At 43.1% G+C, this 272521-nt stretch overlaps 2 protein-coding genes across 8 annotated transcripts; both read left to right on the forward strand.

Moving 5' to 3' along the window:
• Nucleotides 1-58617: 58617 nt before the first annotated feature.
• On the forward strand, nt 58618-80244 carry PRXL2C (peroxiredoxin like 2C). Its single transcript, XM_030191966.1, has 6 exons — nt 58618-58788; nt 59420-59488; nt 67381-67431; nt 67610-67726; nt 76681-76801; nt 80073-80244. Exons 1-6 carry the CDS (start codon nt 58618-58620, stop codon nt 80198-80200), a joined length of 657 nt encoding a protein of 218 aa, XP_030047826.1. The 3' UTR covers nt 80201-80244.
• Nucleotides 80245-92756: 12512 nt separating this feature from the next.
• Nucleotides 92757-242984, forward strand: CDC14B (cell division cycle 14B). Of its 7 annotated transcripts, XM_030193633.1 has the most exons (15): nt 92757-93081; nt 158993-159083; nt 162234-162309; nt 170540-170632; nt 172989-173065; nt 179517-179583; nt 182212-182274; nt 186658-186745; nt 188776-189006; nt 204079-204217; nt 205413-205575; nt 212818-212915; nt 238916-239020; nt 241377-241442; nt 241747-242984. In XM_030193633.1, exons 1-15 carry the CDS (start codon nt 92949-92951, stop codon nt 241781-241783), a joined length of 1527 nt encoding a protein of 508 aa, XP_030049493.1. In that variant the 5' UTR covers nt 92757-92948; the 3' UTR covers nt 241784-242984. The 7 variants fall into 7 exon arrangements, with proteins under 7 accessions (XP_030049493.1, XP_030049491.1, XP_030049494.1 ...); XM_030193631.1 differs by having other exon boundaries at nt 241377-242984; XM_030193634.1 differs by lacking the exon at nt 241377-241442 and having other exon boundaries at nt 241744-242984.
• Nucleotides 242985-272521: the final 29537 nt, after the last annotated feature.

The raw sequence follows: 272521 nt of genomic DNA on the forward strand, positions 1-272521 counted from the left end.
AAAATCCAAAATATGCCTGACTTCAAAAGATAATGTTTCCATAAATGTGGGCCAGTAACTGAACAAAAGCTAGACCACCAACTGAACACTGCTCTGAAGGAAGTCCTTGAGCTACTACTGAAAGGTGTGAGCAAAATCTAAATAAATAAATTCTGAGACCTAATGCACAAGTATGCAGTCCCTTTAAGCACTCATTCCCTTTCTCTATCATCTTCATGCATTTCTGCCCCTTGTACATTCCCATCACCATTTCACACAAGAGACACAGCCTGTAAGTTCCTCTCTCTCTCTCTCTCTCTCTCTCTCTCTCTGAGTTTCCAGGTCATCAGAGCGAGGCTTACAAGTCTCCAATCAAAAAGTTGGCTTACCTCAGCCAGGTCATGGCTGCTAGACATACGTTGTAGAGGCATACGGTGGGGCTCCAACTCTTCCTTTCCTGAGCCTCCTTAACCCCAGTCTGGCCCTAACTTTTATACTTCCTCTTTCCTGTACCTTCCGCTCCACCTCTCCTGTCTCACTTCCTCCCTGGGTGGGACTAATGGGTTTAAGGTGGCTCAGGCTATCTAAGGGACTATCCTTAAGGGTGAGGGGCAGTATTCTGTACACCAGGGGCGTAGCCAGACTCCCAATTTTGGGTGGGCCTGGGCCCAAGATGGGTGGGCAGAAGAACCCCACGTCATCCCACAAGTGATTTGGTCTCTCCCTCTTTTGCCTGCATGCCATATGGTGTCTCAAACATCCCCCCTCCCCCGCATACCTTTTAAATAGCAGATTTTCACCAGCAACGAGCAGCAACTAATACACACTGCTCATGTTGGCCCCACAGTCTTCCCTCTGATGCAACTTCCTGTTTCTGCCTAGGCAGGTATACATCAACAGGAAGGCTGTGGGGGCTGGTGCGAGCAGTATGTATCAGTCATTGCTCGCTACAGGCGAAGATCTGCTATTTACAAGGTATGCAGGAGGGACAGTTGTTGGGAGTTTTCGGCTAGTGGGGCTTGGGAATCCCTGCCAGCCACATCATAGGTGTGGTGCTACTGGGTGGGCCTGGGCCCACCAAGGCCCACCCTTGACTACGCCACTGCTGTACACCCCCTCACAAGGAGATAGAGCACCTTTTAAACTAGAACCTGGGAAAAGCCAACAGTCCTCAGGAGCACTTAGTTCAGAGTAATGTATAGTAGAATCTCGTTTATCCAACCTTAGCTTATCCAACCATCCAACTTGTCTGACAAGGCATCATCATTAAGATACGCGTGGCTTCTCTTCTTCTATTCTGGCATCGCATAGACAGATGGAAGCAATTTTTGGATCTGGCACCATGTTTTTTTCAACCAGAGACCTTGCTTTCTCTGCCCTGACAGCACCATGATAGTGAAGGAGTCAAGGCTATTGAGGTTGCAGTGGCTTATATGAAGCAACAAGAGGAAGTGACTGCAACTGATGTTATGTTATTGAGACGCTGGTGTGACCTTGCTGCAAGGAAGAGAAGTAAAACCAGAAAACAAACCTTAATAACCACATTTTTTAAAAGAATTTTTGTCATTTATGTTTACCAGTTGCGTTGCTACTGTGCTTGACCTTATGCTGTGTGCAATACTATTTTTAGATTGCTGCTGAATAATGACAACACAGTGAGCTTGAGAAATGGGGCTCCAATCATGCTCTGTACAATTGTTGTTTTATTTTGCTCGGTATTTCTGTTTAAAATGTCTGCTTTAGAACAAGCACCTGTGCTACACTGTCAATAGTTTATTACTGAATAATGTTAATAAACAGTATTTGAAAAGCAAATACTCTATGCCTTTTATTTATGCATTATGAATGGATTAATCATGTTTTCCGTATTATCCAACTTTTCAATTATCCGACAATGGGCCGGTCCTATTTACGTCAGATAATCAAGGCTCTACTGTATGTTCAAGAGATACTGGGAAAATGAGAAAGTTAGAATATCCCGATAAAGAAGTAACGATAGAAGCTGAAGTAGTTGAGGACTATTTAAATAAAGAACAGAGATAAATTCGCCTCGCGCATATGAGATGCTTAAAGACACATGGAGTAAAGATTTGGGATATGAGTTGAAGGGAATACATTTTGCTAAATTGATCAAAGATATCCCCAAGCAAGTGGGTGGAGCGGAGCTGCAGGAGAGTCAATATAGGATTATCCATCGGGGATACATTACACAATCACAGGCAGCAAGGGCTGGTTGGATATCTGATGTCCAATGCCCTAAATGTCACAGAGAAAGGAATACCTTTTTGCATGCATTTTGGAGATGTGACAGAATAAAATTATTTTGGAAAACGATACAGAAATACCTTGAAAAATTATCAGGGCAAGGGCTACTCCCATCCTGGAGAGGAGTACTTTTGAACAAAAGCAATGCATATGGGATCTCAGATAAAAATTTGGAATCACTCTTCTGTAAGGCGTATGCAGTGGGGAAAAAATGTATACTCAGGCACTGGATGCAGGCTGAACCACCCTCCGTTTGGCTCTGGAGGAATAAGCTCCATGAGCTAATGCTATGGGAAGCCAGGGCTGCCCATGGCAACCCAAAGAGACGAAGGAACTTTATCAATATATGGAACCCATATCTGCAAAATATTTCTCATAAAGCAAGAAGTGCTGTATTAAATAATTTTAGCAAACCCTAACTTGTAGAGAACCCAGTAGACGTGAAGGGGCATAATCGAACGGAAACGTTTATCTCCATGGGCGTTTATCTCCGAGAACGGGTCCGTGAAGGGGCAGACCGAAGCGTATTTTCGAAAAACATGGACGTTTATCTTTTTTTGAGCTGGGCGTTTTTGTTTTTCAGTGATAATGGAAACCGAAAGCGCCCAGCTCAAAAACGAATAACTCCAAGACATTTATTCGTGGGAGGGGCCAGGATTCGTAGTGCACTGGTCCCCCTCACATGCCAGGACACCAACCGGGCACCCTAGGGGGCACTTTTACAAAAAAAAAAAAAACAAGGTAAAACAGCTCCCAGGTGCATAGCACCCTTCCCTTGGGTGTTGAGCCCCCCAAATCCCCCTCAAAACCCACTGCCCACAAGTCTACACCATTTCTATAGTCCTAAGGGGTGAAGGGGGGCACCTACATGTGGGTACAGTGGGTTTGGGAGGCGGTTTGGAGGGCTCCCATTTACCAGCACAAGTGTAACAGGTGGGGGGGGATAGGCCTGGGTCCACCTGCCTGAAGTCCACTGCACCCCCTAATAACTGCTCCAGTGACCTGCATACTGCTGCCAGAAAGGTGGGTATGACATTTGAGGGTGAAAATAAAAAGTTGTGAAACGGCATATTTTGTGGTGGGAGGGGGTTTGTGACCACTGGGGGAGTCAGGGGAGGTCATCCCCGATTCCCTCCAGTGGTCATCTGGTCATTTAGGGCACTTTTTGGGGCCTTATTCATGGAAAAACAGGGTCCAGGAAAAGTGCCCTAAATTCTCGCTAAAAACGCATATTTTTTTCCATTATCGGCGAAAGGCGCCCATCTCTGATCGCCCGATAACCACGCCCCAGTTCCACCTTCACCACGCCTTCGACACGCCCCCATCAACTTTGTCCGCATCCGCGACAGAGTGCAGTTGAAAACGTCCAAATTTGGCTTTCGATTATACCGCTTTATTCATTTTTGTGAGATAAACGTCTATCTCCTGATTTGGGTCACAATATAGGCGTTTTTCTATTTCGATTATAAGCAGGATATACTCCTTGTATTAGACAGGTAAAGTCTGGTGATAGAATTTTGAAAAGAATAGATACCATGAGGTAAGAAGCTCACGATACAGGAAATATAAAAGGGGGGGTGGGTAGGAGGGGAGTAAATGTAGTAAAATTGATGATACAGTTAAGATGTACATAAATGCACATGATGTGTCACTTTGATAACAGAATGTTTGCCTTTCATAAATCTGTTCCAAATGTCTTGTCATCAATAAAAATTGTATAAATATAAAATAGAGGGGGTGGGGTAGGGGATAAAATGTTAAAAGTTTGATGACGGATTGTAGCAATTTGACTCTCCTGAGTACATTTTTTTTATATATATATTTGTGTTCTGCATATTCAGACTGTGGAAAGTGTTTTCTTTGACTTGTCATCAATAAAAAATGTTGAAACATAAAGAACAGAGATAAATGATTCCAAATTACCTCTAGCAGGATAGGCATCACCTTAACCAACGTGGAACAGGCTGCAGGCACCTACATTTAAAAAGGAGACGGAGCAGCTTTTAAACTAGATCTTGGATGAAATCCAAAACACTTTGAAGCACGTGGCTCACACCAAGGTATCTTCAAAAGAGACTGGCAAAATGTTGATGTTAGAATAGAGAAATTGTAGAAAAGGCTGAGGGGCTGATGCAGAAAGCTACCATGAGCAGAAGCTTGCAGTTAACAAAGCGTCTGCACGCATGTTACTAGCCACACAATGCAGAAAGGGGCTCAGCGCAGAAGTTAACTCCTGTGGTAGACACTGGTACATAGCATTTTATGATGTATGATTATAAGGCTGTTACCTATTGCGCCACAATGCAAGGAAGTACAGCGAAGATTCTAAGGTGAGCACAACATGAGAAATTTATCACCAGGTCCGAGGTGGAGTGAAATAGCATCCACAAGGATAACATAGGGTTTGGTTTTTTTAATTAAGAATTTTCCATTATCAAATTTTTTAAAAAAACAATTTGAATAGCAAAGGAATCCAAATAAATAATTCTCAACTAGGTAAAAAGTAAAAATTAGTACATATCATTCACTAAAAACTGAAATCCAAAGATAAGAGATCCAAGAAAAGGAAAATAGGAGATTCATACAGGCAAAATTAATCCATACACCCAGAAATAACCTGGTTCCCTCTATGTCTTCATGGAGTCCATATTCATACTTAATGACCTGTTGAGCCCCTCATTGATGCACTCAAAGCAACCTAGGTCCCCCACTTACAGAAGTAGACCTCTTTTTACTTTCTATGAAATTGTGAGACAAAAAAAAAAACATGCCTATTATTCTCACAAGTTACAATACATTTATAAGGAAATCTAACCTGCATACCAAGATTATGTGCCTCATGGCCCGCAGCTAGAAATTTCTTTCTACTATCTTGTGTAGTTTACATAAATCAGGAAAAACACAGTTTCTGACCCAAAAATTAACCAGTATTGTTATGACAGTATAGAGTAAATATTCTATCATTGTCTTGTTCAAAAAGAAATGCTACTGTTAGTCTCGTCGTCCCTAGATCTCTCCAGAATGATTGGCACATGAAGACTATCTTCTGAGATGTTAATTCTGTCATGCCCTCCTTGCCCTGATCTCAAAGGCCAAAGTAGCATCTAGCAACAGGAGGGAGTGGGTCAGGAGGGATCTTCAAAATCTCCACAAAGTACTTCTTCAAGGTGTCCCTAGGTAGTTCAAATGGCACCTTGGGAAATTTCACAAATCTCAAATTGAGATTCCTCAACGTATTCTTCAAGATCTCAATCTTACGGTGTGAAGTATATCTGTCCTGAACCAGGAAGCTAACTAAATCAGCATGTTGTTTCAAAGTTTGTTATACTTTCTCCAACTTCTTACACAAGGATCCAACTTTCTCCTCCTGTTGAGACTTGTCCAATTCCAATTTGTTTGCAACTGCGGCAAGATCCAGTGAATGTTTTGAAACTGAAGCTTCCAACCAGACCTGCACAGACCAAATAGCCTCAAGAGTAACAACAGGAGGTTTAAACAATGAAATTTGAGGATTAGCACCTACCAATGGAATCCAGCACTCACGGATGTTAAACAACCCTAGCTTCTGGTTTCTTCCAACAGTCATTAATTCCATGCTCTTACCAGGATCTCCAGTTAACGATTCTTCTCGGGAGACCTCTGAAACCAAGCAGAGACTCTCACTGCTGGAATCCCCTCTGAGTGATGCTCACTGCTCCACACATCGGCGGTCTTGGGCTCTCCCACTTCTGGAAGTCGACAGTGGGGGCGGGCGCCATGTGTCTGGGCTCAATAAGCACTCCAGCATCAGTTGTTGAGTCTGGACCTCCTGCACCAGCACCTCTTTAACTGCAGATGCCTTACTTGCAGAAAGAGCAGCATAAGATGTTATCAAAGACTGTGCTGCAACTACAGATGTAGGAGACTCTGGAGGATAGCTCCTAATCTTCTCTTGCTGCTTCAGGACCATTGCTTAAGGTAAAAAAAACAAAGTAAGCGTAAAATTTAAAGGCAAAATCTAAGCATAGGTCCTAGGCTGCCTACTCAACGCTCCAGGTGGTAGCCATGCAGTTCTTTATTTTATTTGCGAGCATAATACTATCTGCGACTTTTGAAATCAGAATTAATGTTCAGCACACAATTCAAACAAAAAGACCTTAATATATTTCAAAACATTCAGTATGATGGAATGTTTATGCACATAATTTTATGCATGAGAAATATTTTTATGCCAGTCCTTATACACAGATAAGCTTACAGCATTACAGCACATGCTGTTTATCTATAAAATATTGTCTTAAAAAACACAATTGAAAACTGTTCTTTACTGATGCACACATTGGTTCATGAACAAGTGCATTAAATGGCACACCAATGTTATGTGTGAGTACGTGTACACTGGCTGAGCCAGAATTATGTGCCGCAGCGGCGTACCAAGGTTCTAAAACCAGAGGTGCCTAGACCACAAATTAATAAAAAACGGGAACACCACATGTAATTCCAGCATGTAGCCTCCAAATGCAATGGCTGCTTCATACTATCCATTGCATTCAGAGGCTACAGGCCAGGATTATATGTGGTGTTCCTGTTTTTTTTATTAATTTGTGGTCAGGGCACCTCTGATATTAGGTCCTTGTTTCTTGGCTCAGCATCCAAATTTATTCAGATAACCTGCGAAGCTCTCAGGCTATATGGACCTCTGAGGCAGGCCATCCGGCCAAAACATGGTCCGTGTCGAGTCCTTTTGAATTTAATAGCACACCATTGCATGTGTTTTTTGCTGTGGATCCTTGCTCAGTTTTATGCTGCATACTAATCACAAAGGGGCCCTTGGTAAAAAGTGGCCTTAGCTCGTCCTTACATGGGTCTTTCCCACGCACTAAGGTCATTTTTATTGCAGGGGGAAAATAGCTGATTTCTCAATTTTCCCCATTAATGGCCACATGATCATTTTCTCTTTAGCGCTTGGCCATTAGCACATAATCCCCTACTGCCACCAGGGCCGGTCCTAGGGTCTCTGGCGCCCCCCTGCAGACTATGAGTTGGCGCCTGTGCGCCCCCCCTCCGGCACCTGCGCGCCCCTGCCCCCCAGCATTTCCTTTCTCTCTTCTCCCACCCTGCCCCTGTCCAGTGATTCTCCTTCGCCCCCATCCCCTGCTGCCCTTGGTGCTTTAAATCTTTAATTTACCTCCATTCCAGCAGCCGCCCTCGAGGAAATGACGTCAGAAGGTGGGACTGCAGAACGAACTCACGAAGGGAGGGAAGGCTAGAGACGGGGCAGGGCTTTCAAATGATGCAGCTGCTGGAACTGAGGTAAATTAAAGATTTAAAGCACCAAGGGTGGCGCGGTATGGCAGTGCAGTGCCGCAGCAGCGCCCTTGAAGGCAGGCGCCCCCCTGCGGCGCTTACCCCGCTTACCAGGTTTGACCGGCCCTGACTGCCGCCCATTAGGTAGGTGGGAAGGACTCAAGCACTAACCATGTACTAATTGGTTAGCATGCAGCAATGTAGCTGCACTAACCAATTAGCGCACAACACACCCACTCTCCGCCCCCCCCAGACCCGCCCCAAGCACTAAAAAAAATCAATGTTATTTTTTAGCACTAAGGTAGCACACTCAAAAGTAAAAATTACCACAGGACATCTTAATGCACCCCGCGGTAAGCCCTTTCTTGCAGTAAGCATGCATTAGTGCTCACCACAGCTTAGTACAAGAACCTCAAAGATATCAAGGGAATTAAAAGAGTTCAGAGGGGGACTAATGACCAGGGTGTATATTCTGTTGTAACTGGAGACACTAGATTCACTTCCTTATGAAAGGGTTGATCAAGGAGAAATGTGTATTTTGCCAACACTTCGGCAAAGGGCGGTTTGAGAAATTGCATATTCAGTAGAACAATACAGGAGTCTACTAACTAAAATTCACGACGGACAACTTCAATTTAAAAAGAAATCAGATGCCCTTCTCAGTAAGGTGCTGGAACTGTCTGCCTTCGAATATTAGTGTATAGGCATCAGTGGAGGTATTGAAGATAACCAGCAGACACCTCAGTTGATCTTAGCAACATTAATAAACATATGGCCGTGTGGACAGTAAAAGCCAGAAGGTAACTAATGCATTCAGGAGAAGGCAAACAACAAAGGGTCAGCAGTTTTGCTATTTATTATGTACACTGTTCACATGTTTAAAATTTTTAAATTACCCAGATTTTTTGAGTGAATAAAAATGTGCATTGTGGCCTGTACAATCCCCTTCCTGAGCATTTTTTTCTCTTGGCAGTTTTATGTACCTGTGGTTTATGTGGCATTTTACTCTCCGCTGTAGAATATTTCACTTCATTGTAATCTTCCTTCCTCCTCATTATCTCTTTTTCATATTATAGCCCCAGATGACTTCTTGCACATCTGGAATAAGGGTAGAGGAAGCATGCTGAGCATTCTCTAATGCTGATGTGAGCTTGAAGTATGAAAGTAGTGCATTACCATATTTCAATGACACGTTTCTTTTTTACAGCTCTTGAAGGTATTATCTCATGTTCCGGTTTTGTAGAATATTACAAAAAGACTTTTCTGCTGACTGAATACATACAAAGCACCTTTTGGGCACAGGGAAATGATCAAAGTGCCCCCTATTCTTTTGCATATCTCCTCCATCATGTTTTAAGTGAATTGCATTTCACAAAGAATGTTAAATACATTTACAAGACTGCTACCATCCCTGCTACCCTCAGGGTAGACTTTGGAGGAAGCCTGAACTCTTTAAGTCATCATCTCTGTCTGCTAAGGTTGCTACATTATGCATCCCTTGTGTTTACCCTTACAGTTTCCTTTGCGTACTTGGCACAACTCGTGTAAATCAGCAACTTTGCACTAAGTCCTTCTTCCTCCTGTTTTCAGAATCCGAGTTTCCTAATACAGTAACCCCAGGTCTAAGCCTAAAAGGTCTGGCTCAAAACTCTGGGACTAATTTTCTGGCCAAAGAATTAAGGGGCCCCTTTACTAAAGCCTAGTGCGTGTTAAAGGCATTAGTGTACTACATGCTATGACGTCCATAGGTATAGAATGTGCTTCTTAGCATTTAGAATGCAGGGGCGTAGCCAGACACCCACATTTGGGTGGGCCTGGGCCCAAGATGGGTGGGCAGAAGAACTCCGCCCTGTCCCACAAGTGATTTGGTCTTTCACTCTCTTGCCTGCATGCCATATGGTCTCTCAAACATCCACCCTACCCCGCAAACCTTTTAATTAGCAGATTTTCACCGGCTGCGAGCAGCAACTAATACACACTGCTCATGTTGGCCCCACAGTCTTCCCTCTGATACAACTTCCTGTTTCCACATAGGCGGGAATACATCAGAGGGAAGGCTGGTATGCAGGAAGGACAGGAATCTTCAGCTGGTGGGGCTTGGGAATCCCTGCCAGGCACATCATAGGTGTGCTGCTACTGGGTGGGCCTGAGCCCAAAGTGGGTGGGCCTAGGCCCATCCAGGCCCACCCTTGGCTACGCCACTGCAATGCACTAAGCTTTAGTAAAAGGGTCCTTAAATTTACTGGATATAGACAGAGAACCTTGAATCGTGACACATGAAATCTCAGATTTCAACTTTTGTTTTTCACCTTGCAAAAGCTATTCTTGCATTTTATTTATTCATTTACATTGGGGTCAATATTCAGCATGTGGTATTTTCTAAAATGCCCACTGGCTAAAAATAAGCCTACTGGATACTCAGTGCCAGCGTCCAGATATTGGCCAGTACTGAATATCCAGGAATCAGCACTCACCAGCAGTGCTACCTGGTTAGTAGTCTGAATAGCACTGAACATTAAAAAAAAAAATAGCCATACTGGATCAGCCTAATGGTCCATCTAGCCCAGTATCCTGCTTCTAACAGTGGCCAATCCAGGTCACAAGTACCTGGCAGAAACCCAATTAGTAGCCACATTCCATTGCTACCAATCCCAGGACAAGCAGTGGCTTCCCTCTTGTCCATCTCAATAACACACTATGGACTTTTCCTCTAGGAACTTGTCCAAACCTTTTTTAAACCCAGCTACGCTAACTGCTATTACAATATCCTCCGGCAGCGAGTTCCAGACCTTAACTATTTTTTGAGTGAAAAAATATTTCCTCCTATTTCTTTTTAAAATATTTCCATGTAATTTCATTGAGTGTGCCATGGTCTTTGTACTTTTTGAAAGAGTGAAAAATCGATATGATATGATATGATACGATACGATAGAGGTATATAAAATAATGAGTGGAGTGGAACGGGTAGATGTGAATTGCTTGTTTACTCTCTGCAAAAATGCTAGGACTAGGGGGCATGTAATGAAGCTACAAAGTAGTAAGTTTAAAACAAACTGGAGAAAATATTTCTTCACTCAATGTGTAATTAAACTTGGGAATTCGTTGCCAGAGAATGTGGTAAAAGCAGTTGGCTTAGCAGGGTTTAAAAAAAGGTTTGGGTATCTGCCTAAAAGAAAAATCCATAAGCCATTATTAAGATGAACTTGGGAAAGTCCACTGCTTATCTCTAGGATAAGCAGCATAAAATGTATTATACTGTTTTGGGATCTTGCCAGGTACTTGTACCCTTGATTGGCCATTGTTGGAAACAGGATATTGGGCTTGAAGGACCTTCGGTCTGTCCCAGAATGGCAACGCTTATGTTCTTATGATTCACTTTTACCTTTTCTACACCGCTCAAGATTCTGTAGACCTCAATCATATTCCCCCCTCAGTCATCTCAGATAATCTTCAAGCTCTACCCACAGACTGCCCGACATTGTCCAGATAGTACCAAGGAGGTCAGAGTGAATATTTAGCAGCACCATCTGGTCAGTGATGCTGAATATTCCACTGGCCAGAACTTCTCTAATTTTGCAGCACCTGCTCATTGGATAAGCCAACTTACTTTGTCAGCTAACCTCTTGCCATGGTTCTAGGTGGTTAACAATAAACATACATTAGAGTAGCAAAAACATGAAGACATACACATAAATCATTAATATGACATATATTTCAATAACTCAATGTCAAACATCTCATACCTTATTAGCTTGGGAAACAAATGAGTTTGGGTCAATAGATTCTTCTTCTAGCAGGTCAATAACAGCAGACTCTTGCTTCTGTGATAAGACTAAACTTAAGCCTCAAAGTCATGGAAATGAACATTGGCAAGGACTGTGTTACAGCAAAGGCAAAACAAAATGAAGCTTTTTTTTTTCTTCGTAAGAACTTTATATACATTGGGCCTGAGATATTCAGCCGATGGTGGGCAGCACTTTTGCTGTCTGCTGCTGGTGCTAAACCCAGATATTCAATGCCTGGCCATTTCCGGCAACTGCGTTAACCACCAAAAAGTTAACTGGTTAAGCTGATATTCAGCACTAACTGGTTAACTTTTTAGCAGTTAAAGATAGGCCTGCTATTTATGCAGCCTATTTTAACTGCTAAGTATAGGTGGTTTAGTGCTGAATATCTGAGCCTAACTGGCTGTGTCATGTGATATCCAGCTAGTTCCTAACTGGCAATATTCAGCAGAAATAACTGGTTATCTCCTGCTGAATATTAGCAGTTAGGTGCTGATATACTTTTTAACCAGGCCAGTTATAATTATTTTATTTATCTACTAGGAAAAAAGGCTCGTTTCTGACACAAATGAAACGGGCGCTAGCAAGGTTTTCCTCAGAGTGTGTATGTTTTTACAGAGTGTGTGTGAGAGTGAGTGTGTGATAGAGAGAGAGTGAATGTGTGAGTGTGTGTGACAGAGAGAGTAAGACTGGGTGCGAGTGTGTGTGTGAAAATGAGAGTGTGTGCCAGGGGTCCCCCTTCCTCCCTCCCTCCCAGTTCTAGGGTGGCCCCGCCTCCCTCCCTCCCTCCCAGAGAGATGAGCAAGGGAAAAAAAGAGGGGAAAGGAGGAGAAAGGTCGATGAGAGGGAGAATAAAGGGGGTGTGCAAAGACTCTTAAAGTCAATGAAAACTGATGGTGTTTCTATAACAAGTGATGCTAGAGAGGAGGCTGGCCTGGCGCAGGAAGCACTAGCGGCGCTGCAGAGAGCCGGGTCCCATGTGTCTCCCATGGTAGTTTTATTAGTGCAAGCCCAGCAGAGGTGCAACGGGAGCGAGGGAGCAAGACTGTGCTGTAGGGCCATGGTGGATAGAAGGGGATAGGGAGTGGGTCCTGCACGCAGTGAAGGTGCGATTCAGACTGGGGAGGCAGCTGAGCCTGACGACAACAAAGTAACAGCCAATCAACAGGTGTAGAGGGTGGAGACTAGGGTTTCCAGGTGATGGCAGACCCTGGCTTGCATCAGATTGGACCTGAACTTCAGGTCCCAACTCAGCTGTTTTTGGGACTAAAAGATCAGGCCCAATCAGCTGTAAGCCACATCTGACACAGCTTGGAAAGCCTGTAGATGAGAAGAAGCAGAGGGATGGAAAATACTTTTTTTTTAATTACTTTCCACATTTGTACTTTGTTACCAAGTACAAAAGTACAGCTTAAATGTAACTTGTTACAAGTAAAAAGTATTGCAAAAAAAAATGTAACTCATTACAAGTAAAAGTACTGCCAATTGTACCTATGTACTCTAACAAATGTAACCCAGGTCTCACCTGGCCCTAGCTCCAGACCTGGGTCACAAAATAAACTCTCACACTTATTCAAATTCCATAGTCTCCTCTCACTCTCAGGCCACTTGTTCCCCGCACTTCTTTCCAGTACCCTTACAATTGAGCTGGGGTGAGTAATGGTCCAGAATAGCGATCCGGGTTTTGGGAGACACTCTTCAAGTTTGGGGTTCCACTCCGCTCTCCAGTCCAGGAACCACATGACACTCCAGAAGGCTTAATAACAAACTTCAACCTTGTATTGTAACTTCTGCAGCTAGCAAATTGTTAATTCAGTGATCCTTTTCTACAGTCAATGATATAAAGTCTTCTATAACTCAGTGTCAGACTTCGGTTGTTCCCGAGGGGGGGGGGGGAACACCCTTACCACTGTACTTCTCAGGAACATATACAGGGAGTGTTTCTTCCCAAGACTACTCACATATATACAGTTTCTCCATTTATGCCTATCCTGCAGCCAGATGTAACCCCAGGGCTGTTTTCTCCTCCTCCTTAAGCACTCTGTTACCACCAGGCACAGATCCCTTATGGCTGTCCTACTTCCATGGGTGTACCTCACAGGGCAGCTCTCCCTTCTCCACATCCCGCTTATAAGCCAGACTCCCCAATCCGTCCGTAGCTCTGGCTCCTTCACCAGTTGCTATAGATAAGTCAACTTTCCCTTGATTATAGCCCTTCTCCTTCTTCGAGTCACTTGGCAGGGGCTAGCAGGCAACCGAAGACCTCTTCCCGCTCTAATTCTTCTCTTTTATCTCCTCCTAAAGCTGTTACTCTTCCCCACATGGGTGCTATCTTTATCCATTTTATTCCATACACTCTCCCCACGGGATGGGCTTCCTCCCACCCAGCAACCTCCCAGCCACTCCCCCCAGTGACTCTCTACCAGGGCTCACTCCTTCAGTACCCCAACCTAACAAGGGCTTTACAAAGTACAAATACTTTGGGCACCTTTTACTCGCTAAAAAGGAAGTCCCGCCCAGCTACTGCAGGGGCCCGTGTAGTGTCTTTTGGGTCAGTTGACTGTTTGCAAATAAGCTTTTTGAACGCTCTTACTCTTTGTTTGCATTGGTCATTTGGAATTTGTTTGGCTTTCACCCCTTCGTTTTGTGCCTAACAATCAGGGGCAAAGCCAACCACTTCGGACTCAGGCCCACCCAACAGCGGAGCAACCTTTCTGAGGCTGGTAGGAATCCCTAAGCCCCACCAGTTTACTTTGTGTATACCTTACCTTGATTTGTACCTGTCCTTATCATGGTACAGACCGTATAAGTCTGCCCAGCACTATCCCCGCCTCCCAACCACCAGTCCCGCCTCCCACCACCGGCTCTGGCATAGACCGTATAAGTCTGCCCAGCACCATCTCCACCTCCCGCCACCGGCTCTGCCACCCAATCTTGGCTAAGCTCCTTAGGATCCATTCCTTCTGAACAGGATTCCTTTATGTTTATCCCACGCATGTTTGAATTCCGTTACCGTTTTCGTTTCCACCACCTCCCGCAGGAGGGCATTCCAAGCATCCACTACTCTCTCCGTGAAAAAATACTTCCTGACATTTTTCTTGAGTCTGCCCCCCCTTCAATCTCATTTCATGTCCTCTCGTTTTACTGCCTTTGCATCTCCGGAAAAGGTTCGTTTGCAGATTAATACCTTTCAAATATTTGAACGTCCAGTTTAAGACCACCTCCAGCCTTCTGAAGGTGCCCAGTAGCCCAGAATGCCATACTACCAAGCTCTGCAATTGGCTCAGTGGTAAAAACCAGCTTTAAATTTTTTTTATATCAGCGCTGTTGTCTGACAACATTTTAGTAATATCTTGTAGTTGATTTGTGATCGCGGTAAGACTATCGCTTCTGTCAGCACTTTCTTTTGCCACCTTGCCAGGAGATGAGGGCTCCGGTTTTGATCTTTTTATTTATTTATTTATAATTTTTACAATAATACATTTATATCACTATAAATGCCGGATTTAAGATAAACCATAAAGAAAAATAAATCATCTCAACGTTTCCCATTTTAACATAAAAAATGGTGAGAAAGGAAAATTCAATTTATACATATTGACCACCATAATTTATGGAATAAGATATAGGAAAATATAAACAATAATATAAAGAACAAATCAACTTATCAATCAGAGTGGAGAGCGTTATTCGCCCACTAGAAGGTACAAACAGTATCCTATCCTATGTAGTCGTTCAGGTTTGAACATTCCCCTCTTCCTTGGCTTTTATAAATTCAGCCAATTTCTTTGGATCAAAAACACATAACTAGTGTTGTTAATTGTTATCAGACATCTGCAGGGATATTTCAAAATGTATGTCCTTCCCAAGGCAAGAGTCCTTGGCTTTAAAGCCAAGAACTCTCGCCTTCTTTTCTGTGTGTCCCTGTTTAGGTCTGGGTAAATTTGTATTTCCTCACCAAAGAAATTGGTTTGCATGTTTTTAAAATACAAACGAAAAACATTATTCCTATCAACTTCAAAAGCAAAGGAAACTAACAAAGTCAATCTTTGTGTTACTACCTCCAGAGAATTCTCCAAAAAAGCTGTTACATTTAAATCAGGTAATGGTTCTGGTAAAGCTGATTTTGCACCAAAGATATATTGCGCCTTGACAATAGGTGGAAAAGCTTCTTTAGGAATATTCAAGACTTCACCCAGATATTTCTTAAACATGTCTACCGATGGTATTAAAGGAACTTTAGGAAAATTGAGAAGTCTTAAATTGTTCCTTCTAGCCTGGTTGTCTAGGAGTTCAACTTTTTTAACCAGAATTTCTTTATCTTTTATCATTAGGCATGTTAAATTATGTAAGGATTTAACTTCCTCGTCCAATGTCCCTATTTTCTCTTCATTTTTTTGAGCTTAAGAAGTGACAAGAGCTTGAGATGTTTTAAGAGAACAAAAATCTTCTTTTAATATGTCCGTTACCTGGACTAGGTTCCTGTTCATAGCCTGAATGGCGTCCCATAGGCTCTCGAGAGTGATTGCTGATGGTTTTACAACTCCTCCTATATCCACGGAAACTAGCCCCGATCCACTGGCGGAGGTAGGGTTTTCCACCCCACCTTTCCAGGTAGCAATCGCCACTGGGGTCACCACTGTTGCAGGTCCTCCTCTGACTGCTTGCAGGCTTGACTCACCGGTCAGCTCAGCCAGCTGTAGTCCCACTACAGGTAAATTGCTTCCGGGTCGTGGAGGCACAGCAACCGAAGGCAGGCTTAACGAAGCCCCTTCCACACTGCAGTCCGGCGTACCGCCGTCGGAGCTGACCTTCGTGGGTGTCTGCAGCTTGAGTCGCTGCACTCCAAAACTCTCAAGCGTCAGCTGACGGGGAGTGGAGCTCATGGGAGCAGAGGAGGCTTGCGACCCCGTTTTCCCCTTCCTTTTCCCCATGATGTCGTCGGGTAAGGCTTATTTCCACCGACAGCTTGGCAAGGGTCAGGAGCTTAGCGACTAACATCCTCCCTGGACGCCATCTTGTTCCCGGTTTCGATCTTTTAGTGCCGGAACTCACTGCAAACACAGTTTCGATTTTGGATTGTTTCCTACTGGCCATAGAGAGGTAAAACGCAGCAGTACAAAGAAAACAGCAGCAAGAAAATAAGGCTGTAATTTGTTAAAAATGTTGATGAAGATCAGGAACCTTTGTCTGGCTCTCTGGCACTGCCAGAAAACAATACTTTATTAAAAGTGTTGGGTATGGGTGATCCTGTTAGCTTCACAGGCAAGGGAGAACATAACATAAGCTAGTCCTTAAATATAAGCAAAGTCCTCCCATGCTCTGGCCTGCTCCTGCAGGCCAGAGCATGTACTGTTGTCTCTAGTTAACAACATTCACCAGCTGGCCTCTGGCTGGGTCAACCATACAGTTTTTCAAGGTCCCAAGTTGTACTTGATCTACCTGGCTGTCGTGGTTGCAGTTTACAGATACATGGTGGAGGCATATGCAGTGGGCCTTCGCTGCTGGGCCTCCTTAACCTGGCTGTGCTCCTGGATCATGTCCTCCTGGCTCCACCCCTCCTGTGTCACTTCCTATACCACCTTACCTAACTGGCAGGTCCAGGTGATTCACAGGCTAAAATACATCAAATAGGAAAAAGGAAAGGTACCACAAAAAGAATAGGAGAGAAAACAAAGTTTCAAATAGACACATTTAAGCACTGGGGCAAACAAGATAGAAGAGGGGCGTAGGAACTGAACAGAGATTTGGACATGTGGTTAGTCAGCAAGAAATCGGGCAAAAGGAAACAGGGGAGGGGAGGAAACAGAATAGTAAAAGAAGAATGCAGTGAAACACCAAGGAACTGACCAGAAGACAGAGAGGGTCAAGAGAGCTGAGAAAGAGAAGGAAGCTGGGGAGAAGGGCTAACCAACAGAAAAACACATGAAGTCCATACAAACTAATAGATACGCACCAATACACTCTCTTCTGAATTCTCTTCTCCCGTATCTTCACCACTCTTAAAACCCTACCCACAGATAAAATTGTCAGACCTTTATGTCCCCCTGACACTGTTTTGTCCCCTTCTCAATTCACCACTGTTATATTCCGCTGTTCTACTCCCATATGATATCCTGAATTTATTCTGTCTTCCCATAACTCTTCATAATGTAATCCATAATCGTATTACAACTAATTGTATTTCCATCACTTACAATGTATTGTAAGCCACACTGAGCCCGCAAATAGGTGGGAAAATGTGGGATACAAATGCAAATAAATAAATAAATAAAAAATGTGGCTCTGATACCGTGAGGGAGTGTCCTTAAAGGGAAGTGGCAGCATCCTCTAGACTCCATCACAGCATATTTAGAGTTTCCTTGTTTGCATTTAATACTTTGGTTTCAGGAAAACCCATCGCAAGCACAGTTTCTGTTTGGTAAAGGCTGACTGGTACCTCATAGCTAGAGAAATCTGCTGCTTTAATAGCATCTGTCACCAACATGCTCACATATGGCCCCAGCTCATAAAGCCCTGTTCCTCACAATGCAAGCAGCTTTTAATGAGTCTATCAGAAGTATTACATGGAGCCTTTCTCGAGTCAGTTTCCAAATGCAAACATTTATCCATTTTCCAGACAATCTCTCCTACAGCAGGAGACACTAAACTGTGAGTCCTGGAAGATTGGCAGCTGCCCTGCGAAACAAAGATGCATTTTGGCCATATAATCAAAGAAATCAAAAGCACAAACAGACAGCAGGTTGCAAATTGTGTTAAATGTACAGTACTGGACCAGCTCAACACCACTGAAGCAGCGTATGAATTCATTTTCAAATAGATTTAGAAGCCGTGTTATTTTCTGGAAGGTGCTATGATTTTTGTCATAGTTCCTAAGAGGCTTCAAAATCAGAAACTTCAGCAACTGTGGATATTGAATTGATCTTAGTGAAACAGTGCCATCTAGTGTATTTCTGCTTTCCCAGGCACAAAATTGCTTGCATCTCAGAATTTTGATTTTTTTTCACTACATTCCTGGCTCTTCATAATATTTCATTCTCTAACCACTGGGAAGTCTTCTGAAGTTCATTAAAATGTGTTTTATATTAAGAACCTGCTGTGATATAAATGTTGTATGGAAGAGATTTTTTTTTATTAATGCCACTTAATGAGATTTACCAAACCAACTAGCACTAGGCATGTTTAAAAAATGTATGTCTGGATTGAAAAAGCCCAGCATCTAATGTTCAGCATTCTGCCATAAATCTCTATTACGACATTTCCACAGCAGCCTGCAAACAGTCCTCAATGCACTGCTAACAGATCAGTTGCACTTAAAAATGTCAGCGTTTTAGAGGCTCCATGTCTTAATTATACGTCCCAAAAAAAAAGAAGCAGCAAATAGGATAAACTGAAAAGAGAATCGATGATCTAGTTATTGCATGGACATGCCACAGCAGTAGCCCTTATCATGAGACAAAGCACAAGCAATTTGCATTAAATTGTTTCATTCAGAGTGCAATGAATTCCCTTTTTAAAAGCATCAGGTCCTCTAGCTGTATATATGTGAGCATCTTTTCAAATACCTAGGGTGCTGCCATGTAGCAAAGAACTCATGGCCATGAGGAGGCTTTCTGTAACTGGACCCTGTGTATGAGGTTTATAATGTCATGCTTTACAAATATACAAAAGAACAATCCAAATCACAGTTACCTGATGCTAGGGTCCACCTTGGGGGTCAGCGCTCAAGAAAAAGATCTGGGTGTCATTGTAGATAATACGCTGAAATCTTCTGCTCAGTGTGCGGCAGTGGCCAAAAAAGCAAATAGGATGATAGGAATTATTAGGAAAGAAATGGTGAATAAGACCAAAAATACTATAATGCCTTTGTATCGCTCCACGGTACGTCCGCAACCTGAGTATTGCGTTCATTTGTAGTTGCCGTATCTCAAAACAGAAATAGCGTAATTAGAAAAGGTTCAAAGAAGAGCAACCAAAATGATAAAGGGGATGGAACTCCTCTCGTGTGAGGAAAGGCTAAAGAGGTTAGGGCTCTTCAGCTTGAAAAAGAGACGGATGAGGGGAGATATGATTGAGGTCTACAAAATCCTGAGTGGTGTAGAACGAGTAGAAGTAAATCGATTTTTTACTCATTGCAAAAGTACAAAGATCAGGGGACACTCATGGAAGTTACATGAAAATACTTTTAAAACAAATAGGAGGAAATATTTTTTCACTCAACGAATAATCAAGCTCTGGAACTCTTTGCCGGAGGATGTAATAACAGTGGGCATCTCGGCTCTTACCACCACCTGATTTCTACTGCAAGCTTAATAAAAGACCCCCTTATTGTATTACAGTGTAAGCCACTTTGGACCAACTCCTGGAATTAAGTGGGTAAGTGTTCAAGATTAGATTAGATTTAATCAGATTAAGGGATGAATTCATCACGATGTGGTAAAGATCGTCTTTTACTACACCTTGATGTACTGCCAGATTCAGCAAACTGTGGGATCTCAGTACCACAGATTGCTGAATCCCGGGTTAAGAGAATAACACTTCTTGTAAGGCACCTTGCAAGCAGTGTTATTCCCATGGCCTGGGTGCATCAGGCCACAAAGTCATGGCCCGATACTCCCGAGCTGGCATAGCAGGTCCCCCCGACCCCAGCCCCCCCCCCCCCAGCAGCAGAACCCCCATTCCTCAAGCTCCTACAGGGGCTACCTTGAATTGCAGTGATGGTCGGGAGGGGGGGGTATTCATTAGGAGCAAGGCCTAGTCACTCCTGCCCTCCTGCTCAGAGCGTTGGGCCATGACTTTGTCCTGATGCTCCTGACAGGGTAAAATAACCCCAGCTTTTGGCTGGGGTTATCTTACCCTCATTTTCTGCCCATAACACGATTTGCAATGTATCACCACAATTTGTGTTATGGTATTTACATAGTAATGAGATGTAAAACATGTAACCCACAGGTTCAGTCTGGGAATGTTTGACTTTTTTATTCTTTGTGACTGAATGTTTGTTCTTTCCTGTCAACCAATAGAGTTCCTTTGTATATCTTTTGTGTGTGTGTGTGTGTGTGTGTGTGTGTGTGTGTGCATGATTTTCTCTCTGTAACCCGCTTCAATTTGATATCAAATGAAGTGGTATGTAATTAAATAAATGATAAACTTAAATATTGCCACAGTATTTTAAGAAAGGCTGCATTAGGGCTGTTTAAGTCACATTAGGAAGTTAAATTGCGTTATTTGCCCCTTAATGCAGCTTGCTGAATTCCCTCCTCAGTCTAGAAGCATTATACACTAACATTCCTCAGACTTCAGCTTTAGATATCATTGAAACAACTTTGAACAGCTGTCCACAGCCATATCATATTCATGCTCATTTTTTGTCATTAGCCCGTTACTTTGCAATAACCATGTCATATTTTATGGCATATTTTTTATACAGATACAAGGCACCACTATAGACACTGCCCACTATTTCCAACAGGGCTGGCTTAACCATTATGGCTATGGCTATTGTTTATTCCTTTTCTCTCCAAATTACTTGAGCGTGCTGTTCACCGCCGCTGCCTTGATTTTCTCTCCTCACATGCTATTCTTGACCCATTACAATCTGGTTTTCGCCCTCTCCACTCAACTGAAACTGCGCTTACTAAAGTCTCCAATGACCTATTACTGGCTAAATCCAGAGGTCAATATTCCATCCTCATTCTTCTTGATCTTTCCGCTGCTTTTGACACTGTCGATCACAGCATACTTCTCGATACCCTGTCCTCACTTGGATTCCAGGGCTCTGTCCTTTCCTGGTTCTCTTCCTACCTCTCCCTCCGCACCTTTAGTGTTCACTCTGGTGGATCCTCTTCTACTTCTATCCCTCTGCCTGTCGGTGTACCTCAGGGTTCTGTTCTTGGTCCCCTCCTCTTTTCTATCTACACTTCTTCCCTTGGTTCATTAATCTCATCCCATGGCTTTTCCTACCACCTCTATGCTGATGACTCCCAAATCTACCTTTCTACCCCTGATATCTCACCTTGCATCCAAACCAAAGTTTCAGCGTGCTTGTCTGACATTGCTGCCTGGATGTCTCAACGCCACCTGAAATTAAATATGACCAAAACCGAGCTTCTCATTTTCCCCCCCAAACCCACCTCCCCGCTCCCCCCGTTTTCTATTTCTGTTGATGGCTCTCTCATTCTCCCTGTCTCCTCAGCTCGAAACCTTGGGGTCATCTTTGACTCTTCTCTCTCCTTCTCTGCTCATATCCAGCAGACCGCCAAGACCTGTCGTTTCTTTCTTTACAACATCCGTAAAATCCGCCCCTTTCTTTCCGAGCACTCTACCAAAACCCTCATCCACACCCTTGTCACCTCTCGTTTAGACTACTGCAATCTGCTTCTTGCTGGCCTCCCACTTAGTCACCTCTCCCCTCTCCAGTCGGTTCAAAACTCTGCTGCCCGTCTCATCTTCCGCCAGGGTCGCTTTACTCATACTACCCCTCTCCTCAAGACCCTTCACTGGCTCCCTATCCATTTTCGCATCCTGTTCAAACTTCTTCTACTAACCTATAAATGTATTCACTATGCTGCTCCCCAGTATCTCTCCACACTCGTCCTTCCCTACACCCCTTCCCGTGCACTCTGCTCCATGGATAAATCCTTCTTATCTGTTCCCTTCTCCACTACTGCCAACTCCAGACTTCGCGCCTTCTATCTCGCTGCACCCTACGCCTGGAATAAACTTCCTGAGCCCCTACGTCTTGCCCCATCCTTGGCCACCTTTAAATCTAGACTGAAAACCCACCTCTTTAACATTGCTTTTGACTCGTAACCACTCGCCTCCACCTACCCTCCTCTCTTCCTTCCCGTTCACATTAATTGATTTGATTTGCTTACTTTATTTATTTTTTGTCTATTAGATTGTAAGCTCTTTGAGCAGGGACTGTCTTTCTTCTATGTTTGTACAGCGCTGCGTATGCCTTGTAGCGCTATAGAAATGCTAAATAGTAGTAGTAGTAGTAATATTTCATCTTAAATCTAAGGCAGAGTACAGAGAAATATATATAATACAAACAATATTAAAATCAAATTACATGTACAAATAATATACTCAATAAAATATGCACAGCATAACAAATAAAAACATAGTTAATTACAAATGACAAACTCTACAATGTTCCTCCCTTCAGCAATTGGCAGCTGTGACTGAACAGTTTGTTTTAAGCCTGTGATAATTGTTTTGATATTTTCCTGTAATGTAGTTCTCTAATTTGGCCAGCAGGTGGTGTATGTTTATGCTTAAAGCTGTTACAGAGAACTGATCCTTTCCTTCTTTAGTTAACACAAAGAAAGGAGAAGTGCCTGTAGTCATGTGGCCCGGTATTTTCAAATGTTGTTGTTCTGAGCTCTGATTGGCCTTGAGTTTGAAGTTACCCAGGAGCTAGTGGCTTAGCCAGGATGAAAAGAGAGTAGGATCTCTTTGCTGAGGCTCTGTGAACAGTTATATGTCCTGATTTTCCCAGGTGCTACTTAACTAGCATACAAATGTTTGGTTAGTATTATAATTGATCCATATTTCAGTTACATGTTATTGTTCTGCTGATTGCACGTTTTCTGTTTTACTGTTCCAAGTTCTGTGACAATAAACACTATTAGTTTGTTGACTCTCTGGACTGATTAAGAATCCTAGTGGTTTGTGTGTTGGGTCTGTGAGTGCTTTCTGGGAACTGTGGGTCCACTGGGAGTGTGGCCTCCAGTAACCTAGAAATCACTGGGGATAATTTGAGAGTGGGAGACACCCGTCCAGAGGCAGTTGGGACCCAGTCGATGGGAGAAGGGTGCTAGTGTAGAGCACAAACGGCTGGTGAAGGCAGACCTGAGCTGTGCTGGGGATAGACTCTCTAAATGGCCGCAGGGTAACCTTAGGTGGGTGACTAGGTGTTTTGTGACAGCAACATCTAGTGTGCCATATGACAAACAAAAAAGCAATTCTTCAGCTGCTCCTTAAATACAGCAGTATCATTCAGTGTTCTAATATAGACCAGAATTTGATTGTATTCATAAAGTCCCATGATCGAAAAGATGTGATTCCTTGTATCCTCATAATGTATCTTCCTCAAAGAGGTAATTTCAAGGAGTCGCACACCTTCTGATTGCAAAACTAGACAGCTGCCTAGGGTAGCAGTTTTTGAGTTGTTGGCAAATAGGAATAGGTCAAAGAGTAGATCCTGACAGTCACACATTTAAAGGGCCATAGGCACATTCTTTTATATGCAGGGAGACTGGGCAGTTTTCAAATAGCCCATTTACCTGAATTAATGACGTTTGGAAATTGCCTTACACACACACACACAAACTTTAACATTTAATATAGTATGATGTCAATTATGTATTTTTACAGGATTGTTATGGGAGAGGTGGTGTTGCAATAATCATGATTGTACGGTTTAATTTTTACAGTCTTGGGGAGGACACCAGGGCCTCACATTTAATTGAAGGGGATATAAGGCTAAAGATTTGGCTAGGGAGCCCAACACTCTTGCAATGGACCTGTTTGCCAAATTATACATGTCTAAATTAGAGCAGTAGAGGAGAAGCCTAATAATTAGAGCAGTAGTCTTATAACCAGGGAAGCTAGGGTTCAAATCCCACTGCCACTCGACATCTTCGACAAGTCAACCCTCCATTGCTTCAGGTATAGTGTAAGCCCTCCCAATACAGGAAAATATGTACTACATCTAAATGTAACTCACATTGAGTTACTACTGAGAAAGATATGAGCTAAATCCAAATCCAAAATCCAGTACTAAATCCAGTTAACATAAGAAGAGCCTTACTGGGTCAGACCAATGGTCCATCTAGCCCAGTATCCTGCTTCCAACAGTGGCCAATCCAGGTCACAAGTAACATTCCATGCTACCAATCCCGGGGTAAGCAGTGGCTTCCCTATGTCCATCTCACTAACAGACTAGTCAGAGACCAGAAAGACCCACAGTGGAAATCAAACCCACATCCCCTGCATTGAGGGACCCCCAACCATAACCCCTATACCACACACTTACCTGACCCTAATACCTACACTTCACACTTACCTGAGACCAATGGAGAACACTGCCTCTGAATGATACTTTGTATTAAATACATTTTGCTGTCTCCAGTGTGAAAGAATCCTTTTCTGTCTGTCCTGGATTTCTTCCTAGTCTTCAGCTCTAAGAAATGTGATCTACTGCTACTCAACACTGATGAGACATTAGCAGAAGGCATAGCTCTCTGGTCACAGGTGTAGTTTACCTCCTTATTTCGGGGGGGGGGGGGGGGGGGAGAAGAGCAATTTGGCATATCACTCAAAACACTAAGGGCTCAACCCCCCCCCCCCCCCCCCACCTCCCAACTACATCTATGGTTCTTCAGCATCAAAACCTTTGAGGCTAAGAGGGTAACAGACTTTGAAGTTGAACAGAAGATGCCAGATAGCTTAAAACTTCATTACCTAATGGCTCTAGTTGGCACTTTTACAAAAATCACAAATTCTAAGATAAGGACATCTTCTTGCCCTAGTTGCCTTAGACAATAATTGTAATACTCCTTCATTAATATCTTTTAATTGCATGTGAAGCATCTCTTGAAGTCACTGGCCTGTTTTTATTCCACTGTGAGATAAAAATCAAAACAATATTTTCCTAAAAGCTGACATGGAGCCACTAATACTGTCTGGAGCAGTGGAGATGGTGAAAATAGAATGCTTTAAAATGTCAAAAATCCAAACTAGTGCAACTAGAGAGAGAAGTCCAAAGCAAAAAAATAAAAACAACAAAACAACAAAAAAGTTAAAAAGCAGCGCATAACACAGCAAAAAGATTGCCTGAATGAAAACAAAAATAAAATTGTAGGTCTAACCACATCAACTGGTCAGCTGATAAAGACTGATTGAAAGGAACTGCACAGGGGTGCCTATCCAGAATACTCACACAGGCCCAGAAACCTAATTTTTTCTGGACTCAAGAGAAAAGTTTCTGCATTGACATCATCAGACCTTGTCAATAGTGTGATAAGGAGGTTTAACATGACCTATATAGTATGTTAGGATCCTACTCTGAAGTCACTCTGGAGGACAATTTTCAGAAAGATCCAGACAGGTAATAACCGTCTTGGCCTCTGCCATCTAACTCCGGCCCTGACCAGATCCAAGCCCATCTCCTTAGTAAAATTTACTAGGTAGCTATACAAAACCCTACAAATGTCACTTAGAACTTATAAAGTAATTCTACCATACCATAATAGCACTAATTTCTAGGAGTCACATAACAAGGGCCTATCTAGGAAAAGGCAAGACCTAAACATTGCAGTGGGCATTAGAATATCAACATACCTATGAGAAACTTAAACAAGCCAGATAAGTACAAATCAATCTTTTTTAAGTTAACATCTCTTTATTGTCTTTTGAATATACAAAAAATACAAAATAAAGAACATTGTTAAATAGAGCAAACATTATTATACACCACACTTTGTCCATTGGTACCATCACCCTGTAAGGGAATAGACAAAAGCTTCCACAGGGGGCCAGATATTATCACAATGCTACTGCTTTCTCATATTTATACATTAAACAATCCAGAAATATTCAATGCTAACACAGTATCTGGTGTTTTTCACAGACACAATACATAGATAGTCCCTCACCAAGTGCAGAATAAGTAACTATAACTGCAAATGTAACACATAAATATGTAGACAAAAATTAAACGGAACCCCCCAGGAAGCCAGACTCTGCATACAGTGCAAGATCAAAGAAATAGAAAACAGTGAAGCATGTCCCCCCTTTATTTTGTAAAACATAAAGAAGGCAGATGTAAATTTTTTTTTAAATAACATGGGGAAACAAGATGGCTGCCGAGTGTGGTACTGTAAATCTTCCTCTGTTGGCATTCTTCTGGGAAATTTTTCCTGTTTGCTATTTACTATGTTTCAATATGCCTAATGTCAGAGAAGACAGCAGTTACATACCCGACTGCATACTACAGCTCCCCTTCATCAGAGGGAGATCGTCAGCTTTTTGCAACCCATATCACAGGGCGTACCGGCTGTTCAGGGCAGAGGGAAGAACCCTGAACTCGCAAGCAAATACTTTGCTTAGCCTGCAAGAACAAGTCCCATCCTCAGCACTGACAGTATAGCAACTTGAGGAGCAGCAATGTGAGGAAGTGAAGAACGTGCTGCCAAGCACTGCTTCAGCTGGGGCCCAGTTACTGGATCTCCTGATGGGTGTATCGACAGTGGAAGCATCCCAAAGTGATTTGGGGCAAACTGAAGCATTGCTGAAGGTGGTTGCAGAATCTCAGGAAAGGAAGCTTGATTCAGTTTTACCTCCTCTGATAAAGCCTAAACAGATAACGATAGAATTTATATGGGTAGCACGTGAAGCCATCTACAAGTCATGTGCTTGACTATCTCATAGTGTTTCACAGAATACTATTAGGATTCAACAGCTGAAACAGACTGAATGCTAAGAAATTAGGGGGCTCCTTTACTAACACGTACTTACCACAGGTTAAAACCCACTACCACTGGGTTTGCTCAGGCGTCCTGCAGTAATTTCGGGATTGGCGCATGCTTCACAAGAGTGCTGGGGGGGGGGTGTTTAGGGGCAGAGAGTAGGCATGATCTGTGCTAATCGGTTAGTGCAGCTTACATTGCCACACGCTAACCAATTAGCACAGGAGTAGCATGTCAGCCATTACCACCAAAATAAATTGGCGTTGGTAAATGCTCACGCACTAATGGCCATGCGCTAAAGGGAAAAATTAGCATATGACCATTAATAGGGAAAATGGGGTCATTTTACCACCACGCTAAAAGCAGCCTTAGTGCGCAGGAAAGTCCTGCGCTGGGAATAGTGCTGGACACTTTTTAGCACAGCTTAGTGAAAGGGCCCCTAGATAGCTTATCTCGACAGTGTCCGCAAATGAATCCATCTCAAACTGTTTTAATTCAAGACAAAATGATCTTTCATAGAAAATTGTAGAATTTTAACAATTATACTCATTCTCTTGACACTTTTGAACCTTCCTAATGTAGTGACAGCTACACCAAGAGAATTACTCCAGTGATTCTTGAAGGAGAGTTTTAAATATGCTGATTCAAAGATTCCTCCTTTACAAAAAATATCCTACATTTCTAAGAGTTGTCGGGCTCGTGAAAAGGTTCAGAAATCTTTGGAAGAGGTCTATTCAGACAGTCTGACTATATTGGAGATTCTAGAAAGTCCTACAGCAGAGGTAGTGGGCAAGTTCACCTTACTTGTCTCCTTTGTCCTCGGGTTCAGGCCCACCCCAAAATCGGCAATCTGGCTACGCCCCTGGGATGTATATGTATGCATTTTTCAAAATATGTACTTAAGTGCTGATCCTGGTCCAGCTCCACCATCTCTCTGCCTCGAGGAATGCTCACACATCCCTCACACATAGTGTGTGGTATTCATTGGTCGTGCATGCTTTTGTACTTGTACAGCCCTGGAGAATTTTTTTTTTTATAAGAGCCTACTTACATCTGTAGAAAACTATTCAACATCCATAAGTCCCTTATCAAATCACCCTCAAAAGATTGCAGCTCCTAATTTTATTTCATTTGTAAGATAACAGACTCTGAGAAGTTTAGGTAAAACTGCCTACAACAGAATAATTTAGTTTGGCAGAAGTAAAAAAAAAAAAAAAAAGAAACACATGAAATCCACATTTTCATATCTTCCAAAAGGGCTCTGGTAAGACCCCACAGCAGCCTTGCAGGAAATGATGGAAATGACTGAAGGCTCTGCATAGTGAGTGTAAAGAAACTCTCACTGAGAAATAAGAAACACTAAGCATTAATACAATATGTTTTTGTATGCATAAAAATATGCTCTCCCTGCCTGAAGTAACAACATTTCCATTGATTAATTACAAGTAACAGAACTGAATAGCAGTATAGAAATGTTTCTAACTTCCTGTACAAAATGATATTTATTTGCTATGTTATACAATGTTACGTAAAACATTCATTGGCTGTGTGTGAGGTAAACAGCGATAGTGATTAATTAATCCAGGATTGAAAGGTTATATTGATTTAGATTTATCTTTGGTGCAGGTAGTCATTCCCACATAGTATACAATTATACAATTGTTCTATGTCAAAGATTTATGCCAAAGGATTTCACTGAAGGAATGCAGCAAACTTGTTTTTCAAGGACAAAAAAACAATCAGCTTGAGACAGCCGGAGGGGTTAGTGCTGGAACAAGACTGTGTATTTCAGCTGATAAATGAACAAATGCAAAGACTAAGCTACATTTTAATTGTATTGAAATTATGCCAGGAATGGAGCCCACTCTTCAGTTTCATAGCCGTTTTGTTTTGTTTTTTTTCTGGAGGAAAGAAATTGTGTGCTACTTCCCACATTGTTTGGGATAACAAAAGAGGAACTAGGAATGTTCTTGAAGAGAAGTCTGGCACCAAACCAGAGTGGTATATTTGTAGAGTACCGAAACCCAAGAATAGTGAGATGGATGGAAGTATTATCGTCTGAACTGAAAGGCTCAAAAGACTCCCTTAACAAGAAGTGGTTTGGTAATGCAACAGATCTGCCGCATTCTCTTTACTTATGCTAAATTATGCATGCATGTATCTGTTGTTTTGCTATTTACCAACTGAATCTACCATAATGTTTGTGTGATCCTAGAACAGCAAGCCCTTGCAATTCTTTCTTGACAAAAGAAAAAAGTCATTAAGAAGCACAGGACAGGAAAAGGCAGGCTCAGCCCAATGGTATCTGACACCACAGGCAAACCTTCAGCCCTGCGTTCTCCCTAGGGTGGCTCAAAACCCTACACTCCCTCCCCATCCCCTGTAGACCAGCAACTCCCCTTCCCTTGCCTACCCCATCATACATCAATATCTCCCCTTTCCCTCCCTACCTCCCTTCTGAGGCATCCAGATTCTCATCTCCACTTCCTTACCCATTCTCAGAGTCCAGCATCTCAACCCCACCTTCGCAATTGCCCAGGAGCACATAGTTCAGTATGGATTATCCTTGAAGGATATTATTGAAACAGGATCTTTAGGGAGAGGTTTCAATAATGGTGAAAGAAGGCCAGGATTGTTAAATGGGAGAACACAGTTAAGAATGCAAATTATCCCCGTCAACTTCAAAGCAGCTTGTCGCTGCAAGGAAAAAACACAATTTGAAGTGTCTATATACAAATGCTAGAAGCCTAAAAAAATAAGATGGGAGAGTTGGAGTATATAGCACTCAATGAAGAGGTAGATATAATAGGCATCTCAGAGACCTGGTGGAAGGAGGACAATCAGTGGGACACTATGTTAGGGTACAAATTATATTGCAATAATAGAGTGGATCAAATTGGAGGAGGGTTGCACTATATGTTAAAGAGGGAATTGAGTCACAAAAAATAAACATTCTACATGAAACAAATAGCAGTATGGAATTCTTGTGGATGGAAATTACATGTGCGAAGGGAAGGAGTATACTGGTAGGGTTGTACTACCGTCTACCAGGACAGAACGAACAGACAGATGAAGAAATGTTTACAGAAATTAGGAAAACTGGGAAACTGGGCAACATTATAATAATGAGTGATTTTGATTACCCCAGTATTGACTGGATAAATGTTACTTACCTGCCCTTCCAACTATCACCCCATCTCCCTCTCCCTTTCCTATCCAAGATACTTGAACATGCTGTTCACTGCTGTTGTCTTGACTTTTTCATCTCAAGCTATTTTTTATCTATTTCAATCTGGCTTTTACCCTCTACATTCAACTGAAACAGCCCTTGCTAAAATCTCCAATGACCTGTTCCTGGCTAGATCCAAAGGTCTCTATCCTCATCCTTCTCGATCTATCTGCTGCTTTTGACACTGTTGATCACCACTTACTCCTTGATACGCTGTTGTTTGCACCTGTTCCTGCCGCCAGCGGAGTCCAATCAGGCCAGCAGTACTACGCAGACAAACCCTCTCAACTGTTATCTTTTTAGAAACTGGACAGCTGGATTATGGACCATTTGCACTACAACAAATAAAAACAAAAAGAGAAAAAAACCAAGAGAAGCTTCTGTTGGGGGAAAAACACAAGTTTATTCTTTATCCAGAGATTTAGGATAAATAATAAGAAATAGTCTAGAATATGACAGAAATGAGAACATATATAGAAATGGAAATTACAATGGAAAGTGGGAGCAGGACATTCTTTCAAACTCCCTGGCTTGGGAGCCAAAAGAGATGTACACTGCCCCCCCTCCTATCTGGCAGAGAAATATTATATAGGGTTTCTTTTCCCTTACACGACAAAAGGGGAGCACAAGGGGGAGGGGTTGTCACACCCCCTTAGTTAGCACCTTACAGTCAGTCAGGATCTCTAGTATCAATAAAATACACAGCATCTGTTTACATTTCCTTGAAGATGCAGTGAGTTAAAAACTGCTTCCCCTCAGAGGTGCTATGTCTCTCCGTCAGCTCAGACCCTGCGTCCATGTCATAACATAGCAGGGAAATACAGCGTTTGATCCAATTGCTCTAGGCAGAGAAAGAAGTCTTCTGCAAGTGTTATTTCCCTCACTGTTACAAGATAAAGTCAATCTCATTTGCTTTGAAATAGCCCCACACAAAAGATCTGGGAAAGACTTCCGTCTGTAGTATTCCCTGAGGCCTGATCTTGCTCAATGAGAGAGATATTGTGGGCAATCAGGTTTAATCACCTGACTTGGCAAGAGGGGGGAGGTAGAGAGTGAAGTGACTTGCTATTCCAGCAAGCTTTCCCCTGTTTTTGGAAAGAGAAAAACCTCCATTTCTCCCTGTCCAAATATGAGGAATTTATTCTGTATATTAAATAATTGGAGGCCTTCCACCTCCTACAACACTGTCCTCACTTCGATTTCAGGGTTCTGTTCTTTCTTGTTTTTTTTTCTTATCTCTTCCATCACACTTTTAGTGTATGCTCTGGTGGATCCTCCTCCACTTCTATCCCACTATCAGTTGGTGTACCTCTGGGCTCTTGTCTTAGGACCTCTTCTTTTCTCCATCTATACTTCTTCCCTTGGTACTCTGATCTCCTCCCATGATTTTCAGTATCACCTTTATGCTGATGACTCCCAGATCTACCTCTCCACACCAGAAATTTCAGCAGGAATCCAGGCCCAAGTCTCAGCCTGCATGTCTGACATTGCTGCCTGGATGTCTCACCACCATCTGAAACTAAACATGTCTAAAACTGAGCTTCTTATCTTTTCCCCTAAACCCACCTCTCTTCTTCCCCCATTCTCTATCTCTGTGGCTAACATTCATCCTCTCTGTATCATTAGCTCATAACCTTGGGGTCATCTTTGACTCTTCTTTCTCTTTCTCTGCACATATCCAATAGACTGCCAAAACCTGTTGTTACTTTCTATATAACATCACCAAAATTCATCCCTTCCTTTCTGAGCACACTACCAAAACCCATAAAGGAGCAAAAAGGGGCACTCAGGAATGACAAGGCCATAGCGGAGAGACTGAATGAATTCTTTGCTTCAGTCTTTATGAAAGAAGATGCAAGAGAGATTCCTGTACCAGAAGGGTGAAGATGCGGAGGAACTGAAAGAAATGTCAGTGATCCTGGAAGACGTACTGAGCCAAATCAACAAGTTAAAGAGTGATAAATCACCTGGACAGGATGGCATACACCCCAGGGTACTGAAAAAAATCAAACATGAAAGTGCTGATCTACTGTTAATGATCTGTAACCTCTCGTTTAAAGGAAGCCTTGCCTCACCAATTTGCTTCATTTCTTTGAAGGCACGAATAACCATGTGTATAAAGGGAAGCATAGGGATGTACACAAAGGAAGTATTGGTTTCATCAGTTAGAGTACTAAGTTGTCCTAAATTTTTAAATCAGTGTGTCATTGGGAGAAGCTGGTTCTAGGGACTCCCTGTATTCATGCAGAGATGTCAACAGACATAATGTTATGAGAATCAGGTGCTTAACAATCAGACTTACTATTTATAAATACAATTAAAAATAAACATTAGGTTGAAACTTGGGCCCCTTAACATCTTTTTTTCCTCTGCCTACATCAAAAGAAAAAGATAGCATGTAGGACCTTGCTGCTTTTGTTTTATGGATTGCAGTGTTATATTATAAAAAGGTTATCTGGTAAGAATTTCCAAAATTTTGCAGCTTGAAAAGCAAGCAATTAAAAAGCTTCTTTGAAGTAATATCTTTAGGACTCGGGAGATCAAATAATGCCGATTTCCTGAAGTTATATAAATAACTCGCCAATGTATAATGCACTAGAGTGGTCATATATAATGGAACTTGTCCAAATGTAGTTTTCCACAGCAAACAGCCCAACTTAAAAAATATCATCACCTCAGACAACCAATGAGTCCTAATAAAGTAGGGAGTAATTCTGTCTGTGCGTAAAGCCACACTTTGAACTGTTTGAAATATTCTGGTAAACCCAAGTTTATGTTACAACAGTTGAGTTTGCTAAGAATCAATGCCTGCACCACTAATTAAACAAATCTACTGTTAGATATTTACGAATTGCTCTTAATTTTCTCATCATGTCAAAAGCACTCCTTACTATGGAATTGATTTGATGCCCCATGGATAATTTATTATCCAGTATAACACCCAAAGTGTTTATGGATTTATCAAGCGCAAAACAGTTCCCATCAATCAGCAGGTTTGATCTTAGTTCTTTATTCTGTTGTGCCTCCACTAGTAAGAATTTAGTTTTTTCCTTATTCAGTTTCAGATGGTGAGGTAACATCCAGTTGGTTAATAGTAAAAAACCAATGAGAGACAGTATCAATTGGGGTCTGAAAACAGGGTAACAGGGAAGATTAAAGTAATGTCATCAGCATAGATGAAGCTTGTATAACCCTCTTTCTCCAGAGAATGGCCTAAGGAGGACATAAGAACATTAAATCAAACTGGCGATAACGGTGAGCCCTGGGGCACTCCCGAGGGAGGAGACCAACTCTCAGATATTTCTCCCTGGAACTTTACACAATAAGACCGATAGGTTAAAAATCCAGGATAAGACATTACCTGATACACCATGTTTATCAAGAATTTCTAATAATGTCCTGTGGTCCACCAGATCAAAAGCACTGGATAAATCCAGTTCCATAATAAGAATATCTTGACCCTTACACAGATATTTTCTCATGTGATCTAATAATGTGATTAAGAGGGTCTCAGTGCTGTAATCAGCACGAAAAACTGACTGTGATGTGTGCAACAGGTTAAACTTATCCAAATGAGACACCGTTTTGTCACCAAGGCCTCCATTATCTTTACAAAGTAGGGAATAGACACCACCAGCCTGTAATTAGCTGTATCTCCCTTTGAAACTGCTGGAGTTTTTACAATGGGCGTAAGAATAATCTTAAGAGAAATTTTCTGGAAAACTACCAACAACTCCAATAAGACCGGAGGAACCAACAACTAGATTAATGATAAATTGCAATAATCAATTTTTTAAAATATAGTGAAGAAAGAAAGAAAAAATGTTGCAAACGATGTAATGACATACTAACTGGACTTGTAAATCCCTTGTACTGTTTAAAGAATTATAAACAGAGCACCATGTACTGAGGGAAAGATACAATAGAGTATAACACAATTATGACTGAGTTTGCAATAAACCACAGGCGGCACACACAAATGAAAACATAGAAATGTGACTACACTTCTGAACTGTATAAAAGTAAAAGCAGTGTAATAAAGACTAATTGGAATATGCTTTTCTGGATGAAGTGAGAAAGTTTAAAGTACAATGTGTAAAATAACTATTTTAAAATACAGAATGTTGAAGAAATGGTCGTTGGTGAAAGGCACCTAATTGGCATCAGAAGCACCCTGCCATGACTAGATAGATAGACAGATTAGTATAGTATCTTGTGTGGGTGTGTTCTTTCCTGTCCATTTTATTGTAGTTCTTTTCTTACATTTTGGTTTTTGTTTAGTTTTTCATTCTAAATCTCTGAGACTTGGCTTGCCTAAAATTTTGTGATTAATCAAACTCTCAATAACATAAACATATCTATAAATATAATAACAATTTTTTAAAAATCCTCAAGCCCAATCCTACCCATTCCAGGTGATTGACAAGCAACTAAAAAGTCAAAATCTATATAAGGATTGAAAACATCAGTGAGGGGGAAAAAATTGTGGCTTAAGAAGGAATACAGAGTGAGAAAAGCAGGAAGCTAGGTATATCCCGATATTTTCTGACAGTTTCTGTCCTCACCTGTCCTGATCAAAACCCAAAAATGAAACAACAGATTGAAGATTGATCTTCTGAGTATAAGATAAGAGTAAAGGTTATATATGGTTTCCTTTTTACTTTATATCTTCTGAGTTTTGTAGCCATAGTAGAAGTGAACTATGTTTGTGTTTTTTCTGGTACCATAATGCATATAAATATTTTTTGTAACAACTGTTATTAACAAAAAAAGAAACAAATCATGGCTCAAAAGCACCAAATTTTGAAGGTACCAAATATCCAAGCCAAAAAAGGAAACTGCTTAATCATGCTTTAAGGTTGTGTACCATCACTGCTTCAAAGAGCCATCAAAATGGCACTTTGGGCTCCTCATCTCCTCACTCTCTGATCCTGCCAATGGGCACAAACTGGTCAATATTCAGCCTGCAGCGGTCAATGTTTAACGAATATTCAGTGCCGGGTCCTGTCCAACTACTGGCATTGAATATCTAAAGCTAATTCAGGATAAAGAAGTCTATGGGGCTTATGTGGGCCCTAGCTGAGTATCAGCAGGGACCCACATAAAAGAGCATAGGTTCACTGCCCACTTCTAACCTCTTTGCTTCCCCCAATTGTGATCCCCCTCCCCAAAGCAAGTAGGTAACAACCAGGCCCCCCACACACACATCCCTCGCACCCCTTCCCCCTCCATAGGTCCATTGGCCTACCTTTTAAGGTCATGGTGGTCTAGCAGGGTTCATCAAGCAGAAGTAATGCCAACTTACTCCCGCCCTTCGAGGCTCCTGTTCCAATATGGCCACCAGGACACTTAGGGCCCTGTTTACTAAGCAGTGTTATAGGCGTGTTAAAGTTTTAACGTGCGTTAACCATGTACGTGTGATAATCATGTATGTGCCTACAATATCCTTCTAGGCGTCAAGGCTAGTGTAGGCGTGCTAAAAATACTAACGCACCTTAGTAAACAGGGCCCTTAGCTTGGGACAGACACCTCTGTGATCTATTCTGTTCTGATGTTTTTCTCTTTTACCACTGTATCCAGTTTCCTTGCATCCAACTTTTTATTGGTTGGAATGGGGATGTTAAACTACTATTATGTTTTATCATTATCATGTTACCCAAGATCCTTCTATAATGCTAAATGTATATCTTCTTATATGCTTCCACTATTCGTGATGTATTGTAAGCCACATTGAGCCTGCAAAGAGGTGGGAAAATGTGGGATACAAATGCAATAAATAAATAAATAAAAATAAATAAATCATAACCTCTTCATTCTCCATAATTCTCTTAAAGCTGTGATCCCAGCATATTTTAGTACAGCAATGTTGTAATGTTTTACAAAGTTGCCAACTTATTGCGCCTTTCTGTATACAAAGTTTTGGCCATCAGAACTTTGCAGCCAGCTCCATGGTGAGTACCTGTTTCTGGCTCTATCATACAGAATCTACAGATGTCTGTTGCAGCAGTTTACGCTACCCTTGACGTAAACTTTTATGCGTAATTTGCTGCCCTGGCTGCAAGTATCAACTGTTCATCCTTGGGTTTCAATTCACCTCTCCGTAATCTTTCAGCAATGTGGAGGTTAAGCTGTCCAAGCAGCTTTGCATATCATAATTACTATATCGATACTGCTTATTAACCATGTGCAAATATATACATGATTCTGGATGAGTGACTTTGACCATGAACACAATAGAAAACCAAACAAATGCAACCTTTGCAAAGTTGATTCTGGGCACGGTTTGTTGGCCCACATTAGAATTTTATCTGACAAGCTGCTGACGCTAATTGGCAGAAGCCCCTTCCAGCCCTCCACACAGTCACATAACCTAAATTGAGTTTCAATGGCATTGCATTCTAAAGGTTACAAATTAAAGCTCCTGGCCAGCAAGTAATCACTGTGTATTCAGACTCAGAATCACCCTGAGGAAATGTCACAGACCCCCTCCCCCCATGACATTTGTCTGCATCCTTGCTCCCCCAAGTTTATGGCAGGGATGCATTATTACTATCTGTGACAAGGAGTTTCTGAGGAATTATGCAAAGTCAAAAAAGGGAAGAGAAGCTTCACATCACTGACAGAAGACACAAACCTTACCGATCCTTAAATAAATGGGTATATTACTGGGGACATTAACAAAACAGAAATAGATCTGGAAAATGCAGCTGCTTAAGCCAGCTTAGTGACTCATACTGCCATGCTGATCAAGCTTTATTTATTTAGATTTTGCTCACACCTTTTTCAGTAGTAGCTCAAGGAGAGTTATATTTAGGTATACTGGGTATTTCTCTGTCCCAGGAGGTCTCACAATCTAAGTTTGTACCTGAGGAAATAGAAGGTTAAGTGGCTTGCCTGATATCAGAAGGAGCAGCAGTGGGATTTCAACCCGCCACCTCTGGATGTCAAGCCCAGTGCTCTAACTACTAGGCCACTCCTCCACTCCTGAATCACACCTATGCTGTGGAGGTAGCATTCACAGAGAGGCAGGAGTCTCTGCCTTTGGGCAACAGCAAAATTGAGGCCTAATTCAGGAGCCAGAGCAAATAGCTAGCACATACGGAAGCACGTGTTTAGCACAACATCTGTGTACAAGTTTCTGGGCAACTGATGCAATATAGAAACATAGAAAAATGTAGGCAAATAAAGACCATATGGCCTATCCAGTCTGCCCATCCATTCCATTCACTCTCCCTATCAGTCCCTTAGAGATCTTATGTATTTGTCCCAAGCTCTCTTGAATTCAGATACTCTTTTCATCTCCACCACTTTCACCGGGAGGCTGTTCTAAGAATTCACCACCCTTTCCATGAAGAAGTATTTCTTCAGGTTAATTCTGAATTTATCCCCTTTCACCTTCATTCTATGCCCCCCACATTCCAGAGCATCCTTTCAATTGAAAGAGACTCACCTCCTGTGCATTTTTGCTGAATATGTATTTAAATGTCTCTATCATAGTTTCCCTCTCCTGCCTTTCTTCCAGAGAATACATATTGAGATCTTTAAGTCTGTCCCCATATACTTTATGACGAAGAACACTGACCATTTTAGTAGCCGCCCTCTGGACTGACTCAGTTCTGTGTATATCTTTTTGAAGGTGCGATCTCCAGAAATGTACACAATATTCTAAATGAGGTCTCACCAGAGTCTTATATAGGGTGCATTTATGTCGCATAAGTATTTAACTGTCTCTATCATATCTCCCCTCTCCCGCCTTTCTTCCCTCTCAGCTCCCACAAATGTTATCAGAGAAGAATAACATTTGGGTTCAGGTAGATACGCTTTACTTCTAACTGGGGAACTTAGTTCCCTCTCATCCCACTGAAGCTCACTGTAATCTTGGGCAAGTCACTTAACCCTCCATTGCCTCAGGTACAAACTTAAATGTATGCCCTCTAGAGACAGGGAAATACCTAGAACACCTGAATGTATCTCACCTTGAGCTACTACTGAAAAAAGTATGAGATAAATCCTAATTAATTAATTAATTAATTCAGGTCTCCTGCATCTTACGAGGGGAATCTAGGTGGGTCAATTAGATTTTAATCAGCCATAATTTGATATCATTTATTGTTTATTATATTTGATATACCGTTTCTCTTGTAGTCAAATTAAAATGGTTTACAATAAAATCAAGAACATTTATAAATGAACATAAATTTATGGTATAAGGAACTCCAGTATAGATAGTAAAGCTCAAATACTTAGGCCGGACATTCAATAAACAGGCATAATCAATCACAGACAGGCCAAAACAACAAACGTTGATACAAATATATCAACATCATTATAAAAACATCTGTTATTTTCTTCAAGGCTTCCCTCCCCCCCAATTGCAATAATCATTCAGTAGACTGAAAAGACACCCCAAAGCTAGATCAAAGCTCCCGTCATAATCCGAAGGCCAAATTGAAAAAATGTGTTTTCAGAAGTGTGCGGAAAGTAGTATATGAATTCCCTACTCTGAGATTTTGAGGAAGCGAGTTCCAAAGGGCCGGGGCAAGGAAAAAATGCAGAGGAGCACGTGGATTCCCATTTCACCATCGCTGGTGGAGGCAGAACAAGTCTATTATCCATTAAAGAGCGAAGTGTACAGAAAGGTGTATAAGAGATGACCTGAGTTGCCAGATAAGAGGGAGTAGCGGTATGTAGCGTTTTGAATGTGATGAAGAGCCTGTGATCCAACAGGCTACTGTTTTATTGGGATTGAGGATCAAACAGTGTTCTTTTAGCCAGTCAGCTACCTTCTGTAGGCAATCCTGGAGCAGGATTTGGGTAGGAGATGCAGGAGCAGTATAAATGACCAGCAGGAAGTCGACTGTATATCAGTAAGTACTAATACCATAGGTCTGAATAAGCAGTGCAAGTGGACTAATGAAAAGATTAAAGAGAGAAGGTGAAAGTACCGAACCCTGGGGAACACCACAGGAAAGTGTATGGGATGAAGAGGTAGATGTGGATTGAACAACTGTAAAAGTCCAATGTTCTAGAAAAGAAGTGAACCACTGTAGTACTGTTCCAGAGATACCCCAGGATGCCAGGTGAGAAATAAGAGAGTGATCAATAAGGTCAAAGGCCGCTGAAAGATCTAAAGATACAAGCAGAGCAATCCTACCCTGTTCAAGGATAGAGTGAAGCTCGCTTAAGAATGAGGTGATAATCGTTTCCGTATTATGGTCTTTCCTAAAGCCCGATTGACGTGGGTGTAGTGCATGGGTAGATTCAATATAAGATTGAAGCTGTTCAAAAACAGTTGTTTCCAAAATCTCTGATTAAAAAAAAAGGGAGATTAGATGCAGGGCGATAGCTACTTGGTTAAAGCTGATCTAATGTAGGTTTCTTGAGAATAGGTTTGATAAAATTCCTAAATCTTCACTTTCCCAGTTGTAAAGGTCTAAAATATAGATTAATACATGCATCCTGCTTTTCATACTTGAGTTCGCAAATGTGGAACGCTCTACCACTTGACCTGAAAATAATTCACAACCTAATTAACTTCCGTAAGGCACTGAAGACATATCTCTTTAACATGACATACCATAATGACTCAATTGGAACCGCAATTCACCATCATTTATTTAATAATCGGATTATTTTCTCCCTATATCGTATTGTCTAATTTCATTATGTAATCCACGTTCAATATGTGATACCAATTGTATGTAATCCATGTTAAATATGTGTTACCTGACTGTTCATTATATCATCCATGTTCTATATGTATTACCAATTGTATCTGTATTCTGAAATGGCATAAGTCATGACGGAAAAATTGTAAGCCACATTGAGCCTGCAAATAGGTGGGAAAATGTGGGATACAAATGCAACAAATAAATAAATAAATAAATAAATAAATAAAATAAGTGCCTGTTTGAGAGGTGATGGTACTGTCCCTGTAGTTAAACGGTGAGTAATAATTGAATGAAGGAATGGAGGGAGGCCCAAGGTCGGCTGTTTTAAACTAGCTGATGGGAAAGGATCCAAAGAACAAAAAGTCACATTGAGTTTTTGAAGCAGTAATTACTGAGGATATATCAGTTGTGGATGAAGTAGTAGTGAATGATTGCGATGCTGAGAAGAAAGGAGTTCTAAGTATCTCTATTTTCAAGTTAAAGTATCTAGCTAGACTTTCTGAGGAAAGGGGCGTTCTAGATGCATACCCTATGTTATGACATTGTACCAAGATGAAAGCACCTGGCTCAAACTGCAACAGATGTGACCCCAAGATAACATAATATGCCTCTGTTTCAACCATCTTCTTTACACATCCCATGCCCCACTCAGACCACTTTGGTTAAAAGTTATAACCTAAACTCTTGCCTATGCCTCTCTTTGATACCTCAAAACAGAGGTGTTATTTGTATACTTACACTGAAAACTAATTGCATTTTATTTTCTCTATCTATGGTTTATACCAATCAGACGGTACATCATCTTCAGCTGAAATATAAAGGATATATGAAGAACAGTTAAGGTTTCCTTCAACTAAACTCTGCCCATGCTTATTAAATGTAATAACAAGCAAAAAACAAAAACACGAAAGAAACAGTGTTTCCCAAGTCAGTCCTAGAATACCCCCTTGCCAGTCAGGTTTTCAGGATATCCACAATGAATATGTATGAAAGGAATCTGCATACAATGGAGGCAGTGTATACATATCACTCTTTCATGCATATTCATTGTGGATTTCCTCAAAACCCGACTGGCAAGGGGGTACTCCAGGACCGACTTCGGAAACACTGACTTATATCACTGGTTCCCAAACCTGGTCCTGGAGGCACCCCAGCCAGTCAGATTTTCAGGATATCCACAATGAATATTCATGAGAGAGATTTGCATGCACTGCCTCTATGGCATGCATAGCTCTCACATGAATATTCATTGTGGATATCCTGAAAAACTGACTGGCTGAGGTGCCTCCAGGACCAGGTTTGGGATCCACTGACTTATACCAAGAAATCCAAAGTTGTCACTTACAGCTCATGTCCTCCTATGCATTTTCACCATTCTTTCTGCCAGCTGAGCATTTCTCTGTAGATGTACCTAGTGCTATGTTTCAGGCAGTACATGCCAGTACACCGTATGGAACTTTATCACCACCTTCCCATAATGCCCTATGCTCATCACAGCAACTTCAACTGCATCACCTCAGGACCAGTCAGTCCCTCAGCACTCTCTCTCATCTTCTCCAGCACCCTCTTGCCTTCTCCATTTACAGCCAGTCTCTGCACTTACTCTCCGTTCCTAGCCCTCTTCCCACCTCTTCCAATGCAGACTTCCTGTGTGAGCGGGAAAGGTTGAGACTTTAGCATAGTTGCAAGGATCAGATGCAAGGGAGGTATGGAAAAAGGCAAGAGGCATGAGGAGAAATGGCAAAAGGACAGCAGACCCTGGAAAGCAAGTTAGAAGACATAGAGGGGCATAATCGAACAGAAACGCCTATCTCCATGGGCGTTTATCTCCGAGAACGGGTCCGTGAAGGGGCGGACCGAACCGTATTTTGGGAAAAAATAGACGTCCATGTTTTATTCGACAATTTGTGAGCTGGGCGTTTTTGGTTTTCAGCGATAATGGAAAATGAAAGCGCCCAGCTTAAAAACGAATAAATCCAAGGCATTTGTTCGTGGGAGGGGCCAGGATTCGTAGTGCACTGGTCCCCCTCACATGCCAGGACACCAACCGGGCACCCTAGGGGGCACTTTTACAAAAACAAAAAAAATGGTAAAAGAGCTCCCAGGTGCTTAGCACCCTTCCCTTGTGTGTTGAGCCCCCCAAATCCCCCTCAAAACCCACTGCCCACAAGTCTACACCATTACTATAGCCCTAAGGGGTGAAGGGGGGCACCTACATGTGGGTACAGTGGGTTTGGGGGGGTTGGACGACTAATAAGCATTAAGCAGCACAATTGTAACAGGTAGGGGGGATGGGCCTGGGTCTACCTGCCTGAAGTCCACTGCACCCCCTAACAACTCCTCCAGGGACCTGCATACTGCTGCCAGGGAGCTGGGTATGACATTTGAGGGTGAAAATAAAAAGTTGTGAAACATCATTTTTTGTGGTGGGAGGGGGTTAGTGACCACTGGGGGAGTCAGGGGAGGTCATCCCCGATTCCCTCCAGTGGTCATCTGGTCATTTAGGGCACATTTTGGGGCCTTATTCGTGAAAAAACAGGGTCCAGGAAAAGTGTCCTAAATTCTAGCTAAAAACGCATACTTTTTTCCCATTATCGGTGAAATGCGCCCATCTTTGTTCGGCAGATAACCACGCCCCAGTTCCGCCTTCGCCACACCTCTGACACGCCCCCATCAACTTTGTCCGCATCCGCGACGGAGTGCAGTTGAAAACGTCCAAAAATCGGCTTTCGATTATACCGCTTTATTCGTTTTTGTGAGATAAACGTCCATCTCCCGATTTAGGTCGGAACTTGGGCGTTTTTCTCGTTCGATTATAAGCAGGATAGGAAGGCAGAAAAGAGAAACTGAGACCAATATGACTGACTGGGTATTTTATATTTTATTTTAAATTGTTAATATAAATATGTTAGCTTTGTAAAATGTGTATTTTTGATGTCTTTGAATTTTGTGAGGAAATTTATTTCTTTATGATCCTTTGTCCTATTTGATGAAGGTCTGTCCTGTGTTCTGCATTGTCACCAAGGTACGTGATTCTGTTGGTGTGTAATTTCTGTGTAGGAACCTATGGCAGTCCTGAATGTTCTGTTTTCTCAGTAAGAGATGTATTAGTGTTCTAGATCCTTATGTAATAAGTACAGTGCTGTTTTTTCATAGGTAGAGATAGTGCTGTTTGAGACCTGGAAGTTATGGCATGGCAGGTTTGCTTTAGGCTCTGAATGGTATCTTTACAGGGTTTTGTATTACTTCATGATGCATCTGGCAATTGGCACTGAAAGGAAGCTTGTGTGGTAGTTAATGAGGTGACACCAAAAAATATTCATTTAAAGTTTAATATTAAATTCAGTGTATATTGTCCAATTATGGCTGCAGGGAGCATGGCTACTATAGGGGCAGCGCTATGGATAGTTATCTGATCCCTAAATTTGACCTTGTATATAAGTACTGCATCTTATTTCCTAGAAACAAAGCACTGAATGTACTTATGTGATTAAACAAGTTCTTGTTCAAATACATTTAATGACTGCAGAGACAGATTTTAGTGATGTGTTTTCTTCCACGTACTGCTCAAATTATAAATGCAAATCTCACAGGAAATGAATACATTTTTAACAGTTTCTATCCAAAATCTAGGATTTATTCTCATTTATTGCATGGGTTTGCAAAATTGTTTACAAAAGAATACAATAAGCCGAATTAACAAGTTAAAGAGCAGCAAATCACCTGGATCAGATGGTATACACCCCAGGGTACTGAAAAAAGTAAAAAATGAAATTGCAAATCTTCCATTGGTAATCTGTTACCTGTCATTAAAATCATCCCCAGTACCTGAAGATTGGAAGGTAGCTCAGTGTAACTCCAGTATTTAAAAAGGGTTCTAATGTTTGGTTGGTTGTTTGTTTTTTGTTTTTTTACCTGTACTCTAAATTGATTTACTTAAATTTCCTTTCCTTCTCGGTTCTCCTTGATGTGGGCTATAATAACTTTGTTAATTGTTTGTGTATACAGTATATTTAGTATTTTTCTTTTCATATTGTGATGTAAGCTGAAAATTAAAACAATAAAAGGGCTCCAGGTGATCTGGGAAACTACAGAGCAGTAAGCCTAACATCAGTGTCAGAGAAAATGACAGAAACTATTACAAAGAACAAAATTACTGAGCACATAGACAAATATGGTTTAATGGGTTCAGGCAATGGAAGTCTTGCCTCAGTAATTTGCTTCATTTTTTGAAGGCATGAAAATATATGTGGATAAAGGTGAGCTGGTTGGTGTAGTGCAGTGGCAGCTCTATCACTAGGCCAACTGAGGTGGGGGCTCAGGCGGCATTCATTATGGAGTGGCATCTTTCCCCCCTTCCTTCCTCAACGCCCCTCCACAGCCTATCTTCTTTTTTTTGTTTTTCAAAAGTCGGTGGCGGCAGCGATCCCCGTACACTGCCCTGCCACCGGCGTCTCTTCTGTCCTGCAGCCCACCTCTCTGATGTAACTTCCTATTTCCTCAGAGGCGGGTCGCAGTGTAGAGGAGACGCTGGTGCTGGCAGCAAAGCAACATATGGGGATCGCTGTCACCTCCAACTTTTGAAAACAATAAAAGAAGGTAGGCTTGTGGTGGGGGGGGGGGGGAAGAGATGCTGGACCACATCTGGGGAGCAGGAAGGAGTTGGTAGGGGGGCATGATGCTGGTGGTCCTGGGCACCATTTCATCCCTGCCTCAGGTGGCAGATTGCCTTAGGTCACCCCTGGTGTAGATTTTCAGAAAGTTTTGACAAAGTCCCTCATGAGACACTCTGGAGACAATTAAAAAGCCATGGGATAGGATGCAATGTTCTATTGTGGATTGGGAACTAGTTAAAAGAGAGAAAACAGAAAGTATATGTAAATGGACAATTCTCTCAGTGGAGGAAGGTGAATAGAGGAGTGTCACAAGGATTTGTACTGGTACCAGTGCTTTTTAACATATTTATAAATCATTTAGAAATGGGATCAGTGACTGAGGTGATTGAATTGGTAGATGACACAAAGTTGTTAAATTACATGCAGCCCATGAAATTACGGGAGGATCTTGGGAGGCTGGAAGACTGGACATCCATATGGCAAGTGCAATTTAATATGGACAGGGGCAAAGTGATGCACATTGGGAATAACCCAAATTATAGCTACACTAGTAAAAAAGGCCCGTTTCTGACACAAATAAAACGGGCGCTAGCAAGGTTTTCCTCGGCTCCCCAGCAGCCACCCATGTCCAGCGACCCTCCTCTCCCCCTGCAGCCACCCATGTCCAGCCACCCTCCTCTCTTCCCTGCCCCCCCCTCCAGCCATCCTCCTCTCTCCCCTGCCCCCCCCCAGCCACCCATGTCCAGCGACTCTCCTCTGGACATGGATCAGCTGTGAGGCATGTTTTCCCCCCCCGGTTCTGAAGTTGACATCATAATGGCTACGGTGATGTCAGCCTGATCTACGGAGCCTAGCAGACCAACTCGGAATGAGCCACGGTCCCAGGCAAGTCAGAACATTGGAGGTGAGAATTATTATATAGGATGATGCTAGGTTCCATATTAGGAATCAACACCAAATAAAAGGATTTGGATGTCTTAGGTGTAATCATGAATAATACATTGAAATCTTCTGCTTGGTGTGTGGTGATGGCCAAAAAAGCAAACAGAAAGTTAGGAATTGTTAGGAAAGGAATAGAAAATAAAACAAAGAATATCATAATCCCTCTGTATCGCTCCATGCGGTGACCGCACCTTGAGAAATGTGTGCGATTCTGGTCACCACATCTCAAAAAAGATGTAATGAAACTGGAAGAGGTTCAAAGAAGGACAACTAAATGATTAAGGAAATGGAAGGACTCTCATATGAGAAAAAGCTAAAGAGATTAGGGCTCTTCAGCTTGGAGAAGAGATGGTTAAAGGGAGATATCACAGAGGTATGTAAAATCCTTAATAGAGTGGAACAGGTAAACAACAAACTGATTTCAAAAAGTATAAAGACTAAAGGATACATCAAGAAGTCATGTGGTGGCACATTTAAAAAAAGATTTTTTTTTTCACTCAGCATATATTTAAGTTCTGGAACTCATTGCCAGTGCAAGTGGTAAAAACAATGTGGCTGAATTTAAAAGAGATTTGAATAAATTCCTGGAGGAAAAGTCCATAAACTGTTTTTAAGGTAGACCTGGGGAAAGCTTATCCTTGGGCTTAAGTAGCATGGAACCTTGCCACTTTTTGGAACTCTGCTAGGCACTTGTGACCTGGACTGGCCACTGTTGAAAATAAGGTACTGGGATAGATGGACCCTTGGTCTGACCCAGTAGGGCAACTCTTATGTTCTTATGTTCTAGGAGACAAAAGGGAAATATCAGAAATGAGTGACTATCCAGTGGAAGAGTGCAAGCCTGTAAAAACAAAACAAAGCCTCTCTTAGAACAGGAAAAAAAAAAACACAGTCCATTGAACCAGTGTTTGAAAGATAAAATGACATTTTGTCAGTTTTTTTTAATTAACATCTAATGCTTTAATTTAAAGTTGAAAATAAATACAATACTATGCATAACCTTTATCAGGGCACTATTCATAGTCAGTTATCTGAGTAAAAATGCACAACTGAGAATTGCTTTCCTTAAATGCAATGCAAAGTAGACACAATTCCCATTGTATGCAGAGATATAATCGATTTTCAGAAGTGCATGGGCTTCTTCCTCCCCTCCCCACTGTTGAAAGTTTGCAAACACTACATATATTAGAACACCCACATTGTTTCTGACTATGCAAGCTGCTTGAAAATCTACCTCAGTAAAGGATGCATAAAAAGATGACCGATTATAATTATAGAATTAACCATTTATGCATCCCAGTAAATGTGAGCTATTCTAGGCTCCTGTTGGACCAATCAACCCGAGATAATATCAGGGGAGATTTCTGGTGTTCAGATTAATAAAAGTATTCATACTCCCTGGAGGGTTCTCAATTTATGCTATTAAAATTTTACTTGCCTCCTGAGGTAGCAGGTTAGACAGACAGCAGTAAAGATGGGGGAGACAGGAACTACAGCAGTGGAGATGGCAGACATTAGCAAAACTCATTGTTTTTGAAATAGGCTCTAATTAATTTAATTAATTCAATCATACAATAAAAACAAGTATCCAGGGGGAAAATATTATTGAATTGAAAGTACTATGGTGCAATTATTTCACTCACCCGTTGCAGCTGTGTGACATTTGCTAATTATTAACTGTTAGTTTCCCTTGCAGAGTGCTACACACATTCTCACTATCTCAGAATAAAATACACCCTTATCAGTATAGTAAAATGCCATAGATTTGGCAGAAGCAGTGATTCTTGAAGAGCTGTGCAGTCTCAGCATAGCACTGCCACCTAGTGGTCTTTCAGTGATAGTAGCCTATCCCAGGTTTCAGATTACCCATTAACTCATTTTTGATTCCTGCCCATCCAATAAAGAATGATACTAATTGACTCCATTCTTTTAAAAACATGCTACTACTACTACTAATAGCATTTATATAGCTCTACCAGACGCACACATGCTGATCCAGTCCAACTTCTTGCATGCATGAACATGTAGTTCTGATTTCTCTGAGAAAAACAGAATCTGTAGATCCATGCATACATGAAATGATTATCTTTTTTTTAAAATATCTTTATTGAATCAGAGAAATTAATACAACAGAGTGCAACAAGAGCACTTCAGCAAAACACATAGCAAATTGTAACATGGTACACACAGGCAAAATTTAAATTCGTAACTCACACCCCGGTCTACACAGTTGCCAAGTACAAAATTCTCTCTGTCACTGATTCATAGTTTTGTGCTTCAATCCCCCTGACCCCCTTACCCTCCCCATCCTTCCACGGGAACATTCAAAGAGTAATGTCCTCAACACCAGTCTCTGACACATACAAAGAAACATATCTGCTCCATAAATCACGGTATTGACGGTGCCCCATTGAGGTGGAAAACTTAAGAGAAGTAAGCAGCCAGCTCGCCATTTCTCCCTGTAGGTCTCCTCTATGTAGCTCTCTGTCTCCCTCAGCTCCACCAAGTCTGCTACTCTAGCCTCAAGAGAACAGACATGTTCTCTGAGAGCTAGGAGCTCTTTGCATCGGGCACACATATATGACATCTCACCAACTGGGAGATAATCATACATGTGACACTCAATGCAAAAGACTGGATAGCACCCCTCTTGCTGCTGGACTGCTGACTCCATCTTAGTGTTTTTGAGTTTTTCAATAATTTAAAACTTGCTACAGTATTAAGGATATTAGCCTAATATAAAAGTGTCTTTTAGTTTATATAGTATATTGTATGATTTATTTAGTGTTTCCTTCTTAGATGGCAATGAAATGTATTTAAAACTCTGTATGAGCACTCCTTGCTTGTTACCCTAATTACAATAACTGACTATAAATGAAGAGCTGTCCTAGGGGTGGGCAGGAAGACTAAACTAGATCCTGCAGTGCCTGCTAGATTCTATTTGTCAATGCTGTGGTACAAAGTTTTTAAAAATAAGTGGAAAAGACTATGGAGATTAGTTGATAAAATTGCTTTTTATATTTCTATTTTGCCTAACACTAACCTACAATTCCTCCTTTAAACCCCAATCTTTAAGTTCCCAAAGCACAGAGCAAAATAGCGTTCACTTACCAGAGAAATGTCCTCTTCTCTCAGAACTTCTCAGAAAAGTACTGCTGTACTAAGTCCTTAGTGGTCTCCACCGACAGAATTGCCGAAGGAGGGCTCTGTTGCATCACTGCTATCTTGAAGCTCAAACCCTGTGCGCGGTGCCTTCTTGTCCGCGGAGCCTTCGCGGGCATAATCCCCCTTCACTGCTACCAAAAAGAGTTTGGGCTCCGTCACTGGATGCACTCGAACTTAATCTCCTCGGCAGTGATTTCTGAACCTGCTCAGGAAGGTCTCACAGGCAAATTAAATGATTTTTGGGGTGGCAGTAGCAGAGCTAGGTTAAGAGACGTCCGCTCAGCAAAGGAGCGTCACGTGACACCCCCCCCCCCCCCCCCGCAAAAAGATGATCTTAATATTATGTAGCAGACCTCTCAGACCAGTGAGAATCCCATGGCAATATCTTCCATACCCATGGCAACTTCTTCTATACCTGCGGGAATCCCACAAGTTCCGCTGATTCCCACAATCCCCATTCCCATGCAGCTCTCTTATTTGGAAGCCAAATCTCGTAAGGTCTTCTTGCAGTTTTTCACAATCCTCTTGTGATTTAACAACATTTATCTTTGTGTCATCAGCAAATGTAGTCACCTCACTCATTATTCTTGTTTCTAGATCATTTATAAATATATTAAAAAGTAGCGGTCCTAGCACAGACCCCTGCGGAACTCTACTATCTAACCTTCTCCATTAGCCCTACTCTCTGTTTTCTATCTTTTAACCAGTTCTTAATCCACAATAGGACACTCCCTCCCAGTGGCGACGCGAAGGCAGCTGACACCCGAGGCGGGTTGCCGCTGCGCACCCCCCCCCCCCCGGGTGCAGCGCGACGCACCCTCCCCCCTCCCCCCTCCGTAGCGCAACCCCCCCCCCCGTGAGAACATACATGGAAGGCGGTGAGGGGTGGGCGGGAGAGCCAATCCGCTGAGTGCACGCCGCTGGGGGGTGTCGGCGCCTCGCTGGCTCCTTGCTCTCTCTGCCCCAGAACAGGAAATAACCTGTTCTGGGGCAGAGAGAACAAGGAACCAGCAAGGCACCGACATCCCCCAGCGGCATGCACCCGGGGCGGACCGCACCCCCTTCCTACGCCACTGCTCCCTCCTGATACTCAGCCAGTGCTGGGCAGTGTTTTTTTGTCAATGTGCCCCAATGAAAGGAGAGTTTAATTTTACTTCCAGTTTCTATCTAACCTTCTTCTTAAAACCCCTAGTCTTGCTCAAGGGGGAAGTGACACAGGAGCGGTGGAACCAGGAGGGCATGACCCAGGAAGTATAAAAGGCCAGGCCAGGGCTAGTTTAAGAAGGCACAGAAGAAAGCAGCAATATCCACTGCAGATGCTTTGACCCTGAAGCTGAGAAACTGCAACCTCTACGTTCAGGTAGGCCAGCTCCACTTGGAAACTTGAAGAATTTGTGTTTTGAGCCTGGTGAGCCTGTTATAGACTATGCTGGTAATTCTGGATCCAGGGACCAGAACAGAGACTAGTAAGAAGTATGGCTGAGGAAAAGACATTCATATATGTTGCAGGGGCGTAGCCAGACGGTCAAATTTGGGTGGGCCTGAGCCCAAGGTGGGTGGGCATGGAATTCACATCCCCCCCAATCCCCCTCTGGTTTGCTCCTCTCTCCACCCTTCCCTGCCCACAAACCCCAAATATTAAATACTTGAGCAGGCGGGGATCCCCAAACCCTGCTTCTTGAAGATTTCCTCCTCCTCCTCGAGGCAGCCAGCAGCACTTGCCTCAAACTGATGCTGCTACCGGCTTGTCGTGCATGCTCAGTGCTTATGCATGTGCGAAAACTGAGCATGTGCAGAAGGGCCGGTCTCCAGGCAAGTGCCGTTGGCTGACATTTGGAAGAGCGCTGGTGCCCAAGGAGAGAAAATCTTCAGCTAGCAAGGTTTGGGGATCCCCACGAGCCACAGCAAGAGTGTCACAATTTTGGGTGGGCCTGAGTCCGAAGTGGGTGGGCCTTGGCCCACCCAGGCCCACCTGTGGCTACGCCACTGATATGTTGTGGCCCTACAGGAGCAGGCCACCCAAAGGACACTGTTGTGCTTACAGAATTAGCTTTGGATATTGTTTTTCCCCCCTCCTTTGAAGTAAACAGGAGCCCTTTCCGGACACCTTTAATAACATATTATTTGTTTTCACCATAACTTGTGGAGTGTGTGTGACTTGTCTTACCGGGCTCCGCAACCTACCCTTGCTCACTGTACCACAGTGAGCAATCAGATTGTCAGTGCCCACCATCTCCTGCACTGCTGTGCAGTGCTCATTCTCTGCAACCTTTATATTCCTACATTTTGAGTAGTGTGGATTAAAGTTTTGTTAATTTGTTGTCCAGTATTGCAGGAGTTATTAAACGTGTCATGAGAAAAACACGAGAACAAAAATTCAGCCCCCACACTGTAAGTAAAGAATGGGTATCCCTTGAAGATCTGTAAGTACATGTGGTTCTCCCATTTCTATGGCCGCACATATTCTTGCTTCCCACAAGAAGCATGTCCTGTGGTGCCCCAGAGAAATTCACTCATTTGCATCTGTACCCTTCCCTCTTTTCCCCATTTTGTCCTCTTTCATTCCACATCATTCATACCATTCTCACTCATTTTCCGTCCTCCATTGCCCCCAAGTATCCTGTCTCCTCCCAAAAAAACCTCCTACAGTTAATCGTAGATGTAAGTGTAGGAAACAATGTAAATGCACTGCCTTCTCCTTATCTCCCTCAATCTCACATGCAAACTTAATCTCTGTGTCTGTACACTTTGTTGGTCACAATGGGGCTTCATATTCTTGTAAGGGTCCATTCCTTCAGCACTGCAGTTATGAATGGTTTTAGGTGCTTGGCCATTTCCTCTGCCACCTTTGATTCCATGTTCCTCATTTTATTTCATTCTGCAACCTCCTGGTCTTTTGCAGACATACCCATATTGCCCCTCACCCGACTGAACCTGCTCTTATCTATAGGTACCCCTTCCTTGTTTCTCTTGCTTTACTGTCAGCGGGGTGTTATTTGTGAATGGGCTTCTCCATTAAACGTGCTTAAACAAGAGGCGTTAAGAATTCTTTCAGCCTGAGTCTGTTCACACAGCCAGATCATCGCATGACCCCATCCACTGGAAACTGTAAATACTACAGCATCACTATTCACGAAAAAACAGTGCAATAATGTTAACAGACCGCTTCATCATATGCCTTCTGTGGTATGATGCGCTGCCTTCCAGTCAGCTAATTGAACTATGGCAGCTGGCTGGATCCAGGTAGGGCTGCCAAGAGACAAAGCTGGGCCTGGGGCAAACAATCTTCAGGGCCCCACTGCCGTCCCCCTCCCGCAGCAGCCCCTCTACCAGCTACAGGTTCTTCTTCCTGCCACGTCCTGCCTATGCGGAAACAGGAAGTTACTTCACAGGAGGCAGGACGTGGCAGGAAAAAGGACCTGTGGCCAGCGCAGCAGTCTCTTTTAATCGCTGGCGCTGGGCCCTCCTTGGAGGCCAGGCCCAGGGAATCTTGCCCTTCCTGCCCCCCTCCCCCCTTTCAGCAGCCTTGGATCCAGGCAGAGAGAGATAAGCCAGGATGGCTGGTGTGACACAGGCTAGAGAGAGAGAGAGAGAGAGACAAACAAACAAACAGAAGGTTGTCATTCATCTTCCACCGTGTCTGCTTCTGCACCTTCCATTCTACTGGGACTAGTGGACCGCTTGCCCACCTGGTTTTAGGAGGAGAGACAGTCATGGTGGCTAATGCATTCTGATGCTGGTTAATTTATGGTAGCTGCCAGGGACCAGAAAGGAGAGCGTCTGGAGGGAAAGAGAGAATCCAAGGAGAGGGGCAGATGATAGAGCACCTGACTGCAAAACCTGGATGATGGTGTGGTACATGGCTGCCAAGGTAGGACCTGGCCCTCTGAGAATCAATGGCTGACTGCAATTAGTAGGCAGAGGGAATCAAGCTGGCCTTAAGGGATCGGAGGAGCATAGGGGGAGGACTTTGGAACATGGCAAGGAAGAATGCCTGAAGACCCAAAGGGTAAAGCAGTAGCGTAGCCAAGGGTGGGCCCGGGTGGGCCCAGGCCCACCCACTTTGGGCTCAGGCCTATCCAGTAGCAACACATCTATGATGTGGCTAGCAGGGATTCCCAAGCCCTACCAGCTGAAAACTCCCCAAAACTCCCTCCTGCATACCTTGTAAATAGCAGATCTTTGCCTGCAGCGAGCAGCGACTGATATATGTTGTGGAGCCAACATGAGCAATGTGTATTAGATGCTCACTGCCGGTGAAAATCTGCTATTTAAAAGATATGCAGGGGGGGGGGGATGTTTGAGAGACCATAAGGCATATTTTCAAAGCACTTTGGGAGGCTAAGTTCCATAGGTTTCTATGGAACTTTGGGAGGCTAAGTGCTTTGAAAATGAGCCCGCATATGGTATACAGGCGACAGAGGGAGAGACCAAATCACTTGTGTGACAAGGTGGAGTTCTGCCCACCCATCTTGGGCCCAGGCCCACCCAAAATTGGATATCTGGCTACACCCCTGGGGTAAAGGGTCATGGATTTGATATACTGTCTTTCTGTGGTACAACCAAAGCGGTTTATATTTTATTATATGTAAGGAACTTTCTCTCCCTAGTGGACCATGGAGGGTTAAGTGACATGCCCAGAGTCATAAGGAGACCCAGTGGAAGTGGGAAACAGGATAGGTGGGGAGAGAAAAGGAAACCAAATATGGTATAGAATGGTATGGGATGAAAGAGCACCCACACCGGGCGCACTCTCCCATATCCCACCACCCCTCCCCACACACGCATGATTTAAGACAAATAGAAGTAAGCATTATTAAACTGAATTAACCAAAAAGAAATGTACCATTGAAGAGACTGAAGCCCTCCAAAAATACCTGTTTAGCTGGAAAATAGATACCTAAATCTACAAACAGAATCAGAAGCTGTAATTACATTGCGAAAGTGCAGAGAATTAACTTTGCAGTATGGGGACTATTAAAAGAGAACAGCAGCTTTTTAAAAGGTACACATCTGAAGAATTAATTACAAGATTCTACTTCCATCTCACAGCAGGATTTAACAGCACTGTTAGACTCAGGAGAGATTTTGTTCCCTACCACCCCTGATGCATGTCATATGTTTTCCAGAGAAACACAGCCTGTGTGATTTAATGTTTGGTTTGTCTTTTAAAAGAACCAAGCTGAAACAATTAATTAAATAATTGCTTTGAGAGCGAAGGTTTGTGTTTTCTTTGCTTTTGACATTCTCAATTGCAGCAACCCTAGATCAACCCACTGGAGCCCGGTAGGCATTCTCCCGACCTCTAGATGGTCCAGGCAGACCCTGATTGAGTTCACTCACTGAAATGACAGTTTCTCACATGATATCAGTACATCCAGCCAGCTAAGGGTTCTTGTTTGAGATGGGATTCAAGGGAAAACTGTAACCATTCACCAGGAACCAATACATGGATGTCCTGCCACACAGCATGTAACCCCCAGCATTACCAGGAATTCTGGTTAGATGTTTGGATTTCAGTGACCCTTCCCGGAGGAACTAGAAACACAGTCTGGAGCTGCAGAGGATCTATAGCCTGACAGCCCTAGTCCCCAGCTGGTAAGAGATACAACTAAGAACATGCCGTACTACACATAATAAATCAGAAAACAACAGCTTATCGAATTTACATCATGGTCAATGCATACTTACTTATCTTCCACAAGAAACCCCAAACCTAGGGAGTAGCCAGACACCCAATTTTGGGCAGGCTTGAGCCCCAAGTGGGTGGGCACGGAAGCCCATTCCCCACCTGGCATCTCCACCCACCATGCAATCCAGCATATCTTAACCACTCCCCCAGGTACCTTTTAAATTCCTCAGTGTTGGGCCAACAGCAAGCAGTGACTCATTACCGGCTGCTCGCACTGGCCCTGAGCCTTTCTTCTGATGCAACTTCCTGGTCCCACGAACAGGAAGTTGCATCAGAAGGAAGGCTTAGGGCCAGAACAAGCAGCTGGTATGAGTCGCTGCCCAATGCCAGCCCAGCACTGACGGATTTTAAAGGTACCAGGTGGGTTGAGGGAGAAAGTTAAGACACTGGATCACCAGGAGTTTTCAGCTGGCTGGGCTGCGTGGGGATCTCTGCCTGCCACAATTTCAATTTATTAGTTGTTCTATCCCACATTTTACAACCAAGTCATTTCAATGTGGCTTACATAATGGTAAGAGAAGTGTACAAGTGATGAATAGTATTGTTGCTTACAATATTGTTGAGAGACAATGTAGAGGATGAGCAGAGAGAAAAATAGACATGTGAGTGGTGCCTTTCATATAGATTGCCATTGGTTGGTCGGGTGAAGTTCTGATAGATGTCGACTGATTCATTGGAGGGGGGGGGGGGGGATGGGTAATGTCTTATCCAGAAAAATTGTTTTCTGGATAAGACATTACCTGATGTGGGTTGCTCTTCTTTCATAGTATGGGCTGTTATTCCATCATTATGTGAGGAGGTCAGAGATAGGAGGTGGACATTTAACAATATTTTGATACAAGATTCTGAGACTTGTATGAATTTACTGCTAGGCCCACAGATTTAGTGGCATTCAGCTTATACCCAGAAACAGCCGAGTATGCCTCAATTTCTTCCATTAAATTAGGAACAGGTCGTGTAAGTGATGAGAGAACATCATCTGCAAATAACGCTATCTTGAATTCCTTATCCCCCACATGAACTCCACTAATATTCGAGTTAATCCTGTTAGCTGCTGCAAGGGGTTCCATAATCATCATAGCAAATAAAAGAGGAGAAAGTGGACACCCTTGGCGAGTGCCCCTGGAAAGAGGAAATAGAGTAGAATTCCCACTATTAACTCGAACGCAAGCTGTTGGCGATGTATAAAAAGCTTGAATCCAAGAGTGTTAAAAGGGTCAGAGCACAAAATAATACATTTCTCCAATGTTGCACTGCAGGCAGAGTCTAGCTTCTCGAGGTTCTTATTTCAGGTTTTATCTGCAAATTCAAGATCTGTGGTAACATTTTTTGTTTTTGATGAGTCTGTGTGTATGAGGAGATTCTGCTAACTTTAAGTTCTCTGTAGGGATCTGAGGCATTGTGTTTCTTTTTTCCCCTCATAGTATTTCTGAGGTTTTTGTGCCTGTTCTAGGTCCAGTGTAATATTTTTGCAGTGCAACCTTTTCATAGTTGATAGTGTGTGAGTTCTGGAAGTTAGTGCTGTTTTGATACGACATATGTGGTGTGTGATTTTTGCAGGCTTTTGTATTTCCTAAAGAGGGAAATTGTATAAAACAGGTGCTAATATGTATGCATCAATTACTAATCATTTCTATAGCGCTAGTAAATGACAACAGCACTATACACATTATATGCAGCTACTTTCTCTATCCCTAGAGGGCTTACAATCTAAATTTTTGTACCTAGGACAATGGAGGGTGAAGTGACTTGTCAAGGTCACAAGAAGCTGCAGTGGGAATCAAACCCAGTTCGCCAGGATCAAAGCCCACTGCACTAACCATTAGACTACTCCTCCACATGTAATTGTTCAGATTCTAACATATATGTGCATACACATATGCATGTACATGCCAGGCATACACCTATGCACTATTCTATAAATACATACAAGTCATTCATAGGGCGTATGTTACAGGAGGGTGTGCACATGGATGGATGCTGGGCAGACTATGGGCGGGGGGGTGCACATTTACTAAGTTATGCACTTATCACTGGCATTTAGGTGCTCACACTTAGGCACAAGTATTTATGCCAACTACAGAGGTGGTATATGTACCTGGTTACACTAGGTAGACACCTACTTTCCTATAAAGAATATATGCCTATCGGGTGCCCAGTTACAGAATGCCTCAAAGTGTCTGGCAGTGGATGGAGTTTGTGCTGCTGTTAATGAAGTGACAAAAGAATTTATATGGTAAGTTGTAAGAGGAAATATTCTATTTGTACATCATGGAGGGAATTCTGTAAATGGTGCTAGAAAAAAATCAGCACTAAGTGTGTGCACCCTTTATACAACAGCACTTAGTGTCGATTTTCATGCCCGGCTGTGGGCACCAGACTTATGCCAGCTGAAACCTGGTGTAAATCCTGGTGTACAAGTTGGCCACGGATCCCTCATATTAAATAATACTATGCCCAACTTTTCAGAATGCCCCGCCCCCTTTTGTGTTTGGGCACCAAGCATTATCAAATAGCATGGAAATTCTAACTGGTGCCAATTATCAATAATTGTTAGCATCCAATTACTGCTTGTCCAATTAAGCTGCACACACATTTATAAAATCCGGGAGCGTGTGTGCACGTGCATGCATCTGTGTGTTGCAGTTGTGGGGGAGGAGTCAATGCAGAGAGTATTACTGAACTGGAGATACAGGATATATATTTGTTTCACCCTTCAAGGACTTCAGACAGTCCATTTAGGAAAACTGATTGAGTGTTACTACTATTATTAGCATTACTGGCTGAGTGATACCAGCTAGAGCTTTCTTTATTACATATAGGTCTTTATAGCCAGTTCAGGAGTGGAGAAGCACTGGGGAGTCTGATCACCCACTCATAGGAACCAACTCTGTGGGTGTTTGAGACAGGGGCGTATCTGCGTGGGGCCATAGGGGCCTGGGCCCCCGCAGATTTCGCCCTGGACCCCCCTACCACAGACCCTCTCCACCTCCCCCTCCCGCCCGCCACCAACCCGTCGCCGATCTTTGCTGGCGGGGGACCCCAAGCCCCCGCCAGCCGAAGTCCTCTCTTCCGTGCAGGATGCAAGTTTCAATGCTTCCTGTTCTTCTGAGTCTGACGTCATGCACGTACAACGTGCAGAACGTCAGACTCAGAATTTGGAATTCAGTCTGACGTCCTGCGCGTTGTACGTGCAGGACGTCAGACTCAGAAGAACAGGAAGCGTTGCAACTTGCAGCGGCGCAGCCTGCATGGAAGAGAGGACCTCGGCTGGCGGGGGGTTGGGGTCCCCCGCCAGCAAAGGTAAGTGACAGCAGCGGGGGAGGGTGTCATTGGTGGCGAGGGGGGGGTCCGGAAATGGCGGGGGGGGGGGGATCGGTGGCGCCGGGGGGGGGGGGGGCTAAAATGTGCCCCCTCCCTCTGGCTCTGCCCCCCCCTACCGCCCGAGTCCAGATACGCCCCTGGTTTGAGAACCCCCGTATTGAGAAAATTCCTTGTATGTGTCCAGGGAAGGGTTATTTCCACTGCGCTTAGCACCCCCAATAATTTTGAAAAGTTGGCTCCTATGCACCCAGTGACTATAATTGGTAACTTGCAAAGGCCACCAAGGAAGGATATGCTGGTGGAGCCCCCATTATGCTGCTAGAGGAAAGGAGAGCTGTGGGTGCAGCTGGTGCCCAAGGAGGAAGGAGAAGAGAGAGAAACTGGGAGTGGATGGGGTTTCCAACGGCTTTGTTTTAGACTTTCTAACAATTAGTCTTGCTCATGCTGAAAAATATCCAGGGCAAGGCCAAAACTACAACCCTCAAATGTCATTAACAACCACTCATAAACTCTCCTATAGTTCTCACACAGATCAGAACTTACGTTTCATGAGGGGAACAGAGTTACCTTCTTGATCACACTGCGTTTTATACCATGTTGAGGCTTATCCCAGCCAAGCAGAAAGTTGTTTGTCTGAGCTCTTGGATTATTACCTTTTCTATACGCCTACCTACAGGGATAAATGGTGGCTTTCGGACGTCTAAGCGCCGACTCCGCACAGCTTTCCCTCTGCAGGCGGACCTGTTCTCTCCATCGGGAGGGTGAAGTAACGGCCTTAACAGGACCAGTCTTGGGCAGGGGCGACAGGAGCGGTCGCACAGGGCCTCGCACCTCCAGGGGCCCCGTGGCACTTCCTGTCGCTCCCTGCCATATCGTCGGCTCAGCTGCTTTCCTTCCAGCCCGCCCTGCGTTTAAAAATTTTATTTTAACTCAATTTCAATATCATATTGTAGTACAATTGTTGTTATTAATGTTCTTTCTTTATTACAAAATCAATAAAAATGTTAAGACTAAAAAAAAAAAAGCAGACTCCCCTCTAGCCTTTAAGCCTTCCCCTTCTCTCTCAGCGTGCACTGACACAATTTTCGGTTTCCGCAAAGGCGGCACAGACTAGTGTGCACGCTGAGAAAGAAGGGGAAGGCTTAAAGGCTAGAAAGCGAGCCTGTTTTTTCGCTGCCGGCTTAATCATGGCTAGTCCTATTATGCAACAGATCGGCGGGACCTACGGTCCCAGCCCTGTTGGTCCTGCCATCCCCCTAGTCGAAGCTGCACAGCATTTAGTGCTTGACCGGACTGGGCACCGGTTCCGCTTGGGCCAGCTGTTCCGGGAGCGGAGAATCATCCTCATATTTGTCTGGGTAAGAAGGGGAGACCCAGGGAAGACTTAGCAAAAGTCAGATTGTAAGCTCTTTGAGCAGGGACTATCTTTCTTCTATGTTTGTGCAGCGCTGCGTACGCTTTGTAGCGCTATAGAAATGCTAAATAGTAGTAGTAGATCGGCTACATGCAAATAGTCAATCAGGATAAACCAAAAGGGGCGCCGCCCAACGTGGTAAATAGAAGGGGACAGAGGTCTATTGCTGGCGCCGCTGGAGAGAGCTAACAGAGTTTTGAGCCATTTTCTCCACAGTGGGAAGCGTGGCGAGATTGTAAGTAAATTTGAGTAGGTAGGAATTGGGTGTCTTTTGGTTTATTTCACCTTCTTGTGTTCACATTTGCTCTGACTTGGAAGGTGCTTGGTGTGTGTGGATATTGGAACAAGGTAAAAGACGGATCCTCCGCTTGTAACACTGAAATCTGGTTTAAAACGACGGATTTTTCCGGATCTCACGACACAGGAGAGCATTGTCAGTCAGGCAGTCCGATCTTCAAACTTCCAAACCCAGACACCTCAGTGATCGTCACTGTCTCCCCAGTACTAATCAAGTCTCTCTCTCTTAGCTGCTAAGCACTTGTGTTTCTGACTTGCGAACTATGATTTCTTTTCAGCATTTCCTCTGCTACACCACTAAAGAGTATGTGGAAGACCTGGCAAAGATTCCCAGGAGTTTCCTAGAGGTGAGTGTAATCCTTAAGTTCCTTACCAACCATTAAATTGTTTGTCACCAATTTGGCAGGTGGAATTTGATCATCCTCCCATGCTGTCAATGCAATGTACAAATCCTAAAGTCTTTGGTATGCAGCTTCGTTTTTCCAACATTGTTGTTAATTCTGCAAAGGTGATATTAACAAGTCTAATCATCAAACTAGGGATGACAGGGATGACAGGATGACAGTTTGCAATAGAGACCACAGTAGACCAGCAGGCTCATTTTCGAAAGAGAAGGACGCCCATCTTTTGACACAAATCGGAAGATGGGCGTCCTCCCAGGGTCGTCCAAATCGGTATAATCGAAAGCCGATTTTGGACGGCCCCAACTGCTTTTCCGTCGCAGGGATGGCCAAAGTTCAAGGAGGCATATTGGAGTCGTAGCGAAGGTGGGACTTGGGCGTGCCTAACACATGGACATCCTCGACCCATAATGAAAAATAAAAGGGCGTCCCTGATGAACACTTGGACGACTTTACCTGGTCGTGTTTTTCTTATGACCAAGGCACAAAAAGGTGCCCGAACTGACCAGATGACCACTGGAGAGAATCGGGGATGACCCCCCCTTACTCCCCCCGTGCTCACTAAACCCCCTCCCACCCTCAAAAAATATCTTTCAAAATATTTTTTGCCAGCCTCAGATGTCATACTCAAGTCCATCACAGCAGTATGCAGGTCCCTGGAGCAGTTTTAGTGGGTACAGTGCACTTCAGGCAGGCAGACCCAGGCCCATCCCCTCTATACCTGTTACGTTTGTGGAGGAAACAGCGAGCCCTCCAAAACCCACCATAAACCCACTGTACCCACATCTAGGTGCCCCACTTCACCCATAAGGGCTATGGTAGTGGTGTACAGTTGTGGGTAGTGGGTTTTAGGGGCGGTTTGGGGGCTCAGCAGACAAGGTAAGGGAACTATGTTCCTGGGAGCATTTTATGAAGTCCACTGCAGTGCCCCCTAGGGTGCCCGGTTGGTGTCCTGGCATGTCAGGGGGACCAGTCCACTACAAATGCTGGCTCCCCCCACAACCAAAGGATTTGCATTTGGTCGTTTCTGAGATAGGCGTCCTTGGTTTCCATTATCGCCGAAAATCAGAAACTATGATCTCTAAGGACGACCAAAATTTCAAGATTTGGGCATCCCCGACTGTATTATCAAAACAAAAGATGGACGTCGTTTTGACAATACGGGTTTCCCCGCCCCTTCATCGGCACATTTTGCAAGGACGTCCTCAACAAAATTTGGGCGTCCCTTTCGATTATGCCCCTCCAGGTGTCTTTAAATAAAAAGCAGACAAAAGATTGCAAATTATCACTGTCAACTGCTGAACAAGATGTAAATAGGACGAACAAACATAGACCTGTGTTTACAAAGGCGTGCTAGCTTTGTTTTTAATATAGTAACATAGTAAATAACGGCAGATAAAGACCTGTACGGTCCATCCAGTCTGCCCAACAAGATAAACTCATTTTACATGGTATGTGATACTTTGCATGTATTCCCGAGTTTGATTTGTCCTTGCCTTTCTCAGGGCACAGACCGTAGAAGTCTGCCCAGCACTGTGCTTGTACTAAGTTCTGAAGCTAACGTCGAAGCCCCTTAAAATTTACACTCCAGCCCATCCCTATCTATTCAGTCACGATCAGGGTGTAGACCATAGAAGTCTGTCCAGCTCCCGTTTTGTTTCCCAATTACCAGCGTCGCCACCCAATCTCCGTTAAGATTCCATGGAACCATCATTCCTTCTAAACAGGATTCCTCCCATACATGTTTGGATTCCATTCCCGTTTTCATCTCCACCACATCCCATGGGAGGGCATTCCACATATCCACCACCCTCTCTGTGAAAAAATACTTCTGACATAACTCCTGAGTCTGCCCCCTTTCAACCTCAATTCATGTCCTCTACTTCTACCACCTTCCCGTCTCCAGAAAAGGTTCATTTGTGGATTAATACCTTTCATATATTTAAACGTCTGTATCATGTCACCCCTGTTTCCCCTTTCCTCCAAGGTATACATGTTCAGGTCAGCAAGTCTCTCCTCGTATGGATTGCAACGCAAATCCCATACCATGTTTGTAGCTTTTCTTTGCACCGTTTCAAGTCTTTTTACATCTTTAGCAAGATACAGCCTCCAAAACTGAACACAATACTCCAAGTGGGGCCTCACCAATGACTTGTAGAGGAGCATCAACACCTCCTTTCTTCTGCTGGTTATGCCCCTTTCTATGCAGCCTAGCATCCTTCTGGCCACGGCCGTCGCCTTGTCGCATTGTTTCTTCACCTTTAGATCCTCAGACACCAACACCCCAAGTCGAGCTTACTAATCTCTCCCCTCTTATTCGGTATCTCTCTTTCAGGTTTCTGCACCCAAGTGCATCAGCTACACTTCTTGGCATTAAATTTTAACTCTTAGTCCTAATAGGGGATATGCATACAATAGGAAGTACCTAAAACATTAATAGCAAACAGTACTCCTGTTCAATATAAATTACAAAATCTTTATTAGTGAAGATAAATCAGTGCATTAAAAAACTACTAAATAATATCCCTGCAACTCACTCGCATTACCATCCACACCACACTTATACCCTGATCACATATGCAAATCCCACAGAAAGATGTAGCTAGTTGATGCTCCTATAGAAATGTATTGGAGCATTAGCATTTAATGTGCCTTAACTTTAAAGGCGCATTAAAACGCTAACGTGCCTTAGTAAACCTACCCCATAGTTTGAAATATTTATATGCGAATGCCACAAGCCTAAGAAATCAGATGGGAAAGTTAGAATATATTGCACTAAATTAAAAATTAGATATAATAGGCATCTCTGAGATCTGGTGGAAGGAGGATAATCAGTGGGACACTTATACCAGGTTACAAATTATATGGTAGTGATAGGGTGGATCAAATTGGTGGAAGGGTAGCATTGTATATTAAGGAGAGCCTTGAATCAAATAGACTGAAAATTCTGTAGCACACATACCTTAGAATCCCTATGGATTGAAATTCCATGTGTGAAGGGGAAAAGGATAATGATAGGAGTGAACTATCGCCCACCTGGCCAGGATGAACTGGCAGATGTAGAAATGTTATCAGGAATTAAGGAGGCTAACAAACTGGGAAGCACAATAATAATGGGTAATTTCAATTACCTCGATATTGATTGGGTAAATGTAACATCAGGGCATGCTAAGAAGATAAAATTCCTTGACGAAATCAAGGACTGATTTATGAAGCAGCGCGTACAGGAGCCAACAAGAGAAGGAAAAATTCTAGACCTAGTCCTTAGAGCAGCGCATGATCTGGTGCAGGAGGTAATGGTGCTGGAGACACTTCATATCAGTGATCATAATATGATCAAATTTGATATAAGCTCTGGAGTAAGTACACACAGGAAATCCAATAAGTTGGCATTTAACTTTCAAAAAGGAGACTATGATAAAATGAGAGGTCAAAAATTTACACCAGGCGTGGATGTTGTTCAAAAATATCCTGGAAGCCCAGGCCAGTTATATTCCATTTATTAAAAAAGGAGGAATGAAGGCCAAGCGACAGCCAACATGGTTTAAAAGTGAGGTGAAGAAAACTATTAGAGCTACAAGAAAATCCTTCAGAAAATGAAAGAAAGATCTGACTAAAAGTAATAAGAAACAGCATAAGGAATGGCAAGTCAAATGCAAAGCACTGATAAGGAAGGCAAAGAGAGACTTTGAAAAAAAAGATTGCATTGGAGGCAAAAATACATAGTAAAAACTTCTTTAGGTATATTAAAAGCAAGAAGCCTGAAAAAGAATCGTTGGACTACTAGATGACTGGGGGGTAAAAGGGGCACACAGGGAAGACAAAGCCATAGTGGAGAGATTAAATGAATTATTTGCTTCGGTCTCCACCAAGGAAGATTTGGGAGAGATACCGGTGCCAGAAATGGTATTCAAAGCTGACGAGTCAGAGAAACTTAAATCTCTATAAACCTGGAGAATGTAATGGCGCAATTTGACAAATTAAAGAGTAGCAAATCACCTGGACTGGATGATATTCATCCCAGAGTACTGATAGAATTGAAAAATGAACTTGCAGAACTATTGTTAATAATATGTAATTTATCTTAAAAATCAAGCATGGTACCGGATGATTGGAGGGTGACCAATATAACGCCAATTTTTTTAAATGGTTCCAAAGGTGATCCAGGAAATTAGACCGGTGAGCCTGACGTTGGTACCAGGTAAAAAGGTAAAGACTGTTGTAAAGAACAAAATTACAGAGCATATTCAAAAGCATGGATTAATGAGACAAAGTCAACATGGATTTAGTGACGGGAAATCTTGCCTCACCAATCTATTACATTTCTTTGAAGGGGTGAACAAACATGTGGATAAAGGTGAGCCGGTAGGTATTGTGTAGGGTTAAATGGACTGTATTCTCAATGGAGAAGTGCAGATGTGGGGTTCCCCAGGGGTCTGTGCTGGGATTGCTTCTTTTTAACATATTTATAAATGACCTAGAGATGGGAGTAACTAGTGAGGTAGTTAAACTTGCTGACAACACAAAGTTTCAATACCATATCTATGCTGATGACTCTCAAATCTACCTCTCTACCCCCGAAATCTCAACCAGCATCCAGACCAATGTTTCAGCCTGCCTATCTGGTATCGCTGCCTGGATGTCTCAGCGTCATCTGAAACTTAATATGGCTAAAACCAAGCTTCTCATCTTTCCCCCTAAACCTACCTCTCCTCTCCCCACTTTCTCTATTTCTGTGGATGGCACTCTCATTCTCCCTGTCTCATTTGCTCGTAACCTTGGGGTCATCTTTGACACCTCTCTCTCCTACTCACATTCAGCAGATTGCCAAAACCTGTCATTTCTTTCTCTATAACATCAGCAAAATCCGTCCCTTCATCTCTGAACACTCTACCAGAACCCTTATCCACACTCTTATCACCTCTTGTCTTGATTACTGTAACCTGCTTCTCACCGGCCTCCCTCTTAGCCATCTCTCTCCTCTTCAATCAGTCCAAAACTCTGCTGTGCGGCTCATTTTCCACCAAAGTCGCTATGCTCACATTAGCCCTCTGTTTAAGTCAATTCACTGGCTCCTTATGCATTTCTGCATTCAATTCAAACTTCTCTTATTGACCTATAAGTGCATTCACTCTGCTGCTCCCCAGTACCTCTCCACTCTTGTCTCTCCCTACGCCCCCCCCCCTCGGGTACTCCGTTCTGTTGATAAATCTCTCGTCTGTCCCCTTCTCCTCTACTGCTAATTCCAGACTCCGTTCCTTTTATCTTGCTGCACCTCATGCCTGGAATAGACTTCCCGAGCCTGTACGTCTAGCCCCCTCTTTGACCGTTTTCAAGTCCAAACTTAAAACCCACCTCTTTACCACTGCTTTTGACTCCTAACCACTGCTCACTTGCCCTATCCTTTCATCCTCACCTCTTTATTCCCTTACCCTTAATTGTTCAGTCTGTCTGCCTGTCTTATCTAGATCGTAAGCTCTTTGAGCAGGGACTGTCTTTTTGTGTATGGTGTACAGCGCTGCGTATGCCTTGTAGCGCAATAGAAATGATAAGTAGTAGTAGTATTCAAAGTAGTTAAATCTCAAAAGGATTATGAAAAATTACAAGAGGACCTTATAAGACCGGGAGACTGGGCATCCAAATGGCAGACAACGTTTAATGTGAGCAAGTGCAAAGTGATGCATGTGGAAAAGAGGAATCCGAACTATAGTTACATGAATCAAAGTTCCACATTAGGAGTCAGTGACCAGGAAAGGGATCTAGGAGTCATCATTGATGATATGTTAAAGCCCTTTGCTCAGTGTGCGGCGTCGGCTAAGAAAGTAAATAGAATGTTAAGTATTATTATGAAAGGAATGGAAAACAAAAATGAGAATGTTTTAATGCTTTTGTATTGTTCTATGGTGCGACCACACCTTGAATACTGGATGCAATTCAGGTCACCACATCTCAAAAAAGATATAGTGGAATTAGAAAAGTACTGAGAAAGGTGACGAAAATGATAAAGGAGATGGGACGACTTCCCTATGAGGAAAGGCTAAAGCGGCTAGGGCTCTTCGGCTTGGAGAAAAGCTGGCTGAGGGGACATATGATAGAGGTCTATAAAATAATGAGTGGAGCTATAGAAATGCTAAATAGTAGTAGTAGTAGGTAGACGTGATTTGTTTGTTTTCTCTTTCCAAAACTACTAGGACTAGGGGCCACGCAATCAAACTACAAAGTAGTAAATTTAAAACAAATCGGAGAAAATATTTCTTCATTCAACACGTAATTAAACTCTGGAATTAGTTGCCAGAGAATGTGGTAAAAACAGTTAGCTTAGCGGGGTTTAAAAAATGTTTGGATAACTTCCTAAAAGAAAAGTCCATAAGCCATTATTAAGATGGACTTGTGGAAAATCCACTGCTTATTTCTAAGAAAAGCAGCATAAAATGTATTGTATTGTTTGGAGATCTTGCCAGGTACTTGTAACTTGGATTGACCACTGTTGGAAACGGGATACTAGCTTGATGTACCTTCGGTCTGTCCCAGTATGGCAACACTTATGCAATGGTTAAAGCAGTTGGTGATAATCAGGGATGCCCTGTTCAAATTCCACTGATGGTCCCTGTGATCTTGAGTAAGTCACTTAACCCTCTACTGTCTCAGGTACCAGCTTAAATTGTAAGCCCTCAAGGAACAGGAAAATACCTGCTGGGTCCGAGTGTAACTTGCTTTGAACTCCTGACAGAGGTATGAACTAAATCACTGCACTCCAGTGGCATAGCCAAAGGTGGGCCCAGGCCCACCCACTTTAGGCTCAGGCTTACCCAGTAGCAGCACACCTATAATGTGACTGGCAGGGATTCCCAAGCCCCACCAGCCGAAAACTCCCAACAACTATCCCTCCTGCATACCTTGTAAATAGCAGATCTTCACCTGCAGCAACTGATACATACTGCTCGCACCGGCCCCACAGCCTTCCCTCTGACGTATTCCCACCTAAGTGGAAACAGGAAGTTGCATCAGTGGGGAAGGATGAGGAGCCAACATGAGTAGTGTGTATTAGTTACTGCTTGCTAATCTACTATTTAAAAGGTATGCAGGAGAGGGGGGATGTTGGAGAGACCATATGACATGCAGGTGAGAGAAGAAGAGACCAAATCATCTGTGGGATGGGGTGGTGTTCTTTTGCCCAACCATCTTGGGCCCAGGCCCACCCAAAATTGGGTGTCTGGCTACGCCCCTGCTGCACCCTTCTGACAGGACTGTGTATAAAATGGAGTTTATTACACACTAGCTTTTACCTTTTTGTGTTCAAGGTTTGGGTCTCCTGCCTGTTTAAACCCCACTGAGCTGGCCGGATGCTGATATTCAGTGGTAGTGCAGTTGAATATCTCTGCTAACCGCCCATTCCCTAGCCGGTTAAGTTAGACACAGTCTGGGGCTGGAGCTTGGGCAGAGCCATTCCAGAAACCAACTAAACAAGCACATACATTTGGGAAAGGAAAAAAAGGCTGTCCAAACTTTATTCGCTGAGTTAGTTGGGCACCAGACTGAATATTAACCAATTACCAGTTAACTTCAAGATTAGTGCACTTACCTCAGCGTTGAATACCACCGCTCTGAGCGGCTTAGAAGCTGCGTATAGTTGGGGGCTGAATATTACCCGCTCATTGTTTTGCACTACTCCATTATGTGAACTAGGTCTGTGAAATTGCAGTTTTTCCTCTGTGAAAGAAAGTAGCCATGTGTGTTAGGAAATAATACTGAAGAAACAAAAAACATCAAAGATCTTTTAAAACCACTAAACCACAGTCGATAAATACGCATTTCTCTCTTTCTGTTTCATGTTGAAGGACGTAGATGTTGGGCTTGTTGTTATTGGCCAGTCTCACCAGCACATTGCGGTAAGGGCATTCTTAGTACAGTTTGAGGTAGGTCTTGGAGGGATGCTGTTTTACTAACAGGGCCTAGCATTTCTTCTGCTGAAATATCTTCTATTGTGAGATCAGAAAATATTTAAGTTCAATGCTAGTGGACAACGTCAGCTGAACAAAACTGTGAAGTGTGTCTCTATTATTGCAGCCGTTCTGCTGTTTGACAGGATATCATCATGAAATCTACGTAGATCCAGAGAGGGAGATTTACAAAGTGCTTGGGATGAAAAGAGGCGAAACAAGCACCACATCAGGTAGGAGTGATGCTCTCCTCATCTCAGCTTAGGTGTACCTCATTTGTTGTACACTTAGTTGGAATAATATCAGCCGTGTAATGAATGGTCTATCGGTGCTTCACATTTGGAGTAACCTGGGTCACTTTTCATATTACACTGTGTATGTTGAACAAATAAAATCCTACTTGTGGCATCTTAAAAACTCCTCCACCAAGCTACCCACTCCCCCCTCTCCCCAGGCTTCCCTTTGTTTTCTTGAAAAATGTGTAGCAAGCCCCATGACACTGTGGTTTGCCATTCAAGAGACTCATTTTGCCCACAGGAACCTTCTGATTTGAGGCTGTGTTGAAAAGTGAGATGTACTGACTGAGGTTGAGCTCCAGGGGGCACTGCAGTCTTTGTTTCCAGCGGAGGATGCTGCAGCTGTGCCTATGATAGGGCAAGTACGTATCGGGTTACTGCACTTAAGTTATGAACAGGGTTCAGAACGGGCCAGGGCCTGGACTTGGACACACGCACTGGGCCAGGTACTGCTGGGAAATGCCCAGGAGTTGGGAATGCATTCGGGTAGACAGAGGTACAAACCTGGAACTTGCTGGTAGCAAATGTTAAGAGTAGAATTGGAATTGATAATGAATTAAAACTGGAGGCCTAAGGCAGGGAAGTCCCCCTCCCCCACCAAGATCAAAAGTATATTTTCCTTTGCTTAGTTTGTATTCTTTTCTATTTTGAAGATGTTATGTACACCCTTTTTTTATTTACTAAGGAAAGGTGGCAAAAAAAGTCAAACCATAACCCTAAAGAATAACCAAGATAGGCTGCAAGCCACTAATTAGAAAATGTATTTAAACATTAAAAGGCTCATTTTCAAAGCATGTAAACTTGCAAGGTTCCATAGGTTGCTATGGTTCTCCTTTTCAAAAGAGAAAAATGCCTAGAAAGTGGCTTAAATCTGCATTTGGGCGTTTTTCTCATAAAAACGTCCAAAATTGTATTTTTGAAACCAATTTTTTAGACCTTTTCTATGAAGTCCATCAGAGGCAGTGGCGTAGCCAGAAGTCAATTTTTGGGTGGGCCAACAGGTTGGATGGGTGGGCACTAGACAGTGGTGTGCTGGTAAATGTTTAACAACAGGCTCTCTCCCCGGTCCACCTCTGCGCCCGTCCACCTCCCCCCCCCCCCTCGTCCACCTCCCCTCAAAATTGCAGAGCTGGCTATAGCCGGGGAGAGAACCTGGGGGGGGGGGCAATGCATTACTGTCTCCAGGAAAAAAAAATTAAATGATCCCAGGTTCCAATTTAATTCATGTTTAATGTGGGATAAAATGCCATAAATAAGTAAATAAATATAAACTTTTAATGTTGAGCACCTGATTCTCAAAGTGGACATATTCCAAACACTATAATGAAAATAAAATGATTTTTTTCTACCTTTGTTGTCTGGTGACTGTTTTTCTGATCATGCTGGCCCAGTATCCGATTCTGCTGCTATCTGTCCTCTTAACTCCGTTTCCAGGGCTTCCTTTCCATTTATTTCTTTACTTTCCTCCTTTCTTTTTCATTTCTTGCTCTATATCCATAAGTAAAAGCTGGGTCCTCTGCAGACTTGACTGTCTAGTGGATCCAGCTTCTGCCTATTTTCTTCATCCATGTGCAGTTTTTCTCCTCTCTTCCTTTTCCCTCATCTCATCTCCTTCCTCATTCTTCCATCCCCTCCATCCATGTCCAGCATTTCTTCTCTCTCCCTTCCCTCTCTTCCATCCATGTCCAGCAACCCTCCTCTCCCCTTCCCTCCATCCAGCAACCCTCCTCTCCCCTTCTTCCACCATGTCCAGCAACCCTCCTCTCCCCTTCCCTTCATCCAGCAACCCTCCTCTCCCCTGCCCTCTCCTCTCCCCTTCTTCCACCATGTCCAGCAACCCTCCTCTCCCCTTCCCTCCATCCAGCAACCCTCCTCTCCCCTTCTTCCACCATGTCCAGCAACCCTCCTCTCTCCTTCCCTTCATCCAGCAACCCTCCTCTCACCTGCCCTCTCCTCTCCCCTTCTTCCACCATGTCCAGCAACCCTCCTCTCCCCTTCCCTCCATCCCGCAACCCTCCTCTCCTCTTCTTCCACCATGTCCAGCAACCCTCCTCTCCCCTTCCCTCCATCCAGCAACCCTCCTCTCCCCTTCTTCCACCATGTCCAGCAACCCTCCTCTCCCCTTCCCTCCATCCAGCAACCCTCCTCTCCCCTTCTTCCACCATATCCAGCAACCCTCCTCTCCCCTTCCCTTCATCCAGCAACCCTCCTCTCCCCTGCCCTCTCCTCTCCCCTTCTTCCACCATGTCCAGCAACCCTCCTCTCCCCTTCCCTCCATCCAGCAACCCTCCTCTCCCCTTCTTCCACCATGTGCAGCAACCCTCCTCTCCCCTTCTTCCACCATGTCCAGCAACCCTCCTCTCCCCTTCCCTCCATCCAGCAACCCTCCTCTCCCCTTCTTCCACCATGTGCAGCAACCCTCCTCTCCCCTTCTTCCACCATGTCCAGAAACCCTCCTCTCCCCTTCCCTCCATCCAGCAACCCTCCTCTCCCCTTCTTCCACCATGTGCAGCAACCCTCCTCTCCCCTTCCCTCCATCCAGCAACCCTCCTCTCCCCTTCCCTTCATCCAGCAACCCTCCTCTCCCCTGCCCTCTCCTCTTCTTCCACCATGTGCAGCAACCCTCCTCTCCTGTATGCCCTGTTTCCTTCCGCCCCCCCCCCCCCCGCCGTACCTTTAAATATTATAGTTTTGCTGGAGTCGCGGGCAGCCGGCATTGAAGACATCGGCAGGCTTACGCCAGTTCCAGCAGCCTTCCCTTCCCTCGTTGCAAGTCGGATGATGGCTCCGCCCTCGTAGAAACAGGAAATACGTCAGAAGAGGGCGGAGCCATCATCCGACTTGCAACGAGGGAAGGGAAGGATGCTGGAACCGGCGTAAGCCTGCCGATGTCTTCAATGCCGGCTGCCCGCGACTCCAGCAAAACTGTAATATTTAAAGGTACGGCGGGCGGCGGCGGGGGAGTGGCGGGCTGGGGAGGCAGATGCGGGATTGGAGCTCAGCCTGCTCCCTCCGCTCCGCTGCCTCCACTGCTGGGTGGGCCTGAACCAAAACTGCAGGCCCACCCGTGGCTACGCCCCTGGTCAGAGGTGCGTTCAAATCACAAGGGGGCATGTCGGGGGAGTGTTAAGGGTGGGATCTGGGCGTTCCTGACACTTGGACGTTTTTCTGCCATAATATCGAAAATGCCCCTCTACGTAACTTTGTAAGTCTAAGTGCTTTGAAAATATGCCTCCGTGTAACTTTATAAATCTATGTGCTTTGAATATGAGCACCAAAATGTTGTGCATGGGAAACCAAGGTGCACTTGGAAAGAGGTGTTATTTTGCTAAACACTGTCCTTGAAATTCATTCATTTTACGTATTTATATACCTCTTAGACCTAAGCGGTCTAAGAGGTATATAACAGGTAGTGGAACTGTTTCCGCAACTCGCTACACTAACCATTAGGCTACTCCTCCAAATGGTAGTACTGGGTATGTGAACAGGAGAAGAGTGAGAACAGTATGAGGCTCTTCAAACACTAGACCAAGGAGGTTCAATGTAGATACGACATTTATTAAAAGATGACTCAACACGGTACCATGTTTCTGCACTGAAAGTGCCTCCTTCAGGAGTCTCGGTAAACGTGTATAAAAAATCCTTATGGATAAAGTCTTCAGAAGTAAATCTTTAAAAACCATTGTGGTGTTTAAAAAGACCTTTTGCAAACTAATGGCACCAAGAAGCCATACTTTTCACCATACCTTACAAAGGTGTTGCGTGATCTCTCTATATAAAACGCACCTCCAACGTTCTAATGAAGCCGGAAGGACGCCTGAAACTGGAAGATGTAGTTGTGTAGATCGCTTTTTCCCCATGAGTGTCTGCCCCGCCCTCGCGTCACAATGTGATGATGTCAAGGGCGGAGCACTGACACTCAACGAATTGCATCACTCACCCGTCGCTACGACACGAATCACCTTCTTCCGCTTCTTGCCAGTCCCACGCACCTCCACAAGTCCATTTTTGCGTGGTTTGTTATTTATGAAAAAAGAAGACATAATAGTCACCATTACAGATGCTTTCACGTGGAGACCTGCCACAAAGGGAATACTTCCGGATACACCCCCGTCCTACTATTGGATGTTTTTCCGGCCACGCCTATACCAAACTCCACCACCACAGGGATTTACATTAAGGCAGAGGGGGAATACGCAGTCCGCAGAGTATTTTCAATCGAAAGCTCAGGCAAGGATTTTCTATTTCTGTTCCTGTGTGAAAATTTTTGGTAAAATAGATTCTCACCCTCGGGCAAAAAGAAGAGGGTAAACTACAAGATAAAACCTAGCATGACCAGGTGTAAGCTGAATTTTTGCAAATTTTATTAGCGAAGGTTTAATACTATTCTTCCTAAAATGGGGCTTATCTGTGTGAGCATGCAGATGATGTAACAAAAGAGCCTGTGCAGTGCAAACAGCTTCGTGCCTCGGTTCAGTGCCTTTTCTCGACCATTTATTCCAAACGTGTCCTCGGGGAGCCCCAGTGGGGTAGGAAGGGAGGACTACCATCGCCCCGAGCCAGCCTGAACGTGCGAGGGAGGGAGGGAGCCAGGCAGGCAGCCTGAACGTCAGAGGGTGGAAGGGAGGGGGTGAGCCAGCCAGCCAGCCTGAATGTGGGAGGGAGCCAACCTGAACGTGGGAGTGGGAGGGAGGGGGGGGGCCACAACCCTGAAAGGTGGAGGGAGGGGGACCACGACCCTGAAGCTGGGAGGGAAGGAGGGCGGGAGACGGAGGGGGGGCCCCTGCCGCACACTCTCATTCTTTCTCACACACACACTCTCAATCTCACACAGACAGCCTCACTCTGTCACACACACACTCGCACATTCACTCTGTCTCTCTCTCTCTCACACAGTCACTCTCACACACACTCTCAAACATACACACTCCAAGGAAAACCTTGCTAGCGCCCGTTTCATTTGTTACGGAAACGGGCCTTTTTTACTAGTCTTTTAATAAATTTTATATCTACATTGAACGACCTTGGTCTGTTTTCTTGAAGAGCCTGATTCTGTCCCCACTCTTCTCCTGTTCCTGTGACTTTTCATGGGACATTGCTGCTCTTTCCACTTCTGTGGTTTGGTCGCTAGTACTGGTATGTGGTCATGTTTAAAATTTGCATTCATGGTTGCAACGCAACAGGAGGTATTGGTCTCCTGGCACCAGCCCTTCTTCCCCACACCACTGCATCTCCTTTTTTTTTTCTCCTCCCCATCTCTAATCCTTTCTTTGTTTTCCTTCCCCCAAAACAAGGCAGAAGAACAGCTAAAAAGAAGCTAAAAGGATCAGCCACAAAGGTTAGGATTTAAATCGGGCGTGGACATGGTTTAAAAATACCATTTTGGATGCCCAGATTAGATGTATTCCACATATTAATAAAGGTGGAAAAACTAGGGGACACTCAATGAAATTACATGGAAATACTTGTAAAACAAATAGAAGGAATTTTTTTTTCACTCGACAGATGGTTAGGCTCTGGAACTCGTTGTAGGAGAATGTGGTTACAGTATTTAGTATATCTGGGTTTTAAAAGGTTTGGACAAGGTCCTGGAGGAAAAGTCTATAGTCTGCTATTGAGATAGACATGGGCGATGCTGTTGCTTGCCCTGAAATTGACAGCATGGAATCTTGCTACTATTTGGGATTCTGCCAGGTACTTAGCCCTGGATTGGCCATGGAAGCAGGATACTGGGCTAGATGGACCATTGGTCTGACCCAGTATGCAGATGACATTCAGATTTTTTTTCTTGGTTGATGATGATTTTGTAACTGGTTGTCTAAAGTTACAGCAATGTATGGATGCTATTCAATTTTGGATGAAGAATAATAGATTGGCTTTAAATTTAGCAAAGACTGAAATTATGCTTGTTAGTCATGAGATTTATAGCCAGGTTGATCCAGTATAACGCCAGGACTTTCTTGTACCCTATTAAACATCAGATTGTGAGTCTTGGAATTGTATTGGATGCACACTTGAATTTTAAGGTATAAGTAGCGAAGGTAGTTTATGCCTTGTTTCTATCAGTTACATTTTCTAAGCAAAATTAAACCTATGATTCCTCGATCAGATTTTCGGATAGTGGTTCAGAGTCTAATTATGTCTTGATTAGATTATTGTAATTGTCTTTACTTGGGTTTATCTCATTCTTGTTGTAAAGCATTACAGGTTGTACAACATGCTGCTGTATGGTTGATTGTGGGATTACAATCATGTTACATCTTTCTTTGAAGTCTTTACATTGGCTATCTTTGAACTCCAGGATAACGATTAAAGTACTGATGATTATTTTTAAGACTTTGACTGCATTTAAAAAATATATAGTGGAATTAGAAAAAGTACTGAGAAGGGTGACGAAAATGATAAAGGGGATGGGATGACTTCCCTATAAGGAAAGGCTAAAGCGGCTAGGGCTCTTCAGCTTGGAGAAGAGGCGTCTGACGGGAGATATGAAAGAAGTTTATAAACTACTGAGTTGAGTGGAATGGGTAGATGTGAATCGCTTGGTTACTCTTTCCAAAAATACTAGGGGACACGTAATGAAGCTACAAAGTAGTAAGTTTAAAACAAATCAGAGAAAATATTTCTTCACTCAACGTATAATTATACTCTGGAATTTGTTTTCCGAGAATGTGGTAAAAGCAGTTAGCCTAGGGGACTTGGAGAAAGTCCACTGCTTATTACTAGGATAAGCAACATAAAATCTCTTTTGCTGTTCTGGGATCTTATCAGGTATTTGTAACCTAGACTGGCCACTGTTGGAAACAGGATACTAGGCTTACTGGGCTTGATGGACCATTGGTCTGTCCCAGTATGGCAACACTTATGAATGGAAAGCAAAAAAAAAAAAAAATGAGGATGCTGTAAGTGTTGCCATACTAGGACAGACTGAAGGTCCATCAAGCCCAGTATCCTGTTTCCAAGTACCTGCCAAGATCCCAGAACAGTAAAATAGATTTTATGCTGCTTATCCTAAGGACTAGATTCTGTAAATAGTGCCCGAATTTCGGTGCCAAAAAAAATGCACACTGAGCATTTTTTTTAGAATGCACCATTCTACAAACAATGCTCAGAGTTGAGCGCCATTTACAGAACAGCATGTAGTGCTGGGATCTGCACCTAAGTTTGGGCACGAGGATGTACATCAGCTGAAACCTGGTGCAAAACCTTGCACATAAGCTAGACGCAGATCCCCTGAATTCTATACTACCGTGCATATCTTTAGTGAATGCCCATGCCCCTTTTCTGTTGTATACTAAAAGATATGCACACACATCTTTATAGAATAGCATCCCTAATTGGAGCCAATTAACTGCAATAATTAGCACCCAATTATTGCTAGTTATCGATTCGTTACTCAAATTGTGTGCACAGTTTTCAGATAAAATCCAGGGTAAGATTATAGAATGACAGAGATAGTACAGAGGCCCTAAAGCTTACAGTCTGAGACAGACTGAGAAACACAGAAAAGATATGGGACCTTTTAAGTTAGTCTCCCTGGGGGAGGAATTTGTGAGTATAGAAAGGATACCATGTGTGGACTGAGTAGATTTTATGCTTTAAAAGTGCCTCAGAGGTGGGATTTAGAATTGAATTCTATTTATGACCGCTTACTCCTCTGTCTTGGAGCTATGAATTACTAGCCAACATAGTGATTGTTATGGTCTGCCCTCACTGTGTTTATTCCTCCCTGCCTTATTTTTTCTTTTCTTCTCTTTCCTATTTAAAGTTGTTCCTTTTCCTTCTACATTTGTATTGTTTAAAGTGCATGAAAACCACTCTGTATGAAGGATGGTATATCAAATATAAATAAATACATTGGGGAAGAGAGAGGACATGGCATACATCTTCAGAGAGGCTATTCAGGCCAATAGTTGGCATGGAGTAGAGATTGAGGAGGATGAAAAAGTTAGAATGTAGAAGGGTAGGGGAGAAAGAATGAACCTCACACCAGTGTCATGGCCCTCTGTTCATACATCTACTTATATATATATATATATATATTTAGCAAGGATACTGCATGTAGAATATAATTCCTAGCATGCATCTTTTTGATGTGTGACCCCTTGCAGAACTAGGAAGGGGTTTTGGAGGGAGCCTATTGAATACATATAATGCTGGTGTTTGACATGTAGGGGGCCAAGGCAGGAGACCCTGGTCCACATTAAGCTATGCTTTCTTCAGCTTCAAAGCAGGCTTGGGGAGCCCAGAGCAATTGCCCTGGTTGCTACTCCTTAACGCCAGTCCTAGATACTCAGAGCTAACGGGAGAAGAAGAAAGATGAAGATATGTTCCCAGAGGCACTTCAGCTTCCTATTCAAAAAGCTGATAGAGGTCAAAATGATCCCTGAAAGAGAATAGCATAAAAAGTGTGTCATATATACGCTTAAAGACAGTAACTAACACTGTTGGAAAGGTATGATTTCCATGACTCAGACCTGGAGAAAGTGCGGTCCCTCCCTTCTAGCAGCACTCAGTCCTCCCTTAAGAGTCTGTTTTGTTACTACCCTTAAGAAGTCTGAGGTACACCCCCCCCCCCCAAATGACAGAGAAAAAAATGCAAATGTGTAATACATAACCACTAGAAAAAACGTTTTTTTTCTCTATAGGAAGCTGCACATTTGCTATATTTTGGCACAAAATGCCCTTCATAAAAACATTGCACTGTGAGATTTTTTGGAGATAGAAATCTTGTTGCCAAAACTCTCAGTATATTATATGCATGTGGCATGTGTTCAGTGTAGCAGATAAATATTAATTTGTTTGGGTGCCTGCCTAATTGTTATGATTTTTGATGGTTGCTTATTGACTGATGCTTTAATCAATCTCTCTCTCTCTCTCTGTCTCTGCTGTGATATTTTAGCACCAAGCCCTCAGTGTGCTTTCAGGAAATATTAAAAGCATTTGGAGAGCAATGACAGGCCCTGCCTTTGATTTTCAGGGAGATCCTGCGCAGCAGGGTGGGGCTGTGATTGTGGGTCCAGGTACGTTGGTTGAGTCCGTTGTCAGATAAAACATAGCTCTAAGGGGAATTTTTGGTGAAAACATGTACAGTGGTGTAGAATTCAGAAGGCTTCATAGTCTTTAATTTGGGCAATAATTTCAACTGTTATGCTTCTTTCTCTCCCCACCAGTAAGGTTTATGTTGCTTTTAGCAAGCAAAGGAATAGTTTGTAAAAGAACTTTACCAAACCATGAATTGCAGCAGCATATAAACAAGCTCATGGAGGAAACCCAACAGTTGCTTAAACACTTGGTTCGAACTGAGGTATCTTCAAAAGATAACTGGGACATTGTGCAAGTTAGAATATCCCAACTGTGTTTGTCATAAAGGCTGAAATAGCTCAGGTGCATTTTATCAAAGAGCAAACAGAAATAAAGGATCTCAAATTACCCTTATCAATTGCTATGCAGGTTATAACTACAAATTAAAAACATACTCTAAATGTTCTGTATGTGTATTCCTGAAGTCTAAGCAATAAGACTGGAGAGTAAGCTTTATAAAACAGTGACGGGGAAATTTTATCAAAAAGCTAGTGCTAAGAGAGGAGACCATTGGGTGTAACCTCAAGTCCTCTTCCACTGTGTACTTGAGAAAAGTTAGGAAAAATTCATTGACATTAAAGAAATTCGCTTTCATATATCAGAACTATAATTGCAAGATATTGTTCCAGTCTAGCTCTAGAACAAAAGCCATCAAGAGGGTGGCTCTCTCTGTAAATAGAAAGAGATGCAAAATATAAAAATAACAGTTGTCAGGGATGGTGTTGGGGGTGCAAATAGGACAATTTCTCTTGGCCCCCTGGCCAGAGAGGGTCCCAAGCCTGCCTGAAGAAGGTGGTAGTAGGCTTTGAGATCTGCTCTCAAATTTCTGCTCAGGGCCTAACATGTCCAACACCAGCTCTAGCAAATGTACATTCCAAAAACTGATATTCTAATCACAAAATAGAAATAAAATTATCTTTGTTGTATTTTTCAAATTGTATTGGTCCCAGTCTCTGGTTTCTGCGGCCATCATCCATTTCCCTTTTCTGTATCCTTCCCCCATTTTCAGCATCTCCTTTCCCTGTGCCCTATCTTTCCCCATGTTCAGTGGTTCCATTCTCTTTGTTCCTATCTTCCCGTCTATCATCTCCCCTCTATGTTCATATCCCCACTTGTTCATCATCATCTCTCTCTGTCCCCATTCCTCAATGTCCAGCATCTTTTCCTGTGTCCCTGTCCTTATGTTCCCTCATCCATATCTAGCACTTCCCTTCTATGTTCCTATTACCCCCATGTACACCATCTCCTTTCTGTGTCCATATCTCCCTCCTTGTACCAAGTATTGTCTGTGTCCATATGCCGGTGTCCAGCATGCCCCTGTGTCCATATGTCCCCACCTGTGTTGAATATTGCTTCTCTGTGTAACTATACTCCCACCCATGTCCAGCATCTCCCCTGCAACTATATCCCCCTCCCCATGCCTAGTACTGTTTCTGTGTCTATATCCCCAGTGTCCAGCATTTCCCTTCTGTGTCCTTAAAGCATCACTGTTGGGCACAGGTGAAGGGGATATGTCTGTATCCGTCCCTGTACTTCGTCCATGCCCCTCTGTGTCTCTCTACCTCTCCTGTGACTAGCTTCTTCATCTCTCTTCCATCCCACCATATGGTCCAGTATCTCTCTCTTTCCTCTCTGGCCCCATTCTGTCCAGTGTCTCTCCTTTTCCCTTCCTCCCACACCCCCTTCCACAAAGCTCCAACATTTCACTCTCCCTGCCACTGTGGGTTCAGCATTTGTGCTCCTTTTTCCTTCAAGCTGGTGGTCTGGCATTTCTCTCCCTTCTGTTCTCTCCCCCTCATCCCTTGCTAACTGGAATCTCGCTCTCTCTTCATCCACCCTCCCCCCCCCCCCCCCAGTCCTTCAAACTTACTTTATTGCTTCTAGCAGCAAATCATGAATGCTGCCTCCTGTTGGCCACGGAGCCTTCCTTCTGCCACATCCCACCTCCTCTGATGCAACTTCCTATTTCCATTTGGATAGGACTCAGCAGAGTCCTGCTAAGGCTTAGGGCCAACTGGAGTCAGCAGTGTGCATAAGTCACTGCCACTGGAGGTGATAGAGAGTTTGAAGGACTATGGGGAGGGGGGGAAATGAGATGGGCCAGAAAACGAGATGCTGGAATGCAAGGGCTGAGCAAGCCTTGGGTCAGCTACTATATTTGGCACACCTGTATATATGTTTAGGGCTGTTGGCAGATTTTGTTTTCTCTACTTGGCCACTAGCACGTCAGAAAACCAGCTTTTCAATTGCTAGTTTGAAGGCTCTGCCAGCAGCTAGCCTGGCCATTTAAAAACTAACCAGGCCAGCTGACAACCAGTCAGTTGGCAACCCTAATAAACCACAAGGAATGGCTCTACTTCTTGGGGTTCTGCCAGGTACTGATTGCTTGGATTGGCCACTGTGAGATGGGGTGCTGGGGTTGATGGATCTTTGGATGGATCTTATATTCCCATGCCAGCATGGTTTTGAATGGCTGCTGTAGCAGCCTTGGTTGTTGCTGACTTGTGGATACAAATGGTTTCAGGATTCAGTTTTCCCTGATACCCATTTGTGTGCCTTGCTTTATATATTTCTGTGTTTTATATACTGGTATACACATTTTAATACCTGCAGTCCAAAGTGTGGCTTTGACAATTGGTGTCAGCCAGCATGGTTGCCAGAATAACTGTCTTCTCAGAAGGTAAAGAGAATTGTTTTCCTGCTTATTCAACTGATTGTACCTAATCATTAATCGTTAGCTAATAATTAGTTTTCATTTTGAACTGCTAGTATAGTTTACATAGGATTTATTTTGTGGGGAGGGAGGGAGTACTCAGTAGTTAGAAGAAAAGTTCCAGGCCTGGAATACTGTGTTATAAGCCTTCATTTCCACCTAGCTGGGGATTTTTCTCCATTTTATATGCCCTTCCAACTTGCTTATTAGTGCTTGAAACAACAGTTGTCATCCAGAAGCCCTGCATCAAGTTTCATTCCAGAACTCTGTAATCATGAGCCCTAAGTTGGGTTCATGGGTGCTACCATTGCACGCTGGCTAGGACCCCCAGCTCCTGCTCTCAGGGACTGTAAGTATCAGCCAGCCTAGGGAGCAGCAAACCAACTGCCTTGCATGACTTGAGGCCAGCACTGCCACCGGGTCAGCCCCAGCTGATGAGCTTCTACGTAAAAGCGGTATTTTGCGCTGCAGACTTAATTCTTTTCTTTTACTTTTAGGGGATAAACTCCATTTTCTGCATTGTGATATGAACAGGATGGACCATATGCCAATAAACTCACTTCTGCAACTTGCAGGAGTTGAAACCATGGATTTCACAAATAAGCCTCGGATTATTGAAGTTTAAAATGACAAAGAGAAAATCATCATAGGAGAGAGTGCAAATTAACGCAGACTGCTGGGGAAGAGCCATGAATAACAGCCTTGTTATGCACCTGCTAAACTAGTGCTAACTACAGAATGGAAGAGCAGAGAACAAATTGTGTTCATAAAAAAATGGCAAGGCAGTTCCATTGACCCTGCATGCAAGCAAACTGCAACCTGAATTCACTAATGTAAGATATAATGGCAGGGAGGAGGTCTGGTAATATACAAACCACAAGAGTACAGCAGAAGTTATTCAACCTGCTGCAGACAGATAATCTGTTATGGAGTGGAGAAGTGGTCAAGTGGTTAGAGCGCTGGTCTTGATATCCAGAGATGCCTGGTTCAGATCCTAGTGCTGCTCCTTTTGATCTTGGGCAAGTCACCTAACCTTCCATTGCCAGGTACAAACTTGGATTGTGAGCCTTCCAGAGACAGGGAAATAGCCAGTGTACCTGAATGTAACTCACCTTGAGCTACTACTGAAAAAGGTGTGAGCAAAATTCAAATAAATAAAAATCTGTTTGATTGTAAATCTACTTTTTCTGCAAGTTCAAAGGGGAAAAATAAGAGAAAATGCAGATATGTGGTATTCTTTTTGTGTGGCAGTGTTTGCATACAAAATATAAATTTATAGCCCCATTTTAGACTGGTAATAGAAGTCAGAATTGAGACATGCAGGTCAGTGCATCTCAAGTTGCACTAATATTTTAGAACTTAATCTGCAGAGGTAGAGCTTGTTCTGAAGTACAGGAGAAATGGACGTTTATGCACAATGCTTGCAATATAAACATTCATTTTAGCAAAATAGATGTAGAAAATAGCAAGAGGTTCAAAGTCGACGCATATCCGTGGATGTTGCTGGATCCGAAACATGACAACTGACCCCTTAGCATGCACTAAAATAGTTTAGCGCAGGCTAAACAAAAGCATGTTCTATTTATGTGCCAAAGGTTTTGAAATTCTGCAACTATTATACAGTGCAGTTACATAAATTTGCATTATTATGCATACTACAAAATAAAGTATTTTTCCAATCATACTTACGCATCAATATAAATTTGTTCTTTTGGGAGTCTTATGGGTGAGGAACAGCGACGAGAGGAGATTTCAGATAGAGATGTTCTGGGATCAAGGAAGGATGAAAAAGATGGATGTTCTGGGATTGAAAGAGTGATAGAGTGGAGGAGTAGCCCAATGGTTAATGCAGTGGGCTTTGATCCTGGTGACCAGAGTTCAATTCCCACTGCAGCTCCTTGTGACCTTGGGTCAGTCACTCAACCCTCCATTGCCCAGGTCCAAAAAAAAATCTTAGATTGTGAGCCATCTAGGGACAGAAAAAGTACCTGTATATAATATATATATTGGAGTGGAGGAGTAGCCTAGTGGTTAGGGTGATGGACTTTGGTCCTGGGGAACTGAGGAACTGAGTTTGATTCCCAGCACAGGCAGCTCCTTGTGACTCTGGGCAAGTCACTTAACCCTCCATTGCCTGCCGCATTGAGCCTGCCATGAGTGGGAAAGCTCAGGGTACAAATGTAGAAACATTCCATGCTACCAATCCCAGGGCAAGCAGTGGCTTCCCCATGTCTGTCTCAATAGCAGATTATAGACTTTTCCTCCAGGAACTTGTCCAAACCAAGATATACTAACCACTGATACAACATCCTCAGACAATGAGTTTCAGAGCTTAACTATTTGTTGAGTGAAAAAAATATTTCCTTCTGTTCATTTTAAAAGTGTTTCCATGTAACTTCATTGAGTGTCCTCTAGCCTTTGTACTTTTAAATCGATTAACGCTTACCTATTCTACACCACTCAGTATTTTGTAGATTTCTATCATATCCCCCCCTCAGCTGTCTCTTTTTCAAGCTGAAGAGCCCTAACCTCTTTAGCCTTTCCTCATATGAGAGGAGTTCCATCCCCGTAATTGTTTTAGTCATCTTTCTTTGAACCTTCTCTAACTCTGCTCGGTGCCCAGAATTGCACACAATACTCAGTGAGGTCGCACCATGTAGCAATACAGAGGCATAATACTTTTTATCTTTATTTTCTATCCCTTTCCTAATAATTCCTAGCATTCTGTTTGTTTGTTTTTTTTGTTGCTGCCACACACTGAGCAGAATATTTCAGCAATATTGTCCATGATGACACCTAACTCTTTTTCTTGGGTGCTGACTCCTAGGGTGGAACAATGATTTGGATTATTCTTCCGAATGTGCATCACTTTGCACTTGTCCACATTAAATCTCATCTGCTATTTGGATTTCCAGTCTTCCAACTTCCTGCAATTTTTCACAATCTGCATGTGTTTTAACAACTTTGAATAGTTTTGTGTCGTCTTCAAATTTAATCACCTCACATGTCATTCCCATTTCCAGATCATTAATAAATATGTTAAATAGTACTGGTCCCTGGGCACTACACTATTCACCCTCCACTGAGAGAATTGGCCATTTAACCCTACCCTCTGTTTTCTATCATAATCCACAACAGAACATTGCCTCCTATCCCATGGGTTTTTAATTTTCTTAGCAGTCCCTCATGATGGACTATGTCAAAAAGCTTTCTGAAAATCTCGATATACTACATCAACTGGCTCACCCTTATCCACATGGTTATTCACGCATTCAAAAATTGAATCAAATTGGTGAGGCAGTCCATGTTCTTGGCTGAATCCATGTCTCATTAAACCATGTTTGTCTGTTCGTTCAGTGATTTTTTATTCTTTATAATAGTTTCCACTATTTTGCCTGGTACTGACATCAGGATTAGCGGTCAAGCCGATGCGCGCGAACTAGCCTCTGATACCCCCTAGACTCTGCCACAGTTGAGTTTCCTCGGACCCGGAATGGGAAAGCGGAAAGGAAAGTCTAATTTGCCTACCTCCACAGGCAGGGCAGTTCCACCTCTCCTGCGACAGATGACATTGGAGGAGTCGGGGCTACGAACGCCGGGAGCCCAGCTGTTCACTTCGGGAAGTCCGGGAGAACTTTCTGACTTGAGCGCGGAGGGAGTGTCGCTAAGTCCACCTCCCACAACAGTACCGCCACGACCTGGGGATGAATTGAGGGCAGCAAGTGAGCAGAACGCGGAGGCCGGAAGTCGGACCCCTGCGACTGCGAGTGGAGACCCCGCTGCCTCTTCGACGCCAATAGGAACAACGCCTCAGGCAGGTTTGCTGCCTGAGAGGGAAATCGGCGATTCTACCATTGATCGTGGAATAATGATAAAACCAACGACTGTAACCCTAGACAAACTTTGGGAAGCAATTCAAGGACTGAATTCCAGCCTACAACAGATATCAGGTATTTTACGGGGAGATGTGGCTGAATTAAAGCAGGCTCAGGAAGTGGCTACTACTAAAATAGCAGAGCATACAACGAAAATGGAACTTTTTGATAAAGATTTAAAAGCAGTGAATTCCTCAGCTTTATTGTTGATAAAAAGCAATAACCTCCATCAGCGTAAGATGGAATATTTGGAGAACCAGATTAGGAGAAATAACTTACGTTTCTTGAACTTTCCCAAATCTCCTCTGATTCCAGCACTGGAAATGTTAAAAAAATACCTTAGGGAAATATTGGGTGTCCCTTCTGAGGGTTTTCCACCCATTACTAAAATGCAATATATCTCCGGTGCTGGAACAGGAACTTTACCTAATGCTCCTCAACCTGACCTAAATTTAACAGAATTCCTGGAGAGTTCAATGGAGGTTATAACTGAAAGAACTACGCTGCTGGTCACTTTCGCTCTGGAATTAGACTGCAATAATATATTCAAGCTTTATTTTCGCCACATGAACTCAAATTTCCTTGGATCAAAAGTCCAGATTTTTCCTGATTTTGCTAGAGAAACACAAAGAAGAAAAGAATTTCTGTTGTTGAAGGAGAGAGTTCTCCGATTAGGAGGAACTTTCCTGCTTAGGTTTCCTTGTAAATGTTGTGTTTCCTTAAATTCTACTAATTATATGTTTTTTGACCCAGGGAAAATGTTAGAATTTATTTCCTCTAAAGAATAATTTTGTAGTAGTTCTTGATTGTTAGCGCTTTAATCTCGGCTGCGACATCTAGGCTCTCTCAGCTTTAATTATTAATTATTTGAGAATTTATTTGAATTTAATTTACCTAGATCTTGGATCATTATATTGTGGACTAAATATATTAAGATAATATGCCTATTTTTTTTTGATTAATGTTTGTTTTTCAATATACGAATTTATGAGTATTTTCATAAATGTAATCATTAAATTTATAAATAAACAAAAAAACAAAAAAAAAGGATTAGCGGTCTATAGTTTCCCGGATTGCCCCTGAATCCCTTTGCAGGGTGGCCAATGTAATGCCAAATTTTACAATCTTCAAGGATCACTTTTTAAAATGTGTGTGACTGTATACCAAATTCACTATGGTTTATCACCTTCTTACGTGCAACATCTAATTGATTTACCTCCAGAGATTATCTCTCATTCCACTATCGAAACTGTAAAAGATAAAGATTTTCATAGGCTTCACATTTCAAAGTACCAAATTATGGAATTCTCTGCCTAAGCAATTAAAATTTTTAGATAATTATTTGAGATTTCACAAATTATTAAAGGCCAGTACTTATTAATGGACAATAAACTTTATCTATCTTAACGTAACCAGTACTCTAGCCTCATCTTCATATTAAACACGTAATTATTCTTGATTTGTTATAATGTTACAATTTAACTGACTGTATTATGATTTGATGTTTCTTGCATGTAAGCCACATTGAACCCGATCATGTCTGGGATAATGTGGGATACAAATGTCTTAAATAAAAAAAAATAAAAATTAACCAATAATTGGATACAATTGGTGTTAATGACAATTGGCATCTAATTAATTCAATTACATGCGGAACTCCACACCCTCATCCACACCCTTGTCACCTCTCGTTTAGACTACTGCAATCTGCTTCTTGCTGGCCTCCCACTTAGTCACCACTCCCCTCTCCAGTCGGTTCAAAACTCTGCTGCCCGTCTCGTCTTCCGCCAGGGTCGCTTTACTCATACTACCCCTCTCCTCAAGTCACTTCACTGGCTCCCTATCCGTTTTCGCATCCTGTTCAAACTTCTTCTACTAACCTATAAATGTACTCACTCTGCTGCTCCCCAGTATCTCTCCACACTCGTCCTTCCCTACACCCCTTCCCGTGCACTCCGCTCCATGGATAAATCCTTCTTATCTGTTCCCTTCTCCACTACTGCCAACTCCAGACTTCGCGCCTTCTGTCTCGCTGCACCCTACGCCTGGAATAAACTTCCTGAGCCCCTACGTCTTGCCCCATCCTTGGCCACCTTTAAATCTAGACTGAAAGCCCACCTCTTTAACATTGCTTTTGACTCGTAACCACTTGTAACCACTCGCCTCCACCTACCCTCCTCTCCTCCTTCCTGTACACATTAATTGATTTGATTTGCTTACTTTATTTTTTGTCTATTAGATTGTAAGCTGTTTGAGCAGGGACTGTCTTTCTTCTATGTTTGTGCAGCGCTGCATATGCCTTGTAGCGCTATAGAAATGCTAAATAGTAGTAGTAGTAACTGACACTATTCTGTAACTTGCACTCACAGCTTTGCATGTTAAATGTAAAGTGGTGTGTGCAAGATTATGGAATTAGGGGGCAACTGTACACCCTGAGATTAATCATCTACACACTATAGCAAGTGTGTGACCAGATATGCTGTTGAATGAAGCCCTACATGTTGGAACAGTCCTCACAATTGGCTTGGTACCTTCAGTTCCCACATCACCAGAAATAATTACCCTTTTCTTTTGAGCTGGTTAATAACCACAAAAAGTTAAAACAAGTTAACTACGTTGACAGCTGCATTCTTGTTTGTGTCATGATTTTAAAAGAAATCATAAAAAATTTCAGACTCCGAACAAGGGGCAGCCATAACCAGCGAGGAGTGGAGCTGATAATAAATGTAAGAAAAAAAAGAACCTTAAAACTTCATAAAAAGCACGAGTTACTGAAATGTACACTACATATGTTTTTTTATTTATTTGTTGCATTTTTATCCCACATTTTCCCACCTCTTTGCAGGCTCAATGTGGCTTTTTAACCTTAATGTATTAAATTCATAGAAGTATTACTATAATAGTAATCTACGGAAAGCAGGATTAGCACAGCTGACACTTGTTCCTAATTGTAAAGCCTGTACTGTAATTAGTGCCGCATGCTGTTCTTTTGGCAGGGTAAAAAGTGTATTATTACACGGAAAACAGATTTAAGTTTCCATTAGGATGGAAGGCAACAGTACTACTTAGGTTGCAAAGGAGCTCTTATAGTGTTAAGCACTGCTGGGTTGCCCCTGTGGCTCAGTGGCAGTGCCATGTAAAAGATCTGACTTTGATTTCAGGGAACAGAGCATTCACTTAGCCCAGGACTTCCAAAACTTTTCATCCAATATAACCCCATTTTAACACATAAATATTCACATGACCCCCCAGATACTGGTGAAAACTAAATAGTAGATGGAAAGATCCCCCCTTTTTTGGGAACCATAGAGTAAATGGAGTATTCCTGTTTCCACCTCTGACATAGGAACCAGCTCCACTGCACTTAATTGAAAGTGTCCATAAGGTATGCCAAACTGCTTGAAACTTGGCTGGAGCTTTGTATGGGGATTCCAAGAAAAATATCTGTGATGGAATGTGCATTCTCCAATTTGTAGCCTTGGTTTATGATTTCTAAGACCCACTGGTCCATAGGGATCTTGGTTTACTCCTCACAAAACCTGGAGAGGCATCCTCTCATAAAGAAATCTGAGGAGTGAACAGAGATCCCATCATTGGGAGGCGTTGGAGGATTTGTTGGATGAGGGAGTGGGTTTCCCAAAGGAGTTTTGCCTCTGTTGAAAATGAAGAGTGGCGGAAGAAAGATGAGGTAGGTTTACCTGGTCTGTAATGCTTGACTTCATGAAACCTAATTTGAGATTGAAAAGATCTAAAGGAACTCTTCAGGCAATCTCTGATACTTATCTGCCAAGTCTTTAACAAGTTTCTCAAGAGCTTCACCAAAATACAACAAGAAGCACCAAGAGCCTTCAGAAACGGGACACAGTGCGTTTAGCAAAATCGAATATCGATTTTGTTAATTAAAAGAACTGTGTCCCGTTTCTGAAGGCTCTTGATGCTTCTTGTTGTATTTTGGACTTTGTTTTATACTTTGAACCCTCAATGTACTGTTTCAAGAGCTTCACCAAACCGAAGCTTACCTCTAAATGGAAGCTTGGCCAGCATTTCACTAATGCTACTGCTTCAGGGTCCACTTGGGAAGCGGCTGTGAGAAAAAGAGAAGAGAGACGACACTTGATGTAACTATAAAGCTAACGCCAGCAAAACGTTTCGTGGATGACGACGGTTTTTTGCAAAAATGAATGGGTATTCTAAACAAATGTTCACTTTGTTCTGATGGTCCTTATTATAGATAAGACGACGGAAGTATCTCTAACTATTAAAACAGAAGTAGATACTCTCACTGAATCCTTGAAAGTTAAAGAGACATTGGAAAATTTTCAGAGACCACATGATGATCTGTGCTACAGGATCGAACAGTTCAGATTTGCAAAAACTGAAAATTAAGACATTTCAGAAAGACGAGAAAGATTATGAAGGTCACACTGTTTACCCATGGCAAACGTCAGATAAGAATCAAAAGGGTAAGCCATTTGAGGACAGTGGATCTTCCGGCTCAGCTTCCCCTCCTTTTTTAGGCAGAGGTGGGGCATGAGAGGGAAAGGCCGGAGGACCAGGAGACAACGAGGGAGACGAGGAAAAAAGAAATTTAATTCCAAGATAAGGAAATTAGGAGTGGGAAGAATTTCCACCTCCAGAATAAACTCGTCCCATAATGCGCTCGCGTCAGCAGTGGCAGAATTCGTAATGGTCAATTTGTCTCACCATCATTTATCAAATGAGGAAATGAGATTGCTGGCGAAAAGGCTTTTGTCCCCACCCAGAAATTGGACTCTCTTCAGTTACGGATAGAATTAGAATGGTTTTTACGAATTTTACATCTTAGAATGTTTTTTGATGAAATCCCAGTAGAGAGATCAGACTGCTCAGTAGTCAAAAGAAAATCAAAATGGTGTCCTCCGGGGCCAATACCCCCTGTCCTAGCCTCCTTTAATTTTTTGGTCCTGCAGGAATTTCGACAAGTGAAGAAAGTTGCTTTTAAAAGGAAGTTTCACAACATCACCAAAGAGGAACAATGTGCTCTAACTTCTCTTAAGTCTGATACCAGCATAGTTATACGCAGCGCCGATAAGGGAGGAACTATAGTGGTACAGGACCAGGACCAATATGTCGCAGAGATTCAGAAACAATTGACAACAGAGACACATTACCGACTATTGGTGGGGGGTCCTACTGAAGAGTTACAGAAAACTATTTTTTAGATCACCAGTGAAGGATATGCATTAGGATATCTGACACAAAAAGATTTTCATTTTCTGAATACAGCACATCCACAGATTCTATACCCTACCCAAAATTCATAAAACCCTGCAAAACCCCCCGGGCAGACCAATTATCTCTGGCCGAGGCTCCATTTTAGAACTGTTGTCCATGTTTATAGACTGCTTTTCACAACCCTTAGAGGTTGAGGGGAGATTGTATTTAAAGGATATCACCCATTTTTTAAAGATATCTTTCTGAAGTAAGAGGTGATATTCGATCTTCACTATTAGTTACACTTGATGTGACTTCATTATTCACAAGACTACTGCAGAAAGAATCTGCATTAGATGTCATGAAGAGAGGTTTGGACGGTAGACCTAATCCCAGAACACCGACCCCTTTTATCATGCAATTAGCCAGTTTGGCTATGGAAAAGATTTTTTTTCAATGGGAAGGACAGATATACCAACTGATTTCTGGTGTAGCCATGGGGGTGACGATGGCCCCCTCTGTAGCTAACCTGTACATGAACGATTTTGAAGATAGGTACATTTATGGGAGTCCATTATTTACCCATGTCCAACTATGGGTACAGTTTATTGATAATAACAACAAACAGTACTCCTGTTCTATATAAATTACAAAATCTTTATTAGTGAAAACAAACCAGTGCATTAAAAGAATTACCAAATAGTATCCCTGCAACTCACTCACACTGCCATCCACACCAGACTTATACCCTAATCACATATGTAAATCCCACAAAGAACATTGAACATAAACCCTAAATTGCAGTTTCTTCAGTCTCTGTGTATCATCAGAGCACAATCTCAATAAAGATCAGTCAGTGAGCCCTAAAAAAACACAAGGGCACACAAAACCCAGTTCTTAATAATTGTAGCAGATATTGAACATTGCTGATCTTTGTATCCAACAAGTTCTCTTTTTTTTTTTTTTTTTAATTATTTAAATTTTCCAATATAGCACCACTTAAAGTGAATATGCAATCGGCATTATTTAACATTAGGAAACAAAAATGATAAGTATATATCTTTACAGCCCATTTGTCCACAAGTTAAAGAAATTTAATTCCAAGATAAGGAAATTAAAAAAAGAAAAAGAAATACAAAAATTAATAATCAATAGATGCTTCCTCTGGTTCAGAATATCCAACAAGTTCTCAAGTGAAGAAAGAAAAAAACTCCACTGCAATATAATGCCACTGTTCTTATCCCTGTGATAAAAAAACAACACAGAGAAACACTGGGAATTGCAGAGTCACACAAATCTTCTGTGATCCTCCTGCACACAGTCAAACCTTTAAATTAAAGGCAGCCAAAGAATGCTTCAGGTAAGTGGGAGGCTTCCAGGGACAGGTAAATTAAACCCACATAGCTGGTATACCCCAAAGTTCCCCAATGCGAGACCGCATTTCGTAGCTCTTCCTCAGGGGGAACCACCCCTTATCACCTATAACATATCAGCAAACAGAAAAAACACAATAACATAGGCAACTAACAATCACTTCTCAAATGAATACAATCCATGTAGATATACATTGTAGCAGCTACTCACCAACGGAACTAAACGTCCAGGCAGGGAATCCCAGCCCCACCTCCAAGCTTCCAGCTCATAAATTGCAGCACAGAACCGCAGGCTAAATACCAAACAGTGAAGAGCAAACACCCTAACCTTAAAGAGACAAGAGTCTCAAATCCATTCAATTTCCAGATTAAGCCCTCTAGGAGTCACAGTATCCCACTGAAAAATAGAACGCTGCTCAATAGCCAGCAACCTAGCAGAGATGTCCCCACCTCCCCCCCCCCCCCCCCCCTCAGGGGTAGGCAGCTGTACTAGCACAACACATTTCAAATCCTCTAAAGTGTGTTTACATGAGGCCCAATGAGCTACTAGAGGAGCATCTTTTTTTACAAATTCTAAGATTACTAACATGCTCTGCATGCCTCTGCTTTAAACGCCGTTTACTATGCCCGATGTAATATAAAGAGCAAGGGCATATAATACAGTATACCACCCTCTCACTATTACAAGTGGTATTGCTGTGCAAATAAAATCTTTTTGTGGTATGTGGGATAGTGACCCGCTTAGTGGGAATAGAGTGCTTACAACAAACGCATTTCCCACAAGGGGAATGCTGACCAGCACTCCTATCTGAAAAAGGACGTTTCAACAGTTCACCCAGGTTAGCCTGTCTACTGTATGCAATTTTAGGGCGCTCTCTGAATTCAGGATGAAACGACAGAACGTGCCAGTGCTTATGTATCAGTTGTCCAATTTTTGAAGCCCAGTGAGAAAAGGGAAGTACACATGCTAAAGCCTTCCCTTGCGCAGCCTGCCTAGGCAGGAATAACCATTCTCTCTGGCCATATAAAGCTCTCTTATATGCCTTTCTAATCACTTTTACTGGATAACCCCTTTCTATAAATCTATCCCACATGGCTCTAGCCCGGGTTTTAAATTCCAAAACAGAAGAACAAAGTCGACGCAACCTCAGGAACTGACCCACAGGAACACCCTTTCTCAATGCTACATGATGACTAGAATAATGCAGGAGGGTGTTCCTGTTGGTTGGCTTCCTAAAAATTGTAGTCTGAAAACCCTGAGTATCAGATTTAACAATGTTAATGTCAAGAAACTCGATCATCTTTTTATCTACCACCATGAGCTTAGAGTCCCGACGATTCTGACATATGGCTCCTCCTGAAGATGGAAGTACGAAATGCGGTCTCGCATTGAGGACCTGGATGAGTAAAGACACTCAGTTGGAATGAATTTCTGCATAAGTATCTGTTCGACAGCCTTCCACGGGCAGAACATTGTCCTTACCTTGGAGTATACCTACACTATTTGTGAGAGAGTGATGGGTTCAATACAACTAAAATGATGCCAAATATTAGAAGATGGACGGTGCAGCAGTTTTTTTCAACAATTGTCACCTTGTGAAATCTTGATGTATAAGACTGTATATGGACTATATGTGCGCAAAAAGTCAGCTTTCTGATTTATATATGATATGATTGGCACAAGTAAATGTATTTGCAAATAAGGTATACATGGTTTGAATGATGGTTGGCGTGTGGATGTGAATATCGTAGATACTATGAAGGATTGTGGACACATGTTTAATAAATATCAAATAGATTTAAACTTCAGTTTGGAGAACATTGAGTGAAGGCAATTGTTGAGATAGTACTCTTGCTATAGAATATTACCCTAATTGACTAACAATTGTAAACAAGTTAAGATAATCTTTTTATTGGTTTATTTATTTATTTGGATTTGCTGCCTTTTTGAAAAAAAAAATCACCCAAAGAAATATTTAGGAACTATAAACCAGGCATAAACACTGACAGCAGTAAAACTATTCAGTAACAGTACACATTATGGTATAGTATGCTACTTACAACGTCTACACAATGCACATTAAAATGTTAATGGCCAGAGATAAATGATGGTGGGAACATATACACAGAGTTACAATATCAACGTGAATGGCTTTTGGAAAACCAAAACGCCTTTTGATGAAAAGACAGAAACGGTACTGCAGCCTTTCTAAACGACCACTTTTGAATGATTTGTTGCTTATTTTTACTTAAGTTGTGCCAGCTTTAACTCTGCCCTTACCGTTTTGCTACCAGATCGTCGGGGAGCCTCCCCCTGGTTAATACAGCAGACCAGAGGCAAACCCTTTGCAGGGAGCTAGCCTTGGGAGGGGAGCGGGGGTTGTTTTCAGTTCATTCCTAAGGGGGCAGAAAGCAGAATCAGAACACATATGTCTTCGCTTAGCCGCTGTGCCCTACCGCCCGGCCAAAGTTCCTGCCGTTTGCTTTTATGACCTCAGCTGGCCGGGGCAAGTAAATGACACGCAGCTCCTGACGTATCACCCTGGACCATTGCAAGTCCTAGGATTGCAGGCTTTGTTGGCCATGCCATGCAAGCCAGCTCAGGGGGCGAGTTGCATGGGCATGCCGCCGCCAGCAGGAGGGGCACTAGCGGCGAAAAGAGGCGGCAGCGCCAGCCCAGAAGTAGGGGCCGTGCACAGAACCGGCCCAAGGCTCGCTTAGTGGCGGCCGGGGAGGAGGCGGCGGCTGCTGCTGCTGCTGCTATCCCGGCCCTTTGCCCGTGCAGCGTGCACAACATCAACATACATACACCCAACGGGGGGCGCGCACGTAGAAACAGTCCACACACCCCAGACCCCTCCCCCACTGCTTGCTGGCGCTGGAGGCGAAGGGCACGCTGGAGGGGTGTCCGGGCTATTCCGGTATCTCGATCATGAAGCGCAAGAGCGAGAAACGGAAACGGACACCCAAAAAAAAGAGCACGGGACTGATGGTGAAGAAGCCCAAAGAGGACGAAGAGGAAAGCCGAGTTACTGCACTCCAAAATGGCAGTATCGTTATCACAGGTAGGTAAGGGCGAAAGGAAAGAGGCGCTGGTCCTCCCCAGCACAGAGCTAGGGGCTCCCTGCGTTCCCCTCCCCTCCTCCCCAACTGGGTAGGCGGTGATCGGTGGGTTCAGCCCACTCCTGATCGTCTGGGTCTGTGCAGCCTCTGAGCACACTGGGAGATTAATCTCCAGCATTCGGTTTAAGGGGGTGTGCATGTACATAGGGAGAACACTTTAAGCAACTTTGCAGTCTGCAGTGGCCGCCGCGCTGCTCTTTAAATCACAAATATGGCGACCCACTGAAGGACTTGAGAGAAAGGGGGGAGGGAAGGTCGGTACGTGCCCGCTGTTGCTCTGTGCCCTTCTTGGGCGTGTGGTGGCACTATGACATCACATATCTCTGAGGGAGGTGCACGCCCCCTCTCAAGGGCGAGGAAACATTGTGACGTCACAGACGTGCTGTCAAAGTATTTGTTACAGAGCTGCGATCAAGGAGGTTTAATCAACAGGGGGCCACATACACTGTTATGCAGTTTGTAAGACCGGTGCAGTAGGACTTCTTAGAGTTAGCTACAAGTGAGCTGCAGTCAAGCATCAGGATGTTATTCTTACAGTTTAAGTGCTGACTTTATTCTTGGTGCTGCAGTGTGTATGGCTCACAATGATGGTACCTCTGTTAGGGTAATTCAGGGATTTCTCTCATTTTCTGCCCAATGTGACTCTTAAGAAGTAGAATGCAACTGAAGAAACTGGCAAATATACATTGTATTTTGACTTCAGTTTATAGGAATTTTTTTAAATTTCCAAAACTATGAGATATGTTTAAAAAACATACCATACTGGGTCAGACCAATGGCCCATCCAGCCCAGTATCCAGTTTCCAACAGTGGCCAAGCCAGGTCACAAGTACCTGGCAGAAACCCAAATCGTGGCAACATTCCATGCTACAAATCCCAGGGCAAGCAGTTGTTTTCCCATGTCTGCCTCAACTTTTCCTCCAGGAACTTGTCCAAACTTTTTTTAACTCAGAAATGCTGTTACCACATCCTCCGGCAAAGTGTTCCAGACCTTAACTGTTCGTTGAGTGAAACAATATTTCCTCTTGTTTTAAAATCATATCTCCCCTCATCCTTCTCTTTTCCAAGCTGAAGAGCCCTAACCTATTTAGCGCATGCCTTTTTATTGGTAGTTTAAGGTGAATTACATCCAGGTACAGTAGGTAGTAGGCTTACAATCACAGGGATGTATTTACTAAAGGTTTTCTCCCATTTGGGGGGAAAAAGTGCTCAGTAAACAGCACCTTAAGGGGACAATCGTACACCTGGGTTCTAGATGGTGACCGAAACTGAACCAGCAGCCAAAATTTACCAGTCAGTTTCGGCCAAAACCGAAAACAGCATTTGCCACCGGCAGAAAGTGGGTCCTGCCAAGCCACCACCCCCCTCCCAACAGAGAGCGGGTCCTCCCAGCCAGCCACTGCTGCTGCTGCCACCTCTCTCCCCCATCCACAACCCCTCCAGGCTCCCACCACTTGAAGCCCCCCCCCCCCCCCCGGGCCTACCTTTAAATGCTCTGGTGGTCTAGTGGCTTCATCCGGACAAGAGTGATCCCCAGTCACTCTTGCCCCTCGCCAATTCCTCAGCCAAAATTGCTGCCAAGATTTCCTGGAGCAGCCTGGATTGGCCACTAAACAGGATACTGGTGTAGGTGAACCATTGGTCTGACCCAGTATGGCTATTCTTATGTTCTTATTTAGGGACTGGAACCAGCATAAGCAAGAGCGATCTCTAGTCACTTTTGCTTATGCTTCTTCCAATCCCAAATGACCGCAGGACATTCCACAGCAGCCTTGCGAGATTACCGTGGGAAGTCTCAGCTGCCATTTTGACACTGGAACCAGCATAAGCGACTTGAGATTGCTCCTGTTTATGCTGCTTCCAATACCAAAATGTCCTCCGAGATCTCCAGCAGTAGTCTCAGTTGAAGAACCAGTGGGGGAAAGAGTGACTGGGGAATGCTCTTGCCTGGATGAGGCAACTAGATCACTAGGACATTTAAAAGTTAGGTCCAAGCAGCCTGAGGGTGGTGGGGTGCCACTAGACCACCAGAGCGTTTAAAAGTAGGCCCTGGCGACCTGAGGAGGGATGGAGAGTGATCGGGGTAGAGGGGGAGAGTTTTGGTTTTAGAAACCCAAACCCAGATTTTGGGTCAATTTTGGTGCTGAATCTGAAACTGAAATTGGATCAGCCTCTACTGAGTGCCTCCATTTAGGTTCCCTGAGGATCCCTGATAGGAGCTCAGATCCCCTGTGTAACTTGGTATCGGCATGCCTAACATTTACACTCCAGCAGTTACATCAGCCATAGACCTGGCATAAGTGTGGGTACCTAAATGCAACAGAGATGTGTGTAACTGACAGTATTCTGCAAGTTATACATAACTGGGAACCCGGCCATGCTCCCTCGTGTATGCCCCCCCCCTTAAAAATACGCACTGTGTAAGCGAGTATCGCAGAATAGTGCTTAGGCACCTTGCTAGTACTTTTTGCAGATAATTGTACACACACACATATGTAAGAGCTAATATTCTAGATGTTTATGCATGCAAGGCAGGGCCGGTGTTAGACATGCTGGGTCCAGGCCATAAATTTGCAAGGGGGCCCCTTCTGGCCTCAGGGCTTTGAGGGTAAGTGTTCTAACGCCGGCCCTGGCCCAAGGGGCGTGTAAATTTAGGTGTCTAGATCATAGAATTTCCCTTTAAATATGTACCTAAAGCAGTGGAGAGTGAAGTGACTTGCCCAAGCATCAAGGACTGTCAGCAGGATTTGAACTCTAGCTTCTCAGGCTGCTGCTTTAACTGCTACGTTACTCTTCCATGTCATTTCCAAAAACACAAACAGTGTTCACTTCAAATCAAATGGCACGAAGGAGTAGCCAAGACACCTCACTCTCTGTTGCCTTAGCTATTTATTTATTTATTTATTTATTTATTTGTTGCATTTATATCCCACATTTTCCCACCTATTTGCAGGCTCAATGTGGCTTACATAATACCGTAAGGCGTATGCCAAGACCGGTAGAGAAACAAATACCAGGTGATGTTATAGTCGAAGAGTTACGTTTGTTCCAGGCACAATGGGGTCGAAGGGGGAGGTCATACACTTAAGGGTAAATTCAATATAGGTTGCTAAAAATTAAGTGCCAAGAAACTTGGCGATAGCTGGTATGTTATAACTTCAGAGTTGTGTGCCACAAGCACGACCACTTGTACCATGTGTATGGCTGACATAAACGGTGGCTTCTAAATGTGGCAGTTGGGCAATAAATGCAAATATTCAGTGTGATCAAGAATAGTCGGGACGCCCCAGACACGCTCATGCTCCTCCCCTGCGCCTTTGCATTTGCACGTGACAAGTTAGGCACACTGTTTTCTAGAGTAGAGGCATGGGTCTGTTATGTGTTCGACAAATGACTGCTTGTTAATGCCAATTATTGATACTTATTGTTAATTTTGTGCTAGTTAATTATGTTACTAGCCCTGTTCTATGACTGTGCGCCCAATTGCGTGCCTAACTTTGGGTGCCATTTATAGACTTTGAGGATTAAGGCCCTGTTTACTGAGCAGTTTTCCCATTAACCCAAAAGGGGAACAAACCTTTAGTAAGTAGGTGGTCCCTTAGGGGATCTTTTACAAATCCACGGCAGCGCTTTTAGCGCCTGCTTATGATTAGCCTGCGCTAAATGCTAGAGATGCCCATAGGAATATATGGACATCTCTAGTGTTTAGCACATGCTTATTTTGAGTGCACGCTGCTGACCCCTTCGACCTCCCCCCTCTCGCCACCAACCCTCCCCTTTCCTGTCGCCGTCGGGTACCTTTGCTGGCGGGGTCCCCAAACCCCACCAGCCGAAGTCCTGTTCTCCGGCGCGGCCGCGTTGCTGATCTGCAAGACTTCTGACTGTTTCTGTGAGTCTGACGTCCTGCACGTACTTTTAGGATGCCAGACTCACAGAAACAGTCAGAATCCTTGCAGATCAGCAGTGCGGCCGTACCGGAGAAGAGGACTTTTACTGGCGGGGGTTGGGGACCCCCGCCAGCAAAGGTACCTGACAGGGGGGTCAAAGGTGGCGGTGGCGGTCAAAAATGATGGGGAGGGGGTCAGCGGCACTGGGGGGGGGCTAAAATGTGCCCCCTCACCTCGGGCTCTGGACCCTCCTCCCGCCGAACTCTGGCTACACCCCTGGTTGTAAGCCCACTAAGGAAAGAGAAATACCTACTATATGTGAACATAATTCACATTGAGCTACTGCTGAAAAGATGTGAGCCACGTTCAAATAAATATTTGTGAGTTCTCTGTTTTCTTAGAAACTGACATGGATTTTAATACTGAGAGACACTTTGAGGTGTATTTTCAAAGCACTTGGATTTACAAAGTTACTAAGGTTGCTATGGAACTTTGTAATCTAAGTGCATTGAAAGTGAGCCTCTTTGTATGTGTGTTGGGGGGGGGGGGGGCATTTATTGCTGCAGATACAGCTGCACAGTGCACTCTCCCAACAGGAAGCTGTAGCAAACAAAGTCCATCTTTTATCATGCCACGCTAGTGGCTGCTGTTGTGGTAATTCTGACAAAGCCCATTCCCTTTGTATGGGCTCTGTTGGCATTGCCTTGTGGCTTGATAAAAGGGGGCCAAAACGTGGCCGGAAAATAGCAAGCAATTGCTTTTATAATTATTATTTGCTCTCAGCCTGCATTTATATTTCAATACAATTTTAAAAGAATTGTATTGGCTAGTATCCAACAATGAGCAGGATGCACAAATTAGCCAAATGGTTAGTCCTTGAGCACTGGAGTGGTGCCATCTCTCATCTTAATCTGAAAACCTTTCACTTCCACATTTCATATCCTTAAGCAAAGATGCCCTATTCCTTCCAAAAATATCAAAATATTTATAAACTTGTGTGTTTGGAGGAAGGATAGGCATTCCTTCAATCAACTCTTGACAAACTTCTGAATGTTAGTGTGTCAAAAGACTACATGTGCGTCAGGGAAGGTGTTTGGAGCTGTGTAATGATTGCCACAGAGCTAACTGGTATTTTGAGACGGCATGATTTCTCATTTACAAATAGAAATTTACATTGAGTATTGTGAATGGGGATATGGACAGGATAGGCTAATGGATATATTCTCCTGTAGGTTTTGAGTTTTTACTCTCTGGAGGCTTATATGAAAGTTGTAACAGGGAGATTATATGGTGTCTAATTTCCTCAGGTACATATATGTATATATAGCTATGGCTACTAACTACTGGCAAGGATATATGCCAAAAATTCAGTGACAACCAATGGCAGGGCACAATGTGCTTTGACCTGCCTGAAAGTTTGGCTGCTCTGAAGTGATCTGTTTCCTTATGAGAGATGAGAGATGAAAGGGAAAAGGACTTGTGTTGGGGTCACCGTGCATGTCTGATCCTGTTTCATGTTAATCTCATTATTAAGTTTAATTTGCCATTTAAGTTTATCTCATTTATTGTATTTATGCATGTGTTTGGCCATTTTACTGTTGTTATGTTTGTTAATATGTTAAGCTGTACCTGCTCTACATCTCCTTGGGTAAATCTCTTCATAAAATCCCAATAAATAAATGTTAATTTCTAAAAAGAAGTAGGCCAGTTCAGTGCAGTTTGAAAGGGGAGACAGGCCACCCTGTGTTGTCATCAATAATTTAGAAAGTTGCCTTGCCGTTGGTTAGTGCCTTGGTCTTCAGATAACGTTGTTTTTGGCCTGTTTATTTAAAATTTCTACATTGGCAAAAGTTCAGTTGAAGGACCCCCCCCCCCCCCCCCCCCAGAACAGGGAGCTCTACTTCAGAAAATATGGGGGAGGCTACAAGAGGGGGACCTCTCCTACCTGAGTCTTCCTGCACTGCAGGGGTTGCTTAGATGAAATTTATGCCGCTGGATTTTGGTAAAGGTTCTTTATTTCTTGATATGCTTCCCATCAAAAATATCATCCAAGCAGTTTACGATTCATTCTACATGATAGGATAGAGAAGTTAAGAAATAAGTTAAAATTTTAAAAGTGAAAAAAGTAGATAGATTCAGCATCAGTTATATAACCAGATTCACATAAAGGAAGAGGTCTTAACCATGGTCAAACTTTTGTACCAAGACCTTCATGAAGAGCCCTGTTTACTAAGCTGCGTTAGAGGTGCTCTAGCGTTTTTAACGCGCGCTGAGCATTAGCGCAAGCTAACCGTGTAGATGCACCTACACGGTTAGCGTGCACTAAAAACACTAGTGTATCTTAGTAGACAGGGCCCGAAATGTTCACACATCTGCTTGGGAGCTCTACTTTTTATCTTCTCCTTGACTGTTTGGTTTGCAAGATTAATATTGATCATGATTGTATGTAGCTGTGTTGTGTAATACTCTCTGTAACTGAGGCAGTTACTGCTGTGCCATAAGAAGGTATCTTCAAAGCTAAGCACTTGTATTGCAGGACAGGATCCCCTCCCCTGCCTGCCGTGCCAGTGGTTTGTTCCAAACCTTTCTTCAGAATGCATTCTTGAACACTTTTGTTTCAGCAGATCAATTTTTGAAAATAATAAGCTAGTGTAAATAGACTGATAATAAGAGGAGAAAAGGGTGTTACACTAGCTTACTATTTTCAAAAATTGATCTGCTGAAACAAAAGTGTTCAAGAATGTATTCTGGAGGAAAATACTTGAATTTGTTATAAGTTATAGCCAAGATTTGGTACAAAATGTTGTTTGGAAAACCAGTGTATGTTCTGGCTTGCAATCCAGCAGGAAAAGATTTTTTTTTTTTTTAAAATAGGGAGAATACGGTGGCTCGCAGCCTGCTTATTATAGAGACAGCCCACACTAATTTAATTTGTTTTTGCAAGTTGATCATTTGGAAAGATGGAAAGTTCTAATTCTAGAATCCCAAGAGGGCTGTGACCTTCTTTTTGTAGGGTGGGAAGCACATATATCTACTTAGCTTCTTGTCAGGGGACTTCAAGAATGAGGATGTGAGACTGCAGGAACTGGCTAAGGATGTGAGACATCAGGGGCACAAAAAATGTATGGAGAAGAGAAAGAAGAAAAGGGAAAATGGTTAGGGTGTGATCCAGGGAAAGGCAGGTTATACCCAAGGCTTCCATTCTTTGGTGTTTATATAAATATTAAACGTAGGTTTGTTCCCCCCCCCCCCCCCCCCAGCTAATTAGGGGTTCTTTAAGGGAATAAAAATGGGTATTTATCAGTATTTTCACATCACTGATATCATTGCTGGGTACTTTTTCCAGTGGAATCAAATATATAAATGAATGTTACACAGTGGCATAGTCAGAGGTGGGGTTGAGCCCCCACTTTAGTCTCAGCCCCCCCCCCCCCCCAAATTGCAGAACACATTGCAATGGCTAGCAGGGATGCACAAGCCCCGCCAGCAGAAGAGGTCATCTTCCCCACCCCCCACCATGCCATCTGAGCAGCTGGGAAATCAATGGCACTCCTCCAGCTGTCAACGCTTGGGCATCCCCACCAGCCAAGGTATTAATTTTAATGTGAGGTGTAAGGGCAGAAAGGAAATGTGTGGGCCCCCTAGAAATGGACTTCTGGCTACACTACTGGTGTTACTTAGGATTTACCAGCACAGAAAAGGCACAACTAAGTGGAGGATATAAGGCAAGCCAGGAAGGGTGAGACAGCACTAGGGGAAGAGGTATTTTTCAGTGTTTATCCAGTAAACACCTGCTTTAGTTTTATTTTATTGGTTAAAATCTAAAATTAGAAGCCTTAGATATTCTAAAACATACAGCCAAGAGTGAGAGAATCTGCTCAGCAGGCAGCAGAAGGCTAGAAACTGCTTTGGGGTTAGTGAGAGAGCATTTCTTGGAACAGAATTAGGACAGCACTCTGACAAACAAGGCCAGGGCCGCTGAGAGACAAAGCCAGCCCCCCTCCACTTGGAACGCAGCCGCCAGGCCCCCCTCTCAGGATGCAGCCACCGGACCCAACCCAGAACATATGCGCCGCTGCTGCCCCTCACTCACTCTTGGGCTGCCACCAGATCCCGGCGCTGGACCCCCCACCCTTTGAGGCCAGAAAGGAGAAGACACACTGATACACTGATGTGGGGGGCCCTCGCCCCCTACATCAATGTGTCTGCTCCTCCCTGACCTCCATGGGGGGCCTGGCACCGCAATCTGTCTCTCACCTGCTCCAGTGTGCCGGAAACGGTTCCTGATAGGAGCAGGAGAGAGGCAGACCCTGGGACCTGGTGCTGGGCCTCCCTTGGAGACCAGGTCTGAGGAATTTTGCCCCCTCCCCCTCGGCGACCCTGAACAAACCTGAACAAGGCCACTGCTTGTGAGATGACTGCTGGTGTTTCCACAGGTTCTCCAAGTATATACAAAACATCATTATTATGATCAATTTAAGAAAAAGCATCCTACAGTAGGAAATGCCTAGTTGGTTCGTCTTCATCAGCAATACCATGCTGTGGCCATAGCTCGCACTGAAAGTGTCGCAGCCAAGCTAAGGCTTCAGTTCAGTCTGCACTGTCAGCATTGACTGCCTCACAAATTAGTTAAGGAACTAATTGTTTCCTGTAATTTGACAGCCTGCTAAACATGTTGGCACTGTCTGCTGTGTTAAGATTTCAAATCTAATACATCCATTCATTTAAATTTATTTTTCCTTAAGGTAATACAGTGGTGGACAGGAACATTTGTGCGAGCAATCTATATGAGCCAAGCTGTTTGTTTTTTTTTATTTTTACAGAAGGGCTAAAATATGTTGGACAGATGACAGTTATTCTTTAATTAAAAGAAAAAGAAAAAAAACCCAGTCCCTCCTCCCTAATAATTGGGGAAGTAATCACTGAGTAACTTGTAAAGAGTGTCTTACAGCACAGTACCTTCAGCAGCAATGATGATGAGAACTTGCAGTCGACCTGTTTAAAGCGACTGGAAGAAATCTCTAGCTAAGGAATTAACAGGGTTCTGTGAGTCTGCAGAGTGGCATGGCACAGCGGCTTATTTTCGTGACTTGTCGGAGGCTAGAAACCTAAGCAAGTGCGCTGCTTTCCTGAGCCATCTCCTTGTGCTGGTTTAATGGAGAAGAAGGGAAGAATAGAGGGTTGTTATTAGAGCAGGAGAACCCAGCTGAATCTAAAGTAAATGACTGCACATTAATTTAACCCCCCAATGGTGTGTGGTTGCAGTTTGTTTATTATGAAAAAAAGAAGAAGCAATTTCAAAACTTCATAGAAAGATATTCCTGGGAACGATCTCCAAAAGTCACCTAGTTTATCCCCAGTACCTCCTAGCAAGATACTGGTCCTAAACCATCCAAGAGGTTAATCTAACCTGCTATCACTAAGGGGAACATTTGCTAAAGTGGCCTTAGTGTGTCCTTATGTGTTTTTTTCCCGTGCACTAAGGCCAAGGCCATTTTTACTGCAGCTGTAAAAATGGCCTTTTTGTATGTTTTGTTTTAACGGCCATGAGCTAATGTTGCCATTAGCGTGCGGCATTTTAAAAGAAATGGAACGCCCACTTTCTGCCCCCAGATTTGCCCCTCCCCCCCAAAAAATATATATATTTTTTATCACGCAGTTAGCATGCACAGATTTGGAAGTTACTGCAGGAGACCTGAGCGCGTTCCGTGGTAGTCGCCTATGTATGGGTAGGGACTGTTTGGTGTGCTTGTTTGAAGGTTGCATGGTGGGATAAAACAAGAAAATTGTTTCAGTGGTCGGGTGTGGAGGACTTTTGTTCACTGTGCTTAGGATGATTCATGGGCCTCTTTTTTTCTTACTGTTTTAATTGGCATTTGAATCACAGATATGTTCCACTTTGTTCAGATACATTATTTTCTGCTGTTGTTCACATTGGCCATTGTTCTAAAATAAAGTTTAAAAAAAAGAAGAAAACAAAGTACTCCTAAATCTCCAGTGGCACAGATTCCCCTGTTTGTAATTTAAAGGTGCTTTTACTAAGTTGCATTAAGCTCTAATGTGCACCTAATACAGCTTAAAATGGCATGCCGTGAAGCACGCTCAAGCATCCTGCAGGAATTCTGAAATGTGTGCACACTAACCACACACTAAAAATATTTTTTATTTTTTATTGGAGGGGGCATGTCAGGGGGGCAGAGAGTGGGCATTCCTGTACTAATCAGTGCAATTACATTACTGCTTACTGACTGGTTAGCACGGGATTAGCCCATGAGCCGTTTCTGTGTACAAAATAGGTGTTAAGTGCTCATGCAGTAATGTTTTTAATGGCCATTTGCTAATGGCAATTAGCACTTGACCATTAATACAAAAAAATGGAAAGTCAGCCATTTTTCTGCTGTGGTAAAAATGTTCGGGGTGAATTCAATAAATATATATTGTGCCATTAAAAAAAAAACCCTTGTGCTTAGCACTATTCTATAAACTTTGCCTAAAGTTAGGCATGGTTTATAGAATATGCATTGCACCCGTTCCCATGACTAAAATTTAGACATGACCGTTTACGCCTACTAAAACCTGGTGTAAATGCCCATGCCTAGATTGGGCATATTTTATAACAGTGCGTGTAATTTTTAGCAACACCTATGACTCGCCTATGTCTCTCCCATGGCCACACCCCCTTTTGAGATCCACATGTTAGGATTTATGTGCACCACTTTACAGAATACGCTTAGAAAGTTGCACATGCAAATTCTAATTAGTGCTGATAGTTGCTTGTTAGTGGCCAGTTATCGACCCCCAATTGGCTTGTTAACCAATTAAGTCGTGTGTGCAATTTGGCCGCACTGCCAAATTTGCATGTGCAACTTTAGGCGCCATATATAGAATCTCGGGGTCAGTGCGCAGGAAAAACCTGCACAAGGGCTCGTTAAGGCCAGTTTTTGCTGCAGCTTAGTAAAAGGACAATGAGGGCCCTGTTTACAAAAGGTGGGCTAATGTTTTTATCGTGTGCTAACCGTGTAGACGCCCATAGGAATATTATGGGCATCTACATGGTTAGCGCATGCTAATTTTTTAGCATGCACTGACAATGCTAGCGTGCTTTTGTTTATAGGGCCCTTAATGTGCTTATTGTTCTTTCCCCAGTTCTATAGGATAAAACAATCGTCCTCCTCCCCATAATAACCAGATGTGCATTTTGAATACCACTATCAAGTTGCCCCTTGGTCATCTTTTCTTAACATTAAATAAATCCATCTGTTTTCCTAGCTGAGTACAGCATGTGAGAGGGTTAATAGCTCTAATGATGTCAAGATGTACCACGTCCTTGGTTTCCCTCCTTTGCCATCTTGAGTTACTGTATTTGTTTTGGTGGAAAAAAAGATTGTCTGATGTTTGCAAAATATGTGAAGTATGAAATCGGCATAAGTCATTTTTGTGGCAGGAGCTAGGCTCGTGCGGAGAGAAAAGACAGTATGAACTAAAACTGGGCTTGTGTGCTATGCTTCCCACAGAGCTTTCCCTTACGGATATTTAGGTTGTCACTCCAATCACACTTACCTCTTATGTAGATCTGAGGAAATTCTGAAATATACAAAGCATATACAAAAAAAATCTACTTCATATCTTCAGAAAATTCAAAAAGGATCCAATGAGCTACCAAATCTGCTCTGGCATTTCAAACAGATTGTTTTAGGTATTTATAAGAGTTTTTGTAAGCCAGTGAGATAGACTAACATATGAATGAGAGCAGCAGCCTCAAGTGAGGCTACAGCCATTGTCATTTGTGAGAAGAGGAATGTGGGAAACTCAGTTTTGATGGCTTGCAGTTCCACATTCATCTGTCACAGCTGGGCCCCTCTGGCTGGGTAACTCATCAATATAAGTAGTTTACTGGATTTGTTTTTTTCTCAGAGAAGGTTGTTTCCAGCCTGCAAAGATGTTGCTAAATACACTAAAAGAATCTGTGTCCTGTGCCCTGTAATGTTAATAATTAAGCTCAGCATTCATGATAATCAGCTCCCCAAAGAAGAATAAAATATGATTTCCATGCCAGATGAATGCAGTACTTCTACTATACAGAAACACAAAACAGACAAGCCCTGCTCCTTAGTGCTTACAGTCTAATCAAGACAGACAGGACACATAATAAAAAAAAACAACAAATAGGCTTTGACTGAAATTAGTTCAACTAGAGAATGACAAGGGGACAATGTTTGTCCCCATCCCCACTCCATCCCTGCAAGTTCTGGCCCCGCCGCTGCATGATTTGTGGTTTTATATATTATATAAGGCTTTTTGTAGGCCTGTAACCAATATAACCAAAGAAAAGCATTAAACATGTATAACATTTTAATCATGAAACTGTTATGATTTAAAACCGTGGACAAATAATAATCATCAACAATCTCAGGATTCAGTGTAGTTCTCCTTTCTTCCACAGACCGCACAATAGAAAATGTGCTTTCAGAAGATGTTCTCGTAGCAGGAATTCACAAGATCCCTGTGCATGGTTTGCTAGTTGTGGCCAGCACTTTTACTTGTTTTTCCAAAAATGACAAAACATCATCGTCAGCATTACTTGAACATAAATAAGTGTCCAATTCCAAACATGCCAAGTCAAATGCATTCGACGTGACACACGCATTTGTGCCATTCTCGCATGCATTCTGGATTCCGGCTAATGTTCCCCTTAGGCTGCGTGGCTGCATACCATTTCTTAAGTTGTTACACAGCAGTTCTCCACTGCTGTGTAGCATGGACGCTGTGACTTTCCCCACCTCCCTCCCATCGCTGCTTCTGCTGCTGTTACTTAAATGAGCAGCAGTGGCAGCAATAGAAGCTACACTCACTGCGGACTGGACTGTCCATAAGTGCGGCAGCCAGACCCGCCCCCTTGGATGTCATTTCCTGTTCTGCGGCAGTGTCGGCAGCTGTGTCAGTGGAGGGCCTGGCCTCACAGTGTGTAGCTTCTTTTGCCACTGCAGCTGTTCATCTAAAGAAGCAACAACGGGAGGGGGGTACAGAGAGAAGACAGACACTGGATTGGGAGGAACGGAGAGGAGACAGAGGCTGGTTGGAAGGGAGAGGAGGAAAGCAGATGCTGGATGGAAGGAGGAAGAAAAAGAGGACACGCCATGGATAGAAGAGGGAGAGAGAAGGAGAGCAGATGATGGGTGGAAGAAGGAGATAGAAGTAGAGCAAATGCTGGATGGAAAGGAGGGAAAAGATAGAAGTAGAGCAAATGCTGGATGGAAAGGAGGGAAAAGAGGGCAGATGCTAGAAGGAAATGAGGATAGAGAGAGGGCAGACATTAGATAGAAGAAAATTCTTTTTCAAAGAGAAGGTGGTGGATGCTGGGAATGACCTCCTGAGGGAGGTGGTGGAAAAATAAACCGGGACGGAATTCAAAAAGGCATGGGATGAACACAGAGGAGCTCTAATTAAAAAATAAATGATATATAAAAAATAAAAGGGTTGCATATGTGCTTGTATGTCAAGTTGTGCTTAGATGACAACTCTGGCTGCAGTATGAGACTTTTTGGCTTACCTGACTCTACAGAAGAGGATGACCCAATGTAATTTATTCAAAAGCTTATAGTGTTAACTTTTGGTGCCCCCCTAGAAAATGCACTTTAAGCGCTATTCTATAAACAGCACTCCAGTTAAGTGCCATTTATAGAAAAGGACTTAGCACCAGGATCCATGCCCAATGCTATAACAATGTGCAAATCCTAGAATCGCCCATTCCCCCTTTTCAGATTTGCATGGAAAAATTTACATGCACATCTTTATAGAATAGCGCCTATAAAAATGTGCATGTAAGTTCCAATTATTGCCAGTTAGCGCCAATAATTGATTGGCACCCAATTATTGGCGCTAATTGGCTTGTTAAGCAAGTAAATTGCATGCACAATTTGGATGCGTGCCCAAATTTGCACACACAATTTTGAGTGCTATATATAGAATTAGCTGGTGGGTCTCCAGTTTGATCAGCCCATCAAAAGAGCCCACCAGGTAATGGCGTAATAGCCTGCCAAGATCTTTATTAGCTGACCCGACACAGTTATGTTTTGGCACAGTGCCTGCATTAGGGGTTATTGGCTGTCTGAGAGCAAATTGCAGCACTCGCACACCATAAAAAGCCTTATTGATGAGCTTTCTGAATCCAATACAGCTCCCACGAGAAAACAAGATATTTAGCTGCCTTGAAAATATTAAGGTGCCGACAGACGCTCTCAGGAACAAAATGACATAGGCATTGTCTGAAACATGGCCATGTCAGGTCAGCTAATAAGGATCTTGCCATTTCAACTAGTCATGACTCCGTTCTTTGCCATGTTGTCCTTGTGGATTTCTGTGGAAGTCTTTTCTTCTCTGTTTTGCTGCAGTAGCCTGCTAAACATGGTTCTCCCACTGCCTTTTATATTTAACTAGTAAAAAAGGCCCGTTTCTGTAAGAAATGAAACGGGCGCTAGCAAGGTTTTCCTTTGAGTGTGTTTGTTTGAGAGAGTGTTTGTGAGACTGACTGTGTGAGAGAGTGAATGTGCGACTGTGTGTGTGTTACAGAGAGAGAGAGAGACTGGGTGCGAGTGTGTCTGTGAGAGAGTGTGTGTGTGAGAATGAGAGTGTGTGCCATGGGCCCCCCCGCTCTCCCTCCGAGTTCCAGGGTTGTCCCCCTCCCTCCCTCCGAGTTCCACGGTCGTGCCCCTCCCTCCCTCCGAGTTCCACGGTCGTGCCCCTCCGTCCCTCCGAGTTCCAGGGTGGCCCCATCCTCCCTCCGAGTTCCAGGGTGGCCGCCTCCCTCCCTCCGAGTTCCAGGGTCGTCCCTCCCTCCCGAGTTTCAGGTTCCCCCTCCCTCTCTCTCTCCTAGTTTCGGGGTCTCCCTCCCTCCCAGTTTCTGGGTCCACCCTCCCTCCCAGAGACCTCCCTCCCAGTTTCAGGGTCCCCCCTCCCTCCTTCCCAGTTCTAGGGTCGTCGTCCCTCCCTTCCTCCTTTCCTCCCAGTTCCAGCCGCATTCCTTCAAAATTTGTAAAATCATCTGTTTCGGTGGCCGAAAGCAGCGTTAAAAGGCGTGCAGCCTCGGCCCTTCTCTCTCTGTTAGCTCTGGTCCCGCCCTAATTGCGGAAACAGGAAATGAGGGCAGGACCATAGCTAACAGAGAGAGAAGGGCCGAGCCTGAACGCCTGGGGGCGGCGACCTGGGGGGGGCGTGGTGTTTCAGTGAGGGTGGCGGGGCGGGACCTCGTGCTGCTGTTGTTAGACCTTGGGGGGTGTGGCATTGCGGCGAGGGCGGCAGGGGTGGGGCCTCGTGCTGCTGTTGTTCAACCTGGGGGGCGTGGCGTTGCGATGAGGGCGACAGGGGCGGGGCCTTGTGTTGGTGATGTACCCGGAACTACGTGATGCGTCGGTTTAGTAGCTGCCTGGAGCCAGAGAGCAGGAATGCCTCAGCCACGGAGTCAGCTTCAGAACATTGGAGGTACATTTTATTATATAGGAAATGCTTTGATACCTACAAGCACTTCATATTTTTACTTGTTCCAAGTCTTAGGGGTCCTTTTACAAAGGCGCGCTGAAAATGGCTTGTGGTAGTGTAGGCATGGGTTTGGACGCACGCAGATCCATTTTTTAGCACGCCTGTAAAAAAGGCCTTTTTTTGCCGAAAATGGAAATGCTGCAAAATCAAAATTGCCATGCGCCTATTTGGGGTCTGAGACCTTACTGCCAGCCATTGACCTAGCAATAAAGAATCCAGGCGGTAATGACCTACGCATGTGAATTGCCACTTGGCGCGCGTCCATTACACGTTATCAAAAATAAAAAATATTTTTCAGACGCGTGTATTGGAGACACGCACCAATAATGAAATTTACAGCAAGAGCTACGCGGTAGTCAGGCAGTAATTCCATTTTGGCACACAGGCGCGCGTAGACGCTTACGTGGCTTAGTAAAAGGGCCCCTAAATGCGCTATTGGGGACAGGGTCAGCTGCTCCAATTCTACTGCAGCCAAATGCAGACAACTCTGCATTCACAACCAGAAGCAAAGTCACCTGGTGCGTGGTGTGAGATGTTTTACCCAGCCTGGATGAACGGATCTCTGCATAATTCTGCCTGGAATTTTGACAGTACTGAGGAACTGCATTACTCCAGGAAAAATAGCACCAGCTGAAAGCTGGCATTTTTCCTGCCTGGGAGCATCTTAAATGGGGCTGGAGCTCAATTGTGGTTCCCTCGTTCCCCCTGCGGGCCCTGCCCCCAAATAGACACCACACTAGCATAGCTCCGCCCCCCCTGGGCCTACCTCTCCCAATCCCTGTTTGTCTAGGGGTTTACGGTTCAGGAGCAATTCCCAGTCGCTCCTGCCTCTGCTAATACTAGGTTCAAAATGATGATGATGATGATTCCTAGAGGTATTCTCATGGTACTACCTATAGGGGTCAAGCTGTCATATAAGGTCCTGAAGGAAAAGTCCATTGATCGTTATTAAATTTTGGGGTTTTGCCAGGTTCTTGGCCGCTGTCGGAGACGGAGTGCTGGGCTTGATGGACCTTTGGTCTTTTCCCAGCGTGGCTGTACTTATGTACTAAGGTCCTTTTGCCCCGAAAAGGCAGCTTGACCCCCTAGTGGTAGTACTGTGAGATTATCACTAGGGTGCCAGTGCCATTTTGAACCCATCCACCCTCGGCTGGAGCAACTGGGGATCACTCCTGCCCCGGGAACCCTTAGATCACCAGAGATTGGGAGAGGTGGGGGAAGGGGGGATTTCTACAGGTTGTGTTCGGGGAGAGCTCTTTGGCAAAGGGAGTGTTCGGAGTTCAGCTCAGCTCCAGCCCCTTTAAAAATTATCCTGGAAAGAATGTATAGCACACAGCTTGTGTGATTGGCTTCAAGTTTTGTTGTTAAGATAGTAGATAGGAGTAGTAGAAGAATGTTTACTGCACTTAACTCCCTTCTCACTGTCACTGGAAGGCAGTGCCTGATTACAGTATTGCAGTGGAGGTGCTCCGATGTGCAGCTTTACTCTCCCTGTTTTGGTGTATGTCGGTTGTTAGCTACTCTTTACCCTGGTTAAAAAATAATCTGTGAGGAAATGTTTTAAACTCCTGTAATTACATATTTGTGGTTTGGTTTAAACATCTGTAGCAATTGGGCTGAGGCTGGATCCCCTTGTGTGTTATCCTTGTGTGTGGAATGTGGCAGTTTGTGGTCAAGAGCAGTACGGTCCCGAGAACGTTCAGTTGTGAGTCTCAGGGATGGGCCTTGTGCTTGGTCTCCATTTGCTGATTTATTCTCAGAGCTCATTTATGTATTTATTTATTTTAATCTCTTCTTACAATCCAAACGTTCTCCACGGTTTACAATTTACACACACAATAGACAGTCCACAGACTTTAAAACATAATTGAAATAAAAATAAAACGGAGTAACTACTACTAAAATTTTCTTCTATTCTCAAACTCCATAAGCCTGTATAAAAAAAGTTGATTTTTAGCTCTTTCTTAAACTGTACTATGTCTTGCAGTTTTCTTAGCCTTAATGTAAATCATTCCATAAAATAGGGCCTGCCACATAGAATATAGACGTTCTGTATGCTTGCAATCTTATTACACGGTGTGATGGTAAATTTAGATAAATTTGCTGTGCAGATCTCAATGATCTTGAAAGTTGATAAACACTCAATTTTGCAGCTAATGCCTCCGATACCTGACCAGTCGAAATCTTAAACACCAATAAAAGTATTTTAAATTTAATATGAAATTCAATTGGTAACGAATGTAAGAATTTCAATATAGGTGTAACGTGCTCATATTTACCTACATGTTTCAAAACTCTAGTCTGTAAAGCTTTAAGCTGCAATTTAGGTAAAACCAAGTAATAAACTATTACAGTAATCAAAACGTGGCAATGACATAACTTTGAATCACTGTTCTAAAGTTTGTTGGATTTAGCAATTTCTTTAAATGTCTTAACAACCGTAATTTGAAAAACACTTCTTTCACAACTTTATATGCTGTTTCATATTCAAACTTGAGGCCACTATCAGGCTTATTTTCAGAAGAGAAGGGCGCCCATCTTCCGACACAAATCGGGATATGGGCTTCCTCTCAGGGTCACCCAAATCGGCATAACCGAAAGCTGATTTTGGGCGCCCTCAACTGCTTTCCGTCACGGGGACAACCAAAGTTCACGGGGGCGTGTCAGAGGCGTAGCGAAGGTGGGTCTCGGGCGTGCTTAACAGATGGGCGTCCTCGGCCAATAATGGAAAAAAGAAGGGCGTCCCTGACGAGCACTTGCCTGATATTTGGTCCATTTTTTTCACAACCAAGCCTCAAAAAGGTGCCTGAACTGACCAGATGACCACTGGAGGGAATCGGGGATGATCTCCCCTTACTCCCCCAGTGGTCACCAACCCCCCTCCCACCCTAAAAAAACAAAACTTAAAGTTCTTTTTTGCCAGCCTCAAATGTCATACCCAGCTCCCAGACAGCAGTATGCAGGTCCGTGGAGCAGTCTTAATTGGTGCAGTGCACTTCAGCCAGGTGGACCCAGGCCCATCCCCCCCTACCTGTTACACTTGTGGTGGTAAATGGGAGCCCTTCAAAACCCACCCGAAACCCATTGCACCCACATGTAGGTGTCCCCCTTCACCCCTTAGGTCTATGGTAGTGTTGTATAGTTGTGGGGTGTGGGTTTTGGGAGGGGGTTTGGGGGGCTCAGCACCCAAGGTAAGGGAGCTATGCACCTGGGAGCAATTTGTGAAGTCCACTGCAGTGCCCCCTAGGGTGCCCGGTTGGTGTCCTGGCATGTGAGGGGTACCAGTGCACTACGAATGCTGGCTCCTCCCACGACCAAATGACTTGGATTTGGTTGTTTCTGAGATGAGCGTCCTCGGTTTCCATTATCGCCGAAAACCGGGGACGACCATCTCTAAGGTCGACCTAAATGTTGGGATTTGGGCGTCCGTATTATCGAAACGAAATGGATGTCCAAACTTAAAGCCCACCTCTTCACCACTGCTTTTGACTCCTAACCACTACTCACTTGCCCTGTCCTTTAACCTCACCTATTATTCCCTTACCCTTAATTGTTCTGTCTGTCTACCTGTCTTATCTAGATTGTAAGCTCTTTGAGCAGGGATTGTCTTTTAGTGTATGGTGTACAGCGCTGTGTATGCCTTGTAGCGCTATAGAAATGATAAATAGTAGTAGTAGTAGTTTCGATAATCTGGTTTTCCTGCCCCTTCTCCGGGACATCCTTAGAGATGGGCGACCTTAGAGATGGTCGTCCCCGTTCGATTATGCCCCTCCACAACACCTAAGTCCCTCAAATGTTTTTCAGTCACTATTGATAAACCTTCAAACTGAAAACAATCTGGAATATCCACAGAGTTGGAGGATGAATAACACTAAGGGGCCCTTTTACAAAGGTGCGTTAGGCTCTACACGCGTGCAGCTTGTGCCAAAATGAAACTACCGCTAGGCTACCGTGCCCCCTTGGTGGTCATTTCAGATTTTCTGCACGCCCATAATGCAGTTGGTGTGCGCTGACCGGTCAATGCATGTGTAGCGTGTGAGCCCTTACCGCTAGATCAATGGGTGGTAAGGGCTCAGGCCAGTTATATGCGTGCGCTGGTTTCAGTTTTGCCGCATGCCCTTTTCCCATCCCTTTAAAAAAAAAAAAGCCCTTTTTTGCAGACGCGGTAAAAACTGGCTCGGCATGCACCCAAAACATGCGCCTACACTACCGAAGGCCACATTTTACTACAACTTAGTAAAAGGCAGGGCTTTTTTTGAGGGGGTACTTGGGGGTACTGAGTACTTAATGAAAGAGCTCAGGCTCTGCACAACAATTCTGCTTTGTCATAGATTCTGTGACTGGTTGCAGGTGATCTGGCTATTATGGGGTGGGTCCCTCAGTGATCACCCCACTCCTGAAGGGTAGCCCGCTATTTGAGTACCGGCATCTTTTTTGCTAGAAAAAATACACTGGTAAAGGTACCCCTAATATCATTGTCTTAAATTCAGTTTCAAACAATTTGCTGTCATCCAACACATTACAGTTTTTAAAATCATTGTTAATTTTTCAAAAGCTTCCTGAAAAGAAATTTCTACTCTCTAAAAAAGAGGCAAAACACTGCAATACCTTATCGCAAATCCCAATTGAATACAATATGTTTAATAAGATGGAATGATTGTGTCAAGTGCTCAGAAATATCCAGTGTCGCCAACAAAAAATGTTTACCCTCACTAAAACCTGGCCAAGCAACATCAAATATTGACAACAGCAATGTTTCTGTGTCATGATTTGACCTAAAGCCAAACCGATTTACTTCCAAGATGTTATGAATTGTTAAAAAATCAACTAAACTCATATAGACTATTCTTTCAATTATTTTTGCCAAAAAAGGCAAATTAGAGATTGGTCTAAAATTATCCACATTTTCCTTACTCCCCCTTTTATCTTTCAAAAGGGATCCAACTACTGCCTTTTTTAAACTGAACTGACATACATCCTGCGTCTAAACATTTGTTCACTATCATTACAAAAACAGGAGCTACCAAATCTTTCATAGCTTTCAACGCTACAGGCTGACAAATATCCAATTTACAATAGCTATTTTTCGCTTGATTAAAAATGTTCATAATCCCATCCACTATCCAAGTTAGCACATGGTTTTATCATTATGCTTAAATTGATATGTATACTGCTTAGATTTACTTTTTGATGGGTGGTATATCAAGTATCTAATAAACTTGAAACTTCAGAGATAGATTTAATTTGCTGCTCAGGAAAACCCCCCCCAAACATACAGTGGGGGAAATAAGTATTTGATCCCTTGCTGATTTTGTAAGTTTGCCCACTGACAAAGACATGAGCAGCCCATAATTGAAGGGTAGGTTATTGGTAACAGTGAGAGATAGCACATCACAAATTAAATCCGGAAAATCACATTGTGGAAAGTATATGAATTTATTTGCATTCTGCAGAGGGAAATAAGTATTTGATCCCCCACCAACCAGTAAGAGATCTGGCCCCTACAGACCAGGTAGATGCTCCAAATCAACTCGTTACCTGCATGACAGACAGCTGTCGGCAATGGTCACCTGTATGAAAGACACCTGTCCACAGACTCAGTGAATCAGTCAGACTCTAACCTCTACAAAATGGCCAAGAGCAAGGAGCTGTCTAAGGATGTCAGGGACAAGATCATACACCTGCACAAGGCTGGAATGGGCTACAAAACCATCAGTAAGACGCTGGGCGAGAAGGAGACAACTGTTGGTGCCATAGTAAGAAAATGGAAGAAGTACAAAATGACTGTCAATCGACAAAGATCTGGGGCTCCACGCAAAATCTCACCTCGTGGGGTATCCTTGATCATGAGGAAGGTTAGAAATCAGCCTACAACTACAAGGGGGGAACTTGTCAATGATCTCAAGGCAGCTGGGACCACTGTCACCACGAAAACCATTGGTAACACATTACGACATAACGGATTGCAATCCTGCAGTGCCCGCAAGGTCCCCCTGCTCCGGAAGGCACATGTGACGGCCCGTCTGAAGTTTGCCAGTGAACACCTGGATGATGCCGAGAGTGATTGGGAGAAGGTGCTGTGGTCAGATGAGACAAAAATTGAGCTCTTTGGCATGAACTCAACTCGCCGTGTTTGGAGGAAGAGAAATGCTGCCTATGACCCAAAGAACACCGTCCCCACTGTCAAGCATGGAGGTGGAAATGTTATGTTTTGGGGGTGTTTCTCTGCTAAGGGCACAGGACTACTTCACCGCATCAATGGGAGAATGGATGGGGCCATGTACCGTACAATTCTGAGTGACAACCTCCTTCCCTCCGCCAGGGCCTTAAAAATGGGTCGTGGCTGGGTCTTCCAGCACGACAATGACCCAAAACATACAGCCAAGGCAACAAAGGAGTGGCTCAGGAAGAAGCACATTAGGGTCATGGAGTGGCCTAGCCAGTCACCAGACCTTAATCCCATTGAAAACTTATGGAGGGAGCTGAAGATGCGAGTTGCCAAGCGACAGCCCAGAACTCTTAATGATTTAGAGATGATCTGCAAAGAGGAGTGGACCAAAATTCCTCCTGACATGTGTGCAAACCTCATCATCAACTACAGAAGACGTCTGACCGCTGTGCTTGCCAACAAGGGTTTTGCCACCAAGTATTAGGTCTTGTTTGCCAGAGGGATTAAATACTTATTTCCCTCTGCAGAATGCAAATAAATTCATATACTTTCCACAATGTGATTTTCCGGATTTAATTTGTGATGTGCTATCTCTCACTGTTACCAATAACCTACCCTTCAATTATGGGCTGCTCATGTCTTTGTCAGTGGGCAAACTTACAAAATCAGCAAGGGATCAAATACTTATTTCCCCCACTGTATTTCAATATGCGGAGGTGAAGTGAGAGGGGGGGGGGGGGGGAGGAAGGAATATGGAAGACATTTCTATAACGGGGCACCTGCAGGTACCAATTTTCCTTTATAGGATACTAGCCTAATCAGGTATATATGTGTTTAACATTAGACCTGAGCACCTTTGGTAGCCATAGATGTTGTGCCTTATTGTTACACATAAGCATATTCCTTACAGTATTCTATAAGTTATGTGTATACTAGTAAAAAAAGGCCCATTTCTGACACAAATGAAATGGGCGCTAGCAAGGTTTTCCTCGGCTCCCCTGGAGCTACCCATATCCAGCGACCCTCCTCTCCCCCTGCCCCACCTGCAGCCACCCATGTCCAGCGACCCTCCTCTCTCCCCTGCCCCCCCTGCAGCCACCCATGTCCAGCGACCCTCCTCTCTCCCCTGCCTCCCCTGCAGCCACCCATGTCCAGCGACCCTCCTCTCTCCCCTGCCTCCCCTGCAGCCACCCATGTCCAGCGCCCCCCCTCCAGCCACCCATGTCCAGCGACCCTCCTCTCTTCTCTGCCCCCCCTTCAGCCACCCATGTCCAGCGACCCTCCTCTGGACATGGATCAGCTGTGAGGCATGTTGTTTTTTTTCCCCCTGGGTTCTGAAGTTGACATCATAATGGCTACGGTGATGTCAGCCTGATCTACGGAGCCGTCCTGACCAACTCGGAATGAGCCATGGTCCCAGGCAGCAAGTCAGAACGTTGGAGGTGAGAATTATTATATAGGAAGTGTGAGCCCTATCTAAGCTCCACCCATGTGTACACCCCTTGCAAATATGTGTTCTGTAAAGGGCTCTTTTACTAAGCTGTGGTAAAAAGTAGCCTGCTGTAGTCTGGACACGTAAAATTGGCGCTTGCTGGTCCATTGTTTTTACCATGGCTGGGAAAAAGGGCTTTTTTTAGTAGGGTGGTAAATGACCATGCACTAAAATTAAAAGTAGCGAGCAGCTATTTACTGCCTGAGCCCTTACCGCCACCCATTGACCTAGCAGTAAGACCTTGTTTATTTATATGGATTTTGCTCACACCTTTTTCAGTAGTAGCTCAAGGTGAGTTGCATTCAGGTACACTGGGTATTTTCTCTGTCCCTGGAAGGCTCACAATCTAAGAGGTATTGTAGGCGCCTAGACAGTTAATGCGCTTACATGGTTAACACGTGTTAAAGATGCTAACATGCCTGTAACGCTGCTTAGTAAACAGGGCCCTAAATTTGTACCTGAGACAATGGAGGGTTAAGCGACTTGTCCAAGATCACAAGAAGCAGCAGTGGGATTTGAACCGGCCACCTCTGGATGTCAAGACCAGTGCTCTACTCACTAGGCCACTTCTCCATTCATGCACTACTTGTGCAGTAATCAGGTAGTGTGTGCCAGTGTGGTCACGCTGCAGATTACCGCAGGGAAGGCTCCCCCCCCCCCCCCCCCCCCCCCCCCCCGTGGTAGAAAATGGAAAAAGATTTTCTACTGTGGGAAACAGCGTGTGCCAACTTTGAAATTACCGCCGGGCGCCCGTACTAGCCCGGCAATAGTGATGATTTGGCATGCGGTACCCGCACGTTAGTCCTACCGCAGCTTAGTAAATGGGCCCCTAAGTTAAGTGTGTATTTGTAGAATAGTGCTTAGGTGTAATTACTGAAGACATCCTTATTCCAGAAGGCTTATCCTCCAAAATCAACTTAAGTTACTGTTTTTTTTGTCACAGCAAAATTTTTGGACCTTATTGATCTTTTATTATCTTTGTTGTTTTATACGATACCTATACGATCACTACCTTACTTTACATTGTCTAACTGTATTTTACTGAACTGTAGTCTGCCCTATGGTATTGTGTAAGCCACATTTAGCCTGCGACAAGTGGGAAAATGTGGGAAATAAATAAATAATTTTTGGCAGATGCATATAGATGCCATTATTTTAAACATTGATGTGTTTAATGGGCATGTATATATTAGCGCTTATATGTTTCCTGAGCTCTAAAGTGGAGGCATGGGAGAATCAAATCAGAGCTACTAATCTGCGATTATTGAATTTTTAAAAGTACCTATAACATCTCCTAAAGAGTTTTTTTTTCTCAATATCTGACAGAAAATATTACACGTGACTCTTGAGAAAATGCCTTCACTGGTTCAAATTTATTATTTACCTTTTGCAGGGAGTTGATTGGTGAATAGAACTTCTGAGATTAGTTTTAATCTTAATTTAAATATTTCTGATATCTTGGAAACATCTGACTGATTTGGTTTCCTTTGCTTTTAAAATCAGAGACTGATTACTACAGCTTTTCTTCCGGCATAAAGATGAACTTTTTTTGAATAGTAGTATTAGAATACTTTCAGATGTTACTAAAGAAATGCAGAAGCATAGGAGAGAATTTCTGCCATTTCGACCTGGCGTCTTCCAGATGGGCACTCTTTTCTTTCTTAAATTTTCTTATAAATGTATAACTAAGTAGAGGTCCACCAAATATATCTTTTTTCAGCTTGCACAATGATCTTATTTTTTTAGCTGTACATCAGTTGGTGACTTCCCCTATTTTAGGGGTCCTTTTACTAACTGCAGTAAGCACTAGTGCGCGCTTACCACAGCTTGAAAAGCCTTACCTCAGGACGCACTGAGGTGTCCTGTGGTAATTTTGAACTCTGCACGTGGACATCACGTGTGGAGAGTGGGCGTTTCTATGCTAATCAGCATGTTGGCAAATCCAACATGCTAACTAATTAGCACATGAGCCCTTATCACCAACAAAATAGGTGGTGGTAAGGACTCACGTGCTAACGTTTTTTAATGGCCACGTACTAATGGCAACAGTAGCACTTGGCCATTAATGCCGAAAATTGAAAATTGGCCATTTTCCGGCTTCAGGAAGAAACGGCCTTACCGCACAGGAATAACTGTTTAAGGGCATGTTAAGGCCACTTGTCCCATACCTTTGTAAAAGGATCCCTTAGTTCTTTGGGAACCACAGGGCTTCCATAGGTTAGATTGACTGAAGTTTTGGTAAATCATATGCTATTTTATTTCCTGTATGTATAAATTGTAATAATTTTAGCGTAATAGTTTATTATCTTTGCTCCCTTCATGTTGGAGGAAACTTAAGTTAATTTCCTTGGAAATATTATTTTATTTTATTGTTTTAATTCCGTGCTTCCCAATCTCTTTGTGGCTGTGACCCCATGATGTGGCCAAATGGGGTGAGTGTTTCTGATGTTATAGTAAGTGATATCCAGTGAACACCAGATGGTGTGGTCTAATTTTAAGATAGGTGTGGAGAGGGTTCATTCAGAAGTGAAGGTTCTACACTTCAAAAGAATCTAACCTTATTCAGATGGGGGATTGCTGGAAGAAGTTGGAAAGCAGTGGGCAAAACTAAAAAGAACTATTGTAAGGGAAACAAACCTTTTTTGTAAGGAAAGTAAAAGTAAGAGGAAAAGGAGGCCGCTTTGGTTCTCAAGAGTAGTAGTAGCTGAAAAGGTAAAGAAAAGAGGTTAGCCTTTATAAATTAAAAGAGATTGCAGAAAGAGGAAGTCAGGAGACAATATCTGGAAAAGCTAAGAGAAGCTGGTAGATTAGTCAGGAAAGCAAAAATGCAGGTGGAAGAAACAATAGCCAATATGGTAAAATGTAGGGACAAGATGGTTATTTTTTTTTTTAGATATGTTAGTGATAGGAGGAAGTGCAAAAGTGGCATTGTGGGACTCAAAAGGTGAAGGGGAGGAATATGTAGAAGCTGATAAAGTGAATTGCTTAACACATATTTCTGTTCTGTGTTCATAATTGAAGGGCAGGGAGCAGGACTGCAGAAGACAAACACAGGAATGGAGGAGTGGTAGTCCCTGAACAATTTTCAGAGGACTGTGTTTTGTGAGAAGCTGGCTAAACTAAAGGCGGAGAAGACGATGGGGCCAGATGACATACATCTGAGGGTACTGAAGGAACTTAGGGAAGTTTTAGCAGCTCTGCTGGCTGACTTTTTCAAAGCTTCTCTGGAGTCGTGAGTAGTTCTGGAGGACTGGAGAAGAGCAGGTGTGGTCCCTCTCCACAAAAGCAGAAGGAAGAGTTTGGGAACTATAGGCTGGCAAGTCAGATTTCTGTAGTATGTAAATTAACCCATTAGTGCCCAGTGTTCCCAAATGGGCACTTATTATGGGAACATTGGGCACTAATGGGTTAATGGAAACGTTCTTAAAATGGAGAATAGTAAAGTTTTTGGAATCCAATGGATTACAAGACCTGAGGCAACATGGTTTCACTAGAGGCAGGTCTTGTCAGACAAATCTGATTAATTTCTTTGACTGGGTGACCAGAGAGTTGGATCGAGAGAGTGCTAGATGTGGTGTATTTAGATTTCATCAAAGCCTTTAACACGGTTCCACATAGATAACTAATAAACTGAATGAACTTGGTATAAGCTCTAAAGTGACTGACTGGGCTAGGAACTAGTTGAGTGGAAGGTGACAAAATGTAGTGGTAAATGGAGCTCCTTCTGAGGAAAAGATGTTACCAGTGGTGTGCTGCAAGGTTCGGTTCTTTTTAACATTTTTGTAAGTGATATTGCTGAAGGGCAAGGTTTGCCTTTTTGCGGATGATACCAAACTTTGCAATAGGGTAGATGCCCCTGATGGTGTGGATAACATGAGGAAGGACTTAGCAAAGCTAGAGGAATGATCTAGAATTTGGCAGCTTAGATTTAATGCTAAAAAATATAAGGTTACTTATTTGGGCTGCAAAAAATCAAGGGAATGGTACAGTTTAGGAGGTTTTGTGCATGAAAGAAGAGCGGGACTTGGGTGCAATCATATGTTATGATCTTAAGGTGGCCAAACAGGTAGAAAAGGTGATGGTGAAAGCTAGTAAACTAGTAGGATGCTTTAGTGCATAGCGAGAGGAATGGCCAACAGGAAAAAGGAGGTGATGATGTCCCTATATAAGACTGGCGAGACATCATCATTTAGAATATTGTGTACAATTCTGGAGACCACATCTTTAAAAAAAATAGAAACAGGATGCAGTTGGGCCAGAGGGTGGCTAATAAAATAGTCAGTGATCTTCATCATAAAGCGTTTGGGGACAGACTTAAAGATCTCAATACGTATACTTTGGAAGAAAGGTGGGAGAGGGGAGATATGATGGAGACATTTAAATACCTATGCAACATAAATGCATAGGAGGTGAGTCTCTTTCAACTGAATGGAAGCTCTGGAACAAGGGGGCATAGGATGAAGGTGAAAGGGGATAGACTCAAAAGTAATCTGAGAAAATACTTCTTCAAGGAAAGGGTGGTAAATTTGTGGAACGGCCTCCCGGTGAACATGGTGAAGTTGAAAACAGTATCTGAATTTAAGAGAGCTTGGAACAAGTACATAGGATCTCTAAGGGTCTGATAGGGAGAGTAGATGGCATGGATGGGAAGACTGGATAGGCCATTTGGTCTTTATCTGCCTACATTTTTCTCTGTTTCTGTGTAAAACCAAATTGTGTGCCCCCTCTCCCCCCCCCCCCCCCCCCCCCCGAGGTGCAGAAAAATGATTCACCTATGGGGAGCCCACCTAGGTCGTGACCCCAAAGGCAAGTTTTTGTGACCCTCATTTGGGGGCCTGACCAACAGTTGGGGAAGCTCTGTTCAAATTCATGCCACTTTTCTGTACAAGTGGTTTTGCTTGGTTATTTGATTTGTAATTGAAGATTTCATAAATTAAAAAAAAGAAAGAAAGAGAAACTGCTGGCACTTCTGCTTGTAGAATGACCCCAGGCAAATCACTTTAGTTCTCTGTGTCATAGCTGAATTGTCTTTAATTGACTACATGGAATAATCTTGGCTTCACTCACTGATGCTGTCATGTGGTATTGGTGACTCAAGGTGACAGGCAGCACTGCTGGAATGCTCCTGAATGTGTTACCTGGAAAACAGGTTGATCTTTATTTTGATGATGCTGAATGTTAGAAAAACAGGTTTTATAGTGAATATAATTAATTTCAACTTCACATTTCATGTGGCCATTTGCTGACACCATAGTCCACTAGACAAAAACACAAAAGGGGGCTGATCAAGTCAAGATTTTTGCTCTGCTGCAAACATTGTGCACTGTTCTATACCCTGAAAATAAAGCAAGTTTTTTTATTTTGTAAAGCTTGATGCAAATTTTACACCAGAGCAAAGCCAGGTTAGTTCCAGAGTAATCTGTCGCCATCACCAGCAAGCCCAAAGTCATAGTTTCAACTTTGATGCAGTCATGTGTTGAAGAAGCAAACATGCCACATCAGGAAGTAGCTGATTCTCATACTAGGCAAGTTCAGATGTTATCTTTTTAACATTCAGATTCAGTGTTCTGGAAATGTTTAGACTTATCAACAGCAACACATGCCTTGTGGATTTTAGATTACGTGTGCCCTTTATTGGGGTTTACAATTTTTTCTTCCTCTTTCTTTGACATCTGTTCATAGGATACAAGTAAGAGTGTTTTAATTTCTCCAAGGATGAGCAGGCTTATAAATTACTAGTGAAAAAGGCCTGTTTCTGACAGAAATGAAACGGGCACTAGCAAGGTTTTCCTCGGAGTGTGTATGTTTGAGAGAATGTTTGTGAGATTGACTGTATGAGAGAGAGTGAATGTGCAAGTGTGTGTGTGTGTGTGAGAGAGAGAGAGAGAGAGTGAGACTGGGTGCAAGTGTGTCCGTGAGAGAGAGAGTGTGTGTGTGTGAGAATCAGAGTGTGTGCCAGGGGCCCCTCCCTCCCAGTTCCAGGGTCCCCCCTCCTCCATCCCTCCCTCCGAGTTCCAGGGTCATCCACCCCTCCGACCAAGTTCCAGGGTCCCTTCCAGTTTCAGGGTCCTCCCGCCCTCCCTCAGAGTTTCAGGGTCCCCACCCTCCCAGTTCCACGGTCACCTTCCATCCCTCCCAGTTTTTCACCTCTTCCGGATAATCTTGTCTCTGTCCCAATTTCCGTGCACTGGAAGTTACTCAGTATTAACACTGTGGCTTTGATCGATTCAGGAGCAGGAGGAAATTTTATTGACGCTGGTCTCCTGAACCAACTAGGAGCTCCTTCAATTCTTTGCAAACCTACGCTACACAAGTGACCTCCATTCAAGGTTTAATTCTTCCCTACTCCATCACTCACGTTGCCCAGCCCTTGCAGATGCAAGTTGGAATTTTGCATAAGGAGGAAATTAAATTTTTGGTACTTCCCTGGGCCATTCATCCCTTTATTTTGGGCCTACCCTGGTTACGACTACACGCACCAAGTATCAACTGGACTACGGGTGATATCAGCAGTTGGGGTTTTCAATGTTTCGCCACATGTCTCACGCTGGTGGTGCCTTCCCTGAGGACTACTGCGGCCTCCCCAGGGGTCTTGAGTCCGGGTGATGCTTCTCTCCCCAAGGAATATCATGATTTCCAAAACGTCTTTAATGCGCAGGAGGCGGACTCTCTTCTTCCTCATCGCCCTTTTGACTGCCCCATTGAGCTACTCCCAGGCAAATGCCCCCTCGGGGCCGGCTCTACACCATTTCTCGGGAGGAATCTAATAACATGCAGGAATATATTCAAGAAAACCTCTATAGGTGCTTCATCAGACCTTCTTCATTCCTGGCGGGGGCGGGTTTCTTTTTTGTTTCCAAGAAGGATGGCTCATTGCAACCCTGCATTGACTACCGAGTCTGAACGAAATAACCATCAAGAATCGGTATCCGCTTCCTCTCATTCCAGAACTTTTTGACCATCTGCAAGGGGCATCTATCTTCACCAAGTTAGATCTCTGGGGGGCATACAACCTAGTCAGAATTCACCACGGGGACGAATGGAAGACAGCTTTTAATACCCATGAGGGACATTTTGAGTATTTAGTTATCCCGTTTGGCCTTTGCAACGTACCTGCGGTGTTTCAGGAATTCATCAATTTTATTTTTCAAGATCTTCTATACTCACTCCTCAGTCATAGTTTACTTGGATGACATCCTGGTTTTCTCTACTTCTGTTAAGGACCATGTCCATCATGTGCTTACGGTCCTGCAGCGTCTCCGGAGCCACCGCCTATTCGCCAAGCTGCAGAAGTGCTCGTTTCATCAACGGTCTATCCCATTCTTGGGATATATATCGTTTCCTCGAATGGCCTACAAATGGATCCCACTAAACTCCAAGTCATCTGAGACTGGCCCGTGCCCCAGGGTCTCCGGGCCTTGCAACGATTTTTTGGCTTTGCTAACTACTACCGGCAGTTCATCCATCGATATTCCATCATCACTGCCACTCTCAAAGCGTTGACCAGGAAGGGGGCAGATGTGAAGAACTGGACACTGGAAGCCCTAGACGCCTTCACCACCGTTAAACGAGCTTTTCTGTCCACCCCAGTACTCCGAAGTCCTGATGTTAAAAGACCGTTCGTTATGGAGATTGATGCCTCTTCCATCAGGGCAGGGGCTCTTCTTTCTCAAGCCTCAGAGTCTGGCAAATGTCACCCCTGTTTTTCCCTTCTCTAAAAATTTTTCTCCTGCCAAACAAAATTATACCGTCGGAAACCGGGAACTGTTGGCCCTTAAATTGGCTTTTCAAGAATGGTGCTACCTCCTGGAAGGTGCTTTGCACCCCATCACTGTAATCACAGATCACAAGAATCTCCTATGCCTTCAGGAAGCCAAAAGGTTGAACCCACAGCAGGCACGCTGGTCATTATTCTTTGCCCGTTTTAACTTCCACCTGGTGTTCTGACCAGCTGAGACAAATACGCAAGCTGATGCCCTATCCAGGGCCTTCAACCCTTCTGAAGAACCCGAAGAGTGTTACCCCATGCTCAATCCTGCCTGCATTGCCTCCACAACCTTGGTCTTGTCCAAATCTACTTCTGTGCCACTTCAATCCAGGAAGAAAGTCCTCAAATGGGGGACACTCTTCCACTTTTGCGGGTCACCCTGGTTTCCATAAGACTTTTCATTTAATATCTCAGTATTATTGGTGGCATCGCATGGCTCAAGATATCTTACATTTTGTTTCTACTTGTCCCACTTGCGCCCGGAACAAGTTCCTTCCTGGCAAGCCGTGGGGACTCCTGCAGCCTTTACCAGTTCCGCAACTCCCATGGCAGGAAATATCAATGGAATCCCAAGGGCACACAATCATTTGGGTAGTGGTGGACCAATTTTCCTGGATGGCCCATTTTATCCCCATGAAGGCCCTTCCTTCTGCTGCCACCCTTGCCACGGCCTTTATCCAACACATTTTCTGCTTACATGGTCTCCCTCTGTGGATCATTAGTGATCAGGGCTCTCAATTCACTTCAAGACTCTGGAGAGCCCTGTCCTCTACCTTCAAGATTACCACTACTTTTCGTCTGCCTACCACCCACAGACCAATGGCCTCGTGGAATGGGTCAATCAAACTCTCAAGGCCTTCCTATGGATATACACTAACAGTCGACAGGATGACTGGTCTGCATTGCTCCCCTGGGCAGAATTCGCCTGTAGCAACAGTTTTCATACTGCCTCTCATACCTCGCCATTTTTTACAGTGTATGGATGCCATCCTCATCTGCCGCTTCCAATCCCTCAGACACAAGCCTCGCCTCTGCTCCACCGGACTCTCACTGATATTCAGGATATATGGGCCAATGTCCAGCAACATGTTCAGCGAGCCTCGGCTAAGTACAAGCTCTTCGCAGATCGAAAAAGACGAACTGCGCCAGTTTTTCAACTTGGACAGAAGGTCTGATTAAGCATCAAATACTTGAGGCTTCGCCTACCCTCCTTCAAGTTTGCTCCCCGATTCGTGGGGCCATTTCCAGTACAATCTCAGGTGGGGGCAGTCACTTACCATCTCCAGTTACCAGCTAACCTCAAGGTTCACAACGCCTTCCATGTAGCCCTGCTTAAACCATTTTTAACTCCCAGATGGCATCCGTAACCCAAGAAGATCATCGTTCTCTGGGTTTGTTCAGAGAGCGGTGGTTTCATTCTCCTTAATTGCTTTGCTTCCATGCTCCTGTTTTTGCTCTTTCTCTGCCTGGCTTCCAGGCTCCTTGATTGCTTTGCTTCCACCCACCTGGGTCTGCTCTTCCTCTGCCTGGCTTCCCTTGCTTCTCTCCTATTGGTCTTCTGGTTCCTCCTTCCCCTGCTCTTCTCCTATGGCTGTGCCCATTCTCCCTGCTGATGTCTCTCTGGACATGCTTCGGCTTCTACTTTGGTAGGTGTTTCTAACTCTGTAGTCTGCTTCTTATCTTCTGGTCCTTCGTTGCTGACTTTGCCTGTACCTGGATTACCCTTCCGCCTGCCTACTGACTTTCGCCTGCATCTGGAATACTCTCTTGCCTGTCGCCTGCCTACTGACTTTCGCCTGTACCTGGATTACTCTCTTGCCTGCCACCTGCCTGCTGATTTTCACCTGTACCTGGATTACTCTCTTGCCTGCCGCCTGCCTATTGACTTTCACCTGTACCTGGAATACTCTCTTGACTGCTGCCTGCCTACTGACTGCCGCTTGTACCTGGATTATTGTCTTGACGTGCTGCCTGCCTGGCCGATACATTCATCACCCCGCTTCCATCTCCGTCCCGTAAGTCCTGCAGGCTGCCCACACCTAGGGGCTCAACCTCTGGTGAATGGCGGTCAGCGCAGGTGAAACCTGGGGTTGTCCAGCTGCCAAGCAGAACCTGGCCCGAGTACCGGGCTCAGCAGCGCTCTACTTGGTACAAGAACTCACAAATCTGACAGCTTTATAACAGTGATCATAATATGATCAGGAATGATATCAGCTTTGTAGTAAGTACACACAGGAAATCCAGTACGATAGCATTTAACTTTCAAAAAGGAGACTATGATAAAATGAGAAGAACGGTGGAAAAAAAAACGTAACAAAGCAGCTGAGAAGGTCAAAAATTTACATCAGGCATGGATGCTGTTCAAAAATACCATCCTGGAAGCCCAATCCAAATATATTCTGTGTATTAAAAAAGGAGGAAGGAATACCAAATGACAGCCAGCATGGTTAAAAAGTGAAGTGAAGGAAGCTATTAGAGCTAAAAGAAAATCCTTCAGAAAATGGAAGAAGGAACCAACTGAAAATAATAAGGAATATCAAGTCAAATGCAAAGTGCTCAGGCAAAGAGGGACTTTGAAAAAAAAGATTGCGTTGGAGGCAAAAACACATAGTAAAAAAGTTTTTTAGGTATATTAAAAGCAAGAAACTAGCAAAAGAATTGGTTGGACCGTTAGATGACCGAGGGGTAAAAGAGGCAATCAGGGAAGACAAAGCCATAGTGGAGAGATTAAATTAATTCTTTGCTTTGGTCTCCACTGAGAAAGATTTGGGGGAGATACCAGTGCCAGAAATGGTATTCAAAGCTGACGAGTCGGAGAAGCTGACTGAAAATTCTATAAACCTGGAGTATGTAAAGGCACAATTTGACAAATTTAAGAGTAGTAAATCTTCTGGACCGGATGGTATTCATCCTCAAGTACTGATTAGAATTGAAAAATGAACTTGGGAACCATTGTTAGTAATATGTAATTTATGTTTAAAATCAAGCATGGTACCAGGAGATTGGAGTGTGTCCAATGTAAACTACCGATTTTTTAAAAAGGTTCCAGAGGAGAATCTGTGAAATTATTGACTGGTGAGCCTGACAAAATGGTAGAGACTATTATAAAGAACAAAATTACAGAGCATATTCAAAAGCATAGTTTAATGGGACAAAACCAACATGGATTTAGTGCAAGGAAATCTTGCCTCACTAATCTATTACATTTCTTTGAAGGGGTAAACAAACATGTTGAGCCGGTCTATATTGTGTATCTGGATTTTCAAAAGGTGTTTGACAGAGTACCTCATGGTAAACTCTAGAGGAAATTGGCGAGTTATGGGATAGGAGGTAGTGTCCTATTGTGGATTAAAAACTGGTTAAAAGATAGAAAACAGAGAGTAGGGTTAAATGTCAGTATTCTCAATGGAGAAAGGTAGATAGTGGGGTTCTCCAGGAGTCTGTGCTGGGACCGCTATTTTTTAACATATTTATAAATGATCTAGAGATGGGAGTAAATAGGTATTATTAGGAAAGGAATGGAAAACAAAAATGAGGACGTTATAATACCTTTGTATTGATCCATGGTGTGACTGCACCTCAAATATTGTGTTCAATTCTGGTCACTGCATCTTAAAAAAGATATAGTGGAATTAGAAAAGGTACAGAGAAGGGCGACAAAAATGATAAAGGGGATGGGATGACTTCCCTAAGAGGAAAGGCTAAAGAGGCTAGGGCTCTTCAGCTGGGAGAAAAGATGGCTGAGGGGAGATATGATAAGCGATGTATAAAATAATGAGTGGAACAGGTAGGTGCAAATTGCTTGTTTACTTTTTCCAAAAATACTAGGACTTGGGGGCACGCAATGAAACTACAAAGTAGTAAATTTAAAATGAATCAGAGAAAATGTTTCTTCACTCAACGTGTAATTAAACTCTGGAATTCATTGCCAGAGAATATAGTAAAAGCAGTTAGCTTAGCGGGGTTTAAAAAAGGGTTGAATGGCTTCCTAAAGGAAAAGTCCATAGACTATTATCAAAATCTACTGCTTATTTCTAGGATAAGCATCATAAAATATATTGTACTTTTTTGGGATCTTGCCAGATACTTGTGACCTGGGTTGGCCACTTTTGGAAACAGGATGCTGGGCTTGATGGACCTTCGGTCTGCCCCAGTATGGCAATACTTATGTGTGTCCACGAAGGTTCCCAGTGTCTTTAATCGTTTTACCCGGTGCATTCAGACGATCTCTGGGAAAGACACCCATTCTTGGTCTCTTCAGTGTCTAGGGCCTGACCATAGCCCTACTAACTGTGTTCTCTGCCTTTGTATGAAGAAGAGGACCCAGGTTTCCAGAGAGGCTCAATGAGAGATGATTTTTGGAGCTAAGTCTGGTTCCTTGACGTTGGCATCGATGTCGGGCATCGTACTGGCATCGGGAGCGTCAGTAAGCATGGCTGCTGCTAGACCCTTAGACACTGGGAGCAGTGAAGCATTGCTTGGGTCTCCACCTGCCTCGAGGCCTCCTGCTATGCAGGGCCCCAGGGACTGTCCATTGTTGGGCCTGACCCCAAGGTGACGTGTGGATTTGATATCGACCTCATCAGCACTGAGGAGTCTCGATGACAAGCTTTGGGCGAAGTCCAAGAATCATTGCCATCAATCACCCTCAATGCATGGTGCTGGGTGCTCTGGGGCACCGAAGGATACTGGCACACCTTTGACATCGATGGAGGAAGGTCTGCAAGAGTCAAGGCAGGAGTTGTTTTCTCAATGCCGTTCTTGAGGACATGCCTCGTCCACATCGAGACAAGTTCGGTCTCAACACTGCCAACAGGAGGTATTGTCTGACACTATAAAAGAAACGCTGAAGGGATTCAGAGGAGGATCCAAGATACTTTTCCTCAGATGAGCCTTATGGAATTCCCGCTGAACCCTTTCCTCCACATGAAAGTAAAATGTCTCCTACAGAGAGCCTTTCATCCCTTCTTTTGTTAAGAAACTGACTGACGCCATTCCATGTCCTTTGGAAGTGGAGGACGAGCCCAGGACCAAGTTTTTCGAGGTCCTGGACTACACATCTCCTCCTAGGGAGGCTGTAGCTGTCTCTCTCCATGAGGTACTCCAGGAAGTCCTCGTTAGGAATTGGGAGTCCCTTCTGTCGGTCCTGGTCATGCCCAAGAAGATTGACATCCAGTATCAGATCCACAGTACACCTGGTTTTGATAAGCGTCAGTTTCCCCACAATTCCATGGTGGTGGAATCCACAATTAAAAGAGCCAGGAGTTCTAGGGACTATGCCTCAGCGTCCCCAGGTAGAGAAGCTAGAACCCTGGATTCTTTTGGGAGAAAGATGTTCCAGGCTTCAATGTTCATCTCCCAAATACAATCTTACCAGTTCTTCACAAGCATCTACTTGCGAATCTCAATGCACAAGTTGTCAGACCTGACTGAGACGCTCTCTCCGGAGCAGGCCGAGTCACTTCGCCAGTTGGTCAAGCAGCAGAAGGTGTGTCGAAAGTTCTTGGCCAGGGGCATTTATGACACTTTTGACATTGCATCCAGGATCTCTGCCCAGAGTATAACAATGTGCAGACTCTTATGGTTGCATGTTTCTGACTTGGACCATTCGATTCAGCAGAGGTTTGCGGATACCCCATGCCAGGGGGATAACCCTTTTGAAGAGAAGGTTGAGGAGGTCACAGACCAGATCAAAAAACATACTGATACCATCTCTTCTCTCTTCCGCTGGGTGCCTTTTGCATCTGCCTCCTCAGCTAGGAGGACTTTTGGCAAGCCAAGGAAGAGTCCTTATTACTATCGGAGGCGTAGCCTGCTCAGGCTCAACTCCAGCATGCTCTTTCACGTCAACAGCATGTGCCTAAGGCCCCTGTTTCTCCCTAGGCAAAGCAAGGGACAAGCTTTAGACTGGTTCCAGCAGAGCATAGCTGCAGTAAAAGTGTCCATTTCGGACAACTTGCCGGTTGGAGGGAGGCTGAAATTTTTCCAAGAAAGGTGGCCCCTTATAACCTCTGACCGATGGGGTCTTCAAATAGTCCATCTCAGATATGCACTCAGTTGGTATCTAAAGCCTCCAAATTGTCCACCAAGAGCTCATTCATTCAGCTGTCAGCACAGGCAGGTACTTGCAGAGGAACTCTCAGCCCTTCTGAAGGCCCACACAGTCAAGCCCGTACCACCAGGGGAAGAAGGGTGGGGATTCTATTTCAGGTATTTCCTTATGCAGAAGAAAATGGGGGGGGGGGGGGGGGGAAGCGTCCCATCCTAGACCTAAGGGTCATGAACAAATTCCTAGTCCGAGAAAAGTTCAAGATGGTTTCCCTGGGCACCTTCTCCCAATGATTAAGAAAAACGATTGACTGTACTCTCTGGACTTAAAGGATGCATATACTCACATCCTGATACTTCCAGCCCACTGGAAGTATTTTCGATTTCGTCTGGGAACACATTACAATCAGTACCACAGGTTGCCTTTTGTCCTTGCGTCAGCTCCCAGGGTCTTCACCAAATGTATAGCAGTAGTTGCAGCATTGCTGCGCAGATTGGGAGTCCATGTGTTCCCATATCTCAACAATTGGCTGGTAAAGAGTACCTCTCCAGGCGGTGCTCAGGAGTCCATGCGGATGACAATTCGGGTGCTCGAGCTACTAGGGTTCATTTTAAACTACCCCAAGTCCCATCTTCACCCTGTCCAGTGATTAGAGTTTATAGAAGCCCTGTTCGATACACAGACAGTTTGAGCCTACCTTCTGGAGAAGAGAGCAGACACTCTTGTCACACTTGCTTCCAGGGTTAGAGCCTCTTGGCGGGTCACAGCTCAGCAGATGTTGAGGTTGTTGGGCCACATGGCTTCCACAGTGTACGTTACACCCATGACACATCTTCACATGAGTTAGCTCGATGGACCATGGCTTCTCAGTGGTGTCATGCCACGTGGAGCCTGAAAGATGTCATCCAAGTGTCCCCGGAGCTTGTACGCTCCCTTTAGTGGTGGACCATTTGATCCAATTTGACTCTGGGACTTCCATTCCAAATTCCTCAGTCACAAATGGTGCTGATGATGGATGTGTCTCTTCTAGGATGGGGGGGGGGGGGGGCTCATGTAGATGGGCTTCACACCCAAGGTGTTTGGTCCACTCTCAGGAAAAGAATCTTCAGATCAAACTCCTGGAGCTCTGTGTGATCTGGAACACTCTAAAGGCTTTCAGAGATTGGTTATCTCATCAAATTGTACTCATCCAAACAGACAATCAGGTTGCAATGTATTACACCAACAAGCAGGGGGACACTGGATCACACCCTCTGTGTCAGGAGGCTGTCCGGATGTGGCATTAGGCTCACCACCGTGGCATGTTTCTTCAAGCCACTTTTCTGGAGGGCAAAAACAATACCCTGGCTGACAGACTGAGCAAGATAATGCAACCACACGAGTGGTCTCTCAATATGGGCATTGGCTGAGAGATCTTCCAAGCGTGAGGCACCCCCTTGATGGATGTCTTTGCCACTCAGATCAATCACAAGGCCCCTCAGTTCTGTTCCAGGTTTCGGACCCATGACAGACTAATGTTCAGTGCCTTCCTTCTCGATTGGAAGACAGATCTTCTGTATGCGTATCCTCCCATACTTCTAGTAGGGAAAACTGTGTTGAAACTCAAGCAACACCATGGGCCCATGATTCTGATCATGGCATACTGGCTGTGTTAGATGTGGTTCCCTCTACTTCTGGAGTCATCCTCCGAAGAACCATGAAGATTGAAGTGGTCTCATTCAGAACAAGGGGTCTCTTCTACATCCCAACCTCCTGTCTCTGGCTCTCACAGCTTGGATGTTGAAAGCCTAGAATTTGCTTTTAGAGGGTGTCACCCAGGTCTTTCTGGCTTCCAAGAAAGACTCCATTAAGAGGTGCTATTCTTTGAAATGGAAGTGTTTGCCATCTGGTGTGAGAGCAAGGCCCTTGCTTGCCCTATACAGATCCTGCTTGAATACCTTCTACACCTTCAAGATCAATTCTGTAAGGGCTCACCTTAGTGCAATTAGTGCTTATCATCAACATGTAGAAGGTAAGCCCATCTCTGGACAGCCTCTAGTTGTTCGCTTCGTGAAAGGATTGCTTTTGTTAAAGCCCCCTGTCAGATGTGCATCTGTCACATGGGACCTCAACGTCGTTCTCACCCAGCTGATGAAAGCTCCTTTCTAGCCATTGACTTTCTGTCATGTGAAGTACTTGACCTTGAAGGTCATTTTCTTGGTAGCTGTTACTCCAGCTCGTAGAGTCGGTGAGCTTCAGGCCTTAGTGGCAGATGCACCTTATACTACGTTTTATCACAACAGAGTAGTCCTCCGCACGCATCCTAAGTTCCTGCTGAAAGTGGTGCCGGAGTTCCATATGAACCAGCCCATTGTCTTGCCAACATTCTTTCCCCAACCTCATGCCCATCCTGGCAAAAGCACCTTGCACTCCTTGGATTGGCCTATACATGGAGCGGACCAGGCCCCACAGACAGTCTGCCCAACTTTTTATTTCTTTTGATCCCAACAGGATGAGGGTCGCCATCGGGAAACGCACGATTTCTAATTGGCTACAGATTGCATTTCCTTCACTTATGCCCAGGCTGGGCTGGCTCTAGAGGGTCATGTCAGAGCCATGGCTGCATTGGTAGCCCACGTGAGGTCAGCCTCAATTGAAGAAATTTACAAGGCTGCAACATGGTCTTCAGTCCACACATTTACATCACACTACTGCCTTGAATAGGATATTCAATTCAACAGTAGGTTCGGGCAGACAGTGTTGCAGAATCTGTTGGGGTCTAGAATCCAACTCCAGCCCCCCCCCCCCCCCCCCCCCCAGGCCTATTTTATTGTGTTCCAGGCTGCACTCTCACTCAGTTTGTATATAATTTCAGGTTAATCTGAGTTATGTCCTCACCTTTTTGAGGCCCAATTGACCAATGTTTGTTGTTTTTGGTGAGCCTGGATGCTAGGAATTTCCCACTTGTGAGAATCTATAAGCCTGCTTGTCCTTGGAGAAAGCAAAGATACTTACCTGTAGCAGGTATTCTCCGAGGACAGCAGGCTTTATATTCTCACAGTCCCTCCCATCTCCCCTTAGAGTTGTCTCCTTTTTTTATTTTTACTTTTTTGGTATAGTATAAAACTGAGGAGACCGCGTTCTTGCGACAGACGGGAAGGCACTCTCACATGTGCGGTGGAGCATGCCTCACGCTCCACAAAGCTCTACTTATGTTTTTCATAAGTCCCGAACCAGGTGACGCGGATCGGCGTCACCCACGTTGAGAATGTAAAGCCTGTTGTCCTTGGAGAACACCTTCTACAGGTAAGTATCTTTGCTTTATCTTGTAATAGTGTTTATTATCACTCTCTGTGCTTTCTAACTCTGTGCCCCTACCAGCATGTGGCGCTGCATCTATACTTTTCCTATCCTGCTCTTAGCATAGGATATTGTACTATTCTCCAGCTTAATAACTCAAAGCATCCGAATTCAGTCAAACTTGTGATAACAATTTCAATTTTTAAATTGTATTTTTCACCTAGCACTATCTTTCTGTCTCTTTGTCTTTCCGGCCTTCCTGAAGTTAGTCACCTTTATTCTCTATCTCCTGTTATTCTATCTTAACTGTCTATACGCGCCACCTTCACTTACACACTGTCCCCTAATTCTGTAAATGACACTCAAAATTGCACACCCAATTTGGGCGTGCAATTTAATTGAGTAATGAGCAAATAGCACCAATAACATGATCGCTAACAATAATTGGTGCTAATGGGCAACAGTTTGAATTTACACAGGTATCTTACTAGATGCTATTCTATATAGACGCTTAAATGGGCTCAATTATAGTATAGGTAGAGAGACATATATTTAATACAATCTACCTCCCAGCCAGTCCAAAGTACTTATGCACTCTCCATATAAAAGTACCTTATCACACCCAATGCGTAAGAACCTTCAGAAAACGCATACTTTTTCTTTTATCACTTCTATAAATTTAGCAGGAAAACGCTTCAGTCGTCATTGGTTCCCACCTAAAATTTATGTTTGTATATATCTGTTTTCTTTCTTACATTTTTATCATAGTATTCTTCTTTATCTTTTAGTAAAACCACATATTGTAAGTATTCATATGTTATATATTTATCAAGTAGTAAAGAATATCATGTCACTTAGCTTTTCCAACGGACTCCTGTGTGATAAGGTACATTTGTACGCAGAGTGCATAAGTAGTTTGGACTGGCTGAGAGGTAGATTGTGTTCTATAAAGAAATGCATGTAGATTTTTTAGGGGTCCTTTTTCAAAGGCAGGCTAACATTTTTGGCGCTCTAAAAATAAGCGTGCGCTAAATGCTAGCGACGCCTGTGGGCGTCTCTAGTGTTTCGTGTGCACTAATCATTAGCACACACTAGAAATGCTAGCATGCATTAGTTCACAACTGAAAAGGAGGTGTGGTCATGGGAGAGGCATGGGCGGGTCAGGGGCATTCACTATTATAGAATACGGGAGATCCACACCTAATTTAGGTGTGAGGATTTACACCAGGTTTCAGCTGGTGTAAATCTTTGCATCCAAAATTATGTGTGGGATCCCAGCACTGAGTGCTGTTCTCGGAGCACCGTTTGTAGGATTTTGCTCAGTGCTCTTTTTTTTCGGTGCCCCAAATTTGGGCACCATTTACTAAATGTAGTCCTATGCTGTCTATTAAGATGTTTTAATGTGTATTGTGCTAACACTTTAAGAAGCATCACTCGTTTTAAGTATAAACGGTTTTTATTGATGGTCAAACTTCAATTCAAACATAGTAAATGCTTACAGTGTATAACTTATCAATGTTTCTATAACAGCACCTTATCTGACAGCATGTCTATCCCATCACTTTTTTAACATTTACCCCTTCCCCTCCCCCCCCCCAAAAGAAAATGAAACATTACACTCTGGATTAAAGCTTCATACATCCTATTGACACTCTTGTACAACCTTGTCCAATCTTTATTCACTTACACGAGGAGCTCATAACTTCATTGTATCGGTCCTAATCTATTAAGTATAGCACTTCTGGCTCTGTGGGATATATTTTGCAAATAATGAGTCCAAACATTAAGAAATTTCTTTCTTTTCCTCAAATTATCATATGCATCCCTTGCCTCCCACAACATTAGCTCATGTAGCTTATTCCTCCACAACCAAACAGAGGGTGGGTCTGCCTGCATCCAATGTCTCAGTATGCATTTTTTGCCCACTGCAAATGCTTTACATAAAAATCCCTCCAAGTTTTTATCCGATATCCCATATGCATTATTTTTGTTCAAGAGTACTCCTCTCCAAGAGGGGTGCACCCTTTGCCTCAATACTTGTTCTAGGTATTCCTGTATCGCTTTCCAAAATGTTTTAATTTTATCACACCTCCAAAATGCATGCAAAAATGTGCTCCTCTCTCTTTGACATTTAAGGCATTGGGGATCAGAGCCCCATCCCGCCCTTGCAGCCTGGGATTGTGTTATGTAGCCTCGATGAATAACCCTAAATTGACTCTCTTGTAATTCTGCTCCCCCCACCTGCCCCGGTATACCTTTGATTAGTTTTGCAAAATTTATTCCCTTCAACTCATATCCCAAGTCCTTGCTCGCATCACTCGTTTTAATATCTGATTTTATATTGTAAACCACTTTGGGCTCAAAAAGGTGAGCGGTGTATAAAGTTTTTAAATAAACATAATCATGTATTGTAGTTTGAATATTTGTACTTCTGTTGCCTATGTCTGGCTGTACACCGCTTTAGGTGAATTTCTTTATAGAGACAGGAAATTAAATCCAAATAAATAAATACATACATAAAAATAAAGTTAATTGAACTGGCCTGATATAGAATTGCCCCAGGAGCCATAATTTGAAACTACTTGGGGTATTTCCCCTACTTTTAGAGCCTTCCATAACCCAGCCATGTTGGTGATGGGCCTTAACCAACAGCAACAGTTCACAGTTTCTCCAGAACCAGTATGCCTGCACCATTGCTACCAGCATTCGTCACTCTGTATGCTGTGTGTACAGCACCAGCGTCCCCTGCCCTGGTTGGGCCACAAAGTGAAAGCCCTAGAATAAAGCCCAGGTCTTTTACACAGCGCTACCATGTACAGAGAAAGAAGATCTCAAACTCTAAAAGATGCAATCAGACCCCCAAAATATTGCAGAAGGACTCAAAAATAATGCCAATTGTATTGGTTGCTATAACTGATTAATAAGGATTTCGAAGCACACCTTGATTATCTTGTCTGGCTATATTACTTCAGAAGGAAGCTCCCTTTGTCCCAGTGCTAGTATTAGGACAGCTCCAGCAGGAAATTCTGAGAGATTGAAATCTCGCCTAACCATGTCCTGGCTTACAAGTGAGGTTCATTCCTTTCATGGTATGTGCAAACCTAACCTGTTTAGAGAGATTACTGCTAAGGCATTGGGTCAGCCCTAAATGGGGGGTTCTTGGAAAAAAAGACATTTACCATAATGCCTCTGTAAATCAGCACTGGTAGATTCATCTCACAGAATAGACTTCTCAAATGGCATCTGGATAGCTTGTGGTCGGTCCTAGCCATGTAATTATATAACATAGGTCTGGTTTGGGTCCATCATTCAGCTTTGCTTTTTAAGAGCCCAGATGGCAGACTACAGGCAGAAGAGAAGATCAAGGAAACCATTCTTTTTTTTTTTTTTTTTGTTACATTTGTACCCCGCGCTTTTCCATTCATGGCAGGCTCAATGCAGCTTACATGGGGCAATGGAGGGTTAAGTGACTTGCCCAGAGTCACAAGGAGCTGCCTGTGCCTGAAGTGGGAATCGAACTCAGTTCCTCAGTTCCCCAGGACCAAAGTCCACCACCCTAACTACTAGGCCACTCCTCAGTCCTCAGGCTGGGTTTCAGGATGGCCACAGTGAATACGCATGAGAAAGATTTGCAGTTGCTGCTTGCATTGTATGCAGTTAAATCTTTTGCATATTCATTGTGGAGATCAGAAAACAAGTGGTTCTCCAGGACTAGGGTGAGAACTACTGTTCTACAAGATCGATTTCTTAAAAAGCGAATACAGCCTTTTGGATCATGTGAGGTCCCTCTGTTCCATTTGTCATGCAGTTGGCATCACTCATGCTCCTGCCTGACAAACACACCTGAGGCATTTAATTATAGAACAGCTGGATCCACCCTGATGTGCATGTTCTGAACTGGAAAGCTAATGGAATGTTACTGTAAGAATCTCCTTCTCTTTTATTGCTGCTGCAGGGATCGGATAAAAGTAAATGACAACTGTTCAAAAATAATCATTTAAGTAAATGTTTCATTTTTTAATGAACAGTGATAGGAAAGCTCTTCAGGTTGAAGGATTCTTTTTAGGTAGTCAGTCCCTGCAAGGGAATGCATTTCCTTGATAGTCATTGTGAGTAACATTGTTTCACGTGCATGTAATTACATTCTTGCAGATGCTGACATGGAGCTATGATGAATTTGTGCATGGTGTATAATAATAATCAAGATGAAAATTTTGTACATATAATACATGAAAAATCTGTTTTAGTTGATCATTGGCTTACATTCTGTGTGTGTTGTCAGGTGCTGCAGCATTCAGATGTGTGCCTTCCTGGCATGCTTTAATTATAATGGGGAGAATGTTCTTTGAAATTATGTGAATTAGATTTTGTGGCATATTGTCATATTAGTACTTCCACAATATGGGTATAACATCATAAAAGGAAAAGGTTATCTTGCGTTGTGATTAAGATGACAAAACTAGTGTACATTGCACAAGAAAGTGGAGTGGAGGATTGGCCTAGTGGTTAGGGTGGTGGACTTTGGTCCTGGGGAACTGAGGAACTGAGTTTGATTCCCACTTCAGGCACAGGCAGCTTCTTGTGACCCTGGGCAAGTCATGTAACCCTCCATTGTCCCATGTAGGCTGCATTCAGCCTGCCATGTGTGGGAAAGCGTGGGGTACAAATGTAACAAAAAAAAAGTTACTTACCTGTAGCAGATGTTCTCTGAGGACAGCCAGGATAAATATTCTTACATCTGAGGTTCCATAGCTGTATATTACAACTGTTCAGAGCATTGCACTGCGCATGCCTTGTCGCCTATAGCTGTCGCGTGGGACCTAGTCAGTCTAGTCTCCAGCATATAGAATTCAACTCCAAGGGGAGGTGGGCAGATATATAAGAATATTTATCCTGGTTGTTCTTGGATAACAACTGCTAGAGGTAAGTAACTTTATTTTCTCTGAGGAAAAGCAGGATAATATATTACATAAGTACCTGTGGTATTGCCATACTGGAAAAGACCAAAGGTCCATCAAGCCCAGCATCCTGTTTCCAACAGGCTTGCTGAAAAATGGATCTGCTCATGCCCAAAACACGCGCCTACACCAGTGCAGGCCATTTTTCGGCGCCTTAGTAAAGAGCCCCTAAGTCTTAAAGAATCAACACACCTTCATCCCCTCCCTCCCTCCACCCCCTTCCCCCCCCCAGGTCACTTATACCTGGCAAGATCCCCCCAAAGTACAAAACATTTTATACTGCTTATCCCATCAATAGTGGATTTTCCCCAAGTCCATTTATTTATTTATTGCGTTTGTATCCCACATTTTCCCACCTATTTGCAGGCTCAGTGTGGCTTACATATTACCGTTAGCCGATTCCGGTCAGAACAAATACATGGTATGAGTGAATACAAAGTGATAATGTGATGGAATGAGGTACAAGTAGAGTTCAATTGCGGTCTTTGGTTACATTGTGTCGCAAATGTCCAGGTTTTTTATGTTGGGTTGGTGGGGTATGCTCTTCTGAACAGTTCCATCTTTTGTGCTTTCCTGAAGTTTAAATGGTCGAAAGTAGTTTTTACTACTTTTGGCAATGCGTTCCATATTTATGCGCTTAGGTAGGAAAAGCTGGATGCATAGGTGGATTTGTACTTGAGTCACTTGTTACTTGGGTAGTGGAGGTTTAGGTATGATCGTGTGGATTTTGTAGTGTTTCTGGTTGGCAGGTCGATGAGGTCTGTCATGTATCCCGGTGCTTTGCCGTAGAGTATTTTATGAACGGTCGTGCAGATTTTGAAAGTAATTTAATAATGGTCTGTGGACTTTTCCTTTAGGAAGCCGTCCAAACCTTTTTTAAACTCCACTAAGCTAACTGCCTTTACCACATTCTCTGGCAACGAATTCCAGAGTTTAATTACATGTTGAGTGAAGAAACATCTTCTCCGATTCGTTTTAAATTTACTACATTGTAGCTTCATCGCGTGCCCCCTAGTCCTAGTATTTTTGGAAAGCGTAAACAGATGCTTCACATCTACCTGTTCAACTCCACTCATTATTTTATAGACCTCTATCATATCTCCCCTCAGCCGCCTTTTCTCCAAGCTGAAGAGCCCTAGCCGCTTTAGCCTTTCCTCACTTGCCTTTCTCTGCACTTTTTCTAATTCCACTATATCTTTTTTGAGATGCGGCGACCAGAATTAAACACAATATTTGCGGTGCGGTCGCACCATGGAGCGATACAAAGGCATTATTTATTTATTTATTTACAGCACTTATATTCCACAATTTCCCACCCAAGGGCAGGCCCAATGTGGCTTACAGCAATCTACATAAACATACAGCAGGCAAGGTCAAAACAATTAATGTTCTAGAAGTATAATGGGAAAGGACAGAAGCGAGATGAAGAAAAAGAGAAGAAGCAGAGGTGGTAATATGATAGCGGGGGAGACAGTTCAGAAGTTAGAAGTGCCGGACGGTAGTGGTGTGTACGCTTTGCCAAATAGAAAGGTCTTGAGGCGCTTTTTGAAGGTAGGATGATCAGTGGTAAATTTCACTAGCTTAGGTAGATCATTCCAGAGATGGGCACTAGTGTAGGAGAAAGTTGATGCGTAGATTCTTTTGTATTTAAGTCCAGAATATACAGGGTAATGGAGGTTTAAGTACGATCGTGCAGACCTGTGTGTGTTCCTTGGTGGCAAGTTGATCAAGGTGTCCATGTATGCTGGGGCTTCGCCATAGATGATTTTATGTACTAGGGCGCAAATTTAACATCCTCACTTTTGTTTTCCATTCCTTTCCTAATAATATCTAACATTCTATTTGCTTTCTTAGCCGCAGCAGCACACTGAGCAGAAGGTTTCAATGTATCATCAACGACGACACCTAGATCCCTTTCTTGGTCTGTGACTCCTAATGTGGAACCCCCCACCCCCTTCTCCTCACAGCCACCCCTCCCCCTGTCCAAGTTCCAGGACCCCCTCCCCCCTTTCCCCCTCCTCCCCCTCTCCCCCTCCCCGAGTTCCAGGACCCCTTAGGTGGAATTTTGGCACTTATGCACATATGTACACGCATGCACATAAAAACCATTATTATAAACATCTATGTACATAATAAGCACGTACCTGTTAGTGTCTGTGTTACAGAATTGCCCCCTTATTGTGCAGGAAATGATAAAGAAGATGGGACAACTACCCTGTGAGGAAAGGCTAGAGAGGTTGCTCTTCAGCTTGGAAAAGAGAAAGCTGAGAAAAGATATGATAGAGGTCTATAAAATAATTAGCGGAGTGGAATTATGAATGCATGGAAAACAAATGGGAGAAAATATGTTTTCACTCGGCACACAATTAAGCCCTGGAATTTGTTGCACAATTAAGTTGTGGAAATTTACTACCTCTAGCAATATAAAAGCTTCTTCTGGTTAATAGGGCATAGGTCTTTGCTACAAAACAAAAGAAACTGGCACATGGAATACAAATAATGTAGACTGAAGGTTGGTCCTATGGATGTAGCATTTACCCTTTGCCTAGAGACACTCATATATCAACAATTTGTATTTTGCCCCAGGGTTAACACAAAAGAATAATAGTTTACAGACCAAAACAGCACCTTTGGAAATGCAGAGCAGACAGCCAGAAGTTTCAGTGCCCTTAGCAAATAGCTGCATACGACTGGTAGTGCTATAGAAATGATTTGTAGTAGTAGTTACAAAAGCAAAGTAAGCTTTCCCTGGTAGCCCTATTACTGCAGCTCTTCTTGGCATTGGAGCCAGATGACTAGCTCCTGCCTTTTTTTTTCTCTTTCCTGTCATAGTGACTAACACTGCCCAATACACATGTGACTTTCACTCAGTTGCAGTTGGACAAACACAGGCATTTACTTAACCAGGATTAGGTGCTTTAGCAGTGAACAGGCAGGCATTTTAGCCCCCTCCCCCATCGCCATTCATTTCTTCTTCCACCCCTTTCTCTCTGCTCTCTGATTTTCTTTCAGTGGGAAGAGAATAGCTCTGGCTATTCATACACTGCTGGCTTGCTTATGCATTTTATTTTCCTGCCCCCTTCTCCAGGCTTTTGCCTCTAGGCAGCTACCCCCCCCCCCCCCCCCCAGGGCATTCATAGAATGGAAACGTGATGACTTGGGGACTAATTAGATGGTGTTATAATAAGGACTAAAAAATTAAAGGGGTGTTTTACTAAGCCACAGTAGTGTTTTTAGCTTGTCATAGAAATCAGTTGGTGGTAATCGCCGAGATGCCCATAATATTCCTATGGGCGTCTTGGCGTTTACCGCCAGCTGATTTCTGTTGTGAGCTAAAAATGCTACCATAGCTTAGTAAAAGAACCCCCTATGTAGGGATTAGGAAGGCATCGGGCACTAACCCCCAGATTCTATATATTGCACTGAGTGTTCCGCACCAAAATCCAAACATATTCTCTAACAACGCACATAACTTAATTGGCTTTACAAGCTAATCAATGTTGATAACAGCACTTAACAAGCAATAATGAGCATTAATTGGCAATAATTAGAATTTACAGGCAGAACTCGCTAAGTGTATTCAGTAATGCAGAGCAGCTAAATTCTAAAGCGCACAGCCAAAAAGGGGCATGGTTATGGGTGGGGAAATGGGCGTTTTGCAGGCATTCCAAAATGTACATGCACTGTTATAGAATATGGCCCTCTGCGCCTAAATCTATGTGCTGGTATTTACGCCAAAGTAAAATGTGGCCAAAATGAATGCAACCAAATTTGGTGGCGTGGAGAGGCACTCAGCATATTCTATGTACCGCGCAGAAATTTAAGCCCATTCTATAAAATGTAGGCGTACTTTAGAGAATACGCCTAGGATTCCGTGTGGATTTTTCAGGCGCCATTTATAGAATCTGGCCCTAAGTGATTAGGTGAGGAGTATGAATAGAACTATGGGACTCAGTGCAGAAACATGAGGAGGGAAGGTGGTTTGAAGTACTTGGATGGCTTAGAAGGAAGTTGAAAGACACAGAAAGCTATGGAGAAGGTGAGAGACAAAGGAAGGGGACCTTGAAAGGGTAGAAATGGGGGAGGTAAAAAGGGGACTGGGAACTTGGATAAAAGGGTAAGAAAAGAACTGGAAGTGGAGAGGGGATGATTGACGGGGAAGGAGCTGGGGTTGAGGAGGGATGTGTGGCGAAAGAAGGTAGGTGAGGTTGAGGAAGGGATGAATACAGAGAGTGGAAATGGGGAACTAGACAGTAGGTGAAAGACACAGGGGGGACTAGGAGAGATGAAGGAATGAGAGAGGGGTGGGGAATGGAAGAGCTAGAGACGAGTAGAAAATGGAAAGCTGGTAACTAGCTGAAGGTGAAAAGAGAGAAACTGGAGACTAAAGGGAGGAGAAGGAGGAATTAAATCTAACTGTAAATAGAAGGAAATGGAGAAAAAAATGAAACCGATGGATCACAGTCAGATATAGGGGAGGAAGGGGAACAACAGGTTGAGTGAAGAAATAGAAGATGAAAATGAGATCCTAGAAAAGAACTTAGGAGAAAATTATCAGAGAAAATGGTGGAGAAAACAGAACCAACCCAACTGGAATAATAAAATGATCAGACAACCAAAGCATCAACATTTTTTGTCAATTCGTATTTTGTTCAGTACAGGACAAAATGTATTTCTGTCTCATCAGGGTTTCACTGTTCATAGAGTCTGGTTTCTAGTATTTCCGTTTCATATTTTGTCTGCACATTTGTTTCTCATTTGTAATCTGGTATTTTTTTTACTAGTGATGGTCTGTGTTTTGCCTCTGTAACCAAGGTGAGGGATTCTGTTAACATGTAAATTCTGTGTAGGAATCCATAGCAATCTAGCTTGTTCTCTTTTTCCATCTGGAAGTGTCCTGGTATATTTGCAGTGCTTCACTGTTCATAAGTAGGGTTGGCGCAGTTTGAATTCTTGGATTTGGTGCTGGTATTTACTTTATTTATAGCAGCATTTATATCCCACATTCTCCAAACTGGTTTGGTTTGATGTGGCTCACAAAGCTAGTAGAAGAGGAGGCAAATTACATTTTAATAGGGTAGGGGGATAGAGAGTAGGGATGTGAGAGGGCTTGGTAAGAGCTAGAAGAAGAGCTAGTGGGAAGGGAAGCACCTTACATTTTAATAGGAAGGGTGGGGGGATAAAGAGTGGGGATGTGAGAGGCCGGAGTGAGAGAAGGTATGGAGGGGGCGGTCTGCATTGTGTCATATGTGTGCGAATGTTTTGGTTTTAGTTTTCTGTGGGTAAGAACATTTTGAACAGGTAGGTCAAGGTGTTTTCAAAAATTGGTGTGGGGCGTTATGGACTTTAGTAGTTTGGGGAGGGTGTTCCACATCTTGGTGCTTTGGTATGGGAAGTTCACTGAGTGAGCGGTCTTGTAGATGAGCTTGTGACATCTGGGGTAATGCAGGGTGAAGTAATTCCTTGCTTCTTTCAATGTGTTCTTAAGGGGTAAGATGATCATGTCTGATAGGTATGCAAGTGTTCCACCGTGTATTATAAGCCAGATCATAGTACAGAGTTTGAAGGTTATGCGTGCTTTGATAGGGAACTTTTAACAGAGGGGAGAACTTTTCGAATTAAGGCTTTCTGAGGATGAGTCTGGCTGCTGTGTTTTGAGCTGTTTGTAGTCGCTTGGTGATATGCTCTTGCATCCTGCATAAATTGAGTTGCAGTAGTGGATTGTACCACGAACTGGAGTAACTTGTGAAGTTGTTTCTAATTCTCAATTTCCACATAGTGTGGAATGAGGTCATTACTACCTTTGTGATTTGGGGTTTGAATGTCAGTTTTTGATCTATGATTACTCCCAGGAGGTATGTAGTTCCGTCTATGGTTATGTTGGGTATGGAGGTTTGTTTGTGGGGTGCTGTTATTTCCAGGAACTGGGTTTTGTCTTTGTTGAGTTTGAGCTTGAATGCAGCAGCCTAGTTTTCTAGTGTGGTTAGACCTCTTTTGATTTTCTCTGAGATGTTGGTGATGTCATTTTTGAAGGGGATGTAGATGGTCATGTATTTGGCATAGATAAATGGGTTGAGACCTTGTGTGGCAAGTGTTTTGGCTAGTGGGGCCATCATGACATTGAATAGGATTGGAGAGATGGATGATCCTTGTGGAACACTTGATTGGGCTTTCCAGGAGGAGGATAGTTGATTCTCCATTTTGACTTGATATGACCTTGTGGTAAGAAATTGCTCAAACCATTTGAGGATTGCTCCACTTATTCCGATTTTATCAAGAATTCCTAGTAGAGTGTCGTGGTGTACCATATCGAAGAGTGAAGACATGTCAAACTGTAGAAATAGAATATTCTTTCCCTGACTGATTTCTCTTTTGAAGTTGGCAATGAGAGCAGTTAGTGACGTTTCTGTGCTGTGATGCAATCTGAAGCCCGATTAGGAGTATGGAGAAGTACTTTATGTAGTCAGCGAGTTGTTTGTTGACTATACACTCCAGGAGCTTGGCTATGAGAGGGACTGAGGCTACTGGTCTGTACTTTATTACATTACTTTTGCTAGCTTTGGGATTTTGGGGGATGGGTGTTAGGATTATGTTACTTTTTTTCTTAGGGAAGATTAATAGGTCTGCTAGGTAGGTTGTAATGTTTTCTATGAATTGGATGGGAGGATCTTTTATTAAGTGGCTTGGACATGTGTCCAGTGAGCAATGGGATTTGGTAGGTTTGAGTAGTATTTGTTGGACTAGAGTCGTGTTAGGTTGAGAGAATGATGACCAAGATCTGTCAGTGTTGGAAGGTTCGACATTACTTGTGAATTCGTCCAAAAGCAGTTTGAGGTATGGGTTGTCTTTTTGGAAGCCGGATCTTAGTAATGTTATTTTGTCTCCGAAATAGTGAGCAAGCTCTTGGGCACTTGGTGGGTTTTCTGTTTCTCCTGTATAATGAGTTGTGGATAGTAGAGTGTTGATTAAGCTGTATAGTTTTTTTGTGTTTTTATGGTCATTTCCACCTAGTTATTTGTAGTAGTTAAATTTGATTGTCCTCAATTTTGATTTGTATTGTCTGATTTCTGATTTCCATTTTGTTTTGTTTTCTTCTGTTTTGTGTTTTTGCCATTGTCTCTCTAGTTTTCTGCATTCTCTTTTGAATTCCTTTAGTACATTGGTGTACCATGGGTTCATTCTGGATCTGGTAGTTCTCTTTGTTTTCAGTAGTGCTATATTGCTGAGGACAGTCAGGCATCTGTCTTCCCAGGACGAGGTGACCAAGAGTCTGAATAGATTGGCCCAGAAGGTTTTGTTGTCAAAGTTTCTTCAGAATTTGTAGGTCTTAGGAGTGTTTTTGATTTTGCGGGGGGGGGGGGGGGGGGGTAGATTCTTTTCAGTTGAGGGTTGCAAGTAGTTTGTAGTGGTTGGACCACAGTGTTTCTTCCCATTTTATGCCATTTTGTGGTATCAGACATAGGAGCCAACTTTTCAAAATTATTGGGGGGTGCTAAGCCCAATGGAAATAATCCCTTCCTGGACACATACAAGGAATTTTCTCAATATTTGGGGGTGCTCAAGCACCCATAGCACCCACAGAGTCGGCTCCAATGGTATCAGATGTGTTTCTGTGAGTTTGTAGGCTATTAGATCGATTGTGTGGCCTTTGTTGTGGGTAGGTTGAGAAAGTGTGTACTGGAAGTTGCATTGTTGGAGGAAGTTGTGACAGTCTCTGGTGCTTGCATCATTTATTTCTTATTTTATTTATTTAGATTTTTGCTCACACCTTTTTCAGTAGTAGCTCAAGGGTGAGTTACATTCAGGTACACTGGATATTTATTTCTCTGTCCCATTTGTGCTTTCTAGGTGTAAGTTTAGATCACTGAGTGGCAGTATGTTAGAGTGTGATATACATGTGTTAAAGATAAAGTATGGTATGCTAATTTAAGTATATATAAAGTTTTTTATGTTACTTCACACAGCTGGCAGTAGGGGCTGTTTATCGTGTTGTCACTAATGTGACACCAAAATTTGAAAAGAATGTTTTTGGTATGTTGAGATGTAAAGTGTAAATAATATCCTACTTCTGCTCTGCACCCATTGTTGGCGGAGTTTTATTGATTGGTCTGGGAATGTCTCATGTGAAGGAATCACTAATATTCTGTTAGATCAATATTTAAGGATAATTATTCATTTACTAGCAAACTCAAAATTACATATCCACCATGCTTATTTTCAAAAGAAATTAATGGTGCTGGGCATATGGATTAAGTTAAACACCAGCACCACCATTTAAGCCAGTACTATTACTGTGCCCAGGACAAGTGGTTTATGGTTTATTCAATGCTTAATACACCACTCTTAATACATTGTGCAAACAGAACAGTGAACAACAAACTATAAAAAAACATTTAAAAAAAGGAACGCCATAATTTAAAAAGACAGCAAAGACCCAAACTAAGGGCAAAGAAAGAAAGGTAAAACTAATAACTAAATCCAAAATCAAATAAAATGAGGACAATAACTGATAAGTAAGAGGCATATTTTCAAAGCACTTAGACTTACATAGGTTACCGTGTAACTTTGTAAGTCTAAGTGCTTTGAAAATACGCTTCTAATTCTACTACAGGTATCCTACCCTGAGACTGCCACCATAGTGAAACATTAGGAGAAAGCTTCAGTTTCGTCTTAGATTTAATGCAATTTATTAAGTTTAACAGGATAGAAGAGATTATTCAACAAAAAATATAGCTGTTCCTCTTATCAGTTTCTGACAATGTTCAAAAACGTGTACTTTTGAATGTACAGAGTATGATAATAGTGAGGGGAGGGGAAAAGCCTCAGAACTCTACCTTCACCCTCTTTTTAGATGACAGGATTTAGAGTATTCACATCATTGGCATAAAAATCCTACACCCCCCCTTAAATCATTAAATCTCTGTGCAATGCTGGTTTACTGGCAACCCATGAATCTGTGACTAATCAATAAACAAATGACTTAACTTTCAACCAAACGTGCTTGGAATATTTTGCTGTAGACCCTACAGACTGTGGCCAGAATTTCCCGTATGGTGTTTCAAGGTGTTATAGATGAATCAGCATACTCGCATTGTTACCTTTACAGCATCACTGGGTTAAACTTAATAAAAACAGATTCTGCTGTAAGCTCACAAGGCAAAAAAAATTCCCTAAATCTGGGCCAAGAAAATAAAAAGCACAATGAGTGCTCCCTAAACTGGCTGTAAACTGCACCAGGAAGATAGAAAAGTACCGTTTCACAAATGAAGATGACAGGATCGTTTATAGGGGTATAATTATGAGGATAAATACAAAGGAGTATCTGAATATAGTGATTTATGTATCATAGTAAAAATTTTAAATTGAGAGTGAATATTTTACAGTTAGCCAAAAATGCTGCATGAACAAGGGACAATCATGATCCAATTTCTGGGTGAGATAAAGTAATCTAATTGCAATTTTTGGACAGTTTGAATTAGATGCCTGGGCAAACCTGTTAGTACCACGTTGTGATAGTCAAGTCGTGAGAGTACAATGCACATAGAATTGTGTTGAAACAGTTAAAAGGTTATGCACTGAATTACATAGTAACATAGTAGATGACGGCAGAAAAAGACCTGCATGGTCCATCCAGTCTGCCCAAGACAAACTCATATGTGTATACCTTACCTTGAATTTGTACCTGTCCTTTTCAGGGCACAGACCATATAGGTCTGCCCAGCAGTATTTCCCGCCTCCCAACCACCAGTCCCGCCTCCCATCATCGGCTCTGGCACAGACCGTATAAGTCTGCCCTCCCCTATAAACATTTTTAGGTAACCTTATACTCCCAGATTTACCCAAGATGGGGGTCAAACTCAGGGCCCTCCTTGAAGCTAGCCCTAGCTATGACATCATCATTTGAAAAGCAATTCATATATTTCCATGGCTATAAAACGTGGCTTTACATGTAAAAATATTATTTATCCTGTACACACACACACACTCTCTCTCTCTCTTCTAATTGTGTGACTTACTTTTGAAAAAAAGTGGATAGCTCTGGTCTAGTACATTCCAGATTAATGTTGTATTGTACAAACATACTTTATAGACAATCCCAGCTCCTTGGCAGTCTACATGGCTTTGGAAGTCTGTCTTAACTAAACAACACAGTAAGGTCAGGGTTTGAGTGAAAATAGTAAAATCATAACTAGGGAAAAACTAAATCAGTGTGCTCATTTTTTTTACACATATATGTAACAAAGTTCAATAAGATTTTCAAGGTGATAAGCCTAGGGCTGACAAAGAGGCTCAGCAGCGCCGCACTTTTGGCCAGTGCTGCAGGCTGGCCCGCTCTCGTGCAAAGAGCAGGGGCTGATCGCAAACATAGGACGTGCAGCCCAAGGAACAGAAGATCATCATCACTTACTTTTACTTTAAAGAGCATTTAAATGTACTGGAGGCAGAGGGGCGTGGCTCGTTTAAAAGGACTCTCCGTCCAATAGGAACGCCGCAATTCAATCCAACCGTGTCCGCCTCCCTTCTCTTTGATTTGCGGGCGCGCTCCGGAGTTCTCTCTGTGTTGTGGGCGGAGTTTTGTGACGTGTGGGACGGGTCTTTCCCCGCGAATTGGTTTTCGGTTCTCTTCCGTCTTTCCAGTCCCATAGCCAACCAGCGCTGGCTCCTCCCGGGAGGGGGCGGGACGGAGGCAGGGGCAAGGGGGGGGCTGGTAAAGCGGGATCCTGAGGGCAGCAGCAGTACGGCTACAGCAGCACGGACGGTACAGTATTAGTAACACAAGGGTTGCGTTGGTGTGTGCGCATCTCGGTTGTTCTCTGATGTACAGCTCGCCTCATTCTTTTTTTTCTGGTGTTCTTTAAGCCATGGATGCTCGTTTTTGGGAGTTGATCTTGACTGCAGCAAGTCTGGTGTGTTTTTGGCGCTATTTTTCGTAAATTATTATTATTTATAGTAGGGTTGGAAGAGTCGTCGCAGCTTTGGTCTGTGCTATCCGAGTGTGGCTGGAAGGCGGTGGCCTGTACTACACAGAAGATCGGAGTCCGCTTGGTGCCAGGGGTGTGTGTGATTGCTCAGCTGCCTAATTCCCTTTAATCTTTAACAATTTGCGGAGAGTACGGACAATAAGTTGCAACAAAACAACAACTTTTTAAAATAATGAGCAACTCGAGGGATCCGTCGCATGCAGTTGAGATTATCAGAGGCAAGTGAAAAATGAGTTTGCGTTTGATCTTTAGAACGAGTGTGGTATGAGTTGGAAATGATGACAACATTTTAAAACGGCAAAGCTGGATCGGTTTGTAAATCTGGTACCTAGATTGAATCGAAGTACTCTGATGTTGCATTTTGTATGTAAGGAAATGTGGTTGTAGACTAGGCGCGATGTTAATGTTTATTTCGGTCTTTTTGCTTGCTTGTTAGAACTGTATGGTCACCCCTTACAGATTTTCCCAAGAACAAAAACTTCATAAAACTAAAGAAGCGAGAAAAGAGCGTGCCAATCATGCATGATCTTTTCTGACAGGATGTATATGTGTGTGTAAAAAAAAAATTACAGCATGGGGAAGATTAACTTTTTTTTTTTTTTTTGAGGGGAGAGTTAAATTGTTTAGGGCAGCCTACCGGTTAGAGTAGGAACCAGGGAAGCCGGGGTTCAAATCTTGCAACACTCATCCATATTCTTATTGTGAGCTTAACACTTCACCCTCTATTGCCTCAGGTACAGTTTGGATTGTAAAACATCTTAAGAAGGGATCCACCAAGTGTACTTAAATATGTCACTCACTTTAAGTGTGGATTTGGGAACGGCAAATAATTCATTACAGTATAGCACACAGTAAGTTAACTGTATGCTTAATCCAAAACAATATAACCCTTTTAAAATAGAAGTAGGTTTATCATTAGTTGATGGAGGTCCTGGACTCGGGCTGCATGAGAACAAGGATCTTGAGTATATTTTTCCCCAAATTGGGTATCCTGGAAACCCTTAGTGCAGTGGGCTTTGATCCTGGGGAACTGAGTTCGATTCCCACTGCAGCTCCTTGTGACTCTGGGCAAGTCACTTAGAGGCAGATGCAGCAACCAAACGTAAAAAAATCTAAATCGTTAATGTCCCTAACGATTTTAAAATAACGAAAAATGCACCAAAAAAAAAAGTCACACATGCTGAGATCGGTAGTGAAACGTACAATGTATCAAAGAATCACAATACACATCGTTAATCGGCCCCCAAATCATGCGCAGAGCAGCCAAGCGTTATGTTAGCTGCTCTGCGCATGCCACAAACAGTCAAAACACAGTCAAATCGCAAGCACATGGCTCCCAAATAAAAACAAAAATAAAAAAAAGGGTCGGGAGGGGGCAAGGGCGCTCATCAGGAGCGTCCTGTACAGACGGCCTTGCCCCCCCCCCCCCCCGCTGCTCCCCACTTTCCGCCGCTCCCCCCACCCCGAAAAAGCAAAATTCTAGCAGCCCCTGCCCCCTCCCCACTTTCCGCCGCTCCCCCCACCCCGAAAAAGCAAACTTCTAGAAGCCCCTGCCCCCCTCCCTTCCTCACTACTCTCTCACCTCAGCTCCGCCTCCCGACATCCTCCGTCCGTGCCCCGCCCCCTTTTGGGGTCGTCGCCGCCATTCCCCTCCTCCATCGGGCCCCCCTTCCTCTTACCGGGCCCGTGCAGCGCCTCTCTCCTCTGTCCGAAGGCGCTGCACGGGCAAGAAGAAAGCTGAATCAGCTGATGCCTGCCTTCGCCTAGCTTCGATAGAGCGTCTTTCTCCTCCTGGGCCCGCCTCCTGGGCCCGTTTAGTGCATCTACCTCTTAATCCTCCATTGCCCTTGGTACAAAATAAGTACCTGAATATATGTAAACCGCTTTGAATGTAGTTGCAAAAACCTCAGAAAGGCGGTATATCAAGTCCCATTTCCCTTTCTTTTCTGGCCTCAAAGTTACTATATCTGACTTCATCCTGACTAACTCCTTATAACTTCCTAACTGGATATCTTATAATAGCTCTCTTGCATTTTATACTGAAATTGCTTTCAAGGTGCTATGTTTTATTATCTGAACTGTTTTTGTTCATTATCTGAACTGTTTTGTACCTGCAGTCCACTGCAGAGCCATCTGTGATTTTTATTGGGTTCCATTGTATCTGGTGACTCACAGTCAGTGTGCCATTAAGGGTGTGTGTGTGTAGAGCTTTGGTATATCCTGAACAAGAGAACTCTTGAATGTGTGCCTGCCAGAGAGCTAAGCAGAGAAATTTCAAATTGTCTGATTGGCGTTCCTAGAGGGGCTGACACCCGGGGCGGATCGCCGATGCGCCCCCCCCCCCCCCCGGTGCAGCGCCCCCCCCCCGGTGAAAGAACCCCCCTGGGTGCACGCCGCTGGGGGGGGAGGTGTGCCGCGCGCCGGTCAGCGTCTTTCGTTTCCATGCTGCCTCTGCCCCGGAACAGGTTACTTCCTGTTCCGGGGCAGAGAGAGCATGGAAATGAACGACGCTGACTGGCGCGCGGCACCCCCCCAGCGGCGTGCACCCAGGGCGGACCGCCCCCCCCCCCCTTGGTACGCCACTGGACTATGGGGCTCATTTTCAACGCACTTAGCCTTCCAAAGTTCCATAGGTTTCTGTGGAACTTTGGAAGGCTAAGTGCTTTGAAAATATGCCTCTATGTGAAACAGATGGAAGTCAATAAGTGGCTCAAAGTTTGGTGTAAGGAAGAAGTTTCAGATATATTGGAGGATGGGGCAGTCCGTGGCAAAATCATAGGCTGTACTGTAATGACATGCCACATCTTCTGTGATGGGAAAAAGGATCCTTGGGGAGAAATTCAGACAGTATGTTTTTAGACATTTAAACTAGAGGGTGGGGGTGACCAAAAGGAAATGAGGGAATTCAGAAAGTCACTCCCAGAAAAAACATGGTGGCAGAGGGAAAGGTCATGTAAATAACAAAAACCATCCTAACTCAATTCACACACGGAAAGCAATGAGCACAAATGCTCGTAGTCTAAGTAGAAAGGTTCAAGATCTTCAAGCCCTGATGTTTGAGGAAAACTTGGATATTGCTGTTATTACAGAGACATCGTTCAATGATTTCCATGAATGGGATGCAACCATACCAGGCTATAATCTTTTTAGAAAGGATAGGCAGGGCCAAAGAAGTGGAAAAGTGGCGGCGTATGTGAAAAACAATATCAGAGCAGCTGAAATGCGGAGTGAGTACTTGGGGAAAGGAAGATGGAATTTGTATTCACAAGGGTATTATCTACAGGCCACCGGCACAAATGGAGAAGCTGAACAAGGACCTGATAGAAGATATTCATAAGTTTGGTATGAAAGAGGAGGTGCTATTCAGATATTTTAAAATTGCCTGATGTAGGTTGGAACATCCCGTCGGCAGAATCGGAAAGAAGTAGAGAGATTGTGGATGCCTGACAAAGTGCCTTGCTCAGATACCTGGTAACGGAACCCACAAGGGAAGGGTCGATGTTGGATCTAGTGCTGACAAATGGAGAAAGTGTTTCCGATGTCCGTGTAGGTGCCCTCCTGGGTAATAGTGATCATCATATGATATGGTTTGATGTAAGAGCAAAAGTGGAATGCGGACGCACACAACTCAAAAGTACTGGATTTCAAATGGACTGATTTTGAATACATGAAGGAGGAGCCAGGGGTAGGAATTGGAAAAGTGGAAGTGCAGTGGTCCAAGCTGAAAACTGCTATAAATATGGCAACTGATCTTTATGCAAGGAAAGTAAACAAAAACAAACGAAACAGGAAGCCTATATGGTTCTCAAAACAAGTGGCTGACAAAATAAGGGCAAAAGAGGCTTCGTTCAAGAAATACAGAAAAACGCAACAAGAGTATCACTGTAAAGATTACCAGATTAATCTCAAAGAAGTGAAGAGGGAAATATGGCTAAAGGTATAAAGAGAGGTGACAAAACTTTTTTAGATATATTGGGGAAAGAAGAAAGAATAGGATATGTGGAGAGTGATGAGGATAAAGCGAACGTGCTAAACAAATACTTCACTTTGGTGTTCATGGAAGAAAATCCTAGAGAAGGACTCCAGTCAGCTGCCGAGGATATATCTGTGAATGGAGTGGATATAGCGCCATTCACGGAAGAAGGCATTTATAAACGACTTGAAAATATGAAAGTGGATAAAGCTATGAGCCTGGATGAGATACATCCCAGGATACTGAGGGAGCTCAGAGAAGTCCTAGGGGGGAACTTCTTAAGTATTTATTTAATACATCTTTAGAGATGGGAAAGGTTTCGCAGGATTGGAGACAAGCTGATGTCCCTTTTCACAAAAGCGGAGACAGGGAAGAAGTGGGAAACTACAGGCCAGTAAGCCTCATGTCAGTGGTAGAAAAAATAACGGAATCACTGCTGAAAGAAAGGATAGTTGACTTTCTAGAAGCCAACGAGTTACAGGATCCAAGGCAAAATTACTTTACCAAAGGAAAATCCTTCCAAATGAATCCATTTGACTTCTTTGACTGGGTGACCAAAGAACTGGATGAAGGACGTGCGATAGATGTGACTTGGATTTCAGCATAGCCTTTGATACGGCCCCTCACAGAAGACTCGTGATTAAGCTGAAAGGGCTGAACTTAGGACCTAAAGTGTTGAAGTGGATTGGAAACTGGTTGACCGACTGGCGGCAGAGGATGGTGGTAAATGGAATCGGATTGGAGGAAAGGAAGGTGGAGTGCCTCAGGGTTTGGTGCTGGTGCCCATGCTGTTTAGTATATTTGTAAGAGGCATTGCTGAAGGGTTAGAATGAAAAGTTTGCCTTTTTGTGGATGACATGAAGATAGCCAATAGAGTGGATACCCTGGAGGGAGTAGAAACCATGAGAAGGGATCTCCAAAGAATGGTGGAAGATCTGGCAGTTAAAGTGTAATTAATGTACAGTTTCCACCAGTACAATTGTTTGTTTTTCTAGATCTGAAACAAACATGTATTTTTTTTTGTTTTTAAATATGTAATGCTCAGTATGTGTTTGATGTGCCGATCTACCAACTATCATGGTACCAACATTGTAGCACAACAAAAAATTTGGGAACAAATATGAACTGATTTAATCCTGTTTTAAACACTGAAGCACAGACGCCCGGGTATCCAGCAGTAGCAGCACAACACAACCACTGAACTGGACTTCAACCGCCTAGAAAGAAGCTAAGTAATCAAGCTATTATATAATACTAGATAATAGTGATAAGGTAATCTAATTATAGCAGACCTTGAAAAAAATCTTGATAATACGGTAGGGTAGGCAGGTTTGGTGCAATGATGTTGTAGCAATGTGCTACAATGCTGGTACCGTGATAGTTGGTAGATTTTCACAACAAACATACTGAGCACTGCATATTTAAAAATGAAAAAAATACATGTTTCAGATCTAGAAAAACAAAAAATTGTACTGGTGGAAATTGTACATTAATTAATCTATACACCAGTTGGAAATATTGGAACCTGAAAAGTATAAGGTTAGTTAAAATGTAATGCCAAGAAGTGCAGAGTGATGCACTTGGGGTGCAGAAATACAAAACAGATGTACCAGTTAGGAGGGGAGAGATTTGGTAAGCTTGGATCAGGAGAGGGACCTTAGGGTGGTAGCGTCTGAAGATCTCAAGGTGATGAAACAGTGTGACAAGGTGGTGGCTGCAGCCAGAAGGATGCTAGGCTGCATAGAGAGGGGTATAACCAGCAGAAGAAAGGAAGTATTGATGCCCCTGTACAAGACGTTGGTGAGGTCCCACTTGGAGTATTGTGTTCAGTTTTGGAGGCCTTATCTCGGTAAGGATGTAAAAAGATTTTGGATTCAGAGAAAGTGACAAAAATGGTAGGGGGTTTACGTAGTAAGACTTACATGGAGTGAGTTACTGATCTAAACATGTATACCATGGAGGAAAGGAGAAATAGGGGTGATATGATACAGACGTACAAATATTTGAAAGGTATTAATCCACAAACAAGTCTTTTCCAGAGATGGGAAGGTAGTAGAACCAGAGGGCATGAATTGAGGTTCGAAGGGAGCCAACTCAGGAATAATATCAGGAAGTATTTTTTCACTAAGAGGGTGGTAGATACCTGGAATGCCGTCCCGTGGGGGGAGGTAGAGTTGAAAACGGTAACAGAATTCAAAAATGCGTGGGACAAACACAAAGGAATCCCTTTTAGAAGGATTGGATCCAAAGAAGCTTTTCGGAGATTAAGTAGGAAAGCTTGTGCTGGGCAGACTTCTGCGGTTTGTGCCCTGATCAGATTTGGATGGACTGGACTGGAGTGGAGCTATTCAGGAGCTTTGACAACAACTTCAGAAATTTTAGAACAAGACTAGTGCCGGGCAGACTTCTACGGTTTATGCCTTTAAAAAAGGCAAGGATAAATTAAGATCAGGTGTGCATATGATGTATCACTTCATATCATATGCAATGAGTTTTTCTTATTGGGTAGACTGGATGGACCATACATGTCTTTATCTGAACATGAGTAGCCATACTGGGTCAAACCAGTGGTCCATCTAGCCCAGTATCCTGTTTCCAACAGCGGCCAAGACAACCCAACATCGCCACCTCTCACACAATGCCCAGCATGCCATGAAGGACCAGATCAAAAATGGCTCCCCCTCTTGTCAGTTCCTGGACAAGTTGTTCTAAGGAACAGTTGTTTATTACTCCTAGAAATTTTCTCTCCCTGGCACTCCATGATGTAACTTTTATCCAGTCAATATTGGGATAATTGAAAATTACCCATTATGATACTGTTGCCCAATTTGCCAGCTTTCCTAATTTCTGTAAAGATTTCTTCAGCAGACGGTAGTTCAGCTCTACAAGAATACTCTTTCCCTTCGCACATGGAATTTCTATCCATAATGATTCCACACTGCTATCTGTTTCATGTGGAATGCTTATTTTATTTGACTGTAGTGGAACCCCTCCTCCAATTTGATCCCCTCTATCATTGCGATACAATTTGTACCCTGTTAACACAAGTGTCCCATTGGTTGGCCTATTATATCTACTTCATCACTTAGTGCTATATACTTTAACTCTCCCATCTTTTTTTTTTTTTTTTACGCTTCTAGCATTTGTATACAGGCACTTCAGATTGTATACAGGCACTTTGATCTACAAGCTGCTTAGAAGATGGAGATAATGTGCATCCTTTAGCCTGCTCTTTCATTAAGCACACCTGGCTTACTTTCAGCATTGTTGAAACCTCTCTACTGGGATTCCCTAAATGTCCTGTTTAAATAGTATCCTTCAAGGATACTCTACACCGAACCATGCGCTCCTGGGCGACTGTCGGCTTTTCCCCCATTCTAGTTTAAAAGCTGCTCTATCTCCTTTTTAAAAGTTAGCGCCAGCAGCCTGATTCCATCCTGGTTAAGGTGGAGCCCATCCTTTCAGAACAGTCTCCCCCGTTTCCCAGAATACCGCCCTGTTAACAAATCTAATCCCGCATCCCTGCACTACCGTCTCAACCACGCATTGAGACTTCGGAGCTCTCTCTACCTTTTGGGTCCTGCAGTTTAATAAGCTTATTAAGCATGTCTCTGAGATATCAGTGAGTGCTTAATTGCGGGAAAGTCAGTTTTGCACATTACACAGGGCATATTTCACACAAGAGCAGGTGTTTCAAATGGGTGGAATAGAGACCCCAGTTTGTCAAAAATGTCATCAAGGTCATAACACTTTTTTTCATGCTTTCTGGGGTTGTCCGAAGATAAAGCTTTTTTTGGAGGGCCATCCTATGTTATCTTAGAGTGCTAGGCCTAGTTTTGCCACTTTCACCAGCAGGGCTGCTTTTAGATAAATATGAAGCGTTTCATGTTCCTAACTCTTCTCGGGCTCTGCTTCTTTGGGCAATTTATTTTGGGTGTGTAGGTAGGTGATGTGGTTCCCTGTTTTTTGGACATGGAAAAATAGTATTCATCCATTGATGCTTCTGGAATGAATGCAAGCAAAGTGTTCCCCTAAGTGATGAAAATTGTTTTTTGCAGTTTGAGATATATATATATATTAAATCCCTCCCACGTAGTGCTTGGAGTTTAATTTTAAATACACTTTAGGGGGTGGAGGATTTTTTTGACACCTTTATTCCTCTTTTTTTTACATTGAGGGAAGTCCCCATGTCGCGCACACCTCAGTTTTGTCATATTTGTTTTCTCCTCTCAAGAGGTTTCTAGGTCCCTTTAGGTACTACTACTGGAAGGGATAAGAGTACACCCTTCCTTCTGGTGCCGTGACAGTTCGTAATTATTAAGGATGGCGCAGCTGTCTTGGTTTTTATTGATATTATAGTCTATATATTTACATATGAGTGGTTTATATTTATTTTGGGAGGGGTTCATCTTTATCTTTGTCTTTGTTTTTTCTGAGGGTTTTTAGTTGGGGGGAGGGGTCCTACAAAATGCTAGCGGACATCGTATTTCCCTTTTTACCACATATTTACCTTAGATTAGCTATTGTATGTCTAGCAAATTTAGGGTGCATCAGTACTATGCTGTCATCAATATAATGGTCACGCTTATATAGAGGGTAGAGGGATTTATGAGTAAGGGTTTGGGTTTAATATTGTAAAAAATTTGATGATGGACCTCATTGCACTGTTGTGTTTTTTGTTGTTGTTTTATTCAGTATGTTCTGATATTCGACTTTCTGACTGACTGAGATATTGCATTGGCTGTGTCATCAATAAAATTGTTGAAAATTATTTTTTTAAATTTAACATGGGAGCGATTACCACCTACTATTTAGGTGGCGCTAAGGGCTGCTGTGTTATGGATGTGCTAACCAGTTAGTACGCCGGTGATGTCGGCACTCTAGCTGAAGAGCACTTCCATACCCATTCTCAGATCCTGGCAACCCCCTCCCAAAGAAGGAAAAAATGAATACCACCCGCTTAGCACACAGAAGGCAAAACTAACACAGAACGCTTTATCACAACCTGTGTTAGGCCAGCGCACGTTAGCGCTTAACACAGCTTAGTAAAGGGACCCCTTGGTGCACAGAAAATCAATCCTGAGAAGAAAAGCATTGAGCTGTAGTGTACTTATTGCATAAAAGAGGTTGAGTACTTTTGCATAGCATTAAATAGCTGCAGCAGTTGAACACTTGTGGCTAGATTCTATAAATGGCGCACAAATTTCCGTGTGCAAAATTGCATGCTACCCTGAGAGGTGCATGCCACTGAATTGGCTAACGAGCCAATTAGCACCAGTAATTAGGTGCTAACAAGTATTGGCGTTGGCAACCGTGTTTAATGCAAAATTTTATGTACTGCCAAGCGTACTCGGATCAACTTGGATTTGCGCACGCATCTTGCTATGCACTATTCTATAAAGATCCGCGTGCAAATTGTAGCACTCAGCTCAAAATGGGGCATTTCCAGGGAGAGGCCTGGGTGGGTCAGAGACGTTCACTAAAGAATACCGGGGATCCGCACCTAATTGAGGCGCCGGGATTTACATCAGGTTTCAGTCGGTGTAAATCCTCGCGTCCAAAGTTTGGCGCAGAAACCGGCTCGTAGTGCTGTTCAATAAGTGGCATGCAACTTTGAGCACCGTTTACAGAATAGCACTCCGTGCGGAATTTTTTTTCTTCTGCGCTGTTTTTTGAGCGCCATTTACTGAATCTACTCCTTGCTGGCTACTTTCTTGAGACAATAACGCGTGGTGTGGTAATGAATGTTTTTGTTTTTCAGACCGCCTTTATTTTGTCGTCCAGTGTCCTACATCAAAGACCGATGGAGACGCACACTATTTCTGCATAGATGATGAACTTGTATATGAGAAGTGAGTACAGGTGTTTCTGTCTTAAAGTGAGTTCTGCACTCTGGGCTTCTTCTGGGACTTGGAATAAGATTTTAGGAGAGCAAAGGTGAAAGTTCTTCAACAAGCTGGTGTAATATGTTAGTATTAAGAATGCTGGGCATGTGAAGAAAGAAACTACAAGGTGATGTTTGTGTTGGCTTTGGAAATCCTCCAAATCATTCATTATAAAGTGGTAATTTATTGCATTATGGATCTTCTAGTGGAAGGCCTGTTGTGGTTATGGTAGCTTAAGACTGTTCAAATGAGTTGTTCTTTGGAAAGTAAGAAAGCTGTAAGCTACAGCAAAACAGCCAGAGTTATGAGAGTTGCCACTGCCTGTCTGTAGGCGAAGAAAGTGACTTCTTCCCTATTTACACTTTTGAGTGTTGTTGGCTTTTGTTACGTGGTTGGAGTACTTCTACACTGTGTTTATTCAAGAGTTGTGAATAAATTACATCCTATGCTTTGTGTTCTTGCAATTAAAACAGAAACCAGTCAGTTATATAAAGTATTAGATAATACCACTGCTTGCCTCCCTCTGACACCCTGTATAATAACATTACCGTCAGTGAACTCGCTTTGCAGCTTATTTGGAGGGTGGCAGAAAGGGCTGTGCTGTGTCTTTTTCAGGGTGGCTCCTTTGCAGTGTGTTGTTTTCACTGTTGAAATGCTTTCGCTCTGGTAGAGCTTTTAGGGTAGGGTGCTGTAGTGGGTGGCATCTAATCTTATAACGTGGAATTTATATTCTGCTGAATCCCTGAAGGTACAAAGTGGATTACAAAAGAGTATCAATATACTACAAGAGCCTGTAAAATAGACTGGGAATTACAAAGAAAACACAGGTAAATTAACATACAACTTTCTGAAATAATAAGGTATTAAGAGCACAAGCAATGGAGGTTGTGGAAGCTGGAATTTATATAACTCATTTGCTAAGAGCTGTTTTACTGTCTGTGTGTAGCGCGGGAATTTTTTGAAATAAGCCAAGGGAGAATGGGCAGCTGCTTGAAAGATAAATTGAAGCAGTTTTTCAAGGCTGAGTCGATCATCTTGTTTAAAGGCAGAGGGAAAGGCAGGACTGTGGAGTTGGTACACCAAACCTTCAACTCCTACTGAGGAGCACTTTTACAGAGCGGTGGTAAGCCCAACGCGGGTTTATCGCTTTCTCTTTCGGGACTATCGCCGGCTCAATGCGGTTGCTGGCGGTAGTCCTGCCCCGATCGTGCGCCATTTTTGAGAAAAACAACTGGGTGGCGGTAAGGGCTACCCGTTGCATGGCCATGTGGTAAGAATTCTCGTACTGCGTGACTGTGTGTGCCTGGGGTCTTTTTACCCTCTGTGGTAAAAAGGACCCTGACGCGCAGGAAAAAGCCCCTGCTGCCAGTTCAGGGTCCCTTTTCCTGCAGCTTGGTAAAAGGGCCCCTATGTATAGTAAATCTAAGAGAAATTTGATTAATTACAGAAATATAGGCTGTTTCTCTTTATGTACAAAATTAGGGCTAATAGACCACAAATTCTATTTATTTGGAATCTGAACACTGAACATGAACAAAAAATATATGTCTAAAATAATACATTTACTATATATTATAATCTTTTATTTTGAAGCTGGAGTACATGGTGCATTTTTACTGATTCTGACTCCATGACTCCAATTCTGACTCCACAGCCCTGGGGAAACGTGCCTGGGTCTTTTAGGGTTATGTTGCTTTGGGGGTTACATTCTGTTTCTTTCTACTTAAGCAGGCTTTTACGTCAGTTGGAACCAAACTCTGGGGCTGTCTACATTCATGACAACTAGGGGTACTTTCCTGTCTCCTTCCCTTTTGTCTTGCTCAGCCATTGGCATTACTGTCCTCATATAGGGCCATGTCTTGTCCCAGAACCTATTATAGGTTCTGCTTTTGTGCTATTAACATCACTTCCAGTGACAGGACTCCATCCTGTCACTCAGCTCTCTGGGTATCCCAGCCCCATGGAACAGATGCTATCTTTTGGAATCAAACCCTGATTTCTTATGTGGCAGCACTGTGCTGTACTGCAGGGCTGGCCAAGGGAATAAGATTGGAAAAGTGGGTAATGGGGAGATATGATAATATGTTGGCAGTAGACCTTAAGGGATGGGCATGGTGGGGTTGAGAGTGGATGAGAATGTAAGGATTTAGGATGGTGGGGTAGTAGCTGATTTTAGCCAGACCACATCAACTTTGCCTTTATTTAATGAATGAGGTTCAGAGGTGTTTTTGGGGAAGGTGAACCGTGCACAGCAGAAGTTAACGAATTGACACATGGGCACGTGGAGAAGCCCTGTAGGTTCATGGAAAGCTGGCACAGGTGTGATCTTGAGCTCCAGAGCTGGAACTGACAGATGCAAAACAAGGTTAGTGGATGCCAGCAGTGTGGGGTGAGTTTCTGAGTACCGCAGTCAGCTCTTGTGCGAGTTTGACTGCGACTAGGGATAGAGGCTGAACTCCCATCCTGCCTTTGTATAACCGGCTGGTGCAGAGGAAGGGGGTGGGGGGGTGGGCAGAGGCTTGAGGCAGATCCTAATTAGAGCTGAGTAGTGAAAATTGAAGAGAATGTTAGGAAAACCATAAGATGGTCAAAAGAAATGGGAAAAGGCTTGTGGATGAAAGAGAATATGGGTTGGCCAGGTGGCTCAGGGTAAACATGCTTAAAATCTGTCTGATGGCTGGGCTTCTGCTGCAGAAACCTGGTCCAGAGAGAGTCTCCATCATTGTTCAGCGGTGACCACACAACTAGACTTGGGGTGGAACAATTTGTGGCTCCTGTGATGGTTGGACTATTGGGGGTGGAGGGGGATAACATGGAGAAAAATCCTTGGGTTGTTGCCCAGTAGAAACTGGAACTGAGCTGGAAGTCCACAAAAATAGGAGGAAATGGTCAGGCTAACATGGAAAAAAAATCTTTGAAAGTTTAAATTTTTTTTCTTCATTTTCTTATTATTTTGCTGTCTGGTATCATTGGATAGAGGGCTTATAGTGTCAGTTCAGTATAGAATTCAAGCCAGAGGCTCCCTTTAAAAATTCTCCTGTTTGAGTTGGAAACATAGATTTGTAACCTGTCTGTTCCTATCTGCATCCTGTTAACTTATTCCTGTTTTCTTTTCAGCTTCTACTCGGATTTTGGACCTCTCAACTTGGCCATGCTTTACAGATACTGTTACAAGTTAAACAGGAAATTGAAGGTAAATTTATTTCTGGGCGATTGCGGAGGTACATGTTCCTGGACTAAGAATAGAGATGTGGACTCAAGGCTTGACCTTTTTACCACCTGTGTATTAATTTGCATTCCTTCCTTCCTTCTCTTTATCCACCTGCAGTACAGTAACTTCTCCTTTTGAAAGCTCTGTGAAGGTGCCAGCAATATGTGCCTGGCCTCAGGGCTGTAGCAAGCTGTGTGAGGTCATTGCAACTGCACAGGGCTCAAGGGAAGCTAGGGTGCAAAAATTGTGCCCCTTGCAAAGTGGGTGGGGTGGGAGTGCCTGTACCCCAGAGGTGCTTGCATGCATGTTCTGACTAGGAGGTCTGCTGTTAGTCCTCTCAGATGGCTGTATAGTGTTGCTTATATTATTCCATTGCAGAATACATATGGGGGAGGTAAATTTGGTGCAGTAATAAGAGAAATAGAATTTACTAGCCAGTAAAAATGGTGATGCCTCTTTTATTTGGCTTATGCCTTTTTATTGAGAGCTCAGGTGAGTTACGCTTGGCTGCAGAAGGTATTTCCTTGTCCCAGAGGGTTTTAAAGTCTAATAGGTTAGTATTTAAACAAGGCTGTCTGCATTTTTAAAACGACAACCACAGCATTTAAGCATAATGAGAGTATACTGCACCAACCAATCAATATGTGGATATTGGCGTTGAATATCCAGGTATGGCAGCGACCGCTACCCTTATTGGGATAACAGCGATATTCAGTGCCATTGTCCGGGTAACTTTGGACAGCTTATAACCCAGTGGCTTCTGTCATTGGGGAGAAAACTTTAGTGTGGGACCAGAGTTGAAGAAAATGTACTTGAAAGGTAAGTAAAACAAAGTGGGGGGGGGGGGGGTGAGGGTCCCATCCTGGTTGTCTCACTACAAGTACTGAAGTAATATAGGAAGGGATAGGAGATTTATCAGAAGAGGAAAGGAAATGAGACTTCAGTGGGAGACTGCTGTCTCTTTATCCCACTCTCCTCCCTTCTTAACCTGCCTTTACCTCTGTTCCCTCTTCACTTTCTGTTCAGGCTATCATTGACTAGTTCTGTGACAAGATCCAGAAAACCAAAATAATAGTTTTCCACCAGGTCACTACCACTGCTCCTCTTCCTTTGGTCCCTGCCTCTCTGTCTTCCTACTGTGGAATTACAGAAGAGGAAATTGCATTTTCTCTCCTGTAAACTTGTTGCTTTTTCCTCTGTCCTTTTTCTGAGCTTTTTCTCGTCTGAAGTCGTACTCTCCTCTCGCATCTTTGTTTCATTATGTACCACTGGAGCTGTTCCCTTTTCTCTTAAACCTTTGCTTGACTCCATCTGCTCTGCTAATTATCATCCTGTTTCCTTTATCACTCTCTGTGTGTGCAGGTTGCTTGAACACATTGTTCTCTTCTACTGTTACTGACTCTGAGCTGTTCTAGCTTTTGTCCTCTACATTCCACAGAAACTGTTCTTGCCAAAGTCTCCAGTGACCTCTTCATGGCCAAAGGCCTTTGTTCAATCCTCATCTTCTTTAACCTGTCTGCTACTTTGAGCACAATTGATCACCATCTACTTCTTGGCATCCTGTTCTCAGAGCCGAGTCCCAAAATCCAGCTATCTTAGTTTTCTATCTTCCATTGCTATTCTGCTATTGATTGGCTATCTCAGGTCTCCGTCGCTGGCCCTCTTCTATTTTCACTCCATTTGTTCCCTTTTATCTCCTGTCGTGCTCTGTCCTAACTCTTCTCCACCACCATCCGGATAGTGCTGCTTACTCCCGGATCTACCTCTCTACACCAGAAATTTCACCAGGCAAGAATCCAGGCCTAAATTTCAACCTGGATGTCCCATTGCATTATCATCATCTGCAATTCACAAATAATGTGCCTCAACCAATGTTGGATAGCTCCCTTCATCATGATTTGAGCTTTACACAAGGACATCGGAATCATGAAGGAAGAGCCTAATGTAGGAGGAGCCCATCATTGCTGCTTTCTATAGTTGGGCTGTTGCTATATGTTCCAGTTTTAGACGGGACAAATTTCTTCTCAGTTCTTGCAGTATTGCATGTAAAACCCCAGTGACTATCACTGTTGATTGATTTTCTAAATGCCTGTAATTTCTGTTTGCAAATCTCATATTCCTTGTCCTCAATACCAGACCAGCCCAGACCAATGAGTTATGGCCATACACCAGCGGAAGGAGATAGAGAAAATAGTCCCAAGTACTACTTCGCCCCTTAAGGGTATCATACAGCCAGGAATGCACAGTATTTTCTCTGTCTCTTAGGGGGATGGTGGACGGATGTGCAGCTCCTCTTGGTGATGGCTGGCTAGCTTCTGTCCCGGCTCTGCTGTTTGATGGTTTGAGCAAGGGGTGCGCTGGTGCCCGCATTTGGGTTTGTTTAAGATGACACCCTATGGTACTGTGTCCCTCATCTTCCAGCTAGGGTGATACCTAGTGGTACTGGGTCCCTCCCCTCCCCTCTCTCGCCTGGAGCATGTGAGGCTTGGCGGGCTTAGATATGGCATGGATATGGTTTCTCTTTCTTTTTCTGGCCAAGTACTTTTGCCTTTTTTCTGGGGGCAGGGTCCTCAATGTATCTCAGGTAATAAGTTCTTTTCTTTCCTTTCTTGCGAGCCAGGCACGTCTTTCTTGTTGCAGATTTGGCTGGGGATCGCTCATAGCTCCGTCTTGGGAGATCGAGCAGGGCTCTATTTCCGGAGGTGGCACGTCACTTTCTTCTTTGTGCTGGGGTCTTGTCCACACCCAACTCTGGGGGTGGGATACCGTCCCTGTCAGTGGGACGTGATTCTGTCTTAGCCTGTGTTAGCTCTCCCGGTTTATTAATGGACTGCAGTCCTCTGTCTCTGGCTGTCGGGTGGGCTCTGTTTTTGGAGCAGGCCTCTGTTGCAGCTAGATACCTGGGACTTCCTCCTTGGCAGTCAAGTGTGTTCCTCCTCTATGGCGAGCATTTCCCTCTCTTGCGGGAGTCCAGGTGCTTTCCATCTCTGAATAGTGCCATTTCTCTCTTAGCTGGGTGCTTAGTTCCCGCTTTGCTGGGCTCTTGTCTCCGCCTCTGCTTCGGAGGGGTTTTCATTCCCCTCTGGGGGCATGGGCTCTCTGCAACTGGATTTGGCCTGGTTCCCTCTCTTTAGGGTCTTTTGGTTCGATTTTGGTGTCTAAGATTGGTGAATTTGCATTGGCAGAACCTACCTCTGTTTCAATTGGTAGTGTTTCCCTTGGTTTTTCCTGGCAAAATGTGATGCCTTTCACCTGACAGTCGACATTCAGGCCCCTTTCACTTCTGCTTTCAGACTGGCCTTTTGGGGCTCCAGCGGTGGCTCCACATGGTTTCCCCTTAGAGGGTGCTTCCTCTCAACTCTGTGACCTCCTCGATAGCTGGTGAGGTTGTCGGTGCCTGTACGAGGCCTTTTCTCTCGGTAGGGCTATTCACGGGCAGACTTGGGACCTATTGGCTTTCCTTTGGAAGTCCCTTGTTTCCCCCTTGAGTGACTCTGGGTCTTAGGGCACTGGATTCCTACCAGCTGCCTTTGCCTTTCTCTCACTTTGGGGCCTCTGTTGTCCTTTCTCTTGTTTGGGTCCGCTGGGTGTTTGCACCTGATGTGGGTCGTCATGACGCTGCTCAACGTCTTCTTATGTTTCCTTTGTCTTTGGAGCCTTACTGTTCTTCTGTTCATGATGTTTCTTTCTCACCCTCTGTTATAACTGCTTTGCTGCATCCCATTGGTCTGGTATTGAGGACAAGGAAGGAAAAATTACGTTCTTACCTGATAATTTTCTTTCCTTTACTCATACCAGACCAGTCCAGACACCTTCCCTGTTGGTTGATTATTCTAGGGCTTGCTGCCCTTGTGGGGGTGTCTGAGTCTTGCTGGACTGCTAGAAGTGGGGACCATTTCAGGAAGTTTTGACCTTGCTATCAATGCCACTTTCTAATGCCAGCTCTAAACGGCTCTCGATTGTTTCTCACCGATGAGTTGCATCTCTCGCTTCTGGGGTGTGTCAGCATAACAGACGAATGGACTGAGTGATGCCTCTCCTTGCTCCTTGTTACATGTTTGACTGACTCTTGGTCGCGCAAGAGCCTGGAAGGCCCCCCACCTCCGGGGCTCTTGGTTTTCCAGTGAGCGCTCCTTTTTCTGTTTCCTGTTCTTTTGTTTTGTAGCAGTTGAGAGCACCATTGGTTGGCTATTTGAAATACTGAGCATTTCTGGCTGCACGATACCCTTAGGGACGAAGTACTTGGGACTATTTTCTCTGTCTCACTCCGCTGGTGGATGTTCATAACCCCTTGGTCTGGTCTGGTATAAGTAAAGGAAAGAAAATTATAATGTAAGAACATAATTTTTCCTTTCGTAACCTTATCTTCTACGTAACAGTTTCTTGGAATGTCTGTGACAATAAATCATGTCTGAGGACGTATGTTCTAGATATCGGGTCAGTGTGTATTTAAAGTCCCATAAAATTTTTGCCTGGTTATTTTCAATAACTTTATAATTTACTTCCAGTAGTTCTTATTGATTTGGAATCCATAGTTTTTGCTTCCAGTAGTTCTTGGAAATCCATATTTTCTTCATAGAAAAACAATGTAATATTTTGCTCACTCAATCATGTTTGGTTTTGTATTCAGTCTTTACAATTTTGCTGCATCCAATTAGTATATAATCAACTGTTTCATTTTCTCTTTTGTACAATTGGCCATTTACTGTCATTGCTGATCTTTTTCTATTTTTGATGATGTGAACCGCCAAGAACCTTTTGGCAATAGAGCGGAATATACATTTTTTAATAAATACATTTTTGTCTTGAAGACATTTGTTCATAATACTTGTTCTTGGGCAGCAAAAAGCAATCCTGTTTCTTTCTTTAATGTAGTAATTTTAAGCCATAGCCACGTTCAGACATCTGTTTTTTTGTTCAGTATCTTTCAAAAAATGTCCATGGAGTGATTTGTTTTTTCAGTTTTCTAATTTCATTTTGACCTGTTGCTTTCTATATTCCTGTTCCGATTCCACTTCTATCCTCTTTGAATTTTCAATCGGTACCTTTTCAGTGCTGCTTTACACATAATTGTTTAGCCTTCATTTTCTTCCTCTGCTGTTTGTTTTACTTATATATGTCCTCACCCACCTGTTTTTCTCAGAAGCTATAGAGGCGTATTTTCAAAGTTTGAGTGCTTTGAAAATGAGCCCCATAGTGTCGGTATCACTGCAGGGATACAGGGCATTATGTAGAGTCGTCAGTTTTCTGGTTTGCCAGTCAAGGTTAAGGTCTGTCTGATTCCTGTTATTATTATTACACATGGCACGTAACACAAAAAAGATTTGTCTGGTATCACTGGAAAATTCAAGCTTCATCTAGAAGCTTAGAAATTATCCAAGTATCTTAGCAAAATGTAGCTTGAACGAAGCAAAACTGCTTTTTGTAAGTCTGCTGTCGTCAAATCAGAAATTTCAAGGTTTTGTAGAAATTATCTAGCATTAGCTACCTAATGCACAACAATAGGGATAACATGATATGGCTTGTTCCAGGGTCTTGCCATTTTTATTGTGAGGTCATCTTCTATTATTGTTGTTAATAATAATAATAGTAATGATAGAATACTTGATGAAGAGGGACTTTAATTTTGCCCTGAAACCCGCTTCCCTCTTTTTCTGTCTGTGTGGATGGCATATTCATCCTTCTAGACCCTTTGGCAATGATGGGGCAGGACTTTGATGCAGATGGATCACCACCCACCCCATCTTCCTCAACTCATAACAAATCCCCAAAGTGAACTCCAATAGGAGCCACTAATCCCATGCCACTCCTATCCCCTTGCCAGAGAATGGGCACAAGAGGACTGATTGTAAGTGCTAACGGGGGTTAAATTCTGGAAAGGTAGCGCACCACAGGGAGTGGGAAGGTGAAGAGACTTGCAGAAGGTGTTGGAGATGGTGTGGTTGGAGGAGAAGCAGGTGTTGAGCAGAGCCTAGGAAGGAGGTATGCAGAGGATGTAAGGGCTGGTTGCGAGCTTGTAGGAGAGGAGAGTGTAGCAGAGATGGGAGTTGGGGAAGGGGGGAGGAGGGTAGAAGGACTTCCTTACTTTAATAATAATAAATCTTTTATTCCCTTGCCATTCAGATAGACCAGTCCACAACAGTGGGTTATATTCCCCGACCATCAGATGGAGGTAGAGAAAACCAGTTTACAGTAACATCAGTACTGTAACAGCAAGTGCAGCCTGGAGCTAGTCAGTATTCCTCTGCTTCAGCAGATGGTGCTGGTTGGACTGGTGCAGCCGATTGGGACTACAGAGATCAATCAAAAGTCTTCAGTCCCAGAGGCCAAATATAATACACAGTCAAAGTCAGAGAACAGATACAATGGGCTTGACGTGGTCCCGTGTTTTGGCAACAAATTGCCTGCTTCAGTATCTAACAAAATATCTGAACGTTTAGTCACCAAACAAATAAAGTATAAAAACAGCTGCTGCAATAGTTGATCTTTATCTCCACATTTGTAGTGATGGGTTTTTTGTGTGTGTGTTTTCTTGAGGAGATTCACGCTTTCCAAAAATACTAGGACTAGGGGGCATGCAATGAAACTACAGTGTAGTAAATTTAAAACAAATCGGAGAAAATTTTTCTTCACCCAACGCGTAATTAAACTCTGGAATTCGTTGCCGGAGAACGTGGTGAAGGCGGTTAGCTTGGCAGAGTTTAAAAGGGGGTTAGACGGTTTCCTAAAGGACAAGTCCATAAACCGCTACTAAATGGACTTGGGAAAAATCCACAATTCCAGGAATAACATGTATAGAATGTTTGTACGTTTGGGAAGCTTGCCAGGTGCCCTTGGCCTGGATTGGCCACTGTAGTGGACAGGATGCTGGGCTCGATGGACCCTTGGTCTTTTCCCAGTGTGGCATTACTTATGTACTTATTGCAGCTGCTGGTTTATGCATTATTTGTTTGGTAACTATACATTCAGACATTTTGTCAGATACTTAGACTCCTGAAGCATGCGATTTGTTGCTGAAACACTGGACCATGTTGAGTCCATTGTATTTGTTCTCTTTGTAACTGGAGTAATTGACTATTTATTATATTTGATCTCTGGGATTGAAGAATTTGATTGACCTCTGGAGTCCCACTTGTTTTCTGGTTGACCTACGTCCCTTCCCTACTTTGTTGGCTGGCTTTCTCCGTTGGGAATCCTTCCTTGCTTATTAGGTGCTGGTTTTATTCAAAGATGAGTACCCATTCGCTGCTTCAACCAGGTGTAATTCCCAGTGTCAAATTTAGGTGCACAGCACTGATTTTCAATAACACTGCATGCAAATTGTAGGAATGCCCCTGACCTGCCCATGCACCTCTCATGGCCACGCCCCTTTTGGGTTGCACACTATGGGATTTGGGTGCACATGGTTATAGAATAGTGCATAGGAAGATGTGTGCACAAACTCAAATTGGGGTCAGTTAACACCCAATTACTGGCACTAATAGGCTCATTGACCAGTTTAGTTGGGTGCATATCTTGGATGGGCGTCATGTAGAATCTGGGGGTGTATCTATAGTGCCACCAAAATCACTCTAAACTCCCAGGAACTAGGGGGCAATTCTATATTTAGGTGCCTTGTTTTAGGCTGTTTGGGTACCTAGATTCCGTTATAGAATACTAGCGTAATCTGGTATCAGTGCACCTTAATGTACACGCCTGCATGTACACAAGCCATAGAGCTGGCAAACTGCAATCATGTAAATGCTAACTTGTTTTTTTATTTGCCTTTTGTATTGGGAGGAGGAAAATGGCTATTGGGAGCTTAAAATTCTTGACTCTGGCCACTGTGCCAGCATTTGCAGTAGCTCTGGCTGTGATCTTAGCTAATTCCACAGACTGCCTGCCTGCTCTGCCTCACAGAACAGTATATGTGTATATGTTCCCTGAGAGTCTGTAACACTTGCCAAAGTACGCAACGCTCTTGTCTCTTCACAAACTCCCTGGTCACCTTTATTCATGTCTGTTTTTGTTTCTTGTGTTTTTGAGCTGCTTGATAGAAATACTGTATTCTTTTACATTGTGTTAGACTTGGCTGATGCTACAGTGAAAGTGAACTGCAGAGTGTTCTATATTGAGATTCAGATCGGGGATTGTAGAAAGCAGTTAGATGAAAAGCCAAAATTTGCCCCTGATAGATTTTCTTTCTTCCCTCCCTGCCTTGTTCTTGGTGAAGTCTTCCTCACTGGGTAGAAAGAAAGTTATTCATTACACTGGCTGTGATCACAAGAAAGAAGCAAACGCCGCTTTCCTCATTGGATGTTATGCTGTAAGTATTTAAACATTTTCCCCCTAGGTTTGTATAGTTAAACAACTACATGTGTTGATTCTATTCATAGAGGAAACCAAGACCTGACTCTTTGCTGTCACATGCTGGTCAAAAGGTGAATGAAGGTGCAACCTGGTTATGAGAAACTAAGATAGTGAAAAAGATGGCAGAAGATACCAGTATGGCAAAATAATTTGTAAAACGAAGCTTAACGCAGCCACGTTTATCAGATGCCTGCATCAGGGTTAATACGTCTAATAAGATCTAAGAGTTTGTTGCAGTTCATCAAGAACATTCTTGATGCATATTGGATCTACATTTGTGCATATCAACCTTCCAATCTGGTTAGATGTATTAACCCTGATAAAAGATCTTAAATAAACTGTTACCCTAATCACACAATGTGGGGACCAAAAATAGCTATAAAATACTATATGTCCCAAACATTTTATCTTATATGCAGGATATTAACAACATCTCCACATCTCTGGGGAAAATCAGATTAACTGCTTATCACAACCATATGAACACTCATGTTCTATCGCACAGGCGAAATGGTGTGAGGCAAATCCTCATATATTTCCCCTTTAAAATATTTTGTAAACTTCTGTTCTCAATAGTTGTGCAAATATACATAGAATATTCTTTTTACTTCTCAATACTCGTGCAAATGTGTATAAAACATTCTCTTTGTTTCATACAGGCTGTGCAAATGTGCAAAAAACAATCTTTTACTTGTTGTCCGCATTCACTTATCTGTAAGGCGGGGGTTCCCTGATACTTTTAGATTGCTGCCTTACAGATAAGTGAATGCGGACAACAAGTAAAAGATTGTTTTTTGCACATTTGCACAGCCTGTATGAAACAAAGAGAATGTTTTATACACATTTGCACGAGTATTGAGAAGTAAAAAGAATATTCTATGTATATTTGCACAACTATTGAGAACAGAAGTTTACAAAATATTTTAAAGGGGAAATATATGAGGATTTGCCTCACACCATTTCGCCTGTGCGATAGAACATGAGTGTTCATATGGTTGTGATAAGCAGTTAATCTGATTTTCCCCAGAGATGTGGAGATGTTGTTAATATCCTGCATATAAGATAAAATGTTTGGGACATATAGTATTTTTTAACCCTGATAAAGGCATCTGCCAAAACGTGGCTGCATCGGGCTTCGTTTTTACAAATAAATTCGCTACACTGGTGTCTTCTGTCATCTTTTAGCCATCCTGGTTTCTCCTTACCAGGTTGAGCTTTCTTTCACCTCAAGGTTGGATCACCTCTCTCCTTGTTGCTACATGCTGGTAAAACTGCTGTTAATGATCACCTTTGGAGCAGGGGACATGGGCATCTCGTCTTTGTTCTGTGTTGCCTTTGTGGATACATGCTCCTGATGAAACTGAGCAGAAGGAACTGTAAGCTACTGCTACTACTACTAATCATTTCTACAGCGCTACTAGACATGCGCAGTGCTGTACACATACACATTATATGCAGGTACTTTATCTGTCCTACAGGGCTCACAATCTAAGTTTTTGTACCTGAGGCAATGGAGGGTTAAGTGACTTGCCCAAGGTCACAAGGAGCTGCAGTGGGAATCAAACCCAGGTAGCCAGGATCAATGTCCGCTGCACTAACCAGTAGGCCTGCAGGTTGTATCAGTTCGTGACCCAGTTACAAAAGGGAACTAAAAGAACAGGGCACAATTCTCATTAGTGGGGCAGTTTAAAGGGCAGTTCTAGATGTCTGTAGTAAGGTGTCCTTTTGTGAACATACATGCACAGAAAATGAGCCTGTAAGGGCCTGCATGAGTGCTATAGCGCACAAATGCAAGAACAGGTGCACACATGGGAGTGGCATGGCCGGGGCTCCCAGTAACGTATGTGATTTCCAGAATACTGTAAGTAACGCACACCCTTTCCTCATTTAGACATCTGTAGCTACCCCAGCTCTGTGGTTGCTGGAACATTGGGCTCCTGAATGTAAGGCGTACTGATATCGGATTACACTACTATTCTGTAACAGAATCCAGGTGCCCAGATGCCGTTATGAAATAGACTGTCACTGTGCAGCATCAGGGCACCTAAAAGGAGGCACTGATTTATATGGTTACCTCCTTAGTACCTTCAAACAAGAGACTCTTCAGGGCCAAGCTTGCACTCCAGGCTTATTCTGGTACTCTTCCTACAGAGAAAGGTGAAAACATTCTTTTCATATGGTACAAGTGAAGTTAAAGTACCCAATGCCCTATTATTAGAACATTCTATTTACCTAGATAAATAGTAGAAAATACTCTTGGAACAGCATAATGTCTGACTCCTCCTTTTTGCTTTTTATTTCCTGTAACCTAGATCATATATTTGAAGAGAGCTCCAGAAGAGATTTATAGGTTGTTGTTGACAGCAAACACAACCTATCCTCCTTTTAGGTAAACTTTTACAGCTTCAAAGTACTAATGCGTTGTCTGATCTTGGAAAGCCACTCTGTAATTCACTTTAATCTACATGCTGTGAGCTGGTCCTGGCTTAAGCTCCAGCCTAATCTTGTGCTGGCTTGTAGATTTTCTTCCCTGTGGTACATGGAGTAGATTTGGGAGGGTGTGGAAGGGATTGTAATTGCTAATTGAGTGTAGCTGGGTGGCAAAGTGACATATCACTGATGATAAAGCACATGATTTTGTCCATGTGCGATTGCAAGGTGTTAGTCACTGTTCTTAATGATATAAGAGGGGAGATATGATAGAAGTGTATAAAATAATGAGTGGAATGGATCGGGTGGATGTGAAGCGACTGTTCACGCTATCCAAAAATACTAGGACTAGAGGGCATGAGTTGAAGCTACAGTGTGGTAAATTTAAAACGAATCGGAGAAAATTTTTCTTCACCCAACGTGTAATTAGACTCTGGAATTCATTGCCGGAGAACGTGGTACGGGCGGTTAGCTTGACGGAGTTTAAAAAGGGGTTAGATAGATTCCTAAAGGACAAGTCCATAGACCGCTATTAAATGGACTGGAAAAATTCCTCATTTTTAGGTATAACTTGTCTGGAATGTTTTTACGTTTGGGGAGCGTGCCAGGTGCCCTTGACCTGGATTGGCCACTGTCGGTGACAGGATGCTGGGCTAGATGGACCTTTGGTCTTTCCCAGTATGGCACTACTTATGTACTTATGTACTATGTAACATGACCTGTTAATGAAAAATTTCCTAGCTGACTAAAATTATATGTTATCACAGCTGAAGTACGTTGATCAGTTTCCAGCAAAATGTCTTGGAAATAACTGGGAACTTCTAATCTTGAAGTTTCAAATATTCCTGTATTTGGTAGCACTATTACACACTGTTTAATATATATGTAGAAATTATAAGTATACATATATGTGAATATCAGGACCTCCATATATAAATGCCCAGACTTATTTTTGGCAATTCGAAAGTGCATCACCTCTTCAAGCAAAGCTTCACTGGCTCCCCATCAAAGAAAGAATAAATTTTAAGATAAACACAATGACCCACAAGATCATCCACGGCGAATCCCCTGGCTACATGAATGAATTGATCGACCTCCCTGCTAGAAACAGATCTAATTCTTCACGAACTTATCTTAACCTACACCTTCCCAATTGTAGAGGAATTAAGTACAAGACCTACTACGCATCCAGTTTCTCCTTTTTGGGCAGCCAGCTTTGGAACGCTATACCCAGACCAATCCGATTAATAAACGACTTCTTGCCCTTTAGAAAAATGCTGAAAGCTCATCTCTTTAAGCAGGCCTACCCTAATGCCCCAACCTAATCTCGCCAACTTCCACCCCCAATTCTGTTCTGACTTAAATACCAACCTCCCATCCTTCTCTTTCCATCTCTCCTTAATTTTATCCCTCCTTACCCTTTCTCCCAAATTACACTATCCTATCCTGTCTACCCTCTTTTATCCTAGTCATATATTATCTAGCTCAACTTATCATATACTACTAAGCCCAACTTTACATTGTTTTACTACTGTTTTATTAAAATTCTATTAACTTTGTATTTCAAATTACTATGTCAGCCACATTCAGCCTGCATTATGTGGGAAAGCGCGGGGTACAAATGTAATAATAATAATAATTCTATAGGGATATGTTGGATTGATATCCTTGATTTTCCCACATCGAGTCAAATATGTAATTTGTGTGTATAGAAGTCGAGTATCGGGTCAATATTCAGCCGGCAGCATTCAGAGTTTTACAGCTGTTATGTCTGGAAATTCAATGCCGGGCCATGTTCAGGCTTTGGCATTGAATTTCCAGGTTTACAGAGCCAGCAAATTAAGTGCGATATTCAGCGCTTAATCGGCTGCGGAGCACCACATAAAGATAGGATTGACTTTTTAATGTTCTTTTTATGACCTTGGCCTTGACCAGTTAAGTGCTGAATCTGCCACTGGATCGCTCCCAAAATAGCTGGTTTTGAGTTTTGATTCTAACCAGACGTTTTCAGCGGCACTAAATGGTTAAGTGCAGCTGAAAATGACTGGTTAGCTCCAAACAGCTGGCCAGGAGCAATTTCTGACTGGTTAAATTACTTTGAATATCGACCCCTTAATTTATATATTTATGGTTTTTGTGAATTTGCTGTACCACTTTTTTTGACAAGCATGTCAAGGCAGTATATAATACAACAAATTAAAAAAAATAAATAAATAAAGGAGAGAGAATCCATTATTGGACAGAGAAATAGACTAATTATTCTGCCACAACAAAGAAGGTATACTGAGAAGGAACAGTGAAATGGAGGAGGGTGAATACTGGAGTGCCGTAGGGATCTGTACTGAGACCAGTGCTATTTAACATATTTATAAGTGATCTGATTAAGTGAGGTGCTTAAATTTGCAGATGACGCAAAATTATTTAAAGTTGATAAAATGCTTGCGGATTGTAAAAAATTACAGGAAGACCTTAGGAACTTGGAAGACTGGGCATCCAAATGGCAGATGAAATTTAATGTGAACAAATGCAAAGTGATGCACATTGCGAAGAATAATCTGAATAATAGCTACCTGATGTTGGGGGTCCACTTTAGGAGTCAGCACTCAAGAAAGATCTAGGTGTCATTGTAGACAATATGCTGAAATCTTCTGCCCAGTGTGCAGAGGCATCCAAAAAAGCCAACAGGATGCTAGGAATTATTAGGAAAGGGATGCAAAATAAGACCAAGAATATTATCATGCCTCTGTATCGCTCCATGGTGTGACCTCACCTTGAGTATTGCGTTGAATTCTGGTCACCATATCTCAAAAAAGATATAGCGGAAATAGAAAAGGTTCAAAGAAGAGCAGCCAATATGATAAAGGGGATGGAACTCCTCTCATATGAGGAAAGGCTAAAGAGGTTAGGGCTCTTCAGCTTGGAAAAGAGACAGCTGAGGGAGGATGTAATTGAGGTCTACAAAATCTTGAGTGGTGTAGAACGGGTAAAAGTGAATCATAAGCATAAAAGCACATAAGCATTGCCATACTGGAACAGACCAAAGGTCCATCAAGCCCATCATCCTGTTTCCAACAGTGTCCAATCCAGGTTACAAGTACCTGGCAAAATCCCAAAACAGTACAACACATTTTATGCTGCTTATCCTAGGAATAAGTGGTGGATTTTCCCCAAGTCCATCTTCATAATGGCTTATGGACTTTTCTTTTAGGAAGTTATCAAAACCTTATTTAAACCCCTTTAAGCAAACTGCTTTTGCCACATTCTCTGGCAGTGAATTCCAGAGTTTAATTACAATATGAATGAAGAAATCCCCTGGTCCTAGTATTTTTGGAAAGAGTAAACAAGTGATTCACTCCACTCATCATTTTATGGACCTCTATCATATCTCCCCTCAGTCATCTTTTCTCCAAACTGAAGAGCCCTAGCCGCTTTAGTCTTTCCTCATAGGGAAGTTGTCCCACTCCCGTTAACATTTTCGTTGCCCACCTTTTCTAATTCCACTATATCTTTTTTTGAGATGTGGTGACCAGAATTGTACACAGTATTCGAGGTGCGGTCGCACCATGGAGCGATACAAAGGCATTATAACGTCCTCATTTTTATTTTCCATTCCTTTTCTAATAATAACACATTTTATTCGCTTTTATAGCTGCTACTGTGCTGGTGATTGCTCGTTTAGTACTGTATCAGTCTCTGACAGTGTTTCCTGTCCTAGCTTGAATTTCTGCTGGTTTGAAATTTTCTGCAGCCTATTGGTCGTAGGGCAGAATGTAAGATCTATCCTGGAGTGTGAGCCAATAGGAGTTTGACAGACAGAAGAGAGAGAGCAGTGTGTTTTAGTGCGCAATTGACTGGGGATTGGTATGTGAACTAGAATGCCACTCCCATTGGGTTAACATGTCTAGGAGTGCATCCTGTCAGTTTGTTGATCTAGAAATGAGTCCCTGAGCACTGACACACTATGGCAGAGTGTTGAAAGAAGTAGATTAAAAGATAGAAACATTTATTTATTTATTTATTTTATTTATTGCATTTGTATCCCACATTTTCCCACCTCTTTGCAGGCTCAATGTGGCTTACATAGTACCGTAATCGGCGTTTACCGATTCCGGTGTGAACAAATACAAGGTGTGAGTAATATCAAGGTGATATTATGGTAGAGTGAGATACATGTATGGTAAAGACAATTGGGGAGAACTTAGTGAGGGAAAGGAAGAGTTAGGATATGTCCGTTACGATCTTTGGTTTTGTTGTGTCGCAAATGTCCAGGTTTTTTATGTTGGGTCGGTGGGGTATGCCCTTCTGAACAGTTCTGTTTTTAGTGCTTTCAGTAAATTCAAGTGGTCCAGTGTGGTTTTTACTGGGCAAACAAAGACCGTATGGCATATCCATTCTGCCCAGCCATATCATCCGCTAGCCCTTCCTCTCCCTAAGAGATTCTACGTAGTTGTCACAAGCTTTCTTGAATTCAGATACTGTTTGTCTCCACCACCTCCACTGGGAAACCATTCCACATATTCACCACCCTTTCTGTGGAGAAATATTTGCTTAGAGGGGTGTGGACTTAGAATGGAAAGAAACTGGCACCAGTAAAAAGGTCTTTCTGAGTCTTTCCCCTTTCACCTTCATCTGAGTCTTTCACCTTCATCCTATGCCCCCTCATTCCAGAGCTTCCTTTCAGTTGATAGAAACTTGCCTCCTGTGTATTTATGCCACAGAGCTACTATAATGTCTCTATCATATCACTCCCTGCTTTTCTTTCAAAATATATGTGTTGAGATCATCGGAGCTTGTGGGAACAGGCTTAAAGAAGACAACCAAACATTTTAGTAGCCACCCTCTGGACTGATTCAGTCTTGTCTATATCTTTTTGAAGGTGTGGTCTCCAGAACTGTACACTGTACTCTTAAATGAGATCTCACCAGAGTCTTATACAAAGGCATCATCACCTTCTTTTTCCTGCTGACCATTCCTCTCCCTATACTCCCAAGCGTCTTTCTGGTTTGTGCCTTTTTTTTTTTTCTTTCTTTCTTTCTTTTTTTTTTTACCTGTTGTTCTACAGGGCAGCATGTTACTGGAGATGGAGAACAGCTTGTGATTGTCCATGTCAAAAATGGAAGATAGTATGGGGTTTCCTGGCCTTTTTACTGGTGCCAGTTTCTTTCCATTCTTAAGTCCACACCCCTCTGAAAAGAAAATAAATAACCTTGTGTTGCTGTATTTTCTTGATGTACATATTATGGGAGAGGGGCATGAGGGAGAACCATTTTTGTATGTATACAGTCTTATGGTGGCCATGTTAGTGGACTTAAGGCTCTGTTTACAAAGGTGTACCAGCGTTCTTTAGCACTTACTAAAAATTAGCATGCGCCAACCGCGTAGATGCCCACAATATTCCTATGGGTGCCTACACAGCGTGTGCTTAAGAGTGCTAGCATGCCTTGGTAAACAGGGCTCTTACTTTTACTAAAGCTTAGTTTGAGTTATCTGCAGCAGGGCCCATTTTATTCCTATGGGCCTTGCTGAGGATAACTTGAGCTAAGCTTTAGTAAAAAAAAAACAAAAAAAAAACCCTTAGTTATTTGTTTCTCAGTTTAGATGTTCTGTTGACCACCTTACTGTTCACTGCCATAATGATTTTTTTTTTTTTTTGAATGACGGTATACCCTATCAAGGCAAATAAACAACAATTAGGGTCAGCAAACATGTCATAGGGAGAGCTTCTCATTGAGTAGCTTTGACTAGCTTATGGACCTGAGAAAGGGAGCAGAGCTTTCAAAAATTAAGTTAGCCCAATAAGAAGATATTCTTGCATCTCCTCTGGAGGTATATATAAGGAGAGCCAGTGCTAAACAGAGTAAGAGGAGAACTTCTGAAACTTAAACAAATTGTTTAGCTATTTTCTTCTAATTTTATTGTGTATTTTCTATACTGTTACTGGAATATTACTCTATTTTCTATTCCGTAAATGGCGATCGCCACAACGGTATTTGTAAGCCACATTGAGCCTGCAAAGAGGTGGGAAAATGTGGGATATAAATGCAGAAAATAAATAAATAAAACATTTGTTAAAAAGTACCATGCAGAGTAAATGGAGCCTATATTCTAGCCAGACAGATTAGAAAATGTCTCCTTTTAAAATGGTCCTTGATCCCTCTCTTCTCTTTCATGTATGAGAAATTTTTTTTTTTTTTTTTTTAAATGATTGCAGTGAAGTCCAGTTTGTGTGAAATCTGGCATTGGAGACAAAAGCTCTAGATGTTGGATATCTTCAGCAAAACGTTTGTGCTTTGTGATGAAGCAGAAAGCGTCTTACATGGGAATGTTCTGAATGTTATTGTTTTTAGAGTACCAGCATGTAACTGAGCAATATTTGCTAATGAGTGAGTGTGTGTGTGCTGCTGTTTCAGGGATGCTGCATACGGTACCTGCAGTTTTAATCTGACACTACTTGACTGCTTTTTCGCAGTGCAGAAGGTGAGTGAATGTTATTTTCATGACTCTGTTTTCAATACATTGTGAATTATATTGAAGAGGAGGAGGGGAGAAGATCAGTTGGGTAGAGTTGATTTGGAAGACTAGGGGTTTGGGATTTTACAAGTCCCTTCCTTGGAGAAGTTCTCTGAAAGAGTTTGCATCTCAGAACATTCATAACTTGTACTAATCGTCACCCCCCACATCTGAAGTGCCATTCACACACACCAAGGTGGAGACAACTGGCAAGGTGCAAGAATTAGAGCACACTGGTGAAATTCCTGCTAACAGTATTCTAGCCGTGTTCCTCGTTAAGCTCACCAAATAAGGAATATTAGTACAGTTAAGAGAGACATCAGATTGTATGGTAACTAGTATCACAGATGCTGTAGTGGCCTACCATTTGGCGACCATCAGTCCATAAGATCTGTAAGTGGCCACAGTCACAACAGGAACACTGCTTGAAAGATTAGCGACCAAAATAATACTTTTAGGGCCCAATATTCAAAAGATTTAAACAGTCAGAAGAAGCTGTCCATTTAAATCACCTGCCCGGGGGCTAATCAGGCATATAGGTGCCCTCTCCACATTGCACAACACTATTGTAACTCCACCAAAATGTAAATTGTAAGCCATTTTGAACCAAAATTTGTTTTTGGATAATAGTGGGATACAAAAATGCATAAATAAATAAATTTTCAGTGGCACTTAACCAGATGGTACCTCTGAAAATGCTCGGCCAACGCTCAAGCCAAAACCAGCTATTTTGGGTATGTTCTGGTGGCAGAGTTGGCATTTAGCCGGTTAAGTGTCGATATCTGAATCTTAACCGGTTAAGATAACCGCATAAATAAGACTGCATTTTATAGCTTACTAATTTATAGTTTATTAGTATTTGTTAGACTGCTCTAGCTGATGAGCACAGCTGTTTTCCAAAAAGGATTCACAGTGGTTTACATAACAAGAAAACTCTATAATAAGAGGGAAGTAACAAAGCAATTTAAGGTATAAGACTAATAGACAAAAACTAGCAAATTCCAGTTTACTGATCAAATAGGTAAGTCTTCAAAACTTTACTAAAAGAAAAGTAAGAGGGTTTATTTCTTGTGTCCAATGGTAGCATGTTCCATAATCTTAAAAAAGTAAAGGAATTTTTCAATGAAGAAAAACCTAATTTCAATTTCTCAATAACCCAGATTACTATCAAAAGATGAAAAAACAAGCAATTCTCATTATCTCTCTGAATTTAGTCTAAAAACCGATTTGAAAATTTAAGCAGATTATCTTAAAATTTATACTCTTGACGTATTAATAACCAGTGAAGGTCAAGCTTAGAAAACGATACGCTGTGAAAAGGGCCCAGCTCACAAACCAGCCTAACAGCAGTAACTGTAGGTAGTTATGTAACTTAATTGTAATCTGAATTCATTTTTTACCTTAGTTAGATCGGCACCAATAGACTTTGGCAAAGGTGTTAGGATTATTTCAGACAGCCACAGGATAACAACCTGATTGTAACACCATGTTAACAAATGCAGTCAACCATTGCACAATTTGTGGTGGAACCTCACTTTAACAAATATGATGGGTACACATCTAAAAGACATGATTTCTTTGAAAGTCTGGTAAGAGTCTTCCAAGACTGTAACAGAAGACACTTCCTCAAATTTTCCCCATTAACCTGTCATCTAATTATTTATTTTATTTTATTTGACACACTTTGATACAGCTAGCGGCCTACACATAAGCATCATAGTGTTTTATATAAGATACTAAGGTTTTTTTTACAAAGGCACGCTAGCATTTTTAGTGCGCGCTAAACACTAGAGACACCCATAGAAATATATGGGCGTCACTAACGTTTAGCGCGTTCTTATTTTTAACACGCTCTAAAAACACTAGCGTACCTTTGTAAAAGGACTCCTTAAACTGGTAGGAGGAGAGAGGGAAGGGGAAGAATGAAGTAGAACAGGGAAAGAGGGAAGTGGTACAGGGAAAGGCGATGAAAAAAAAGGTGGATCTTTAAGGCCTGCTTAAAGGAGGGAAGAGTAGGCTGATTTCTGATGTGGACCAGTAGGTCATTCCAAAACTTAGGGCCTGCTTATGGCCTTTTGATGCGCCTAAGTGGCATGTACCTCTATATTCCAGCTTATGGAATTGTCGCATTAACTTTCCATTGCCTCAGATTGTAAGCCCCCCAACGACAACTATCTACTGTATTTGAATCCACTGAAAAGGCCTGAGCTAAACCAGTGGCATTCCTAGGTCGCCTGGCACCCATGGTGGATTGCTTCTGCGCACCCCCCCCCCCCCCCCCCCCGGCTTTATCTCCTAGGGGTGCTGGGAGCAGTTGTATGGCTGTCTGCTCTGCCGGTTCCCTGCCCCAGAATAGAAAGTAACGTCAGAGGGAGCAGGGAACCAGCAGAACCGACAGCCTCACAGTTACTCCCTTCACCCAGGGCAGACCGCCCCCACTGTCCCACTTTTGGTAAGCCACTGAGCTAAACCCTAATAAACATATGACTAGACTCCTCTGTGTTGTAGGTGGCACTTTCTGGCAAACTAGAAGCTTTGGTTTCCTTCGGGACCTTTTTATCAGCTAAAATTAAATTTATTCTTTGTGTACTTCAGGCTGTACAGTATGGCTTCCTGGACTTCAGCAAGTTTGATATAAATGAATATGAACATTATGAGGTAACCTTCATGGCTTTTATCCCTATTTTCTGCTTTCTACCCTAATGTCATCTAGGACAGTGTTTCCCAAGTCCATCCTGGAGTACCCCTTGCCAGTCAGGTTTTCAGGATATCCACAATGAATATGAATGAACTTGATTTGCATACACTGCCTCCATTATATGCAAATCTCTTTCATGCATATTCATTGTGGATATCCTGAAAACTTGACTGGCAAGGAGTACTCCAGGACTGGAATTGGGAAACAATAGTCTAGGAATGTAATGTTTAAAAGACCAAATACTGGTATTGGTTGAGGATTACAATTTTAACAGAAGGTCTGGCTAGAGTTGCCCCAGTGGTACTTGAAATTTCTGCGCACGACTGGAAATTCAGATCTAGTGTGGGACTCAGCAGTACTATTACAACTACTCTAGTTTGAGTGAGCTGTGGTGGTTGGGAAGTATGTTGCTCTCTAATGTTACGTGGAGGGGCATTTTCAAACGGGGCCGGCCATCTCTAAGGGCGCCCATCTCCAAGGACGGCACCGTGAAGGGGCGGGGTCAACCATATTTTCGAACGAGATGGCCGGCCATCTTTCATTTTGATAATACGGTTGGGGCTGGCCAAATGTCAGAGATGGCCGGCCTCTGTTTTTGTCGATAATGGAAACCGAGGCCGGCCATCTCAAACCCAGCCAAATCCAAGGCATTTGGTTGTGGGAGGAGCCAGCATTTGTAGTGCGCTGGTCCCCCTGACATGCCAGGACACCAACCGGGCATCCTAGGGGGCACTTCTAAAAATTAAAAAAACCCATTAAAATAGCTCCCAGGTGCATAGCTCCCTTACCTTGGGTGCTGAGCCCCCCCAAATCCCCCCCAGAACCCACTCCCCACAACTCTACACCATTATCATAGCCTTTATGGGTGAAGGGGGGCACCTACATGTGGGTACAGTGGGTTTTGGGGGGGGGGGGGTTGGAGGGCTCTCATTTACCACCACAAGTGTAACAGGTAGGGGGGGGGGAATGGGCCTGGGTCCACCTGCCTGAACTGTACCCACTAAAAACTGCTCCAGGGACCTGCATACTGCTGTCAGGGAGCTGGGTACGACATTTGAGGCTGGCAAAAAAGTTTTTAAAGTTGTTTTTTTGAGGGTGGGGAGGGGGTTAGTGAACACTGGGGGAGTCAGGGGAGGTCATCCCCGATTCCCTCCGGTGGTCATCTGGTCAGTTCGGGCACTTTTTTGGGACTTGTACCTGAAAAAAAGGGACCAAGTAAAGTCGGCCAAATGCTTGTCAGGGCCGGCTTTCTTTTTTCCATTATTGGGCGAAGCCGGCCATCTCGTACCACGCCCCCATCCCGCCTTCTGTACCCTGCCGACACGCCCCCTTGAAGCTTGGCCGGCTCTGCGACGGACTGCAGTTGAGGTTGGCCAAAATCGGCTATCGATTATGCCGATTTCGCCGGCCTTGAGAGATGGCCATCTCCCGATTTGTGTCGGAAGATGACCGGCCTTCTCTTTCGAAAATAAGATGGATTAGGGCTCATTTTCAAAGTACTTAGACTTACAAAGTTCCATAGGTAAAGGGGGTCTTTTACAAAAACATGCTAGCATTTTTAGTGCGTGCATAGTAGATGACAGGAGATAAAGTGAAGATACTTACCTGTAGCAGGTATTCTTCAAAGACAGCAGGCCATTTATTCTCACGCGTGGGTAATTTGGTCCTGCATTATCCACGTGTGAGAATATTGGCCTGCTTGTCCTCGGAGAAAGACCTTTACGGTCCATCCAGTCTGCCCAACAAGATAAACTCATAGCGTAAGGTATGATTTGATACTACATATACATACTTGATCTTGGTTTGTCCTTCCCATTTTCAGGGCAGAGACTGTAGAAGTCTACCTGGCACTAGCTTTGTTCTCCAACTGCTGAAGCTGAAATGTAGCTGCTGTTCAGTAGCCTACTGGTTAGAAATGCAGGTTGAGAACCAGAGAGGCCAGGGTTCAAATCCTGCTTCTCCCACTGACTCTCTATGACTTTCGGCAAATCACTTCACCCTCTATTGCAGGGGTGCCCAGCCTCAGCCCTTGCCTGGATGGTTTTCAGGATTTCCCCATTGAATATGCATACAATAGAGGCAGTGCATTCAAATAGATCTTGTTACAAGAAATGATTTGTCTTGGGGGAAAGAGCTCTAGAGCACTCGCTACTGTTTATAATTTAAGAGCAGGTGCTGTATTTATAAGTTTTAGGATATTAATTTCTCCACCAATCACCAAAGGTGATAATTGCAATAAATTAAATAAATTAAGTATATATAAAAGATACCATATACTCAGAACACAAAGAGACCGTATTTTTAGCTTCAAAAAGGTTGATTTAATATACAATTGCACACGAGAGGTAGGTTTTAAGAGATCTTTACAGATAATCTGTGCTTAAGTAAGGCAAGGTAGCAGGTCTAGATCAAAAGTTATGTTACTTACAAGTCCTTGTTACACAGTATGAACAGCATTAGGTAAGCACATGTTCAGGACAGGAGGGCTTCTGCAGTGAGTGGATCTGAGTTGCTTGCAGTTGAAGAGAATCTGAATCTTGGGGAAACAGCTTTTGTTTTTATATCTTGCAAGCTGCAGGAGGATATGCCATGTGGATCTTTGTCCTGGTTTCCTGGTTTCCACACGACCCTTGGGCATTTGCAAAGCATTGTGGTATCTTGGTCTCATGTCTTATGACATCACAAGACTTGCTGTCTGGATCTTGCTGACAAATGGTCTTTTGATGTGAAAAGGCTTCCTGCTCAGTCTCTGGAGCAGATACACATTACAAGTCCTTCCTTTCTGCACATGTCTGAAAGCTGATGGGAGGGGCAGGTATACCTTTGACAAGCAAATGTCTTGTTTATGGTTTCCCCTCTGAAGTCTTTGTTATCAATAGCTGGAGTTATGCCTTCTCCAGACTATCTGTCTGCTGGTGGAGATGTCTATGTGATTCTTCAAGTAGCCACCTTAGTCATGCTTTTGTTCAGTCTTTTTAGGTGGGAGGGCAGAGAGAGTTTTATTTCTCTTTGAAGCACAGTACCCTTTTGGTCTCTTCAATGTATTTGTAATTAACTAGTCCTACTACCAGAAATTCCCAAGGAAAAGGGGAAAGAAGGTACATCTTTTAAAAGCTGCCTTTTTATATTGATAAAATAATTCTGACAATTGGCTTATACCATAACAATCTCATGCATATTCATTGGGGAAATCCTGAAAACCTGACTGGATTATGGCCCTTAAGTAGAGGGTGGACAACCCTGATCTGTTGCCTCGGGTACAAGTAGATTGTTCACCTGAATTTGTAACTCGCCTTCAATTTGGATTTGGAAAGGCAAGTCATTTCATATCCCATCCAAAACTTGTTGCTCTTGCTGTCTCCCGTAGTGTTTAGGTTGTCAGCTCAAGTACTGAAACTTGGACGTTCCAGGAGGGGATGTGAACAATTGCACAAGAGAGGAGCACACGCTGTTTCTCTCATCATAGCCTGCACGGGCTGAAATAGGGCTGCAGTGTTGTACTCAGTAGAGGTCTGAAAATGTGCAAAATGGGGGGGAGAGAGGCTGAGGACAGGATCAGAGGAAAAGAGCTGAGTGTTAAGGGGGGGGGGGGGGTGAAGAGGAGGATGTGACACATCTTGTAACTTACAGGATCCTTCAGCCTGAAATTAAGAGTTGGGAGGGGTTGGGGTATGGGATGTTAGAAATGCTTGGGTAACTGCTGAAGCACTGGTGAGCAGTTAGGTGCCACCACCGTGTAGAACAGGAAGAAACCCACCTTGTTGGTGGCACCTAGCTGCAATAATTTTACACTGAGCAGTTAAGTACCCCCTCTGAATCTTATCTGGAGATTTCTTTTGTAATTAACTGCCTCTCTTCCTCTAGACTCCAGACAAAATATCAGCAAAGCTGAGGCAGGGTATGAAATTTCACATGCAACTGTGCTTGCCGCTGACACCCCCCCACCCCCACCACACACACACCAAAAAGTACTCCTGCCAGACCTGCTCACCTTGAGATTAGCCGTATGCACCAGTTTGTTATAAATTAACTGATTAGTTAATATTGTTATTTGCCTTTTGAGTCTGCCCCCTATTCAGTGAGTAATCCTGATTGCATGAGACTGCAGGAAGTAGTGGCTTGGGGTTTGTAGAGCTAATTAAACCATTCCCTGGTATTTGGAGCATGCACAGAGGAAGGAGTTGTTGGCATGGGTAGGAGACTGGGCTGCTCAACACAGAACATATTTCTGTAATGCTGTCAGGCCACAGTGTTGCTTTGACTGCCTGGGGGTACTTAGGATGGGGGTGGTGAAGAGGCAGTGTTGGTTAAAAGTGACTGTGTCCTTTTTCTTTTTTTTCCAGAGAGCAGAAAATGGTGATTTTAACTGGATAATACCAGGGAAGTTCCTGGCCTTTAGTGGGCCCCATCCAAAAACCAGAATTGAGAATGGTATGTCTTAGTCCAAGCCATGAAAATCTAAGTTGAATGCTGTGAAGGATGTACATGTGATCATACAGAGATGAGCAGTTCTACTTTACCTGTTGAGCTTGCTGAAGAACTGGGGGCTGACAAAGAAGGCTGGCTTCTTGCACTGCACAAGGCAAAACTTTGGCTTTTCTCAGGATGTCTGTAGTTTTCTTGCTCGTGCTCTTCCTGGTTTGGCTGTTTAGTCTATTGGTCATTGTCACAGCAGTGATGCTGGTGTCCCAGCATTTCTCCCCCCCCCCACCACCACCACCACCACACACACACTGTTTGTTTGTTAATACATTTGATATATTGCTTGTTTTTCAATACAAAGTGGTTTAAATTAACACAAAATCTGTTGAAGTTGAGTTTATCTATTGGAGCCTTGGGGTTGGCTGCCCATGCAGCAGGGTGGGAGGAAAGATTGCTTCCATTGCTTTCTAGTGAGCAGTACTAAGGGTGCAGCTTAGACAAAGCATCCTTAGTACATAATTATTGCCATACTGGGACAGACCAAAGGTCCATCAAGCCCAGCAACCTGTTTCCAACAGTGGCCAATCCAGGTCGCAAATACCTGGCAAGATCCCAAAAAAGTACAAAACATTTTATGCTGCTTATGCCAGAAATAGTGGATTTTCCCCAAGTCCAATTTAATAATGGTCTGTGGACTTTTCCGGTTGGAAGCCGTCCAAACCTTTTTAAAACTCTGCTAAGCTAACTGCCTTTACCACATTCTCTGGCAATGAATTCCACAGTTTAATTACACGTGAGTGAATAAAAATTTCTCCGATTTGTTTTAAATTTACTACTTTGTAGCTTCATCGTATGCCCCCTAGTCCTAGTATTTTGGAAAGCGTAAACAGATGCTTCATGTCTACCCATTCCACACCACTCATTATTTTATAGACCTCTGTCATCTCTCCCTTCAGCTGTCTTTTCTCCAAGCTGAAGAGCCCTAGCCGCTTTAGCCTTTCCTCATAGGGACGTCGTCCCATCCCCTTTATCATTTTCATTGTCCTTCTCTGCATGGGATAACCATGGAACTGCTGAGACATTTATTTATTTGTTACATTTATATCCCACATTTTCCCAGCAATTTGCAGACTCAATGTGGCTTACATAATACTGTAAGGCATTTGCCAAGTCCAGTAAAGAAATACAAGGTTATGTTGTGGTCAAATAGGTAGATGTGATACAGGCACAATGGGGTCGAAGAGAGGGAAGGTTGTATATTGTCACATGGGGGAAGAGGAAGGTGCAGAGACAGATCATGGAAGAAAAAGGAAAATATGACCGCTCTAGTTGACTTCACTAGGAGTTGACTGCTAAAACCAGCAGTGGGTTGGTCTGCTGTTAATTTTTTTTTAGTAAATACTTCGAGTGTTGACAATAATTGAAATCTCAGTTAATGCTCTGTTTTCCTTTCTGCTTGTCATGCCTCACTTCCTCCCTTCCATTCCATTAACATTTTAGCCTGTTGTTGGGTATTTAATGTCTGTCCTGTTTTGCTGTATTTATCCAATGTAAAGCAGTTGAAGATTGTATAAACTAAGCTGTTATAGCCTAGTGGTTAGAGCAGCAGGGTGAGAACCAGGAAAGCCAGAATAAAAATTCCCCTGCTACTCCTTGTGACCTTGGGCAAGGCACTTAAAGGTCCATTGCCTGAGATACAAACTTAGATTGTGAGCCCTCTGGGGACAGGGAAATATTTAGTGTACCTGAAACATAACTTACCTTAAGTTTTGCTTTGGAAAGGTGAGAAATTTAAATCTGAAATCGAAAAATGAAAACAGTACTGGAGCTGTGACTAGGTGCTTGATCATGGTAGTAAAGAGGGGAAAGTGAAGGGGAGAGCATTTCTTTTGGTAAGGAAAGAAATATGGTGTTTATAATAGTTACATTAGGTGCAGGGTGTATCAGCACAGCAACAGTTGCTGCCCTGTAACCTTCCTTCTGAGAATGATGACAATTGATTTCTTTGTGACTGCTTTTCATTTTCTTTTCCTCTTCAGGTTACCCTCATCATGCTCCTGAGGCCTACTTTACATACTTTAAGAGGCACCACATTACTACTGTTATTCGCCTTAACAAGAAGATTTATGATGCCAGGCGCTTCACGGATGTGGGCTTTGAGCATTACGATCTCTTCTTTGTGGATGGAAGCACACCCAGCGATGCTATTGTCAACAAGTTTTTAAATATTTGTGAGAATGCAGAGGGTGCAATAGCGGTGCACTGCAAAGGTTTGTCCACATTCTTTTCTCTCTGTACGTGTTCTTTCATTGTATGTACTGAAGATGGGATATGGGGTTTGTGTTGGAGAGGTGGACCAAGTGGCCTTCTGTTAGGGTTGGACAAAGTCTTAGTAGACAAAGGTGGTTCAAGCAAGCCATTTCAAGGTGAAGGAGATACAGATTAACAATGCCACAATTTTCTAGCAATATTTATGATGCGGGGGGGGGGGGGGGGGCAAAAGGAACAGTAGCATACTAGCTGATTGTAACATGAAGAAAAAAATTAGATAAAAATTAAACATTAAAAATAATTTTTAAAAACCCGCTCGTTCCACAGACTTGCTTAACTTTTACTCAGATTTGTGTGTGAGAAACCCATGGTGGTGCTGTGCCCTTTTGGCTGAGCAGTCCAGTCACTCTAAATACGTGGTTAAATGGCTTCTGAAGATCCATGCTAGTTTTGTAGCCCTATTTTCAGCCAAACTTGGGAGCCTAAGTTTTTTTCAGATGAAAATTCATCTTAATTTAGGAGCTTAAAAGTTTACACTTATTAAGTCTATTTATTTGCCTAGATCAGTGTTCTTTGTTGCAAGACCCAGGTGCCAGTGGTAGCCCCCATCACTCCTAAGCGTGACCCCCCTGACTCTGTCTCCAGTACATAATCTCCAGCCCTCCCCCCCCCCCCCCCACACACACACACACCTTTTCCTCACACTTGGTGCTGCATACCACCATAACAGTTGTTATGTTTAATAACCTGTACTACACAGTTCTCAGTGAGTTTGCACTATGAGCTGCCCAAAATCACACGCTAATCTCAGAAGACTGAGAGAGTACCGTTCAGCTCAAACCAGTGGCGTAGCTATGTGGGGCCACGGGGGCCTGGGTCCCTGTAGATTTGGCCCTGGACCCCCCTGCCGACGACCCTCTCGACCCCCCCCTCCCCTCCCGCCGCCAACCGTCCGTCGCCTACCTTTGCTGGCAGGGGACCCCAACCCCCGCCAGCCAAGGTCCTCTTCTTCCTTCATTCTGTTTCTGAGTCTGACTCAGAAACAGAACGAGGGAAGAAGAGGACCTCGGCTAGTGGGGGTTGGGGTCCCCCGCCAGCAAAGGTAGGCGGTGGGGGAGGGTTGGCGGCGGGAGGGGGGATCGAGAGGGTCTTCGGCAGTAGGGGATCAAAGTTGGAGTTGGCAGTGGGGGGGGGGGGGGGGGTTGGCGGCACCGGCAGGGGGAGGGGGGGCTAAAATGTGCCCCCTCACCTCGGGCTCTGGACCTCCCTCCTTCCGAAGTCTGGCTACGCCCCTGGTTCAAACTCGCTGAGAGAAAACAAAGTAGCTGTCCAAAAGGTGGCATCACAAACAAGACGTTTTAGAGAAAGCATGGGAGGAGATAAAAACTGGAGAGGGGGGAGAGCTAGCTTGAAGAGGATGGAGGTGGAGACAGGATGGTGAAGCTTGACGGAGTGTCTGGTGATATCTTGGCTCTTACTGAAGATTTTTTGATACACTGGTCGCGCTTGAAAAACATCAATCTCTGGCCTAGATTTATGAACCTTACCCCTTCCTCCCCTTTTACAAAGCCGCGCTAGCGGCTGCTGGTGCAGTAATACTGGCACAGCCCATTCAAAGTGAATTGTCGACATTACTGCGTGGCAGCTGCTAGTGCAGCTTTGTAAAAGGGGAGGTTAATTTGAACCTAGCACTGATTTTTCAGCATTAAAGTTCCTAACTTTTTTTCTCTGCCTTTATATTTGCCTCTGGTTGCCATCTACTTTTTTTCACTCCTAAATCTGAAGTTTAATGACATTATTTCCCAAACTTTGGCGTATGATTAGATGCACAATTATAGAATAGGGCTAGCTAATTGGCAGTGCATTGGCAATAAACACCAATATTTAGTATAACAAGTATTAATTGGCGCTGTTAGCAGTTGTACGTGTAACAGACTTGCATCTCTATTCTATAAACAGCATGTTGAACTTCTCTCGCACACAGATGCAAAGGGGGGGGGGGTGTTAACGTGGGAGGAGCATGGGTGTGTTGAGGATGTTCCAACTATTCTTGCATGCACTTTATATCATAGTTATATTTAGGTGCCATCATTTACGCAAGCCATAGAGAATGGCGTGTGCGGTTGGGCCTAAAATTTGGCGCATAACTAGTATTCTATAACAGATTTGGTGCGTAGCTCTGCCGGCATAAAGTACTAGCTTAGCGCCCAGTTTTTGGTGCCTGAATTTTAGCAACGCTCAACCCTAGTAAATTTTTCAAGAGAGAGCAATTTAGTAGTATAAATCCTTTGTATCAGGCCTTTAGGAGGTAATTCTGTAACTGTGTGCCTGAGAGGAGTGTAGGCATCTACTATAATACTAGTGTAACGTCAAAAATACAAATATAAAAATAGCCGTACTGGGTCAGACCAGTGGTCCATCTACCCCAGTATCCTGCTTCCAGCGGTGGCCAATCCAGGTCACAAGTACCTGACAGAAACTCAAATAGTAGCAACAATCCATGATACCGATCCCAGGGCAAACGATGGTTTCCCCATGTCTATCTCAATAGCAGACTATGGACGTTTTTTCCAGGAACTTGTGCAAATCTTTTTTTAAACCCAGATACACAAACCACTGTTACTACATCCTTCGGTAAAGAGTTCCAGAGCTTAACTATATGTTGAGTGAAAATATATGTCCTCCTATTTGTGTTAAGTGTTTCTATGTAACGTCCTTGAGTGACCCCTAGTCTTAGTACTTTTGGAACAAGTAAAAATTGATTCACTTCTACTCGTTCTACACCAGTCTGGATTTTGTAGACCTCCATCATATCTTACCCTCATCCGTCTCTTTTCCAAGCTGAAGAGCCCTAACCTTTAATTTAGACACGAGCACTTGTCAGTCATGGACCTTGCACCTAAATTCCACAGGTACATGTGAAACGTATAGTGTTCTATAAGAAATGCAAGTCCTGCTTTGACTCTGTTTATGTTGATGGTACCTGTAAAATATGTGCTGTGTAGGACGTGCAAGTATTTACAGGCGTTTATGCATTATTCTAATGATTTACGTACAAACCCCCAAATTCTATATATGGCATTCAAAATTGTGCGCACACAATTTAATTGAACAAGCCAATTGGCACCAATAATTGGGCGCTTACAATCAATTATTGGAGCTAATTGGCAACAAATAGAATTTACGTGTGCACCTTCATAGTTGGGATTCTATAAAGATGCGTGCTTAAATTTTCCACACTGATCCAAAAAGGGGCGTGGCCATGGGAGGGGCATGGAAGGATCAAGGGCGTTCCTAGAATTTGCATGCAGTGTTACAGAATGTGGTAAAATCCGTGCCTAATTTATGCGCAAGGATTTACACCAGGTTTCAGTTGGTGTAAATCCTTGTACCCAAAATTGGGTGTGGATCCCGGCTGTAAGCGCTATTCTATAAGCAGCGTCCAACTCGGAGCACAGTTTATAGAATAGCACTTTGCACTCATTTTTTTGGCACCCAAAGTTATAGAATCTAGTCCATACCTTTTAGAATTATCCCCTTAGTGTTTTGGGAAGAGGTTTATAAAATTTGTCTTTGGGCGGGTCTGCGGAAAGCCCTGTTGCATAATGCTGTTGGATTTGCTGCTATAATTAACTGCCGCAACTACTTGAATGAACAAGTTTAAAATTGAACTGAGCCGAGTTCCTGGAGGTTAGTAGTACTGCTGATTATACTTTTGCTGCCTTGGACGAGTCAATAATGAATTCTTTTAATTAGAGAGTATGCTCGACTGACCTCTGGTGAGGAAAGGTGAGAGGGTTTCTTCCTTCAGGATTGTTGCAGAGAAATTGCTGTGATGTGGGGTGTGAGGAAAGCTAGAAATCTCTGTGACTGGTGTGCTTTTGCATGAGCATAGATGACTTGCACAGTGTACACTGCAAAACAGCACAAGCAACTGTTAACTAACACAACAGGGCTCTTAGAATATCCTTTTTTTTTTTTATTTCAGAGCCCAAGGACAATTATGCCTTATACATGAATTAGGTTTAAAGCTTAGAGTTATAGTTTAAATCAGGGATTCTCAACCCATTTCTTAGGACACACATCAAGCCAGTCTGGTTTTCAGGATTTCCACAGTGACTACTATGCATGGATAAATTTGCATGCACTGCCTCCGTTGTACGTAAACATATCTTTTGTGAGTATGCTGAAAACTTGACTGGCTGGGTGTATCCCAAGGACTGGGTTGGAAACCCCCAATTTAAATCTACACCCCACACACCTGAGCTTGCTAATGTGAAAAGCCTATATGTCATAACTAGCAGACTTTAACTTTTGTGAGTCTCTGGTTGTTAATTTCAGCAATATTTCACTGTCATCCACCAACTTTCAGCCAAGGCTAGCTGTCAGGTCTCAAACAGAAAAGTGAGGAAACTTTGAACTAGAATGGAGGTCACCAAGCACCCACAGCTCATTCCTTCAATGTTTAACTTTTTCCTTTGCTCTCGTGAGTAAATAGACCCAGGAAAGGCAGCAAAAGTCATAAAATGGTCTCCCTGCTAGAGGCAGGCATGATGTCCTTCCTGAGGAGAAATGGCTATAGCTGTCTGACCAGGTTGGCTCCTCCTCCACTGCCCAGCATTATCTGTGTTGTGATAACTTGTTATGCTATGGTGGGAACATTTACTAACACCAGCCCTCCCAGGTGAGGTTGTTTTTTTAAAAGCAGAAGGCGTGGCAGTAATAAAAGAGCAGCCACCCATTTATTTCTCTGGGGACCTACCTTCTGGCAGTGTGTGAGAAGGTAAACAAAATCTCACGATTGTGTTTTATTGTGGCAAAGTCTGAGTCGCTTTGAGGTAAATTGTAAATGCAATCAAATAAGGTGTAAACTGCTATTGCCTATTGGACCTACTCTGTAAACCACTATATCCTTAATTGGCATTTGTGGTTTAGTATTATAGTGCTGATTCTGTAATAATTTGATGAAGAGATTTTGTTCTTTTATGTTTTGGATTTCTTTATATCAATGTGTTATTTACTGAACAAGGGTGTTGCTTGGAATGTATTGTATACCTGAATAAAAAAGAAGAATGATGGATAATAGGAAAGGTTAGTCGTAACTAAAGTTTAGTTTTTTAGCATTTGCTATACTGCCTTCATTAACGTAGCAGATCAAAGCGGTTTACATAAAGAACTGGAAGAGACAGAAAGGAACTACAATATTCATAAAGGAAAGATAAAAGCCATCCACATAAGTTAAAAGTCAGAGAGGGGGAAGGGACCTGAACAAAGGGAAGAAGGAAGGGAAAGGAGAGAAACAAAAGGGAGGTAGGGGTACTCCTGTAATGAGATGGTCCAAAGAAGCCCAGCTATGTGGTACCAAAAGCTAAAGTGAAAAGCTAGGTCTTTAAGGCTATCTTAAATTTTTCATGAGATAGCTCACCTTGAATTTCTTTTGAAAGAGAGTTACAAGTGAAAGAGACAGCAAAGAAAAAGGCAATGGTGTGTTAATTCTAGGCTGGCCTTCTTTGGCCCGGGGAGGACCAAACGACGGTTGTTAATTGAACAATAAAGTACGGGTAGGAGAATAGGGAATGGTAAGAACCGAAAACTAGCATGGAAGATGTAACTGAAAAACCCTGAAGGTAAGTGTATGAAGTTTAAACATGATTCTTTGCTCAACAGAAAGCCAGTGATGAGTTTTTAACAGGGGCAAATATCACTTGAATCAACATACGTGGCAGAGAAGACGAATGGCCGTGTTTTACAGAGATTATAACGTAGTGAGGGCAGCCAAGGTAAATATTGCAGTAATCAAGCCTTGTACTTAAAAGGGATAGTATAAGAGAGTGAAAGGATTGGGACTTATATCGACAAACAGAGCACAACTGACGCAAAATAAAGAAGCCAGTTTTACAGATAGTGGATATGTGTTGTGCAAAGGAAAGTTGGGAGTCTAGGATTACCCCTAAGTAAGAAAAAGGACGTGACTGGTAAAACATTTGTTCCCATAAGGTGGAGAGGAGAGGTAGGGATGGAAGGGCTGCTGGTAAACAAGCAGGCTACCGTTTTTTGTGGGTTCAGGACCATTTTATGATCAGCGAACCAATCAACAACCAAAGTAAGAAAGTTCTGAAGAGGGGTAATGGAAGGAGAATGCGGATCTGTAGGGAAGAGAAATAGGATATCATCTGCACAGAAATAACTAGAGATGCCTGAGGATTGGATAAGAGTAGCAAAAGGACTGAGGTAGAGATTAAAGAGAAGAGGGGATAATATAGAGCCCTGGGGAACTCCACAGGATAACAAGTGGGGAGAGGACATAGAGGAGTCAGTAACAACCTTGTATGATTTGTTTGAAAGAAAAGAATGGAACCAGGAGAGAACTGTACCATGGAATCCAAGAGAAGAAAGGCAGGGTAGTAAGAGGGTGTGATCAACTAAGTTGAAAGCAGCCAATAGATCTAGTAAAAGAATGGAACCAGGAGAGAACTGTACCATGGAATCCAAGAGAAGAAAGGCAGGGTAGTAAGAAAGTGTGATCAACTAAGTCGAAAGCAACCAATAGATCAAGTGAGACAGCCATTACAATATTGTGCCTATCTAAGTGAGTATGGATTTTACTAAGAAGACAAGCTAGAACAGTTTCTGTGCTAAAGTTGGCCCAGAAGCCAGATTGCCTAGGGTGTAGAGCAAGGTTGTCCAACCTTGATCCTCAAGGGCCACAATCCAGTCAGGTTTTCAGGATTACCCCAATGAATATGTGTGATAACTATTTGCATGCACTGCCTCCATTGTATGCAAATAGGTCTCATGCATATTCATTGGAGAAGTCCTGAAAACCTGACCTGGTAAGCGCTAAGGTTTAGACACCCCTTGTATAGAGCAAAGGTGTTCTCAATAAAAGATGAAGCTAGAAGGAAGACTACTTATTCCTACACCTTAGATAGAAAAGAAAGGTTGGAAACTGGATGATAGTGAGCTGGTTTTAGGGATCAAGGGAAGGTTTGTTTTTTTTTGTTTGTTTTTTAGAATTTGGAGAATTATGGCCATCTTCCAAAGTGTGGGAACCTGACCCTTGGACAGGCTACTGTTAACAGAATAGTAGGCAGTAGGTTCAAGTTTGGAAGCTGAAACCATGTGGATGGAAGAGGGTCTAGCTGGCAGTGAGTGATACGCATCGTTTTAAGGACTTCTGAGGGAGAGAGCAGTGTCTGAAGGTGAAATGATGACCAAGATGAGTATCTAAAAGTTGAGGAAAGGTTCTTGAAAGTAGAGCAGGGCAGGGGCGAAAGAGAACAAGATGTTGGGAAAGAAGTAGCCACAGGGGCAGGAGAGGGGGAAAATGGGGATGTACTGGGAATAGTCAAAGAGACTTGAAATTTTTGTGGAGAAATAAAGGGAGAATGTCTCTGCTTTGGGTATTTGTAATGTTTGCGAAGTATGCACTGGGGAGTCACAAAAAATTGAATACAATTCCCTGGCGGGGTTAGGGATTTTGTTAATCTTGTTCAAAAGATATTTTCCTTTTGTTTGTTTTGTTTTGTTACATTTGTACCCCGTGCTTTCCCACTCATGGCAGGCTCAATGCGGCTTACATTGGGCAATGGAGGGTTAAGTGACTTGCCCAGAGTCACAAGGAGCTGCCAGTGCCTGAAGTGGGAATCGAACTCAGTTCCTCAGTTCCCCAGGACCAAAGTCCACCACCCTAACCACTAAGCCACTCTTCCACTCCTAAGATCAAAATTGTAGTCCCGAAGCTTAAGTTTATATGTGGTCAAACTTGCAGGAGTTCTAGATTTCTTCCAGGAACATTTGGCCTTTCGGAGACTGGAGTTTGAGTAGACGAAGACCGCTATGATACCAAGGTTTTGTAAGTTTTTAGAGAACATGATGGACTGGTACCAGTGGAGCAATTTGGTTCAAAGTATGAGAAAGGACTAAATGCAATTTGTTAGTCCGGTCATCAAGACTTAAAAGGTGAAATTGGGAGGAAACAAAATATTACTAGAAGGATGTGCACAGAAGTTTAAGAGGGACAGGTTATGAGACCATTTCGGAGAAGCTTTTACCGGAATAATATGGGCTGGGAAGTTGATTGAGAAAGTGATTGCAAGGTGGTTGGACCATGGAATTGACTTATAGGAGAATTTAGAGAAGAAAGTGAGTCTGAAGGAACAAGAACCAGATCCAGGGTATGACCACCCTGGTGAGTTGGATAGGAAACCCACTGAGAGGGGTCAAGATCAGAGATAAGAAACAGAAGAGCTTTAGAGTGAATCAGTTGAGGAACATCAAACATGAGTGTTTAAAGAATCAGTACATTAGGGAAATGCATAGAAATATCACTAAGGGCTTGGTACACTAATCCCATTGATCCGACATGAGAGATGGTGGGCAGTAAAAAAGAAATATATTAAGTGGAGTTGGTGCAGAAATACGAATAGCGAGTACCTCAGAAGTAGGCAAGGAGGGAGGGGAGTTCAGTAACCTGAAGTGCAGAAGAGTAGAAGATGGTGACCCCACCTCCTTTCCTGACTGACCTAGCAAGGAAAAAGACCTCATAGCAGGGAGAGATTCATACAGGTAACTTTCTTCCCCGTTCCAAACCCAGGTTTCGGTCAAGCCTAGAGAAAGTAGTAAGATCCCTAATTTCACCGTTTTTTTCACGCATTGATCTACAGTTTAACCCTAGAACGCATATTGGGGGCCTTTTAGGCCCCCATGCTTACATTTTTGCTATTATCTGCAAAATTACTTTAGTTAGAATTTTGAAACTCAAGGTATTACTCAAGTATGTCATTGTTGATAATATCCAGTTGTTCATATAATTTTTTTTCATAGGCATTATGGTGTAACAATGCTTGTTTGGTGAAAACTACATCTGTACGAATTGGGGGCCTTTTAGGCCCCCGCTGTTTTTATCATGTTCTCAGAAGTGTTTGTGTCTCAAGTTACTTTATTTGTACTCAGTAATGCTGGTGGAGGGGCCAGGGTGTGGATAATAACATGTGAGGATGTCATGTGATTTTTGGAGGGAGTGATAAGGCCATGACATCACCTCAGGTCCTCTGAACACTGAGGACAGTATACACTGTGAGCTAATTGCTGAAGGACCTGTGATAAGATAAGCTGTTGAGAGGAAATCTGTTTCATTTTCTAACATCTAGTCAGCAATGGCACAGTCTTCCTCCAAGTGTCTGACTGACCAAGAGATTGAAGCGATTATGTTTCAAAGCGATGATGAAAGTGAACTATCTTTGTCTGATGAAGAATATCTGCCACCAGCTAATCAAACATCCTCATCCAGTGATTCTTCTGATGATGAAGAAGTGAATCTAGTGGATCCTCAAGAAGTGATAAGTAGAACATCCAAAACGAATGTTTTTTGGGACAGTAATCCTACATTAGTCGGACGTACTCCAATACACAATATTGTGAGACAGGCTCAAGGAGCTGTGGGAAGTCCCAGTTACTTTACCCCTAAAGATGTATTCTGTACTTATTTTTCTGACAATATTGCAGAAGAGGTCCTATTATGTTCAAACCTAGAAGGAAGACGTATCGCTTCAGCAAAAAATAAGTCCTGGAAAAATATCTCAAAAGAGGAACTTTATGCATATATTGGACTTTTCCTGCTGGCAGGGAGTCAAAAATCGTATGATGTCCCAATACGAGAATTATTTCTGGACCCACTTTCTGATCCACACTATAAGGCGACAATGTCAGTGGGCAGATATGAGGAAATTAGAAGGATCATTCGCTTTGATGATAAGCGAACTCGTGCAGCGAGGTTTGAAACAGACAAATTAGCCCCTATCAGTTATATCTGGAACATATTTATCAAAAATTGCACAAAACTTTACAATCCTAGTACTAATGTTACTGTAGATGAGCAACTTGTACCATTCAGAGGACGCTGCAAATTCATACAATACATGCCCAGCAAGCCAGCCAAGTACGGTATAAAAATCTTCTGGATGTGTGATTCTGCAAATTATTATGGCATAAATGGCGTAATCTACTGTGGCAAAGAGGTTGGTGCACCAGTACAGAAGGATCTGGGGTCTGAAATAGTCAAAACTCTTGCTGTTCCAATATTCAATTCAGGTAGAAACATCACCATGGACAATTATTTCACCAATGTTGAACTAGGCAATTTTCTGCTTGCAAAAGCTATTACACTTGTTGGTACTATAAAGCAAAACAGACGAGAAATTCCAGCAGCACTCAAACACAATCGTCAGCGAGCACTTTATGAGAGTGTCTTTGGATTCAATAACAAAGCGACTTTGGTATCTTACAAGGCAAAGAAGAAGAAATCTGTAATTTTACTCAGTACCATGCATCACGATTGCAGTGTTGACAGCAATAACCAAAAATTGAAACCAGAAATCATCCTGCATTACAATGCAACAAAAGGAGGTGTAGATAAAATGGATGAGATGGTGGGAGAATATTCGTGTAAGAGGCAAACAAAACGATGGCCTGTAGTACTATTTTCAAATATGCTTGATGTAGCAGCCCTAAATTCATTCATTATTTATACAGAAACTCATCCTGAATTTCATGCACAGAGGAAGGACAGGAGACGCTTATTCTTGAAGGACCTTTGTCATGAACTTGTAATACCTCACATGATAGAGCGAAGCGACTTGAAATGCTTGCCAAAGAAAACTAAAGAAGCAATGAAACGGTGTGGCGTACAGTTTCAGATTACTCCAGAGCCAGGAGAAAGAAAACGAAAGCGTTGTTTCATGTGTCCAAGAAACATAGAGAGGAAAACTGAGCGATATTGTTCCACTTGTAAGGAAACTGTTTGCAAAGAACACTCTTCTGAAAAAATAACATGTCAGAATTGTTTGGAAGACTAATATAATAGAAAAGAAAGTTAGAATAAAAATGTAGCTGCAGCTAGTTTGCTATAGATTTCTATGCATTTTTGTGTGTTTTCATGTCTTTGCGTGAAATTTGGGAAAAAAAAGATTTTTTGGTGTTTTCTGTGAAAAATTATAATTAAAATGTTGTCCACTATTCATATTTTATTGAGCAATTTTGAAATAAACTTGTGAAAGTTATTTAAGTGTGTTTTTCTACATTATGTGCATGGGGGCCTAAAAGGCCCCCATGACGTTAATATGTATATTTTTAACGTCATGCGTTCTAGGGTTAAGAGACTGATGGAAAGGTACCTAGCGGAATTATCAGGAGAGGCAACATAGAAAGAAACAGCTGAGAGGAAGTGTGCTTGTGGTCGCATGTAATCATGGTACCATACCTCTCAATGCATTGTAATGTGGACCTGGATCAGATATTTATACAGAATAGCTCTTGGAACGAAGGAGTCAAGGCAATAACAGCTCCAGAAAGCTCGAGTTACAAGTAAGGCAGCACAGAGAATAATCCAGGACCTAAGCACCATCTTGAAGAAAGTGAAATATCATCAAAAATATAAACCTTGAGAATACAGTGGCACGCGCCGTCCCGACAGAGAACAGTACCGTGAAGTGCAGTTTAAAAAATATTGTGAAGGGGAGACATTTGGGAGACGCTGCAGTAAGTGGGCAATAGCAGAGAACCAACACAGTTCAAGGGAGACCTAAAAGACAGAAACAGCAGCACAGAGAAGCATTCAGTCATGTAGCAAAAAATGGCAGGAACGCAGGGCAATTTAGTAGAGTGCCTTAAGGATCTTTTGTTAACAGGATTGAAGAATGGTTCAGGGTCAGTATTCAAAAGGCACTATATATTTACTGGCAGCAGCTAAACATATAATTCACAAAGCCACCAGTTTTCAAAAGGCACCATATACAGTGGTGGAAATAAGTATTTGATCCCTTGCTGATTTTGTAAGTGTGCCCACTGACAAAGACATGAGCAGCCCATAATTGAAGGGTAGGTTATTGGTAACAGTGAGAGATAGCACATCACAAATTAAATCCGGAAAATCACATTGTGGAAAGTATATGAATTTATTTGCATTCTGCAGAGGGAAATAAGTATTTGATCCCTCTGGCAAACAAGACCTAATACTTGGTGGCAAAACCCTTGTTGGCAAGCACAGCGGTCAGACGTCTTCTGTAGTTGATGATGAGGTTTGCACACATGTCAGGAGGAATTTTGGTCCACTCCTCTTTGCAGATCATCTCTAAATCATTAAGAGTTCTGGGCTGTCGCTTGGCAACTCGCAGCTTCAGCTCCCTCCATAAGTTTTCAATGGGATTAAGGTCTGGTGACTGGCTAGGCCACTCCATGACCCTAATGTGCTTCTTCCTGAGCCACTCCTTTGTTGCCTTGGCTGTATGTTTTGGGTCATTGTCGTGCTGGAAGACCCAGCCACGACCCATTTTTAAGGCCCTGGCGGAGGGAAGGAGGTTGTCACTCAGAATTGTACGGTACATGGCCCCATCCATTCTCCCATTGATGCGGTGAAGTAGTCCTGTGCCCTTAGCAGAGAAACACCCCCAAAACATAACATTTCCACCTCCATGCTTGACAGTGGGGACGGTGTTCTTTGGGTCATAGGCAGCATTTCTCTTCCTCTAAACACGGCGAGTTGAGTTCATGCCAAAGAGCTCAATTTTTGTCTCATCTGACCACAGCACCTTCTCCCAATCACTCTCGGCATCATCCAGGTGTTCACTGGCAAACTTCAGACGGGCCGTCACATGTGCCTTCCGGAGCAGGGGGACCTTGCGGGCACTGCAGGATTGCAATCCGTTATGTCGTAATGTGTTACCAATGGTTTTCGTGGTGACAGTGGTCCCAGCTGCCTTGAGATCATTGACAAGTTCCCCCCTTGTAGTTGTAGGCTGATTTCTAACCTTCCTCATGATCAAGGATACCCACGAGGTGAGATTTTGCGTGGAGCCCCAGATCTTTGTCGATTGACAGTCATTTTGTACTTCTTCCATTTTCTTACTATGGCACCAACAGTTGTCTCCTTCTCGCCCAGCGTCTTACTGATGGTTTTGTAGCCCATTCCAGCCTTGTGCAGGTGTATGATCTTGTCCCTGACATCCTTAGACAGCTCCTTGCTCTTGGCCATTTTGTAGAGGTTAGAGTCTGACTGATTCACTGAGTCTGTGGACAGGTGTCTTTCATACAGGTGACCATTGCCGACAGCTGTCTGTCATGCAGGTAACGAGTTGATTTGGAGCATCTACCTGGTCTGTAGGGGCCAGATCTCTTACTGGTTGGTGGGGGATCAAATACTTATTTCCCTCTGCAGAATGCAAATAAATTCATATACTTTCCACAATGTGATTTTCCGGATTTAATTTGTGATGTGCTATCTCTCACTGTTACCAATAACCTACCCTTCAATTATGGGCTGCTCATGTCTTTGTCAGTGGGCACACTTACAAAATCAGCAAGGGATCAAATACTTATTTCCACCACTGTAATGCCTGGGTGGAGTTAAGGCGGTAATGTCCAGCTATGCATGTAACAGAATCAACCACTGCAGGGGAAATTCTGTAAATGGCACTCAAAATTCAGCGCCAAAGTAAAAGCTTGGCACTGAACGGTATTCTATAGCAGGCGTTGCGAGATTGACGTTCTTTATAAAATAGCGCATAGTGCTGGGATTTGTGCTCAACTTTGGGCGTGAGAAGTTAAACTAACTGAAACCAAGTTGAGCGCAGATCCCCTGAATTGTATAACACTGTGTGCATTTTAAGGGAATGTCCCCTGCCATGCCTCCTTTGCAGATCCGCGTGGAAACACTTAGATGCTATTCTGTAAATGGGAAGGATATGTCACATTTTTGGGGGGGATCATCAGATATTGTCACAAATCACACCATGAGAAACTATGTTCCTTTTTCAATTATGAAAAAATGGTAGTGATGCAAATCTTCATCGGATCACCCTTCAATATATATATTTTTTATAATAGTGCTTTTTTTCTTTTTTTATAAAAACCTCCTTAAGTGCAGTAAGCCAAATCTCATGAATTTCATAAGCGTGCATAGTAACTCAGCACTTATCTTAGAAAGCGGCAGCAGTTTCTACTCACAGGAGAACCTCCGCCGACATGGCCAAGTTTCGTAAAACTTCCTCAGGGAAGAGGCATAGTCTGCTTGCTCCTGTCTGAAAAAAGAAAAATGGCACCGGGGTTGGTGCGAGCAGGCTGTATGAATTGCTACTCGCTGCCACTGACCGCTAGAGACAAAACTTTTAAAAAGATCCTCTGAGGGGGGCAGAGTCGAGAGACAAGGGGAGATGCCTGGTTGCCGGCTTGAGAAGGGACAGGAGGGAGAGATGCTGGAGTATTTGTGAGGATGGGCAGAAGAGAAGGTAAATACTGGACTATTTGGGGGGGGGGGGGGGGGGAAGGTAAATGCTGGACTCTATGAGGGTAGGGGAGAAGGTAAAATGCTGAACCATGTATGAGGGTGCAGGTGGGAGGTGGAGAAGGTAAATGCTGGACCATGTGGAGGTGTGGTAGAAAGTAAAATTCTGGGCCATGTGTAGGGGTATACATTGACAATTCTTGCGCTGTGTAAGTGTGCCATGTGATGAAAAAGGTTGAAAATCTCTGGTGTAGGCCTTGTTTCAAAAGCTATGAGATAAGACTTAAGTCTACATATGTGTACCTTAGAGGAAAAGGAAGAGTTAGGATTATGACAGAGAAATTCAAATACTTCAGAGTTTTAAATAATGCCCAAGAAGCAAGCATTTTTAAGTAGAAATGAAGATTTAGCACTGGAAGTCACGGTATGAGACTGTAGTGAGTCAGGAATAACAGGTAGAGTGCCACAGGGGAAGGAAGCAACAGTATGTACAGAGCCACAAAACCTGGAGAAAGTTATGTTTTCTCAGGGTTGTGAGGTTAAAGTGGTCCTTTTGAAGAGCAAATAAATATACTCTCCACAGCGTATTGCACAAGTTCAACAAGAGGTTTTAAATTATATAAGTTAAACTTGAAAAAGGCAAATGTTTTTTTTTTGGGGGGGGGGGGGGGATTTTTGCATAGGATTAAATATGCTTCATAGCATGCGTTAAAATGGGGAAACTATAATTTGATGGGCTTTCTGCACACATCATGAGGTATTTCATCTGATCTGATCTTTTCCTGTACCTTAGCTGGCCTTGGCAGGACGGGTACGCTCATAGCATGCTACATGATGAAACATTACCGGATGACAGCAGGAGAGAGCATCGCCTGGATCAGGATATGCCGACCTGGCTCAGTGATTGGGCCACAGCAACAGTTTTTGGTGAAGTAAGCAGGCCCAGCTTGTCTGTAGTGGTGCTACAGTGCATTCAGGCTTTGAAGACAGTTTTATGGTTTTCCCTATCAACCTTTCTAAGCATATATATATATGCTAAACTTCCGGAAAACACTCAAAACTAACCTGTTTAAAAAGGCATACCCTACCGATCCTACATAAATGCCTGATCTTTGCAACACAACAAAACTAAAGAACATAATGGACATAACACAACTCTTCTGTTGTACGATTCCCTAGTGTGGCTGTGCCACATGAACTTTATCTTACCACAACATCACTTTGTATTTGTTTTCACCGGAGTCTGTAACGCCTCTCCGGCACTATGTAAGCCACATTGAGCCTATTAATAGGTGGGAAAACGTGGGATATAAATGTAACAAATAAATAAATAACGGGCTACAAACAATTAGCAGAGAATTTTAACAAGTACAACACAGGAAGGATAAAGCTAAAGATAACAGCAACAAGCTAGGAGGTAAACCACAAAATTGCTAACAAACTAACTAGCATTTTGCATCAATACTAACATTCAGTTACTCCCAATTTACAAAAATTATCATCCAGTCCCCAAAATAGGAATAAAGAAAGAAAAGAAGATAGCATTAAAAAAAGGGGGTGGGGACAGGTAGTATATAGGTATCCTGCAATTTTTGTGACCCCACAGCAAACCCTTGCCCTAATTGTAGGGCTTTTGGTAGGACAGTACCCAACGAATTGCATTGACCTAAGTAAGATCCTCTGTGTCATGCTGTGGTGCTACTGGATCCCAGGAAGAGAGCCCTCCTGACAGATCATTCGGTTCAAGCAGCAAGACATAACAGTAATTTAATTTTGGAAATCTAATCCTAATTTGATTAGTGGAGAAGTAACTAGGTCAAAGAAATTGCCTCTGTGAAAGGTCTCTTGTTCTTTAATGTCTAAAATGGATAAGCGCTGCGGGACTGTTTTGGGATCTCTTGGATTTATTAGGAAACTAATAATGTGCCACAAAATTGATCCATATAACAGAGCACATTAATTGAAGGTTTTGTATGATATGTTGCAATTTGTCTTGGTGCTCTTGAAAGAGAGATAATATGCCCTGCCTCCTTCATACACCCACATTTACTTACTGTCATGTTTTAATACGACTTCCTTGGTTTTATTCACGTGTCGCTTTGTTTCTCTTCCCATCCTTTTTATTAGTAAAGAGCCCAGACTCTGGGTGGAAGGAGATGTTTACCGTAAGAAGTTAAAAGAGAAGGGGAGCAAGCATAAAGCATCAGTTACACTGATCCTGTCGGGAGTGGATGACATTTCTATCAGTGATCACAGGAACAAAACGAGTAGGAAGGAGGACACAGAACTGGTAAGTCATGTCGGAACCCAGCTGCTCTTAGCGTTCACAGCTCTTGGCTCCTAGGATGCGGCTGTTGGGTTTTTACTCCTGATCCTTCCCAGTGTGTTAGTCCTTTCATCTCTAGACCTCAGTAATGTTTCCTCAGCACAGGTCTTCCCCTCTCAGTCCCAGACAGAAAGTTGGAGTATGTTTTTACCGGTGTAAAATAAGACAGAGTGTAGATTGAGTATCTTCCCTACTTTTTGTAGTTCTGTGTTTGGTCGCATCCTGAGAGTAAGGCTTACAGTCTTAGCATTGACACGCAGTATATGCCAAAATCATGTTCTTCTGTAGGCTTTGCTTAGACACTGCTATCTTCCCCACTGGCCAGTTTTGTCATACAGAGCCACAAGTATGAGAAGAAGAGTGAAAAGTTACAGGGCACCATCCAGCTTTGAGAGAGATTGAAGGTTCTTGGTTTCCTAATGGTAATCTTTATATATATAAAATGTATTTGTACAGTATTGTGTAACACCTCTTTTCCCTCTTCATTGTTTGAAATGTGAAAGACTGCTTAAGAAAACACACAGTGCAGTGCTGACCTGCACAAAGGTTTCACTTCAGCCAGAGTGATAGTTGCTGGATGCTCACAGGTGCTATAAAAATCCATATTTCCTGCAGCTTCACTCCAGAGATTTTCTTTTACCAAGTTTATAGGTTAAAAAAAAAAACCTCATATAAGAGTTCTTGCATTAAAACAGTATTGCTGTCACCTCTTCCTTGGTGTGGCTGACCTAGGGGAGCAGGGGGCAGGAATGGGAACATTTCAGGTGTCAGACTGCTAAGGGGGAATTCATCCGTTTCTGTCACAGAGCTTGATTGCTTTGAGTCTATGAGCAATGGGTGTAATTGTTTTTCTTTTGGGTTGATTTAGTGGCAGTTCGTGTACTGATATGAGAAGGAATGGAGCTTGATTCAGGGGGTCATGTTATTTGCATCCAATATTCTCAGGAACTGGCTGGGAGGGTCTGTCCCGGGCAAGGGAATTGATGGAGAGGCTAGGCCAGGACAGAGTCGAGCAAGGCAGAAACCAGACAGGATAAAGAATCGAATGTGGAAACACAGGTTGAGCAGGAACCAGGCATGAAACAGGAACCCCAGTTAGAGCAGGAAATGTGGAGGTAATAACTTGCACTGAAGCAGTGCATGGAGCTGGGTTGGCACTAGACGCCAGACCGGCCCAATGTTGAACCAGCAAAGGTGTGTGTCTGGGCTTTCTTATATACTGTTACCAATAAGACACTCCTCTTTCTGGTCCAGTGGCTCCTCTGGAGTGGGTGGGTAGGCTCCTCCTGCTGCTTGTAGTCAAGTTTCATGAAACACTGTTGGTAAAGCAGCCTCTGTGGCTCAGCTGTCACTGGCCCACGAGGCCACAGGTTCAATTCCCAGCAAACTTTTCCAAGGTACCATCCCCTCTTGCTGGCCCCTTCTGAGCCGCATGTCCTGTTTTTTCTGGGTGGTCATGGTGAAATCGGGCCAGCAGGTTATTAGCATGAGTACTATCCACTGGTTCCCAGCTGTGAGGTCCCATGAATGTCTGCTCAGACTTTTCCTTGGGTCTTGTACTCCTTGGATGTCTGGTAGAGAGCCAGACTTTATCTCCTACTGCAAATGGAGGAGTATCTCATCTTTTATCAGCATATCTTCTCTAGGTTTCCTTTGCTATTGCTAGCTCTTGTACTTAGATGTGCTGTTTGCTCAAGGTTTTATACCAGGGTTGTCTGACCTCTGTCCTTGAGAGCTACAATCCAGTTGTATACTATCTAAATAGTAACTGGAGAGATCAGGACATATAGCTGCTCACATGGTCTCAGCAAAGAGATCCTTCTCTCTTTTCTCCCTGGCTAAAACTGGAGAAAAAGCCAGCACATCCTAGTTGAATTTTGAGCTTCTGGGCCAATCAGAACCCAGAACAACAAGTTTTAAAAGTAGCTGGCCACATCACTGCAGGTTACTTCTTATCTGTGTTAACTAAAGAGGGAACAGTCATTTCTTGGTAACAGCTTTAAACATAAACATGCACCAACTGCTGGCCAAACTAGAGAAATACACTTCAATAAATAATCAATACAGTTTACAGGCTTAAAGCCCACTGTTTTGTCACACAAGTACATTCCCCATAAGTTCAAATCCCTCTATCCAGTCACAAATCCCATCATAAAGTTTAATCTTAAGAGGTCAGGTTTGTCCTTGTTCCTGGCCCTCGGCCTCCTGAGATTGCTCTGACTCGGTAGCCTGCTCTTTCAAGAATTTCACATGTGCTCAGGAGGCCACAATAGAGGCAGAGTCCTATCCAGCATCATCTTTCCAGCTCCTCTGCTGATAGGTGCCACCTCATGGTACTCAGTACCATGGGCTCTTCCAAGTATTTGATACTATGACTCGGTTCAGTTCTCACAGCATGGCTTACCAGAATATGTTGTGATAGATGTCTGTCTATGTGACAGCATGATTGGCTCCTCTAGGCAAGCCAGAGGATCCCATTGCGCCATTCTAGCTTCTATCCAACATAGAAGCCGGAAGGCTGCATCAGAAATGGGCATTGAAAGCTGACTTGTTCCATTTGAAGTCTTTTTACATATTTGTGCACAGCACTGTGTATGTCTAGTAGAACCATATAAATGATTATTAGTGGTGGTGGTGGTGGTAGCCCAGCACAGGAATTCTGCTACTGTTGATCATCCCTGTCATCATGTTACAGTCAGCCAACTGGTCTCAATCTAGTTTCTCAAAGGTAAGAGAGAGGGCAATTAGAAAGTGCTCCAGTTTGGTTAGGATAGTGCTGTTCTGTGCCAGCAAGAGAGTGGCCCATACCAAGAGAGTAGCATAGTGACAGGTGGCAGGTAATGACCAACATGGCCCATTTGATTTGCACAGCAAGGTGACTAGAATCGTACTTGCCGCTCTGTGCAGAACATACAGGTTACCTCTTCTGTACCTTTTGTTTAGAATTGTATCTGCTGTTCTCTGCAGGTTACACCACTCTATACTTTTTGTTTTCCTTTGGTCCATTTCGCTTGCTAGACATGGAGCCAAGGTCAGGCTTTATAATTAGCTTACTTAAAGCTGACTTGTAATGAGCCCAGTGGGGAACATATAGAGATGGAGTCGGATACAAAGCTTGACTGATGCATGAACCTTTATACTTCTCTCTGAGTGCTATCAAACTTTTCTAATAATGGTGTATGCAGTTCCAGGGTTGTGCAACAGTGACGCCTAGTGACCAGATTCGAATCTAATGCTTGCAAGTAGTCACATGACGAGATGAGCAGAGCAGGACAGTATTTTGCTTCTTGATCCCTCTCATCTGTACAAGTGGCAAATGTGTGAAGCTAAGGACCCCTTAAGTTGCTACCTAAATCACCATAGCATTATTGGTGCTTCTTTTCCACCCCAAACTGCAAAAACTTGAAGGAAAAAGAGAAAGGGAAAAGTGGCCAAAGCCGGATGGTGGACAAGCCACTTGGCCCTGAGTCTGCACTTAGAGTCTGAGGGACTGGTGTGGCCGCAGTTGTCACAGAAGTAACTGGGGCAATTGAGTATGTCCTAGATTAGAAAAAAAACCCACAACTGGAACAGTCCTTTTGAAATTGAATGAAGTTAACACTGAACTAGTGAGATATGGCTGAGATAGAAGACAGTGGGTTTCTAACCTAGAGGACTCGGTGCATCAGAAAAGCTGATCTGAGAGAGCTGCCTAGTACATCAGTACAAAGCCCCAGGCCCGGATGGGTTTAGAGAAGAACTTCACAAGTATTACATGACAAAATCTTAGAACTGCTGTGGGTTATGTATGAATTGGCACTTTCCTGGAAGAGCTGAGAATATGTATAAGCAGGCATTTCTCACATCAAAAGCCCCTTTTGACAGTTGACCAATATCTTTGCTGCATTTTGCTGCTGTGGGTTATGTATGAATTGGCACTTTCCTGGAAGAGCTGAGAATATGTATAAGCAGGCATTTCTCACATCAAAAGCCCCTTTTGACAGTTGACCAATATCTTTGCTGCATTTTGACCACAAGCTCTTAGCATGGGTTCTGGGCTCAAGGCTAACCTCAATCTTACAGGATTTGGTACTGAACCACCAAGTAGGATCGTGAGACAACATGCAGTGATGAACCTTACAAAGGTGATTGCCTCAGTGGAAGTGGTTAGGTCTAGAGAGATTTCTTCTCTGTTAATAAGTTTGATATGGAAAAGGCATTTGATCATGTTAATTGGGAATACTTGTTTGAGACTGCATTGTTTTAAGTTGGACAAAGTCATTAGTGCCTTTTTTATGTGTATGTGTTTTTAATTGCTGTACCAGTACCCGAGCGTGAGGGTAGTGGTCACTGGGCACTGTTCCTCACTAGTTCAGTATAGAGAGATACCTGCCAGAGTTGCCCACTCTCCTCCTTTTGTTCTTCTGGTCACCAAATCCTTTCTTTAGATCTGCTGAAAAATGAGCATTCGTGCTCCTGTTGGGGGCCTCTAAAGATCCCAATCCCATCAGGGTCAGAAGTGCTAGTGGGAGGTGGGTACTTCGGCCCATTTGCTGTGGAGTTGTTTGCAGATACAAATATACCAGAGGAAAATGCGGTATTGCGTAGAGAGTGTACTCGTCAGACTGTAGTATTTGTTCAACCTTTTCCTATCCTTTGGGAGAGTGGGGAAGGTGCATAAGTAGTGCATTAGAAAAGCCTGTATGGTGGGGAAGAAAGGCGTCTCAATGTCTTCATTCTGGGGATGGTGGTATGGTGATAGAGACTGCATCAGTGGAGGTACACTGCAGTAGGAAGAGGGCTTTTCTGCTGGTCAGGGAGGAGTATACGGGGTCAACTCAAGGCATGGACCAGATGAGGCATTGGCTCAGGGTGCCAAAAATCTGCCTCACCTGCTTTGCTGCGGAAACTTCCAACCACTTCCGGGTCATCCCCCGTACCACCTCTTCTGGGGCTGCCTCTGCCTCCCAGTATTTCACCAAGTCTGCTGCTACTTCCTGGGTGGAGGTGGGGGGGGGAAGGGGAAGAAACAGTGCAGGGCCATTCAGACTCGGGCACACTTCCAATACCTTGCCAGTCCCCTTCTGAAAGCATACTTCAGAAGCTCACATCAGAGAGGACAGGACTGGCAAGTTATTGGAAGCACATCTGAGTCTGAATATCCCCATACTCGCTGCTCCTTTTTCTCAAGGAGGAGCAGCAGCAGACTTGGTGAGATGCCGGGAGGCAGTGGTGGCCCTGGAAGAGGTGGGAAGGGGGGCGTTGGTGGATGCAGGTTTGGAGGCCCTGGGGAGGAGAGTGTTGGAGGGCAGCAGATGTCAAAATAGAGACAGATGTGGGGAGGGTTCAGATGCAGATGATGAGGAGAGGGTGCAGTGCTGGACAGTGTCGAGGGAGGAGAAAAGCTGGAAGAACTGTAGAAAATTATTTTAGGGGGCCTGGGGAGAGGAAAGGAGGGACAAAAGAAGAAAAATTATGGGGGAGCCTGGAAGGAAAGCAGGGAGAAGAAAATATTCCTGAGGGTTGGGGGGGGGGGGGAACTGAGAGAAAAAAATATTCTGGGGGTGGGGGACTGGAAGGAGAGGAGAAAATATTTTGAGAGGGAGAAAATCATGGAGAAAAGGAGAAAAAGTTATGGGGAGTCTGGGAGGAAAACTAGGAGAAAGGAAAATATTCTGTGGTGGGGGGGCTGGAAGAGAGGAAAACAGGGAGAACAGGAAATAGTATTCTAGGAGGGGGACTGAGGGGGGAGAGGGACACAAGAAGAAAAGAAAATATTTGAGAGGAGGCGCGGGCGATGGGAGAAAAGGAGAAAATATTCCAGAGCCAGTGAAGTGACTTGAGGAGAGGACTAGTATGAGCATAGCAACACTAGTGGAATATGTCGTGCAGCAAAATTTTGAACAGATTGAAGAGGAGAGAGATGGTTTAGTGGGAGACCTGTGAGAAGCAAGTTGCAATAGTCTAAGTGACAGGTGATAAGAGTGTGGATAAGGGTTGTGGTAGTGTGCTCAGAAAGGAAAGGACAAATGTTGGTGATATTATAGAGAGAGAAATGACAGGTTTTAGAAGTGGAGAGAGAGGAGTCGAAGATGACCCCAAGGTTACAAGCTGATGAGACTGGGAGGATGAGTGTGCTATCCACAGAGATAGAGAATGGGGGGAGAGGCTGGTTTAGGGGGATAGATAGGAAGCTCAGTCTTGGTCATATTTAGTTTTAGATGGCAGTGAGACATCTAGGCAGTAATGTCAGATAGGCAGGCTGATACTTTGGCCTGAATTCCTGCTGAGATTTCTGGTGTGGAGAGGTAGATCTGGGCGTCATCAGCGTAAAGGTGATAATGAAAACCATGAGATGAGATCAGAGTATCAAGGGAAGAAGTATAGAAGGAGAAAAGAAGAGGCTCCAGGACAGATCCCTAAGGTACACCAGCTGATAGTGGAATAGAAGTGGAGGAGGATCCACCAGAGTATACACTAAAAACTCCTAGTCCCCAGAGCCCAGAGTAGATCCTGGTTCTGATTGAGCTGGACGCTGAGTGGAGGAGGAGGGAATTCCAGGTCTCCATATCCCCAGCTCTAAAAGAAAATATTTTTGAATGCACCTTTTGGGCACTCTTCATCCTTATTGGATTTTATTATAAAAACGAGGGTGGGATTTTGATCTTGACAAGTTTGTCACCTTTAAGAATGTGGTGGTAGGTGGTACGAAAGGCCTAAATGGTATGGGGTGTAGCTACCTTATATGGCCTGCAATGGTTAGTCCCACACGTGTTGCATACAGTGAATCTGGGTTTGTTTTTTAATCACTTTTAGTTTTAGAACTGCCTTCTATTGAGCTACTGTGTCATGAGCTTTCATCAGCAGCAGCTTGGGGCTTCCTCCCCTACCTTTATAATCCTCTTTCCTAGCTCTCATTTCAATGTTTGGCCAGAGACCATAGACCCTGGCCCTGTCTAAAGCTGGATACGCATGCACCAGTTGTCGCCAGTGAACAATAGCTAGGATAACCCTTCTCCCCTCACTTCTTTGCCTTTTCAGTTCTGCCTCCACCAGCCGGCTGGCACTGGGGAGCAGGAGATTTAACCTGGGAATTGAAACTAGATTGCTCATATGCCAAGGCATAGCACAGCCATGGGGTCAGCAAATAAATGTATTTTTATAATCTATAACTCTGGTTTAGTGATGGGCTAGTCACAGTTTGTGGTGGTCTGTTTATTTCCACAGTATAGCGATGAAGATGATGTGGGCAGACTGACGCAAGGTGATAAGCTCCGGGTTCTGAAAAGCAAAAGGCAGGCAAGATCAATCACTTCACCACTGTCGTAAGTTCATGTTATGTATATTGACGTGAAGGGGGGCGGGGTGGAAGAGGGAGGATCTTCCCTTCAGTTTGTACCCTTTGTGATAGTTAAACCTAATTGTGAAAACAAGAGGCAGCTTGGCTTAACTAATTTACCAGCATCACCCAGTCCCGTGTCATTGCTAATTCCTAATCATTAACCTGCTTCTTTCCGACTCCCAGGACATTCATGTCAGCAGGTACTGGCTGTGCTGGTTCAGGGCTGGAAAGTTGGACCCTCCCAATGTGTGCTGTTTGCTAGCAGGAAATGCTCCTATGCAGCATCTGGGATCCTTTATTTTTTGGTCAAACTAAATACTGCTTGTAGTGCAATAACATCATCTCTTTCTTTCCTCATTCCAGCCACTATTTGTTTTTCTGTTTGACTTGTTCTGCTTTGCTTTCCAATTGTAATTCAATATGCATGTATGCATGCAAACTGAGGAAGGAAGCAATTTCTTGGATTTCACTATTTTGTCTTAAGTAAATGTTTTTTTTGTAATTAATGAAACAGAATTAACATTCTAGATCTGCTTTATGAAAATGCTCTAAAAGATGATTGTGTACATAAGCAGGAAGACACTTTTTTTTTCCAAATTATATTTCCCTCATTATATTATGCCATACACAAGGAGGAGTGGGGAAGACACATTTTGAAATAACTATTTTCTGGGGGAACCCAGTTTGAAATAACTGCCTTAATTAAAGCAGAATGCCTTCCATTCATGAGTCAAAGTCTTCACTGGCTGGGATTGTTGCGGAGGCTGTATTCAGTGCCCCCTAGGAGGAGGAAGTCCGAGTCATCACACATGTGGTTGGATTTTGGGACCATGATTGAAGAGTTCTGGAAGCATGCATGGTGCGTGACCCCTGACTGAGGATTGACACCATGAAGACTGGAGAGGCGATTATAAAATGGAGGCGAAATCCCTGGTTGTAAATGAAAGCACCAGTTTCCAGTCCTAATTCCAATAGAACTGGTTGTATAAAGAAGGCAAAAGGAAACTACCAGGTCCCCCATAAAACAGCATTCGAAGAAAGCTGGAATGGAGTTGTGCTTTTTCTAACTATCTGTTCTTACCTATGTGTAGCAGCGCTCCCTGGTGGAGTCTGAACTTGTCTCTGCTAGCTTCCGTCAAATGAACTCTAGATACCCTACAGTTGATGAAGCAGCTCTTTATTTTCAAAGCTTTTCTTTCGATTTCCACACTATGGAGGTGGTAAAAAGCAACAGGATCACATGGCGATGACGAGAGAGTTGGCCATAAATCCTTGATCATGTTTTTATCACAGCTCTGCTGCATGGAGAACAAGTGATTTTTTTTTTTTTTTGGAAGAAGTGAGCTTCTGGGCTGATGAGTGTGTTAAAGAAAATTATAACTTTTTAAAAATTTTGCAGGATTAAAAAAAAAAAAGTCTATACCTTTATTTCTATTTATATAATGCTTTTATCAATTCTATTCAAGGACCTCAAATACCAGACTGTAGAATGTAACTAGTAATGGCAGAAAACAAGTATGTGTAATGGATTGAACTGAGACGAGGTTGAAGTAGAGCAAATGTGGAGGGGAAGAAAAAGTGGGAAGTAGCTCAAGAAAAAGGACAAGATGGATGAAGGTGGCTGAAACTGGAAACAAAGCCCCGAGAGAGGCAGGTATCTTGAAATTAAAGACTTAAAAAAAAAAATGAAAAGCAAGTGTAAGATGAATTTGATTGTTTGAACTAACTGCAGAAACGAATGAGAAGCAAAACTCAGGACTGTTTAGAAGGTAAATAAGGAAAGGGGGTGCATAGATTGTATTACTGAAGTTAGAAAAAAATAAGAGCAGAGGGGAACAGGAAATATCAGATTAAAGTATAGTAGAAGGTGAATGGGATGCCCTAATAAAATAGCTAGCTACAAATAACAAACATTTTTTGGGGGAAAATAAAAATCAAGTGACTTGTTTGACTCTCTGAAATCTATACCAGGAAGAGTTATGAAATGAGAGGAAAGGTAACAAATTTGCTTATGTTGGGAACCCTAGTAAAGGAGCTGTTTTAAATCGCTTTTTTTTTCCCAGAAGAACTCATTTAGAGTCTGTGCCTGAGAGTCCGATGTGTGCGAGTTGTCGTATGGTGGTGGTGTTTTGTAAAGCACCTTCCCTACCTTTGGGAGGTCTTGCTTCCTCAGGTCCCACCAGCATTCTGGGGCCTGCATCTGTCTGAGACCACCTTCCCACAAATCAAGCAAATAAAAACCATACTTGGATTGCAATTGAGCTTCTCACTCTTGGCAGTCCGTTTCTCATTTCCATAGTGTTTTTCGTAACGATTAGATAGTCTTAACCTTCATTTATATCTGTCATTGCAGAGACTCTTGTGGAATCAGTCTTGCGCCAGTAATACCAGTGGATCATTTCCCGTAAGATACCTGTATTCCAGGGTTTCCTGCTCTGGGCATAGAGTCTCAGCCCACAGCATTTTCTCTTGATCTCATGCTCACAGGGGCCATACGACTTTTGGTTTGGTTTGGTCTCAGATGTTGCTTGTTTTGCCACAAATCCATACCACTGATAGCTCAGTGAAGCCGCAGCTGAACTGTAGCAAGATGGGGGGAGGGAGGTGGGAATCTACTACATTCTGGCTCCCATGGCTACAGATTTGAAAATCCAGGGCTTAAACAAGAGAGAGAAGTTCAGCAGTCTGAATTCTGGGATAAAGGAGACATGATGAGAATGACTCCATGAAAGCTGGCATTGGTCTCTTCAGTTGCTAGCCAATACACATTGGAAACCAACAAAGGGAATTACAGATAAGGCATTTTTTTGTCAACCCAATTCTGCTGCAAGTGATAGAAACATCTAATCAAAAATAGTGATAAGGCCATTAAACATTTTTGAGTGGGGATTTGGGTGCCATTAGCCTATAAACAAGAGCAGCTCAACCACAAAAGCAGGGAATGCAAGGAAGAGGTGTGTATTTATATACATAGAGAAGAGTACTGGGCAAAGTGCTGAGTCTTGCAGTACTGAAAGAGGAAATTGGGGCTGGAACCTGTACACCAAAAAAAAAAAAAATATGAGACGAGGGCCAGGCCAAGGCCAACAAAATGTGAAGAACAGGAGAAAGAGCAGAAAGAACAAACAGTAGAAACAGATAATGGACAGTAAGTATAAAAGAACAATTTCAGCGTATTAACTGGATTTAAGCAAAGGCTAATAGACACTAGGGAGATTGAAATGAGAAGAACCTGTGGAAAGTAGGAGCATGCACTCTGCTACAGGAGTTTTGAGAGAGAGAAGAGCAGAAAGAACAAACAGGAAGAGATAATGGACAGTAAGTATAAAAGCACAATCTCAGTGTATTAACTAGATTTAAATGAAGGCTAATGGACACTAGGGAGATAGAAATGAGAAGAACCTGTGGAAAATAGGAGCAGGCAGTCTGCTACAGGAGTTTTGAGAGAGAGAAGAGCAGGGGAATGGTCTCATTAACAGAAAGCAGAAGGAGTAAGCAAAGTGATTTTTAAGCAGCGGTGACTCAGTGGAAAATCCATATACCGTATATTGGACACATGGTAACACACAGTGTGGTTTTTTTTCTAGCAAAAAAGGTGCTGGTACTCAAATGCTAGGCCACCCTTCAGGAGTGGGGTGATCACTGAGGGACCCACCCCATACTAGCCAGGCCCCCTGCAACCAGTCACAGAATCTATGACAAGACAGAATTGGTGTGTACAGCCTGAGCTCTATTATTAAACTTGGGTTCCATGGGTCGATTTTTATTGTAAAAGGTGCCGGTACTCAGTTACCCCCAAGTACCCCCCTCAAAAAAAGCCCTGGTAACACATACCCCAAAAGGGTTAAATTAGCACAAGTAAAAACATTTGAGCAGTAACGCCCATCACCAAGCCATAGAGGGAAAAGCAAATGACCGAATCAAGAAGACTGGATACAGAACAATGAGAAGGAAGCTAAGATAAGATACCCTGGAGGAAAGGAGAAACAGGGGTGATATGATACAGACGTTCAAATATTTGAAAGGTATTAATCCGCAAACGAGCCTTTTCTGGAGATACGAAGGTGGTAGAACGAGAGGACATGAAATGAGATTGAAGGGGGGAGACTCAAGAAAAATGTCAGGAAGTATTTCTTCACGGAGAGAGTGGTGGATGCTTGGAATGCCCTCCCGCGGGAGGTGGTGGAGAGGAAAACGGTAACGGAATTCAAACATGCATGGGATAAACATAAAGAATCCTGTTCAGAAGGAAAGGATCCTCAGGAGCTTAACCGAGATTAGATAGCAGAGCCGGTAGTGGGAGGCGGGGATAGTGCGGGGCAGACTTATACGGTCTGTGCCAGAGCCAGTGGTGGGAGGCGGGACTGGAGGTTGGGAGGCGGGGATAGTGCTGGGCAGACTTATACGGTCTGTGCCAGAGCCGGTGGTGGGAGGCGGGGATAGTGCTGGGCAGACTTATACGGTCTATGCCAGAGCCGGTGGTTGGGAGGTGGGGCTAGTGCTGGGCAGACTTATACGGTCTATGCCAGAGCCGGTGGTTGGGAGGCGGGGCTAGTGCTGGGCAGACTTATACGGTCTGTGCCCTGAAGAGCACAGGTACAAATCAAAGTAGGGTATACACAAAAGTAGCACACATGAGTTGTCTTGTTGGGCAGATTGGATGGACCGTGCAGGTCTTTTTCTGCCGTCATCTACTATGTTACTATGTAAGATGGGAACAACAGTGGAACGAGAGAAGAGAGATTATGAAATTGTATAAAATGAAATAAATGTGTTCTGTTAACTGTGCAATAGCTAAATGAGCTGTGCAGAATAAAGGGCTGAAGCCATAACTTGTCCTGCTAACACGCTTCATTCAGTGGTCTTCAGATGCATAGCCCAGCTGTATATTGGAGTGGGTTTCCAGTGCATTGAGCTGTAACTTTTTTTTTTTTTTTGTCTGAGATGAGCACCATACCCCATCCTCTCCCTTGGTCATTCTCAGCCACTATCTCTGGACCTAGAACATTCATCCACTACCTCCTTAAATCTTAATCCTTGATGAGGAAAGTGAACCAAAGGTAGCTGTTGACACACACTGCAACAGGCATCAGTATGTAGGTGAGCTGAAGCCGGCCACTAAGAATCACAGGTGGAGAATAACTAAACAGATTGGGTGTGGCCTGTAATTGTGCTACATTGTTAAAACTAGGGCTTGTTACGTGGTGACACTGGCCAGTCTAGAATCTTTAATGCTGTCAGTGGTGGAGGATTCTTGTTTAGAAGCTGCAGTAGTAGACGGTCATCCGACTTCTGGCCACTCTGTTTTGATGAGGAAAGCAGCAGACCTAAGATAGAGCTAGGCTTGAACCGTTATGGAATGATTTTGGTATTCCTGCTTTCAACCACTGGCCTTTCTCTCTTTGGCTGCTGACTTGATTGAAGGAGGCAGATGCCCAAACAACCCAGTGCTTGGAAAGTGAATGAGGCAGAAGTGTGGTATAGACTATGCCAGGCCTCACACGGTTCAACAATGTTATTCTGAAGTACTTCTTGAATTATCAATACATAACATATGCCAAAGGGGAAAGGGAAGACCCATGTAAAATATCAAAATCAAGCCCAGAATATGCTCACAACTCTCAAATGGCTTGATCCTTGGAGCCACAGAGTATGTTTTCACCAGTTAAACAGTGCATGCTGCATATTTTGTTTTTGCCACAAAATATTCATATAACTCCTCTTTTATAAACCGATAAAACAGGATGTCCTGAGACTTCTACATTTTGTGGAGAGAGACGTTTCAGTAACAATAGCAACTAAACAGCAACTTCCAGTTGTTCATATAATAAAACACATTTTGTTTTGGCATTAGGGAACAGTTTACTTACCAGGAACATAACTGTCCAGATGAAATCGGGAATTGTTGATGGCCCTTGGAAAGAAAGAAAAGTAACTTTTGTCCTAAGCAAATAAGAGACTGTTTTCTTTGTTGGATTTAGCACATGACATTTCAGTGGTATGTCAGGGCAAGTTATATTCACGTACAGTAGTATTTCCCTGTCCCCAGGGGGCTTACAATCCAAGTTCGTATCTGAGACGGTGGAGGTTAAGTGACAAGGTCATGAGCATCAGTACGTGAAGCAGGATGTGAGCCCTGGCTTTCCTGGTTCTTCGCCTACTGCTCAAACCGCTGGGCTGCTGCTCTACTGTAATATTCGGCCCTTGGATAATGGCTAAAAATTGTGCACTCTGAGGTGCAGCAGATGCAAAGGAAGAGGACATGTTCATCTTCCAGCTTAGAGGTTCTCTTTAGTGTGCTGGACTGTGTACTTTGATGCACATTTACATGCAGAGTTGAGACCCGTGGACTCTGGAAAGGTAATATTGAATGCTTCTGGAAGTGCCTGCTTTGTACAGAGAGAACACAGGGAAAAGGTTGGGAGACAGTGCAAGAGACATCTCTTCTCCCCAGTGTGGCTAGAGCTTGATTCACTGTTTTTATGAATATTTTATTATATTAAAGTAAGAGAGATGACTTTTGCTCATTTTTATAGCAAGAGGCTGTTGATTGAGCTGCCTGCTTTGTGTGTGTGATTGTCAAATACAAGAAACCAGTGTTGCTTGGTTTCACCTTGCTGAATGCTTCCTTCCGTCTCCTCTTGTCCAAAAGTGGCTGATTTTGAGAGTGCAGGATGGTGACGCCTTTTCAAATCTTTTCCCGGGGAAATTTTTTCATGTCAGCAGTGATCACCTTTGCTTACTGTTTGCATAGAACTGCACAGAGGATCACTCTGTGCAAGATGACTGTATTGACTACTTTATAGCTACAATTTTAAAAGACCAATGCATGGTGCAGTTTTTGCATAGACCTTGCTTTCTCTGGCTGGCTAACTTTTGCTAAAGTGCATCTGTATCTCACAAACGTTTCTGCTTTCCCATTTGCATTTTTTTTGTTCATCTGTTCCCTGTTCCCTCTTTTTAGATGGTTCCTAGCTATGCTGGTCTCTACACTGTGTAGCATTGTCATCTGGTGGATTGTTTGTGGCTCCCCCCTGCCCATCCTGCTATTCTGTCTAGATGGTTTAAGAAAGTAGTAACCATCCAGGACCATGACAGATAGCCACTGTAAGTGTCCCATTCCATTTCTCTAAAGTGCCTCACTTCTGTGTCTGGTGTGTTTCCGAAGCTGCATGTCTTTGCTTCCTCTGGTTTTGCTGTTTTCAAGGGACTTGGTTTAATTTTCTTTTGGAAATTGTGCTGTTGATTTCCCTTTTCTCCAACCCCCCCAGATCCCACTGTCCTTCGATCCTGTTGAAATCTGCAGAAGATGTATTTAATTTTCACATATTGTTAGGGCTGTGGTTTTTTTTTTCCTCTTTCCTTTTTTTTTTGTAAGTTCTTTGCCCATCCTGATAAATAGGGGAAAATGTAGTAAAATGGTGTATCAGTCTAAATCTCTTGTAACGTGTGTGATGTTTTCATATTTCAAAAAGGTTTGAAAGCATGTTGTGCCTTCTGTTATTTTTTTTTTTCATTTGAGCATCTGGACAAATGCCTTTTAATTTCATTGTATTTTATTTTTTTATTTCTTTTTTTACTTTTACTGTGTATTGACTGGGAAATCACTGGAACTTGTAAATGCCAGTGTAAAACCACTGGATACCAGGTGCCTGGTGTCCCAGTCAGATATTAATATCTTCAGTATCAAAAGAATTAAGTGATGCCTGCAGGAGCGAAGAGCAACGTAAGAAAGGACGTGTTGTAGGTTCATAATTTTCTGTACGAAAGGGAGAGTCTCCACTGGCTTTCACCCTGCTTGGCATCTTACATCACCAGGGACAGAACCATGGGCTGGATAAGGCAGCCAACCATCTAGCCCTTAACCCAGTGCCAGAACTCTTAGGACCACATGTCATCACTATGTTGGGAGCTGGAGATCATAACTCACGAGTGAACTGAGTTGTGTGGTAAGCATATGCAAATCTATTAAGAAATTGGAGAGAAAAGTGAAGCAGCTGTCATTGATAGATGGTCTGAGACGAGTGAGAAGCTTGTTGGTAGAAGGAGGCTGATATTGGTCAAGAGCAGACGTCATTGATTGAGAATGAGCAAAGTGACAGAACTCTTCGTATGAGAGAGAAAACATTTTGTGAAAAATAACACTGTTTGGTGACAGATGAGCAAGCACCACACTGTCGTCTTTCAGGATAGGTGAAGTGTGGTTCTGAAATCCTAACAACCCCTTTGAAGTTGTTACTTTGGAACAGTGAAGCCAAACATTTGTTCTAAGGGTTGTGAAGGCGGCATGGCCCCTTTAAACCTTTTTAAGGAGCTCTGTCATCGAGTAAGCATGGAGTATGCTGACCGAGCAGACCATGGACGCAGCCCGCGGCTGGAAGCAGTGTGTAAAAGGTTGCCTGTGTGCTTGTTCTCCGCATGGTCCACCCCACCTCATCCTTTTCTCCTCTGACCCAACCCTACCCCATGACACCGAGACGCTGTGCTCTCTGCCCTTCTGTGTGACCATGAAGAGTCTATCCCTGCCTGTACCGCTGATGCCTTTGACATCTCTTGCCAACCACGCCCCTCTTTTGTCCTTTGCTGACACCTGCTAGTATCTTCTCTGTTCCCACTGTGTTTTATCTCCCTCCTCTGCTATGGCCCTCCCCCATCCCTACTTAAAAACTTACAGCTTCCCCTCTTCGTGTCTGCTGTCCCCTAGGAGAAGGTGGCTGAGCAGCATTGTGTGAAGGAGCCATGGCCTTCACGAGTGGGAAGTAGGGTAGGAGAGTAATTGCTGCAAGCGAAATAGGAGTGTCACGAGCACAGAGCAGAGGGGGTGATAAAGGAGAGGAGATCATTAGTACTGATATGGGGGAATAGTAAGGATGAGTATGATTTTTCACTCTCATTGTCTGTGAATAGGGATGGAGGAGGACCACTGACGGTAACTGGGGTGGGGGGGGGGGGGGGGGTAGGGAAGAAAGAGAAGCTCTCCTACCTTCAGAACCGTAAATGTCCAGCCTTTAAGGTGAGTGCTTCTACCACTTGCTTATGAACCCCCCCCCCCCCCCCCACCCCTTTTTTTTTTTTTTAAATTTGTTCTTTCACACTTACGGAAATTTTACTCTGCTACTTTTTTAGGGCTGCAGAACAATGCAAAAAGGGTAGTAACATTTTGATTACTTGATCATTGCAGCAATGATCGATGTGTTTGCCTCCATAAAGCTTTCTCGTGTTCACACAGTAAGCCTTCTGCATCAGTGAGCATTGCAGAGACGTGGTGTTGGGATTCAGCTCATAGACATGTCATTACTCCCCCCACCCCTTTTTCTTTTTCTTGCCTATGTTACTGCAGTTCTAGGAGGTCATCCAATCATTCTAGATCTAAACCAGCAAGGATGCATATGGAAGATGGATTTGCATCAAGTTTCTAGATAATTATCCTGTAGTTTAGGTTTCCTTCATTCTCTCACCGCTAAGCTGGCTGCTGCTATCAGTTTCGGAGGAGACTGAGAGCAGCTAATACACCACCTGCTCTGCTAGGGAGAAGGAATAATACGGGGCTCATTTTCTAAAGAGAAAAACATTTAAAAAGTAGCATAAAACAGCGTTTGGACATTTTGCTTGCCAAAACATTCAAATAGCTATTTTCAAAATCTATTTTGCAGACCTTTATCTATGCAGTTTGGCTGCAGTGCCTCTAAATCACAAAGGGAGGGCGGGATTAGGTCGTTCCTAACACTTGGACGATTTTCTGTCATTATAGAACAAAACAAAAATGCGCTCAGGACTAAAACTAAGATGTTTTGAGCTAGACCTGTTTTAATAACAAGCCACAAAAAAAGTGCCCTAAATGACCAGATGACCACTGGAAGGATTACGACATGACCCCCCCCCCCCTTACTCCGCCAGTGGTCACTAACCCCCTCCAACCCTCCAAAGATGTGAAAGAAGCATTACATACCAGCCTCTATGACAGCCTTAGATGTTCTAGCCAGTCCTATTAGAGCAGCAAGCAAGTCCCAGGAGTAGCCTAGTGGTCAGTGCAGTGCACTGTGGAGAAGGGGGGACCCAGGCCCATAATCCACTCTAACTGTTGTGATGGAAAGTGTGGTCACCCCCCAAAACCTACCAAAAAATTACCCTACCCACATATAGGTGACACCTGCAGCCGTAAGAGCTATTGTAGAGAATATAGGAGGGATTTTTTTTTTAGTGGGTTTTGGAGGGCTCACTCTACAATGGAAGGGAGCAACAGATGTGTACCTGGGAGCTTTTATGTGAAGTCCACTGCAGTGCCCCCTAGGGTGCCCCACTGCTCTGCTGGGATGTCTGTGTGGCCAGTCTACTAAAAATGCTGGTTCTTTCTACATCCTAAGGGCTTGATTTTTGTGCGTTTTTCACTTGGATTTATTTTATTTCCAAAAAATGGACCAAAAAGATAAATGCATAGAGCACAAATACATCTAGCAAGTGGCCATTAAAAAAAAAAAGAACCATAAGACCTTTTGCAGTTTTGAAAATCACTAAATTCACCACTTGGATTCTGGATATTTTGAACAAAAATGCCCAAAGTTGGACTTAGACATCATATTAAAAATGCCCCTCCACATCATACATATCTCCTTCATAGTAAGGAAATGGAGATGAAACCTTTTGGCATTCTGAAGTAATCCTTGAAATGTTCTAGAGTACTTCACAATGAAACAAACATAATTTTATTGCAAACATTGCCTGGAAGGAAACGCACTATAAGTAAAGGTAAAAGCAGGGAAGGGGATCATAAACAGAAGTAGAAAGCACTCATGGAATTAATTGCTGTTATACAAAGTTAATCATCTCCTTAATTCATAAAAAATGTTTGTATATATATATTTTTTTAATGGCTTAATGCCATTAAGCATTTTAGAAGGGTTTAAAGAACCTTCATATTCTGTGTGCGCTATACAGTATCTTCAAAAGTATGCCTGGTAGATCGCAATTCCCTCAGCAAGAACAGAATTACTAGTACTATATGCTAAAAAAAGAGAGGAAAAAACCTCTTAAATTTTTGGTATGCCAGTGTGTGTCCCATATTTAATGTTCTGAGGATGTTCAATTCCCAGTTGCCAGTTCAGGATTTGCCGGGCTTTGGTGGCAGGAGCTGCTGCTCTTACAGCTTATTGGCTTTGTCATAGAGCACTCCTAGCTGAAGGAAAAGGAGGAGGAGGAGGAAACTGAAGCACTTTCTGCCTGTGGCTTTTTTCTGACCAGCTCACACTTCTGCTTTTGCCACAGCAGAACACCATTTTTCCCCTTGAGAGGGAAAGGGAGGAAGTGGAACACTACAACAAGGAAAACGATTAAAGGGCAGAAGGAGAAACAGAATTGGGAGCAATAGATAAAGATGGTAGGGGGACTGGGGGAGTAGTAGCGCTATAGAAATGATAAGTAGTAGTAGTAGGACTAGGAAGGTGCAGTGGTTCTGTACAGGGGAAGGTTAACGTAAGTAGACCCCAAGGTAGGTAAAAATTTCCCTGTGGAAGGTGAGGAGGGAGAGAAAGTAGCACATTGCTATGCATTTACTTGAACATACGCGGCTAGATTCTGTACATGGCGCCTGAAAATTCTGCGCAGAAAAAAATTATGTCTAGGTATATTTTGTAACGTACGTCTCTAAGTTTTATAGAATAAGCTTACATTTCCGTGCGGTATATAGAAAACTCCAAGTGCCTCTGCACACGACCAAATGTAGTCGTGGCCATTTACGCCAAATTTACGCCTAAATTAGGCGCAGAGCGGGTGTATTCTTTAATGTAGATAGATTTTAGAAATGCCCACGCGCCACCCATGGTCATACCCCCTTTTCAACTATGTGACTTAGAATTTAAGCACACCACATTACAGAATACACTTATCGAGTTGTTCTTGTAAATCTTAATGCCAGTTAGTGCTGATAGTTGCCTGTTAAAATCCAATTATAACAGCACTGATTAGCTAGTTAACCAATTAAGTTACACGCATTGTTTATAGAATACGCTTCGATTTCCGTGTGGAAACTAAGGCACTATATAGAATTCTGGGGGTAGTGCCAGAACTTGACACTTGTGGACCAATGAGCCTTGTGTATAGTCAAGTGCAACCAAGGAGGAGTTTGCACTGTTTCCCTCGCCTTACCTTTTTTTAGTGGCATGTAAAGCGCATCAGTGCTGGTTTCTGGCACTAGCTTGTCCTAGAAAACACAGATGCTATTGTATTTCCTGTTTGCGCTGCTCTGTGTCTACAAAGCATTAATTTTAAAATTTATTTTGAGTAGCAAATACAGATCTTAACTTGCATTCCCTAATGTTTCTGTATCTTGAAAAAAGGCTCTTAAAAATAGTAAAAGGAAGGTTCGAAAATAGGACACACCAGCCAGAAATCTTCCCAGAGCAAGCTACTCTTGCCAAGCTCTAGGAATTCACCGGTCTTGTGGTTGTGGCGTATCCACTTCCTGTTTTGGTGCTAAGAGGCCTCCTTACATGCTGTACCTTTTTCAGTGCATCATAGGACCAGACTACAAATAGCAGTAACAGGAATTCAAATATAACCAAATACTGAGTTATCCAGGTAAAAGGGCTATTTGAAAATAGCCCACCTTTTACTAGTCTAAGAATAGTGGGTTTACCATGCTTTTAGGTGGGTAGATACGAGCCTGTCCAAGTGCATGCATAGATCATAGGAGTAGACTAAACATGTATGTGCTTTTTCCCAACCAAAAGTAGCCTGTAGAAAATAGTGTAAAGCACATGCACACATTGTATGCAAACTTAAAGAGGGAGATTTTTCTTTGAACTTCACAGAAAGCATGCATACTAAAAGTTGCTATGCACTTGACACCTTTGTCAGAAGAGCAGTGAGCTTTGATAAGGTAATATAATATTACATGCCAGTTGGAAAAGGGTGGTGTGTGGCTTATTTTTCTGATCTGCTATTCTGAAAGCAGCCTTAGCCAATAGATCAACTTGGGGGAATTGGCCAGGACTATTGTAACTAAGAGTAGTGTTCATGGGACATTTTGGTAGGGATGTGCATAGGCAAAAGAAAAGAGAGAAAATAATATTTACAGATTTTTTACAAGTTTTTTGGGCATTTTTTCAACTTCACAGATTTGATTTATTAACACACGGGGTTTTTTCAGGTTTTTTTTAACGCATGCAAGTTGATTGTACTGGTTTCTTGAATTTAGCTAATGTCTTTCACAGTAGTAGCTCAAAATGAGTTACAGGTACTGTATTTCTCTATCCTCAGAAGGCTCATAATCTAAGGGATCCTTATACTAAGGTGCACTAACAGATTTAGCGCGCTTTAAACGATCACACGCTAAATGCTAAAAGCCCATTTTATGCCTATGAGCTCCTTAGCATTAACGTGCGCTAATCTTTAGCGCACTTTAGTAAATGGACCCTTAAGTTTGTACCTGATGCAATGGAGGGTGACCTGACTTAATGTCCCAAAGAGCAAGTGGATTTGAACCCTGGCTTCCCTGGTTCTCAGCTCTGCTCTGATCACTAGGCAGCTACCTTACTAATTTGTAGGCTTATATGTACTAAGGGCCCAATATTCAGACAATGCTGAGCCGCTAAATTTGTGCCCTATTTTCAGGCAGACTTAGGAGCATAAGTTTTCAGCTGAAAATTCATTTTAATTTAGGAGCTTAAAAGTTATGCTTATAAATTTAGACCTGCCATTCATTTGCCTAGATTTGAGCCTAGTCTGAAAATCAGTGCTAAACTAACATTTCCCCCCACCTTAAATCTGTCCTGTTACCTCTCACTTTTATGCTCCTAAATTTAGGGGCTTAGTGAAATTTTGAGAAACTGATACATTCAGCACTAATAAATTTTCAGAGGAACCAATTTATGAGCAAAGCTGTCAAAGTTGGGAGCATAAATCCTTTGAATATCGGGCCCTAAGTTTTTAAAGGGGCACACATCACTAGCTGTTTGAAGGTAACACTGCCCATGTCCTATTTACAATATGCTGAAAAGGGAGACTATTATTGACCCTATACAAACAGGATACTGTGACTCCAAGGATGATAATTTTTTTAATGTACTGATGCACTTAATAGTGGCATATCCAAATAGATTTTTGTACATCATTCATTTTTAGCTTCTGAATGACTTGATGCAAATTAATTAAAAAAATATATGTTTTTTTTCTGAAACTAACCAGAAGGGGAATTCTGAGAAAGAGGAAACTTCTCCAGTGTGGAGTTGGCTTTACTGGATGCTCCTGGTTTGAGAAAGATCCCCCTAATTCTACAAACACATTTAGCGCCCCCCCCCCCCCCCCCCCGACTGATGCTCACTGTGCATTCCTCAGGGTTGTTCTCCTCCCCCCCCCCCCCCCCACCTCCAAACACACTCATTGCAGCAGGTTGGTCCTTAGTTCTAAGCTACCTTTAATATTATAGACGCATGCAATATTATAGACCTTTTTTAATCAATTTTTTGCTGATCTGTTGTATAGAGGGAGGTGCACTATGCTATAGCTGTACAGATTTTTGACCTGTTATGCAACTTCAATTTCCAAAGTTGCATGGTGGGCCCAGAACAGTCCTGGCGGCATCCTGGAGTGTTCACTGACTGCCCACCGTGTTTTTCAAGTTGTGACACGTGCCGTTGGATCGCAGGACTGTTCAGAGGCCATTGCTGCATTACTCTGAGGAAGCAGGCAGGAGAAGACGAGGAAGTGGCATGAAGAGAAAGACAGTAGGAGAGCATCAGAAGAGGAATTGTGAGAAGGGGAGAAGGAGCAAAACGAGGAGGAGAAGAGGTGAGACTGAAGTTAACCATGTCTGTTAGATACAGTTCAGATGTTTTATTTTTTTGATCTATGCTCTTGAGGTAGAGTTACCATGCTGTCCTAACAAAACCCATTCTTACATAGCGGATTCCTACACAGTGCTGTTATAGCTAACTGCATTGCTGCTTGTGGGGGGCGGTGCTTCAATATTGTGCCTTCATCACTAGGGACAAGGAAGTTTAATAAACAGGAGTGGAAGTGAGCCTACCTAGTCCATTGTATGCAAGGAAGTAGAGAGTTGCATGGGGACAGAAATCTTACCCGTCCCCATCCGTCCCTGCTGGAATCTTACCCATCCCCGCAAAAATTTAACCCATCCGAACCCGTCCCCACCCGTCCCCGCAAGAATTTAACCCATCCCCGTAAGAATTTAATGGTACATAAAAGAAAATTCCAGTCAGCTCCCTCAGCCTCTCTCTGGATTTGAGCCACAGCACTGTAGGCAAGGAAGGAACGGAATTTGGAAGTTGGAACACTCTGGTGCGCACATGTAAGACTTGTCTCAGATTCACTTGCACTGTGTGCTGAGAGGTCGTCACATGCACGCGCCAGTAGGTCAGGTGACATCTGATTCTCGTGCCTGTGTCAGAGCTGAGGTCTGTGCACCAGCCTGGTAGCAAAGAGGATTAATAGTAACATAGTAAATGACAGCAAATAGACCTGAACGGTCCATCCACTCTGCCAATAGTCACACTCATGATCAATCCATCATTAAATCAACGAGTGTGATATTATATACTTGATTATGGTCTTTCTTTTGTGTTTCTGGAACAAAGACCACAGAAGTCTATCTGGCCCTATCCTTATGTTCCAACTACTGGAGTTGCCGTTGAAGCCCACTCCAGTCTATTCGTCTTCTCATTTGTGGGACACAGACCGTAAAAGTCTGTCCAGCACTGTCCTCATGTTCCAGCCACTGAAGTTGCTGTCTAAGCCCTTTCCAGCCCATCCTAAACCAGATTGCCATGTATGAGACACAGACCATACAAGTCTGCCAGGTATCAGCCCTAGTTCATCACAGCCAGAGTCACCATCTAAGCGTCACTTGACACATCCACACACATGCAGCCATTTAAGGTTAGCTTTTATATAACTTTCTAATTAGAGATCCTCTGTGTTCATCCCACGCCTTTTTGAATTCCATCATCATTTGTGACTCTACCACCTCCTTAATGGAAGACTTTCCACATTTGTGCTGTTAAAGCAAGGAAGAAGAAGAGGAGGAGAAGACAGCACTCAAAGAAATTGGTATTCGGTAGATGAGAGGCTGGTGCAGGTGCAGCTTACACTTCTACGAGAAGACCGCAGAACTGCTTCCATCCCCGCGGGAACCCTGCAGGAACTGCCTCCGTCCCCGTGGGACCCCCGCAGAGCTGCTTCCATCCCTGCGGGAACCCTGCAGGAACCCTGCAGGAACTGCCTCCGTCCCCGCGGGAATCCCGCAGGATTCCCGCGGACCCCGTTCCCATGCAGCTCTCTACAAGGAAGCCAGTTAGGACAGTATAAGTTTTCCCTTCCCAGCATCCGTCATCCCTGTTTATTCAAAACAAAGCAAGCAGACCTATGAGCTGCTGCATCCACATTTTCATTTTTTTTTACTGTTGGTCCATCTGTAACAAGTCTAAAGCTGTTTCAATTGGATAGGCAGTGCTTTAAAAGGTGGAGGGCAAAAGGTTTTTTTTTTTTACTTATTGGACAGCTTTTTAATTTATTTGAAAGCTTACCATATGTAGATATAAATATCATGAAATAATTGAATATCACTAAAACAGCTTAAAAATTATTATAGCTGGTAGAAACAGCAATTTTAAACTCTGTATTTTGTGCTCATTTTTCTACACTAAAAACTGAATAAATACACTATACAATACAAATGGCCAAATTTCAGTGAGGATATCCTGTTTCCTGATGGGTTCATCTTAAATGTTATTGTAATCTGTCTTGGGAAGCATGGTGTTATAAAGCTGATGGAATATATTGAAATTAAATGGAAGTCGAATTAAACTCTCCTTTCATTGGGGCACATGTAACCACATCTTCATCTGTTTTGTAGAACTTTACCTTTTAGATACACAAATGAATTATTCTGTTGTTTGAGCATATTTCAGGGACAAGTGGTTTATAAGTCAAAATAATAAAAATATTTTCTGTCAAACAGATCGCTCGTTTGTGGAAACATAACTAAATGGGCTATAAGCCCCTAATGCAGCCTATTGGTTTTCTTATATTTTGTTCTTGTGATGGCTTATACTGTGCCAAAACTGGAAATACAGTGAGACAAAATAATAGAATTCAGTAACATCCAAAACTTATTTTTTATATTTTAATCATCTTTATTAAAAGTTGGTTGGTTGGTAAGCTTCATACAGAACAAGAAAAAAACAGTAAACCATCCAACATGGCACAATAAAAACTTTTACCCCAAGAACACTTCCCCTCCCGTACTCCCCTCCCTCCCTATAAGCCCACCTGTTTCCACCCGCCAAAATAACACAACAGATGAACAGATCAGTAGGACTCAAAGCATTTCATAACAAGTAAAGTCATAAACAACACAGTTTATACCAAATTGTTTAACCACACTTTGGATTTGCCTTCAGGTTTAATAAGCAATACCATGTGCATGTAAGGTCTAAATAAACAAATGTAAGCAATCTATGTTTAAGGCGTATGCCCTAAATTTGTAATACTTGGTAGCAATAATTAAACAGTGAGGGAATATTCATATAGCAGGCAGCCAACAGATTTATTTTCCACTGAAAATAATCAACTTTGTATAAACTTGGTGACTAATACTGTGCTACTTGCTATTTTGTACTTTGTTGGTGTATTGTTTGCATAATAAAATTGCACTTGCAAATATTTTTCTGACATGATTTTAATTAACAAAAGCTACCATAAGAGGCAGACACGGTCGTATAATTATAATTTTATTTGTATTTGGGTAATGACTGAGAAAAATGCTGTTAAAAATTATATTACAAAGCATGAAGTTGACTTGGTTAACTTCTGCTGTATATCAGCCAGAAGTAAATAATAGTAATTAACAATGTTAAGTGCATTTCTATAATATGCCACTGCATTCTTCAAAACAGAAGGAGCAAGTTCCCACAAACTATTTAGGCACAGGTTTAAAAAAAAAAAAAGCTTTCAAATACTCCCAGGTTTTAACCTAATACATGTTAAATGTGGGATATGAATGTCATAAACAAATAAATAGATAGAAACTCTGAATGTTAAGCACCTGATTCCTATAATATGATGTCTGTTTTTAGTGGCCCATTACCAGAAGAAAAAAAAATTTCTGCACGAATATAACGCGTGCTAGGGTGTCCCCGTAACCAGCCCCTCCAACTGACCACTGATTAAGATTTATAACAAGTTACTGCTCTACCTATGAAAAGTTGTCACATTTTTATGCTTCCTCTGTGTACATCCGTATGCTGCACAAGCTGGCATGTTTGAAACTATAAGCGAGATTAAATAAAATATGCTACCAACAATAAAGAACGACAGCGTAGATGCAGCAGGTCATATGTTTGCTTGCTTTGTTTTGAGTATATGGGGATGGCGGCTGCACGGGGAAGGGAAAACTCAGATTGACCTAATTGGTTTCAGCGTTTTGACGTCACTTCATCTCCGGTCTATTAAACCTCCTTGACTAGGGACAGGCAGGTTCCCTGGAGTCCTGCAAAGCTTGGCCTGTTTCTCACTATTGAGAATGTGATAGTGAAACAGCGTCCTCTACTGGCAGGACTGTAGGTGGAGGACTCCCACTCAGCTTAGAGGGAACAGTGGCTAACAGCAGCTACTACAGCACGAGCTGTCCCTCACGGGGAGTATGAACACAGCTTCCGTTCCAATTATACAAAATGTGGTTTTTATTTTATTTTTTTTTGTGAGGGAGACTAGTTATTACTGTTTAGTTGTTAACTGGATCATACAGTTATATTGGGGGTAGAGATAAGTAGCAACAATATTTAAAGAAAATAGTGTTTTTTTGTAAGTTGTGATGGTTTGGCTTCACGTCTACATCATCTTCTTTGGGTCATACATAGGGGCCAAAAGAAACCAAGTAAAAAAAAAAAAAAAAAGGCCAGAAAGTTATGGCTGGAAACATCAAAAGCTGACAGTATGGTCAAAGCACAATGTCATTTATTTATTTTAGAAATAATCTGTATTCTGCATTTGCATTCTGATATATTTGTTTTTCAGAATTTATTTTACCCCTGATGTTGGCAATTGCCAAAACATGGCCTCATCGGGTTTTTATGATGATTTTACTTCAATAAACATTGTGCTGACCATACTGTCAGCCTTTGGTGTATCAAACCATGCCTTTCCAGCCTGGGCTTTTTCTGACTTTGTTTGCCAAAGAGGATGATGGATGTGAGGTTTCCACACTACATAGATGTTCCTTCACAGTATACAAAAACTGGTTTTACTCTTGAACCAATGCAGGTACTGGAATGGTATGAAAGGAAAGCAGAACTATTTTTCTAAGAGCTTAAGCATTCAAAAGTGTGGTTGATATATTAATCCTGGTAGTCTGTTTTGTTTTGGATGCTACAGAAAAGGAGTAAACTGGGGGCGGAGGTCTTTTACTAAAGCTTAGCTCGAGTTATCTGCAGCAGAGCCCATTTTATTCCTGGGGGCCCTGCTGCAGATAACTCGAGCTAAGCTTTATTAAAGACCCCCTAGGTAACTTTAATGTTGCTTAAATTCTAGTGCATTAGTTGCATCTCTTTTTTGGTGCCAGAAGAAAACAGAACAGCTATTTCAGAAGTGGCACTGCCAACAAATCTATGGAGCAAATATAAGAGGATTACAAAACTGGGGGGAGAGAGCCAGCTTGAAGGGTTGGAAGTGGAGACGAGGATGGGATAGAGATTAGGACTAGTTGGGATGGAGTTGGAGGACAGTGTACTGGGGAGAGGAGCTGGGAAATGGTAGAGATCGTGTGAGGGAAGTTGGGCTTAGGGAAAGAGAAAATGTGTGGGTTTCTTTTGGGGGGGGGGGGGGGGTTACTCAAATTATTGTGAATGCACCTGAGCTTCCAGGCTGACTATTATCGGAGGGGGTAGCTTATCGGAGTAGGGCCCCCCTCCCCCTCCCGCCCAGTGTGTTGTCTGCTTTGTCCATCTTGGCTGTCACACTGAAATTGTTTGTCAACATGGCCTCAGCTAGAAAAATAATGATCACTGATGAAGATCATAGAAAACTTATTTGTGTCAGAACTCCAAAATTTAAGCCTGGGTAGCTTTTATATGTTTTGGATTATAAGGGACAAGTGGCGTATCCATTCAAGGTGCTTGTGTTGTGTATGCATCCCCTGTGTTTTAAAATTACCTCCAGTCTTTGCCCAGGCAGCGGCAGTGACACTCATAGGCCGCATGAGGCCTGCTCAGGGGCTTTCTCTCTGAACAGCCCCGCCCTTCTAACACAACTATCTGTCATCTGAAAGGTGGGATGGTTCAGAAAGAGCCCTGGTGCAGGCCACAGGCAGCCTATAAGTGCTGCTGGCACTGCCTGGGCGAAGACTGGAGGTGATTTTAAGGTACGGGACAGAGGGGAGGAGGCGGCGTGTCCAAGAAAATTATTCAACTCGCTTGTAAGATATTTGGTGCTTGGCTAATACTGATAATTCTTGGTTACTGAATAATGGAGAACCATGTGCATTTGAAATAGCTATAAGTACTTTAGTGTTTTAAAAGGTGCTCACTGGATTTTTACTTGTATGAATGTGAAAGATTCCATATACAGTAAACCACTCACTAGCAGGTGCTGGAGAGGAGCAGTGTCTGCTGCTTCTGTGGATAGGCTGCTGCTCCTTCCTGTAAAGGACACATCATTCATGTTGGAGATATGCTTTAAAGGAAAAGTGCCATGCTACTTTCAGGTATATAACTGCTTTCCATGCTGTCTGATTATTTTAAAGTTTTGTTTATAGTTTAAAAAAATGTTGAGCTACTGAATTCTAAGAGGCTAGCGCAATCTCTTGAGCTGTCATGTTGCCTGCAGTAAAACGCTGTGTCTTGTTGGTCTAATCCAGCTGTGCCCATTTTGTTATAAATTTCTGCAATTTGATGCCTGGAGATTGTAGTGTTCACTCCCTGTATACAAATTTTCTTTAGATTAACATGAACCCCAGGTTGACCCCCATCCACTGAATACTTTTGGATTAATCCAAGTATTCTTGTGTTCCAGAAGAGGTACGTTTCCATCAAGTATTTCTTTGGAGAAGTCACTTCAACAGATGTAGTGTGGCCCTCAGCTTATTCCCCAAGCCTTTATTTTTTATTGGTACACACAGTACTTTTGATTTATTAATCATAAGCTAGTAAACATAAAGTGGACCTGAAGCTGCCATCCTGTACCCTTGAACAGGTGAACAGACTGTGAGAGTTGATGTCTGTTTGTAAGCAGACAATCTACAGCAAGATCACTCCAGCATGTACATTGGAAAGGGACTACTTACGTAGTCATAAGTATAGTACACTCCATGGAACTGGGAACCACAAAATGCACTGATTGCCAGTGGAGTACAGAATCGTGTACAAACTTTTGACATTGGTGTACAAGGCAATGTTTTTTTGATGTGCTGTTATACTTGAATCAGGTTATTTAGTTGTATAAGCCATCGAGAATGTTAAGGCCTGAGGGGGTGAGAGAGTTGGTCGTACCATCTATGACAGGTATCCATTATGCAGAGAGAAAGGGGGCTGCTTTTTCAATACAAGAGCCCGTGTTATGGAATACATTGCTTGGATTTCTTCAATTTGTGTCCATCAGTGCAACAGTTTAAAAAGGAATTGACGACACATTATTTTGTTCATGCCTTTTCATGAGTACTGTTTTAGGCAGTTGGATGAGCCCGAGGAGTATTTTAGTGTAGTACTGTGAAATCATGTGTGTTGTATATATCAATGATTATGCTTTTTTAAAAATTTATTTATTTTAAATTGTGAACATCTGAGGTTTAAGCGGATTTAAGTGGAGATAGATAGATACTTAAATAAAAATTGCTGGCATGTGCTTAGTTGCCTCTTATGGTTGCTCCTTGAGGTGTTCTGCATCACAGCCAGTTTGAACACAACAGCACCGCCACCTGCTATAGACTTGTATAACAAGCAAGTTGTGTGTTAGAAATTAGAAAGTGACCTTGCATCTAGGGGTCTGTTTGCTAAGCCGTGCGGCATTGCCGACACAACCCATTCAAAGTGAATGGGCTGTGTCAGCACTAGTGCACACACAGCCGCGCTAGCGACTTAGTAAACCCCAGCGCTAGTTTTACATGGGAAAAACGTTTTGTACATAGTTAAAATGAGGTGTAGTTCTAAGGCAGACCAGTTTACAATTCTTTGCCAAGACGAATACTATACCAGAACTCTTGTCATTTCCTTAATAAGTGATTGCAGTTATTTTTAAATCAGTGGGTCTGAATATTGTGGCTATATGTGTTAAAAAATGTCAAAAAATTAACTAAAACTACATAGGCTTATGTGTTGGACTAGATTTTTTTGTGTGTAATTCTTAGTGCAGCTTTAGCTTGCTAAAAGAAACACTTGAGTCTGTAGGCATTCTATTTTCAGAGGACTTTCTTGACTGTGAATGCAAAGGAATGACATGACCCTGCGTCCAGTTTGTGATGTGGAAGATCTGATAGAGGCACCCTTTATGTTTCAACGGTTTTTATTGAAAACACAGCAAGAAATAGTAGTCCACCTCATCATGTTGGCTATAGTACAGTTTTGCAACACTTAAGAGAACAACATAACCGATATACAACATGATGTTCAGTCATCAAACTTTAGCATTTTCACCCCTCCTCCTCCCACTTTACATAGTCTGTAAACCTGTTATGGCAATTCCACTTTGCTGGCGCGTTTAATCAGTGCAGTAACTCTAGCATTGAGTTCAACAGGTCATACCACAGTAATAACCCTTGCTTAGTGGCTGATAGCGGCGCCCTTTAAAACCAGCTTCCTCTTGGTGGGGGGGGGGGGTTAATTTAATTAGATACAGCCATGCTTGATGGGTTGACAGGTGTATTGTATATCCCTAGCAATGAGGAGCTATCACCTTGTCTCGGCTTATTGTTCAGGAAGCTGAAAATAGTTGTGGTTTGGGGCCATAATCCAAAAATGCATCATTTCCTGTGGATAGTTTAATTGGAATTAGTTGTTTTGAAAGCAGATTTACCAATTTCACTATCATTTTCTGTTTGCATCTTAGAAGATGATACTGAGATGGAATCCTGCGTTTTTGGGTCATAACCCATTATAGTACAAACTCAAGAGTTGAAAGAAAAATCACTACTTTATAAGGCTCTCTAGCTGTAGTAGTAAGAATTGTTCCCATTCTGTATGTGTTGGCCAGTAACATAAAAACACTAATTCAGATAGATAATGGCAGCCATTTTTTTTTCAGGCTGTAAACTTTGTAAGGTCAAACTTTTTCATTTTTCTGATAGATATGGTTTCTTTTTTCCATGGAGTGTGTAAAACATTTTTACTTGCTGGTATACACAGTATATATCAGGGGCGGACAGAGTACTCTGGCCTCCTCCGCCCCTGCCCACACGTTGCCGCCCCCCCCCCCCCCCCCACGCAACCCTTACCTTGAAGGGGTGGTCTAGTGGCTTGTTTGGGGGCAGAGACACCAAGGGTGGCCAATCCCAATGCTAGAGATTTACCATTGCAATGCTGGATATTGAAGGCCAAATGAGTGAGATTTTTCTCATGGGTCCCTGCCAAGTCTTAAACCAGCTCTAGCATATTAAAATAATTGTTTTCTGTATTTGAAAATTTACTACACAGTACTTAAAAAGAGATTGACAAACAAACATCACAAAATCTATATCTTTTATCTTGTTGGGCAGACTGGATGGACCATACAGGTCTTTATCTGTCGTCATTTACTATGTTAACATCATTCCTGTGAAGAAGAGAAGACCAAACATTAATCTAAGGAACACAACATAACCTCTCTCCAGTAGCAGGCATATTATGAATTTATACAAATCCCTACAAAAGTCACTCAGGACCTGTATGACACAAATCTACCATTCCTTAACAGCACCAACAAGGACCTTTCTAGGAAAAGGCAGCATTGGAAATATCTCGGTGAGGCCAGAGCATCAATACACTTATTGGAAACATTGAACAATCTGGATTACTACTACTACAGGTCCCAACAATCAACACTAACAGAATATCTTGCCTTGGTCACACCTGCAAACACAAATACAGGATAAGCAACCACAGACTAAGGGGCCCTTTCACTAAAGCTTAGCATGCCCTATTTTATAGGCCACAGGGCACTTAGCGCACACTAATTCCCATTAGCGCATACTAAGCTTTAGTAGAAATATGTAAACAACAATTAGCTTGAAAGCTCAAGACACCAGACTCTACACGCAGCACAACACCAGAGAAATAGAAAATGTTGCATTTCCTTGTACAGTGCAAAATATAAAAGATAGCAAATGCCAATTCCCAAAACAGACACATTGCAATCAATAAATGTACATTTTTTTAACCTTTATGGTCCCAGTCTCTGCTCCTTCTTATCTCTTAGATCACTATCCAGGGCCTCCTGTCCATTTGCCATGTTGTTTTTCTCTCCTCCAATCTTCTTAATTTCTTCTACTCATTGATTTTATAGTAGCTGGTAGAAACACCAGTTATAAACTGTATTTTGTGTGCTCATTTTTCTACACTGTTCTGTCTTCTATACAATACAGATGGCCAAATTTCAGTGAGGATATCCTGTTTCCAGATGGGTTTTTCATCTTAACTGTTAAATCTGCACTGGGAAGCCTTATAATATACCACTGCATTCCACAAAACATGCCGTCTCGGCATCCCCTCTTCTCAATCTAACCGCCTTAGTCGGTCCCATATGGTTCTGGCTCCTGCAGTCTTGTCTTCTCCCACCCTACTTCAAACCAGCTCCTTATCGCAGCTCTTCTGAGCTCGAAAAAGATAAAGCTGCCTGCCGGTACAGAGCCACATGCTGCAATATTGACAGCGAGGCTCTGCTGGAACCTCCCCCAGGGTTGCCAGGTGGAAAATTTTTTTCCAGCCCAATCCAGCCCAAAAAACAGCCCAAAACCCGCCCAAACACAAACCCCGCCCCTGACACCCCCACCCCCGCATCATCACCCCCGCCTCCGCCGTCATCAACCCCGCCGTCACCGGCCCCGCCTCCCACGTCACCGGCCCCGCCTCCCACGTCACTGGCCCCGCCTCCCACGTCACTGGCCCCGCCTCCCCGTCATCGGCCCCGCCTCCTACGTCATCGGCCCCACCTCCCACGTCACTAACCCTGCCCAAAACGTCACTAACCCTGCCCAAAAACGTCACTAACCCCGCCCCCCCGCGGCCGAAAAAACCGCCCTGAAGCCCAAAAACAGCCCAAAAAATCGCAACCCGCCACGGGCAAAAATTTCCCGCGGCGGGTTGCGGAAAACCGCCCAATTGGGCGGTAAAACCGCCCACCTGGCAACACTGACCTCCCCCACTGCAGCAGGAAGTGTGTCACAGGGCGAGGATCCGGCAAGCCTCACTGTCAGTGTTGTAAGCATGGGGCTCTATACTGGCATTGCAGTTTATCTTTTTAGAGCGTGCGACGACATCCACTAAACCACCAGGGCGGCTGTAGTGGGCGGAAGGCAAGGGCAACTAGGCAGAGCCTCTGGGCCCTCGGGCACTGCCTGGTTGCCCGAATGGTCAGTCCACCCCTGACTTTGATTATGAAGCAAAGCACTGTATAACTTTGTGCTCTACAACGTGATAGTGTGTAATTTTCCATGGAAGGCGCTAGCAGTCTCTCACAGCTGGCTTCATTTATCAAGGGAAAAGAAGTAACATTAGACATTTTGATGATGCACAACTAGATGTGAAGGGTGTGATGGAGACAGACCACGTCTGACTTTTGCAGTCAGGAAGTGTATGGAATTATACATATGTCTGTAGTTACTAGGACTGTCAATGTGTCTTCTTACAAAGCGTGCTATTTTCTTCTGGACTGTAAAGTGATTCGGGATAGCTGGAAAACATGTAATTCAGTGCACCTGCTTCTAGAGCTGCTAGCATTGAGTCCTTTCAAATTTAGGGAGATAGTTCTTGATCACTTGTATGTGTGTTTTTTTTCTGCTCTTTTCAGAGTAATTCTGCAGACCAGCGTGCAAAGCAGTAAAACATCTAAATCTGGCAGTGCAGAGATTCCTATAAGAACCAGATCTGCTGCAGGAAATGGCAACCTCAGAGGGTAAGCCATGCTCACCTTGTTAAGTTAGTCGAGGTAGTTGGTTTTCCCTTCTAAAGGTTAGGATGTGTGTGTTTTGTGTTCTGCTTTTCTTTTATCTTGATATGTAAGCTTTAAGGGGCCCTCTTACTAAGCCATGTAGGCACCTACGTGTGCTCAGTGCACGCCAATTTGGAAGTACCACGTGGCCCGGGCGGTAATTTCATTTTGTATACGTGTCCAGTAGGTGCGTTGGAAATTTTCCGGTGCGTGGTACTAAGTGGGCAGTAATCGGCATTGTACAAACGCTGACAATTATTGCCCGGTTAACGCGCGAGACCTTACCGCTAAGTCAATGGGTGGCAGTAAGGTCTCAGGCCCAAAATGGACGTACACCAACTTTCATTTTGCCACATATCCATTTTCGGCTAAAAAAAAAAAAAAGAGTTCTTTTTTGCAGGTGTGCTGAAAAATGAACCTGTGCGCGTCCAATACACACGTCTACACCAGCGCAGGCCACTTTTCGGCACACCTTAGTAAAAGGACCCCTAAATGTACTGTTAATCTTTACAAGATATGTTTTTTCAGCATCAGATTGATAGAATTGTACAGTGTGATATAGTGGCAAAATTGCAGCTTTCTATGATTGCTGGTAAGATATATTAAGTGTTTTTTGGGGGACTAAACATTCAGGAGCCCTTTTGCTAAAGCTTTTGTGTGCACTACCAGGATTAGTAATTCTGCCTATAGGTATAAAATGGGTTTCTTAGCATGAACACGTGCTAAGCTGTAGTAAAAGGGCCTTAGAGTAGTCTTTACATGAAGTTTAACCACCTTTATAAAGAGATTCACCCAAGATGGTGTACAACAGGTACAATTTACCATAAAACTTAGTAAGATGAGCAAAAATTAAGCATATATAATTAATGAGGTAAACTTGGAGTTGGCAAATTCAGTAATAGGATTAACACACTACAGTATCAGAGCACTGTAAAACAATTATATTACAGAAATATGATAGCAGAATACAAATGATACCACAACGAGCAGCATAGAAGAACATTCAGATAACAGATATGATACTCATGATGTCAATACAAGACAAATGAAACACCTTAATAGGCTGCATTAGAACAGTCATGTTGCCGATAATGTGCAGTATATCAAGTGGCATAAATAAATAATATAGATCTTTCATTCAAGTATTTATATAGCGCTTAGACCTAAGCAGTTTAGTTTCATTTTACAGGTATTGGGTCTGTCCCTAGTGGGCTCACAATGTAATTAGTACATTGTACCAGGGACAATGAATGGTTAAGTGACTTGCCCAGGGTCACACAGAGCTGCAGAGGGAATTGAACCTGGTTCCCGAGGATCTCAACCCACTGCCAACCATCAAGCAGCAACTGGAACTGAACCCAGTTCCCCAGACCTCCAACCCGCTGCAGTACAGCATTAGCATCATGACAATGAAACATATTAGTATGTAGCAAACGGAGCAAGTGCAGTTAACATATTGTTTTTTGTTTTTTGGGGGGGGGGGGGGGGGAGTTTCAGCAATCTGGGATCTTGCTAATTTTGGGGTTTCTGCCAGATACTTGTGAACTGGCTTGGCCACTGTTAGAAGCAGGATAGTCAGCTAGCTGGACTTTTGGTCTGTCACAGTATGGCCATTATGTTCTAAGACTGAGAATCATAGTTCTGTCAGTTTGACTCAACATTCATAGTACAGCCTGAGCAAAGAGTGCATTGGCATTTGGCACTCCTGAAAATATGGGAGATTGCACAAGCTAGGAAATTGTGACCATTGCTCCCAGGTCTAAAACTGATCAGCAGCCTACAGCCTAAGGAGTCTGGCATGCCCCACACATTATTCTGTCAGTTCCATGTATCCACGGGGTTTGCTTTTTATCAGAATTTTATGTAAGCCACATTGAACCCGCCATATGGTGGGAAAATGTGGGACACATATGCAATAAATAAATAAATTTTCTAGTCAGACACTATGCCAGGCATCCTTCTTGTGGCCAGACATGGGAATTCAGTGAAGTGGGAGTTCTGAAGTGATTAAAAACTGCTACATGGCTACTTTCTTTGCAAAGGATAAGTTATTTATATTCTTTGTGGGTAGGGAGAGAGGGTCTGTCTGTCGCTTTCCTAACCTTTTCTGAACTTCTTGCCAATTTGCTGCAATGATACAACCTTCTCTTCATACTGCATGCTCAGGTGCAGCTTTTTAGTTCTCGCTGAAAGCAGGCATGTCGCCACATAACAAAGCTGCTCTAATTGTAATCTAGTTCCATCTCAGGGGGAAAAGCTGGTACCTCGCTCACTGTTTCCTTGTTTTATTACTCTGTCTTCTTTCTACTTTCACCCACAGCCCGATTCATCAGCGAGCGAGAAAGAAAAGGAATGCTTTGCACCAAATACGCTTAATGAAATTATGGTACTCTCAATCCTCTGCTGCTCCTTTCCTGCAAACGTGTTTCATCTGCTTCAAGATTTCCTGTCTGCTGCTTTTTAGAATCAATACAGCATTGTCTCTGCAAAAAAAACCCCAAAACCTCTTATCATTGTCATTTTTTCCTTTTATTTATCTGACTTATTACGCATGCATAGTTTATACTATTAGTGTTTTGTTGAATGTTCCATCAATTTTTTTTAATGCTTGCCTTTTGTTTATAAAACCTGTGCATTCCAGCATTTAATTTAAAATTTTTCTTTTGTTAATGCCTTTTCCCCTTCAGCAGTCACTCCGTTCCAAGGGTTCGAACAGTGCTGCGTTAACGCAGCCAAAGGTCTACAGAAGAAGGTTCTGTGGAAGGGGAGGAAGAGCGATCCTAGGACTTGACCGAATATTGCCACCAGGGAAAGGACTTGTGAACTGGTTGTGATGGTGGTCTGATGGAAAATGCTTTGAGTCATGGAGTACACTGAAAAAAGTGCTCTCTCCAGGACATTTCTCCCCTGGGGCACCGATGTGCATATGTAAAGGTTCTCTTACTTTTTTTTTCTGTACATTTCATCTGATATAAATAATTATAAAGAGGGTTGTACAGTATGTATGATGCATGTCGGATCTCGGCCAGAAGCATAGGTTTATTATTTTATTTTGTTTTGTTTTTTTGTTTGTTTGTTTGTTCTGCCCCTGTGGAATTTGGGAACTCAATAACAGATGCTTTCTTGCCATAAATTTAATCCCATGTGTCTTCTGTCAAAAAAAGAGAGTCTGTGTTAGGAAAACTGATTTCATTAACACACACACCTTTTTAAATTAGTCACCCAGAATTAAGTGGAATATTTCATAATTGCATACAAAGAAGGAAACAAGGTACCATGGCCAGTAACAATTGTTTCCTAGCAGAGATTAATTTTAATCACAATCAAAAACAGGCTGTGATCCTGTGAGAAAACCAGTAAAGTTCGACATACTTTTTGTTTATAAATTATAAATAGTATTTAATTTTCTAATTCTGAACTTAACTTTGTACAGAGCATTAACTGTTGGCTTTGACCTGAACTCTGGGGAAAGGTTAATGTCACGCAGGTGTCTTTTGCTCACAAGTGTGTAACTCATAGTGGCCCACATCTGTAAACACTTATTTCTTGTATGTTGAAATACTGGAAGCTGTTGAGTGTGTTAGCAGTTGGGCTAAAGAGTTTTTATAAAACTGCTCGCATTAGTAATGGATCTTGTAAAGTCAAGTTGTATTGACATTTTGCTGCAAATACGGCCAATTAAGTACGAGATGGGTCCCAGTTTGGATATGTGAGAGAACCCCCTTGTTGGACTGGATTCATAAAGTGATTTACCACACCCTGTCCGCCTTACCTTTATTTTACTGGGTCTTTGACATGCCCATTTCAATTAAAAAGAAAAATGCACAGGTGAAATAAAAGCAAAGAATGACTTATTTATGATAAAAGTGTCCCCCCAAAAAAAGTTTGGCCATTTTTTAAAAATGTTTTTCCTCCTCCCCCCCCCCCCCCCCCAAAAAAAAAAAAAAAATCCCAGTTCAGATTTTTAAAAATATTGTTTCATAGATTTATGATTTGTACATGTTAACATTTTTATTAACATGTTGTTAAATCCGTTTTGTACACACTGTGGTGCACTAAGAAGTGCACATTTTTAGTTTGCGATCATTTTATATGACATGTTACTGGAAGGTAAGGACCTTGAATATGTAGCTTACCAAAATGTTGCTGCTTTGATAGGGCTATGTGGTTTGGGCTTTTCAACATTTTTTATTGTGTTTTCACAGATATTCTGTGGTCCCAAATTATATACTTGTCTTGAGTAGAGCATACAGAATCAATTGACCACTTAGCAATGTATGGAGAAAACTCCAGAATCTCATTTGCTAAAGATGGGGGGGGGGGGGGGGGGGGGTCAGTGCTCATAATGAGGTTTTGGCCAGTAAACAGGAAAGGCAGAAATGTTTGCGTTTAAACAAATCTTTGGGCTTTTGCTTGTTCCCTACAACTAGCTTATCCCATAGTGTGTAGTTAGGAAAAATTCCTTCTGTAACTTCTAGGCAGTTGATATCCCAAAATTATCTGTGGGCTGCAATATTTACCATGCTATTAAGCATCACAACACAGACTTCGTGACAGTAAGTGACCCAGATCAATATTCTATAGCCCACATTTTGTTTTATTTAATTTACGGATGTGAAATAAGAAGGCAGCATTTAGGACCTTCCTTCTGGATACAGGAATGCTTTTTGGCTGCTCAGATAAATATCTGAACAGTGGCCTAAGAAATCTGCCTACAGTGGATTGTATTCAAGTATAGCATATTCCAGAAGATGAGCCATGCTTTCTGTATCCTTACAATAGAGACAGGCCCTTTTGAGAAGGAAGCCTAGTGTGAATTGTCTCTGTTCTCCTGGCGGAAGTATGAAACTAAGAAGTATTGGTCCAAGCCTCAAGGGGTCTTTGTAAAGCTTAGCTCAAGTTATCTGCAGCAGGGCCCATAGGAATAAAATGGGCCCTGCCGCAGATAACAACTGGCGCTAAGCTTTAGTAAAAGACCCCCTCAGTGTGCTGTCACATATAGAAGCATCCTTGCCGTTTTTAAAATGAAAAATAAATGTCTGCAGCTGGGAGCTACTGGATGGAAGTGCTCACGACAGATTTTTCAATAGTTACCAATAACATTTGTGCCTGGGCCTTCATTTTTTTGTTAGTGGAATTTAATAGGTTAGCTCCCAGTCACAATATTCCTGCCTTTTGTAAAAGTTAGTATTTTGATCATTGTAGTTCATATATATTTCATAGTAGGTGGAGCTGAGGCTAGGTATATTTTCAGGAAGAATGTGCTTGATTTCGTAAGGTATAGTGGTGTATCTGTTTGAGCAAGGTAAGCAGGTTAAGGGCACTTTTGAAATCCAAGAGTACATTTTTACTTGTAAATTCCCAAAGATAGAAAAACTTCTGATGAAATTAGAATAATACGAAAATAGTGTGCTTGTACTGTAAATTTAAATAGAAGTACTATTTCTGTTCCATAAAGCAGAAATGAGTAAATCACATAATGTATGTTATGAATTCTTCAGAAACATTTATTTTATGTGTGCATTCTTGTATCCCACTATTATCCAAAACCAGACTTTGGTTCAATGTGGCTTACAATATACAGTTAGGCGAAGTGGCATTCAGCCACCCCTGTGTGATAGAATACATGACATGTTTCTTGCACCCATATTACATAAGACTTTCAAATGGGAGGAGAACTACAGGGGTTAGCAAACATACCTTAGACTAGTAATTTTTTTTAAAGAGAAACTACCTAGGTCATCTCTTAAATGGGTAGAGGAAGAAGGAATGGAAGTCAGTATTTTGCTGAGATAATTGTGAAGCAGATGATAAAAGTACAGGAAAGCAGGTTCAGTTTGTATCCAGGTTCCCCCTCCCCCTCTTTCCAAAGGGCGACAGAAGTAATGCATCTACATGCTATTCATCTTTCCTGATCTGAAATGTGTATACAGTTAACTGCTACCTCTTTCCCCACCTGTGAAAGGAGAAATGGCCTGTTAAACTGCAGCAGGTGTACCCTGCAATCTCTTGACCAAATGTCTGGTGTGCTTGCCCCCACTATGATCTACCTGGCCACTGGCCCCATATATAACTGGCTCTGAAATTTTGCACAGTTGAAGCCATAGGCAGCACTCCTTAAATCTTGGCAGGACGGGGGAGTTGCAACTCAAGATTTGGCGCTGAGAAAGATGCTATAACAGCCGTCCCTTAAAAAAGACTTCTTCTGTCTTGGCAAGATTTTTTTTTTTTTTTTTGCTTTTTAAAATTGTTTTGTCTTGTGGTGTCCGGAATAAAACCTGGATCCCATAAGCAGTGAGCGTAGGCAGTTCTTTTGCCTTAGCTGTTTTGACTAGCTAGCTAAGTGTGTTCAAACTTTGATAACAGAAATCCAGAGCTTTTATGTGTACCATAGGTACAAAGTAGTGGTAATTAGTCTGTCCCTTTCATAACACAGGACATCCTTAGAAGAAATAAAACCAAGACAGCAAGGGAAGAAGAAAGATGTTTAGTTTTGTGGTGTCTCCTTTGCTATGACAATAAGTGCTTTAAAAAAAAAAAACCCTCTGTAAAGTCTATAAAGCTATATTTTTGCATTCATGAATTCAAGTTGTGTGGCATCCTGTGTAAATCATGTATATAAAATGGGTACAAATATAATTGAATAGTACTGTAGAATCACTTTTTAATTTGTAGCAAATTGTATATTTGTAATCGTATTTTTTTAAACAGAATGAACTACTGGAAAACTGGATGTTTATTTTACTGAAGGTATTTTTAAGAGTAAACTTCCTAATGGCTTGAATATTTTACATAGGGGAGTAGGCATTGTCTATAAATACTGGGCATTATGTGAACTAATTTTTTACTAATAAAAACAATTGATAATGTACAAACGTAGAATAAAATCTGTTAAACATAAGTCTCTGTCTAAGGAGTATTTTTTTTTTTCAAAATATTTTATTACGTTTTGAAACATTAACAGAATAGTTACACAGTCAAATATTCAACGTATAACAATGTAAAAATCAAGAAAGAAAAAAAAACATGATGAGTGTGCAGCGTTAGAGAGACAATGAATCAGAAGAAGAGCATCAATATTCAGTCATAAAGTAGTGAACAATAAAGTCCTTTAAAGAGTCTGTAAATAGTGTTCCAACGGTTCCCAAATTCTCTTTTTAGAGAGAATTGTAAACTGCTTTTCAGCTATAGAAAATTCTAGGTTTTGACACTGTAAGACTGAGTTCCACCAAAAATGGAGGTTAAGTAGGTGAGCTGATTTCCAATTAAGTAGAATATGCTTCTGTGCTACTGTAAGATGTCCAACAACTTTGCTTGAGAAGAGGAGAGATTTAATTGCTGTGAACATGATTTGAACAATATTATTGAAGATGTTAGTTCACAGTCCAGTGAAAGAATTTTCTGTATTATGGGCCAAATTGATTGCCAGAATTTGAGCACATGTTCACACTCATAAAGCATATGAATTAGAGTCCCTGTTTTTTTGAGAGCAATGCCAGCATTTATCTGAAGGAATGAGAGAGGCTCTGGCTAATTTGTGAGGTGTCCAAGTGACTCTATGATACAGAAAGTACATAGATTGGAGAATTGACGCAGAAGATAGTGGCCTTAATGTCTTAGTCCAGAGAGAGGACCATTGCTCTTCGACAAGTACTTGTCCAACATCCTCTTGCTATATATTTTGAAGTGATACATTGAAGTTATAAGATGAATTTGTTAACATTTTGTAAATCTTTGATGCAGTATGACCTCCTACCAGGAGAGATTGAGCAGTATCATATAAAGAGGGTAATTGAAAAGTCAGTTGAGCAAATATTGGAGAAGCCGCAATACAATGAGTCAGTTGTAACCATTTGAAATAGGCAGAAGGAGACAGAGAGAACTTTCCTGTTGTACTTCAGGAAAATAAATCCTTTCATTCTTTCTCTGAACTATCTGAAAGAGTCCATACTCCTTTATCAATCCATTCTTTCCAATAGGGAGTTTGTTTATTAGAATATGAGGGTTATACCATAGTGACATTTAGGAAGATGTTGAAAGAGGTGTAACGATCAAATTGTCAATCACAAGAAGTGCCTTGATAATGGCAGAGATAATGGGATCTAATTTGTGTGAAGGAAAAGATGTAGAGGAAAGTAACAATAAAGGAGTAAATGGATGCACTAAGACTTCCTCTAAAGTTAACCAAATTGGTTTATAGTCAGATTTTTGAAAGATCCAGTTGCAACCTTGTTGAGATATAAAGGATTTGTGATAGTTGTGAAAGTCAGGAAATAATACACCACCAGAATCCTTCATACTTTGCCTGACCATTTGGGGCCAACTAATGGAGAGAGAAAATCAACCTCATTATGCGTATGGAGGGACTCAGATTGATACAAATTGGAATAAAAATCATGAAAAGCTTTAGAGATGCCCTCTTTTGATGTATTAATAGTCTGATTAGACAATTTAATGGCGGGAATAAGTCATTTCCTTTTAAGATAGTTTGCTAAAAGAGTACTGCTTTTATCTTTTTCCGCATAATATTTAGAATGTAGATCAAAGATTTGCTGTCCTGCTTTGACACTGAGGAGTTTAACTGGTATTTAAGGTTATAAAGAGAATTAAGTAATAAAGGATTACCGGACTGTATATAATTAGCTTCTACACTTTTAATTTGCAATTCTAATTCAGATATTTGGGCTTTTTCTTGTTTAGCTTTATAGGAAGCTAGAGATAAATTCATCTCTTAAGGCAGCTTTGAATGCTTCCCAAACTGTACTAGGATTTACTGGAGTTAGAGTATTCGAAAAAATTGCTTAATAAAAGATTTGAGTTTTAAGAGAACGTCCTCATCACTGAGTAAATTGGAGGGTAATCTCCATAATGGAGACTGCCTAGGAGAAGAAGATGGCCCAAGACAAAGATAAGGAGACTGGAGCGTGGTCAGAAACTACTATGGGTGAAATAGAGGAGTCTGACTTGTTCAACTAAAGAATTAGAGATTAAGAAATAGTCCAGCCTGGAGAAACTTTTATGAGAAGAGAAAAAGTAAATTCTCTTGAAGTAGGATTACATAATCTCTATGGATCAACAAGGTGCAGCTGATCAATATATGAGTGCAGCGTGATAAATGATTTTGAGGGTGTTAGTTTAATTTGTGAGTGTCTATTTAAAAGGTAAGCTAGAGGGAGATTGAAGTCTCCAGCCAAATTGCAAAGGACTGAAATACAAAACAACTTATGCAACTGGCTTATCCTACATAAGTGTACAACTATGGAATGGCCTCCCAAAAGCTGTGAAAACTTCAGGAAATCACTAAAAACCAACCTCTTCAAAAAAAGCCTACCACAATGACCCAACATAAACCTCTTCACCCAGCAACACAGCATGACTGTGATCGTACTGGACAACACGCAATCTTCATCCCTGCCGACCCTCCACATATACCTCATACGATCATTATACAACCTTGTATTTGTTATCAACCAACTGGGCAAATGCCTTTGACGGTACTATGCAAGCCACATTGAGCCTACAAATAGGTGGGGAAATGTGGGGTACAAATGCAACAAATAAATGACAGGGCCAGGGTCCTGTGATTGAATTGATTGAAAAATGTTAGTGCAAAAACTCGCGAGAGTCAATATTGGGAGCATAGATATTAACCAATAGTGCTACAATATTATTGATAGAGACTTTAACAATAATCCATCTAGCCTCTGGATCTGTGCATTGATCTAAAATGATTGGATGGCAGTCTTTATGAAATAAAATAGAAACCCTTTTTTTTCTGCCTTGCGCTGGGGAGTCAATTGAGGAAGAGATCCAATTACATTGTTTAATGAAATGAGAAGTATTTAGAGAATGGGTTTCCTGTAAGAAAATATCTGGGTTTAACCTTTTAAGATACACAAGAACTTTTTTCCTTTTAATAGGGTACCCTAGACCATTTACATTCCATGACACTATGTTAACAGGAAAATTACTACCGGAGGACATTGAAAGTCATCAAAAAGTCTATATCAAGAATTATTGTTCCACTACACAGAGAGGATAAGTAAGATAAACAATAATATACTTGAAAGAGATAAGAACGGCATAAAGAACTAGGGGAATAGTTCAACCTAGAGAGAAACTTGAGTGTGTGGGACTGAGAGAAAAGACGAGAGAACACTTAGAGATACCCCTGTAAAGAAAGTGAGAGCAGAAGAAAAAAATGGGGAGTAAAAATTCTATATACCCATCTGAAGATGCTAGAGATTGTTAGAATATCATAAGAATCCTACAAAATTATTCTTAAAAGAGACAAAATAGAATGAGGAACTTGATGAACCAGAAGTGGTAATTATTAAACATTATAATATGTGTAAACAAGAAATCAGTAATAGTATGTGTAGATATGTTGTGACAGCTATCGTAAATAACTAGCGAAAAGATATGAGACAACAAACATATCTTCTAAAGGTATAAAATTGCGCTTATGCTTTAATCAATTAGCTGTATTAAAGCGAGAAAGTGTTTTTTTATTTTTACTTTTTTTTAAATAATAACACCCCTAGAGAGAGAAGAAAAAACATTGCAGTCATCATAAATGAAGCCTAAGTCATGAAAAATAATTAGTTCCAAGTTAACAAAACCTTTTATATGAAACACATTCACCATTCATGTACTCTGCACGAGCTACTGGAATAGAAGAGAAGACGTTATTAAGAGCGATATTTATATTAAATACCTGCAAGATGTATAAAACTTAATGTAATAAGGGGAAGCAAAGACCAAAGAGTCCATTCCTGTTGTTTGGAGCTGATCCAGATATTGCTGTAGTTGATCCGGAGATTCAAAGAATTTTGTGGTGTTATGAAGGATCACTGCCATGCAGGCAAGATATTGTAATCCATACCTGGCTCCCAGTGATTTAAGATGGGCCCTCATTTCGAGGAAAGCCTTGCACTTCCTGGCTGTATTTTTAGCCAAGTCCGGTACAATTAAGAACCTTTTTCCGTCAAATTTGAGATTTTCAGAGTTTCTTGCTGTAGTTAGAATCTGTAATGCTTGAGGAAAGCGCAGTAATTTTACCACAATAGGACATGGATGAAGTGTGCCTTGTTTGAGATTTGAAGGAGATCTATGTGCCCTTTCAAACTGTAAGGGGAGGTCCAATGATAAATCTGGGGAAGCCATGATGAGAGGAATTTGATCATATCTGATCCTTCCGCACCTTCTTTAAGGCCAATAATTCTAACATTGTTCCTTCTATTTCTATTAGATAGGTCTTCCAACTCCAGTTCCAAGTTGCGAATACACTGGTCTGTCCTTTCTTGCTTCTGTGCCATATTGAGGGCAGATTTGTCCGCATGTGGTCTGCTAGGCAGGCACGCACTGAGGTCAGTGACATCAGTGACAGACAATTTGGCAAAGCAAAACAATCTGAGTGCTGGCCATTAGGACACAGGGTAGATAGGAGAGTTTTAAAAGACTGAAGGAAACGAAAGTGTTAAACTGGAGAAGGGGGGGGGGGGAGTTGTGAATGACTGAAAGACATGCAAATTTGGGACAGGAAAACAATCTCAATGCTGGCCATTAGCACACAGGGTACATAGGAGAGTTTTAAAAGACTGAAGGAACCAAAAGTGTTCGGGGGGGGGGGGGGGGGGGGGGGCAAGTTCTGAATGAATGAAAGAAATGAAAATTTACGAGAGGAACACAATCTGAATGCCGGGCATTTGGACACAGGGTACATAGGACACTTTAAAAAAAAAATGAAGGACGTGAAAGTATTACATCTTGGGGGAGGGGTGAGGAGGAAAGCGGTGGGGTATCCGGATACTGGGCGTTAGGGCCACGGGGGTACATAGACTTTTGAAAGCCTTAAGGAACCCAAAGTGTGGGAAGGAGGAGGAAAAGGAGGGGAGAGAACGAGGTGAGGGGCATTAGGAACAGGGGAGGGGGCCCTGTCACACACTCTCATTCTCACACACACTCTGTCACACACCCACACATTCACTCTGGCTCTCTCGAACATACACACTCCCAGGAAAACCTTGCTAGCGCCCGTTTCATTTGTTCCAGAAACGGGCCTTTTTTACTAGTTGGAATTAAAAACCTGTTTTTAAAAGTTGATTTTGGTCAATTTTCTAGAAAATACAGGGAGAGAAATCTTCAAGCATCTAGTTTCAGCTGTAGCTCAACAGTGCCCCCTGTCTAAGGAGTATTAAGATACCAAAGCACAATATACAGATTTATAAATGCAGTGAGCACCATTTAAAAAAATATTGAAAACAAAGAACCGAGAGCACTTTATTAAGGGGGGAATTCATCAAGCAGCGTTAGGCCCTTGGTGCAGGCATTAAGGGAATTAACACATGCTAAGGGCCAGATCTACTACAATAAAAAACACCTCCAACGTTCTGAAGCTGACTCCGTGGCTTCAGTGAACGGTTGTAGCGGTGTCACATCTCTCTCTGCCCCGCCCTCGTGTCAAAACGTGATGACGTCGAGGGTGGGTAATGAGAAGGCAGGACTGAGGGAATGAACTCACCTCCAACGTTCTGAAGCTGACTCTGTGGACGGCCAGGGCTTTCAATAACGCCGCTGCTTTGACGGAGCTAATCTGGGGACACAGTACAATTGCTGGGTGGCTGGAGGGGGGGAGGCAGGGGACAGAGGAGAATCGCAAGGTGGCTGGAGGGGGGCAGGGGACACAGGACAATCACTGGGTGGCTGGAGGGGGGGCAGGGGAGAGAGCAGAATTGCTGGGTGGCTGGAGGGGGGGCAGGGGAGAGAGGAGAATCGCATGGCTCGAGGGAGGCAGGGGAGACAGGAGAATCGCTGGGTGGCTGGAGGGGGCAGGGGAAACAGAATAGCTGGGTGGCTGGAGGGGGGGCAGGGGAGATGAGAATCGCTGGGTGACTGGAGGGGGGGCCAGGGGTGAGAGTAGAATCGCTGGGTGGCTGGAGGGGGGCAGGGGAGAGAGGACAATCACACACACTATCACAGACACACTCGCACCCAGTCTCACTCTCTGTCACACACACACTCGCACAGTGCTGCCAACCACGCAGAGGGGAGGAGAGGCAGGGGGTCCTGAGAATGCAGAGGGGGGAGGGGTCCTCAGACCTGAGAGGGGGGAGGGGATCCTGAGACCAGAGGGGAGAGGGGGTCCTGAGACCAGAGGGGGAGGGGGTCCTCAGACCACAGAGGGAGGGGGAGGTATCTCTGTCACACACGCACTCTCTCACACACAGTGTCTTTCTCTCACTCTCACACAGTCTCTCACACTATGTCTCACATTCACTCTGTGTCACACAGTCACTCACACACACTCTCGGTCTCACACACTGTCTCGTACACTCTCTTGGTCTCACATGGTCTATGTATCACACACATACTCTCACACTGTCTCACATATGCACTCGCATGCACTCTCAAACACACACTCATTCTCACACACTCACACACACTCGCACCCAGACTCACTCTCTGTCACACACACACACACTCGCACATTCACTCTCTCTCACACAGTCACTCACACACTCTCTCAAACATACACACTCCGAGGAGAACCTTGCTAGCGCCCGTTTCATTTTTGTCAAACAACCTTTTTGACTGCACACATTAGAATTTGTGCAGTTCATTACAGAATATGCTTAGTGAGTTATGCACGTAAATTCTAATTATTGCTAACTAGTGCTCATTATTGCTTAGGTGCTGGTATCAATGCTGATTAGCTTATGCCAATTAAGTTACTGCATTGTTATGGAATTCACTTAGATTTCAGCACAGAACGCTAGGCGCTCTATATAGAATCTGAGGGTAAATGCTAAGAAGCCCATAGGTATAAAATGGGCTTTCTTAGCATTTAGCGTGCGTTAATTCCTTAATGCTGCTTGATGAACTCCCACCCTATAAAAACTCTTTGTTGGCCCTTGGAGGAAAAAAAAACAAATCTGATACTAGCTGTGCCTCTTCCTGTCCTCTTTAAGATAGAGAAAATCACAGCAAAGAGTTCATATGGTTTCTTTCAGTGTTGACAAACTAACCAACTGACTGTCCTAGAGCACCTGTCAGCACTTCATCCCTTCTAAGGGTATGAACACAGCCTCCATTACACTTCCAGTCCCAGTCCCCTGCAGATTTGTGCTATCAGGCAACCCTCACAGGTCTTGTTGAAAGATAAAGGCTGGAGAAATGGGGAACGATTACTATTTATTGCAAAGTTCTGTTGGTACAGAATGTTGGGGCCAGCTTTTTGCTACCTGGTCTTGCTGGTGAGTTAGCAGAAGTATTCATACCCCTGGGTGGATAAACTATTGTCCGAGAGTGACACATGCTGTCTAGCATCACATTCCATGTTAGCTGGGTTTGTGGCCCTTGGGTTAAGGACTGTTGCAATGATGGGTATATCTATGTGGATATAAAAAATTGTATTCCAATATGTCACCTTTCTAGGTGACATCAGACTGCTATTTTCACTGCAGTCTAACAACTTCAGTTTTTAGCTGAAGGTATTATCTCTACTGTCATATTCTGTTTCATTGCTGGTGCTGGCAGTTGCTTCTAGCTGCTATGCCTCCTTTACCCTGAATCAGCCTTTGCCAAGCCCAGTCAAAAGCAGCTTGAGTTGGCCTTTCTCTTAAATATGCTTGGTCCTTGATAGCTGCCCCAGGAGCTTGTTTCATGCCACTTCTAGTTTCCTTTTCTTGCAAGAGGCCTCTCTGATGGACTGCATGTATGTATTTATAGGAACACCGATAGCTCTGTACCATTGTTTTTCCTGGCCAGCACGTTTACAAATCAAAACAGTAGAGGTGTAAGGCCAGCTTTGTTATAATCTCTGGCCTGAAAGAAGTTGGTAGTACTTCCATTTAATATTTGTAACTGAATGTTGGTGTAAATATTCATTTTATCATTTTTGGGGGTGTTAAGATTTTTAGCTCCTGGTCCAGTTTTTTTTTTTTCTTTCCAGTTAATCCTGGAGTACACCTGAGTCAGTCTGGTTTTCATTATATCCACAATGCACATACATGACGGAGGTTTGATAATGCTGGAGGAACTGTGGCTAGGGGATACTCCAGATCAACTTGAAAAAATACCTTGACCTAATGAATAGGAATCTGAGCCACTGGGGAGCCTGTCTGAAAACTGGCCAGATAAAAGGTGTGTGTGTAGGTCTCCTTATGTATTCTGTTGGCAGTTCTCTTGAACATGCCTCTTATCTGAGAGGGCTTTTTTTTTGTGCTGGTACCTTTTTTTTTTTGGCTCCACTTTTTTTTTTTGGGTGAGTGGGTGGGGCCCCCTCCCCTCCCCTTAAAAGCCTTAGTGGTCTAGCAGCCTCCTTGGGGCAGAAGCAACCCTCCTGCATATGCTGGTTTTGCAGTCAAAATGGCAGCCATGACTTCCTGCAGCAGCCATTGTGAGATTGGAACCTGTAGGAATAACACAAAGGAGTGGCACAATTACTCAGCAGGAGCAGTTAGTATAGCTTGATGTCTAGGGCTGTGTTATTGGTATTCCCCTCTGGATTTGAAATGAAATGACTGGGCTGTGCAAGCTCTGACACATTATCTGCTTTATTGTAGATAACGAGGATCAGTATAAAAATAAAGCTTGCATGCAAAATATTTCTCTAGCAACAAATCAACTAAATAGATCTGATCTGGTAAAATTTACTAATAGTTCCTGAGAGTTACAATGATTGTTTTTCCTAAAAGCATAGCAGTGCAAGTGAAAATACACAGCCCACAATGCTAATTAGCCCCTAACTTCCTTTGCCTCGCAAATTGCTAGCTACCCAAACCATAGGAGTGATTCAAACTCACCCTCTGGGGCAGAGTCCCACATAGGATGAAATTGTCTTTTGTCAGCTGGAGCTGGTTTTCAACATCAAGCCGTGTGCCTAAGTAAGTTGGTCTGGAATTCAAGTAACACTTCTCCTAGCCAGGCAGAGCAGTGTTGAGCGGTATGAGGTTCCAGCAACCATAAATATACTCTTGTGCCTGCAATGTCTTCTCTTAAGTTCTACAAACAGTCTTTCTAAAGAAGCTCAGAATATAGTTATGTTGAGGAATATAGAGTCAAGGTCAGTCTCATGCAAATCCCCTATTCCTTCTTACAACTCTTTGTAGTATCCACGTCATGACAATTGGGACAACAACTACCACCCTGACTAGCTGTGACTCTGGGTCTTCACTGTCCCTAGTTGGAGTCATTTTCTATCCATCCAGTCCCTCAGTGGTACAGCTGCTTCTGTCTCCCGGGTAGAACTGGGTTCTAACTAGTGCTGATACTGTGTTTCCTCCCAAGGTTCTTCAAGCTACTCACCGCTGGAACCCTTACTTGCCCCAGCTACAAAGATGGTATTCAGGCAAGCAGTGTCCTTGATGGTACAACACATCTTCCACAATTCATGGAATTTTGTAAGAAATCTGAGCATAATTTTGGCCTCAGTCCCACAAAAGTGACACAGCAAATACCTTACAAACCAGCATAGGTAGAAGCTACGCCTACCTAGGCCAGTTCCAATCTCAAAATGGCTGCTGTAACCAGTGGTAGTCTCAGCAGCTATGTTGATTGTAAAGCCAGCATGGGTAGGAGCCCAAGGCCTTTGATAACAAGAACTGTCAAAAGTCTGAAGCCAGTCTCCACCCAAGGCGTTTTTAATTCTCCCCAATGCAGCTGTTGTCATCTTGGTACACCCAAAACAAATTGATAGGGTAACAAGCTTCACCTACTGTCTTCAGTACATATAACGGGCCAGATAGGTTCATGACATCTCCTGTTAAACCTCCTGACCAGGAGTGGGGATCGCTCCTGTCCCAAGGAGGCTGCTAGAACAGGGCTTTTAAGGTAGGCCCGGGGAGGGGGGGGGGGGGGTAGCACTTTATTTTCCTAGAGAAAAAAAAGCACTGGATATGCAAGTACAAGGATTCTTTTAGCATACTTTCCTTAGCTTAGTTTTCAAAGAACGACTATCTGAATAATTTCTCTTTGTAGCCACTTTTCATAAGACATGTAGTGGAAAGTACCTGGGGACAACTGTGTAAAAAAAAAAGGGAGGGGGAGATTGCAAGAGGAAGAAGGGCTGGTGGAGGGAGTGTGTTGGGAAGTGAAGGAGCTGAGGGCATAGGGAGAGGGATGCAGAATGCCTGTGCCAAAAGATCTCCCTCACAGCTGTAAACAAGGTGCATCTTCCCCCCCCCCCCCCCCAAAAAAAAAAAAAAAAGACATACTTTACCATGTTTCTTCTCTCCTGGTAGCCTATACAGCCATTTGCTAATGGAAGAAGGGAAAACACACCATTATGTCCTGCTATAAGTGCACTTTACAACTTGTAACATTTTCAAACTGATGGACTGTTTGGTTGCTACTCCTGCCCTCCAGATCAGAAATACGCAGCGACAACACAATTACTATGCATCGCCATATAAGTTGGAAAGTATTCCATGCATCATATTCTACTTGTTTCCTAAGGGTCTCCTCTTCCTAGCTTCCTCTGAAGAGTATGCTTGTGAACCCACAGAGCTCTTGGAAGAGTCAGCCATTCCATGCCTTGTAGTCCAAGGCCATGGATGGTGTCAAAATGCAGGCACAGCAAGGTATAAACATGGCTTTGATGAGACCCTGTAGGGACCTTTAATACTGTTCTGCATGATCATCTGGTTGTGGGGAAATAGGTATCCAGGACATGAAAACCCTACTGGCTAATGTCTCCAGGAGAGGGTTGGGAAGCACTGCCCTCAAGATTCTTTGTTGTCGCCAACTTTTATTGATTGGCAGCTCTGAACTCAGTTATAGAAGAACTTAAATGTGGCAAGTTATGCTTGGAAAACTTGCAGCTAACTGGGGGGGGGGGGGGGGGGGGGGGGGGGGGGGGGGGGGGGGGGGTGAGATTGTGCCAGATACATGCACCAAGTGTTTTACAGTTAAGTGTAGCTTTCATGCACATGTGTGAACAAAACAAAGTGTGAGCTGCAGTATCAGCATCTGTTTTCTAGGCAGGAAATTTTTGTGAGGCTCATATTTAGGTGCAAAAGAACAGGTGCCAATTTGTGCTTTCACTTGATTTTGTTCAGTTTCGGTCATGCACGTGCTGTTACCGCCTGTCTGCCTTTGAAACTTGCAGGTGCTGTCTTCTAGTTACAAAAGAAGACAAAACGGGTAGTTAATTCTCAAAAACTGGCATAAAATCCTGTCCACTAGCCTTTCTATGCAACTCCCAGATCTCCTGCCAAAGAATTTCTCATGATGTGTGTCAGAAATGCTATAATTTCCTCTTCTGTATTGCACAGAATAATTAAATGTGCTCATTACCATACATCTTAATGGCACATGTAGCTATGTGTTCTGTGTGAGTTAACTCGTGCGCTTAACCCTGTTCTGTATTCAACATGCCTGCCCTTCAGTAACCATGTGGCTGAGGTCAGAGTAGCTTTCTACATCGGCCACATGGTTTGGTGATGAAGTTGCAGAATTCCTCAGTTCTGTGGCTTCCAACCAAGGCCTCTCAGAGAGTTCAGCCAGGTTCGATAGTGAGATTTTAGAGCAGCTTAGATGTGATATTTTATTCATATCTATTACTTCTTAAACTGGCTCTGTGCTTTAATTTCCTAGAAATGGTTCACCTGTTGAGACCTTCAAATTTGATGCTTCTGGTACAAGTGATGGTGTTTCATCGATTGAACTATAGTAATTCCTTATATTGGGTTCTGTCTTGTGCATTTAGAAAAGTGCAGCTAGTGCAAAACACTACTGTACATTTAGTGCTGGGTTTTAAGAAGTATGACCCAATCAACCCTTGCTATGCATGCTTTACACCAGCTTTCAGTCAAGCTTCATTAAAAATTGAAATTATGTTTTGTGTATAAGGTGGGTTATAGAGAAACACAACAGTATTTTGCCAGTCACATGAAATGTTGGTAGCCTGCTTGATCTGTGAGATCATCACAAAGAGGGCAATGTTATTAGAGATCCATTAAGCCAGGAGAAAAAGGAGTATAGCTAGGGCCGCCCCTCTCAAATAATACTCCCATACGACTTAAAAGAACAGTTATCTTCAATTTCATTTTTTAAACCTGAAAACATAGTTTTGTGTGCAACATTGTGTCAACATACTTGAAGAGGTGGTCATTAAAAAAAAACCTCACACATCTCCCCATGTAAATCATGATTTCAAAAAGCTACTATTTCCACATAGAGATCCATATGATGCAGTTTTGAAGGGGACATGGCTTGGTCAAAACAAAAATCTACATGTTATTCCCCATTTTACATTAGGAATATATGTCTACATAAAATAATTCCTTCTCCCCTGCTGCACCAGCACTTGTTTGGCTAGGGTTTTACATAAGGGATTACAGAAGTAATTGTCCCCATTTTATAATTCCCCCCTCCAAACTTTGGCAAAAAAAAAAAAAAAGCTGCTTCACAGGTTAGGCAGGAGCACCTATACATCCAGGTTTGTAAAATGGTTTCACTACATATAAGCAACTTCGAGTGTTGGGACTTTTATCCATGGAAGCTGTCTCGTTGAATCTGCTCCTTTTGTGCAGGTGAACACTTGTAAAATGGTTATCCCTACTATACGTGCCAACAAATACACATTCAACTCCTGTCGATCCTTATCCATATTTCACAAAAGGCTCCACATTCAGGAGAACCTTTTGTAAAATAAAGGGACAATTAAACAGATCTCAAACTGGGCACCTCAAGGTTAATCCTTTTAAGTGTATAGTTTTATTGAAGTGATTGACTATTTCTGTTTTGCGCTTGTAAATATGTATATGGAAACTACCACAACAGTAAAGTGAAAAATGGTCATTCAAATGCCAGCTTGCTTAAGCTAACATTCCCCTATGAACATAAAGGCACTCCCTGACATCTGTCTGCACATCTGCATTATTTTTTTCTGGTCATCGTCTCTGGAACGCTGGGTACCGCTAGTAGTGCAAAGTAGAAGACAAAGGTTCAATGGCATAGCTCATAGTCTTAGCTACATGCTAGGAAATACTCTTGGCTCCATGGACAACCAGGCTCAAAGTTAATGCCCTGACAACTTCCCCTTTAAATTTTCCAGTTCTAAATCTGATTCATCCTCAACAAGAATTCAAAATATCTCTTTCTACAATAACTAATCAGAAAAAAGGAGTGTTGCGTGAGCCTTGGTTGCTGTACTCTCATCATACCTGCTGCTCTTCTGCCTCTGTACTGGTCTAACAAGTAAAGGTAAAATAAATAACTGTCATGGCACAAACTCTTAGTATGTTTTTTCTTGCTTTCCACGTGCCAGGATTCAGTCTGCCTCATCTGAAACAAGGTTGGGATCTGGTGGTACCACTGTTTCCAGGCTGCCATTGCCAAAGTAATTGCAGCAAGATTCACTCCTGTACCAGTCCCATACTTACTGATTCTTACTAGCATATTAAACAGAGAGAGGAGGTCGTATTCTAGTCTCAGCATATTATGCAGTACATTGCTAGTGCTGCTAGCCAATTGGCTTGAGTGCTTGTTCTACAGCAAAGTTTCACAGCCCAAGACTATCTCTAAAGCATAGGAGCCAGCCCGGGGGGTGCTTGAGCACCCCCAATATTGAGCAAACTCCTTACCTGTGTCCAGGGAGGGGTAATTGCTGTTGGGTTTAACACTCCCAATCATTTTAAAAAGTTAGCTCCTATGCTCTAAACAGGCATTGTGGCATTGAAGAGGACACTTGTCTATTCCAAGAGTCCCTGTAAAAACAAAATCCACAAAATAATGCAAAGAATCCAAACAAGGAGTAGCTTTCCATAGAATATATATATTTGAAAAAACAAACAAACCCTCAGGGTATGAGTCTGTTAAAAACACTGACTCATTTAGGAGTTACGACTTTTATTCCTTGGTCAAAAAGCTCCTGATTTTGGCTTGCTTTATAATACTTAATCATCAACTTTAATGCTTTGTTATTTTTAAATGTTTTAATTCTTTAAAATATTTTTCTTAGTTTTCATTTAAAAATATGTGCGCTTGCTTGATCTTGTGTAAGATTACTTAATCTGAATCTCAATAACCCACTTTAACAGCACTTTAAATTAGCAGGAGGTCTAACACTCATTGGCAAAATGCTCCAAAATGGCACTTAACTTCAAAACTCTGACACTTATAACCAAAGTTTAATGTGAGTCATCAAGATTCAGATTAAGCAAACTTACACAAGATCAAGCAAGGTCATAGAAGAACATTTTTTTAATTAAAACCTTTAAAAATAACAATTTACCATTGACCTTTCAGAAAATTCTATGTGATATGTCAAGATTTCATCTGCCTTAATCCAAAAAGATGCAGTATCAAATTTTCCCCTTCTTTTGCAATTGTTCATTTGTCTAACTTGAGGGCTTTTTGTTCTTTCTTTCCACCAGAGTTTAAAAAATTCTAGTAATAGTGATCGTACAAGATGTGGACTGGTTGCCAGCTATAGTCTAATAATAGTACTTTATAAGCAAAAAGGTCCAGTTTATGGCCCTTTATATGCATGGTGCTAGATGAAAAAACAATCAAATCATAAAGATTTCAGAAAATCAAAACCTGTCAATACCTTGGGGCTATTAAGTTTTTCAACATTCTACACTGCAGTTAGTTAAAAAAACAAAACAAAAAAATTGATCCTGAGCTTCTGACCACTTACCCAGTGGGCAGTAAAACAAGATACAAAATAATGAATCACAGAGTATGTATAGTACTTACTAATAATTTTTTTCTTTGATTTAATAAAGTTTCAAAATTTACAATACAAGCATAAACTTGCAAAAGAAAAATTATTACACAACCATTCAATATTACAAAATGAGAAATAATTATTACTGAGGATAATGCACACATTTTCTACTAGTCAACAATATAAGGGGTACAGAGGACACAAATCACATATAATAGGAAAAAAGGAAATAAAGTCCTCTAGCTAATGAAACACCACCTTCTAATGCTCAAAATCGCACAGCCTCTATTCACGAGGCCGGTTCCAAACCATGAACTAATTGTGGATCAGCTGATATCCTATTAGTAACAAAAATTGTCAGCTGTTGTGGATCAAAGAAAATATAATGCTGACGTCCAATTTTAATCAAGCATTTACAAGGAAAACAAAGGAAAAAGAGACCACCTAATTGCTTAATCTTAGGGCAAAGCAACAGAAACTGTGTTGCCATAGATACATCAGAAAAATACATATATGGGAGTTCATATACACAATCTTTAACATTGAAAAATATACGCATTAACGAGTCTCTGATTCAACTGCCAGCGTTACAAGCAGCGTTGCAGTTGTATGAGAACCAGCAGAATCAGATCTTTCCAAGAATTGCGTCAAATCCAGACTATCCGCAGAAATCTGAGGAGGATGCAAATGCTCCTCAGAAACTTTTTTTTTGCTGAAGGAAGACAGACCACCCTTGCAATGTGAGGAATATGCTGGAATTTTTAAATACATAATCAGAAAATAAACAGATCATGTGGAGAAAAGTTAGGTACCCTTGGAAAATTCAAAACACAAAGATTTTTCTTATGTAAAGCATTTTCCAATTGCCTATGCATATCAGCAGAATCTGTCATAAAAAGTTCTCCGTTCTGTTGAACAACTTTCAGTGAGTCTTCCACAATACTCACACATTGTTTCAGTGAACCCAATTCCTGAACTTGCCCAGCTGCATTTTGCAACACTTCTGAAAACTTATCATTAATAGTTTGTAACTGAGTGGAAAGAGACCGTTCCAACTGTGATATGCCTTCCCACTGCGATTCACAGTTAAAGGAAGAAGGTCTCACCAGGGTAGTCTTATCACTCATAGTTAAGGAACATAAAAGAACTTCTTGAACATAAAATCTAACTAGATCTGAGTGCACTTCCCTATGGTATATGCCCCAGGGTCTTTACAAAGATGACTCCTTTTATGCCTTTTTGGCCAAGAAGTGGGATAAATTTGGGGTTCACAATCAACAATACTTGCACACCACAGGATTGTTCTGGGAAACGAAGGCAGAAGTGATGTGTGGGGAGATTATCTCCTAGCTAAAAGCGAATGCTACATACCTGTAGAAGGTATTCTCCGAGGACAGCAGGCTGATTGTTCTCACTGATGGGTGACGTCCACGGCAGCCCCTCCAATCGGAACACTTTCTAGCAAAGTCCTTTGCTAGTCCTCGCGCGCCGATGCGCACCGCGCATGCACGGCCGTCTTCCCGCCCGAACCGGCTCGTGCCGGCCAGTCTCATATGTAGCAAGACAAAGAGAAGGGAAGGGAAGACACAACTCCAAAGGGGAGGCGGGCGGGTTTGTGAGAACAATCAGCCTGCTGTCCTTGGAGAATACCTTCTACAGGTATATAGCATTCGCTTTCTCCGAGGACAAGCAGGCTGCTTGTTCTCACTGATGGGGTATCCCTAGCCCCCAGGCTCACTCAAAACAACAACCATGGTCAATTGGGCCTCGCAACGGCGAGGACATAACTGAGATTGACCTAAAACATTTACCAACTAACTGAGAGTGCAGCCTGGAACAGAACAAACATGGGCCTAGGGGGGTGGAGTTGGATTCTAAACCCCGAACAGATTCTGAAGCACTGACTGCCCGAACCGACTGTCGCGTCGGGTATCCTGCTGCAGGCAGTAATGAGATGTGAATGTGTGGACAGATGACCACGTCGCAGCTTTGCAAATCTCTTCAATAGTGGCTGACTTCAAGTGGGCTACCGACGCAGCCATGGCTCTAACATTATGAGCCGTGACATGACCCTCAAGAGCCAGCCCAGCCTGGGCGTAAGTGAAGGAAATGCACAGCCACTCCCCTCCTGTTGGGATCAAAAGAAACAAACAATTGGGCGGACTGTCTGTTGGGCTGTGTCCGCTCCAGATAGAAGGCCAATGCTCTCTTGCAGTCCAATGTGTGCAGCTGACGTTCAGCAGGGCAGGAATGAGGACGGGGAAAGAATGTTGGCAAGACAATTGACTGGTTCAGATGGAACTCCGACACAACCTTTGGCAAGAACTTAGGGTGAGTGCGGAGGACTACTCTGTTATGATGAAATTTGGTGTAAGGGGGCCTGGGCTACCAGGGCCTGAAGCTCACTGACTCTACGAGCTGAAGTAACTGCCACCAAGAAAATGACCTTCCAGGTCAAGTACTTCAGATGGCAGGAATTCAGTGGCTCAAAAGGAGGTTTCATCAGCTGGGTGAGAACGACATTGAGATCCCATGACACTGTAGGAGGCTTGACAGGGGGCTTTGACAAAAGCAAACCTCTCATGAAGCGAACAACTAAAGGCTGTCCTGAGATCGGCTTACCTTCCACACGGTAATAGTATGCACTGATTGCACTAAGGTGAACCCTTACAGAGTTGGTCTTGAGACCAGACTCAGACAAGTGCAGAAGGTATTCAAGCAGGGTCTGTATAGGACAAGAGCGAGGATCTAGGGCCTTGCTGGCAAACCTCCTCCATAGAAAGAAGTAACTCCTCTTAGTGGAATCTTTCCTGGAAGCAAGCAAGATGCGGGAGACACCCTCTGACAGACCCAAAGAGGCAAAGTCTACGCTCTCAACATCCAGGCCGTGAGAGCCAGGGTCCGGAGGTTGGGATGCAGAAGCGCCCCTTCGTCCTGTGTGATGAGGGTCGGAAAACACTCCAATCTCCACGGTTCTTCGGAGGACAACTCCAGAAGAAGAGGGAACCAGATCTGACGCGGCCAAAAAGGAGCAATCAGAATCATGGTGCCTCGGTCTTGCTTGAGTTTCAACAAAGTCTTCCCCACCAGAGGTATGGTAGGATAAGCATACAGCAGACCCTCCCCCCAGTCCAGGAGGAAGGCATCCGCTGCCAGTCTGCCGTGGGCCTGAAGCCTGGAACACAACTGAGGGACTTTGTGGTTGGCTCGAGATGCGAAGAGATCTACCAAGGGGGTGCCCCACACCTGAAAGATCTGTCGCACTACACGGGAATTGAGCGACCACTCGTGAGGTTGCATAATCCTGCTCAACCTGTCAGCCAGACTGTTGTTTACGCCTGCCAGATATGTGGCTTGGAGCACCATGCCGTGACAGCGAGCCCAGAGCCACATGCTGACGGCTTCCTGACACAGGGGGCGAGATCCGGTGCCCCCCTGCTTGTTGACGTAGTACATGGCAACCTGGTTGTCTGTCTGAATTTGGATAATTTGGTGGGACAGCCGATCTCTGAAAGCCTTCAGAGCGTTCCAGATCGCTCGCAACTCCAGAAGATTGATCTGCAGATCGCGTTCCTGGAGGGACCAGCTTCCTTGGGTGTGAAGCCCATCGACATGAGCTCCCCATCCCAGGAGAGACGCATCCGTAGTCAGCACTTTTTGTGGCTGAGGAATTTGGAAAGGACGTCCCAGAGTCAAATTGGACCAAATTGTCCACCAATACAGGGATTCGAGAAAACTCGTGGACAGGTGGATCACGTCTTCTAGATCTCCAGCAGCCTGAAACCACTGGGAAGCTAGGGTCCATTGAGCAGATCTCATGTGAAGGCGGGCCATGGGAGTCACATGAACTGGGAAGGCCATGTGGCCCAGCAATCTCAACATCTGCCGAGCTGTGATCTGCTGGGACGCTCGCACCCGCGAGACGAGGGACAACAAGTTGTTGGCTCTCGTCTCTGGGAGATAGGCGCGAGCCGTCCGAGAATCCAGCAGAGCTCCTATGAATTCGAGTTTCTGCACTGGGAGAAGATGGGACTTTGGGTAATTTATCACAAACTCCAGTAGCTCCTGGAGGCGAATAGTCATCTGCATGGACTGCAGGGCTCCTGCCTCGGATGTGTTCTTCACCAGCCAATCGTCGAGATATGGGAACACGTGTACCCGCAGTCTGCGAAGTGCCGCTGCTACTACAGCCAAGCACTTGGTGAACAGTCTGGGCGCAGAGGCGAGCCCAAAGGGTAGCACACAGTACTGGAAGTGACGTGTGCCCAGCTGAAATCGCAGATACTGTCTGTGAGCTGGCAGTATCGGGATGTGCGTGTAGGCGTCCTTCAAGTCCAGAGAGCATAGCCAATCGTTTTCCTGAATCATGGGGAGAAGGGTGCCCAGGGAAAGCATCCTGAACTTTTCTTTGACCAGATATTTGTTCAGAGCCCTTAGGTCTAGGATGGGACGCATCCCCCCTGTTTTCTTTTCCACAAGGAAGTACCTGGAATAGAATCCCAGCCCTTCTTGCCCGGATGGCACGGGCTCGACCGCATTGGCGCTGAGAAGGGCGGAGAGTTCCTCTGCAAGTACCTGCTTGTGCTGGAAGCTGTAAGACTGAGCTCCCGGTGGACAATTTGGAGGTTTTGAGGCCAAATTGAGGATGTATCCTTGCCGGACTATTTGGAGAACCCACTGATCGGAGGTTATGAGAGGCCACCTTTGGTGAAAAGCTTTCAACCTCCCTCCGACTGGCAGGTCATCCGGCACTGACACTTGGATGTCGGCTATGCTCTGCTGGAGCCAGTCAAAAGCTCGTCCCTTGCTTTTGCTGGGGAGCCAAGGGGCCTTGCTGAGGCGCACGCTGCTGACGAGAGCGAGCGCGCTGGGGCTTAGCCTGGGCCGCAGGCTGTCGAGAAGGAGGATTGTACCTACGCTTGCCAGAAGAGTAGGGAACAGTCTTCCTTCCCCCAAAAAATCTTCTACCTGTAGAGGTAGAGGCTGAAGGCTGCCGGCGGGAGAACTTGTCGAATGCGGTGTCCCGCTGGTGGAGCTGCTCTACCACCTGTTCGACTTTCTCTCCAAAAATATTATCCGCACGGCAAGGCGAGTCCGCAATCCGCTGCTGGATTCTATTCTCCAGGTCGGAGGCACGCAGCCATGGGAGTCTGCACATCACCACACCTTGAGCAGCGGCCCTGGACGCAACATCAAAGGTGTCATACACCCCTCTGGCCAGGAATTTTCTGCACGCCTTCAGCTGCCTGACCACCTCCTGAAATGGCTTGGCTTGCTCAGGGGGGAGCTTATCCACCAAGCCCGCCAACTGCCGCACATTGTTCCGCATGTGTATGCTCGTGTAGAGCTGGTACGACTGGATTTTGGCCACGAGCATAGAAGAATGGTAGGCCTTCCTCCCAAAGGAGTCCAAGGTTCTAGAGTCCTTGCCCGGGGGCCGAAGCATGCTCCCTAGAACTCTTGGCCTTCTTTAGGGCCAAATCCACAACTCCAGAGTCATGAGGCAACTGAGTGCGCATCAGCTCTGGGTCCCCATGGATCCGGTACTGGGACTCGATCTTCTTGGGAATGTGGGGATTACTTAGAGGCTTGGTCCAGTTCGCCAGCAATGTCTTTTTGAGGACATGATGCATGGGTACTGTGGACGCTTCCTTAGGTGGAGAAGGATAGTCCCAGGAGCTCAAACATTTCAGCCCTGGGCTCGTCCTCCACAACCACCGGGAAGGGGATGGCCGTAGACATCTCCCGGACAAAGGAAGCGAAAGACAGACTCTCGGGAGGAGAAAGCTGCCTTTCAGGAGAGGGAGTGGGATCAGAAGGAAGACCCTCAGACTCCTCGTCAGAGAAATATCTGATGTCTTCCTCTTCTTCCCACGAGGCCTCACCCTCGGTGTCAGACACAAGTTCACGGACCTGTGTCTGCAACCGTGCCCGGCTCGACTCCGTGGAACCACGGCCATGGTGGGAGCGTTGAGAGGTAGACTCCCTCGCCCGCACCGGCGAAGCTCCCTCCGCCGATGTAGTCGGGGAGCCCTCCTGGGAGGCGACCGCAGCCGGTACCGCACGCGGTACCGATGCCGGACACCTCACCCCTGGTAATGGGCCAGCCGGCGCCTCACTCGACAGTACCGGTGGCGCAAGCACCCCCGGTACCGGAGGGGTAGGGTGCAACAGCTCTCCCAGGATCTCTGGGAGAACGGCCCGGAGGCTCTCGTTCAGAGCGGCTGCAGAAATAGGCATGGAAGTCGATGCAGGCGTCGATGTCAGAGTCTGTTCCGGGCGTGGAGGCTGTTCCGGGCTGTCCAAAGGGGAGCGCATCGACACCTCTTGAACAGAGGGCGAGCGGTCCTCTCGGTGCCGATGCCTACTGGGTGCCGACTCCCTCGGTGACCCAGAGCTCTCGGTGCCGACACGGGAAGGAGACCGGTGACGATGCTTCTTCGACTTCTTGGAACGAAGCATGTCACCGGAGCTTCCCGGTACTGACGAGGAGGACGTAGAATCCAGCCGTCTCTTCCTCGGGGCCGAGGCCGAAGGAGGTCGGTCTCGGGGGGGCTGTACCGCAGGAGCCCTCAGGGTGGGGGGAGACCCACCCGAAGGCTCACTGCCACCAGCAGGGGAATGGACAGCCCTCACCTGCACTCCAGACGAAGCACCACCGTCCGACGACATCAGCAGACGAGGAGGTCTCGATACCACCGACGCCGACGCAGCCTTCCGATGACGCCCCGATGCAGAGGGCCGATGCCTCGATGCACTCGGGGGCGAAGATGAAGGTCCAGGCGCCGACGACGTCGATGCAGTCGATACTCCCGGTGCCGATGCCGACGAAGAGCCCGAGAACAAAATGTTCCACTGGGCTAATCTCGCTACCTGAGTCCGCTTTTGTAAAAGGGAACACAGACTACAGGCCTGCGGGCGGTGCCCAGCCCCCGACACTGAAGACACGACGCGTGCCTGTCAGTAAGCGAGATTACCCGGGCACACTGGGTGCACTTCTTGAAGCCGCTGGAAGACTTCGATGTCATGGGCGGAAAAATCGCACCGGCGAGATCAAAACTCGAAATGGCGAAAATGGCACCGCAAAAATAGGGGGAAGAAAAACTTCGACCGAGGCCTAAATGAGGCCTACCCCGACGACGAAAGAAAACTTACCGGGGCAAAACTGGAAGTATGGGAAGGCAAAAGACCATAAAGGTCTCCCTCCGACACCCTTTTTTTTTTTTTTTTTTTTTTTAAAGATAGAGTCGATAAACGACGCGCGAGGTCAACTTTGGGGCGCGAACGGTGAAACACGATCGTACCGAGCGCGGACAAAAGAAGACTGGCCGGCACGAGCCGGTTTGGGCGGGAAGACGGCCGCGCATGCGCATCGGTGCGCGAGGACTAGCAAAGGACTTTGCTAGAAAGTGTTCCGATTGAGGGGCTGCCGTGGACGTCACCCATCAGTGAGAACAAGCAGCCTGCTTGTCCTCGGAGAAGTTCCATTATAAGAGACTGAACCGGCATATCTTGCTCTTAAATTCCCAGTTTCACACAGCACAGAGAGCTGTAGCTTGGAATTTGACACAGGAAAATAGAACTCAGTACTTTCACATTCAGTGCACTCTCAATACACTTATATATCAGCATACACTTAATACCCTCCAGTACAGCCGTCAATGGTTTTTCAAGCATGGGAATAAGATGGGCATTTAATTAGCCCGATTAGTACGCGCATACTCTGGGGCCCATTTTGTTCCCATTATTTGTGATGATTGAGGGAAGCATTTAGCAGGAAATCAGACTATTAACCAAATGTTTTGTAATTATTATAAATCTCTATACACAGCACCTGATTTGGGTCCGTGCAATTATTCAACCTTTTTCACTGATCTGCATTTGCCCACTTTGACCCCAGAGGATTTGGAGGTATTCAAGTGCAAATTGTAATTCCATCAGGTCCAGAGGTGCATTAAAACCTCAGCGCATAACAAAATCTGGGTCCAGATCCTGGAGCACAGGATAATCCCTACACTCCTGGAAATATATGTGGAAGCTCATGAGAAAAGTCAGTTTCCCTTCTCCATGAATAGGGCAACTATTGTTACGACTCCTAAGCCAAGATGGGACCCCCAGGATACTAGTTCCTATCAGTCAATATCATTCTTGAATAAGGGCATATAGGTATATGAAAAATATTGGCCAATAAACTTAGCAATATTATCCCATGCCTGGTACTCCCCCCCCCCATCAAGTTGGATTTGTTAAAAGGCATAATAATGCTGCAGCCAATATATGACATTTGTTAAATGCAATGGAGGTGGTCAAACGTAAGGACCTGGAGGTCAGTTTGGTAAACTTTGATATCAAAAAAGCTTTCGATACTGTCTCTTGGCCATATCTATGGGAAGTTTTGCATCATTTTGGCTTTCAAGTTCCCATTCTGGAATGGATCCAATTGTTGTACAAAGATCCCCTGGTGTAAGTCCTTGTCAATATATATTTTTTTTACAACCCTTCTCAATTGGATAGGATACCCCAAGGTTGCCCCTTATTCCCTATTCTTTTTGTTCTCTATATGGAATCTTTAGCTCTTAAAATTGGGAACAATTCTGCAGTATATTGTATTTCAAAAGGGGTGCAGGAACTGAAATTGGTGTTATTTGCAGATGACTTACTGACAACTTGATTACTCCAAGCTTATGAGGAGCATTAGAAAATCTGTTGATGTCTAAAAATTGGGATAATTTAGTGAAAATGACATTGAATCAAATTACATCAATATTTGAAAAATCTTGCTCTTTATGGACCAGTGCTCCCTGTACAATCCTGAACTGTTAGGTCTGAAAGAAGATTGCAGATGTTTAGAACGAAAATGGGAAAAAAACTCAAGCATTAATGGTTAGAACTGAATGGAGATTAGTAGGTCATTACAAAAATAAAGTCAGGCAGACTACATGTGAATATTATGATTCTAAAATATTGACAGTAAACACCAACACTAAGCAACTATTTTGAACAGTTAATTTTTTTTCTTATTCCAATTTTTATTATTATTATAATAATTATGAAACAAACTTGCACAAAATACAATGCACAATAGAAACACTTTCAACAATGCTAAAAGCATACATTTTCAATCAATTTAATTTGTCTCCTCCTCCTCAAACAATATATTCACCTCAACCAACCATATTCATCTGCTATTAGTGTTTAGCATACAAGTCCTGTTTCATCCTGTATTAATAAGCTTTGCACAAACCAGACATGATTCCCCCTCCCCTACCCCCCCCCCCTCCTAGACAACCTCTTCTACACCTGGGCCTGTCCCCAAGGTCTTTGGGACTAGCGCCCTCTCTTCCTATCCCTCCCCCCTCTTTTCCTTTTCCCCTGTCGTTCCGAGCCCCAATCAGTACTCCCAGTTCCCCAGCATCTTATATGCATGCTAAACAATGTTGAAGTCTTATCCACTTCCCCCTGCACCGCAAAGCCCCATCCCTCCGGTACACCATGAGGCGTTCCATATTTATTTATTTTATTTATTTGTTACATTTGTATCCCACATTTTCCCACCTATTTGCAGGCTCAATGTGGCTTACATAGTACCGTAAGGCGTTTGCCAAGACCGGTAGAGAAACAAATACAAGGTGATATTGTGGTCGTATAACGTCCGTTTGTTCAGGCACAATGGGGTCAAAGAGGGGGAAGGTTAAATAAGGTCCAATATGATCGTTGGGTTTGCCGTGTTGCAGAGTGTTGGCATCTATGTTGGGTCAATAGGGTATGCCCTTTTGAAGAGGTAGGTTTTTAGTAATTTCCTGAAGTTTAGATGGTCGTAGATTGTTTTCACTCCTTTTGGCAGTGTGTTCCATAGTTTTGTACTTATATATGAGAAGCTGGATGAATAGGTTGCTTTGTATTTGAGTCCTTTGCAGTATGGGTAGTGGAGGTTTAGGTATGTTCGAGATGATAAACTAATACAAAATAAACAAATGACACTGTGTGAATGGCTATATAGCTGCTACATAAATTTAGTATGAAGAGAATCCCTCAGAAACCTATCGGACCTTACGTCCTAGGTTTCTGAGGGATTCTCTTCATACAAAATTTATGTAGCAGCTATATAGCCATTCACACAGTGTCATTTGTTTATTTTGTATTAGTTTACTGTATTGTTGACACTCATTATACTGCAAAAATTTCTTTGAATGTTCGAGATGATCTGAATCTGTTCCTGTTTGGCAGATCTATGAGGTCTATCATGTATCCTGGGATTACGCCGTAGATAATTTTGTGGATCATGGTGCAAATTTTGAAGGTAATGCGTTCTTTAATTGGGAGCCATGCAGTTTTTCTCAGAGGGGTTTGGCACTTTCGAATTGTGTTTTACCAAATATCAGCTTGGCTGCTGTGTTCTGGGCTGTCTGGAGTTTCTTTGTGAGTTGTTCTTTACATCCCGTGTAGATTCCATTGCAGTAGTCTGCATGGCTTAATACCATTGATTGTATTAGTTTACGAAATGTTTCCCTCGGGAAGGAAGGTTTTAGGCTTTTAAGTTTCCACATTGAATGGATCATTTTCTTTGTTGTGGAGTTTACTTGGCTTTCAAGAGTAAGGTTACGGTCGATTATGACGCTGAGTATTTTTAGGTTGTCCGAGATAGGGAGGGTGTGGTCTGGGGTGTTTAAGGTTGTGGGGTTGTACTTATTGTGTTGAGATGATAGGACGCGGCAGTGTGTTTTTTCAGTGTTCAATTTCGGTTGGAATGAATTTGCCCATGAGTCCATGGTGCTCAAGCCGAGCTTGATTTCGTTGGTTATTTCTGTCAAATCATGTTTGAAGGGAATGTAGATTGTGATGTCGTCTGCATAAATGAACGGGTTGAGGCCTTGGTTGGATAAGGCTTTGGCCAGTGGGATCATCATTATGTTGGAGGAGTACTGGTGATAGTGGTAATCCTTGAGGTACTCCGCAGTCTGCTTTCCATGGCGGCGATATGTTTGAATTTGATTTTACTTGGTATGTTCTGGTGGTTAGGAAACCCTTGATCCAGTTGTGTGTTTCCACCAATCCCGAAGTGGTCTAGTAGTAGTATATTGTGGTTTACCATATCGAAAGCGCTCGACATGTCAACTGCAGGAGAAGAATGCTTTTACCTGTACCTATTTCCTGCTTGAATTTGGCCAGAAGAGTGACTAGTGCAGTTTCAGTACTGTGGAGGGGGTGGAATCCTGATTGTACATAAGTAATGCCACACTGGGAAAAGACCAAGGGTCCATCGAGCCCAGCATCCTATCCACGACAGCAGCCAATCCAGGCCAAGGGCACCTGGCAAGCTTCCCAAACGTACAAACATTCTATACATGTTATTCCTGGAATTGTGGATTTTTCCCAAGTCCATTTAGTAGCGGTTTATGGACTTGTCCTTTAGGAAACTGCCTAACCCCTTTTTAAACTCTGCCAAGCTAACCGCCTTCACCACGTTCTCCGGCAACGAATTCCAGAGTTTAATTACACGTTGGGTGAAGAAACATTTTCTCCGATTTGTTTTAAATTTACTACACTGTAGTTTCCTCGCATGCCCCCTAGTCCTAGTATTTTTGGAAATACTAGGACTAGGGATTGTGATTCATGTAGTAATGAGAAGGTAAAATTATGTATCATACCTGATAATTTTCTTTCCATTAATCATAGCCGATCAATCCATAGACTGGTGGGTTGTGTCCATCTACCAGCAGGTGGAGATAGAGAGCAATCCTTTTGCCTCCCTATATGTGGTCATGTGCTGCCGGAAACTCCTCAGTATG

Source organism: Microcaecilia unicolor, chromosome 2, assembly GCF_901765095.1.
Source record: "Microcaecilia unicolor chromosome 2, aMicUni1.1, whole genome shotgun sequence".
NCBI classification, from domain to species: Eukaryota; Metazoa; Chordata; class Amphibia; order Gymnophiona; family Siphonopidae; genus Microcaecilia; species Microcaecilia unicolor.

Bases quoted from the DNA above. Each gene is read 5' to 3' on its own strand.
- PRXL2C (XM_030191966.1), top strand. From the start codon at position 58,618: ATGGCTAGTCCTATTATGCAACAGATCGGCGGGACCTACGGTCCCAGC. The intron at 67,432-67,609 runs GTAAGGGCATTC...CTATTATTGCAG, and splicing joins AGTCTCACCAGCACATTGCG to CCGTTCTGCTGTTTGACAGG. The intron at 67,727-76,680 runs GCTCTCCTCATC...GTGATATTTTAG, and splicing joins CCACATCAGGTAGGAGTGAT to CACCAAGCCCTCAGTGTGCT.
- CDC14B (XM_030193631.1), top strand. From the start codon at position 92,949: ATGAAGCGCAAGAGCGAGAAACGGAAACGGACACCCAAAAAAAAGAGC. The intron at 204,218-205,412 runs GTAAGCAGGCCC...CCTTTTTATTAG, and splicing joins CAGCAACAGTTTTTGGTGAA to TAAAGAGCCCAGACTCTGGG. The intron at 239,021-241,376 runs GTAAGCCATGCT...TTTCACCCACAG, and splicing joins GGAAATGGCAACCTCAGAGG to CCCGATTCATCAGCGAGCGA.